General features: G+C 42.9%; 5 protein-coding genes and 1 pseudogene across 10 annotated transcripts; all 6 read left to right on the forward strand.

Moving 5' to 3' along the window:
- The first annotated feature begins 27,192 nt into the window (after positions 1-27,192).
- Positions 27,193-88,646, forward strand: STOX1 (storkhead box 1). 4 transcript variants are annotated; one of them, XM_044239654.1, is made up of 4 exons: positions 27,193-27,508; positions 77,836-77,988; positions 80,352-82,701; positions 88,220-88,646. In XM_044239654.1, exons 1-4 carry the CDS (start codon positions 27,193-27,195, stop codon positions 88,365-88,367), a joined length of 2,967 nt encoding a protein of 988 aa, XP_044095589.1. In that variant the 3' UTR covers positions 88,368-88,646. The 4 variants fall into 4 exon arrangements, with proteins under 4 accessions (XP_044095589.1, XP_044095591.1, XP_044095592.1 ...); XM_044239656.1 differs by having other exon boundaries at positions 80,352-80,545; positions 88,220-88,317; XM_044239655.1 differs by lacking the exon at positions 27,193-27,508 and adding an exon at positions 55,565-56,161.
- Positions 88,647-95,237: 6,591 nt separating this feature from the next.
- DDX50 (DExD-box helicase 50) lies at positions 95,238-131,094 on the forward strand. 3 transcript variants are annotated; one of them, XM_044239659.1, is made up of 17 exons: positions 95,365-95,418; positions 97,997-98,105; positions 98,376-98,487; positions 98,870-99,169; positions 101,930-102,005; positions 102,373-102,551; positions 104,000-104,117; positions 104,232-104,417; positions 104,902-105,047; positions 111,284-111,433; positions 121,692-121,853; positions 122,310-122,429; positions 123,222-123,295; positions 123,521-123,680; positions 126,764-126,898; positions 128,045-128,089; positions 130,596-131,094. In XM_044239659.1, the coding sequence occupies exons 4-17, from the start codon at positions 98,978-98,980 to the stop codon at positions 130,872-130,874; spliced, it is 2,022 nt and encodes a 673-aa protein (XP_044095594.1). In that variant the 5' UTR covers positions 95,365-95,418; positions 97,997-98,105; positions 98,376-98,487; positions 98,870-98,977; the 3' UTR covers positions 130,875-131,094. The 3 variants fall into 3 exon arrangements, with proteins under 3 accessions (XP_044095593.1, XP_044095595.1, XP_044095594.1); XM_044239660.1 differs by lacking the exon at positions 97,997-98,105 and having other exon boundaries at positions 95,338-95,418; XM_044239658.1 differs by lacking the exons at positions 97,997-98,105; positions 98,376-98,487 and having other exon boundaries at positions 95,238-95,418.
- Positions 131,095-138,423: 7,329 nt separating this feature from the next.
- Positions 138,424-165,516, forward strand: DDX21 (DExD-box helicase 21). Its single transcript, XM_044239661.1, has 15 exons — positions 138,424-138,585; positions 141,808-142,257; positions 144,623-144,698; positions 145,809-145,987; positions 147,416-147,533; positions 148,913-149,098; positions 150,184-150,329; positions 151,427-151,576; positions 151,971-152,132; positions 153,268-153,387; positions 154,940-155,013; positions 157,574-157,733; positions 158,527-158,661; positions 162,019-162,063; positions 162,918-165,516. The coding sequence occupies exons 1-15, from the start codon at positions 138,508-138,510 to the stop codon at positions 163,212-163,214; spliced, it is 2,376 nt and encodes a 791-aa protein (XP_044095596.1). The 5' UTR covers positions 138,424-138,507; the 3' UTR covers positions 163,215-165,516.
- A 6,243-nt stretch (positions 165,517-171,759) lies between these two features.
- On the forward strand, positions 171,760-204,908 carry LOC122900740 (kinesin family binding protein). The gene is made up of 7 exons (XM_044239662.1): positions 171,760-172,239; positions 179,522-179,620; positions 191,655-191,734; positions 192,053-192,236; positions 194,851-194,935; positions 199,041-199,156; positions 203,472-204,908. The coding sequence occupies exons 1-7, from the start codon at positions 171,814-171,816 to the stop codon at positions 204,345-204,347; spliced, it is 1,866 nt and encodes a 621-aa protein (XP_044095597.1). The 5' UTR covers positions 171,760-171,813; the 3' UTR covers positions 204,348-204,908.
- Positions 182,029-182,619, forward strand: LOC122898534 (annotated as a pseudogene).
- A 38,364-nt stretch (positions 204,909-243,272) lies between the features above and the next one.
- On the forward strand, positions 243,273-272,253 carry SRGN (serglycin). The gene is made up of 4 exons (XM_044239664.1): positions 243,273-243,363; positions 260,686-260,840; positions 267,491-267,638; positions 271,328-272,253. Exons 2-4 carry the CDS (start codon positions 260,765-260,767, stop codon positions 271,548-271,550), a joined length of 447 nt encoding a protein of 148 aa, XP_044095599.1. The 5' UTR covers positions 243,273-243,363; positions 260,686-260,764; the 3' UTR covers positions 271,551-272,253.
- The last annotated feature ends 9,240 nt before the right edge of the window (positions 272,254-281,493 follow it).

A 281,493-nucleotide genomic window follows, 5' to 3' on the forward strand; every position in this document is an offset into this window, starting at 1 on the left:
GTGTCTGCCTTCAGTTCTGGTCATGATCCCATAGCCCTGGGTTAGAGCCTTGTGTCGGGTTCCCTATTCAACAGGGAGCCTGCTTTTCTCTCTCCCTCTCCCCCTGCTTTGTGTTCGTTTTCTCTCGCTCGCTCTCTCTCTCTCAAATAAATAATAAGTAAAATTTAAAAAAAAATAAAAATCTTGGGGAAGAAAGAAATACATGGCTGGCTCACTCACTAGAGCATGAGACTTTATTTATGTATGTATGTATGTATGTATTTTTAGTGGGGGGCAGAGGAAGAGGAAGAGAATCTTAAGCAGACTCCCCACTGATCATGGAACCTGACACAGGGCTCAATGCCAGGACCCCAAGATCATGACCTGAGCTGAAACCCAAAAATGGAATGCTCAATGACTGAACCACCGAGGCACCCTTAAAAGGCATTTTTTTTTTTTTAATAAAGATATTTATTTATTTATTTATTTGATAGAGATCACAAGTAGGTGGAGAGGCAGGCAGAGAGAGAGGGAGAAGCAGGCTCCCTGCTGAGCAGAGAGCCTGATGCGGGGCTTGATCCCAGGACCCTGAGATCATGACCTGAGCCGAAGGCAGAGGCTTAAACCACCGAGCCACCCAGGTGCTCCTAAGTTTTTTTTTTTTTTTTAAGTTTTTTTTTTTTATTTGAGAGAGACAATGAGAGCAAGAGAAAGCACAAGCAGGGAGGAGAGAGAGAAGCAGCTCCTGCCTGAGTAGGGAGCCTAACTTGGGGCTTCATCCCAGGACCCTGGGATCCTGACCAGAGCTGAACACAGACACATAACTGACTGAGCCACCCAGGTGCCCCTGTTTTTACATTTCTGATGCATGATTCATTCCTTATAGAACAACTGAAATTTTAAGAATTTATTATTTCTTACTGAATTTTGCCCAAGTCCTAGTAAAACTGTAAGAACATAAAAAACTCCTTTAAGCAACGCTTAGACTTTATGTATGTTCACATTACATTCTTCTCAAAATGTTGAGTAATGGGTGCCTGGGTGGCTTAATCAGTGAAGCATTTCCCACGTTTGAGGCCCCCTGTCACACTCCCTGCTCAGCGGGAAGTCTGCTCCCTCTTCCCCTCACCCCACTCATGTTCTCTCTCACTCTGTCTCTCTCTGAAATAAATAAAATCTTTTTTTTTAAGATTTTATTTATTTATTTGACAGAAATCACAAGTAGGCAGAGAGGCAAGCGGGGGCATGGCGGTGGGGAGGCAGGCTCCCTGCGAAGCAGAGAGCTGGATGCAGTGCTCCATCCCAGGACCCTGGGATCATGACCTGAGCTGAAGGCAGAGGCTTTAACCCACTCATCCACCCAGGTATCCCAAATAAATAAAATCTTTAAAAAAAAAAGTTGAATACTATTCAACCACATTTTTTTAGTATTTTACACGATCTGATCCCTAACCTACTACATAATTACTTAGAATTAGAGATAACTGGGGTGCCTGGGTGGCTCAGTGGTTTAAGCCTCTGCCTTCAGCTCAGGTCATGGTCTCAGGGTCCTGGGATCGAGCCCCCCATCAGGCTCTCTGCTCAGCGGGGATTCTGCTTCCCCCTCTCTCTCTGCCTGCCTCTCTGCCTACTTGTGATCTCTCTCTGTCAAATAAATAAAATCTTTTAAAAAAAAGATAACTAATACTAATTATGAATCTGTTTATTCAGAAACTATAGAATTCTTAAACTTTTTAGTCGTTTGTGTACCAGTTTAAGAAGATTTTGAAGTGCTCTTGCCTTTTACCCTAACAATTCTAAAACCTCAGTCGTAAAGTGTTTGTAGCTCGAATACGTGGATCATTCTGCTGATGAAGTAAGAACATTAATCCTATTATAAATCCAAGACTTCCTCTAAAGTGGCTAAAGAGGGGGTGCCTGGGATTTCACGGTCCTGGGTTCAAGTTCCACTTTGAGCTCCCTGCTCAGCTGGGAGTCTGCTTCTCCCTCTATCCCTCCCCCCTGCTCATGCTTGCTCGTTCGCTCAAATAAATAAATCTTTATAAAGTCAGAATTAACTGCTCACTGATGTTTAAATCTCTTAATACATTTGAAAAATCTCAAAGGTGATTTTGGTATTTAGGATGACATCAAATTCTCTAGGTTTAAAAATATTTTTATATAATTGACCTCCGCTTATATAAAGAGTTGGAAATCCAAAATCATGGTGGCAGATTTAGGACGAGCTAACTAACATAGGACTATTCTGACTTACCTTTTCATAATGTTTAGCATGTAAGACCTAAATAATTCAGTCCTCAATAGTAATTCCTTGGAAAACATTATTTCAGTGTAAGTGAAAATCAAAGGAAATGTGAAGACCCTGAACTTTAGGAGCTGGACTAGGTGGAAGAGATTGAGCTGATGTCCTTTTCACCTGCCCTGTCTGCACATCCTGAATGCTCCCAGGAGCACTGCATGTCTTACTGTGTAATCACGCCTCACCCTCTGCACAAGTGCATGACTGCAGGGAACTTTCCATCAGTTGGGCACCCCTGGGCCTTTCTCTCTGAGCCCTAAGAGTGGGAAGGGTATGGAGTTGTACCTTTTTTGCGGGGTCATGCTTTGGAGACTGCCAAAGGTAAACTTAGGAGGAAAGACATTTGATGCTTTTACATTTTTGATAAATCTTAACATCCACTATTAGCGCTAGTAGAGACGTATGATCTTGGACACAGGACCAAAGACCAGTGCAGTCCCAAGAGTATCAACTTTCCTTAGGTTTGAGTTGGTACAAAAATTTCAAGGGCCGGCGTTGGCTCAGTTGGTATCTGCTTTCAGCTCAGGTCATGATCCCAAGATCCTGGGATCAAGTCCCACATCAAGCTTCTTGCTCGGGAAACCTGCTTCCTCTGCTGTTCCCCCTGCTTGTGGTCTCTGACCAATAAATAAAATCTTAAAAAGAAAAATTGAAGTACCTTAGTTTCTGGGCCACAACTCAGTCTTATCTGAGATCTAGAGGTCAAAACAGGGATTTCTGCTACAGTGACAGTGTAACTGTGTTGAACCTTAATACAGAGATGGTCACCTCTTGTAAAAAAGTGCAATACTTATGTAGGAAGCAAAAAAATAATTCTCTTTCTGCTAAAAGAAATTTGGAGTATGTTAAGCATGGATGAGTTTACTTATTAGAATATGGGAGAAATTTATCATAAAACTAAGGAATTTACCTGTGGATATCCATGCCCGCAAGACATTAAAGAATTGGGTGAAAAGAGATAATGCTACACGTATGTAGCAAACAGTAAAGATAACTGTTTAGGTACCTAGATAGAACTATTGACTTTCCGGCAGGAAGATGGATCAAGGCCAGTCTTTGTGACTTCTCTCTGATCCAGGCAATAGTGGACCCTTTAGAGGCTCCTCAGAGCCTGAATTGTACATAGATCTCTTAAATACTGGCTAGAATTTATTAAAAATACTACAGTAGGGACTACACATAAGTGTTTGGCAGAATACTAGCAAGCTCTCAGAGCATTCTGACAGTCCTATACATAGTATACAAGAGGCACTCCTCCCCTGTTTCTTACATGGGCCCTTCCTAGCCCAGCGTACTCCTCTCATGAGACCTTTGGAAGGTCTGAGATGGCACTGAGGTCTGAGAAGGTCTGAGATGACACTGAAATGGCACTGGATCTTTTGGGGGGTTCTGAGATAGCCTGAGGTTTTCTTTGTCAGAAGTCATACAAGATTGCTAGTCCTAGTGGGTGTAAAGTCAAACTAAGTTCAAAAAACGTATTGCTGGGACACCTGCATGGTTCAGTCATTAAGCATCTGCCTTTGCTCAGATTGTGATCCCAGCATCCTAGGATCGAGCCCCATATCAGGCTCCCTGCTTGGCATGGAGCCTGCTTCTCCCTCTCCAGCTCCCCTGTGTTCGTGTTCCCTTTCTCACCATCTCTCTGTTATTTACAAAAAAACAAAAACAAAAAAGCCTTAAAAAAAGAAGTATTGCTGGGATGCCAGGGTGGCTCAGTCAGTTAAGCACCAGGCCCCTGGTTTTGGCCCGGGGTCATGATCTCAGCAGGAGGATGAGTTTGAGCCCTTCCTCGGTCTACACTCTAGAGAACCAGCTTAGGGTTTTCACTCTCCCTCTGCCCCTCCCCTCCACATACCTGCACGTGTTGTCTCTAAAAAACAAAACAAAAAACAAGAACCATGGGTTTTAAGCAAAGGATTGAAGTGATCATAGTAATTAGAGGCACAATAAAAGCCTCCTCTATCGGACATGTAGTGTGCCACACATTTCCTGGTTTAACTGCAAAATAGTTGCCAGGCCTGTGGGTTCCATGAAAGAAAGGTTTCCCTTCCCACTATAATTTTGTATTCAGATTATTTTGGAAATTAAAATTAACATCTAAATATCTTTACAGTTGTTTTTGTTAGACATAATGGAGTGATGAGAATGTTTCAAGAATTGTTGACACATTTCACCGCCTATTTTATGACTTACTAATAAGGGGATATTTAGGCCATAGTTTATTGTCTATACTGGGAACTTATTTTGAGAAGAGGGGGCTAAAGATAATTATACCAAGATACTGGGTATAAACCAAGACTAAGTCAAACATTATTGCCTACTTATTATTCATCTTGAAGGTAAAATTGACCTGCTCTTGGTGTTCACTAGTTTAAAAACAAGTCTCGGGCTTGGAAGATGTCCCAAACTACTATCAACCATGAAGTATTAGTTTTTCTTGTGTATATAGAAGACATATATCAGATTATCAGATAGGGTACTACCTAAGGAAGTCAATGAGTCAGCTCCTTATTTGAGCCCCATTAATGATGGAGTTTGAAGGTGATCATTATGCCTAAACGAAGGCAGTGGTTCTTCAAACTGGTATGCAGCAGAATCACCTGACAAGCTTGTTAAAAGACACAGAGTGCTTGGCCTAGTTTCCAGAATTTCTGATTGAAAAGGTCTGGGGTTGAGCCCAAGTTTGCATTTCTACCAAGTCATCAGGTACTGCTGCTGCTCTTCTGGGTTAACATCCTTTTCACTAAGGTATACATAGTGGGTTTCCCTACCTAATACATGATTTAAAAAAAAAAAATCGAGGGGTACCTGCCTGGCAACTCTTGATCTTGGGGTCGTGAGTTTGAGCCCCATGTTAGGGGTAAAGATGACTTTAAAAATTTGTTTAAATTTTATTTGTTTTTAGAGTGAGAACTGTGTGCTCTGGGGTAGTGAGAGAGGGAGAGAGCATCTTAAGCAGGCTCCAGGCCAGTGTGGAGACAGTCGTGGGGTTCGATCTCACGACTCTGAGATCTCAACCTGAGTCAGTCAAGAGTCAGATGCTTAACTGACTGAACCACTCGGGCACCCCCAAAACTTTTAAAAACAACACCAAGCGGGATGCCTGAGTGGTTCAGTTAAGCAAGCATCTGCTTTTGGCTCAGGCCATGATCAAGCCCCGCATCTGGCTCACTGCTCAGCTGCTCCCTCTTCCCCTTCCTCTTCCTCTGCTGCTCCCCCTGCTTGTCTGTCTGTCTATCTGTCTGTCTCTCTCTGTGTCAAAACAAAACAACTCCAAGAAAAGTAGCAATTACCTTGGAGATATTATCTAAGCAATTTGGGCTTTTTCTGTAGGGGTAAATATTTCTACATTGGGTAAGCAAGCCTTGGAACCTGCAAGGTACTTACTTTGAAAAGCTGCTCTGACGTACTTTTTTATGGGAAGGGTCACAACTACATAAGCAACAAATAAGCTGGGAAAAATCCATTTTCTTCATAGTGTTTTGTTGTACTTCTCACCCTTAAGCTGACATGACTATATAATTCTCTTGTGAGGTGTCATATAATGAACATAATCCGTGTGTTTGGTGTGGCCTCCGCCATCCGCTGGGGGGGGCTGACAAGCAAGAGGTTCAAACTAAATAGTTTGTTAAGGCCATGAAGGGCTTGACTGGGAGAACAGGTAGGTGGTGAGGGGGCCTGTCAGCTGGCTTGGGCAGAAACACGAGGTTTCCGGCCTGAGAGGGAAAAAATTAAAGAATTAAGATGGTCAGCAGAGGGAGGGGTAAACAGTAAGCAACAAAGTATTTTTGACAATGGAGAGGCCACGAAAATGGCAAGGCAAGGATTATGTAGATTATCAAGCAATGAGGGAGGGAGGATCTGTCAAAGAGATGTGACTTGTTTGCAAAGGCCCAAGTTCCAGGCTGTATGTCTCCAGCCAGAGGTTAGTGGTCTGCCTGAATCTAAAGGGACTGTTCTTCAAGACAGTGACTTCAGGGCGCCTGGGTGGCTCAGAGGATTAAGCCTCTGCCTTCAGCTCAGGTCATGATCTCACAGTCCTGGGATCGAGTCCCACATCGGGCTCTCTGCTCAGCAGGGAGCCAGCTTCCTCCTCTCTCTCTCTCTGCCTGCCTCTCTACCTGCTTGTGATCTCTGTCTGTCAAATAAAAAAAATCTTAAAAAAAAAAGTGACTTCATCTTCCGAAGCCTTACCTGGAAAGGCTGTGTTCTCTGCATCAGAGAGAAAGGGAGCTTCCACGACTAGTTAGGCCCCCACAGTGAAATTGCAAGCAAACGGTTAGAGATCATTTATTTGGCTAAATTAGGTAAATCCTAAAATGTTGCTCCATTGAGCATTTAAGGGACTAGAATATGTCGATAAAGAGACTGGTGATGGGTGGGGGTCATCTTCACTGTGCTGCTCCCCCATGCCCTCCCCAGGGGTGACTGATAGTCCCAATTCTGATTCCTGTGTAGATTCACTGCCCAAAGGTTTCTTTTCTTTTTTTTAAGATTTTTTAAATTTATTTGTCAGAGAGAAAGAGGGAGAGAGAACAAGCACAGGCAGACAGAATGGCAGGCAGAGACAGAGGGAGAAGCAGGCTCCCCGCCAAGCAAGGAGCCCAATGTGGGACTCGATCCCAGGACGCCAGGATCATGACCTGAGCTGAAGGCAGCTGCTTAACCAACTGAGCCACCCAGGCGTCCCTGCCCAAAGGTTTCTTTCTTTCTTTTTTTTGAAGGTCAAGCAAAGCTTTATTTCTGCCCAAAGGTTTCTAATTTGATGAGTGGAGAAGGTAAGGTAAGTGAGGAAGTAGCCCTCTAGGCTGTGTACTGAAAATCAGGCAGATTATAGTTCCAAGGAAATTGATCAGTTTGAATTAGACTACAGCTGATAACAGGACCATGAAGACAAAGTCCAGTCCCTAAAAACGGGAGGATTTTGCAGACTATCAGGACCCCAACCACAGAGGCCGAATTCAGAGCTGGGGCCCCAGCTTCATTGCAAACAACTTAGGCAGAGGCCATGAGCCAAGGTAGAGGCTCATCTGTACAGATCTTGATGAGATTGAATATTTGATTGAAGGTGAGAGCTTGAGATGGGTGGTGGCATTTGGGTTCACAACCACATATAAAGCAATGGAAGTTTTAGTTCCTGTCCACTGGGGTGATGAACTCCTAATGTGTTATCAGGGAGTTTGGATTAGCTCAGAGACCTGGTGAGCCTAAATATACAGTTTAAAGGTATCTGATTCTTAGAGCTAGGCAGGGCTGAAATGCAGGCTTAACATTGAGTGGTTATACAAATATGTACTCATCAAAAGTAAGCATTTATATATTTAATATGTTTTGATAGTGTGAGTCAGCCTAATTTCAAATTGGGTGAAACCAAATCTAGAGTAAATCTGGATTTGGAATAAAATAAGAATGCTGCCATTCTAAAGGTAAGACTTGAGCTCCAGTTAAATTTTCTGTTTTATTATTATTTTTTTTTAAAGATTTTATTTAATTCTTTGACAGACAGAGATTACAAGTAGGCAGAGAGACAGGCAGAGAGAGAGGAGGAAGCAGGCTCCCTGCTGAGCAGGGATCCTGATGCGGGGCTGGATCCCAGGACCCTGGGATCATGACCTGAGCCGAAGGCGAGGCTTTAACCCACTAAGCCACCCAGGCGCCCCAAATTTTCTGTTTTAGAACTTGCAGTAAGGGCACTTGGGTGGCTTAGTCAGTTAAGTATCTGCCTATGGCTCAGGTCATGACTTCCGGTCCTGGGATTGAGCCCCAAGATGGGCTCCTTGCTCAATGGGGAGTCTGTTTCTCCTCCTCCTGCCCCTCCTTCCATTGCTCCTGCTCTTTCACTCTCTAATTCTTTTTTTAGAATGTAGATTTAAAAAAAAAAACTTTATTTATTTATTTGACAGAGAGCAAGCACAAGTAAGGGGAGCAACAGGCAGAGGGAGAAACACTCCCAGCTGAGCAGGGAGCCCGATGAGGAACTCCATGCCACGTTCCTAGGATCATGACCTGATCCAAAGGCAAATGCTTAACCCACTGAGCCACCCAGGTGCCCCTCAAATAAATTCTTAAAAAAAAAAAAAGAACTTGCAGCACTCTTGCTCATTAGCAAATTCAAGACCAATAGGCAAAATTTTGTGTTTGCTATAGGAAATCCTAAACTCTTGTGAGTCTCTGTGTTAAAGAGGTTTTATTCATGTAAAGAGCGTGAATATGTTGGGAGAGCTTCCTTCTAATGGTAACAAAAATCTTACTGTGGACTTCACTGGAGTAACTGTCGATTCTGGCTTACTCTCTTTGGGTTATTTATCCCTCATATTTTCTAAGTGGATATTTTTAAAACATCTATTCTTTACTAAGGTATTTGAACTTTAAAAATATTTTAAGTCTAGGGGTGCCTGGGTGGCTCAGTTGTTAAGCATCTGCCTTTGATTGGGTCATGATCCCAGGGTCCTGGGATTGAGCCCCACATTGGGCTCTCTGCTCAGTGGGAAGCCTGCTTCCCCCGCTCTCTCTCCCCCTGCTTGTGTTCCCTCTCTCGCTGCATCTCTCTCTGTCAAATAAATAAAATCTTTAAAACATAACAAAAAAATAGTTTAAGTAAAAAAAAAAATAGTTTAAGTCTAGGTTTGGATATCTCAATCACCTTTTAAATACTTGGCTCTAGGCATTGTTTTACAGTGTCTTGAGAACAGATGGCTTTCTAATTCATCAGTTTTAGAACACATATGCCTAGGACCTAACATCTTATATAATCACTTTAATTTCTATCCTTTATTGCACTCCTGCAGTTTCATTATTGTTAACATGTGGCTAAGCAGGTGCCTCTTTGTATGAGGTTTGTTCTAGGTTATCAAATTTGGGGAATTAAATTAACTTCAAAATTGAACGTTCTCCTAACAATTTTTTATAATTGGCATTTATTTGTATTTTCATGACCTTTGCCCTAAAAACTCTCTAAGCTACTAAATCAGGTGGAAATTTCACCTTTGGTTACATGTGCATGTGGTAAACAAAAATAGATATTGGGGGGCACCTGGGTGTCTCAGTCATTAAGTGTCTGCCTTCTGCTCAGGTCATGATCCCAGGATCCTGGGATTGAGCCCTGCATTGGGCTCTCTGCTCAGCAGGAAGCCTGCTTCTCCCTATCCCACTCCCCCTGCTTGTGTTCCCTCTCTCTCTGTCTCTCTCCGTGTCAAATAAATAAAATCTCAAAAAAAAAAATTGATTTGTGTCACTATGGTTCAAGCAAATGAAACTTCATAAAGTATAGGGAATAACTTTTTCTTTAAGACTTTTAAAATTTTGGGGGGCACCTGGGTGGCTCAGTGGGTTAAAGCCTCCGCCTTCGGCTCAGGTCATGGTCCTGGGGTCCTGGGATCGAGCCCCGCATCGGGCCCTACTCAGCAGGGAGCCTGCTTCCCCCTCTCTCTCTCTCTGCCTACTTGTGATCTCTGTTAAGTAAATAAATAAAATCTTTAAAAAAAAAAAAAGATTAAAAAAAATTTTAAACTAATCTCTCCACCCAGTGCAAGGCTTGAACTCACAACCCCAAGATCAAGAGTCGTATGCTTCTCTGACTCAACGACCCTGAGATCAAGAGTTGGGTCCTCTACCAACTGAGCCAGCAGGTGCCCCAGTGGGCAGGGAATAACTTGGAAGTGTACTCTATTAGAAGCCCATTAAACAGAGGTTCTCTTAATACTGATCTTGGAGGGTTTTTTTGTTTCTTTTGCTTTTTAAGATTTTACTTATTTATTTGACAGAGATCACAAGTAGGCAGAGAGGCAGGGTGGGGGAATCAGGCGCCCTGCTGAGCACCGAGCCCCGATGTGGGGCTCAACCCCTGATCTGCTTCCTACTTCAACCGGGCCTCCCAGTCTTTTTATAGGATTATATTTCCTTTTATTTTATTTTTATTTTTTTAAAAGACTTTATTCATTTATTTGACAGAGAGAGAGAGATCATAAGTAGGCAGAGAGGCAGGCACAGAGAGAGGGGGGAAGCAGGCTCCCCGCCGAGCAGAGAGACCAATGCGGGACATGATCCCAGGACCTGGGCCGAAGGCAGAGGCTTACCCCACTGAGCCACCCAGGCGCCCCTATCTCTAGCCTTGTTATCTCCCTTCAGGCAGGGAAAGAGCAGAGTGTACTTTTAACATGTACAGAATAAATATTTAATGTCTATTCATTTCCTTGCTGAGACAGACCTGTTGGAAGCCGGGGGCTGGCCATACAGAGATGGTTGCTGTTTCTGGCTGTAACATAAATATTTAATTAAAACCTACTATGAACCATTCTTCTTAAGGTATAAAACATACCAGCCTTGGGGTATACTTAGGCCATTTCCCAAATCCATCTGTTATTTATTCCAGGGTCTTTTTTATCAGCTTTGTAAACTCAGGAGGCAGTCGCTTGGCTGTTGGAAATCCTTCCAAGAGGTGAATGTTTAACCTTTGAGCTACTGTTTCCAGAAGAGTATCAGGCAACCAACCCTTACTATAAGAACTGGAATTAGGAATAAAATGAGAATTCTACCATTCTACTATCCTTTAGCTCCACAGTTAATTTGCTTCTGCTTGAAGGCTGGGGCATGCTTCCGTCTTGGTTGCCTAAGACCTCGTGCAGTCTGCGCAGAAAGATCCCTTGGGGAAACTAAAGCCTCGAGGTATAGGCTGTGACCCACATGCTTCTGGCTTTCCCGTGTATTCAGCTTCCTCCAGCAGTAATTTCATACTGCTTTAAATTATTAAGGATTTGTTATAAGTGAAGATTCCGTCTTTGATAAATAGCCTATCAGGGGCGCCTGGGTGGTTCAGTGGGTTAAGGCTCAGGTCTCCATCTCAGGGTTGTGGATGGAGCCCCACATCCGGCTTCCTGCTCAGAGGGGGAGCCTGCTTCTCCCTCTCCCTCTCCCCCTGCTTGTTCAGTTTCTCTCACTCTTGCTCAGTGCTCTCTCTTAATTCAATAAATACATAAATAAAATCTTTTAAAAAATAGATTAGTTCCTGTTTCCTTGGAAGCCTATCTGCTTGGATAGGAAAAAATGTTTTAAGAAAGTGATTACATCTTTTTTTTTTAAAGATTTTATTTATTAATTTGACAGTGAGAGACACCACGAAAGAGGGAACACAAGCAGGGGGAGTGGGAGAGGGAGAAGCAGGCTTCCCACTGAGCAGGGAGCCCAATGCGGAGCTCGATCCTAGGACTCTGGGATCATGACCTAAGCCAAAGGCAGATGCTTAATGACTAAGCCACCAAGGGGCTCCTACATCTTTTTTTTTTTTTTCTTAAATTTTATTTATTTGAGAGACCACAAACATGAGTTGGGGGAGGGGCAGAGCTGAAGGCAGATGCTTAACCTACTGAGCCACCCAGGTGTCCCCATCATTACTTCTTTTGACTCCTTTGCCCAAGATGATGAAGTCACAATTTAATTCTGTTTCAATTATTGAGAGGCTTGGCAGTTACTCTGTTAATATACCCATATCCAAAATGACAGTCAGGGGCTCCTGGATGGCTCAGTGGTTTAAAGCCCTCTGCCTTGGGACACCTGGGTGGCTCAGTTGGTTGGGCGACTGCCTTCGGCTCAGGTCATGATCCTGGAGTCCCGAGATTGAGTCCCGCATCGGGCTCCCAGCTCCACGGGGAGCCTGCTTCTCTCTCCGACCTTCTCCTCGTTCATGCTCTCTCTCACTGTCTCTCTCTCAAATACATAAATAAAATATTTTAAAAATAAATAAATAAAAAATAAATAAAGCCTCTGCCTTGGGATCAGGTCATGATCTCAGGGTCCTGGGATCGAGCCCCACATTGGGCTCTCTGCTCATCTGGGAGTTTGCTTACCCCCTCTCTCTGCCTGCCTCTCTGCCTACTTCTGGTCTCGGTCTGTCAAATAAATAAAATAAAAATCTTAAACAAACAAATTAACAAAATGACAGTCAGAAAAAGCAAAAGGTTGAAATGTCACAGTATAAACATAAGAGGTAAGAACCAAACTAATAAAGGAATGGTGTATGGGGTTTAGTCAGTGCAGACGCAGAGGATTGATTTGACCCGACATGGTAAAACGGATTTTTATTACAATAAAAAAAAAAAATTAGGAATCCAATCTATAGCTCCATTTCACACTAAAAAAAAAAAAAAAAAAAAAAAAGTGATTCAAGCCAGTTGTGATTTAATGGTACTTACATTGACAGTAAAACTCTTTATTAAACTTAAAATAGCAGTAGAGTTGAAAGTCTGAGTTGCAGGGTCAGAGCCACTCCTGCCTTGTATTATTTTTTCCAGTAACTACTGAAGTGCCGCCTTGCCCAGCTTAAAATGCTTCCCATTTTGTAAAGGGACTATTAACCGTTCTTTCTCTTTCTTTCTTTCTTTCTTTTTTAGTATAGTTGACAAAAAATGTTACATTCGTTTTGGGCGTACATCATAGTGATTCAACTTTTTTTTTTTTTAAGATTTTATTAAAGGGGGAGTCTGTTTCTCCCTCTGACCCTCCCCCATCTTGTGTGCTCTCTTTCTCTCTCAAATAAATAAATAAAATATTTTTTAAAAATGGCTTTGAGGGACGCCTGGGTGGCTCAGTGGGTTAAGCCGCTGCCTTCAGCTCAGGTCATGATCCCAGGGTTCTGGGATCGAGTCCCACATCGGGCTCCTTGCTCGGCAGGGAGCCTGCTTCTCTCTCTGCCTCTGCCTGCCTCTCTGTCTGCCTGTGCTCACTCGCTCTCTCTCCCTCTGTCTCTGACAAATAAATAAGTAAAATCTTTAAAAAAAAAAATGGCTTGGAGCTAACGTCTATTATCCCTAAATGGCATAATCCCATAGATAACCACATTCTTCCAGGTTACTGCAAAGATGCTGATACCTTTACTAAATATTTTCAAAAGAACACTCTTTCAAATGAAAATGGTTTTATATTCAAATTATAATTGAGAAGATGATAGAGGAAATATAAATCATAACAAGTTAGGTTAGGATAAGAAAAATACGACAACACTGGAATTTTGTGTAAACAAGATAGATATTAACAGCTGTAAGACATGTAAGAAATACTTACTTTGTAAAATCTATGTTTCCAAGTATAATGTATAATCTTAATCTTATTTCAATATTGTTTTATACCTCTTCTGAGACAACCAGATGCCTCTGGTTTACAGTTCTATCCCGATCCTTACCCTAAATCATCCTTCACTGAATCACCTTTTAAAGTTAGGAGATAGGGCTTTTCCTCATTCTCCCACTTTGTAGATGAGAACTCCTAGGCAATGAACCAGAACTGTGGGACTGAGCTCAAATCACGCTTAACACTATGAGGAATGTTTGCCTGCCAAGCCATGTAACACGAGCTGAAAGTCTCTCCCCAGCTTCTTAAAGAAGTGAAAACATTTGGATTGCTTTTCTCAATTCTCATGATAGACACCAAATAAAAACAAGATGTCTTGGATTCCTTTCATTATGAACTGGAATAAAGGGAAATTTACTAAAAATTCTTTTTGAGAGCCTAGACTATTTTTGGAAAAACACTTTATGATAGATGTAGGGTTTTTTAAAAAAAGATTTTATTTATTTATTTGAGAGAGCATAGGAGCGGGGGTAGGGAGGGAGGACGGGGAGAGAAGAAGGAAGAAGTGGGGGAAAGGGGGAGAGGGACAAACAGACTTCCTGCTGAACAAGGAGCCAGACTTGGAGCTTGATCTCAGGACCCTGAGATCATAACTTGAGCTCAACTGACTGAGCCACGTAGGTGTCCCATGATAGATGTAGATTAAGAATGATATAACTGGGGACGCCTGGGTGGCTCAGTTGGTTGAGCGGTTGTCCTTGGCTCAGGTCATGATCCCAGCGTCCTGGGATTGAGTCCCACGTCGGGCTCCTAGCTCAGCGGGGAGACTGCTTCTCCCTCTGCCTCTGCCTACCAGTCTGCCTGCCTGTGCTTGTGCTCTCTCTCTCTCCCTTTCTCTAACAAATAAATAAATAAAATCTTAAAAAAAAAAGAAAGAAAGAATGATATAACTGTGATGAACTGATCAGAAGTTTGATATGTTGCTTCTTCAGCAATAGCTTCACAAATCTGTCCCTTCATTTTCTGCTCAGGGTATCTCCTTGGTACCTAATGTGGTTCCTATCAGAAACAACTTCTTCGCCCCGTTCTCCACCTCTTCCTCCTTCTCCTCTCCCTCTTCTTCCTCCTCTTTCTTCTTCCTTTTTCCTTCTTCCTCTTTTTCTTTCTTCTCTTCCTCCTCCTCCTCCTTCTCCTCCTCCTCCCCCTCCCTATCCTCCTCCTCCTCCTTCTTATTACTTTTCTTAAGTAACTTCTATGCCCAATGTGGGGCTTGAACTCAATCCCCAGATCAGGAATCGCATGCTTTATCACCTGAGTCGGGCAGGTACCCTCCTACCCCAAACTTCTTTGAGACTTCTACACTGCTGTTTCATAACCAAGGAGTTAGGCACTTGAATACATAGAAATCCTTTGTGGTTTCCCCTTTTCTTTTGCAAATGTTGAGCTTAGGGGTTGAAGAATGGAAATGTTATCAACCATAATGAAAAAATCAAATGTATATAGAATGTCTGAGGGCCACGTGGGTGGCTCAGTCATTAACCATCTGCCTTCGACTCAGGTTATGATCCCAGGGTCCTGGGATGGAGCCCGCATTGGGCTTCCTGCTCAGCAGGGAATCTGCTTCTCCCTCTCCCTCTGCCACTGCCCCACACCCCCGCTTGTGCGCTCTCTCTTTCTCACAAATAAATAAATAAAATCTTAAGGAAAAACAAAGAAAAAGTCACCTTAAGGTCATATATTTTTAAAAGATTTTATTTATTTACTTATTTGACAGAGAGAGCTCAAGCGGGAGGATTGGGGGAGAGAGAAGTAGGCTCCCACCTAATGCAGGGCTTGATCCCAGGACCCTGGGATCATGACGTGAGCCGAAATCAAGAGCTGGATCCTTAATTGACTGAGCCACCCAGACGCCCCCTTACCAGGTAATTCTAACATCTGGATCATTTCTGTGTTGGTGTCGTCTTTTGTTTTGACATCTTCCTGGTTCTTGGTATGACAACTTGTCTGCAACTGAAACCTGGAAATTTTGATATTGTGAGACTCTGGATCTTACTTAAATTTTGTATTTTAGGGGTGCCTAGGTGGCTCAGTGGGTTAAGCCTCTGCCTTTGGCTCAGGTCATGATCCCAGGGTGCTGGGATCGAGCCCCGCATCGGGCTCTCTGCTCAGTGGGGAGCCTGGTTCCCCCTCTCTCTCTCTATCTGCTGCTCTGCCTGCTTGTGAACTCTGTCAAATAAATAAATAAAATCTTAAAAATAAATAAATAAAATTTGTATTTTAGCAAACAACACTCAAACCTCTGACACCATGCCAGTAGGTGAAGAGGTGTGCCACCATGTTATTGCCACATCCAGGGGGAAGTCCAGGCTTTTTACTCTTGCCCCTTTGACAGTGAGGAGAGGGGACTTAGTGCTTCTAGATTGGGTGGGCTTTCAGGCTGTCCACTAGGCCTGAAAGTGGTGGCACATCTTATAACTGTTTTCCACGTGGCTTCCGCCAACACCAAGAAGGGGGTGGCCTTGTTACTGCTGTGCTGTGCTGGGGGAGCTCACTCTCCACCTGACCGCCTCTGACACCATCCCAGGGGGGTGGGGACGGGCACTTGATGTTGGTGGTGAGGAGTAGATATCTGAGTTCCCCATGTGCTTGTCACTGACCCCGCAGAGGGCTGGGGTGGGGGGGGTGGTGAGCTGGGACATGTCATTATAGCTTGGCAAGTGTGGAAGTGTAGGTTTTCTCATTGGCCTTTGTTGGGGAGATGGTGGTGTTGAATGGCTACTGTGTTGAAGTTTCCTTTTTTTTTTTTTTTTTAAGATTTTATTTACTTGTCAGAGAGAGAGAGAGAGAGCATATTAAGTAGGGGGAGTGGCAGGCAGAGGGAGAAACAGGCTCCCCACTGAGCCAGGAACCTGATGTGAAACTTAATCCCAGGACTCTAGGATCATGACCTGAGCCAAAGACAGGTGCTTAATGGATTGAGCCATCCAGGCATCCCAAATTTCTGTCTCACTAGGCTATTCCTTTCCTACTCCTTTACATAGAGAAAGGAGGCTTTTCTTGAGGTGTTAGTTTTGTCTGTACCCATTGGTATTTTAGGTTGATGGCTTCTCTGGTATCCGGTTTGGGATATAGAAAACAAAAAGAAAACCCAAGGAACCAACCAGTGGGGTGCTGTTCTTGAAGCCCTAGATTCCTAGCCAGCTGGTCTACCAGTCTGTCTCTCTCTACCTTTCAGAGATATATATTCCCAAGGTTTTTAGTTAAGCTAAATGCGAAGAATAGGGGAAGGTGCTTCCCTCCCATCTTCCTGGAACTAAATCTAATATTTTTCATTTAAAATATGATACATGATATGATTCTATTTTTCTAAAATTATTTCTATCTGTCTATATATCTACCTAGAAAAATGATCATTTCTGGGTGGAAGAATTTCAAGTGAATTTTTTTGTAGTTTAAATTTTTAATATTGAGATACATTGTTTTTTCCAAAAGAATAGAGGCATTCTAAAAAATAAAAAAAGGCCAGTGTGTGGCTTGGGGGAAGGTTGGGAGATGTTAATATCTCCCAGTAAAATGTCTACATCCTATAAAACCCAGCAAATTTCCTTTCTGAAGAATTGTAATCAGTTTAAAACGATTCTTTTCCGGGGCGCCTGGGTGGCTCAGTGGGTTAAAGCCTCTGCCGTCAGCTCAGGTCATGATCGCAGGGTCCTGGGATCCAGCCCTGTATCGAGCCCCGCATCGAGCCCCGCATCAGGCTCTCTGCTCAGTAGGGAGCCTGCTTCCTCCTCTCTCTCTGCCTGCCTCTCTCTGTCAAATAAATAAATAAAATCTTAAAAAAAAAAAAAAGGATTCTTTTCCTGTTGTCTGCTAGTGTGTTTTACCTTTCATCATCATTTGACAATTTGAATGTCCAAGAGGGACAATTTATTGGTTTAAAAAACAGTTCTTGGCTTTAAATTCATTGAGGAGTAGGGGTGTACGTACCCTGTTTATATTCAAAATATAAACGAAATTTTAGGCCAATGAGAAGAGCCTACATTGGTGTAAAAAACAAATCCTTCCATTGAGAATGCCATTGAGATGTTCTCTTTAAAGTGAACAATTTTGATTTAGGTGCAATCAGCAAGTTATATTATGTGAATGGCATTTCAATTTGAAAAAAGTTCTGAGATTCTGAGATTTTCTTTTTGAATTGTCAAAAAGAAAAAGATATTCTTTATGAAATGATCCACCAAAGGGTTTGCTCTGCTCATCTTGTTAAAATGTTCTGACATAAACATACCAATTTATTTACAGTAAATTTGTAGACAGCCTAGTATAAACTACGTTTGCCCATAAATGCATCTTTCTCCTCAGGCCAAAGAATATTTTTACTTGTAAGAAATGTGCTTTGGAGGACTCACTGGCTCTTAGAGTTGAGTCTCTGATTTCTTAAGAAATTTAGAACTCCAGAGTGGAAGGCCTGCTCTCTGGTGCTCCTGAATTCCAAGAAAACTGATTGCTACATATGGTTCTAATAAAGTTTTGCCCTAAACATCTGTGGGAAATCTGAGGGTAATCTTGCAGAGGGATATGAAATTTGCAGGGTCTGCTGGCTGTTTCCCCTGAAGTGTTAGGTCCCCGTCTGGTAAATGAGGTGAATTCTTTGACACTTTTTTCCTAAGGAGTCTGGAGAGCTCTAAGGATTGGTGAGATGGCTGCCTTTCACTGTTCAAGCCCTGGTTTGAATCTAACCAGTGTTAACCTTGTGACCCCAAATTGTTTGTGTGAAACGAGGTGGTGATCTCAGTCTTGCCTTAAGGAAACGCCTTTTGCATAGAAATTGGCACTAATTGGTCTCCCTGTTGACAGGCTGAGCTGAGAGGCCATGATTGAGTAGACAGTGAGAACAGAAACTAAATTGCCCCACCTCCGCTCAGCATGTTGGCTGGAGGACACAGGGCAGCTCCCCGTTCTACCCTCTTCCAGCAGCATCCAACATGGAAAGCAATAGAGTTGGCCCAAGGAGGCCCAAAGGCCTACTGGTTGTGCTTGAAGAATGCTTTCCATATGAAAGGCCCTGTTCTGCAAAGGAGCCTTGGCACCGATGGGGCTCTAGACTGGGATTTTGCAAACTTTTTCTATAAAGGGCCAGAGAGGAAGTAGTTTTGGCTTCGCAGACCATACAGACTTTATGGCAACCACTCAGCTCAACTAAGAAGAGCAGCCACAGCTAACTGGTACATGACTGAGTGTGCCCATCTTACCACTTAACGAGATGGACATGGAAAATTGAGTTTTATGTAATTTTCACATGCCAAGAAATAGTCTTCTTCTTTTTATTTTTTCCAAGCATTTAAAAATGTAAAATTCATCCTTAGCTTATAGGCCATACAAAAACAGCCAGTGGCCAGGTGTGGCCCACCATCTGTGGGTCCTCTGAGTCTGCAATCTCTGCTTTATTTTATTTTACTCTATTATTTTATTTTATTCATTTTTATGCCATATTTCTTTTTTAAATTCAAGTATGGTTAACATACAGTGTTACATTAGTTTCATTATGTTAGAATCGATATAATAATTCAATAATTCTATACGTTTCTCAGCGCTCATCGAGATATGTGTACTCTGGGAGTGCCTGGGTGGCTCCAGGCCCTAAGTGTCTGCCTTCTGCTCAGGTTATGATCCCAGGGTCCTGGGATCGAGCCCCACATCAGACTCCATGCTCAGCAGGGAGTCTGCCTGTCTCTCTCCCATCCCCCTGCTTGTGTTCCCTCTCTCGCTGTTTCTCTCTCTCTCTCTGTCAAATAAATAAATAAAATCTTAAAATAAATGGTGCCAAGTGGTGCCGGGGTGGCTCAGTCCGTTAAGTGTCTGACTCTTCATGACTCTTGGTTTCGGCTCAGGTTGTAATCTCAGGGTCCTGGGACGGATCCCTGCCATGAGAGTCGGCTTGAGATTCTCTCTCTCCCTCTGCCCTTCCCTCCTCAAACAAATAAATAAAGATCCATTAAAAGGTAACAGATAAATCTATTCTCAGTGTGATTCTTTGTCCTAGTAAGAGAAGCAATGTCACAATCCTGAAAGCAAGACCAAGATGTGTAACTGCCCATCTCTGAAGGCTCATTAGCCTTCTCCCTGTTTTCCCAGTGCTAGTCTTTTTCATTTCTGGGTTGTTGGGAGGTTTTTTGTTTTGTTTTGTTTTGTTTTTTGTGAATGGGAAAAGTATGATCCCAGAGTTTGTTGGAAAACAGAAATTTTTTTCCTTCGAAGATGTTATTTTAAAATATTAATGTTTTGGAGTTTTATTGGCAAGTATATTTTATAAGCACTCTGCTACCCAGATGTACCCTATTGTAGGAGGTGATGACTGAGGGTCAGTAATCATTTTTACTGAAGATCAGAAAAGAAAATCACCGAACAACTTACCCACTGATGTTTCTTTTTAGAAGGTGGAAGTATTTTAAGAGCATATTCATTTCTTCATAAATCACACTCATGTATTCCTTTGTTTTTCCTTTTGTTCTTTGTGTCAAATACCCAGTCAGTGTTCAGATTTCTCATAAATTGTTTCCCGTTTGTTTTGTTCCAATTAGGTTCCAGATAAGGTCCACATTGACCATTGCATTAGTTGACATCTCATTCTTTTAACTTTAACTCTTCTCTTTTGCTTTTTCTCATCATAAATTTGTTATGAAGGCTCTAATTTTTTTTAAAGATTTTATTTATTTGACACAGAGAGAGATCACAAGTGGGCAGAGAGGCAGGCAGAGAAGGAGGAGGAAGCAGGCTCCCTGTCAAGCAGAGAGCCCTACGCAGGGCTCGATCCCAGGACCCTGAGATCATGACCTGAGCCGAAGGCAGAGGCTTAACCCACTGAGCCACCCAGGCACTCCGTGAAGGCTCTGATGTTTTGAAAAATACTAGATGGCAAGTTATCTGAGCGAATGAAAATGTTTCCTCACGAATGGATATGTTTCCTCCACGTGTCTTCCTCTTTATTACCCAAAGTGGCACCTCAATAAGTACTTTTACTTATCATGTTACAGGTACTTCTACAAAGCCTCCTGTTTTATTTGGGTCCTCTGGAGAATGCTGAATGAACCGCATCTGTGCGTCCCAGACCAACGATGGTTGGCACCAACTTTAATGTCCTGTCTTCCCTTACACACTGTGCTTCTTACTGTCTTGTTCAGGGGGCTGTTCTCTGGCTTTTGAGCCACACTATGGGGGGCACTCGAAAGGGTAGGCAGATGAATACCAGGTCATCCTGCATTCCCGTTAAGAGGCTTTAACAGCTTGGGGCACCTGGGTAACTCAGTCAGTTGAGCGTCTGATTCTTGGTTTTGGCTCAGGTCATGATCTTAGGGTTGCAGGATCAAGCCCCGAGTCGGGCTCTGGAGTCTGTTTGAGATTCTCTCTCCTTCTCCCTCTGTCCTTCCCCTTTCTCTTTCTCAAAGTAATAAATAAATCTTAAAAAAGAAAAAAGAGGGGTGCTGGGTGTCTTAGTGGGTTAAAGGCAGAGGCTTTAACCCACTGAGCCACCCAGGTGCCCCTCAAATAAATAAAATCTTAAAAAAAAAAAAGGCTAAAACAACTGGTAACAGGTAGATTGTGAGAAGGGACAAAGCAACATTCCGTTTCCCAATCCAAGATCATTTCAGCATGTGAGGGAGATTCCTTAACATCTTTACTCCCCTCTGTGCCCAGGAAAGCAGAGAAAAGAGACTCATGGCTATGGAGTAGGGGCCTCACTGGAAACAGAGTTCCTTTGAGATCTGGACATCTGGAGAGGGGCCAACTCATTTTTGGTGGGATTTGCATGTAAATAGTGGGATATGAGGCCCAGCTTTACAACCTGTGCTATAATCAAGCTGAAGAGATGTGGTTTCTCCTTTAAAATCCTGAAGCTCGGTTTGGCATCTTGCCATAGGCCTGCACACTTTATTCCTATTTTTTTGTGGGGTTTTGGGGGGGGGAAAGGGGGTTGTGTGTTCATTTGTTTGTTTTTTAGGTATAGGGAAAATCTGATTTTCCAGGTTTCAAATTAGAATTTTGCTGACTTGCTCTGATTCAGGGCACTTTGTTGCATGTCTTTTTGACAGACTGGCGTTGTGGCTTTCTTTCTGGGAGTAATTTTTTCCAGCTCTGAGACCTGCCCTCTGACCCGAAGTTGAATAGGGAAGTTAAATGATGGAGTCTCTTCATGTTGGTTAGAAAGCTTATTGGCTCTGATGACCCCAGTGCAGGAGAGCCAGCAGCCTTAACTTCTTTGAAACCAAAGATCATTGGGGACTTCTTCTCCCCCGCCCCCCGCCCCCGGTACATTTTTGGCAAGTATAGAAAAAGCTCAAAGAAAGAAAGAAAAATTACTTGTAATTCCACCATCTAGAAATAATTTCTGTTAATGATAATATTCAAATTCCCCCTCCTCAAACAAAAATGGGATTATGGGGACGTTTTAAATGTTTCACAGGGGTGGAGGCACTTGGATGGCTCAGTGGGTTAAGCCTCTGCCTTTAGCTCAAATCATGATCCCCGGGTCCGGGATGGAGCCCCGAATCGGGCTCTCTGCTCAGCAGGGAGCCAGCTTCCTCCTCTCTCTCTCTCTCTGTCTGCCTCTCTCCCAATTTGAGATCTCTGTCTGTCAAATAAATTAATAAAATCTTTTAAAACAAATAAAAAAGATAAATGCTTTACAGCTGTTAGTTCTTTTAACCAATAGGGAGGGGCAGAGTGCAGGGAGTTTGCATTGGCTCCTGACAGGGACCCTTCTTCATCAAACTTTGATCAGGCTCCTCTAAGTCACCTCCCTCTCTCCCTTCCTTGCTTCCTCTCTCCCTCCTTCACTCTTCCTTCCTTTCCTTCCCTTCCTTTCCCTTTTCTTTTCTTTCTTTTTAGTAGGTTCCATGCACAGCATGGAGCCCAGTGTGGGACTCAAACTCAGGACCCTGAGATGAAGACCTAAACTGAGATCAAGAGTCAGATGTTTGGGGCGCCTGGATGGCTCAGTCAGTTAAGCATCTGCCTTCAGCTCAGGTCATGGTCCCAGGATTCTGGAATTGAGTCCCGTATCTGGCTCCTTGCTCAGCAGGGAGTCTCCCTCTCACTCTCCCTCTGCTGCTCTCTCTCTCAGATAAATAAATTATTTTAAAAAAACCCAACACCCTAACATTTATTTAAAAAATAAAAATAAAAAAATAAAGAGATGGCATTAAATGATTTTCTCCTGTCCCTGCCTCCTTTTTTCTAGCCTTTGCCTCGACACAGTTGCTTTGCAAAGCCTCACATTTTTCTTTGAGAAATAAAAACAAAAGTATCCAGGATTTTTTTTTTCTTTTTCTTTTTCTGTACAGGACAAAAAGATGCTTTAGAAGTGGAAATGGTATAATAAAGGGAAACCAGATAGAAAACAATTTCTAACTCAGCCTTAAGTGTCAAGGCTTCATTTTCTCAGGTAAGGGGAAGGAAGTTCAGCTTGATAAATTTGGGTGTGGAAAAAATTTTGAGGCAATTAATCTCAACATCATCCTCACTATAACATGTGTGCTATAAACAGCCTCCAGAGAAATCACTGAACTCCAAATGCCTGGGTGTGTGAGGCCTGGGTGTGCCTGTGCCTTGAGGCTTTGTGCCGGCATTGACTATCAGGTAACTAGGTCTTCCTATGATCCACCCACAGACCAGAAATGCTTAGGTGTGTGGTGACCCCAGACTCATGAAAAGAAGATAAAGTGGAGTTATCCTGGATCAAGGATCAGTTCGATTGGACTGGATTCACGTGGAATGACTCTACGGCCCAGGTATTTGGCCATGTGCTGGGTCAGAGAGATGACTCGGTCAGGTGCCTGGTCCCCAGGGAATCCTGATGAGACAGATAATTAAGTGTTACAACCCTTGACACACAAGTGTTATAAAAGGGTTAACAATGCGCTCCAAGAACAGATGATATCTCCCTGGGATGTGTCACAGGTTTTATGGGCTGAGCCTTGTAGCATAGCACCTGGTGGAAGGAGGAAGGCCTTCTAGGCAGATGGAATAATGGGAGCAAAACATGGGAAGGTGTGTCCTTTTGTGTAGCTGGAGCACAAGGTCCTTGGTGTGGATTGCAGGAGGAGGGCAAGGAAGGAAATGGAGGGGCGCCTGGTTGGCTCAGTGGGAGAGGCGTCAGCCTTCAGCTCGGGTCATGATCCCAGGGTCCTGGAATCGAGCCCCACATTGGGCTCCCTGCTCATCAGGAAGTCTGCTTCTTCTTCTCCCTCTGCCTGCTTCTCCCTCTGCTTGTGCTCTCTCTCTCTCTCATTCTCTCTCAGATAAATAAAAAAAAATCTTTAAAAAAAAAAGAAAAGGAGATGAAGTTAGAAAGACGGGCTGGGGTCAGAGTGTGAAGAGCACTGAATGCTCTACTTAGGATAGACCCCAGGCAGATGTGAGCATCCGATGATCAAGTTTATCTTCAGTAGCAATGACAAACGGAGCAGCTATGTCCTTGTGCCTCCTGCAACTTCAGTTCTCTAACCCAAATAAAATCTATCTCTAAGCTTCATGTACCAGAGTTGGCCAAATATTGAGTCTTGGCTATGTTTTATTGAGCCACCCCGGTGCCCTAATAAATAAAATCCTTAAAAAAAAATATTTCTGTGTCTGGTCTCCAGAGACACAAAGATGGAAGACCGTTGAGAAGTTTCTGTCTCTCTAGTTTTGACATGTAATACTGACCATTCAGGTTGGAGGTCTTTAGTTTTCCATTAACATTTTATTTTTTAAAAAATTTTAAAATGTTTTATTTATTTTTTGACCGAGAGAGACACATTGAAGAGGGAACACAAGCAGAGGGAGTGGAGAGGAGGAAAGAGGCTTCCTGCTGAGCATGGAACCCAATTGATGGCTCCATCGCTGGACTTTGGGATTATGACCAGAGCTAAAGGGAGCCACTTAAGAACTGAGCCACCCAGGTGCCCCTCCATTAACACTTTAAAAAGATTATTTCTTTAAGAGAGAGGGAGAGAGAGAGAACGAAAGCGAGTGAGGGGCAGAGGGAGAAGAATCAGGCTCCCCACTGATCAGGGAGCTGAGCTGGGTTTTCTCCCTGGACCCTGAGATCATGACCTGAGCCCAAGACAGATGCTCAACCAACAGAGCCACCCAGGCTCCCTCTCCATGAACTCTCAAGTTCCATTTGGTAAGAGTTTAGGGATATTTGCGAGGTAGCTGATCCTTTGGGAAAACAAGTGGATACACATTTGGGTGTAGTTTAAAATTTTTCTCATTACATGGGGCACCTGTGTGGCTCCGTTGGTTAAGCCTCTGCCTTCAGCTTGGGTCATGATCTTGGGGTCCTGGGATCGAGCCCCACGTCTGGCTCTCTGTTCGGCAGGGAGCCTGCTTCCCCCTCTCTCTCTGCCTACTTGTGAACTCTGTCAAATAAATAAAATCTTTAAAAAAAATTTTTTTTTCTCTTTACAGTCTTCCCTCTTCTTTTGTTAATTGGACTAGCAGAAGTAAAATGATAATGGAAATGTCACACATCTGAATGAAAGTTTCCACAGTTTAAGAGAGTTCTACCTCACAAGTTCAGGCCATGAAATCTCATAGCTGGGTCTACCCAACAGCATCCCAGCAGCTACAGGCTCTGCTAATGAGGGCCTTATTGTGTGTTTCCAGTTCAAAGGCTTAGGAGAGAGAATCAAGCTCAGGACAATTTTTCAGACCAGGCAACAGGTTCCATGAGTCAGAGTGTGGTCCTCTGGCATCCCCGTCTAACCAGGTGTATGGACAATGTTGGGATTTCTTTCTTTCTTTCTTTTTTTTTTAATGTTGGGATTTCTATTTGACCTTGCATTCGTTTTGTCCTCATAGGCTCTTGGCCTGAGCTCTCTAAGCTTTTGTTTTGCTTTTCTTTTTTGGTTTAAGTAGGTTCTACACCCAGCATGGAGCCCAGCACAGGGTGTTGAATTTACCACCCTGAGATCAAGACCCTGAAGTCAAGAGTTGGATGCTTAACTGACTGAGCCACCCAGCTTCCCTCATTTAAGCTTTTGTTTTTCTTGTGGAAAATGGGGCTTACTAATATTACCCATTTCAGAGGGTTAATTTTGAGGATAAAATTAAATCACACATGTAAAACCCTTAGTACAATTCTAGGCATAGAGTGAGCTGAGAGTAAATGAGAATTATCATAATCCTTATTATAATGGAAAAGACACTGTGCTAAATGCTAGATATAGAGATGTCATCGTTCTTTAGGGTGGGAAACACAGCAAAATTATCCTTGATCCCACAAGGTTAGGGGCTATGATAAAGAGAACTCCGAGGAGGAAATTGCCCTCCCCAGGGAGCTTCTACAGACATAGGAGTTTAGTTCATTTAGGCTCTCTGCTGTTTATCCATCCATCCATCCATCTCCATCAGTGTCAGAATTCGACCTGGGATGGTATCTCAGGTTCGCATGCTTATTTGAATTGAAAATTGTGTCATCCTTATTTGTCATAGGGAACCCTGCATGGTAGTTGTTTAACTCTCTCTCTTACTATCTGTGTGATCAGGATGCATTTTTTTAAAGATGTTATTTACTTATTTGAGAGAGAGACCGAGATATTGAGCTGGGAGGAGAGGGATTAGCAGGCTCCCCACTCAGCAAGGAGCCCAGTGTGGGACTCCATCCCACGACGCTGGGATCATGACCTTAACTGAAGGCAGAGGCTTAACCGACTGAGTCACCCAGGCGCCCCAGGACGCCTCACCCAGCCTGAAGTTTCCTCATCTCTAAAAATAAAGAAATACTAAACAGGAGTTAACGCCGAGTTGTAAAATTAACACCCCCAGCATATAGAGTTCAATAAACGTTAGCTATCATTATTTAATCGAGTCCTCTATCATTTATTGTGAGGATGATTTACAAGGAGGCGGGGTATAGATTATCTCCAGTTGTTATGGTTGCTGACTGACGAGCTGAGGGAGCGGGAAGTCTAGGACGACCCCAGGTCTCGCCGAGCAGCTCTGCTCCCTCTTCTAGGGCCAGTTTCTATTAGTAACAACGCGCGCCCTACCTCTCCCGTCCCCTGTTCTTCCCTCCCGGAGCCCTTCTCCGTTGCCCCAGTCAGGGCTCCAGCCTCTGTCCCTCCGCCTAGGAAGCACCGCTCGTAGCTCGGAATAACTCGCTACAGTCTGCTGGGCAGATCACAAGCCCCTCTCCCTCCGGTCCGGGGAGCTCCCGGGGTAAGGAGCGGTAAACTGAGGCTCAGAGAGAGTACCAGTGAGGAGCCAACGGGTTAGGAGCAGACCGACTCAAACCTGGCTCGAAGGACTCCCGGCCCCAGAGAGGTCCCCGACACCCGCACGCTGTCCCTCACGGACTCTCTCACTAGCGACCTTAAAGCCAGGACGGTGGCGGCCACCCTGGTCCTCTCAGTTCCGGGCACTGCTGGCTGTGCCGCTCGCGCGGCGGTTGAAAGAGGCTCTCGGGAGCGGCGGGGCTCCCCGAAGACTTGGAAAGGCTCCAGAGCGTCCCCCTCGGGGTAGGGGAGCTGGGGCTGCCCGGGAGCTGGGAGGTGCAGGGAGTCAAGGGGAGGCCACGGGGGGCGGGGCGGCGGAGTCCGGCTAGGGAGGAGAGTCCCCTCAGTCCTCGGAAAGCCCCATTGGGCGCCGCGCCGCCGCGAGCCGCGGCCACCCTCCGGCCGCGCGTCCCGCCCCACCCCCCGGCCGCCGGGCGCCGCCGGCACCGCCCCCCCGGAGCCCGTTCCCCTGGCAGCGGGCGCTGCGCGCAGTCGGCCGATCCCTCCCGCCCCGCGTGTGGCGCCCGGACCGCCGGTGCCGCGCGCCCGCCGCTCCCGGACATGCGCTAGGCAGGGGCCCCGGCCTCCCGCGGCGGCATGGCCCGGCCGGTGCAGCTGGCGCCAGGATCGCTAGCGCTGGTGCTGTGCAGGCTGGAGGCGCCGGAGACGGCGGCGGCGGCGGGCGCGGAGGAGCCTGGCGGACGCGCGGTCTTCCGCGCCTTCCGTCGCGCCAACGCGCGCTGCTTCTGGAACTCGCGGCTGGCGCGCGCCGCCTCGCGGCTGACTTTCCAGGGCTGGCTGCGGCGCGGGGTGCTGCTGGTGCACGCGCCTCCCGCCAGCCTGCAGGTGCTGCGCGACGCCTGGTGCCGCCGGGCGCTGCGCCCCCCGCGCGGCTTCCGCATCCGGGCGGTGGGTGAGTGCGGGGCCCGGACGGGAGGGGCGCCCCGCGGCAGCCGCGGGGGCCGAGCCCTGGCCGCTGGGGCGTGTGTGGCCCGGGCTTCGCTCCCAGGCGGCGGGAGCCGGGGGAAGAGGGTCTGGGCGGCTACCTGGCTACTGAAGGAGGGCTGTCCTCCCAGGACCTTCTCTCCTGCCGGGACACCGAAGCTCGGACCCCGAGCTTCAGGCCTGGCCGCTGCCTGGGGCCAACTCCAGGATGCCTCCATTTCTCAGCTCTCTCAGCTGGTGGAGCCAACAGGTTCCCGGCGGAAGGAACTTTCTACTTAGAAAAGTGATGCTCTGGGAAGCCCGGGGCACCGGGACTGGGATCAGTAGACAGGGGCCTCTGTCCCGGCACCATGGGGGCGCTTAGAAAGGGGACTGCTGAACTGGTTGTTTTTTTTTTTTTGTTTTTTTTTTTTTTTTAAGTTCCAGACTTGGAGCGGAGAGCAGCCCGTGGTTTCCATGCCCTTGTTTACTGGGTGGTGTGGTGGGCTTCACTCAGGGCCTAGTGGTATGTTTGGGGTCATTAACTGCTTGGGAAAAAGAAATGACAAATGCTGTTCTGAACACATCCCATCCCATTAGCTAAATAGAGAACATTCCTCCTTTTCAGTCTTTTTGGAGAGCCCGTTTGTTAGAAGACAGCAACTTTTTGCTTGTGTAAAACAGCTTCATTTGAAACCACTGCACCATTAAGCGGCCTTTGACACCCACTGCTGCACTGGGGCGGCCTGGCAGCTCCCTGCACCAGTCTGGCTTGTTTGCGTTTGTGTGGGGTTGGGACGACCATCTGATCGTGTGCTGTTGACAAGCCATCAGTTGTTCCAGCCCTGAATTTTGACTCCTTCCCAGGAACCCCTCTCTCTCTGTGCATAAATCCTCCTCCTCCTAGATGGAGCAAATAAAACACATTTGTTTCAGTCCCCAGGGAGAAGAGAGTGGGGGTGGGGGGAGTTAGCAAGAGGCCCTTGTCGTGTATCCTCTGCTTAGAGCTGATACCTCAACATCCCCGGCCAGGGAGACTAAACCTTGGCTTTTCATCTCTGTGCATTCCCATCCTGTGTGGTAACCTGCCTCACTTTTTCTAAAGTTAAAAAGCAAAAGAGCTAATTTCATCTCCTTTTACTTGAAGGAGTTAGTGAAGAAAATAGGCTTTTAAAAAATATATTTTATTTATTTATTGACAGACAGAGATCACAAGTAGGCAGAGAGGCAGGCAGAGAGAGAGAGAGAGAGAGAGAGAGAGAGAGAGAGGCGAGCTTCCTGCTGAGCAGAGAGCCCAGGACCCTGAGATCATGACCCGAGCTGAAGGCAGAGGCTTTAACCCACTGAGCCACCCAGGCGCCCCAAAAATAGGTTTTCTGACTGTGAAAGTGGAGAGCCAAGTAGCCCAAGCCAGAATTCTCACAGGGAGGCGGTCTTTCAGATGGGTTGGATGAAAAACTCTTTTCAGTTCCATGTGCTCCGTTTTTCTGGTTTGAATTAGTGGTTGCATTCTCTGGTTTGCCCACCCCCTTTCAAAGGGTGAGCATAGAGTGTGGCAGAGAGGGAGGGTGGAGTTGGGGGTCTGGACCCGAGGGTGACAGAGCACTTGTGTTAAAGCCAGAGGCAGCCACGGCGCCACCACTTGGGGCCCACGGAGCGGCAGTGAACCGTGGCTTCTGGCTTGGCCCTGAACACGTCACCAGGTGCTGTATAGTCCTCCACCCGCTAGATAATGCTGCCTTGCTGCACAAGGCAGGATACCGTGGACATGGTATTCTGTGGAGTGTGCTGTGATAACAGTGGTCTTTATGCTAGGTCATCACCTCTGACCGGGGTCTCTTAGGAGGAATGACTGAAGTTTTTAACAGAGTCTTGATAAGAATTTGGACGTTTAGCAGGAATTCGTACAAAACCACCTGATAGGACAATTTGAAGAGCAAAATGGAGAAAGATCTTATTTGATGTAGGCCGATGCATACGGAGGGGAGTTTGTTTTCAATCAATTGGTAATTACTAGTCTAACTTGGGGTCCTTAAGTCAGATCAAAGGAGAAGATCAAGGCAGCTCTAGGGCCACCTCTAGAGTCCCAGAATGTGGAGGTAGGAGGAGCTGCCTTCCCCTAAAGAAACTGGAAGTTTCAGTTCACTTGCTTTCCTGAATCTGGCAGCATTGACTTTCAGAAGCTAAAATGCGCTTCCAGGAAGGCAAGGGAAGAGCAACTGTGCACTCTTGGAGGTAGTGTTACTCTGTGGCAAAGGGCAAATGCACAGAATGCAAAAAGCAAAAGACACAAATGGCCAATTTGGTCAGATCAATTTAGTCCCTTTGCTGTAGATTTTTTTTTTGAGGCCCATATACTCCCATATAAAGGCATTTGGACATAGGGAATGCTGCTAGCTAGCCTAGACAAGAGGGGGGGTAGCCACCAGCATTATAAATCCTGGATGCTCCCATGGGTTCTTCTCCTGGGCTTCTGGACCTGGAACTCCTGGGGCCTCGTAAGATATGAGGAGGCTGAGCAGATAAGAGAGACCCGAGTGTCCAGTGCACCCCTAAATTTAAGACCTCAGGAGTTTGTTTTCTCCATGTTTTGTGCTTTTTCTTTCCCTCTTTATTCTCCACCTCAACTTCCCTCTGGTGAGAAAAATAGTTCCCAGGCTGAGAGCACTCCCCTAAAAAGGAGGACATAGGATCTTTAGCGTGATGACCGGGAGCTAAGTCTTCTTTTGTGCTCCAGCGCTCCTGTCTTTCTTGTTTTTAATAAGCAAGTGACATTAGCAAATGAAAGGGGTGACTCTGGAAGCAGGGGGAGATCTGCTCAGGAAGCTGAGCCACTGCAGGTGGTTAGGGGTGGGAGACCCCAGTGTTTGTTTGGTTGAATCTGTTGTTACTCTGGGACCACACCTCCTGGGGAGGTGAAAGGTTAATAATGGCTTCCCAGGGGTTAGGGAGGGAAGGCCACTTGGCCAAACAGTTTGGTCCTTTCTCCTGAAATTTATAGCTGGGGTGTCTCTTCTCTTTCACCCCTACATGGCCTTCCATCTGTTATCATTGAATAAAAATGCCTGTGGCTCTTTCTAAATATTTGCTTCATTCATTCATTCATTTATTCATCCGTGTGTTGGGTACTGTTCTAGGTGAGTCTGTGTTTTCTTTTTTCTTTTTAAGATTTTATTTATTTATTTGACAGACAGAGATCACAGGCAGGCAGAGAGGGAGGAAGGGAAGCAGACTCTCTGCTGAGCAGAGAGTGCAACGTGGGGCTCAATCCCAGGACCCCAGGATCGTGACCTGAGCTGAAGGCAGGGGTTTTAACTCACTGAGCCACCCAGGAGCCTCTGTGTCTGTGTTTTTTTAATTAATTAATTAATTAATTTTTATTTTTTTAAATTTGCTTTTATTTTTTTTTAAGATTTTATTTATTTATTTGACACAGAGAGATCACGAGTAGGCAGAGAGGCAGGCAGAGAGAGAGAGAGAGGAGGAAGCAGGCTCCCTGCTGAGCAGAGAGCCCGATGCGGGACTCGATCCCAGGACCCTGAGAACATGACCTGAGCCGAAGGCAGCGGCTTAACCCACTGAGCCACCCAGGTGCCCTGTGTCTGTGTTTTAATGCATATTTCATTCAGAGCTGCTTGTGTTCAAGGAGCAAACAGCGTCAGGAAGGTCTTCCATATTCAGTTCAAGGGGGGAATAGCTGAGTGGTAGACTATGTTCTAGACGCTGTCTGGTTCACTCAGAGTCTTCTCCATCCCACTGTGATGTGTGGGCTCTGCAGGCTCTGCCTGTGATTTTTTGGGTGAGAGTTTCCTGGTGTGTGTTTTGGGAAGCACTGAAGATCAGGCAGCTTAGGCTGGTGAAGGGGAGTGACAGAAGGATCTTCCCAACTCTCTCCGTGTCCCTCCTCCTGCTCCCTGATATATCTCTGAGCACAGAAAGGTACTGAGGCAAAATTGGAAGGGCCCTAGCAGAATAGAGGCCAGTCACTAATTTATGCTAGACGTAAATGACTGCTTTCAGAATCCTCTGTGGGATCTGGTTTGAGAGAGGAGGAATAGCTCAAGGGTACCAGGTGCCTGATGGTGCAGGAGTTGGACGAATACCTGAAATGTTGTTTTGGCTTAACCTGTGATTTAGGGAATGCCATAAGGGGCGTGTATAGAGACAGTGAGGAGAAGTGGTCCAGCTCCTATCCTGCCCTGTTTCTAAAACCCTACCTTGAAAGGCGGTAGGTAGGGCATCTTGTAGGGTTTAATAGCTAATGGAATATTTAAGGTGAAATTTTATTTAGTGAAATGCACAAATCATAAGTGTATCATTTTTAAACAAAGACTTTATTTTTTTTTATTTTTTTTAAAGATTATTTATTTATTAGGCAGAAGTAGGCAATCACAAGTAGGCAAAGAGGCAGGCAGAGAGAGAGGAGGAAGCAGGCTCCCTGCTGAGCAGAGAACCCTATGCGGGACTCGATCCCAGGACCCTGAGATCATGATCTGAGCCGAAGGCAGCGGCTTAACCCACTAAGCCACCCAGGCGCCCACAAAGACTTTATTTTTAAGTAATCTCTACACCCGTCATGGGGCTTGAACCCACAACCCCATGATCAAGAGTTGCACACTCTACCGACTGAGGCAGCCAGGAGCCCCATAAGTGTGGTACTTGATGTTTTTTTTCAAATACCTACATGAATGTAACCCAACTTCCTCGAAGAATTTAGAACATTACTATTACCCCATAAAGTTCCTTCTTGCTTCTTCTCACTCAGCTCTGCCCCCACACTGAGAATTAACCTGATTTTTTAAAAGTAAAGACTTTATTTATTTATTTGACACAGAGAGAGACACAGCAAGAGAGGGAACACAAGCATGGGCAGTGGGAAAGGGAGAAGCAGGTTCCTACTGAGCAGGGAGCTCAATGTGGGACTCCATCCCAGGACCCTGGGATCACGACCTGAGCCGAAGACAGAGGCTTTAACCCACTGAGCCACCCAGGCGCCCTTTTTTATTTTATTTTTTAAAGATTTTATTTATGAATTGGAGAGTGCATGAGTGAGCAGGCAGGGGGAGGGGTGAAAGGAGAGGGAGAGGAAGAGGAAAAGAATCCCAAGCAGACCCCAGGCTGAGTGTGGAGCCCCACATGGGACTCGACTCCAGGACCCTGAGATCATGACCTGAGCCAAAATCAAGAGCCAGAAGCTTAACTGACTGAGCCATTCAGGTGCCCCATAGTTAAGTAATTTCTACACCCAGTGTGGGGCTTGAACTCATGACCTTGAGATCAAGAGTCACATGCTCTTCCAGCTGAGTCAGCCAGGCACCCCTGGATAGTATTTCTTTTTATTATAGTTATTTATTATTTCATTGTTATTGTGTCGTAGGAGTTCTTTATATATCCTGAATACCAGTCCTTTCTTAGATATATGCTTTGTGAATATGGTCTAGCCTGCGACTCACCTATTCAGTTTTTCAAAGTATCTGTTGGAGAGAAGTTTTAAATTTTATTAAATCTAATCTATCCACTTCTCTCCTTTATGGACCATACTTTTTGTATCCCCTATAAAGAAATTTTGCCCAATCCAATGATTTTCTCTTGTATTTTCTTCTAGAAGTTTTATAGATTTGTGGTTTTATATTTAGGTATGTGATCCATTTCAGGTTAATTTTTGTAAATGGTATTGTGTATGAGTTTCACTTTCCTACATATGGGTGTCTAATTATTCAAGGACAATTTATTGAAAAGATTAGCCTTTCTCATTGAATTGTCTTTGTTAAAAATCAATTGACTATATATATGGGCATCTATTTCCTTTGATCTTGAGTCTGCCCTTATATTAATAATATACTATCTTATTTTACTTTATAGTAAGACTTGAAATTAGATATTGTAAACCCTCCAACTTTTTCTTCCTCAGAAATGTTTTGGCTGCTGTAGATTCTGTTTTTCCACATAAATTTTATCATAAGTTTGTCAATCTTTTAAAAAAAAGATCTGATGTATTGAAACAATAGATCAGTTTGAAGTTAGGTGAGAAATTCATCTGATTTGCCCAAGATTGCCTTGGCTTTAGAAATGAACTCCTTTAGTCCCAGGCAAACTGGGATGATTGGTTACCCTAATTAGGGGAGAACTGACATTTTAGCAATCCATGAACATGGTATATCTCTGAATATTCTTCCTTTTTAAAGATTTTATTTATTTATTTATTTATTTATTTGACAGGGAGAGACATAGGGAGAGAGAGAACACAAGCAGGAGGAGTGGGAGAAGCAGGCTTCCTGCCGAGCAGGGAACCTGATGTGGGGCTTGATCCCAGGATTCTGAGATCATGACCTGAGCTGAAGGCAGATGCTTAATGACTGAGCCACCCAGGTGCCCCTATCTCTGAGTATTCTTAATTTTGTTTTAGCAATGGCTTGTACTTTCTAGGGTACAAGGTATGAATATCTTTTGTTAAATTTATCTTCCTAAGAACTTTATGTTTTTGGATGCCGTTATAAATGGAATTATTTTATTTTATTTTTTGAAAGATTTTATTTGTTTATTTGAGAGAGAGAGAGAGCACAAGAAGTGGGGAGGGGCAGAGGGAGAAACAGACTCCTGCTGAGCAGAGAGCTGGACTCGGGGCTTGATCCCAGTATCCCAGGATCATGATCCGAAGGCAGATGCTTAACTGACTGAGCCAGCCACGTGCTCCAGTAAACAGAATTATTTTATTTATTATTTAAAAAATATTTTATTTATTTATTTGACAGAGTCAGAGGGAGAGAAAGGGAACACAAGCGAGGGGAGTGGGAGAGGGAGAAGCAGGCTTCCTGCTGAGCAGGGAGCCTGATATGGGGCTTAATCCCAGCACCCTGGGATCATAACCTGAACCGAAGGCAGCTGCTTTTTGGTTGAGCCACCCAGGTGCCCCAATTTTTTAATTAAAAAAATTTTTTTGTTGTTGATTTGTCAGAGAGAAAGAAGGGGCACAAGCAGGGCGAGCAGCAGTCAGAGGGAGAAGCAGGCTCCTTGCTGAGCAAGGAGTCCCATGCAGGACTCCCTCCCAGAACCCTGGGATCATGATCTGAGCCGAAGGCAGATACTTAACTGACTGAGCCACCCAGGCGTCCCTGGAATTATTTTAAAATAAATTTTATCAGGATGGTGGTCATGGAAGTTGGAATCCTCTGAGGAGTGTGTAACAACTCACCTGCCAAATCAAAAATAAAAGAAAATAAAAATAAAATAAATTTTATTTTGGGGACACCCGGGTGGCTCAGTTGGTTAAGTGTCCAACTCTTGATTTCGGCTCAGGTCATGATCTCAAGCTCATGAGATTGAGCCCTGTGTTGGGCTGTGCTCAGTATGGAGTCTGCTTGTCCCTCTCCCTCTGCTCGTCCCCCACTTCAGGTGGTGTGTGCGTACTCTCTCTCTCAAATAGATAAGTGAATAATCTTCAAATTTTATTTTGGAGTAATTTTAGGTTTATAGAAAAATCACAAAGGTAGTACAGAGTTCTGGGGCGCCTGGGTTCAATCAGTTAAGCTCCTGCTTTGGCTCAAGCTGTGATCCCAGGTCCTGGTATTGAGCCCCATGTCTGGCTCCCTGCTCAGCGGGAAGCCTGCTTCTCCCTCTCCCTCTGCTGTTCCCTGTGCTTGTGTTCTCTCTCTCTCTGTGTCAAATAAATAAGTAAAAATCTTAAAAAAAAGAAGAAGAAGAAGAAGAAGAGTTCTGTATTCATTTCTGTTTCTTATGATATTTTTTAGCTTTTAAAAAATTTTTGAGATATAATTCACATAGCATAAAATTAACCATTTTTAAGTATACAATTTAGTAGGTGTTAGTGTATTCACACCACTGTGCAGCCATCACCGTTATCTAATTCCAGGACATTTTCTTCACCGCAAAAACAAACTCTACCCACCAGCAATCTCTCCTTATCCCTATCCTTCCAGCTCCTGCCAAACCCTAGTGTACTTTCAGTCTATGAATTTGTCTATTGTTGGTATTTCTTTTTTTTTTTTTTAAGATTTTATTTTTTTATTTTATATATTTTTTAAGATTTTTATTTATTTATTTGACAGACAGATCACAAGTAGGCAGAGAGGCAGGCAGAGAGAGAGGAGGAAGCAGGTTCTCCGATGAGCAGAGAGCCCGATGCAGGGCTCGATCCCAGGACCCTGAGATCATGACCTGAGCTGAAGGCAGAGGCTTTAACCCACTGAGCCACCCAGGTGCCCCAAGATTTTATTTTTAAGTAAATTCTACACCCAATGTGGGACTTCATCTTACAATCCTGAGATCAGGAATCACACACAAGGATATTTCTTAAAAACAGAATCGGATAATATATTGCTGTTTCTATCTCCTATCTTTCACTTGAAATGTTTTCAGGGTTTAGCCGCATCATATCATGGATTAGCACTTCACTCATTTTTGTGGGTGAATAATATTCCATCGTATGGATATACTACATTTTACTTATTCATTCATTAGTGGATAGTTATTGGGGTTGTTTTCACTTTTTGACCACTGTGAATAATGCTGATGTGAACATTCTTGTGCAGGCTGTGTGTGGATAAATTTTTATTCTTAGGTAGAGCCCATGTAGTTATTTTTAAATAATTTGTTTTCCTGATGAGATTACCAACTTATTAATTATAAGCATATTTTTAATCTTTCAGCAGAACTGTACCAGCTTCTTTAAAATAAAAAAAGCTTAAAAATTATTTTATTATTTATTTAATTTATTTTTTATTCATTCATTTGCAAGACAAAATATGAGTGGGGGGTGGAGAGGGTCAGAGGGAGAGGGAGAAGCAGACTCCCCACTAAGCAGGATGCCCCATGTAGAGCTCGATCCCAGGACCCTGAGATCATGACCCGAGTTGAAGTCAGATGCTTAACTAACTGAGCCACCCACATACCCCCCAAACTTTTTTTTTTCTTAAAGATTTTATTTATTTATTTGACAGAGATCACAAGTAGGCAGAGAGGCAGGCAGAGAGAGAGGGGGAAGCAGGCTCCCTGCTGAGCAGAGAGCCGCATGCGGGGCTTGATCCCAGGACTCTGGGATCATGACCTGAGCCTAAAGCAGAGGCTTCAACCCACTGAGCCACTCTGGCGCCTCACCCCCCCAAACTTTTTATTTTATTTTTTAAGTAATCTCTACAGCAGACATGGGACTTGAACTCACAACCCCAGGTCAAGAGTTGTAGCTCTGCTGACTCAGCCAGCCAGGTGCTCCCCAAATTTTTGTAATTCTGACATCTTAGTCATTTCACAGTCAGTCCCATTGCTTGCCTTTTGTTTCAAATGGGTCACACTGTATTGTGTCTAGAGTTGTGGATTATTTCTCTGACATGAGTGGTGTGTTTTAGAGACTCTAGATTGTTACACTCCTCTGTACAAAGTTCATTTGTTTGTTTATCAGGCAGTTAATTTGGCTGGTCTAAAAACTCTAAATTCTACCACCCCTGCACTAAATGGCAGCTCAGATCTCTTAAGATAGGCTGCTTATGCCCTGTGCCTGCTTAGCTCATGTTACGTTCATAGAGGCAGGCAGAGTTCATGTGCAAAACTTGAGGTTCTGGCTCTATGGGTCAGGCCATTCCAGCATCACTTTTCTGCTGTTGTAGCCCCTCCACACTGTGTCCTTAGACTCTTTAGGCCAAGAAGACTGTAGGTTTCTTTTAAGATTTTATTTATTTCACAGAGATCACAAGTAGGCAGAGAGGGTGAGGGGAGCAGACTCCCCGCTGAGCAGAGAGCTCGATGCGGGGCTCCATCCCATGATCCACTGAGATCATGACCTGAGCGGAAGGCAGAGGCTCAACGCACTGAGCCACCCAGGTGCCCCGACTGTTGGTTTCTATCAAAGTTTTAGCCTCCTGACCTGGCTCCCACTGGGACCTGCCCTAAGGTGAAGAGCTGTAAAAAATGGGACACTTAACTAGTGCCATTTCCTGCCAAGAGGACCTCCCCTCCAGATTCTACCTGGTTTTGGTTGCTTTTAAGATCCTTCAGGTCAGGATTTTTATATTTTGTCCAAAACATATGGTTGTTATTTCCAAGACGGTTGGTCTAAGGAACTCATCCATCATTATTGGAAGCAAAACCCCATTAATGAATTTTTTTAAACCCCATCTTTTTCTCTTTTATGTACATATGTCTCTATTTTTTTCATTTTTAAGTTTTTATTTTATTTTTAATCAATTTTAATTTAATTAATTTTAATTAATTAATTATTTTAAAGTGGGCTCCTCGCCCAGCATGGATCAAGACCTGAGTTGAGATCAAGAGTCAGACACCTAACAGATGGGGCCACCCAGGTGCCCCTTAAGTTTTATTTTAATCACCTGGTGCTCTTCATGACACATGAGCTCCTTAATCCCCATCACCTATTTCACCCCCCCACCTCTCCTCTGGTGACCATCAGTTTGTTCTCTATAGTGAAGAGATTATTTCTTGTTTTCTCTCTCTCTCTCTCTTAACTTTGTTCATTTGTTTCTTAAATTCCACATATGAGTAAAATCATATGGTATTGTCTCTGACTCATTTCTCTTAGTATTATATTCTCTAGTTCCATCCATGTTGTTGCAAATGGCAAAATTCCATCCATTCTTTTTTTTTTTTTTTTAAAGATTTTATTTATTTATTTGACAGAGAGAGAGAGATCACAAGCAGGCGGAGAGGCAGGCAGAGAGAGAGAGAAGCAGGCTCCCGCTAAGCAAAGAGCCCGATGCGGGGCCCGATCCCAGGACACTGAGATCATGACCCAAGCCGAAGGCAGCGGCTTAATCCACTGAGCCACCCAGGCGCCCCCCATCCATTCTTTTTTATGGCTGGATTATATCCCATTGTTTTTGTGTACCATACCTCCTTTATCCATTCATCTATTGATGGACTCAAGCTGCTTCCACAGTTTTGGCTGTTGTAAAAAATGCTGCAATAAACATAGGGATGCATGTATTTCCTTGAATGAGTCCTTTTGTATTTGAGGGGTAAATACCCAGTAGTGTGATTACAGGGTCAGATTGTAGGGTAGTTCCTTTTTTTTTTTTTTAAGATTTTATTTATTAATTAAATTTTGTTTTAATTTTATTGTTTCTCGGTATGGTTTTTTTTTTTAAGCTTTTATTTATTTAACACAGAGAGAGAGAGATCACAAGTAGGCAGAGAGACAGGCAGAGAGGGGGAAGCAGGCTCCCTGCTGAGCAGAGAACGTGATGTGGGGCTCAATCCCAGGACCCTGAGATAATGACCTGAGCCAAAGGCAGAGGCTTAACACACTGAGCCACCCAGGAGCCCTAGAAGCTTTTTTTTTTTTTTTTTTAAGATATTATTTATTTATTTGACAGACAGAGATCACAAGTAGGCAGAAGCAGGCAGAGAGAGGAGGAAGCAGGTTCCCCGCTGAGCAGAGAGCCTGATGTGGGGCTCGATCCCAGGACCCTGAGACCATGACCTGAGCCGAAGGCAGAGGCTTTAACCCACTGAGCCACCCAGGTGCCCCCCCTAGAAGCTTTTTATTTCGATGTAGTCCTAGTAGTTCATTTTTGCTTTTGTTTCTGTTGCCTCAGGGGACATATCTAGAAAAAACTTGATACTCCTGACATCAAAGAAATGACTACTTTTACTCTCTAGGATTTTTGTGGTTTCAGGTCTCACTTTTTTTTTTTAAAGATTTTTATTTATTTATTTGACAGAGAGAGACACAGCGAGAAAGGGAATACAAGCAGGGGGAGTGGGAGAGGGAGAAGCCAGGGCTCGATCCCAGGACCCTGGGATCATGACCTGGGGCCGAAGGCAGATGCCCAAGGACTGAGCCACCTCAGGCGCCCTGTGGATTTTTTGTATCCTATGACTACTGAATTTTCTAGCAGTTTTTTGGTGGAGTCTTTTCGGGTTTTTAAAATAGCCTATCATCTGTAAGTAGTTGAAATTTTACTTCTTTCCTACCACTTTGGGTGACTTTTATTTATTTTTTTGTTTGATTGTCGTGGCTAGGACTTCCTGCGCTATGTTGAATAGAAGTGGTGAGAGTTGGGGTGCCTGGGTGGCTCAGATGGCTAAGTGTCTGCCTTCTGCTCAGGTCATGATCCCAGGGTCCTGGGATGAGCCCAGCATGGCATAGGGCTCCCTGCTCAACGGGCAGTCTCCTTCTCCCTCTGCCTCTGCCCCCCCACCTAGTGCTTGCTCTTCCTCTCTCTCTCTCTCTCAAACAGATGAACAAAATATTTTAAAAGAATAAAGTCTACCTCGTCAGAAAAAATAAAAGTCTAGTAATGCAATGTAAGAATTGCTACTCTGATTTTCTTTTGACAGTCATTTACATGACAATGTTTCTCCATCCCCTCACCCTCACTTTCAATCTGCAGGTGTCCTTAGGTCTGAAATGACTCTCTTATAGGCAGCATATAGATGGATCTTGTTTTTTCTTTTATCCATTCTCACACCGTGTCTTTTGATTGGAGTATTTAGTTCATTTACATTCAAAGTAATTAATGATAGATATGTATTTATTGCCATTTTATTACTTGTTTTGTGGTTGTTTCTGAAGATTTTCTCTGATCCTTTCTTGTCTTTGTCTCACAGTTGGCTGGTTTTCTTTACTGATATATCTGGATTTCTTTTTTTTTTTTTTAAGATTTATTTAATTGTTTATTTGACAGAGAGAGAGATCACAAGTAGGCAGAGAGGCCGACGGTCGGGGGGTGGGTGGGGAGTGGGCTCCCTGCTGAGCAGAGAGCCCAATTGGGGGCTCAATCCCAGGACCCTGAGATCATGACCTGAGCCAAAGGCAGAGGCCCAACCCACTGAGCCATCCAGGCGCCCTTATATCTGGATTTCTTTTTCCTTATTCTTTGCATATTCTGTCTTTTCCTCTTTTAAAATGTCATTCTGGTGATGAAAAGTGTCTAGACTGCAGAGAAACTGATGGTCATGTCAAGATGGTTCAGACAGGGGCGCTCAGTGGGTTAAGTGCCTGGGTGGCTCAGTGGGTTAAGCCTTTGCCTTCGGCTCAGGTCATGATCTTGGAGTCCTGGGAATGAGCCCTGCATTGGTCTCTCTGCTTAGCAGGGAGCCTGCTTCCCTCTCTCTCTCTCTGCCTGCCTCTCTGCCTACTTGTGATCTCTTTCTTTGTCAAATAAATAAATAAAATCTTAAAAAAAAAAAAAAAAAGGTTCAGACAGTCACCAAGGACAAATACCTCTGCTCCCATCTCTTCTTTCTCCGAGATAGATATTGACATATCCCCAGTCTTTTCTAGATGGAATATTTTCTTCTGTTAGGTGGGAAGATGGGGTAATTTTCCAAAGTTTGCAGTCAGGAAATGGCCATTAGTTTGCAATGTGCTGATATCACCTGGGGTTCTTGCCTTCTTCTCTATCCACTAACAGTCTTCCCAGGGTCCTATGAAGGTTCTGGTATCTTCCCCTAACCCATGCCCTGGTCCTCACTCTCCCTAGGAGGCTCTTGGACTCCCACCCGCCTTTGGTCCATTCCAGACCCAGGAGATGGCAGAAACAGCTGTGTGGGCCATGCCCCTGCTCTCACCTCCCTCCTTCCTACCCAGGATCTTCCCAGACATGTTTTTCTGGCTTTGTTCTGCCAGATGTTACTTTTCTCCTTATTCTGTTCAGGGGCAGCTGTAGGGTTCCATTCAAAAGAGCCAAAGGGCTCACAACAGGGTGTCTTGTGGGCCTATTGTTTTTACCAGGCTGGATGATGTATATGTAGCATCTGGGTAGTTAATGAGTGTTTCCAGCCCCATGTTTTGATTTAGCCGAGAGATAAGAGAACACACTTTAGTTGCTGTCACATGGCAGTGAGGTCCAGTGGGATAAGAACCAGAAACCTGGAAATCAGCTTGGATTCCTCTGCCCTCTTCCTCATACTCCAGGCCAGTAGGTCACCAGGTTCCATGAGGCTTAACTCCTCTTAACTCCTCCAGATATTTCTTTCTGTTTTTCTTCCCAGGCCTTTGCCCACCTGAGATCTTACCATTTCTTACCTGAGTTATGGCTTCAGCTTCTGCCCTTTTTTTGTAGCGCCTCCCCTTGGCGGGCCCTGAACACTGCAGTCCATTCTCCATCCCACCGTTAAATGAACAAACTCCATCTGAAATGCAGGTCTGGTCCTGCTCTTCATTGGCTGGAGAGCCCTCTGCAGCTCCCCTTACCTTCTCAGGAACAGTCCAGAGCCTTTAACATGCCCTGCTCTCTAATCCAGTTCCAGCCTAAGCCTCCTTTTTCTCCCCACCTCTGAAAGGTGCCTGCCTTCCTGTTAGCAGTCGGGCTTCCATCAGAGATCCAGAACCAGTATGACACAGCCAAAGCTGCTATGCCTAAGTACAATTTCTTCTGTTGAGAAGCATCAGTTCTGTTCTTATGGCCTTCCAACTGACTGAAATCTAGATTATGTAGGATAGTCTCCCTTACCTAAAATCAATTGATTATAAACTACTTTTTCTTTTAAAGATTTTATTCATTCATTTGACAGAGAGAGACACAGCGAGATAGGGACACAAGCAGGGGGCAGTGGGAGAGGGAGACGCAAGCTCCCTGCCAAGCAGGGAGCCCTGTGTGAGGCTCAATCCCAGGACCCCGGGATCCGGACCTGAGCTGAAGGCAGACGCCCAGCTGACTGAGCCAGCCAGGCACCCCAACTGATTATTAACTTTAATCACATGTATCAAATAGGCTTAAGGCCCTGCCTGGGTTAGTGTGTGATTGAATAACAGGGCTGTGGCCTCTTCAGACTGACTGATGAGACTGACAGTCAAACTTCCCTTTGGCCAGACCTGAGTGCCGTCCTCTGAACGAACAAGCTGGCCTGTCACCTAGGCTGCCTTTCCAGGCTGCACCCTCTGCTGGGTGCCTGAAATGGGTGCTCTTCGGTCTCCCTGGTGCCTGCCATCGCTAGACCTCCCATCACGGGCTGTACTTACATGCCTGCTGCTCTTTGAGGAAAAGCAAATTACTGAGTCATCCTTGAGTTTCAGACACTTCCATTCTTCCCTCTGTTGCTGGCTGAGGGGTCAGTGTCCCAGAAAGTTGCAGTCAGCTCCATGCAGCTTGTTGGTAAAGACGGTCCTCTTCCTTTTCCCTTGTACCATGTGTTGAGCCCCCCCCTTTTTTTTTTTGCATTGAGCCTTTTAAATATCCTTGTGAATTTCATGTGTGTTACTATTGAAGAACACCAGCACAAAATTAGTTTCAATTGCACCCAGCAAAATGGACTTTGAAGAATCATTGAAAGTCATAGTTTAAGGTTTCTAGATCAGCCAGAACCACTTTGGTGTGCATTGAGCATTTACTGTGTGCCTGGTCCTGCACTGGTCAGTACACAGGGACACAGAGCCCATGCCTTGGCCTCGAGGAGCTCGTTGTGTAGGGGTCAGATGGACAAATAAGTGATACGGAGGCATAGGGAACAATGGAAATACAGTTGACCCACAGTCCTATATGTGTGCTCATGTGCATGTGCTCTCAGGGAAGACTTCCTGGAGGAAGTGATGTCTCAAGTAAGATATTAGCTTGATGATAAGCACATTTTAATAAAGCAGAAGGAGAGGGCTTGTATCCGAGGGCATGGCCCGCATGGGGACCCACAAGCAGCCAAGAACAGCCAGAGCATGGAGTTGGAGGTGGGTAACGGCATGAAGGGCCTAGAAAGGGGCTGAGCTGTGACATTGACTACTGAACAGAGGGAGGTAGATTTGAGCCTGAGGCCACTGAAGAGTGGTAATCAGTGGCATGAGTGTATGTGTACATCACACATTACATTTATAATCCTGTTTAGTGTGACATGTCCTAGTCTTACATGTGCATTACCTTCCATCGAGATGGTCACCTGCATTGGTGGTCCCTTGGAAGTTTACCTAACCCGTGGACCTACTGCAGTTTATGCTGTTGGCACTTGTGAAGTGGTGGCCTGCCATCCGGGTAAGTTTGTCGAGAGAGGCTGAGGGCTGTGTTGGACACCCAGGATCTAATCCCCTGCCACGGAGCAGCCAGAGATACCAGCTTCTGACCCAGTCCTTCTGGGGCCTTGGTTGCCTCCTGCTGGCAAGCGTCCTACGCGCCCTTTCTACTTCACACAGTTGGCATCAGGCTCAAATGAGGTGTTCTCTGTGAAAACACTTTGAAAAGTACAGGGAACAAGAACCAAGATGCCTTTCTACTTATTTATGTCTTCCTTATCTTTCATCAATTTTTATAGTTTCCAGTGTACAAGTCTTTCACTTCCTCAGTTGAATTCCCAAGGATTTTATTCTTTTGTTTGTTTGTTTTTAAGCGGGGCAGGGGCTAAGGGAGAGGGAGATGCAGGCTTCCTACTGAGCAGGGACCCTGACAAAGTACCCCATCCCAGGACCCCAAAGATCATGATCTGAGCCAAAGGCCGATGCCCTGCTGACTGAGCCACCCAGGTGCCCATGGACTTGATGTTTTTTAAATGTCCATGTGATCTACAGATTCATTTTAATCCCTGTCAAAATCTCAATGGCATTTTTATTTTTTCAAAGATTTTATTTATTTATTTGACAGAGAAAGATTACAAGTAGGCAGAGAGGCAGGCAAAGAGAGGGGGAGAGGCAGAGAGTCCAATGTAGGGCTCGATCCCAGAATTTCTGAGATCATGACCTAAGCCAAAGACAGAGGCTTAACCCACTGAGCCACCCAGGTGCCCCTCAATGACATTTTTAAAGAAACAGAAAAATAATCCTAAAAATAATATGGGATCATAGAGGACCCTAGATAGCCAAAACAATCTTGAGCAAGAAAAACAACACTGGAGGCATCACAATTTCTGATTTTAATATGTTACAAAACTATTATAATTAAAACACTTACGGTACTGGCATAAAGATAGACCTTATACACCAGCAGAACAGAAAAGAAAGCCCAGAAATAAACCCACACATATGCAGTGAACTGATTTTGATAAGGGTGCCAAGAATACACAGTGGGAAAGTACAGTCTCATCTACAGATGGTGTTGGGAGAACCAGACAGCCACATGCAGAACAAAATTGGACTCTTTTCTCACACCACACACAAAGATCAACTCAAAATGGATTAAAGACTTAAATGTAAGACCTGAGACTGTAAAACTCCTAAAAAAAATGGAAAGGAAAATCTTCATGACATGGGTCTTGGCCATAATTTCTTGACTATGACACCAAGAGCAGAAAAAGGCAAATGGGAAAAAGTCCAAACACCAAACATTCCCAGTGGCTGCTCCTCTCTGGTATTATGGTTGGAGCATTCTGTGTGCATGTGTGCTCACGTGCTTCTAGATGTTTCTATGTTTTTAAGGTATTGCTTTTTCAGTGCCTGTTATTTGATTTGATTTTAATTTAATGGGTTGCTTGGGTAACATGTGCACATGGTACAAAGGCACAGATGAAAAAGTCTCTTTTCCCTGCCCCCAGCCATTTACTCCTTTCTCTGGAAACAGCTGCAGTGACCAGTTCCCTAATCCTTCCAGAGGTCCTGTATACATCTGCAAGCAATACATGGGGGATATACTCGCCTCCATTTTTACATAAATGTTAGTATATTGCATGTATCTTATTTTCTTGGAAACGAAAGGTTTCTAGAAAGGTAAAAAGTACAAATGCAAGGACGTAACAGCTTTGATCTCATTGTGTGTGTGAACCCTAGCTCTGTGGTGTGTAAATGGTTATTACATGAAGGAGGGTTTCCTAGCAGAGTTTGGAAACCACATTTGAACAGGTTTCATGGGGCTCCTGCCTTCAGCTCAGGTCATGGTCCCCGGGGTCCTGCAATGGAGCCCCACATCGGGCTCCTTGCTAGGTGGGTAGTCTGCTTCTCTCCCTCCTTCCCACTCGTGCTATCTCTGTCTCTCTCAAATAAATAAATAAAATATTTTTTAAAAAATAAGAAAAAAACTGGTTTAATTACTGCAAACACTTCCAGGAGACTGTAGTCTGTTTGACTCTTCTCTAGAAGACAGGAGAATAATCTAAGTGCTCTGAGCTTATTCTACTAAGGAAACCCCTTTTGCGGATCTCCTTCTGGGGGGGGAGATGTTTGAGGAAGTCTGGGGAAACTCTGGGTTCTTATAGAGCATCTTTCTGGGGAAGGAGTTATATCAACTCAGGGCTCATCAGGTGGGCCCAGAGGCCCCTCCAGAGGCCCACTGTCTCTGAGCAGCTGTGACAGTGGGATGAAGAGAGACAAAAGAAAAACTGCCAAAGCGCCTCTCCCCTGTGGAGTCTTGGAGTACAGAGTGTGGGGCTGGGCACTGGGGAGCACTGGATAGAATCTGGGCTGTTTGAAGGGTATTACTCATGGGACCTGGGATTGAGTTTTCCTGGCACTCCCATTCTGCTGTCCTCCCCTTATTAATGACAGTCACTGTGCTGGTCCTGCCCCAGAGTTGTTGTGGCTTTGGGTGTGGAAATGCCCTAATCAGATGTTATATATATATATATATATATATATATATATATATACACACACACACACACACACACACACACACACACACACACACACACACAGTCAGGCACACACACAGTCAGGCACACACACAATGGAAGTTTCAAGGAGTAGAGTTTCACTTCACAGGTTTCATAGATCAGAGGGCTTTCAAAGGCCCCCTGGAGATTCAGCTAAATTGTGCTAGTTAGGGAAAGTCATACTTTTAAGTTTTTAATGTAGGTACCTCTTTAGATCAGCTGACTTTTTATTGGGCAACCTGCTTGCCCAATATTAAGCTTTTTTTCATGATAATTTACTTTAAAAAAATGTATCCGTTGGGAGGAAAACGGGCAAAAAGATCTTGCCGATGCCTGGCTCCCCTCTGTGGCTTGGCAGCATTTCTTTAGCTGTTGATTAAGGATCAGGGAGCCCCTTTTGAAATTCTCTGTAAATCAGAACAGCTTTTATCCCCAAGCCTAAAATCATCAGTGGTAAGTTTATTTATTTGATGGAGGGTTCTGGCAACACAAATTTTTCTATGGCTGATTAGTCTTACATCATTGCAAGTGTTTATAAATTATATTTTAAAAATGAAATATTTGGCTTCTTTTTGTGGGGTTTAGTGAGGGTTTGGTTTACATACAGAAAAATGTATTCCTTTTAGGTGTGCAAATTTGATTTTTGACCAGTGTGAACAGTTATGTAATCACCACCGTCATTAAGATACAGGTTATTTCCGGGGCACCTGGGTGGCTCAGTGGGTTCAGCTCAGGTCTGACCCCTGCCTTCAGCTCAGGTCATGGTCTCAGGGTCCTGGGATGGAGCCCGCATTGGTCTCTCTGCTCAGCAGGGAGGCTGCTTCCCCCTCTCTCTGCCTGCCTCTCTACCTACTTGTGATCTCTCTCTCTCTCTCTGTGTCAAATAAATATATAAAATCTTTAAAAGAAAATACAGGATATTTCCGTCACCGCCCACCCCTCAATTCCCTAGTGACCCTTTGTAACTAGCCCCATCTTTCCACTCTGATCCCTACAACGGCTGATCTGATTTCTGTCCCTATAATTTTGCCTTTTCTGGGATGTCATAAATGAAACATGTGGCCTTTTGAGTTAGGTTTCTTTCACTCTGGATAACGCTTTTGAAATTCATCAGTGTGCGTATCAGTAATTCATTCCTTTTGTTGCTGAGTAGCGTTCACCATGTGGTTGTTCACCATTTTACCCACTTGATGGGCACTTGGGTTGCTTACAGACTTTAGTGATTATGAGTAAAGCTGCAGTGAACATTCACTAGGAGGTCTTGGTTTGGATATGTGTTTTCATTTCTCTGGGTAAATCTATTTCAGGGTTAGAGGGCTGTTTTCCAAGGTGACTGTACCATTTCACATTCCCACCAACAATGCATGAGTATTCAGTCTAGCATTTGATATTGTCTTTTATTTATCTTGATAATTTTTGACTATTCCAATAGATGGATCATGGTATTTCATTGTGGTTTTAATTTGTATTTTTCTAATGCCTGGTGAGTTGAGCATCTTTTCATGTTCTTATTTGCCATTTGTCTGTTAAAATCTTTGGCCCATTTTGAAAAAATTTTTTTTCTCTTTTTGGATTGTACGAGTTCTTCGTGTACTTTAGATACAAATCCTTTATCAGATATGTGTTTGCACGTGTTTTCTCCCAGTCCTTGTTTTGTCTTTTTGTTAATTACTTTTACCAGCATCTTATGAAGAGCAATTAAGTTTTTAATTTTAATGAAATCCAGTTGATTGTTTTTTTTTTGTTGTTTGTGTATTTGTTGTGTCCTAAGAAATCTTTGCCTTACCAAGATCATAAAACTTTTTTTTTTAAGATTTTATTTATGTATTTGACAGAGAGAGAGAGATCACAAGTAGGCAGAGGCAGGCAGAGTGTGGGGGGGAAGCAGGCTCCCTGCTGAGCAGAGAGCCTGACGTGGGGCTCAATCCCAGGACCCTGAGATCATGACCTGAGCCGAAGGCAGGTGCCCAGGACCCTGAGATCATGACCTGAGCCACCCAGGTGCCCCAAACTTTTTTTTTTTTTTAAAGATTTTATTTGACAGACAGAAATCACAAGTAGGCAGAGAAGCAGGCAGAGAGAGAGGAGGAAGCAAGCACCCCGCTAAGCAGAGAGCCCAACACAGGGCTCGATCCCAGGACCCTGGGATCATGACCTGGGCAGGGGCTTTAGCCCACTAAGCCACCCAGGAGCCCCAAGATCATAAAACTTTTGTCCTATGTTTTCTTTTAGAAATCTTATACTTCTGGTTTATATTTCGTTTTCTGATACATTTCACGTATTTATATATGGTGTGAGTTATGGGTCAAGATTCATTTTTTTGCATATGTATGACCAATTTTTTCAAGAACTGTTTGTTGAAAAGACCATCCTTTCTTCAATGATCTTTTTGTCAAGTAGCAGGTGACCACATATTTCTGGACCATGTTCTCTTCCTTTGGTGTGTATACCTGTCCTTTCATCAATACTACACTGTCTTGATGACTGTAGCTCTATAGTAAATCTTGAAATCCAACTTTGTTTCTTTGTGTTTTGGCTAATATAGATCCTTTGCTTTTCATCTCTTCTTTTTAAATTTTTATTTATGTATTTATTTTAAAGATTTTATTTATTTATTTATTTAACCGAGAGAAAGAGATCAGAGAGACAGGCAGAGGGAGAGGGGGAAGCAGACTCCCCGCCAAACAGAGAGCCTTATGCAGGGCTTGATCCCAGGACCCTGGGATCATGACCCGAGCTGAAGGCAGAGGCTTAAGCAACTGAGCCACCCAGGCACCCCTCAGTTTGTCAATTTCTACAAAAAAATAAAATCCTGCTAGAACTTTTATTAGAATTATGTTAAGTCTGTAGATTAATTTGAAGAGGATTAAATCTTAACAACATTGAGTCTTCTGATGTGTATCTCTCTCTCTCTTAAATCTTCTATTCTTCTGTGTGTCACAAATGTAAATTTTGACCTTTGACCTCTGGAGTCTTTGGAAACCTCTGAAACCAAATGCTTCCCAGACACCAAGGAGTAAACAGTGCAGGTGCAGGAAGGAACAGAGGGAACAGAAATCTGGGAAGACCTGTTAAAATTCTCAAGAGGGGCCCTGAGGATCAAAAAGGAACAAATCCCTTAGGAAGAATTAGAAAATCCAACTGAGGGGAAAAGGATTTTGAAAGGCCACAAAAGATTGACACTGGCTTCAGTTGTAAGAGCACGAGCAGAATCCTGTTCATTGTGGTGGTTCCCTGTTATTGGGGAGTTTATCTGTCAGCTTGGGAGTGGGTTTGGGGACTGGAGGGTAGAAGTGTTTTCAAGTCTTCTTTTTTCCTGTCTGCACCCCACCTGGAATTGATCAAGGCCTTTCCTTTAACTGTTGATCAAGAACTGGGCTCAGCCAGCTCTGAGCGGGGCGCCAGGCACAGTGAGCAGGGCTGGGGCTCCTTGCCCTGTGGACATAGGCCAAGCGACCTTGCATGCACGGAGAAAGGCATCTGTCATTTTGTTCTTGTGTCTCCCTCAGAGACAGAGGCTGGGAGTCTGTGCGTAGTTCCTGCTGAAGGACCCAAACTGGAAGGTGCTCATTCTGGCCAGACCTCAGCCACACCAGACCCAAGCCAAGCTTCACTGCTGCCTTCCACCAAAGCCTGAATGGCCCTTAGGCAACCTTTCTCCCAGCCTTTGCTTGGGCTGTTCTGGGGGCCTCTGATGCCACTGGTCAGGACCAACATTTAAAGAATGAGGAAGAGGGATTTCAGAACATAGTGCTCACTAAATGTCAGTGGTGAAGAACCCAGCTCTGGAGCTAGAGGGCCAGGCTTCCCATCCTATCAAGGCTACGGAGACAGGGAGCAATTTATTTAAGTTTGTTTCCCCTTCAGGAGAACTTAGGTATTATGACTACGTGGAGTTGGAGGAGTCGTGAAACGATGCAGGTAAAGCACTTAGAAAAGCGTCTAGAGCTAGCTGAGTTCTCAGTAAGTGTTAGCGGTTCACTGTGGTCGCGGATCTTACAGGCGCTGGCCGGCACTGCACCCAAGGCCGCCACCAGTGTCCTGGAGGCCTCATTCTGTCACTCTGGAGCCTGTACTTTGGCTGTCTTGGTTCCACATGCCAAAAGATCACGTGGGTTTTGGGTTAAAACGGACCCAGAAACAACTTTCTTCTTTCTCAGGACTGTGCTAGTGTGCCCCAAGGTTTGCTTTTTCAGATTCAACCAGGCAGGCTTGCTCTCTGGGCCCATGAGACCTGGATTCCAGTCCTAATTTGTCCCCTCACTGGCCATCGCTGGCTGTCTCTGGACGTCAGCGTCAGGCTGTGGAGCGGTCCTGTTTCGTATGAAGTAGTGCCATTATCATCCCACTGAGTTACTGCATGATTTCTTAGAGGCCAGTAATTCCTGAACTCTTCCTTTTGTTTAATACAAATCACTATTTCTGAAAATAAGGAACAATCCATGCTATTAACTAGAATGAATAAAAATTATATTTTGAAAAATTGAAAATTGTGTGGATTTCTACCACTTCCATGTGGGTCTTTAAGTGGTAATCCTGGGTCACATAACTGGCCTGGCTCTGGAGAGCAATAGCATTTGGTGATGGCACTTTTCAGAAAGCCCAGGTCTGTCTTTTTTGTTTTTATTTATTTATTTATTTAAAGACTTTACTTATTTATTTGACAGAGAGATCACAAGTAGGCAGAGAAGCAGGCAGAGAGAGAGGGGGAGGCAGGCTCCCTGCCTAGCAGAGAGCCCTATTGGGGCTTGATCCCAGGACCCTGAGATCATGACCTGAGCCCAAGGCAGGGGCTTAACTTAGCACTGAGCCACCCAGGCGCCCTGTGTTTCTTGTTTTTAAACTGAGCTTAATTGTCTAGCCCTGTAGTCTCCCATCATTATATGTTATATTTGCTATTTGAAAGCCGTGGTAAAAAAAACTTTTTAAAAATTTTTTAAATGTAGTGTTCTGTTTTAATTGAATCAAAACACTGTAGAGGTTAGTGTTTACTTGATGTGACTTTATTTTTTATTATTTATTTATTTATTTGACAGACAGATCACAAGTAGGCAGAGAGGCAGGCAGAGAGAGAGAGAGAAGAGGAAGCAGGCTCCCCGCTGAGCAGGAATCCCCATTCGGGGCTCAATCCCAGGACCCTAGGACCATGACCTGAGCTGAAGGCAGAGGCTTTAACCCACTGAGCCACCCAGGTGCCCCATGATGTGACTTTAGAAGAAAGTTGAAGACAGTCTTCTCAGAATGAAGCCTGGTTCTCAAACTCCGGGCACTTCACAAAGACAGTGCCTTCTATCTCCATTCTCATCCTTTCATCAACCCACACAGTAGATTAGCGAACAGTGTGGCATGTATGGGGTTGTTGGTGGTACACAAATGGGGCATTTTTTTTAATTAAAAATTAAGCATTTTTTAAAGAAGATTTATTTGAGGGAGAAAGAGTTTGCACGCATGCACATGAGCTGTGGGGAGGAAGGCAGATAGAGAGGAAGGAGACAGTGGACTCCAAGTTCAGCAAGGAGGGGGACCTGGTGTGAGATATGACTTGGGCCAAAATCAGGAGTCAGCTGGATGCTTAACCGACTGAGCCACCCGGGGGCCCTCGGCATTTTCTTAATGATCTAAAATATCCCTTCAGTTGTAGCAAATGGTACTGATTTTCCTCTTAAAGGAGGGACATAAAGTTTCCTTAGTAATGATTTTAATGCAGACGATTTTAAGATAAACGTTATATATGTAGATAGGTCTCAAATCCCAAAGGTGACCCAAATGATTGATGTTCAGGAAACAACGGCCTAGGGTTTCTGAGACACTTACTTTCCAACTTCCCTAAACCCTAAGGAGCCCCCTGGTGGGTTTGGTGTTGCAGAAGCTTCCTTGGGGTTGAGTACTATGTCACACGCTCATTTTCAAGTTGACGATTTGTCAGTAGCTGAGATCCCATAACATCTCATTTGTTTATATTTATTTATTTATTTATTTTTTAAAGATTTTATTTATTTATTTGAGAGAGAGAGACAGTGAGAGAGAGCATTAGCGAGGAGAAGGTCAGAGAGCGAAGCAGACTCCCCATGGAGCTGGGAGCCCGATGCGGGACTCGATCCCTGGACTCCAGGATCACGCCCTGAGCCGAAGGCAGTCGTCCAACCAACTGCGCCACCCAGGCGTCCCTCATTTGTTTATATTTAGATTTTTGTGTAGTTTTGCCAGCCCCTTGGGAGTGCGGGGGCTGAGGGACGGCTGGGGCAATAGGGACCTTCCTGACCAAGGAGAGAGGGAGAGGCGTGGTTCCTCTGGACACCGACTAATTCTCTGCAGATGCTAACTGGGTGTCCCACAATTTAATTCTCACACCAACTACCTGGAGTTAATTTTAACTAACTAACATCCCATAAGATGGGCCCCACTTCAGATGATAGTTGAAAGTATTGGGTCCCCAAGTTACCAACATTTCTAACTTGGCTACAAAATTGGGAGTTCCCACAACCATCTCATTAATTTGTTAGAATAACTCACAGAACTCAAGTGCTTTAATTACTGTTACCGGTTTATGACAAAGGATACACACAGGAACAACCAAATGCAAGGAATGCGTAGGGCAAGGTGTGTGTGTGGGGGGAGATTCAGAGCTTCTTTGCCCTCTCCAATGCCTTGGTCTAGTCACTAACTGGAAAGCTCTCCCAACTTCATTTTCATGGAAGGTTCATTATATGGACATGATTTATTATGTTTTGAAAGGCTAAGTAATCTATACCCAACATGGGGCTTGAACTTATAACCTGAGATCAATAGTCACACGCTCCACCGACTGAGCCGGCCAGGTGGCCCATGATTTATTAAATTACTTGCCAGTGGATGTGGCACCTGGGTGGCTCTGTTAGTTAAGTGTTTCTCTTCAGCTCAGGTTGTGATCTGGGGATCCTGGAATCAAGCCCTGCATCCAGTTTCCTGATCAGCAGGGACCCTGCCTCTCCCCCTCTCTCTGCTCCTCCCTCCTGCTCGTGCACTGGCGTGCTCTCTCTCATAAATAAAATTTTTAAAAAATTAAAAAATAAATTATTTGCCATTGGTGATGAATGGACTCTCCAGTCCCTCACCCATCCCTAGAGATGAGGAAGTGGGGCTGAAAGTTCCAGGCTTCTAATTGAAGCTTGTTCTGGCAACCAGCCCCATCCTGAGGCTATCTAAAGGGGCCTGGCAGTCACCCTTATCATTCAGGAAATTCCAGAGGTTTTAGGAACCAGAAACTGAGCCAGGAACTGGGGCTGGAGACCAAATATCATTCCATGATAGGATAAGGGGAGACACACAAAGTCAAACACAACTCCATCCTTGCAAGAAGAATGGGAGGAAGAGGGAGCCCCGATATTCTAGGGCGTTTTCCATGAGCAAAATGTATAAGGGGTTTTAAACTAAATTTTTTTTTTCAAGATTTTATTTATTTGACAGCGAGGGAGAGAGGGAGAAAGTACAAGCAGGGGGAGCAGCAGAGGGAAAGGGAGAAGCAGGCTCCCTGCTGATGCCGGGCTGGATCCCTCAATCCTGAGATTATGACCTAAGGCAAAGGCAGTTGCTTAACTGACTGAGCCACCCAGGCTCCTCTTAACTCACTTTTTTTTTTTTTTTAAGATTTTATTTATTTATTCGACAGACAGAGATCACAAGTAGGCAAAGGAGGCAGGCAGAGAGAGGGGGGAGCAGGCTCCCTGCTGAGCAGAGAGCCTGATGTGGGGCTCAATCCCAGGACCCTGGGATCATGACCTGAGCCGAAGGCAGAGGCTTTAACCCACCACTGAGCCACCCAGGCTCCTCTTAACTCACTTTCTAATACAATTCTTGTACAGTTGTGTCAGTAAAAAGTCTTTATTATTTTTTAAAGATTTTATTTATTAAAAAATATTTTATTTATTTATTTGACAGAGATAGCACAAATAAGTAGAGCGGCAGGCAGAGGGAGAGAAAGAAGCAGGCTCTCTGCTGAGCAAGGAACCTGATGCAGGGCTCGATTTAGGACCCTGGGATCATGACCAGAGCCAAAGGCAGAGGTTTAACCCACTGAGCCACCCAGGCGCCCCAAGTTTTTTTTTTTTTTTTTTTTTTTTAAGATTTATTTGAGAGAGTGAGTGAGTGAGAGGGAGCACATGAGCAGAGGGAGAAGCTGACTCCCCACTGAGCAAGGAGACTGACTGGAGACTTGGTCCCAGGACCCTGGGATCATGACCTGAGCCAAGGTTAGATGCTTAACTGAGCCACCCTGGCATCCCAAAAAGTCATTAAATTTTAAAATCTTTTAAAGTATTGTTTGGTGTTTAATATTCATCTTTATTAATTTTATCTGGAGTACACACCTGAGTTGTTCTGAATCAGGGACAGTTTATTGTCTCATCAATTCTTCTTCTTCTTCTTTTTTTTTTTTTTTTAAGATTTTGTCAGGGGGAACAGGAGGAGCAACAAGCAGGAGGAGAAGGAGGGAACCTGATATGGGACTTGATCCTAGGACCCTGGGATCATGACCTGAGCCAAAGGCAGAGGCTTAACCCACTGAGACACCCAAGCCTTCCTATTTCATCACTTTAATTATGTTGTACCGTGAAAATATAGATTATACACTGTTTTCTGGCCTCTCTTGTTTCTGGTGAGAAGTCAGCTGTTAATCTACTTGGGGTTCCATTGTATGTGAGCAGTTGTTTTTCTCTTGCACCTTTCAGGATTTTCTTCTTGTCTTTGTCTTTCCATGTCTTCATTCCAATGTGTCAGTGTGTAGCGCTACCCTACTTGAAACTTTTGAGCTTCTGGGATATATAGATTGGTTTTCAGCCTATCTGGGAAGTTTTAACTATTATTTCTTCGAATATTTTTTCTGCTCCTTTCTCTTTCTTCCACCTCCCTCCTTACACATGGATTGGTGCTCTTAAAGGAGTCTTGCATTTCTCTGAGGCTCTTTTCATTTTTCTTCATCCTGTTTTCTGTTCTTCGGCTTTATAATCTCTGTTGATCTATTTTCAGGTTCCCTGCCAGATCAAGTCTACTGTTCTAGTCTACTGTTGAGTCCCTCAAATGAATTCTGACATTTGGTCATTGTACTTTCCAACTCCAGAATTTTCATTTAGTTACTATTTTTTAATTCTTTTTTTTTTTTTTAGATTTTGTTTTTTTGTCAGAAAAAGAGAGAGAGAGCACAAGCACTGGGAACAGCAGGCAGAAGAGGCAGAGGGAGAAGCAGGCTCCCCACGGAGCAGGGAGCCCCATATGGGACTCGATTCCATGACCCCAGGATCATGACCTGAGCTGAAGGCAGCTGGTTAACCGACTGAGCCACCCAGGCGCCCTTCATTTAGTTTTTATAGTTTCTTTTCATCAATAGTCTCTCTTTGGTGAGATGTCTACTTTGTTAAGCAGTTCCTAGGACATATCATGGCTACTCTGATGTCTAAATTTGGCATCTGGTCCCTTTCATTGGCAGTTTCTGTTGCCTGATTTTCCTCCAGCATGTGGGTCCCAGGTTCCTGGTTCTTTGCAGGTCTTATGTTGAAAACTGGACCTTTCAGGTAATCTATTATAGCAGCTCTAGATACAGATTCCTCTTTGCCCTTTCTGGGACTTGTATTTCATCTTGAGGCTTGACTAGGCTATGTTAGCAACATCCGTTTCCCCACCAGCCAGGAAACTCTGGTGTGGCTCCTGGTCGTGCACATGGTACCCGGGCTGCCAGTGGCTTTAGCTCTTGAAAACGCTTTGTGTCTTTCCCTGAGCTCTAGGGTAAGATGTCCGCTTCATTTGATGTCCCACCACTCTTATTAGGCTCTAATGGGACTGATTGTTCTTTTGTTTTCAACAGTGCCCCAGAGCAAACTTGCTCAGCAGTCTGATCCAATTAAATTCTGGCAGGGATGGTTTTTTGAGGTCACTCTTTTGTTTTTTTCCTGACCCCAGGAAAGTTCTTTTTAGATACCTTTTTCTGGTACTTTCTAGTGGGTTGGCTGGTCTACAGTTTAGCCCACTGTTCTTAAGAGGAGCTATTGTGTTTTAGGTGTACCCTGAGGCTTGACCTTTCCTACAGACTTCTTCGGATAGAGTCCTTCCTTCTCAGAATGCTTTGGAATTCCCGTGCTTATGGACTGCCTCTTCCTGTGGCCAAACTGAGCCTGTGCTCTGGGAGCTGAAGACCATGGTAACTCTCCAGGGTGGACCTATGCCCTAGGAGTGAGCTGGGGTGAAGGTGGTTGGGGTCCCTGGGGTCTTGGCTTGCTGCTCCTGGACCAGAGCTAGGACGGGGTGAGTAGGGATTGGGTAGACAAAAGGGAGTCCCTAACCCTTCAGCTATGATCCCCAGGAATTTCAGTTTAGCTTCTTCAGCCTGGAATTGGAGGGGATGGAAAATGTGGGCAGACTGCCCCTCCCAGTGAGAGATGCTAAACTTTGAATGGGAGCTGAGGGAAGGGGAGCCCCGACTTCTTGGCCATATTTGCCCGAAGTGAGACCTTCATCAAACTGAACTGGAGGTGGGAGAAAGATGGGGTGGGGAGAGGGTGGTGGCTCATTAGCCACAGACTCTTGGTTCTTATCAAGTTTAACTAGATTTTATTCAATAAATGTTTCTTCATTTGACATATGCCCTTAGAATTTCCAGGAACTTTGTTATTTTGTTTCATGGTTTCCACCAGCTTTGTTTTGCCAGGAGTGGTCCAAAGAGTTTCTCACACTGACATCCTGGAGTGGATTAGCTATCACAAACTACACCAGTCCCAGGGCAACACTGTGAAGGGCAGTTTGGAAAACCTCCCACACACGTGGCTGGACATTCCATAGAATCAATTTTCTCTCTTTTTCCAGAGGAGAAGGGCATTTGCCTCTCCTTTCCCTCCCAAAAGGAGAAAAACCTTTGCTACTTGGAGGCAGGGTAGGAAAGCATTCTGGGTTCTCTAACCCTTTGCAATGTAAACACATCTCTCTGAAGTCAGATAAGCTCCAGCTTTTTGACCTAAAGAGGTCTTCAAGGTTATGAGTCTCATTTCCCTTGAAGTATAAACACATATAATATCAACCTCCAGAATTAGGTGAATCTCTCTGGAGCTCTCAACCTCTGCAGTTGAAAATTAACTTTCCAAGGCTTGGCTCTTAGCTCAGGATCCAAAGTTTTTAGCAAATTTATTCAGAAAACCCCAGCTGCACAGAAACACAAACTTTTCTCTCTACCCAGGGATTGCACCTCCTTATGTTTCTCCATAGGGGCTACAGCTAAATATTTCCATAATATGCCACTTCTCTGGTCAGTTTATTTTAGTCTGACCAGCAGGAGATAAGGTCAAGTCCATTGGGTTTGTTGTAAACCACACTTACCCAGCTCTTGCCCGCAGAACTCCAAGGGCAGGACGAGGTCATCCCACGGCAGTGGTCTTAGCCTCAGCCTCCAAGGCTCCTGGCTTTTGTCAACTGAACAAACCTTATTAACCTTCAAGGTCTACCTTAGAATGGCTGGTGGCTTCCCCATGTTTCTGAATTAACCTTGCCTGCCTGGCCTGAGGCTTATGCCCAGTTTCAGCTAGATAGACTAATACTCTGTGTAGACTTTGCCTTGGCCTGCAGGAAAATCTGGAACAAATTATGCCATCCAAATAACTGGCCCGACTGAGTTGAAGCTGACCTGAATGTCTTTCAGGCTGAGGCAAGGCCATGAATCACTTCAACTACAAAGTGAGGAATAGGGGTGCATGGGTGGCTCAGTGGGTTAAGCCTCTGCCTTCAGCTCAGGTCATGATCTCAGGGTCCTGGGATAGAGCCCTGCATCAGGCTCTCTGCTCAGCGGGGAACCTGCTTCCCTCTCTCTCTCTGCCTGCCTCTCTGCCTACTTGTGATCTCTGTCTGTCAAATAAATAAATAAAATCTTAAAAAAAAAAAGTAAGGAATAGGAGCGTCGGGTGGCTCAGTCATTAAGTGTCTGCCTTCAGCTTAGGTCATGATCCGGGGTTCTGGTTTCTAGCCCTGCATCAGCTCCCTGCTTGGCAGGAAGCCTGCTTCTCCCTCTCCCACTCTCCATGCTTGTGTTCCCTCTCTTGCTGTGTCTCTGTCAAATAAATAAAATTTTAAAAATCCTCCTCCTCCTCCTCTTCCTTCTTCTTTTAAAGATTTTATTTGACAGAGAGAGAGAAGGAACACAAGCCAGGGGAGTGGGAGAGGGAGAAGCAGGCTTCCCACGAGAAGGGAGCCTGATGTGGGGCTGGATCCCCGGACCCTGGGATCATGACCTGAGCCGAAAGCAGAGGCTGAACGGCAGAGCCACCCAGGCGTCCTGACATTTGGAATATTTCTGATAAGCCCCTCTAGGTGTAGGTCAGTGTTTTCCCCAGAGATAAATTAATGCCTGCCTTTCATACAGCCCCAGAGGGTACACATGGCATCCCTGGGAACAGAGAGTTTACAGTTTGTAAGGCCCCCAAGTGGGATTATATATCAGTCAGGTGGCCTAAGTGCATAAGATCTTTAAGGAGGTCTTCCACCAGTTGAGAAGTTTTGGGGTTTCCCCCACTTTGGCCCAAATTACTCCATTCAGTTCTTATTTGCAGAGGGGACTGACTTCAGGCAGTCAGTTTCAAGCAGGAGCTGGGCTCATCCCTTCCTGTCTGGTGAGCTGTCAGGCTTCAGGAGCACAGGCAGTGCTCGGTTTGAATTTGGGGTGCTGGGGCGCCTGGGTGGCTCAGTGGGTTAAGCCGCTGCCTTCGGCTCAGGTCATGATCTCAGGGTCCTGGGATCGAGTCCCGCATCGGGCTCTCTGCTCAGCAGGGAGCCTGCTTCCTCCTCTCTCTCTCTCTCTGCCTGCCTCTCTGCCTACTTGTGATCTCTCTCTGTCAAATAAATAAATAAAATCTTTGAATTTGGGGTGCTGACAGCAGAAAGGCTGGCAGTTACGGAGAGGGGCCCAGCGGTGGGCAGCAGGTCGGGAGAGCAGTGAGGAGTGTTCTGGGAGGACAGCTCCAGGATTCTAAAAAACAAACATCATGAATCGCCTGCCTTCATCTCCTGGGTCTGAAGTTCTCCCTTCTCTGGGGCCTTGATTTTGGCTCTCCTTTCATTGTCCCTAAGTCAGTGTGTCTCATGACTGTAACTTCACGGAGTTTTTTCCATCATCCTCTGCTCTCTCTCAGACATTTCACCTACAGGGGCTGGGTGCAAGAGAGACAAAAAGCCTTTTCACAGAACATTTTCACAAAATTCACACAGACTTAATTAATCATTACATCTGCATCTCCTAAGACCCTTTTTAGGCAAGCTGATCTGGGATTATTGTTAGAGGAGAGCAAAAGCTACAGCATGTCTGGGAGACTGGTCAGGACAGAATTCTGAATTAAAAGATTTTTTTGAAATAGATGTAACCTGTTCCCGCTATTTCTGTCCTGATCGTGAGCCAGTGCAAAGCCTGGAGAGGATCAGCCCTCTGTGGTGACCGCTGCCCTGGGTAATCAGAGGGGAGTCAGACCTGCACCTCATTGCTGAGTGACCCCTGCCAGAACCAGAAAAGGCACAAATGGCCAGAAAGGTCAGAAAGGCCGAACACGCAAAGCCAACAGCAATGAGATCTCGCCGAGAGAGGGCCCAAAGTCCCCTCTGATTCAAAGTGCCAGAGCTGGTGAAGGGGCCAGGCTTCTCCTGATTTTGACCTTCCTCTGCCTTGCAGCTTTCCTGGGAATCCCTCCAGGATTGAGGCTGGCTCCATCAGCGGCGGCCCCACCAGACAACAGCCCTTTCCGTGGCACCTGTGTACAATCCAGACAGGCCCACCAGCATTCATGCTTTCCACACACATGCACATTCCACACCCACCCAAAAGGGGGTCTTTCAACATTCCCAGAGTTCAGCGCACATGGCAACCACACCTATTATAGTTTAGCAGAGCTGAAAACCTGGAAACAAAACAAAACAAAACCGTGGCTTTTCCTTGCTTGGAGCAGCAAGAAGAGAGGGCTGCCTCTTTCTCATGCTAAGAAGAACTTCTGCCCAGCTATCGGGGCCTTTCTTGCAAAAATTTTTATAAAAGTGCATTTTACCTGTCAGTCATAGAGTCTGAGTTGACCCATTCCACAAATGCGAGCATCTGATTTCTACAAGATCTCATTCCTCACTACCTTTCCCGGAGCAAACACATCTGCACAGAGTCTCCTACAGCTAGAATCTATAAGATTTCAGGTCTCCAAATTGATGGTAAGAAGCCAATGGTTTTCTCCTGAATGTCAGAGAACCTCAGGACTAAGAGATGTCCATTCCACTCACAGTGACAAAAAACAAGGACAGCCTTCTCTATGCAGCCCTCCCTGAGGGAGGGAGTGGGGGAGAGGAGCACAGAACACCCAAGTCAATTTCTGCTGTTGGTTCAGAAGCCATAACACAGAAAGCCATACGAAGTAGTTTGTTGTTGTTGTTTGTTGTTGGTTTTTCATATGAAGCAGTTTTTAAACTCCTTTTCTCCCCCTGCAAAGTTTTGCACAAACTCCTAAGCAGTTAAAATTAGCTTTTACGGGATGAAATCACAGCTGCAGGGAGAAGCTGTCTCCTCCCCAGTGGGGAATGCAGAAGTGGGGCAAAACGTAGGCTGCAGAGTGGGGTTTCATAACCGCCCTCTCCTTCCTCTGCTGGGCATGAGCGAGAATGCTCCAGGACTCCCTGTCCTTGCTCAGGGAGCCTCTAGTCCACATTCTGCAGCATCTCCATTTACCCCGTGCTCTGCGTCCTCTCTCCCCACATGGTGCCCGGAGCCAGTGTCCCCGTCTCCCCCTGCGTAAAGGGACTAGTGCAGCGCCTTCTGAGACAGAAGAGTCAGCTGCGGTCGCAAGGAACTAGGAAGCAGAGGGGAGCTGGGAAGGGTCTCCAGAGTGGTGATCCAGACCCCTTCCCCTGCGGTGTTGACTCAACCCCCAGACTCGGGAGCTGATTAAGTCTGTCTCCTCCTCTCCTGTAGGAGAGCAACACAGGCTTCTCCCGTCCCACTTGAAGCCCCCCTGTAAGGATTTTTGGGTCCCTCTGGATCAAAGAGCAAAATCCTTATCTGGATGCTCCAAGTTTATCTCCTAATCCCGGACTCACACATTTCTCAGTCTTTTCAGCCCAGCTGCTGATTCCTATGGATATTCTTCAAATCCTGCTAATCAGCCTCGGGGCTCAGTCTGTCTCTTGCAGTAAGCCACGTGACACATAGGATGCCATCATCTTTGTTGCCATAACTGTTGGGCTTTTGTAAGCACCTCTATTAATTTTATTCTGAATGCACATGAGAGACAGATTAGTTATTATTCACACAAAAATAAAAAAATATTCTTAAGCAAATAATTATTTGGCACCAGGATCTCCCCCATCATAGCCCAGGTGCTTACCCCTGGAGCAACGTGATGAAAGCCAGATGGAAAAATCTCCAGTATAGGTGGTTAGACTCTCCAGAGGTAAGGGGTGGAGAAAAAGGGATTTTCCTTGCTTATATTCAGGAGAAAGAGGCAACTGCTTCTTTGTCCTCTCCCACGGGGGGGAGAAACACCTTTGTTGCTTGGAGACCGGACAGAAAAGATCTTGGGTTCTCCCTCTGATCTTCTGGAATATAAATACATCTCTGCAGGAGCCAGAGCGACCCTGGTGGCTCCAGTTTTTATGACCTAGAGCTGTTTCCAAGGTCATGGGCCTCATGTGCCCTTGAAATATAAACACACCTTCAGGGTTCATTAAATCTCTGTGGAGTTCGCACACTATAGAGTTGTAAATTAACTTAGCTGAGGATCCCAAGATTTCAGGAACATTTACCTAGAAAGTTCCAACTCTTAAAAGTTTCTGCTTCTCTTGTTAACGGTTTGCTCCATTGTGTCGTGGTTAGAAGCAGGACAGCTGCAGGACTCTTGTGACCCAGACGTGTGTGTTGCTCCGGGCACTTCCACGAGAAGTGTCCTTGCTCTCCTACACCTGTGTTTAGGCACTGGGCCTTGGGTTGAGGTGGCATTGGAAAGGCGGACTGCGTATAGGGTTGGTGAAGTGAGCAGCATGTTGGTGGCAGAACACTGCACAGTACTTAGGAGAGGGGTATTTCCTAAGTAAAAAGTTTTTTCTTTTTTTTTTTGGTTGGATTTTATTTATTTGAGAAAGCAACCAAGAGAGAGCAGGGTGAAGGGCAGACGGAGAAGCAGACTCGCTGCTGACCGGGGAGCCAGATGAGGGACTCAATCCCAGGACCCTGGGACCATGAATTGAGCTGAAGGCAGATGCTTAACCCATTGAGCCACCCAGGCGCCCAAGAATGTCAGTCTTAAGACTCCTAGACAGGAAGGGGTGCCTGGGTGGCTCAGTGGGTTAAGGGTCTGCCTTCAGCTCAGGTTGTGGTCCCAGGGTCTTAGGCTCAAGCCCCCCATTGGGCTCCCTGCTATGAAGAGCCTACTTCTCTGCTGATCCCCCTTCTTGTGTGCTCATATACACTCTCTCTCTCTGTGTTAAATAAAATATTAAAAAAAAGAAAAGAAAAGAAAAGAAAAAGAAAGACTCCTAAACAGGAAAAAGAGGGGACTAGAGAAGCAATAATCTAGAAAGTAGTATATTTAAAATATCTGTTGGGAGCACCAGAGTGGCTCAGTCCGTTAAGCGTCTGACTTTTTTTTTTTAATGTTACTTTTTTTTTTTTTTTTAGATTTTATTTATTTATTTGACAGACAGAGATCACAAGTAGGCAGAGAGGCGGGCAGAGAGAGAGGAGGAAGCAGGCTCCTTGCTGAGCAAAGAGCCTGATGTGGGGCTCGGGCTGGATCCCAGGACCCTGGGATCATGACCCGAGCCAAAGGCAGAGGCATCAACCCACCAAGCCACCCAGGCACCCCAAGCATCTGACTCTTGATCTCAGTTCAGGTCTTCATCTCAGGGTTGTGAGTTCAAGCCCCATCTTGGGTTTTATTAAAATAAATATACATTGGAGCCCCTTTTCTGGGCTGAAGCTTTGAATGGGGTAGGGAAGCCATGTCTATGTAGAAGGCAAAGGGTGAATGCAGCTAACTGTTACAGATGGACCCTAGCGGTTTCTGCCTAGACATACAGCATGATTTCCACCAGCACGTAACATGAGAAAATGCGTGGCTGCTTCGGGTCAGAGGTGCAGTAATGGATGGCTTGGTGTGAGGTAGCGTTCGGCAGCTCTAATCAGAGGTCTTATGACCCCACCTGTAAAAATCAGAGTCACTGATAGGAAGCAAGACCTACAGCCTCTTTCAAGATTTCTCAGGGTGGTGAACTTTCATTTCATGTCTAAGGCAGTGACCTTGTGAAAATTTGCTAAAGGCCTGCTGAGGTTCAGTCACATCTGCCCAGATGTGACATGAAGCCTACTGAGCAGAAGAAAAGGAATTCACAATCTTAAAATCGAAAAGTTTAGGTCTTTCAAGTCTCCCACAGCTTAGAAGGACTTTTCAGTAAAACTACATTGATATGAACTGTATCCCTGGATATACTTTTATCTTTTAAAAGTTAATATTTCAGGAGGCCAAAATAACCCGTAATCCACTTGAAAGCAGCTGGAGCCTAGCAGATAATCTGGGAGAAGCGAAAGAGACCATTGATGCAGAAACTCTGTGATGATTTCCAGATTGGGGCAGGTGCGGCTCCCAGGTGGGCGTGAGGGTGGCCGAGCCCTGAGCAGCCCCCAGCACCTGTGGGCATGGATAACCCTCCCTGGATTCTGGGGCAGATCCTGGTCATTATTCTGGGCCATCCGACCCCCCCCTCCATCAACAGGAACTGTGCAGATAAGGTGGCAGTTTGAGCGACCTTCGGTAAAGGCGTACGTGTGTGCGGTTGGAGAGGGGGGCCTCTCCTGGGCTCCATGCACCACCGCCCAGACCCAGCTGCAGAGGCGAACTGGCGGGGTGGGGTGGGGGTGGGGAAGTGGATCCAGGCTCTTTCGGGACCAAAGGCAACTTTTTCAACAAATGGCAAGGATTACCTCCTCCTGAAATAGATGTGGTGTTTATTCATGATTCGACTCTTTAAATGCCGAGTTAATCTAACATCGTGGACGGTGATACTGACTTATTGGCTCCAGTTCACAAGGCTTCCTTTCAGGAGAGGTTGAAAGGCATCCCGTTCTCAGGGCTGTAACTGTAGATGGCCAACGGAGGGCCAGCCCTACCGCCCTGACAGTTCTTATCTTCCCCTCTGATTTCTACGTGCAAAAAGGTAATCCTTCCTCATCCGGAGGACAATGCCTATTGTAGCCTTCCCAGGATGGGTTTCCCCAAGCCTTTAAAAATTAGCAACCCTAGGTCAAGTTTCTGCTTCTCATTCTTCTCATGGCTTATCCCAGACTTGGCATGATAATGATGAGTAAGGCAGCAGGAGCCCCGACATCTTTTCTGTGAATACCCATCATTGTGGCATCCTAGCTTCGCAGCATTTTAAGGCACTGAAATAAAAGTCCAGCTGGTAAAGAATCCAGAAGCTTTCCTGCAGCCCTTGGCAGGACAAACACTTCGCCCACAGCAGAAAATATGTGGAGGAAACCAGTGTCAAAAGCCCTTGACTAAGAAGTCTGACTGGAGATGTGTTTTGCTGCCGGTTACAGGAGACGCCCTAACAATGGCACGAACAAATGTGGGGTAGATTTGCCTCATGACAAGAAGCTTGGGGGTTGGCAGCCTGGGGCCCGCACGGTGGCTCAACTAGGTGACCAGAAACCTGGGCTTTTTACTCTCTTTCTGCTCCGCCTTCCTCAAAGAGTGGTCTTTTGACATCATGTTTGTCACCTAATGGTCACAAAATGGCTGCCTCCTCTTCGGGTTCCGTGCTGGAAGAGTCAAGAAGGAAAGGAGAAAAGATGAAGGCGGGGCTTTTCCTTGTGAGGTCTCTTCTAGCAGTGGCCCCTGCCTGCCTTATCCCAGGGACAGAAGTGATGTTGCATAACCACTGGTTTTAAGAGAGGTTGGGAAATTGAGTGATACATTTTCTGACCTCTACACTGGAGGCAGGCCATGACAAAGGCGAGTGGGAATGTGTGTTGAATGTGTCAACCTATGGTATCTGCCACCAGGTGTCACAGTAAAATAGTACTGAAGAGAACAAAACAGGGCTAGCCTAGGTTTTACCAACCTGAACGGTCGTTTGGGGAGAACGTCATGGGCAGGACTGGTGTCTGGTCACATAGGCTGTGGGGGTTGGGAAAAGAAAATTCAGTACGGCATAGTCAGTACGTGGAGGTGGAGGACTTGAGCCTGGGTCAGCCTGACCAGTTGTAGGGCTCCCTTTATTACCCTGGGCTGTTGTGCTGCTGTGCAAATGTCTGCACGGCGGCATGTCTGACTCTTCTTATGATGGCCGTGCCCAGACACCCACCAGCTTCTGAGAGTGGCATTCAGGAGGGAGACCTGGGGGGCACCTGGGTGGTTCAGTGGGCTAAACCTCTGCCTTCGGCTCAGGTCATGATCTCAGGGTCCTGGGATCGAGCCCCACATCGAGCTCTCTGCTCAGTAGGGAGACTGCTTCCCCCTCCATCTGCCTGGATGTGTCTAACTTATCTCTGTCTAACAAATAAATAAATAAAATCTTAAAAAAAAAAAAAAAAGGAGGGAGACCAGGAAGACAGTCCTAGTCCTACCAGATAGAGCCTGCCTATTGGGTTATGACTGCCTCCAACCGCCGCTCTTCCATTAGAATCAGAGCCCCTTGAAGGCAAAGACTGTGTTCTGATCCCAGTTGTATTCCCAGGAACTGACATAGAGTAGGTACTCGATAAATATTTGCCAGGTATGAAATGATTGCAGGACTGGACTGTGGTAACATCCCTGTATTAGGAGTACTAATGCTATGCCAGGGTAGTGCTCATTCAGTGTTTCATAAGGGGACCCTGTGGGAAGGAGAACTCTGGCTGATGGGCTCAGAGAACAATTCAGGGGAGAGTCAAGTCAGCATCTGAGCCAGTCTTCGTGATTCTCAAACACGGGCCTGGGGAAGTGTGCTCTAGGTGGAGGAAACAGGGACAAATTTTCCCAGATGAGAGCACAGACTATGGAGAGAAGTCACAGCCAACGGGTAACACAAGGTTTTGGAGAAAGGAGATTGCAGCCAAGTATGAATGGGAAACATCGGCTTAAATAAACTCAATTATCCATCACAGGTCTCAGAGCCTTTAACAATGCTCCTGTGACTCCAGCCAGTGTTCTCGAACACTCAGTCTCGGGACCTTTCCTTCATGGGATGAGTGCCCCACAGAACACGTTTTGGGAAACACTGATCTAGCTCACCCCCACATGTATAGACCAGGAAAACGGAGACTCAGAGAAGAGAGCTGGTTTAATCGGAGCCACAGAGCAGAACCTGGATTGGAACCGCAATCCTGTCCCTTGACATCCGGCATAATGCTCATTCGTTACGTGACGACTATGTATGCAAAGGACAGCTTCTTTATCACAGGGACCTTTTTAAAAATTTATCTATTACTCAAACAACAACGTTGGTTTGTTGTTTGGCCCCCCGATTTTGTATGGTGGTATTTCTATTCATTTCCATGACTCTGAGCTGCCAGTCCCTGGCATTGTCGTGTGTGGCCTCCGGAATCTAGGAAAAAAGTTTCATCTTCAATCAGTCCCAGGTTGGCCTCAAGGGCCAAGAAAAGGGATTCTGCACGGCCATTTTTAGGGACATGCAGGGCCGCTGCAGTTTAGACCTGTGCCTCCCTCCTCAGCTCTTCCTTGCCCCCCCAGCCCTTACACCTGGTTGGTAGGCTGAATGACACTCAAAGATGGCCACGTCCAAACCCCTGGAACCTGTGAATATGTTACCTTACATGGCAAGCAAATGGGACTGTGCAGATGTAGTTCTGTTTTGGATTTGAGGAAGGTTATCCTGGATTACCTGGGAGGGCTGATCTAATCACCGGAGCCCTTAAAAGCAGACAACTTTATCTGGCTGGAACCGAAGGGAAGCAACAGAAGGGCAAGTCGGAGAGAATCACAGCATAAAAAAGACTCCACACTGTCTTTGAAGATGAAGGGGGCGACGTGACAAATACAGGTAGCTTTAAATTGCAAGGAGAGGCTCCCTTCTGACAGCCATCAAGGGAACAGGGACTTGAGTCCTAAGTCCTACAACCACAAAGAACTGAATTCTGCCCAAAACATAAATAAGTGTGGAAGCTGACTCTCCTCCAGAGCCTCCAACGAGACCCCAGGCCATGGGCCTGGAGCAGAGGAACAAGTGATCTATAGACTGTGAGATAATAAATTTGTGTTGTTTTAAGCCATTAAATTTTTTTTTTAAAGATTTTATTTATTTATCTGACACAGAGAGAGAGATCACAAGTAGGCAGAGAGGCAGGCAGAGAGAGAGGAGGAAGCAGGCTCCCTGCCGAGCAGAGAACCCGACGTGGGGCTCGATCCCAGAACCCTGAGACCATGACCTGAGCTGAAGGCAGAGGCTTAATCCACTGAGCCATCCAGGCACCCCCAAAGCCATTAAATTTATGGTAATTAATTTTGACAGCCTTAGAAAATGGACTCCGTTGGGGTAAAGTCATTAACATATCCAGAGTGGGGGTCTGAAAGGAAGAGAGGTTAGGGCAAGGGTACCACAGAGCCTGGAGGGCTTTGGGGCCAAGGTACTGAGTTTTAGTGTTTTAAAAAAAACAGGCAGGGAGGACTCGAGGGTGGGGGTGAGGCACACCTGCGTGGCTCAGTGGGTTAAGCGTCTGTCTTAGGCTCACGTCGTGATCCTGGGGTCCTGGGATCAAGCCCCACATCAGATTCCCTGCTCAGTGGAAGTCTGCTTCTCCCTCTCCCTCTGCTGCTTCCCCCACCCCCTGCATGTGCTCTCTCCCTCAAATAAATTAAAAAAACAGGGGCGCCTGGGTGGCTCAGTGGGTTGAAGCCTCTGCCTTCGGCTCGGGTCATGATCCCAGGGGGATCGAGCCTCGCATCACGCTCTCTGCTCAGCGGGGAGCCTGCTTCCTCTTCTCTCTCTGCCTGCCTCTCTGCCTACATGTGATCTCTATCTGATAAATAAAAATCTTTAAAAAAATAAACTAAGAAACAAAACAAAACAAAGCCAGCTGTTTTGAGTCATGTGCACCCTTCCCTCCCGGCCAGGTGTCCCCATAGCTCTACCCACAATGAGAGTGTGGTGGTCGGGGGGAAGGCTGCTAGAGGCCAAAGGGCTCCCCGAAGTAGGGCCACTTCTGTGTCTTTTCTACATCCTACGTTCTGACAACTGAATCATGGCGGTCCCTGTCATAAAGGCCCAAAGCCTCTGCAATTCGGCTGATAGTGGTTATTCGTGACTATATCCCTCGAAAAGAAAGGGGCGACTAATTTACTACCCCTGACAGGGCGAAGTGTGGTTATTACCGTGGTGTTGGAACAGCTCAGGCTCCTGAGCGAAGCCTTTTCAACCGAGGACATGTCCCAGAAGGGGAGGTGTGTGTCTAGGGGTTCAAAATAAACATCACTATGTTTGAGAAAGAATTCCAGCTTCCCTGGGTGATAACCCAACTACCCTCAGATCTAGAGCCAGTCTCTGCTGCGTCTTTGGAAGTCTTTTGTTTCTAAATGCCAGGGAAAGTGTTTGCATGCTTTTATTTTACTAAAATAAAAGGGAGACACGGAGAGGGGCTTGGTTTTGCTGGCCTGAAACCTCTCTTTTTGTTCCAATTTTGTTTGATTTTCTGAACCTATTTAAGGTTATAACACAATAGATCTAACTATTTCAAGCCAGGGAGATTTCTGCACAGCATCTTATCTCTGATGAGATACACATTGCGACAAAATACTTGCATTTTTAAAAATGCAGGATTAATTTTAATGTTAAAGGAATCTGGAAATTCTGTCTTGGATAAAAGTGCAGTTTAAAAATCAGAGAAGCTTCTTGGATTACTTAGAACAAAACATCCTTTTATTTATTTATTTATTTTTAAAATTTAAACTTGAGTGGATCTGCAGGTTGTTTTATTCATGCTCTATTGTCATCTCTAATGCACGTAGAAGATACCTTTCTCACAGTGTGATTCAGTACGGGCGCCGAAAAAAGACGGTCTCAGGTTTCGTGTGTGCAGGTAATTAGCTGAGTTTGAGCTGCTTAGTTAAACTGTTTGAAGGTCAACAATGCATGAATTTCTGGCAGACTGTCTAGCACGGAGTCCATAAATTTGTATGGGGACTCAACATTTTTAGAGTAGAGAGAATTTTGTGTCTTGAATATGAAATAAGTAATGTTGGGGTTCTTTTTGCCTGGAATTTAATTTTTATGGACACAAAAAAGTTCTGATGTGTTTTCCAAATTTGCAAAAAAAGTCTTCTGTTTTGCATATTTGGTAGCACAGTCTCTTAGGAACTTTGAAATCACATTCAAGTACCCCAAATTAAAATGTCAGAATTTAGATTCCTCACAGAGACCCTCTTGGAATTTGTGTAAGTGTCTTAAAAACGTAAGATAAGTGTTAACATTGCATGGTATTTAATTTTTTTCCTCTAAAGGTAGAGGTTTTTTGTGTTTTTTTTTTTAATTTAATTTATTTATTTAACAGACAGAAATCACAAGTAGACAGAGAGGCAGGCAGAGAGAGAGAGGAAGGGAAGCAGGCTCCCTGCTGAGCAGAGAGCCTGACTCCAGTCATCCCAGGACCCTGGGATCATGACCCGAGCTTAAGGCAGAGGCCCAGTCCACTGAGCCACCCAGGCACCCCACGGTACAGTTTTTATATACAACTTTAACTGAGTCCTTGAAATTTAACTAGAGCATTGAGGTATCAAAAGAAACTCTGTTTGGATAAAGATCATTTTTTCTTCGAAAGTTTTCTCAGTGGACAAAGCAAACACAGGATTGGGCCAAGCAGAATGCCTCTTGATTTGGGTTCTGCCTTTCTCCCCAGGGGCCTGGGATCGTGTGCTTTCTCTGCCTCTGACTCTTTCTTCCAAAATGGTCAAGTTAGCAAACCTCACCCTCAGCTGTCTGATAACCTCTCAAGATGGGGAGCGAGTGTGTCGTTTGACCCCGGGTATTGTTCCCCTTGCGCTAGACCTTCCCTCGCGATGCTGGGACCGACCGCTGTACTGCTTCTGTTGGCTTGTGCTCCCCATCCCACTACCCCGGGAAAATAACCTCACTGGGCCAGCTACTGTGCTGACACCAGTGCGCCCATTTATCAGAGGGCAAAGTTTAGGCTCGTGTAAGGTTACCAAAGCTTCCAACTGGTGATCTGTAACTGGCGGATTTAGGAGTCCAGTGGCCCCGGTAGAAGATTTCTCTAGTGCCACAGATCTGGGGGACAGTGTGCTTGGTCTACTCCAGCTGCCTTCCGGGGGTCTGGTGCAAGGCAGTCCAGCTGTGTCCATATTTGTCATGAACATATCTCTTTATCAAGAGATATCAAGATATTTGACCCCGGGGTAGGAGTATTTACATCTCAGTATTGGGCCAGGAAATGGCTCTTTTAGCCACTTTTCTTTGCTGATAGGAAACGGTCAAGATAGGGTATTCTTCTAGAGGCCTCCAGCGGGGGTGTATGGAGGAGGTCTTTGTGTCCTTGACAAAGAAACCACCACCTTTTCCTCAGAGTCGTGAGGAGGACTTTATTGACACTGGGCTGTTGGTGGGCTCCTGTCACCAGCTCAGGAGCAAGCCACACTTTTAGAGTTCTGCTCCTATCAGCCAGGGGCTCTCTGGGCCACTGTTATAAGGCACAGGGACAGGGATTGATCGCCCAGGATTATATGAATTTATAGCTTCACACAGGAGTCTGGTTCTTGTCACAGTTGTAGGATCTCGAGCTAGAAGAGGTCTGCTCTAGACTTGACTGGGGGTCAACAATCTTTGACAATTCAGAACTCCACGCTTCTACTTGCTGATTGGGGATCTATATACTACATACATTGAATTTGCCTTGCGCTGTTTTTTATTCTTCTCCCCAAAAGTGGGCTTTTAAAGAAAAATGGTTTTAAAACTCATCATAGAGGGGTGCCTGGGTGGCTCAGTGGGTTAAGCCTCTGCCTTCGGCTCAGGTCATGATCTTAGGGTCCTGGGATCGAGCCCCGCATCGGGCTCTCTGCTCAGCAGGGGACCTGCCTCCCCTCTCCCTTTGCCTGCCTCTCTGCCTACTTGTGATCTCTCTCTCTCTCTGCCAAATAAATAAATAAAATCTTAAAAAAAAACCTCATCAGAATTTGGAAACTCAAAAAAAAAAAAAAAAAAAAGTAAATACCCACCAGATCCTTTGAGAGTACAGCAAGGTAAGCAACAAAAATCTTTACAGAAAAGGTGGCATGAAATGTAGTAGGCGCCAATATATACAGTCGGACTTTGTTGGTATTTCCATCAAACCAGTCTTTCTGCACAAATGCTTTTCCCATTTCTACAGCACCCAAGAGTCCAAGACTGTGTAAACAGAGAGAACATTGTTGTGAACTGTTTGCTCAGGCATGCAGCCTCTCCTGGCCTCCCAACCCCTCTACAGGTCAAAGGTCAAAAGTCAACAGCAGGCCCGGGCTTAAGGGTCCTCTTCAATTACTCCACAGTAATGGAGGATAAAGCCAAAGGACTGGCTTTCCCTTACTGAGAAATCTGGTTACATCTATAAATGGGATCTTCTACACAGAAAGTTAATTTTTGGTGGAAAACTCTATTAAGGGCTATTGCGTTCCAAAAATCAAAGGGCAAAAGTAACCGAGACAAAAAAAAAAAAAAAAAGATGGCTAGAGTGTGAACATGATTCCTGAGTCTATCACGGAAGTTCCCCATCAGGGTTCGTTCAGCTCTCTTGCACAAAAGAACCCTTGATGATTTACGCACCTGAAGAGGTCTCTTAGCAACGGCTGGGAAGGAAATGTACTGAGAAACTTGCTCTAGGCTTTGTTTAGAGGGAATGCCAAACCGGAGGTTAAATGCAATTTAACACGTTCTCTAAAATACAGTGGACATGTTATTGTATTAATTTTAAGGAGCAGAAAAAGGCAATTTGGCTTCCTACTTGATTGTAGGTTTGTTTGCTCTTAAAATACTCATTCCCACACCGTGGTAGGAATTATGAATAACATTTCTGGGAGTGTTTTTGGATTTGGCAAGCAGTGTCAGGATTCTTTAAAAGAACTTGTTTGGGATTTTTAAAATGTAAGAAAAAACTTCTGTTGCTCATATTTCTGCTTGTTAAAAGTAGTGCTTTCTGAACAATCTATTTTCAGCTTTTATTTCGAATTGACTTTAAGATATATGGGAGATTGCAAAGAAATGTACAGGGATATCCCACGCATCCCTCCCACCAGACCTATGAAAAATCTGTTTTGACTATTTTTCCTATGAAAGGAGGAAATAAGCTTAAGAGTTGAGCTAAAAACTGGGCTGCTTCAGGTCCAGCCCAAAGGCACAGTGAAGACTTGAGTACTAGACCCATCCTCGGTGTAGCCTTCTTGTTCCATTTGCCCCAAAATGGGCGGCTACCGGCAGGGGGCGCGGCAGGCAGGGATGTCAGACGCTGACACTCTAGCCACTTCTCCCTTCCTTTAAATTCTTCCTCCTTACTCCATCGCAAAGTTCAAAGTGACTGCGTTTAGGGTAGGGGTGTATTGAGGTTGTGTAGTTGAACACCGAAAACCTTTTTAGGTTTTGCCCTATGCTTCGCCGGGACTCTAACCCTTATCCCTCTAGGAGAGAACTTTCTCCACCCTCTTTGAATTAAGGACTTTTAATCCACTTGAAGGTGGGGGAAGGAGAGGAGGTAATTCAAGATCACACAGAAGAAAAAAGTCACTTATTAGATTGTTTTGGGAGACGAGGAAGAAGGTTATAAAAGTTTAAAGTCACTTATTTCAAATTAAGCACATAGAGTTATGTTAAAGAAGCACGGAACTATTTGAAATTGTACTTTTTCTGGTTGAGGAGGGAGGTGAAAGAGAAGAAAGTAAATCCCAGATGTGGATGGAAAAAAGAAAGGCAAAGAGGGGCTGAAGAGAGGCAGAGGCTTATTACCCTTAGCTTAGAGGTAGACTTTCTAGAAGGATTTTGAGGTTTAGCTCAGCTAATGTCTCACTTGGACACTAAGCTTCATAATCCCATCTCTCATCACTGCCCTTTGAAATATTGATTAGCCATTCAGCCTAGCTTCTCAGAATGCTGCAGGTATCCTGGTGTCCATCCAGTGGAATAGCCACAAGCACACAAGAGGAGATCCTAACCTCCGTGGCAGACAGCAGCTCTGGCCTGTGTTGTAACCTTCCAGCTCAGAGATGCCCCCGCCTGCCAGATACAGAAGCTTAATTAAGCACACAGGGAAACAGACCAGTGTTATGTATAGCAAACTGCTTCTCAGTTTCCTTATGGAAGTCCTCTATCTTCATCTGATACAATAAATACTCTGGGCCACTCACCAGCTCTGGCTACAACCCTTCACACCTTGCCAGTCCTCACCACTTTCCTTCCCCCTCAATTAGTAAAATGTATTGGCTTTGCTGTCACTGGGCAAGTCACCTGCACAGTATAACCAAGTTTTCTCAATTCTTTGACTTCCCTTTGGCTACTCTTGACTCCCCATGCAGCCCCAGGGCCATGTTTGTTTGTTGAATGGTTAGCTACTTTAACACTGTGATTATCAACACCCTCACCCTCTTACCATTCCCAAGCAGACCTCACCTGGGAAGTTGTTAGAAACACAGAATCATGGACCCTCCTTCGGACCTTCTGAATCAGAATCCGCACATTAGCACTCCCTCCCCCACCCCACCCCAGTGATTCCCTTATCACATTAAAGTTTCAGAAGCACCTGGCCTCCCTGGCTCTTACCCTTTTCATTCCAGATTGTCACCTGCCACCAACCACATTCCACACTTCAATCATCTTGAGACTCAGGGCTCCTTCATAATCCTTGTATTCATATATTTTTTGAAATTTAGTACACTCCAAGAATGGCTCTTCAACCCCCCTTTCCACTCTTCAGCTCCTCACTTCTGTTTTTTTCTCCTCCCATTCCTATCCTCTCCCTCCCTGCCTTAACTTTGCAGAGATCGAGGACCTTGCTGTGCTCACGTGTATTTTTTTCTATGCTTTGGTGGATTCCTGGTCTTCTACCCTCCTCTACTCTTTTCTCAGGTCCAGGTGAATTCATATCTTCCTTCCTTCCTCCTTTTTTTTTTTAGATTTTATTTATTTATTTGACGGAGAGAGAGATCACAAGTAGGCAAAGAGGCAGGCAGGGGGAGAGGGGGGAAGAAGTCTCCCTGCTGAGCAGAGAGCCCGATGTGGGGCTCGGTCCCAGGACCCTGAGACTATGACCTGAGCCGAAGGCAGAGGCTCAACCCACTGAGCCACCCAGGTGCCCCATCTTCCTTATTTCTAAGGCAGTTCTTCTACCTGTGCCTTTTGCACATTTTCCTATTCCTTGTCCTACAGGATCTTGCTGTCTTACTGGTCTTCTCTCTCTCCTGGAAACAGGTACGTTATTTCCTTGAAGACTTTTCTTTTGGATGCAAATGTGCAGAGCTCTTCCTTTAAGAAAATCACAATGTACACACAGTTAGGACGCCTGGGTGGCTCAGTTGGTTAAGCAGCTGCCTTCGGCTCGGGTCATGATCCCGGCGTCCTGGGATCGAGTCCCACATCGGGCTCCTTGCTCGGCAGGGAGCCTGCTTCTCCCTCTGCCTCTGCCTGCCTCTCTGTCTGCCTGTGCTCGCTCTCTCTTCCTCTCTCTCTGACAAATAAATAAATAAAATCTTTAAAAAAACAAAACAAAAAAAAAACCACGTTCACATTCACTTGTTCCTACTCCCTTCTGGTTTGTGTTCTGTTTCTCCTCTTTCAGAATCCGATTTTTCCAACAAATGGTATAGAACAGTGGTTTATAATTGGGGCAGTTTTGCCTCCATCCCCCCATCCCTTCTGGGGACGTTTGGCGATGTCTGGAAACTTGTTTGGTTGCTGCAACTGGGGGAGATGCTACCGGCATCTAGAAGTGGCAGAGACCAAGAACCCTACTAAACACGCTGCAATGCACTCGACGGCTCTGCACAACAAAGAATTATCTGGCTCGGCAAACCGTCTTGGTTTGCCTTTGATTTTCTTGGTTATCACACGGAAAATCCTATGTCCCAGGGAACCCCTCAGTCCTGAGCATACTGAGATGACTGGTCACTTTATATCTGGCCCCCAATGTCAGAAGTGCCAAAGTTAAGAAGCCCTGCTCTGGAAGGAGGATCCATTAGCCTTACCTTTTCCCTCACTTAACTCCCTTCCCTTCAGCCTGACATTTAGTTTCTGTGTTCTTTTCTATGAAAACAGTTCTCTTGAAAGACGCCAGTGGTCACCTTTCAGTGAAGAAAGACAATGACTGGGGCACCTGGGTGGCTCAGTGGGTTAAAGCCTCTGCCTTCAGCTTGGGTCATGATCCCAGGGTCCTGGGATCGAGTCCCTATCAGGCTCCCTGCTCAGTAGGGAGCCTGCTTCTCCCTCTGTCTGTCACTCTCCCTGCTTGTGCTCTCTCTCTCTCTCTCTGACAAATAAAATCTTAAAAAAAAAAAAAAACAATGGCCCTTTTCCTCCTCCCTCCACCTTTCTGATCCCTTTTAAGCATTTTGACACTGTTGTTTTACTGTCATTTCAGAGCCTCTTTTTCTCACACTTTTGGTTCTCTCCCTCCTACACCCATTATTGGGCCTTCTTGCTTTTGTGGGTCCCTATTTCTACTGTTTCTTAACTGTAGGTAGCCTCGCAGTTCACTGTTTCTTGGCTGTCTTCCTATATCTCCTACTGAAGAACTTATGCCCTCCTCAGCTTCAGATCTTCTCTGTTTTAGTTGATTCTCAAATCTCTTTCCTGAGTCCTAGTCTTTCATTTCCAAGTAATTGAGTGATTCCCTTGGATGCTCAGCAGAATCTTAAACTCTAACATGAGTAACAGCAGGTTAAGAACATTTATTTAAGATGTTGGCAAGGAGGAGGCACCTGGGGGCTCAGTCCTTAAGCATCTGCCTTCCGCTCAAGTACAGATCCCAGAGTCCTGGGATCTAGTCTCATGTCAGGCTCCCTGCTCAGTAGGAAGCCTGCTTCTCCCTCTCCCACTCCCCCTGCTTGTGTTCCCTCTCTAGCTGTCACTCTGTCAAATAAGTAAATAAAAGTCTTAAAAAAAAAGACATTGGCAAGGAGGAAAGACAATACAGTCTAGCTTACATTTCTTTTCTTTTCTTTTTTTTTTTTTAAAGATTTTTTTTATTTATTTGACAGACAGAGATCACAAGTAGGCGGAGAGGCAGGCAGAGAGAAAGGAGGAAACAGGCTCCCCGCTGAGCAGAGAGCCTGATGCAGGGCTCTATCCCAGGACCCTGAGACCATGACCTGAGCTGAAGGCAGAGGCTTTAACCCACTGAGCCACCCAGGCTCCCCCTAGCTTACATTTCTGATCCGTCTTCAACTTTGGTGTGATAATAACTCTTAAACTCTATCCAACCAGGATAACTCTATTCGTGCTTTTATATACCTTGTGCTTTCTTCTTTTCATGGTTTTGCTCTGTGTCTTCGTGCTTTTGGAAAAATTTTTTGACCTTTCCTTCTTCAAATCTTCCTAATCATTCCAACCAGGAAAATGTGGAATGGGGCACCTGGGTTAAGCCTCTGCCTTCCGCTCAGGTCATGATCTCAGGGTCTTGGGATTGAGCCCCTCATTGGGCTCTCTGCTCAGCAGGGAGCCTGCTTCTCCCTCTCTCTCTCTCTGCCTGCCTCTCTGTCAAATAAATAAATAAATAAAATCTTTTTAAAAATATGGAATGATGAAAATGCTGGATTAGGAGTCAGAAGACCTGTTTTTGTCACTTCACTTGCTTTCTGACCTTGGGACAATTACTTGAGCTTTCTATGGATTGTGTGTGTGTGTGTCTGTGTGTGTGTCTTAAGATTTTATTTATTTGACAGAGAGAGAGATAGCAAGAGAGGGAACACAAGCAGGGGGAATAGGAGAGAGAGAGAGGGAGATGCAGGCTTTTTGCTGAGCAAGGAGCCCAATGCAGGGCTCCATGCTAGGACCGCGGGACCATGACCTGAGCCAAAGGAACCCACTTAACCAACCGAGTCACCCAGGCACCCCTATGGCTTTCTTTATTTTAAGTAAAGAAATGGGAATTCCATCCCTGCCTGCCTCAGAAATCTAATATGATTTTTAAAAAGTGCTTCGAAATGTATGAATTACCATGTAAGCATTGTCTGACCTAAACCCTGATAGCACTTTGTGACTTTCATCTGGAAATTTACTACCTCTTGCATGTAAAGTACTGGCAAATTCTACAAACTTCTTAAAAATTAGGGGGCACAATCTGAGGGGTTTGAAGTGGTGGGGGGGTGGGAGGTTGGGGTACCAGGTGGTGGGTATTATAGAGGGCACGGATTGCATGGAGTACTGGGTGTGGTGAAAAAATAATGAATACTGTTTTTCTTTTTTTTTTTTTTTTTTTTTAAAGATTTTATTTATTTATTTGAGAGAGAGAGACAGTGAGAGAGAGCATGAGCGAGGAGAAGGTCAGAGAGCGAAGCAGACTCCCCATGGAGCTGGGAGCCCGATGTGGGACTCGATCCCGGGACTCCAGGATCACGCCCTGAGCCGAAGGCAGTCGTCCAACCAACTGCGCCACCCAGGCGTCCCTGAATACTGTTTTTCTAAAAATAAATAAATTGGAAAAAAAAAACTAGGGGGCCCGAATGTAACCCTTTTTCTTCTATGCTTTCTACCATTGTTCCTATTATCAGATTGGGAGGAAGAACCGATGAGAAAAATAGCAATGCCACATGCCATTCAGTTTTTATTGTTGGTTCACTAATCCCAAATAGTTTTTACTATAAATGTTATCACCTTTCCTTTTTTTTTTTCTTTTAACCTCCAATTTAGGTGATGTCTTCCCCGTACAAATGAATCCAATAGCTCAATCTCAGTTTGTACCTTTGGCTGAAGTTCTTTGCTGTGCTGTGTCTGATCTGAATGCTGCCCAGACCGTGGTGACCCAGGAATCCCTGTTGGAGCATTTGAAGCAACACTACCCAGGTAGCGTGACCAGTTTTCTCTATTAGTTCCTGGCCTGCTTTCTGTTTATAAATCCTTTTAGGGCGCCTGGGTGGCTCAGTGGGTTGGGCCGCTGCCTTCGGCTCGGGTCATGGTCTCGGGGTCCTGGGATCAAGTCCCGCATCGGGCTTTCTGCTCGGCAGGAGGCCTGCTTCCCTTTCTCTCTCTGCCTGCCTCTCTGTCTGCTTGTGATCTCTGTCTGTCAAATAAATAAATAAATAAATAAAAAATCTTTATAAATCCTCTTAAATAAACTGGGAGATAGCCACTTTTTTTTTCTCTAGTGTAGAACCTTGTATTAGAGCCCTGCTGGGAGAAGGCCTGCATCAATGAATTTGATAAGGGCATTTCTTTTACTTTCCAGATGAACTTTTGCAAAAACAACGCCTATGGCCATAAACAAATCATACCGTAGAAAGGAATACAAAGCAAAAAAAGAAAAAAAAAATTCCTCTTCTTCCCCACCATCCCCTTCTTCCACTGCCACTTCCCAGAGGTGACAGCTTCTACTGTTTATCTTTTCCTGCGTATACTTTCCTAAGAGGTATTTGAGCATATGTATTTTTTTTAAAATAACATACATTGGCTCCTTCTTTACATTCTGTCTGTACCTTGCCTAAGTTCAAAAAATATTTTGGTGGGGCGCCTGGGTGGCTCGGTGGTTTGAGCCTCTGTCTTCGGCTTGGGTCATGGTCTCGGGGTTTTGGGATCGAGCCCAGCATTGGGCTCTCCGCTCGACGGAAGCCTGCTTCCCCCTTTCTCTCCGCCTGCCTCTCTGCCTACTTCTGATTTCTGTCTGTCAAATAAATAAATAAAGTCTTTTAAAAAAATTTTTTTTGGTGGGGGCGCCTGGGTGCCTAGTTGCTTAAGCGCCCAACTCTTGATTTTGGCTCAGGTCATGATCTCAGGGTTGCGAGATGGAGCCCTGAGTTGAGCCCTGCATCAGGCTCTAAGCTCAGTGGGAGGTCTACTTGAGATTCTCTCTCTCTCCCTCTGCTCCTCCCACCCACCTCGTGCACACGCACTCTCAAATAAATAAATCTTTTTTTAAATTAACATATAACATGTTATTTGCCCCAGGGGTACAGGACTGTGAATCATCAGGCTTACACAATTCACAGTACTCAGCATAACACATACCTTCCCCAATGTCCATAAACCAGCCATCCTATCCTTCCCACCCCATCCCCCAGCAACCCTCAGTTTGTTTCCTGAGATTAAGAGTCTCTTATGGTTTGTCTCCTTCCCCAGTTCTATCTTATTTCATTTTTTCCCTCCCTATTCCCAGACCCAATAAATAAATCTTTATTATTTTTTTAAGATTTTATTTATTTATTTGACAGAGAGATCACAAGGCAGAGAGGCAGGCAGAGAGACAGGGGGAAGCAGGCTCCCCACCGAGCAGAGAGCCCAATGCAAGGCTCCATCCCAGGACCCTGAGATCAGGACCTGGGCCGAAGGCAGAGGCTCAACCCACTGAGCCACCCAGGTGCCCCCCAATAAATAAATCTTTTTAAAAATTTCAGAGATCTTTCTGTATTATATACTGATTTATTTCCATCTTCTCACAGCTGTGTGATATCCAAAATGCATGGATATAGAAGAGTATTTTTAATTTTCCCATTATAAAATTGATATGCTTATTGTAGAAAAATCAAGAAAATGTAGAATAGTAACCACTTATAGTATCACAATCCAAAGGAAATGTTGATATATTGAGGTATTTTCTTCCGGTGTTATACAAACATGTTTCACAATATAAATACAATTTTGAAACCTGCTATTTGGGACTGATGCACTGCCTACTGTGCTAAGGAGGCATCTTTGAACCCTGCTATTTAGAAAAGGAAATTTCTTTTAAAAATTGCTACCTTCCTACTTTTAAAAACTATCATAATACAGGTATTAGGTAGTTCGCCCCCATCCTGGCATAGACTGGTTTTCATTTTCTCTTTAGATTCTTAAGATTTAAGCAATGAAGCTGCGATTTTTAAAAACTCCTGTGTTTGCTTCCAAGAATGCTGTCTTGAAGTCAAAATTTAAATTCATGATGGGGTTATGTAATTTGCTGTGTGTATTCGAGGGAACTCAGATTTTTTTTTTCTCTACTTAACCATTAAGTTAGCCCTGTCTTTGTGTGGACCAAATTATATTCCTGTTACTCAGTTAAATTGTGACTATTATGAATGCTTCTTCGGCAATGCAATTACATTTATTAATTGTGTTATAGTTAGCTGTGGGTTCATCAAGCAGATGTGTGGTCATTTCTGCATTACTGATTTCACTCATTAAAATATTTTTTAATGCCAAACCTATCAGTATAACGAAATGCTTGTTTGTTTTAGGCATTGCAATTCCATCTCAGGATATTCTCTATACCACCCTGGGAACCCTGATTAAAGAAAGGAAAATTTATCACACTGGAGAGGGATACTTCATAGTCACTCCTCAGACTTACTTCATCACAAATACAACCCCCCACAAAAATAACAGAGACCTATCCGATGAAAGTCAGCGGCCGGCTTGCATTACCTACCTGGTGGGCGTGGCCAGCTGTGCAGAATCAGCCAAAGAAAACGCTGCCCCCATTTCCCATTGTCAGTCTTGCAGGTGTTTCCCTGATCCCTGCGCTCAGGATGTAGAGGCAATACCGGAGGCTGTGGAAACGGCTAGAAGAGGCCAGAAAGGTCTTCAGGAATCCAGACCTTTGGTACGGAATCGAGCAGTTTCAGTGTCTGGGGATAATAACATCAGTGAAAGCGCCAAACCGTTACCAGACACAAAAGACAGAGAAAAAGGCAAGAAGTTTGGCTTCAGCCTCTTCTGGCGTAGTATATCCAGGAAGGAGAAGTCCAGAACAGAACACAGCAGTTTCTCTGCCCAGTTCCCACCAGAAGAATGGCCTGTTCGAGATGAAGATGACTTGGACAATATCCCTCGAGACGTCGAACATGAGATTATCAGAAGAATTAATCCCATTCTGACCGTTGACAACTTAATCAAACATACAGTCTTAATGGAAAAATACGAAGAACAGAAACAATATAATAGCCAGGGCACTTCCACTGATAGGTTGACCACGAGGCATAAATATCCTTCAAAAGAAGGAGTTAGGAAAAGGCGGGTCCGCTGTGGGAAGCCTCGAAGGCGGGGCCATTCTCAGAGGAACAGGCACAGAGCAGGGAGCCAGGGAAGCGAGCCTCAGCCAGGAAGCATCAAACTGGAGAAACATCCCAAGATCCCTGCTGCACAGCCCAGCCCCAAAATTAACAGCCCAAATGAAGCAGGAGTTCAAACACCACCTGCTGAGAATTTATCAGTGCTGGGTTCCCATTTAATTTACAAGAAGAGAATCAGTAATCCTTTCCAGGGCTTCTCTCACCGAGGGAGTCCAATGACCAAAGTGCACAACACCCAGACCAGTGATCTGAGACCCCATCAGGCTGGACCAAAGGGAAAACCTTTCCAAAGGTCAAGGTCTTTGGATTCCTCAAGAATCTTGAAGAGTGAAGCCAAGCAGCGTCTTGCTGAACAATGTGAAGATAAACTGACGGCAGAATCCATCTGTATGAGTAACCCGATCGTCAAACCTCTCTGCGATGACTTCAGAGGTCCCCTCTTAAATTACGCTCAGTGTAGTGTTTTGCAAAACGGCGGTGAATGTTGTTCCTTCCCGGAAAGCATGTTGAGATATGATGTAAACGGTGGAAAAAACGAGGTAATCCCTGAAGTCTGGAGGAAAAGTTATTCTCACTTCGACGCATTAGGTGAGGCCGAAGAAATACAGCATGTCCTGCCATCACAAGGTTCCTCTTTAGGCCATGCCTCCCCTGCTTGTAGATTGGTTGATAAAACAATACACCAGTTCCAAAATCTTGGTCTTTTGGATTACCCAGTTCATACGAACTCTTTGAGACAACCTGAGAGTCAAGACAGAGATTTAGAAGAAATAGCAATGAGAAAGACATTTGTCCAGGAAGCAGAGACTGTGGGTCTAGAAGATGAAGGGCTTTCTGATGAAAACCAGGCCTTGGATCAGAATGAACTAGAAGATGATGATGGTGCCTGTAGTTCATTATATCTAGATGAGGAGGACTTTTCTGAGAACGATGACTTAGGTCAAATGCTGCCTGGCCACATTCAGTGTTCCTTTGCAGGGAGAAGCAAGTGGAATCATTTGGGAAGACAAAAAGTGACTGAGAGATCTATGACTGAGTACAGCAGCAAAACACACAGGTCTGAGCCTCAGGTGCTTAAAGGAAATGAATGTTACAAACCCACCAGGTTTTTCACTAACCCAGGTGAAAGCCAAGCACCTGATCTCCCTGCTGAAAGCAGTGGTCTCAGTTCAGGGACTCAGCCCAGTTTTAGCCACGAAGAGGAACACAGCGTTGCTACCTGTGTACAAGTGTCGGCCTCTGCTGATGGAAGGATATTTGGTTACTATAGCACGAGGAAAGCCGATTCTGAGACTGAAACCCTGCAAGACCCTGTTAGTGACACAGGAAAGAAACCAGCGAGCTGGGGTCAGAGTGCTCTGAATCAGGGAATGAGAAAGCAGTTCACACAAAAGGTAGAACTTTTCAACACTTCCCATATGCCAGTGTTGGCTCAGGATATCCAACATGAACACAGTCATTTGGAAGGAACAGAAAATCATAGCATGGCTGGAGATAGTGGAATAGATTCCCCACGGTAAGTGTATGTGAATGTGTTTGATTAGCCACTATTCCTCAGGAATGATTAAAATCAATGGTGTATTGAATTACCTAGTGGGAGACTCCTGAATAAACTTTTTATAGCCATGTAATTCTGCCAGTCTCCACTGAATGAATGACATCAAATTACAATGAAATCTCTTCTATAATAGGAGAGAGTTCGTTTTTAATGTGAACCAAAATTTACTCTACTACTACCAAATCTTGAATTATTTCTAAAAATAGGAAGGAGGTGCTATAAATGAAACACTTGCTCAACTGAGGGTTGGAAGTTTTCACTTGTATTTTGGGTTCTACACCCATTGAGAAAGAGCTCCCGCTACTTTCCAACAATTTTTTCCATGTGAATCTGTTTAAATAACATTGTTCAGATTATGAAAGTAATATGGTCATAATGGAATATTTGAGAAGTACTGAAAATTGTTTTAAAAGATTTATCTATTTATTTGAGAGAGAGCGCGAGAGAGCATGCACGTGCAAGCACGGGTGAGGGGCAGAGGAAGAGAAATCCTCAAACAGATTTCCCACTGAGCTTGGAGCCCAACGTGGGGCTCAAGCCCAGGACCCTGAGATCATGACCTCATCTGAACTCAAGAGTCAGATGCTTAACCGACTGAGCTACCCACACGCCCCAGAACTGAACACCTATATAATCACCCTACCATTTATTTTATTTTATTTTTAAAATATTTTATTTATTTATTTGAGAGAGCACAAGCAGGAAGGAGGGGGAGAAGCAGACTCCCCGCTTAGCAGGGAGCCCGATGTGGGACTCAATCCCAGGACCCAGGGATTATGACCTGAGCTAAAGGCAGACACTTAATTGACTGAACCACTCAGGTGCTCCCATCCTACCATTTACATATTTTTAATTTGACTTTAATTTTTAAATTTTTATTTATTTTTATTTTTCAAAAGATTTTATTTGTTTATTTATTTGACAGAGAGAGACACAGAGAGAGAGAGATCACAAGTAGGCAGGGAGGCAGGCAGAGAGAGAGGGAGAAGCAGGCTCTCTGCTGAGCAGAGACCCCGATGCGGGGATCGAACCCAGGACCCCGAGACCATGACCTGAGCCGAAGGCAGAGGCTTAACCCACTGAGCCACCCAGGCACCCCCATTTACATATTTTTAAAAAATTCTTTTATATTTGATATATTTATCTCACTTCAGTCTGAATATATTGATCTATATATTTTGTCTAAATCTTTTACCTGTACTGTATTTCCTCTTTTGCATGGTGCTTTTTTCAAATAATAGTACATTGTGAACATTCCCCTCATATTCTTAAATAGTTTTCAAAAAGTTCATCTTAAAATTAGGGTGTATAACTTTACTCTTAAAAAAAATATTTAATTAATTTATTTATTTGAGACAGAGAGTGAGAGAGAACACAAGCAGGGGAGAAGGAGAGGGAGAAGCAGACTCCCCACTGAGCAGGGAGCCCCATGTAGCTCCCTCCCAAGACCCTGGGATCATGACCCAAGCTGAAGGCAGAAGCTTAACCAACTGAGCTACCCAGGTGTCCCTACTAGTTTTTTATTATATAAAATTATTGTGTACTTTGTTTTGAAAAATTAAGTAATGCAGAAATGTAAAAGGTAAGGGAGCCTGGGCATCTCAGTTAAGTGTCTGCCTTCAGCTTAAGTCATGGTCCCAGGGTCCCGGGATCATGGCCTGTGGCAGGCTCCCTGCTCAGTGGAGAGTCTGCTTCTCCTCCCTCAGCCCCTCCCTCAGCTGGCACACTCCCACTCTCTCTCTCTCTCTGTCTCTCTAAAATTAATTAATTAATGAATCTGTGAAATTAAAAGTAAAATTGGAAGTCTTCATCCCTCAACCTTTGCCATTGCCATTCTATTGAGGTGACCTACACATTGTTTACAGTTTGGTTTGCTTATTTATTTATTTATTTATTTTAAGATATTTTATTTGGGGTGCCGGGGTGGCTCAGTGGTTTAAGCCTCTGCCTTCATCTCAGGTCACGGTCTCAAGGTCCTGGGGTCGAGTCCCATATCGGGCTCTCTGCTCAGCAGGGAGACTGCTTCCCCCACCCCCTACCTGCCTCTCTGCCTACTTGCGATCTCTTTCTCTCTGTCAAATAAATAAATAAAACCTTTAAAATAAAATAAGATATTTTATTTTATTTATTTGAAGAGAGACTGCAAGAGAGATACCATGAGCAGGGGGAGTGGTAGAGGAAGAGGAAGAAGCAGAGTTCTCACTGAAGAGTGAGCCTGACATGGGACTTTGTCCCAGGACCCTGGGATCATTACCTGAGTCAAAGGCAGATGCTTAACTGACTGAGCCACCCAGGTGTCCCTGGAGGTCTGCATTTTTTTTTTCAGGCAGAGAGAGAGTGAGTATAAGCAGGGGAATGGCAGGCAGAGGGAGAAGCAGGTTCCCTGAGCAAGGAGCCCAATGTGGAGCAGATCCTAGGACTTTAGGATCATGACCTGAGCCAAAGGCAGCCACTTAACCAGCTGAGCCACCCAGGTTTCTCCTGGAGGTCTGCATTTTAATAAAAACATATCTTCAGGGGTCCCTGGGTGGCTCAGTGGGTTAAAGCCTCTGCCTTCAGCTCAGGTCATGATCCCAGGGTCCTGGGATTGAGCCCCGCATCGGGCTCTCTGCTCTGCCAGAAGCCTGCTTCCTCCCCGCTCTCTCTGCCTGTCTCTCTGCCTACTTGTAATCTCTGTCTGTCAAATAAATAAATAAAAGTATTTAAAAACAACAACAAAAAAAACAAAAAAACATATCTTCAATTCTTTATTAGGGAACAGATATTTCCTGCTTGAGACAATTGTTTAGTTCATATCAAAGCTTTAAAGTACCAAATTAGGACATATTGTCTCCAAAGTAAACAATGGTTGTGTAAATGAACAAGCTGTGGGTTCCCTTTCTCTCTGTCAACAGCAGAAATAAAAACCAAAATCAAACCCAAAACAGATAAGGGAAATTACTCATTGACATGCACCTGAGAATTTAGATTTGTGAAATCTTGAGAAAAACTTTTTTCTTTTTTTTAGAAAAGATTTTATTTATTATTTGATAGAAAGAGAGAGGGAACACAAGCAGAGGGAGTGGGAGAGGGAGAAGCAGGCTTCCCGCTGAGCAGGGAGCCCAATTCGGGGCTCGATCCAAAGACCCTGGGATCATAACCTGACCGGAAGGCAGACACCCAACAACTGAGCCACCCAGGTGCCCCTAATTTCTTTTCTTTTCTTTTTTTTAACATTTTATTTATTTGAGAGAGAGACAGAGAGCATTAGTGGAGTGAGGGGCAGAGGGAAAAGCAGACTCCCCACTGAGTGGGAGCCTGATGTGGGGCTTAATCCCAGAACTCCAGGATCATGACCTGACTGAAGGCAGATGTCCAATCAACTGAGCCACCAGGTACCCCAAGAAACTTGATTTTTTTTAAAAGAGTTTTAGTTTATTTATTTGACAGATGGAGATCACAAGTAGGCAGAGAGGCAGGCAGAGAGAGAGAGAGAGAGGGGAGGAAGCAGGCTCCCTGCTGAGCAGAGAGCCCGATGTGGGGCTCGATTCCAGGACCCTGGGATCATGACCTGAGCTGAGGGCAGAGGCTTTAACCCACTGAGCCACCCAGGTGCCCCGAAATTTGATTTCTTGAAAATTGCTTTTAATATGGTTCTCTTGAAAGACTTATAAATATAATCATTAAAGACATGTAGGAGAGAAGGGAGGGAAGATAGCATTTGCACATCATCTATGTGCCCTGTTACAAGAATTAGGGAGAAAGAGATGAACAAGATGCTGCTGCTACTTATAGTAAGCTTATACCTTAGTTGAGTAGACTAACAAACCACAAATTGAACTCAAAACAGAGATGTGTCTGGCAGGCTCAGTCGGTAGAGCACATGACTGGATCTCAGGGATGTGAGCTGCATCCCCAACTGGGAGTAGAGTTTAAGGACAGAGGCGCCTTGGTCGTTTAGTTGGTTAACCGATTGCCTTCAGCTCAGGTCGTGATCCCAGAGTGCCAGATCAACCCACTACATTGGCTCCTTGCTTGGCAGGGAAACTGCTTTTCCCTCCTCCTGCTTGTGCTCTCTCTCATGTGCATTCTTTCTCTCTTAAATAAAATCTAAAAAAAAAAAAAAAAGGACAAAGCAGAAGGTCTTCACAGCTGCCAAAGAGATGTGGAATTAAGAGTGTTGAGCTGTTGGGGCGCCTGGGTGGCTCAGTGGTTAAAGCCTCTGCCTTCGGTTCAGGTCATGGTCCCAGGGTCCTGGGATCGAGCCTCACATCGGGCTCTCTGCTCAGCAGGGAGCCTGCCTCCTCCTCCTCTCTCTCTGCCTGCCTCTCTGCCTACTTGTGGTCTGTCTGTCAAATAAATAAAAATCTTTAAAAAAAAAGGGGGGGGCGCCTGGGTGGCTCAGTGGGTTAAAGCCTCTGCTTTCGGCTCAGGTCATGATCCCAGAGTCCTGGGATGGAGCCCCGAATCGGGCTCTCTGCTCAGCAGGGAACCTGCTTCCCTTCCTCTCTCTGCCTGCCTCTCTGCCTACTTGTGATCTCTCTCTGTCAAATAAATAAGCAAAATCTTTAAAAAAAAAAAAAGAGTGATGAGCTGTTTAGGGGAACACTTACTGGAGGACACATTTTTTTTTTTTAAGATTTATTTGAGAGAGAGAGAGCACTGAGGGAGAGGAGAAGCAGACTCCCTGCTGAGCAGAGAGACTGATGTGGGGCTTGATCCCAGGACTCTGAAATCATGACCTGAGCCAAAGGCAGATGCTTAACAGACTGAGCCACCCAGGCGCCCCAGGAGGACATATTTTTGAGGTATATCAATGTAACGAGCACGTGATAGAGAGGAGACAAGGTGGAAAAAGGGGGAATGTCAAAAGCAAAATGCCCAAACAGTAATGTGCCTTGGCTGAAGCAAGGCAGGTGTATTGGATAAGGGACTAACTTAGCCTACAGCTCCTTGGAAAGGAACATTGTCAATGTGAAAAACTTAATGGTTGGCTTCTCTCTCTTTCATAGGACTTCTCAAGAAAGAAACAAATTACACTTCAGTTGTATAGGAGAGGTTTTCAGGGAACATATTGTTTCTTTTTCGTCTTTTTTAAAAAAGTTTATTTATTTATTTATTTAAGTAATCTCTACACCCAACTGGGGGTTGAGCTCACAACCCTGAGATCAAGAGTTGCAGGCTCTTCCGACTGAGCCAGCTAGGCACCCTGGGAACTTACTGTTTCTGACTAGAATATAATTGATACTGGATCTGAGGAAAGATGTTCTGAAAACATGAAACTTCTTGTTAAGCAGGTGTTAAATAATTGAGGTGCTATTGTGAAGTCTTTAAAATGTAAGGAGCACTTTAGATTTTTAAAGGTTAACTTATCTAAATGTAGCTTAGTGTTAGTAAATGTAATATTGCTTCAAAGTAACAAATGAAGGTATAATGCTTTGATGAGAAATCCAGGCCCTTTTGGAAGATAATAATTGTGTTATTTTTAATACCTTAGGACACAGAGTCTGGCATCTAATAATTCAGTCGTTTTGGATGAACTCAAAAGAAGACAGAATTTTCTGCAGAACTTTGAAGGCACAAAGAACGGTCAAACACGCACATCCAATTCCTTACTACAACTAACTCCAGTCATAAATGTTTAATTCTTATTTTTCTTTGGATGCTTTTTTATAAAAATGTACAGATTAATATAGAATATTTTAATCTGCTGAGTATAGAAGAATTCTGTAAAGCGAAGCATAGGTGCTGTTAATCTCATTACACATTTTGTTATAGTTGCTGGCTCCCCCCCTTTTTTATGTTTTAAAGCTTTTTTTAAAAGCTTATTTTATTATGAATTTATTGGGAATATATAGAATTTTCTTCAATTAAAAAACCATAAAATCCTTGGTCCTTTTCCAATTAAATGTAATTAACTCAAATTTTCAGACATTCATTAGTTTCTCAAATACATAGGGTGATAATTTACTATACCTAGTAGTGAACTTCTCTACCCATACTAATAGTGAGTGCTTAGGTTAAGGTTCTCACAAGATTTCAGCACAGAAATCCAGAAAATAGTGTGTTAGGGTTATATAGATTCTTTGTTTATAACTAATGTCTTTTATCATTATCAGAAAGTATGTATATAGATGTTTTGGGTACTCTGCAACAAGATTTTTTCTATCCAATCATTGCCACCAAGGATCTTCTCTGCAACCACCTTGAACATGAACAGATGGCCCCAAATTATATTTACTGGCAGCATCTGGGTCTATTTTTCTGGTTCCTCCTCACATTTGAGGCACTCTCTATAGCATGGTGATGAGAAGTCAGGGTGTTCTCAGATTGGTGGAGATAGAAAGGAAGGAGAATGGTTGCAGAATGGTTTGTGAGAGGAGGTTCTAAATCAAAGATTTATAGAAAAGATGGAAGAGGATAATAGTTTATTTACACTTGATCTATTTCCACTAAGACTTAGATAGCTTTGCTAGAATTTTTTCTGGCTGGCCTTTTTAGACCAAGTAGTGGAATGGTCAGTTCTCTTGGGTCTGAGGAACAGAGAGCAGTCAAGACTGGTTTCAGCATATTGGGTAGATGCTAACTTATGGATGAGGGGGTTTCTTCTAAGAGGTTTCTAAGGATTGTCAGGGCCTTAGATCTCAAGCATGATTGAATAATTGGAGAGTGCCTCTTTTAATTCTCACCATCCTGGTAACAGTGAAGGCAAGTTAAAGCTCAGCACCGTGGAGAGCTGCCTCCAGGGGCTGGGTGTTGGGGGGTGCGGGGGAGGGTGTTGCAGAGGAGGGGAGATCAGATACACTGATGGGTTTTGCAGTGGTTTGGCCCACTCGCTCCTGACTGTTGACTTTTAGTGGCTCTGCACAACCTACCATGGCATCCAAGAATATCAGCTGTAGTCATAAGGACCTTTGAAATCCTGGACCAAGTACCAAGAAGGGTAATCTGTATAGCAAAGGCTCATAGGGGAGATTTTGGTTTAGGGGGTCTTTTTTTTTTTTTTAAAGATTTTATTTATTTGACAGAGATCACAAGCAGGCAGAGAGGCAGGCAGAGATAGGAGGAGGAAGCAGGCTCCCCACCGAGCAGAGGGCCAGACCAGACATGGGGCTCGATCCCAGGACCCTGGGACCATGACCTGAGCCCAAGGCAGAGGCTTTAACCCACTGAGCCACCCAGGTGCCCCGGTTCAGGGGGTCTTATAGCTCAGAATCATCATCACTGAATGAAAGTTAGAAGATTTCAGCTCATTTAAAGAACTTTTCATTAGCCAAAACTATCCATAAATGAAACAGACACTTTTAAAAAAATATTTTATTTATTTGAGAGAGAAAGAGAGCAAGCGTACAAGAGCAAGAGAAGGGAGAAAGTCAGAGGGAGAAGCAGACTCCCCATGTAGCTGGGATCCCGATGCAGTACTTGATCCTGGGACTCCAGGATCATGACCCGAGCTGAAGAAAGTCACCCGAGCTGAAGAAAGTCGCCCAACCAACTGAGCCACCCAGGTGTCCTGAAATAGACACTTTTATAAATGAATGTACTTCCCGTTATTGAGGGCATTCGGGCAGAGGCCTGGTGATCCTTTGATTGGTGTGCTGCAGAGGTATTTCCAGTACATAACAGGATAGCTGAACTAGATGATTTTGAAGATTCCTTCCAATTGTAAGGTTTTATACTTATAAAATTCAGTGAGGGTTATATATCAAATATATTTCAAGGAAAAAAAAGATTAAGTGAGGATCCTGCAAAATACTAAATTCATGCAAGAATCCTAAGTTCTTCCAGTTTTCCATTCCTGTACCTATCCTTGTCAGTCCTTGCAAAAAAGATTAACAACTCTGTCCGTTCTTTGATTTTGGACCTCGACTTTTATGGCTCTAGTCACATGTAGGGACCAATGAAATCCACCTAATTTTGCCACTAGATGCACTATGACACTCCCTAAATGTATGAAGCCTATTATGAAACCAATAAAACTTGCCTTCTACAAAACACAACATATGATTACAGATATTAAAGATGGGTATATGTGTGAATTGTTTGGGAGATTACTCCTAAAATAAGTGACTTGTATTTTTACCCCCAATATTAGTTTGTATGTGATAATATTAGTTCTTGATTTCTTGTCCCCATTGCTGTCTATTTTCTAAGTGAAAACTGTTTTCTTCAGGCAGAATGATGATCTGAATTTAGGAATCAAACAAGTTTGAATCCCAATTAAAATCATTGGGAGCTGTGTGATGGAGGAAATTTCCAAACTTCTTTTAGCTTTCTCATCTGTAAAAGGGAGATAAGAGATGATGTATCTACTTACAGAACTGTTGTAAGATCTGAGGCTAATCTACTCAAGGTGCCCAATGCAGGAGGCACCTGATATCGTTATATATGTGTATATTTTTAATGTATTTATATATTCACAAAACTTGTCTGGTAGGTTAATACATGGCCTACTATACAGGTCCCGTTTTTGTTAGATTGTAATTCCTCCACTTGAGATTCAAGTCCTTTAGGTTAAGATTATAAGAAGTTTCATTGATTCAAATCCATATTTGTCTGGGGAGGTATTGTCCCTTGGCCAACAAGTTTTCAGTTAACATCTGATGCTATAATAGGAAAAAAAATGTGTAAAGCATGGGCTTATTTTAGACATTTCATACATTCTGAGATTATCCTCTTTCTTCTGGAATCCCAGACCCCTAGGAATACTCAGAGAGTAGCTGGGTATGTTCAATATTTCAAAAATTCCAATAGAAATTGTATATTTCCTTTTCTTAACTCCTTACTAATTATAACATCGTTTCTTTGGCAGTGGCTGAAATTATACCAGCTCAGTAATACAACACCATCACAGGCTGGTGACATTGCTAAGCTACATTTGTATCTTATTTATAGATAAGGAGAATGATCACAAGTCAATTACTAAATGCAATTTAGCAGACAATGGTTTCAAAATGTCAGATCTGTGAGGGAAAAAAACCAAGGCGAGAACAGTAGTAATGCTGAAAGTTGGGGACCACTACATTTTGAGAACCCATCCTACAGCTACCTGAGGCTTTTGGGGTATACAAAAGAAAGACTACTGCCAAAATGGAGTGGGGGAGAGACACTGAGTCATGAAACAAGAAAGAGGGAAACAAACTCATGACTACTTTGTTGGCCTCTACAAGTCCTTCTCGCTTTTGAAACCTTAGAAACATAGTCATTCCCTCTTTAGGAGTAATAGCGTCCATTTCTTGGGTCATAGTGCCCTCTTTTGGGTAGCTGATGTGACTACTTTTCCAGCACTTGATTGAAAACATTTACAAAGTAATTGGCTAAAGAAAGAGTAAGACCTCTCTGCAAAGGGTAAAGTTGAAAAGCTTTTATTCCAGGGGCTCCTGGCCCACTGAATTGGTAGGGTGTGGGACTCTTAATCTTGGTGTTGTGAGTTCAAGCTCCACGTTGGGTAGAGAGATCATTTAAAAATAAAATCTTAAAAAACGTTTTTATAACTTTGAATTAGGAGCTACACATATACATAAATAAACATTTGCTAAATGTGTTCAAAGCTGTGTCTTCTCCAAGGCTTTCAAAACTTGTCAAAACCTTGAGCTAAAGATAGAAATGCAAACTGTTCTGTATATCATCTTTGCAGTACTATAATATTAGCTGCTCCTCCCAATTTCCCTGTACTATCAGAGCAGGGAAGGCATGTTTGTCCCCACATTATTGACAAAAAAGACCAGGTTTTAGAGTTGAGTTGGCCATGATCACGTGGCTAACAATGACAAAATATCCCTCCTGTTGCCTCTTTCATTTTCTCCTTACTTCTTAGTACTCTATTTCTTTTTTAAGATTTTATTTATTTGACAGACACGAGAGAGGGAACACAAGTGGGGGGAGTGGGAGAGGGAGAAGCAGGCTGCGGGGCTCAATCCCAGAATTTGGGATTATGACCTGAGCAGAAGGCAGACACTTAACGACTGAGCCACGAGGAGCCCCAACTTCTTAGTACTCTATACACTCATTCTATCCTCCAGTACCTTTTAAGCAATTTATAATTGCTCCTTAAACCATTTCCATGCCATGACATTTTAAAACAATAGTTTGATTCCTTTTGTCACATAAGATTGACATGCAGATGCAAAATGACTTTTTAAAAAAATGTCTGCTTTTCTATGGAACAAAATATCTAGCCCTGTAGGTTTGAGAATGACCAGAGAGAGGCAAGTGTGTAGTCCTCTTATTTTTATATCTTAAGGTCATAGAGTTTAAGGAGATAAAGCCAAAGGCAAGAGAAATCTTTATAGAATCTTGGAACAGAGCAATAGATAAGGCACCCCAACTCTTAAATTTTAAGAAATAAATTGTATCAGTGTCTCTGGTAAGATATTTTGGGGATTTAAGAGTCTAATAAGATTATATTTTGAATTTTTTATATTTTGAATTTTTTGTACATTGAAATTATACTACTCCTTCATGTTCTTTCCATAGATATTATTAGATACAAATCTCTTTGAGTGTTATAGAGGGAACAAATAGCAAGAAAAGTTCTACATTCCTTCATTACCATTCCCAAGTTTTCTAGTTGATATCCATGGAGAACAGGGAGTTACCCAAATTTGGTAGTACTCAAATTTTTTTGCACTAAGCCATAGCTTGAAGTAACTTATGGCTTGATTTAAGACAGCAGACAGACATTTGATTCAATGAGTTTGGGGCTTAGAAAGGCAGGGATTGTAGAGTGTACTAAATCACAGATCATTCTGAAAAACATTTAATATACTCATTAGTATTTGCATAGGGAGAATTAAACAGTCTAGTTCCTTCTATTTACACACCTGCTGTTTGACCTCCAAATGAATACCAATGTTTTAAAGGGGCTAAAAACTTACTTCATCTGTATTTGATTTTCAACCACAACATACTAAAATCTGTTCCTATTATCCCAGTTTTACAAGTGTGACATTCTTTGCCACATCCACTCCTTTTCCCTATGTACATCATACTCTCTTGTAGGGCTACAAAGACTTTACAATGGTAGAACTGGGGTGGGTGTGAGGGAATGGAAGAAAGGGATCTAGAAAAGCACAGATTGAGAGATGCATAGTAATTCTCATACTCTAGAGATTTTAGAGTGCATTTTCCCCACTATCATTAGCTAACACCCCCTTTGTTCACAGTATTGAATCCAGAAGGTAACTTTTAGAAAATCTATAGCCCTTTTGCCTTCGGGCCAATCCATAATAGTGCAGAAGTCTTGTAGCGATCATTTGTGGTTTCAGCTATTTAGGACAAATCCCCAAACTCCGTGACAATAGCAGTTCATAATTTTGCTAAGACCCAAGTTTGATGCTCAGGTTACAAGACTGGTGTCTTAGAAATTGTCAAGTGCCCCTACATCTGAATTAGGTTCTTGTTCTCCCCTCAGGAGTAGCTGGGTTGAAGATAGCATGAAGAGATTAAAGCAAAGGCTCCGAAAAGAAAGCCAACCAGCCGGGACCAGTGATGTAACAAAAGTGTAGACTAAGGAATCACCCTTTTGCATTGTCAAAAGATTTCCAGTTTTGTGTAAGGTTGTAATTTAGGAGCAGTTAATCCCCATCAATAAAATAAAATCCTTTAATTCACTGCAAACACATAATCTGTCGAAGACACTGTGGCTTTTCTCGCTATATTTCTCCAGGATTTAACTACTCATCCTAAGTTTCGTGGGATCATCTGCCCCAAAACGCTTTTCGGAAAACAAAGCTTTCAGCTTGGTGTGGTAGAGAGAGCACCCAGTTTGGATTCAGAGGAGGAGTTCTCTGGTCCCGACTGTGCCTCTAACTGAATGGTCTTCAGACATCCTTTCCTAGGGGCTTAGTTTTCCCTCCGTTGGGGAGGGGGTGTACAAAGGACCTAAAATGAACCAAGGACTAACTTCACGACTAAAAGCTAAGACCTGAAGTACAATTGTCCAGTTCCATCCTTCCCTTCAAGGCCACCTACCCACTGGAGACCCCGCGAAGCCCCTTCCCACCAGCGCCGGGCCGCCGCCCTCGCGCTAAACCGTTAGACGTTAACGCCCCACCCCGCAATGGGCGGGCCGAGGCCTGCAGCTTCCGGCGGCGAATGGCGAGGCGGCGCGTGGCCGTCCCACCCGCCTCGCCTGGTCCTGTCCACGCGCCAGCCCGCCGCGCACGAGCCCCCTCCGCCGCTATTGAGGGCCTTCCCAGCTCCAGCAGTGCATGCTGGGAAGCCCCAAAGTGTTTCCGCGGCACCCAGTATAAGCGTTCGGCGTGGGGGAGGGGGAAAAAGGGGGGAGGTGAATCACTTTATGCTAATAAATTCGCGCGTCCTTTATGGAGACTGGCCAGGGCTTTTGTCCTACCAGCCAATCACTTTAAGAACAAGGGTGGGCCAGTCGAGATCGCTCATGCTCATTGGGTGGGAGGTTGCAACGCTAAGGAAGAGTTTAAACCGAGAGTATCCGGAATTATTTTTCCCCGCCGTGCGGTGCGTGTCCCGGAAGTGACGTAGGCCTTGGCCGGGCGGCCGCCCAGCCCCCGCTTCCTTTCACGCTGCTGCCGCCCGTAGGTGGTTGTGGCCACCGAGCCCAGAAGGAGGTGGCGGCGGCAGCGAATGATGCCTGGGAAACTCCTCTGGGGGGACATTATGGAGCTGGAGGCACCCTTGGAGGAGACCGAAAGCCAGAGGAAGGAGAGGCAAAAGGTGCGCTGAGGATGGGCCGCGCCTCTTTTTGGGCTGCGCCGGCTTGGGCGGGGAGGGGACCTGTCTCCGATCTGATGGCCTGTCACAACCCGGTCGGAGCATCTCAGGGCCTCCCCTCGCGCAGCTCTTGTCCCTTTTAGGTCGCTCCGGGCTCGTTCCCATCTCCACCGTAACCTGGAGTAGGGCTGCACTAGGCTTTGGCCCGGCCTCCCGTGCTCCCTCCGCCCTTCCCGTAGGAGCCTACGAGATGAGCAGACTCAAGATCCCATCTCCGCGGAATTTGTGCTTTCTTTACTCTTTTTCCTTAAGCAGCGAGGCCTGTTTGGTTCTTGTTGGCGGTCTTAGAAGACGATTAAGAAAGATGGTTGCCTTGAATATGTGTTACTTCTCCGTCACCCTGACCCGTGAGGAAATAGATCTTAGGTTTACAAACCTCGATAGCTAGTGTTTAGAGGCTTGAGGAAAAAAGTGTCACAGCCAGCGTTCCTAGGATTTGGCTGTGATGGAGTTCGTGTGGGTTGTTTCACAAGTAGGCTTTACTGTTAGATTTTAATTCAGTCCGCAAGTATTTAATGAGCTTAATTTGAGCCACACTCTTTGCTGGCACCAAGGAGTTCAAATAAGTCCCTGCCCTCAAGGACCCGGTAGAGGGGTTGCAGGGAATTCCCATCCCCACCCTCAAAGAGACCTAGAGAGAAGAAAACAGAGCTTAGGTGGGTGAGGAAGCCGTATTTGAAGGCTTACATTTGACCAAAAAAATTAAAATATTGTGTATAGTTCTAGAGAGCAGAACCTACTTTTTCCTACCTAGTCATCAAGGTAAACTTTGGCATTCCAGCCAACCAGTTATTATTATTATTAATTTTTTTATGGTGAAATATACATAACATAAAATTTACTGTTCTAACTCTCTTAAAGTGCAAGTTTTGTAGCATTAAGTACATTCACATTGTTCTGCAGCTATCACCACCATTCATCTCTGGAACTTTTTCACCCTCCAAACTGAAACTCTGTTCCCATTAAACACCAGCTTCCCATTGCTGCCTCTCCTCAGTCCCTGGAAATTACAATTCTACTTTGTGACTATGAATTTGACCTCTCTAAATACCTTATGTAAGTGGAATCACCAAGCAGTCATAATTTTGGCTCCTCCTGAAATACCTATATCTTCTTCTGCATTCAAATCCTGTCTATGAAGGTTTAGTTTATGTGTCTATTCGAAACACTCGGGTATATACATCCAGTAATCACTTTCCCCTTTGAAGTCTTGTTCCATTGCTATCTTTACCATTTGATTGGCATCTGTTACGTGCTTCTTTGTAAAGTTAGCTCACTTTTCCCTTGTGTGTCTTCCCCAAAATGTTTCCAAAGATTCTTGAGGGAAATGGCCATGTATTTGTCCATCCTTACATATTAATACATTCTTGTAAGTTGGTGGCTTTCACGTTTTAGATATTCCAGAAGTACTTGTTGGTTTTCCTCCAACTATGAAAGATAACTAAAGATTGGGAAGCAGATTGAAGTACCAACTAGTAGAAACAGCATTCGGGTAGTGATCTGGCATTGAGTTGAAGATAACTTTGGTTTTGGATATGTAGAGCTATGGAGCTGGGCCTTAGATTCTCAAAATCAGAGTGCACATGAGGAAAAAAGCATGGAACTGTTTGTTGAAGCCATGAAAATGGTATGAAAGTATACACAAAGAACAGAGGCTTAGGAGCATCCACAGAAGGAGGAGGAAGGGGGAACTATTGGAGAGGGTAGGTGTAAGAGGATAAGGAAGGTATATAGAGTGTCATGGAAGCTGAGGAAGTGGACAGTGTCGGCACCCACGATGGATCTGATGTGGAATGATGTATTTCATCACCTTGGGATATCGGTGGACTTGGACTTGAGATCTCACTTTACTGTGATTCATCTTCCTGAAGTATGGGGCCCAAAAGTGATTCTAACTCCAAGGCTGGCTCTGTAAATAACCTTGTTTTTCTATAGAACTTCCTGGTTTGGGGAGATGTGGGCTAGTTCAGTTAATGAAAGATCAAATGTTGAACCTGTAACTGTATAATTTATGTTAATGTAAAACTCTGCTGTTTACAAAGCATTTTCATATATGTTATTCTGTTTTCACAGCATCTCCTCCATTTTATGGATGAGAAAATTGTATGTGAAAGTACTCTGTAAAATTTATGTAAATTATGGTGAAAATTTTGATGGTGGTGGTTTTGTTGCTACCACTAATAACTACTTTGTAATTTATTTTGAATTTTGACCAAGTAATTTCAAAGTGTTAAATGGCCAAATAATTTCTTGCTGTTTGCAAATATTAAAACACTGGTCACCAGTTTGGCATTTTAAAACTAAAGTTGCAGAGTTGTCTTTTTTTCTTTTTCTAAAGTTCTATTAATTAAAAAAACTTTTAAAAATTTCAAGGATTACTAATATATTTGCCTTTTCGTGGAAGTTTAACAGTTGGAGCTTTATGTGAATTACTAGTTTTATTTGTTTATTCTTTAACCTGTTAATTATCAAAATTCGAAGAGGAAGCCTGATGTGAAAAGAGCATTGTCTTTCAAATCAGACAGAGCTTGATTACTAGCACTTTCACTGGAAGGAAATCCTGCATGTGAGTCTTTGGCAAGTTGCTTAACTCTAAGAACTTCTATTTCCTCATCAGTAAAATGGCAAAGGTAATACAGGTTCGCTATCCCTTATCCAAAATCCTTGGGGCTAATTCAGAATTCTGGGAATTTTTAGAAGAGTAACACCCGGGTAGGGTTTGGGGCCCCCGGCTTATAATCAAACACCTTAATATCAAATATGAATATGCTTACTGAGTGGAATAAATAAAGGTTATAAATAGCCTCACATCAGTTTAAGTCGAATTTTCCCACCAAACGAGTTCAGGTTAGGTGAGGTTTTGTCTCCAAATAAGTTACCAAAAAACTTTCGGTTTTCAGAGCTTTATGGATATCGGAATTTCGGATAAGGGATTATGGACCTGTACTTCCCTTATAGGGTTGTTATGAAGATTTAAACAAGATAAGCCGAAAGCACATTACACAATGCTGGGTAGGTACTCAATAATATTAACTTTTTTTTTCTTGGAGATATTAGAAGTTTTTGTTTGCTTGCTTTTTAATTTATAATTATAAATCTCAGGTTCTCCTCTTTTTCTGAAAGGAGCTATTTTGATTTCCCTTAAATCATGTAATGGGATCTGAGAGGGGCTAGAGGTCAAGTCTTGAGAATGCAAGAAATGGGATGAAAATGAAAGCAAGAGGTGAGGCTTAGGCTTGGCGTTAGCAACCGGTCTGGATTTCCACCAGGTAACTTTTCAAGGTGATGGTAGATTGAACTTTGCTGGTTGGGGAATCATGCTCTCAGTTCTCTAGGGCCTTAATAAGAGGAGAGCTTGTGACCCTCTTGTCACTGATTCTTTGTTTTTCCACAGAGTGATAGAAGGAAGTCAAGGCACCATTATGACTCAGATGAGAAATCGGAAACAAGAGAAAATGGTGTTGCAGATAACTTGGATGGTCCCAAGCCCAAAAAAGCTAAAATGAAAGAGAAGCTAAATGGAGACACTGAAGAAGGATGTAATAATAGACTTTCAGATGAATTTTCTAAATCTCATAAGTCAAGAAGGAAAGATCTGTCAAATGGAGATATTGATGAATATGAAAAAAAATCAAAGCGAGTGTCATCCTTAGATAGTTCTACTCCTAAATCAAGCGATAATAAACTAGAGGAGGTATGAATACTTTTTGTTATGCATTTGGCATTATCCCTGAAATATAGGCTAATTGGATTTTTAGGCTAATTAGAATTGATTCCATAATGATTTCATAATGATTCCATAGTGTCTGGTGCCCTCAGTTGGACAGTAAAGTCTATACAGCTGAAATCTGATGAGCCCTTTTACCTTTGTCCCTTGTTTTTGTCATTGTATTGCCTTTTTCTTTGAGTGGAGGTTGGGGGGATTGTCAAATGTGAACCTTTCCTGTACAGTTGGGTTCCTAAATAGTTTTCCCAGATTGCTTATTGATGGTCATCTACTTGGATTTCTTACGGTTATTTCAGTCCCACCAGTACTCATGAATTGACATCTGACTTCCTGAAAAAAGATACATAAAGCCTCTTGACTTTGTGTATTTTGCCTTCTGTTTTTTCAGCTTCTGTAACAATACCAACTCTAAATGTTATTTAGATTGTAACTCAGTCTTAAAGCTGTTTGCATTTTTTAAACAGAATGAAACCTAAAAATGATCTGAAGAAGTCTGTTCTGGATAATAATTTTTTGGGAGGTGAAGAAAATATGCTTCGTATAGAATTTGCATTGCTGTACCCATGGCTTTTGCCCATACCTGTTAGAGTAGTTATTTTATTGCACAGAATTTATTCAATTTGTTCTTGCGATTTTCCTCTAGCAGAGTTCATAGATTTGTCTAGGTATCATAAATTGTTAGTAACTCAGGTCCTCTGAAAGAAACAACACTGATAGTCTTAATAATTCTTGGTAATTAATACTTCTTTATATTTTTAAAATCTGATGGTTGCCAATAATTTTAACTACATCTGAGCCTAATTTAATGTGTAATCTTCGCAGAGCTTTGGAAAAGCATGTTGAATTTTTGCTTTAAAATATGGTATTTTTTTATTTGTGAATTTGATATTTGTCAGGAAGAACATATGTTAGAAAGTTGACTGACCTAAATAAGGCCCTACAAATTTGTCTTGCTAGTAGCAGAGTACAGTTGCTTTTTCTTTATTGGGATTTTACCCGGTACAGTGCTCTGTATTATAAGAGACTTGGTTGTTTATTATTTTTTAGATCGCAGTTGGGTTCAGGAATTCTACTTCTAGGCATTTATCCTCCTAAGAAGATACTCATGAGTTGTGCAGGGATGTATGAAACTCTTATCACAGTATTGTTGATACTAGCAAAAAATGTATGCATCCTAAATGTCTGATAGTAGACAGTTGGTTTTAGGAAATATGCTATATCTATGCAATAGATGACATCAATCCTAAAGGTTGTAGAAGAATGTTGAAAAGGTATTCAGGGGGTGCCTGGCTGGCTCAGTCAGTAGAGCATGCAATTCTTGATCTCAGGCTCATGAATTCAACCCCCACATTGGGCATGGAACAAAAAAATAAAAAATAAAAAGTTATTAAAGGGTATTCAATGTATCCTATTAAATGAAAAAAAAATTACAATACAGTGTATACAGTATTTTTATTTAAAAACATTTAGGGGTGCCTGACTGGCTCAGTTGATAGAGCATGTGACTTAATCTCTGGGTTGTGAGTTTGAGCCCCACATTGGATGTAGAGTCTACTTAAAAATAAATAAATAAATAGATAAATAGATAAAATTTATTTGTGCATAGATTGAGGTTTGGAGGAGTGTTTGTTTCAAATGTGGCTTTAGCTGACTGGATTATAGTTTTATTTCTGTTTATATGTGGCTTCTATAATGAAAATGTATTACTTTTGTAATAAAATTATTTTCTTTTAATCTTAAAAAGATAATAGCCTTGAGGTTTGCTTAAATGGCTTACAATTTCAGTTTGATATTATGTGTTTTATCTAGTTCTCTGTTCGAAACCGCTATTGTGTATGGTTCTGGAACTACTTTCTTTAAACATAGCAATAATAAAGTTAACAGGTAGCTATATTGTCTTTGTTCTATATACACATTGATTAGTACATAAAGTTTTCAATAGATGTTAAATGATTATGTCATGTTAACCTGTATATGTGTTAAAGAAGTTTTCAAGCTTACAGGCACTTTTCTTTGTTTTCGTGACCTAAAACATGCTTTTTAGAGCCATAGAACAACTTTTTTTTTTAACACTTATTTTTAGAAACAATTTACTTTCCTCATTGTGTAATTTTTTTTTTTAGGGTGGTTTATAGTCTTCTCTTAGACCTTGTAATTAATAGTCTCTATCTGTGAGTATGACTTAGATGATCAAATAGCTCTTCTGTAATGTCTCAATCAAATGGCAATATATTTTGGCTTATGTAGTAGATGTATTTCCAGAGGGAGTTTTATTTGTGAGTTAGTCATTTTAAAATGTCCTGTGGGAGGGGCATCTCGGTGGCTCAGTTTGTTAAGCATCCAGGTTGTGATCTCATGGGTTATGAGATTAAGCCCAGTGGGTGGGCTTCACGCTGGTCATGGAGCCTGCGTAAGGTTCTTTCTTTCTCTCTGCCCCATCCCTCCCACTTCTTCTTTTTCATTCTAAAAAAAATGAAAAAAGAAAAAAAATTAAATGTATTGTGGGAAAATGTATTGTGTAAACTTGTTAGTTGAAGGGATACTTTTGAAATTAAAAGGATTTTCCACTAACTTATATGTAAGTTAATCTATACAATTTTTGCAAATACTAACTAAAGTTGTTTTGTTAGCTCATTCAGTAAAACCAAAAACGATAAGTGAATAAGATTCTAAATACCTAGTTGAATATGAACTATATCAGTTAGTACTTTGATTTCATTTTGGCAGACCCTAACACGTGAACAGAAAGAAGGAGCCTTCTCCAATTTCCCTATTTCTGAAGAGACAATAAAGCTTCTAAAAGGTACTATGAATTTTAATGGATATATAACTGAAAAATCTACAACTAGATTTTATAAAAAATCTGCCTCTTCTGACCAAAAGGAGAATTTAGAAAGCATAAGAGAAATAGCTGTTCTTTAATTGCAGTTATTTCTATATCATCCTTTTTGATATTCTAACTGGTTTTTAACTTTAAATAATTTTATGTATTTGTCAAAAGTGTCAGATTAATTTAAAAAAATTCCTCTTTGCAGTAGGAATAACTGTAAATGTCACTAGGTGGTATATTTTTAGGCTGACATTGAGGAATATAGATTTTCATTTTCAAATAAAAATATTTTTTCCTTAAGCTAGTCTTAAATATATTTCAATGGAATCTCATTTTACAGGTCGAGGGGTATCCTATCTTTTTCCTATTCAAGTTAAGACCTTTGGTCCTGTTTATGAAGGAAAAGATTTAATTGCTCAAGCACGGACAGGAACAGGAAAGACATTTTCTTTTGCCATCCCCTTGATTGAAAGACTCCAAAGAAATCAAGAGACAATTAAAAAAAGCCGCTCACCAAAGGTAACCAGTGAAAGGTTTAAACATTACGCTAATGGAAAGGGAAGGAAAGAATATACTGCTCTTAAGTTCAAGTCCCGCCAGGATAGAAAAGTTAGCTCTGTGGCATAAAGTAAAAATTTAGATCCTAAAACAATAATTAATTGACTTTTAACATAAATCTCAAGTAGAGTTGAGTGAAGTAGTTATTGCATATGAATGTAATGTGTATGGATTCATAGATGTCTTTGACAAGTGTATGTTATGAAGCCAGCATGTCTAATTTTAGATATATTTATAGTGAGTATATGTAGTGACCTTCTCTTCTTTTTTTTCAGTCTTGATCTTTGCTTTTAAACAATGAATTTGCTAAAGAGGTATTCATTTATTTAATTATTCAGTTAATATTTATTTCACTGGTAGGCTTTTTAAGAAGAGATTATAGAAATGATTTTGCTAGTCCCTATGTTATTGGGATATTGGAAGTCTGCCTTAATTGTAGTAGAGAAAAGAGAAGACCGTGAAATTTTAGCCTAAAATTTGATGTTTTCAGAACCTGTATTCACTTTAGGGTTAATAAAAGTGAAGAAAGAAAAAATATCATATTTTGAACAGATATATGACAAAAACTTACTTGTTCTTTGAGACTTCTAAATAGTATTGCAATATTTAAGTAAATTCACATATATTAATATAATTAAGTCAGGGTGGTCTTGGATCAGGTTGGCCAACAGGAAAAACCTTTTTTTAGAGAGCTTTGTTTCTTAGGTGAAATTAGGAAAGATTGCAAGTAATAGAAGAAGTAGGACAAGATTCCAGCACTGCCTTAAAAAGCTTTTATTCTAGAAGGACATAATTGGAGATTTGAGCTCCACCATTTCTAGCTGTTTGAACTTGGGCAAAACTCTTAACTTAGCTCTAAGACCTGGGTTCTTCATCTGTAAAATTAGGATAATAATGCCACTTCATAGGGTTTTTGTGAGGATTGATTTATGTAATTCATGTAAAGCACTGGTTGTGTGCCAGGCACTGTTTGAAGCATAAGGAATCAGTAACTTAAATTGACATAAATCCCTGCTACCCTGGAGCTAAATATTTTAGTGGGTGAGACAGAAAATAAACATTTAAATAAATAAAACATAAATATTTTACATGACTTAAGTGACTGAGGAGAAACAGTTAAGGGAGGAGTGAAGCATAGGAAAGAGGGTTAAGAACCTCATTGAGAAAGTGAGTTTTGAAGAGAGACCTGAAGGACGAGGGGAGAGTATTATAAGTTACTATTCTTGTTGTTATTTGTGCTGTCTTTATTTTTTAAATTAATTTATGTGTGTGTGTGCTCTGTCTTTAAATACTATGACTTTAATGTTGAGATTCCTAGTTTTTAAATGTACCTTAAGAAAAAGTATCCTCAGTTTGAATTTAGATGTCTTTAGAGAAGTATCTTTTTATTTTTTAACCCTCTTGCTTAGGTTCTTGTTTTGGCTCCTACAAGGGAACTGGCAAACCAAGTAGCCAAAGACTTCAAAGATATCACTAGGAAACTCAGTGTGGCATGTTTTTATGGTGGGACATCCTATCAAAGCCAAAGTGAGTAGATATGTGTGGTAGTAGTGCAAAGATCTATTTGGTACCTAAATCTGAAGAAATGTGAGAACACATATTTGATTCTTACATATTACTGCAATTTCTCTCCTCTCACAGTTAATCATATTCGAAATGGTATTGACATCTTGGTCGGGACTCCTGGTCGTATCAAAGACCATCTGCAGAGCGGCCGGTTAGATCTTTCTAAACTGCGCCATGTTGTGCTTGATGAAGTGGATCAAATGTTAGATTTAGGTTTTGCTGAACAAGTCGAAGATATTATCCATGAATCCTACAAAACTGGTATATCCTAATTAAAAATAAACACATTAGTCATGCTTCTTATATTTAAAAGTTACGGGTTTTTAATTTCATAATTATTATTACATCATCCCCAGTGTTCTAGCAAAACTTAAGTTACTTGGTATCTGCTCTCTTTCCACACAAGAAAGTACAATGGCATCCTTTATCTCTGTTACCTTCCTATGCTTTATTTCATGTATTTTTTTTGTAGGCAGTAGTTAGATTTATGAACTCATTGTACTGATTTCTTTGCTCATTGTCCCTTCTTAAATTCTCACCTTTCCTCTGGGCTCAATTTTCTTGATAGTTTCCCCCAGTTTTGAAAGTTGACAGTTCTAATAATAGTAATGAAGTTTGTGTATTCAAAATGTACCCAAATTTTGAATTTTTTATGATTTCTTTGAAATTTGTGGAGGGGGATTTTCAAGAGCTGACTACATCATGGATATTAAGAAAGCATTTGATTTCTTTTTGTTTATTTAAGATTCTGAAGACAATCCTCAGACTTTACTTTTTTCTGCAACTTGCCCACAGTGGGTGTACAAAGTTGCAAAAAAATACATGAAATCCAGATATGAACAAGTTGACCTTGTTGGAAAAATGACTCAAAAGGCTGCAACTACTGTGGAAGTAAGTAGCTTTCTGGCATGATAGATTGTAGCTTTTATTGGTATTTGAAATTTGTTGAAGCTAAACTTAAGTTTTGGGTACCAGTTCAGACCACATCTATCTATTTTTCTTCCTTTCCTTTTCCTTCCATTCTTCCAGATTGATTAATTGATTAATTAAGTTATTTCTCAGAGAGAGAGAGTGTGTGCACAAGCAGGGGGAGTGGCAGACAGAGTGGCAGTTAGGGAGCCTGATGCGGGACTTGATACCAGGATTCTTGGGATCATGACCTGGGCTGAAGACAGACGCTTAACTGACCGAGATACCCAGGCGTCCCCAAGTCTTTCCTTTTTTGCCTTTAGTCAATGAGATACCTGTGTATTTCTGTGGTCTGAGACTGAGGAGTAGAATAGAATAAATTGGAGGAGAAAAGTATGTTAGCAGACAAGTCAGAACAAATGATATACAAGCAGCTGTAGAGAGAAGCTTAAAGTGTGTAGAAAATGACAAAGGGGGCAGTTTAGATCAATTTGAAGAGAAGAGCACTGGGAGGTTTAATGTGTTAAAACTTAGATGAAGGCGTGCCTGGGTGGCTCAGTGGGTTAAGCCTCTGCCTTTGGCTCAGGTCGTGATCCCAGAGTCCTGGGATCAAGCCCCGCATCGGGCTCTCTGCTTGGCAGGGAATCTGCTTCCCCCTCCCTCTGCTTGCCTCCCTGCCTGCTTGTGATCTCTGTCAAATACATAAATAAAATATTTTTAAAAAGTTAAAAAAAAAACCTTAGGTGAAAAGATTAGATCTCCATCCCATACCCTATACCAAAAAAATCTCAAAAGAATTTATTTTGGGGCCACCTGGGTGGCTCAGTTCGTTAAGCGACTGCCTTTGGCTCAGGTCATGATCCCGGAGTCCCAGGATCAAGTCCTATATTGAGCTCCCAGCTCCACTGGGGAGTCTGCTTCTCCCTCTGACCTTCTCCTGTTTCATGCTATCTCTCACTCTCTCTCTCTCTCTTTAAAATAAATAAATAAAATCTTTTAAGAAGTTTGAATCTTTAAAAAAGTTTATTTTTTTATGTAAGAAAAATAAGCTTTTTTTAAAGATTTAAGAGACCGGGAGAGAGAGGGCACACTCATGGGATGGGGGAAGGAGCAGAGGGAGAAAGAGTCACAAACTGACTCTGTGCTGAGCACCAAGCCTGCAGTGGGGCTTGATCCCAGGACTCTTAAGATCGTGACCTGAGCCAAAACTAAGTCCGACACTTAACCAACTGCACCACCCAGGTGCCCCCTCAAAAGAATTTTAAAAAGTGAGCATCTGCCTTCAGCTCAGGTCATGATCCTGGGGTCCTGGAGTTGAACACCGCTTCGGGCTCCCTGCTCAGCGGAAGCCTGCTTCTCCCTTTCATTTTCCCCCTGCTTGTGTTCCTTTGCACGCGCGCTCTCTCTCTCTCTCTGTGTCAAATAAATAAATAAATAAATTTTTAAAAAGTGAGCTATAAAATCATTTAAAGCAGATACAGATGAACAGTTATTTGATTTCAGGAAAGGGAAAGCTTTTCTAAACATAAAGTCAGAAGAAAATACCATAAAGGAAAAGGTGGATAATTGTCACTCTGTGAAAATTCAAACTAATAGTATATTTAAAAAAAAATTAAGGAGGGGGCAGGGTGCCTGCCTGGCTCAGAGAGTGTGACTTGATCTCAGGGTCATGAGTATGAGTACTGTGTTGGATATAGAGCTTACTTAGAAAGAAAGAAAAGGGAAAAGGGAATGGAATGGAATGGAATATAAGTAATATATGCATTTATGACAGGTACCGTATAGGTCACTTAACATTTAATAGATATGTGTGTATGTATTACGTGTATGTAAATAAAAATGGTCTAAATAAGCAATAGTATAATGTATAAATACAATGGAATTGTTAAAAAGAATGAATGTGGGAGTGCCTAGGTGGTGCAGTCAGTTAAACATCTGCCTTTAGCTCAGGTTACGATACTGGGTATCCTGGAATCGAGCCCTGCATTGGGCTCCCTGTTCAGTGGGGACCCCACTTCTCTCTCTCCCTCTGCCACTCCCCTTGCTTAAGCTCACTCTCTCTATGTCAAATAAATAAAATCTTAAAAAGAGAATGAATTGAGTGGCAAAACCTAAATTACAAAATGATATGTATAGAATTATAATATATACATGTGTGTGTGTATATGTATATATATATATATAGAGAGAGAGAGAGAGAGAGATCATGACCTGAGCCAAAGCTCAGACGCTTAACCAACTAAGCTGCCCAGGTGCCCCTAGAATTATGTTATATTTTCCAAAAAATATATTAATGCTAAATGGATTTTTCAGATATTTATGTTAAATGTATAAAGATAGGTTAGAAAGATAACTTCAAACTGCTAGTAATAATTAGTTCCTGGAAAAGAGGACTTAACAGTATGGAATAGTCAAAGGAAGCTTTCTTTTGTATTTTGTAATGGCTGAAAATTTTGTAAGGGTAGACTATATCAGTGAAAAAAATTTATTAAGGATGTTTTCAAACATACACAGAAATTGAATATTATAAGGGACCTGATATACCCATCACCAGGCTTTAATGATGATCTTTTCTAAACCCCCATACCTTCTTCATTCCTACCTTTGAAGCAATCCAGTCATCATTTCATTTTCACGTAATTGTATATATTTTTTAAAGGATAAGTATTTTCTTGGGGCACCTGTGTGGCTCACTTAAGTGTCTGCCTTCGGCTTAGGTCATGATCCCAGTGTCCTGGGATTGAGCCCACATAGGGCTCCCTACTCAGTGGTGAATCTGCTTCTCCCTTCCCCTCTGCGATCTCTTTCACTTTCGCTGTCTCAAGTAAATAAATAAAATTTTTAAAAAATAAAAAAGGGATAAATATTCTTTAAAAAACAAAGCAAAGGGGCTCCTGGGTAGCTCAGTGGGTTAAGGCCTCTGCCTTCGGCTCAGGTTGTGATTCCAGGGTCCTGGGATTGAGCTCTGCATCAGGCTCTCTGCTCAGCGGGGAGCCTGCTTCCCTCTCAGTCTCTGCCTGCCTCTCTGTCTACTTGTGATCTCTGTCCGTCAAATAAATAAATAAATAATCTTTAAAAAAATAGTAATTTGTCAAAAAACAAAAAAACAAAAAACCACCCCAAAGGAAAAACCACAGTTATCACAGTAGTAAAAAACTCAGTGGTTCTTTAGTATTATGAAATATCTAGTATCCACATTACCCTAGTGGTTTGTTTGTCTTTTTAGTAGTTTCAATCTGGATCCAAATAAGATCTTTAAATTGCCACTGGTCTGGGGTACTTGGGTGGCTCAGTTGGTTTAAGTGACCAACTCTTTTTTTTTCTTTAAAGATTTTATTTTTTTATTTGACAGTAGGCAGAGCAGCAGGCAGGAAGAGAGGGGGAAATCCCTGCTGAGCAGAAAACCCAATGCAGGGCTCAATCCCAGGACCCTGAGATCATGACCTGAGTAGCAAGCAGAGGCCTAACCCACTGAGCCACCCAGGCGCCCCATAGGTGACCAACTCTTGATTTCAGCTGAGGTCTTGATCTCAGGGTTATGACTTTAAGCCCTGCCTGCTTAAAAAAATAAATTGCCACTGGTTTATGTTTCTCTTAAATCTTTTTATTTAATTTTTTATTTTTTAAAGATTCATTTATTTATTTTTATTTATTTGACAGAGATCACAAGTAGGCAGAGAGGCAGGCAGAGAGAGAGAGGAGAAAGCAGGCTCCCTGCGGAGCGGAGAGCCCGACATGGGGCTCGATCCTAGGACCTTGGGATCATGACCTGAGCCGAAGGCAGAGGCTTTAACCCACTGAGCCACCCAGGCGCCCCTCTTTTTTTTTTTTTTTTTAAAGATTTTATTTATTTGACAGAGACAGAGATCACAAGTAGGTAGAGAGGCAGGCAGAGAGAGAGGGGGAAGCAGGCTTCCCAGTGTGGGGCTTGCTCCCAGGACCCTGAGACCATGACCTGAACCGAAGGCAGAGGCCCCAACCCACTGAGCCACGCAGGCGCCCCACTTAAATCTTTTATATGTACATTTTCCTCTGTCTCTTTTTTCTTCTAATTATTTGGTTAAAAGGAAATGAATATTTTTCTAATGATGAATTTCCCACAGTCTCAATTTTGCTGATTTGTAGTCCTAAGGTGTTCTTTAATGTGTTTCTCCACCTTCATTTTCCTGTGAATTGATGATTGGATTGTAAGGCTTGCAGATTTAGATTCTTGGTTTCTTTTGAGAATGGGAAGAAGCAAGACACTGTCATAGGCGGTACAAATGTTTCTTTGTGTTCTTCTTTGTTCTTTTCTGTTTTCTAGGTGCTCTGTAATTAATATGTATTACATTTTAAAAACAATTTTTTGAGATATATGTTAAAATGCACAGATTTAGGATATACACCAGTTTTCCCCCTACATTATTAAGTTTTATTTATTATTATTTTAAAAATTCTTTATTTAAAATAAATTTAATTAACATATACTGTATTATTAGTTTCGGGGATAGAATTTAGAGATTCAGGAGTTTCATATCATACAAGCGCTCATTATATCAAGTGCCCTCTTTAAAGCCCGATCTTTCCCCCCAACATTGTTTTAAAGATTTTATTATTTTTAAAATTTTTTTACTTTTATTTTATTTTATTACTTTTTAAAGATTTTATTTTGTTATTTGTCAGAGACAAAGAATCTAAGGAGTGGGGGAGCAGCAGGCAGAGGGAAGAGTAGGGAGTCCAATGCGGGATTCAGTCTCAGGATCCTGGGATCATGACGTGAGCTGAAGACAGATGCTTAACCGACTAAGCAACCCAGGTGTCCAAAGTCAGGAGAGTTTTACAGTGAACACTCATATAGCCACCAGCTAGCTCTCCCATTAGTATTTTACTATATTTGTTTTATCATTTAGCTACTTATCCTTATATCCATCTTTTTTTTAATTCCTTTCATATTGCAGAAATAAGTAAGAAATAAGTTCCTCATAAGTACTTTAGCATGTTAACTAGAGCTCAATATTTACAGATTTTTTTGAGGCAAAATTAACATAAACTGTATAATATGTACAGTTGAGTGTCTGTACGTGCATGATATTGTGCAACCATAGCTTCTGTCCACTTCCAGAACACTTTCATCACCCCAAAAGGAAACCTCGTATCCATGAAGCAGTTAGTTCTTCCATTCTCCCTTTTTCCTAGCCCCTGGCATCACCAGTCTGCTTTCTGTCCCTAGGGACTTAACTATTTTGGTTACTTCATATAAATGTAATCCTATAATATGTGACCTTTTTGTGTTCGGCTTCTTTTAATTTGTATATTTTTGAGGTTCATATAATATTTACAGTTTTTAAAATACAAGATTTACATACAAAAAAAACCCAGAATTTTAAGTGCACTTGCTTTAGTTTTGACAGATTCATAACACATGTATCACCCAAACCCCTTACCATCATCCCAGAAATTTCCCTCATGCCCCTGTTCAGTCAAGTCCCCCATCCAAGGATAGCCACTGTTCTGACTTTTTTTCTCTTCTTTTTTTTTTAAGTGGGTGTGGAGCCTACTTAAAAACCTGGGGCTTAAACTCATGACCCTGAGATTGAGACCAGAGCTGAAATCAAGAGTCAGCTGCTTATCTGACTGAGCACCCAAGTGACCTTGTTCCGAGTTTTTTCTGCCGTAGATTAGTTTTGCCTATTCTAGAACTTTTTTTTAACTAAAGACTTTATTTATTTATTTGGCAGACAGAGATCACTGGTGGGGCAGGGGGGAAGCAGGCTCCCCGCTGAGCAGAGAGCCGGATGCGGGGCTTGATCCCAGAACCCTGAGATCATGACCTGAGCTGAAGGCAGAGGCTTAACCCACTGAGCCGCCCAGGCAACCCACCTAGAACTTGATATAAATGGAATCCTGTGTGTATTCTCTTCCTGTAAGGCTTCATTTACCTGGCATCTGTTTTGACATTAATCCGTATTGTTGCATATATCAATAGTTGATTGTTTTCTCTTTTTTTAGTTCCTTTTAATTATTGAATAGTATTACATTATATTAATATACAACAGTTTGTTTATCCTTTCACTTATTGATGACCATTTGTATATTGTTTTTAAGTTGGGGTTGGGGAGAATTGTATTACTCTATGCCAGAAAGGCCAATTCTTGAACAGATAGAAAAAATATTTACAAAATAAGTCTTTTTTCACTAATTTTTATGAAACAGATACTTGATATTTTCTTTCCTCAAAGCATTTGGCTATCCAGTGCCATTGGTCTCAAAGGCCAGCAGTTATTGGAGATGTCCTTCAAGTCTACAGTGGGTCTGAAGGGAGGGCTATTATTTTCTGTGAGACCAAAAAGAATGTAACTGAAATGGCCATGAATCCACATATAAAACAGGTAAGTATTTTATCATGCTTTCTCTAATTGAGTTTATAGGATGATTGGTTGAACAAAAATACTGTCCTTTGTGGACTAGTTTTGATAGTCTTTTTTTTTTTTTTTTTTCTTGGAGAGAGAGATGGGCGGTGGGGAGAGAACATGGTTGTGGGGGGAGAGGGAGAGGGAGAAAGAGAATCCCAAGCACACTCTATGCCCAGCGTGAAGCCCTGAAGGGGGCTTGATCTCACGATCCTGAGAGCATTACCTGAGCCAAATTCAAGAGTCACTTAACTGACTGAGCCACCCAGGCACCCCAAGATTGTTACTTTTAGAATTGAGTCTACTTCAGAAGGAAGTTATAGCCAGCCTGTCATGGTCTTTAAGTCAGAATGGAAGTCTGCTTGTTTCATGAGAAGGCTTTTTTAAGACTTTGCATAATGAGATCTTGAAAACACAAAGGTTGAAACAAAATGAGTTTCTATGTGTAAGAGGCGGTAATATTCACAAATATTTATTGAATGAATGGATCAGAATACTAAGTCCATGTCTTTTCTTTTAACTTTTTTTTTTTTTTTTAAGATTTTATTTATTTATTTGACAGACAGTGAGAGAGGGAACACAAGCAAGGGGAATTGGAGAGGGAGAAGCTGTCTTCCGCTGAGGCTTGATCCCAGGTTCCTGAGATCATACCTGAGCCAAAGGCAGATGCCTAATGACTGAGCCACCCAGGCACCTCTTCTTTTAACTTTTTATAGTAGAAAATTTTAAACATATATAAAAGTGACAGTCTAATGAACCCTGCATATTCATTCTCCGCTGCAACAATTACCTTATTTTATCCCCTGCCCACTGACTTCCTGCTCCTGAATTATTTTGATGCAAACCATAGATAACATATTATTTCATCCCTAAATATTTGGGTATGTGTCTCTAAAAGAAAAGAATTTCTTGCTTGTTTTTTTTAACTCAATACTGTTACCACATTTAAAATTAACAGTAATTAGTATCTCCAAATGTCAGGTAGTGTTCAGATTGTCAGTTACCTCATGATTGCTTTGTTTTTTCTTTTAGAGTTTTTGTCTTGAATCTGGATCCAAATATTTGTAAATTGTGTGATTTCATTAAATCTCTTTAATATATGGCTTCCTTTCTCATCTGTTTTTTTTTAAAGATTTTATTTATTTATTTGACAGAGATCACAAGTATGCAGAGAGGCAGGCAGAGAGAGAGGGGGAAGCAGGGAGCCCGATGTGGGACCCAATACTAGGACCCCGAGATCATGACCTGAGTTGAAGGCGGAGGCCCAACCCACTGAGCCACCCAGCCTCCCATCATCTATTTTTTTCTTGTAGCTTTTTTTGTTGTTTAAGAAACCAAGTTTCCATAATCTAGAGTATTGCTTCCTTGTGCAGTCATTTAACATGTACCTCTGTCTTCTGTATTTTCTGAAAATTCAGGTTTGTTTGTTTAATTAGGGCAAAACTATGTTATAGGAGTAATAATGTGTAGTTCTTTCTCTTTTTGTGATATTAACATCCACTGATAGTGATGCTGTCAGTTCTTATGTCAGTGTCTGTCCAATCATTTTTGTTGTCTGTGACTTATTATCTAGTAGATTCCTGAAGAAGGGCTTATGGAAATAATACTGCCTTTTGATAATAGCTTGATAATAAATTTATTTGATAATAAATTTATTTGATAATAAATTTATTTGATAATAAATTTATTTGATAATAAATTTATTTGATAATAAATTTTATAAATTTATACCTGGAAACCATTTGGCTGGATATTAAAATTCTTGGTTCATATTTTCTTTCTTCAGTATCTAGAATATGTTTTGCCTTTGTTCTGGGGAGTGAAGCATGCTGGAAAAAATCTAATTCCAGTCTGATTTTTTTTCTCCTTATAAGATTTTGCCTTTAGGCAAAAGACTTTTAAGTTTTTCTTTAAAAATCAGGGATTCCTGGGTGGCACAGGTTAGGCGTCCAGCTCTTGGTTTTGTATCAGGTTTTGATCTTATGGGTTGTGAGATTGAGCCCCACATCAGGCTCTGCACTCAGTGGGAAGTCTGCTTGAAAATTCTCTTCCTCTGCCCTTCCCCACACTCGCACAGGTACTCTCTTTCTCTAGAATACATAAATCTTTAATCAGTAGTGTTATTAGAATGTATTTTGTACTAAAAGAATGTATTTGGTATTGTTCTTGGTTATGTTTTGTGGGCACACTATAGCTTCAAATATATTTAATATTTCAGCAGAGTTTTCTTGAATTACAATTTTTTTGGTGTTTGGTTTGTCTGATTGCTTTTTTTTTCCCCCTTTAGGGACTCTTTATGGATGTTGGTTTCTTTTTTTTCCCTCTTTGTCACTTGATCTCACATCCTTTTCATCTCTATCTCACTTTTTTTTTTTTTTTAAGATTTTATTTATTTGACAGACAGAGATCTCAAGTAGGCAGACAGGCAGGCAGAGGGAGAGAGGAGGAAGCAGTCTCCCTGCTGAGCAGAGAGCCCAATGTGGGGCTCGATCCCAGGGCGCTGGGATCATGACCTGAGCCGAAGGCAGAGGCTTTAACCCACTGAGCCACCCAGGTGCCCCAGGATTTCCTATTTTTAAGGCATTAGCTCTTATGTTTGCTCAGTCTTGTATTCCTTCCAGTAAAGTCTTCGTTTGTAAAGTCTTTATTTCTGTTTCTTTGTTGAGTCATTTCACCTCATTTTTTTGTTTGTTTTTCTCATTTTGATTTTTCTTGTTCTTTCTTACATCATTTAAAAATTTCTCTTAGCTTATTCAGAAATACGCTATACTTTCCATTTGTTTTATGGGGGTGCCTTTCTAGAGCTCTTTCATGATTTGTGGGGATATTATTCGCTTATTCTTCTTCCCCTCTCCTGGTTACTTTTTGTGGGATTCAGCTGTCTTTTTTTAAATTATGTTTTTAATTTTAATTCCAGTATAGTTAACATACAGTGTTAAATTATTTCCAGGTGTCCAGTGTAGTGATTCACCAGTTCTGTACATTAGTTAGGGCTCATGACGATGAGCATCTTTAATCCACATCATCTATTTCAGCTCTCCTCCAGCTCTGCTCCCCTCTAGTAACCAGATGTTTATTCTCTATAGTTAAGAGTCTCTTTCTTGGTTTATCTTTCTCCCTTTTTTCCCCTTTGTTCGTTTGTTTTGTTTCTTAAATTCCACATATGAGTAAAATCATATGGTATTTGCCTTCCCTGACTCATTTTGCTTAGCATCATACTCTCTCACTCCATCCATGTTGCAAATGGCAAGAGTCCATCCATTCTTTTTTTATGGCTGGATAATATTCATTGTATATGCATACCATATTTCCTTTATCCATTCCTCTGTCAGTGGACTCTTGGGCTGCTTCCATAGTTTGGCTGTTGTAAGTAATGCTGTAATAAACATAGGGTGTATCCCTTTGAATACAGTGTTTTGTATTTTTGGGTAAATATCCAGTAGTGCAGTTTTTGGATCTTAGCGTAGCTTAGGTAGCCTCTATTTTTAACTTTTCAAAGAACCTCCATACTGTTTTCCACAATGGCTGCACCAGTTTGCATTCCTACCAATAGTACGCAACAGTTCCCTTTTGTCTACATCCTTGCCAGCACCTGGTGTTTCTTGTGTTTTTGATTTTAGATATTCTGACAGTGAAAGGGATATTTCATTGTAGTTTTGATTTGCATTTCCCTGGTGGTGAGTGATATTCAGCATCTTTTCATGTGTCTGTTGACCATCTGTAATGTCTTTGGAAGAATGTCTGTTCATGTCTTCTGCCCATTTTTTAATTGAATTATTTGGGTCTATTTATTTATTTATTTTGGTGTTAAGAACTTTATTCTTTATACTGTTGCTCATTTTTAGGTGAAATTAATCTTTTTTTTAAGATTTTGTATTGTAATCTCTACATCCAGTGTGGGGCTCCACCTCACAACCCTAAGATGGAGTGTTGTGTACTCTACTGACTCTTTATGAGCTTTAAATGGGCAGGCATGGGTCAGAATAGTTTTCAAGCTTCATAGCTCTAGAGCTGCTGCTTCTGTTACTGTTTGGTATGTAAATTTTATCTCAATATAAAGCTGTTAAAAAAAAAAAATCTCCCACTTTCTGAGCTCTGGCTGTCTTTTCCTTCACTTTTATCTCGATCTTCTCTTCCTTTGCTTCTGTGATCCCTGGCTTCCTCAATTTGGATCCCAGATCCAACCCTTTCTCCTTATTGTGGACCTTTGTCCTGGCAAGGAAGCACTGGTGTGTAAATTTTGAAAGTTCATAAAGGGTCCAGGCTGCTCCAGCCTCTTTCAGACCTTACTTCTGGTTCCTTATAATCGCCCTTTAGTGTTCAAAAACTCTTCTGCTTTCAGCTGCTATCCTTAAATCGGTCCATTGTGCTTTCTAGGGAGTATCTGTTCTTAGGACCAGCAGATCTCCCCCTTGCCCCATATATATAAGTCTTGTCTCTACCTGTTCGTGTTTTGGAAATCTTATGAAAATACTTGTTTCTTTTGTCCTATATGTCTGTGGATTTTTAAGTTTGTTGTCCTAATTGCCCTGCTTGTTTTTATGTGGGAACTGGAGATTCAGAGACTATGCTGTTAATATCTTCCCTAGTATCATTTTAACTGTCTAGTTTTAGCTTTATATATGGTATACATGGACGACAACTGGTAAATAGTGAAAGTGATCGAGGGTAGTTGATTTACCTTTTTTCCTGTTATACTTCTTTAGAACACTGAGCAGCGGTAGTGTTGCAGAAGTTCTTGTTTTGTCCCGTAGGGAGGACCTGCCTTGCTGCAAAGGCTGGCTGAGAATTCCGTTCTTTACTAATGAGCTTCTGTGGTTGAGAGCAATGCAATTTCTCTTCTGCTGGTTTACTATTTAGGTAAAAAGTAGTAATATTATCATTGTAGGGGATACAGGATTTTAGGGACTAATGGAGGAACTTTAGTGGTTTCTTTTTTTTAATTTTTGATTTTTTTCTTAACGTCAGTTTTTACCAGAACAATGCTTTCTTAATGCTGAACAGTCACATGCATACATACACACACCCACACATGCATGCCCACAAACTTTAGGAAAATGATTTACTCATAAGTTGGAGATCTGGAAACCATCACCGGTATTATAAATGTATTATGGCACTTCTTAGGACTAGTTATCAAGTGAGAAATTCAGTGTTGTATCAAATTTTTAAAAAGTGAATTCGAAGGGGCTAGGGCAATGGGGTAACTGGATGATGGACATTGGGAAGGGCATGTGATGTAATAATGAGCCCAGGGTATTGTACAAGACTGATGAATCACTGAACAATACCTCTCAATCTAGTAATACATTATATGTTAATTCATTGAATTTAATTAAAAAAATTTAAAAAGTGAATTTGAAAATTTCACAATGGAAAACCATCCAATTTATTTTAAAGTATTTTTTTTTTATGACTTAAAAACAGCAGTAAGGCAGTGTTTCCTTTCTTGAAAATTTCTCTTACGTTGGGTTCTGCGATATCACACAGGTTTTCTTCCCTCTCCAGCTAACATTTCTAAGTTTTGTTGAGGTCTTTTTGTATTCTTGTTCATACTTCCAGTATTGGCATTCCTCACAGATCTAATGTCTGTCCTTGCGTCTTCTCACTATGTATTCTTCCTGAGCATAGTGACTATTATCACAGACTTCGGAGTCAGACATATTAGGGTTTAAATCCCAGTTATATTACTTACTAGCTGTGTAACCTTGAGCAAGTCACTTTATGTTTCTTTGCCCATGTTTCCCTTTTAAAGAGTGATATCAGTGGGGCACCTGGGTGGCTCAGTCACTGAAGCATCTGGTTCTTGATTTCAGCTCAGGTCATGATCTCGGTGGTGGGATCAAGACCTCCCTGTCAGGCTCCACAGAATCCCCGTTTGGGATTCTGTCTCTGCCCCTCCCCACTCTGCTCACATGCGCATGTGCACGCTCTGCGCATGCCCTCTCTCAAAATAAATTAAATAAATAAATAAATAAAAAATAAGTTTTTTCCACTTTTAAGGCTTAAGTGAAATAATTTATTTAAATTATTTAACACAATGCATTTCTTATAGCAAGCAGACAGTAAGTATAGAAATAAAGAAGTATAGCTACATATATAGATGGGTATAACTAATCCCTCCTATGACTCCTGTGCATGTGCTGATAATGTCTAAATCTTTCTTCAGGTTAGCTCTGTCTCCAGAATCTAGACCTGTGTTATCTTACTGGCCATGGACACCCCAACCCATTATTGGGCACCTAAAATTGAATTCATTCTTTTCTATTTTCTTATACCCACTCTGTCTCCAATATTCCCTTTTCTTAAATGGTGTATCTACCCATAGACTAAGTCAGAAATCTACACATCACTCTTGACTTTTCTTCCTTATCATTTGCTGTTCAGTTAATTACAAAGTATTTTTGGATTTTATCTCTCGTGATTTAAAATGGTCTGTTTCTTTCCTTTTTTTTGGTAAGATTTATTTATTTTAGAAAGCAAGTACAAGTGAGAGTGGGGGTAGGGGCAGAGGCAAAGACTCTTCAAGCAAGCTCCCCATGACCCATGAGATCAAGACCAGAGCTGAAACAAAGAGTCAGACACCTAACTGACTGAGCCACCCAGGTGCCCTTAAAATGGTCCATTTCTTTCTTACTACTATTTCAGAAGCTTGAACTCTGGAAGTCATGTGTAATATTTTTTTCCTTTATATTTCATTTCTCCTCCCCTTACCAGGCCCCCCCGATTTCATCTACCAATAGTTCTTGAATTCTTTTATGGCCTAGCCCCTACTTACTTTCCAGCTTCGTCTTATTGTACCTTCTCCTCATTCTGCGCGCTCTTCATACTTGCCATGTTTCCTGTCATCCCAGGGCTCTTGAACTTACAGTCTTCCTTGCCTAGCAGCTCCTACTCATCTTTCAGATAGAAGTCCAGAGTACCACTTACAGGGAATTCTTCCTTGCCCCAAAATAGGTCAGATTGTTCTCTTACAAATGTTCTTTGCCTTGGAGTGCCTGGGTGGCTCAGTCGATTGAGCTTCTGACTCTTTTTTTTTTTTTAAGATTTTATTTATTTGACACAGAGAGAGAGAGAGAGAGCGAGTGCACAAGTAGGCAGAGCAGCAGGCAGAGAGAGAGGGAGAATCAGGCTCTCTGTTGAGCAGGGAGCCTGATGTGGGGCTTGATCCCAGGACCCTGGGATCATGACCTGAGCTGAAGGCAGAGGCTTAACCAGCTGAGTCACCCAGACGCCCCTGAGCATCTGACTCTTGATTTCAGCTCAAGTCATCATCTCAGGGTTGTGAGATCAAACCCCGTGTTGGCTCCAGTGGAGCCTGCTTGGGATTCTCTCTCCCTCCCTCTGCCTCCCCACTTCTCCCTCTCTAAAAAAAAATAGATAAATGCTCTTTGCTTAGACTGGTGCAACATTGTTTAAACTTGTTCGCTAAATTTGTTTGCTAAATCATTATTTGACTAATTTCCATCTCCCCTACCAAAGTATAAAGAGGATAAGCGGGGGGGGGCAGTCTCTTTTTTGTTTGCCATTTTATCCTTAGTGCTCAGTATGTTGTAGATCACTAAATATTTAATTGAATGAATAGATGGTCATTGCCACTGCCTTGGCGAGGCCACTGATACCTTTTTTGGATTTCTACAACAGCCTGCTACCTGGGTCTCCCTAGCTTTTGCCTTGCCCTTTCCTAATACATTCTATACATTATAATCAGAGTATTCCTTCAGTGATGCAAGTATGTTCAGGATACTCTTCTGCTTCCAATCATTCAGTTGTTTCGTGTTGTCCACAGGATAAAATCATATTCCTTTTCAACCTCATCTCTTATCACTTTCCCCTTTCACACTGTGGTTCAGCAATACTTCTATATTTGTAGTTCCCAGACACACTGTTTATGTATGAATTTTTCTCTGCCCAAAACTCCCTAGCCTCCTGCTTATCCTTCTGCCTACTAGTTCCTTATGATCTGTCCGGTCTCACCTTCAGTGCTGCCTTCCCCTTAAACAGAATTAAGTTAGGTTTCATTTTTTAAAAAAAAGATTTTATTTATTTATTTATTTATTTATTTGACAGAGAGAGAGAGAGAGAGAGAGATCACAAGTAGGCAGAGAGGCAGGCAGAGAGAGAGGGGGAGGTAGGCCCCCTGCCGAGCAGAGAGCCGGATACAGAGCTCAATCTCAGGACCCTGAGATCATGACCTGAACTGAAGGCAGAGGCTTAACCTACTGAGCCACCCAGGTGCCCCTTAAGTTGGGTTTCTTTCTCAAGTATTCCAGTAGTGCCCTGCACCTGCTTATCGTACATATCATACTGTATTGAAAATGCCTGTCAACTTGTCTGTCCTAGGGCTGTTTCTTTCTGATTGTTCCAGAATCTGGTGCATAGCAAGTACCTGGTGAATTCACTCATGAATACATTAGGCTTAGTTACTAAGCTTTAGATATGGTTAGGGTTAAATCATTGTTATGAACCCTTTGAAACATTAAAAAAATTTTTTTTAGAAATTTTATTTATTTTAGAGAGAGTGAACAGGGGAAGAGGCAGAGTGAGAGGGAGGAAGAGTGTCAAGCAGAGTCTGCACCAAGCACAGAGCCTGACATGGGGCTCGATCCCAGGACCCTGAGATCACAACCTGAGTGGAAATCAAGAGTCAGCTGCTCAACCAGCTGCACCACCCAGGCACTCCTGAACTTTTAAATTTTAATAGCAGCTAGAATGCTAGGAAACTTGTTTGTAATAGAAAAGTTATTTGCAGTACAAGTAGAAGATAATATATAAATTGTATAAAAATAGGTTCAGTGTTATTAAATATTATAGAAATGTAAATTAAAACATTAGCAAATCATTTTTGCCTATTCACAAAAATTATAACGATTCATAATATAGGGGGTAGGTAGTATGATAAACCAGAGACTCATAAATGTTAGAGTAAATGGGCACAACTTTTTTTTCCCTTAAGTTTATGTATGTATTTATTTAAGTAATCTCTACACTCAACGTGGGGTTCGAGAGCCCTGCAATTGAGAGTTGCATGCTCTTCCCAGTGAGCCAGCCAGGCGCTCCCACCCCCAGAACCTCTTCTTACAACATGGTTTTGCAATAGCTATTAAAATGTTAAATGTCCATAATTTTTTATCTAGAAATTCACCTTCTAGATATGTGTCCTACTAAAATACACATATACCGGGGGGCGGGGAGGAGGTCCAGGGATATAAGTGCGATGTTGTTCATTGTAGTATTGTTTCTAAAGGTGAAAACTTGGATATGACCCAAATGGTCATAATAGGTTATTGCTAAAATAAATGGTACTTTATCATATGATGAAATCATATAATTTTGAAAAAATGAAGTAAGGTTATACTTATAGATGTGGAAAATGGCTAAGATAATTTGTAAAGCAGGTTTCAAAACATTATGTAGTGTGATCCTGTTTTATAAGTAAATACATAAAGTGTATGCTGTTACATGTGGATTATGTGTGTATGTGTGTGTGTGTGTTTTTAACGATTTATTTACTTATTTGAAAGAGAAAGACCATGAACAGAGGGAGAGGGAGAAGCAGGTTCCCTGCTGAGCAGGGAGCCCCACATGAGCCTCTATCCCAGGATCCTGGGATCATGGCCTGAGCTAAAGGCAGACGCTTGCTTAACCCAGTGAGCCACCCAGGTGCCCCTGTTTGTGTGTTTTAAAAAAATATATCTGGAGAAATATTCCCCAAACTGTTAGTGAATTATTAGGAGGCTGATATTAAGGAAAGCTTTTACATTTTGTGTTAAATATTTTTTTTAAGACATTATTTGACAGAGAGAACACGCATGCACAAGCAGGGGCAGCAGCAGAGGGAGAGGGAGAAGCAGAGTATCTGTTGAGCAGAGAGCCTGACACGGGGCTCCATCCCAAGACCCTGAGATCATGAACTGAGCTGAAGGCAGATGCTTAACTGACTGAGCCATGCGGGCGCCCATGCTAAATATTTTCTATAATGTTTGGTCTTTTTGGACGATAAGTATGCATTACTATAATTATCAGAAAATAAGAACATTGGGGCACCTGGCTGGCTCAGTCATTGGAGCATCTGATTCTTGATCTTGGGGTCATGAGTTTGAGCCCCATGTTGGGTGCAGAGATTACTTAAGAAAAAAGATTGAAAAGCAAGAAGGAGCACAGACTCTGTGGTTTTAGGGTGCAATCAGTTGCAAGTATGAGCTGTACACTTAACTTTTCCCCTTTTTTCAAATAGAATGCCCAGTGCTTACATGGGGACATTGCACAGTCACAAAGAGAAATTACACTGAAAGGCTTTAGAGAAGGTAGTTTTAAAGTTTTGGTGGCAACCAACGTGGCTGCTCGTGGTTTGGACATTCCTGAGGTTGACCTGGTGATTCAAAGTTCTCCTCCCCAGGTAAGAAATGAGATTTTATTCAGAGACTATAAGAACAGCATGTAAATTGCCATTTTATTTATAAAGATACACTTGGAATATGAAAAAGATGTTATCTGTTCTTGCTGTTAACCATTTTTTACTAATGCTGTATTAAATTGGTCAGAATCTGATGTCTTAGCAGATGTTAACTTTTCTTTGGATTTGAAGCATGGAATCATGCAAAGGGATTATAAAAAGTTGTCATGTGAAGAGCCTTGGGATGCAGTGGATAGATATTTAAAATTCTGTTTTATCCAAATATTCAGCATAAAAGGGTGTTGAAAGAGCAGTGGGTTTGAAATAAAAATGTTATTATTGGTAGTAGCAGTTTTGTTATTGTTAGTGTTATTATTTCGTTGTTGGAATGACTGTACTGGCCAGATTTTTTTTTTTTTTTGCCAGATTTTAAAACAGTATTGCTTCTTTTATTTTCAGGATGTTGAGTCCTATATTCATCGTTCTGGACGCACAGGTAGAGCTGGCCGGACAGGGATTTGCATATGTTTTTATCAACCCAGAGAAAGAGGTCAACTAAGATATGTGGAACAAAAAGCAGTAAGTAGAGTTAAATTATTTCAGGCTTATTATCTAAATGGTGCCTTAGAAAAGAGCTTTTTTTATATTTGTTCTCACAAATAGATGCTTATAACTTTTCTCAGTTTAAGCTGCATTTGGATGTGAAGCATGTGGAGAGCTAAATTTATATGAGCTGCAAGACTTTGTTTTGATACAGCTTTTATTGTGAAGACAGAAGAGCTGACTTTCTCATTTTTCCCTTGAATTTCTCCCTTGATTCTAAAATCAGAAGTGCATTGTGATTTCAGTATCTCAGAGTCCAGTATTGTAAAGGGGTGACTGCCATAGTCTTGGTGTATTTTTTAAGATGATATTGAGTTAAGGTAAAAATGACTGGTTTCTGTAAGAAATTGTATACATTTTTGTGGCCTGTATTTTTTTTTTTGTGGTATTTGACATTTTCCCCTATTTTCATGATGTGTGTTTTTTTTTTTTTCCATGATGTGTGTTTTTAAATGCTATTTTATCTACTTTGTAAAATGAGATAGGGTAATAAAAAAAAGTTGATAGACGTGATCAGCATCTTTTTTCCTTTTTTGGAATCAGCTTTATTTTGCTTTGAGATTTCATGACTGTAACTAAGGACAATTAAATTTTTTTTTCTCTTCCTAGAATTTGTAATTGATGATTTATTAGAAAAAGCAGGTCTTTTGATCTACTGGGGCTTGAAATCTTTTAAGTCCAAGAAATGGAAATTCAACAAACTATATGAATTTAGGAATTAATTGTAAAGACTTCCATTTTTCTTTAATGTAATTCTTTCATTTTCAGGGAATTACTTTTAAACGTGTAGGTGTACCTTCTACAATGGATTTAGTTAAATCTAAAAGCATGGATGCCATCAGGTATGCTTTCTGACCTTGCTGAATAAGTTTTTCTTTTGTATTAGGCTATTCATCTTTAAGCTCTCCTAGTTCAAATATCAGAAAACTTAATCACCAGTTTTACCAGCAGACTTTAAGTTATATTAAAGTACGAAAACGTTGCTCTTTTCTTTTCCCATTCATTCTCTTATAATTAGTTTTTTACCTTTGTTTTGACCAAGAAAATCTACTCTTTTTACACCATAGGTCTCTAGCTTCCGTTTCTTATGCTGCTGTTGATTTTTTCCGACCATCAGCTCAGAGATTAATAGAAGAGAAAGGGGCAGTGGATGCATTGGCTGCAGCATTAGCCCATATCTCCGGTGCATCAAGTTTTGAACCACGATCTTTGATCACCTCTGATAAGGTAGAAATCTATGAGAAAATCATGTATGGTTGAGAAAAGATTAAAATAAAACCATAGATAATCCATCTATCTGGAGAGAAGGACAAGAGACTTTCATTTTGCACAGTACTGTGTTAACTGAAACTTATACACAAGACCCTATTCTTTATTTTATAAGTTGACATGGAACCATACAAATCAACGCATAGATTCTGTGCATAGATAAACATAAATCAAAGCATCGATTCAGTGCCATGCAAAGTTAGGACTACCTGTATATGTGGAGGGGCTATGTGTGTGGAGTGGGGTTTGTGTGTAGTGTGACACCATCTGACCTAGCCCCTTGTCAGTTAGTATCAGTTGTTAAACCACACCAGACCCATTGGTTGTAAGTAGTTCAAAGATTTACTACTCATCAGGGTGTAGGTGAGGAGAGTCCCTGGATGGCAGGATCTCTCAGCAAGAAAGCTCTCTGATGTCTGGGTGGGGACAGAGATTGAGAGAAAGAGGGAGAGTTGGTGAAAGAGGAGAACAAAAAGGTCCGGGCAGGTAAACTTGCATGTGACAATTTGGTATAATATGAATGAGTACCTCAGGGGTGACTGATGTTTTCCATCTGGCAAGTGTTAATAGTTTAGTCAAATGTCATTTTGCTGGGAGTGACTTCATGTGTCCCAACTCTTCCCTCCCCCTCTCCATACACTGTGTATCTTCTTTTTTTCTTTTTTCTTTTTTCTTTTTTGAGAGAAAGAGGGAAACAGAGAGTCCCAAGCAGGCTCCATACCCAGAGCAGAGCCTGATGCAGGGCTCCATCCCATGACCCTAAGACCAAGGCCTGAGCAGAAACCAAGAGTCAGATCCCTTAACCTACTGAGCCACCTTGATGCCCTCCCCCCACGGTGTATCTTTATTTTTAAATTTATTTTATTTTTATTAAAGATTTTATTTATATGAGAGAGAGAGAGCATGAACTGGGAGAGGGAGAAACAGACTTCCCAACTGAGCTGGGAGCTCAATGTGGGACTCAATCCCAGGACCCTGAGATCATGACCTCTGAGCCGCAGGCAGACACTTAACAGACTGAGCCACCTGGGTGCTCCTCACACTGTGTATCTTTAAAAAACACCTGGATCTTCAGGGTTGTGAGATTGAGCCCTATGTTGGGCTGTGCATTCAGCATGGAGTCTGCCTGTCTTTCTCCATCTGCCCCCTCCCCTCCGTGCGCCGCCCCCATGCATGCACTTGTGCATGTACATGTGTTCGCTCTCTCTTTAAATAAAATCTACAAAACAAAAAAAAATCAGGATCAATTCAAGTTCATGTGCTACATTTGATGTTATGTTTCTCTTAATCTGGAACTGTTTTGCCATCACTTACTTTTATTAATTAATTTTTTTGAAGAATATAGATTAGTTGTCTAGATCAGAGTCTAGAGTTTCTTATCTGGGTTTTTCTGGTTTTCTTTTCTTCATACATCATTTAACTTTTGCCTTTATTGAGCCTCCCTTGTAAACTGGAGGTAAAGTCAAAGCTTGATTTTATATTCAGGTTAAACAGTTTTGGCCAAAGTACCCTATGGGTGATAATGTACTTCATACTGTATAACATCAGGAGGTATATAATGTCAGATTGTTTTAGTACTAATAATGCTTAGTTTGATCACTTGTTTATAATGGAAAGTTATATTCCAATTGTAAAGGTATCTTTTACTCTGTGTAATTAGTAATTTATGGGGTAATGCTTTAGCAGTGAGCAAGTACGCTTTCCCTAATTACTCACCTAATATTTTCTTTCTTTTAAAGATTTTATTTATTTGACAGACAGAGATCACAAGTAGGCAGAGAGGCAGGCAGAGAGAGGGAGGGAAGCAGGCTCCCTGCTGAGCAGAGAGCCCAATGCGGGGCTCAATCCCAGGACCTTGGGATCATGACCTGAGTGGAAGGCAGAGGCTTTAACCCACTGAGCCACCCAGGCACCCCTACTTTTTTTTTTAAGATTTTATTTATTTATTTGAGCGAGAGTGAGCAAGAGAGAAAATACAAGCCATGGGGAGAGGCAGAGGGAGAAGCAGATGCCCTGCTCAGCAGGGAGCCTGATGCGGGCCTTCATCCCAGGACTCTGAAATCATGACCTGAGCCAAGGCCAGATGCTTAACCAACTGAGCCACCCAGGTGCCCCTACCACCAAATACTTCGTAAGAAAATATTTACGCCATACCTTTTAGGAAAATACTAAGATAGCCTTTAGAGCCAAGAAGTACCTAAGAGATCATTTGTTCCCAACCCTTATCTAATAGAAGAATCCCTCTTTGGCAGATGGGTCATCTAACTTCTGATTAAATATCTTAAAAACTCTATTAGTGGGTTTGAAATTTCTTTTATAGTCAAACCAAAATCCAAAGCCGTTACCACAAGGTCCTACGGGGTCATCCCCTTGGTACTTCTCTGATCTCATCTCATCACTCTGCCCGTGCTTGTTTTAGCTACCCTAACTTACTTGTTACTTGAACATAAATCTACTTCCGCACAAGACCTTTGCACTTGCACTGTTTCAGGTGTTCATTCTTTGTACCACACGGCTTTCTCCTTCACTTTATTTAGGTCTCTTCAAATACCACCACATTATAGAGGTCTTTCCTGATGACCCTAACTAGCTTACCTTTCCCTTTACTCTCTATTCCCTTGCCCTGCTTTATTTTCCTTTATGGTGCTTATTACTATTGGGCATTTTATTTTATTTTTATTTTTTAATTTTTAAAAATATTTTACTTATTTATTTGACGGAGATTACAAGTAGGCAGAGAGGCAGGCAGAGAGAGAGGAGGAAGCAGGCTCCCTGCAGAGCAGAGAGCCCGATGCAGGACTTGATCCCTGAGATCATGACCTGAGCCGAAGGCAGCGGCTTAACCCACTGAACCACCCAGGTGCCCTTAAGTAAAATCTTTAAGAAAAGTTACTTTTTTTTTTTTTTTTTTTGGCAGCCACATTATACTGATGGCTTATGAGAAATGTACAGTGAAGTCATGAAGGGCTGCAGAGTTGGAACTTCATTGTCATCTTGCTGCTGCTTTTTTTCCAAAGATAATGTGACTTTTATTTCTTAAGGGATTTGTCACCATGACTCTGGAAAGCCCAGAAGAAATAGAGGATATCAGCTGTGCATGGAAAGAACTTAACAGAAAGCTGAGTAGTAATGCTGTGTCCCAAATTACCAGAATGTGCCTCCTAAAAGGAAATATGGTAGGTTTTTCTAGACAAGTCAAAAGCTTCTCAGTCAGCTACTGTAAATGTCTCTAAAGACATTTATTCTTTGTTTAAAGAGTCTATTCTTTCCTTCTTTCTTTCTTTCTTTTTTTTTTTTTAAGTCTAATAGAATGAATAATGCAGTTTTCTCTGTGTGATAGTTTGTTTCCTGTTGTAAATTTGGCGGAGTTATATAAATTACCCCTTTGGGTAGAAAGCTGTAAATCATCCTGCTTAATTTGTGTAATAACCAAGTTATCTAAGTTTCTGCTCTTGGATACATACTGTGTGATTGTGTGTGGTGTTTTATTCTATGACTAAGTAACTTATGATTTCAATAGCTAAACAGCTCTATTATTCAGAGAATACTCAATATTGACTTTTAAGTGGCCTGCTCTTGGTTATTAAAGAGGATAATTAAATAAATTAGTATTTTAATACATTTTCAAATAGCCAAGATCTCTAATCTTAGTGACTCTGTTTCTTTAATTGATTGAAAAAATATATTATATTTATTCTTCTAAATTTACTACATAGGCTTACTCTAGCTTAGAGTTTGTTTATTAGAAAGAATCATTTCTCTCAAAGTTTACTATTACTACAAGAACGTTTTGTGGCAAGTATGAGACAAATATATGCATGAAGAAAAAAATGTGGAGGGGAGGGAAAAATAAAACAAGAAACTTAGGCCAAACTAATTGCCATAGTTGAGAAGTAAATTAACTTTCAATTTATTGGCAGCCAGGACCAAAAAAGAAACATCTTGTTTTATACCCTTCTTACCTGATAAACACTGCAGCTCTTCAGGATAGAAACTTTCCGGGACTAAATTTTTCAAGGAATTTATACTTTAAACATTATAGTGTCAACAAGAACTTTTATAGAGAACACTCTAGATTCTTGGTAGTAGTAGTAGTAGATTCCTGTTAGATACTGTGTTTACTTTTCAGATTTAGAAAATATAGTAAGCAGCTACTCTATCATGCATTATTATATGTTAGCTGTTTTAATCTTGTAAACATTCATGGGGCATGCCCTATCTTTTCTTTTTTAGCTTCTATAAAATTGCCACCAAGTATTAGCATATTGGTAAAAAATCAGCTCATCTGCATTTGAATAAAAATGTTTTCATTTTGCTTTTAGGGTGTTTGCTTTGACGTTCCCACAACTGAATCAGAAAGGTTACAGGTATTTTTAAAATTTTATGTTAAATTGAGTAGGTTTCTCTAAAAAATATAATTTTTAAAAAGTGACAATATCCTTATGATGTCTTAATCAACTAACATTTCTTAATGTAATATGTCTAGTCTATATCATAATTTAAAACATTTATTATAAATAATTTCAGATATAAAAAACAGAATTGTGTAATGAATATTCATGTACCCATCACTCAGCTTCAACAGTGATCAGCTCATGGCCAGTTTGTTTCGTGGTTTCATGTCACTTACATCCATTTTCCCACTCTCCTATATGTATTCTTTTTTCCCCCCCAAACTCAGCTTTGATTTTCTCTTCCATATTATACTAGGAGAAAATGACAATACTTTATTTAATGCTTAAATAAACTTAAAAATTCCAGTATAGTTAACATGCAGGGTTATATTAGTTTCAGGTATACAACACGTGATTCAACATTTGCATACAATACCCAGTGTGCTTAAATAAGTTTTTTTTTGTTTTGTTTTTGTTTTGTTTTTTAATTAATTAATTAATTTTTTTCCAATTTATTTATTTTCAGAAAAACAATATTTATAATTTTTTATTTTACACAAAGTAAGATTAAGACAAAAACAAATACCATATGACTTCACTCATACGTGGAATTTCAGAAACAAAACAAATGAACAAAGGGAAAAAGAGCCAGAAAAAAACAGATCTTTAAATATAGAGACAAACTATTGGTTGCCAGAGAGGAGGTGGGTGGCAGGTTGGGTGAAATAGACGAAGGGGTTTAAGAGTTGTATGTATTCTTTTGAAACAAATTGTAGGTATTTTATCATTTCAACCATGAATATTTCCATATACCTAACTATTAGGGACACTTTTTTTTTTTTTTTTAAGATTTACTTATTTATTAGAGAGAGTGTGCGAGCAGGGGGAGGGGCAGAGGAAGAGGGAAAGAGAGAAACCTCAAGCAGACTCCCCGTCGAGTACGGAGCCCAGCTCGAGGCTCGATCTCACGACCCTGAGACCATGACCTGAACTGAAATCAAGAGTCGGTAGCTTAACCAACTGAGCCACCCAGGCGCCCCTCAATAGGGTATTTTAATATTCACTTTCCTTGGCAACTCATGATCACAATGAATAATAGTTAATTTAGCAGGACATAATATAGTGATGTTCTTATGAGCTGCTGAGTCACATAATCTTGAGTTGTTTACTCTGATACCAAAGTATTTCCAGTGGTTACATATTTTCTTTCTTTTTTTTTTTTTAAAGATTTTATTTATTTATTTGACAGAGAGAGATCACAAGTAGGCAGAGAGGTAGGCAGAGAGAGAGAGAGGAGGAAGCAGGCTCCCTGCTGAGCAGAGAGCCTGATGCGGGACTCGATCCCAGGACCCTGAGATCATGACCTGAGCCGAAGGCAGCGGCTTAACCCACTGAGCCACCCAGGCGCCCCTGGTTACGTATTTTCAACAGGTTTTTAGTCCCCATCATTAGCTCTCACTTCTTGATTCTGTCACTATAACCACTGAAAGCTGTGCACTAAGTAATGGCCTGTTTGTTTCACGCCAAGAAAGCAGTGCTCTCTTTTATATTTTTAATTTTAATTTTTTTTTTAAAGATTTTTATTTATTTATTTGACAGACAGAGATCACAATAGGCAGAGAGGCAGGCAGAGAGAGAGGAGGAAGCGGGGGAGCCCGATGCGGGGCTCGATTTCAGGACCCCGTGATCATGACCCGAGCCGAAGGCAGAGGCTTTAACCCACTGAGCCACCCAGATGCCCCTAATTTTAATTTTTAAAAATATTTATTTATTTGAGAGGGAGAGAGCATGTGAGAGTGGGGGTGGATCAGAGGAAGAGGGAGAGAGAATTTCAAGCAGAACCCCCCTGAGGGTGGATCCTGATGCAGGGCTTAATCTCATAACCCTGAATTGATGACCTGAGCCAAAATCAAAAGTTGGATGTTCAACCAACTGAGCCACCCAGGTGCCCCAGTGTGCTCTCTTTTAAAATGTATAAATTCAGTATGAAATTGTGAGCCTCAAACTGAGCCTGAGGGGCGCCTGGGTGGCTCAGTGAGTTAAGGCCTCTGCCTTCGGCTCAGGTCATGATCCCAGGGTCCTGGGATCGAGCCCCACATCGGGCTCTCTGCTCAGTGGGGAGCCTGCTTCCCTCTCTCTCTCTGCCTGCCTCTCTGCCTACTTGTGATCTCTCTCTGTCAAATAAATAAATAAAATCTTAAAAAACAAAAACAAAAACAAAACAAAACAACAACAAAAAAAACCTGAGCCTGAGAGTTTCTCCTAAGACTAAAATTTAGGAACTTGAATGAATGAGCTTCGAATATGTTTTTGTTTTTGTTTTCTGGTTTTCAGTTTTGTTTCAGATATTTTGAATTTAAATGGATAGGTGGCCTTTAGCTAATAGATGATGGATATTAAAAAAGAATCTTCTGTACTCATATGCTTGCTTATGGTTTCCATTTTGCATTTATATTAATCCTCTAAATTCCCCCAACAGGCAGAGTGGCATGATTCAGACTGGATACTTTCATTGCCAGCCAAGCTACCTGAAATTGAAGAATATTATGATGGAAACACATCCTCTAACTCCAGGCAGAGGAGTGGCTGGTCAAGTGGCCGGTCAGGCCGGTCTGGCCGGTCGGGTGGTCGATCTGGTGGCCGGTCAGGTAGACAGAGTCGACAGGGAAGTCGGTCAGGAAGTCGACAAGATGGTAGACGACGAAGTGGGAATAGAAATCGATCAAGAAGCGGGGGCCACAAACGGAGTTTTGACTGAGTATTTGATAGTTAATCTACCAGTGTGAGCTTGCCTATTTCTGCCTAATCATGTACATTATTCACCAAAATTAGGTCATCATAGTTGAGGTATGTGTCTGCTCTTTGCAAAGAAGTTGGTCATATTTTTTTAAAAAGTACTTCACAAGAATGGTTGTAAACAAATCTACTTATCCAGTTATACCTTTGAATAAAAAAACTCCTTTTATTGTCTCTTTTCACTATGTGTTAAGAATTCTGTCAATGTAATCTTCTACAGGTTCTTCTAAGACATAACAGTTAAATTAGTCTTAAAGATTACTCGCATTTTGCAAAACGTAGTGTATTTGTATTCAGATCATTCCTTCCATAGGATGTGTAGTAGCAAATAAGAAATCTCTTCTACATTAAAGGGCTATAGAAACTGGTGACTTGATTGGTTAGGTGTAGTGTTTAAATTCTATATATAGTTCACTAAAAGTGTGTGCAAGCACTGTACACTCAATAATTTATTCACCGATAATGACTGAAGTCTACTGTGTGCCTATCACTATGTTAATTATAAGGGATATAGTGGTGTCAAGGCACAGCACTATCATTAAGGAACTTACAGTTTAAAGACAAGCAATTATGAGTGAGATTAACATCTAAAGGGGAAAGTAGGTAGGTATGGAATGCTAAGGACCTATTTGGAGAGTACCAGACCAGTCTTGGAGGTAGAAGGGCTTAGAAGTTAAAAAAAAAAAAAAAGGTCTTAGAAGTGGTGATACCCAAAAGAAGTTGTTAAAAGTATCTGTTGATCTAAGCAAGTATGTGTATGGGGGGAAGAAGAGTTTAGAAGAGAGGTTTGCAGGCAGGGAGAACAGCATATGCAGATACCCAGAGCCAAAGAATACCACAGGAAGTCTTGAGGACCTACAGTTCAGTGTGGTTTGCATATGGCAGACAGAGGATGGGAATAAGAGAGAATGATTAGTATTTAACAGGGACCAGATCTTAAAGGCCTTGTGTGCATTGTTAAGAAGTTTAAACATTCTCTTGAAAAAAGATTTGAAGTAAGGAGTAACATGATGAGATCTGTGTTTTAGAAAATATAACTGGCTACACTGAGGAGACTGGATTGGAGAAGGGCCAGACTGGCAGTCAGGAGGCCTCTTAAGATGCTGTTGGAGTAATCCAAGGTAGAGGTGACGGTCTGCACTAATGTCAGGGAACATATTTTGACTGATAAGAACTGAGGCATTTGAGAGCTTATTACTTGTCCAGAATCAGAGCTGGATAATATGTAGTGGAGTGAGGATTTAAACCCTGATAAGTCTTGCTTCTGAACCAGCATTCTTTTTTTCTTTTTTTTTTTTTAAAGACTTATTTATTTATTTATTTGACAGAGATCACAAGTAGGCAGAGAGGCAAGCAGAGGGAGAGAGGAGGAAGCAGGCTCCCTGCTGAGCAGAGAGCCCGATGTGGGACTCAATCCCAGGACCCTGAGATCATGACCTGAGCCGAAGGCAGCGGCTTAACCCACTGAGCCACCCAGGCGCCCCTGAACCAGCATTTTTAACCACTGTGCTAAATAGCAGTGGTGACATTGAGAAACATGGATAGATTTCCAAAGTTTTGTTTTAACGATTTTATTTATTTATTTGACAGAGACACAGCAAGAGAGGGAACACAAGCAGGGGAAGTGGGAGAGGGAGAAGCAGGCTTCCCGCTGAGCAGGGAGTCCGATGCGGGGCTCAATCCCAAGATTCTGGGATCATGACCTGAGCCGAAGGCAGATGCCTAATGACTGAGCCACCCAGGTGCCCCAAGATTTCCAAAATTTCTGGTTTCTTTTTTTTTTTTTAAGTGTTCTTATTTTTCTTTTCTTTCTTTCTTTCTTTTTTTTTTTTAAAGTAATTCCTACACCTAATGTAGGGCTTGAACTCAGTGACCCCAAGATCAAGAGTCACATGTTCCTCCAACCAAGCCAGCCAGGCCCCTCCAAAGTTGTAGGAAATAAAATTGTTAGGACTTAGTGCTTGATTGAACTGGAAGATGAGAGAGGTGAAAAGAATGAAAGAGATTTTTGTCACTGAGGTAAGGTAGTAGGAGAATCAGAACACAGCAAGGGGAGGGGGAGGTATGGTTAGTTCTACATCAGATATATTTTAATATTGAATAGCCCATGAGATAATAAAAGAAGATTTAAGAGGAGATTAAGAGTAGACAGTTGGGTTTATAGATTTGAAGGAGGAGAGACATCTGTTCTCAAGGTGTAAAGATTTGGACATAGTTTTTTAAAAGGTTAATTGTAAGAAAATTTTTAAAAATCAGAAAAATTAATTGTAGTTAAGGCAGTGGAAGAGACTATCTAGTGAACATATAGGAAGAAAAGAGGACTAGGGAGGAACTCAGAGGCAGAAAAATGTATTTACTGCATAGCAGAGGAAGGGAATCCCATTACCATCAAGAAGAGGTGAGAAGGCAGCAGAAAGCCCAGGAGTATGAGGCTTTCCAAGGAACCAGAAGATGAACCTGAGATGGCCACTGGATTTGGCAAAAAGACATGTTACATGGGGAGCAACCATATTAATAAAGTATGGAGAGTAGAAACCATTTATCAGTGGGCTTAGCAAGAAATGAGAGAAAGCACTAGGGAGAGCAAACATGTCTTCCAGATATTCGGCTGTGAAGTAAGGAAGAATAAGCTAAAGCTGGATGTAAAAGAGGACATGAGATGACAGTTTTTTGTATGTGTGTGTTGGGGGAGGATGAGGGAAAACAGAGGATGAACTGCTAATATGGGAAGGAGAAAGGAGGGATGACGGGAAAGAATATATGATGGAGCAAGATCCCTCTGAAGACTTGGAAGGATGAGCTTTAAGCACACACTGGAGATTTTGATCTTAGGTGGTAGAAGCACATCTCTTAACATTTTGCCAGGAAGAAATGTTTATCATGTAGGTGAATTTGCAGGTGTTAAGGTAAAAAGTTGACAGATTCCTGCCTAATGTCTGTTTTTTTTTTCCTGTGGTATTCTTTCATGGTCATCTGAGGGTGAAGAGGAAAGTAGCAGGCTCAGAGATCTGAGGAGATGGGAGAAATGCTGAGGCATCAGCTGTAGAACAAGATGGAGAGCTTACTAGGCAAACTGGTGTTAACAGGCAGCTTTGAGGGTCTGGGTGATGTTAGGGATTGAATGTGTAGTGGCAGCAATTAGAGCACTTGAGGGATTTCCTGTGGAGATACTCAATATTCTGTTGTAGGGGTGGAGATGGGAGATGATTGATCTAGGATTGGGGTTTGCTCTGGGACATGAAAGGATGACAAGGTAGATATATTAAGGACTTTGGCAAAAGTTACTGGAGTAATGGGCTATGGAGTCTAGATTGCCTTGGAACTGAAGTGGAGGTGGAGTTGAAGACAGGGAGAATGTGGAAGGGACGGGACTGAAGGTCACTGAGAGCTGTCTGAATTTGAAATTTCAAGAGTGGAGCACTTCGGGGCAAGACAAGTGTGGGGTTTGGTAGTAGGCCGATGGGGGTGTAGGTCATTTCAGTTGAGATGGTCAAAGAACAGAGAAGCTGGCGTGGGTGGTTTTATGGACAGTGAAGTCTCCAGACTGAGGAGGGAGGGGAAGACTAAGCCAGATGCCAAACTATCAATGAATGGTGGAGGTTAGGTTACCAGAATGAGGACCCTTCCTCATAGGGTGATATTGCCACATGTCCTCAAAGGGACAAGGGCGATTACATGATACTGAAGGAGTTTTAGTTTGGAAATGGTTTGGAGGAGAAGAAGATAGTAATACCAGAGTACACGGGATGTAGGGAATGAGCAACATATGCATGGGAAAGTTGCAGGAGGAGTATTTTTCAAGAAGAAGCCGGGGAGTTGTGGGGAGGACTCAGTTCTAGATAAGATTAAGAAAGGGAGAAATTTTGATTATGGGCAATGGGGTTCCAGATAACTTTCTTTGGGGGAAGAAAGTCTCACCTCTGCATTTGAGTAGTAGTGAGCTCTGGATTTATATGAAAGGTAAAGGGGCTCCATTGCTACAAGGGTGCACGAGTACTGGTAATTTAGTCTGGATAAGTCATATACCTACAGTATCCCAGGCACTGTGTTTGGGGTACAAAGGTAAGGTGTGTCTGTCTCTGGCCTCAGGAGCTTAGAATCTAGTGAAATCGATGGACACATAAACTTTGGTCCATGGCAGTGACTAAGTGCAATAATTTGAGAGCTCTACACAAGGGCAACCAGCCCAGTCCAGGAATGGGGGTGGGAGTTTAGAAAAAGCTTTTTGGGTGTATGACTGAACATGAATTCAGTCAGGTAAAAGAAGTGGGAAGTGGGAATGGACATCCAGGAAAGGCACAGAATAGCTAATAAAACAAGGTCTAAGTATGGGGAACCATAAGTAGCTCTCATTGGTGGGATGCTGGCTCGGAGGAAAGCAGTGATGAGAACAAGACAAGAGTCCTATCTTGGAAGGCCTTGTAGTCCTTGTTTAAGACAGACATTGAAGAGTTTCAGGGAAGCGAGTGAAAAAGAAAAGCATGTAGGTAACTGCTAGCAGAGTGGAGGTAGATTTTAGGGGTCCACTTGCTAAAGGCTGGTTTTCCTATGAGCAAGGGAAGTGGGGCAGGTCCTGACAAGATTAAGTAATAGCTTTCCATACCTTCCAGAAGAAGGTGGGGGGAGAATTCTCAGCTTTGGGCTGCATTCAGCCCTTTATTTTGCTCCTTTCTCATAGAGCCCAGCACCTTCATGCTTCCTTTTGGCAATTCAGAGCCTCCTGTTGGGTATTCTGTGCCCTAGTGTGGTCACTTAACAGCTATTAGAATTCAATTAAACCAGTTACCCTGATCTTCAGTTTTTAAATCTGTATGTATCTATTTTATTCCCTTCAGCATTAGAAATTTAAATGAGTTCACATTTAGCTGTGAATGTCTGAGAGCTTCTTCTCTCATTGTTTTTGTTTCATATGTTTTGTGGGTAGTGCTTAATAAGTATTTTTAACCATATTTTTTCATATTAGTAATGTGCATCCACTGTTGAAAATTTGAAAAATAGAGAAGCAAATGGAAGAAAATAAAACCATCCATAATCACATCACTCAGATAATTACTGCTATCATATTATTGTGTAGATTTTTGAATCACTGTATGTGTGCGTGTTATGTATGCATACTTTTTGAAATAGAAATTCTCCCCCAATTTTATGAAAAGACTACATTTTCTACATCAGAGGAAACTGATGTCTGGCAGAATCAATAGAACTTCACAGTTCTATTCTAGAATCTGGCAGAATCAAACAACTTCACATTTCCAATCAGCTGTATATACGAGACTCATTTTTTTTTTCCCACTTGTTACTGAATTTTATATTGATAACTAGATTTAATACAGTCCTTTGGCTGCCTTTAAGCCAGAGGGAACCTTTGCATGCTTCCTCTTAGATTTTGGCCTTATGCCTGTGTACAGGTATATTACAAAGGAATTTACATAGTTTGTAAGCCTTGATAACAATTTTCCATTAAGTAGCGTTCCAGGCTTACCCTCTTATTGATAATACAAATGCGCCTGTACTATTTTTAGCAGTATCATGGCAGTATTACAGAGGTTCCTTGAGGCAGGGACTGGGCCTTGACTTAGGTACTACAATGCTGAAGTCCCAGATGTTAAGCCTTTTTTGTCTGTTGGTTGATTGCATTCATGCTTGCTCCCCCTTATCCCACACCTAATACCAGGATGACTGAATTGCTTTCCTGCCTGGGCATATAGCTAAAATTCATCTCAAGTAGTTCCTCCCTCACCCCTGCCCCCAACATTGCCATTTTAAAGGCCAATCCACATTTAGTGTCAATCTGTGTGCCTATGTACCAGGCACTGTTTGAAATCTTCAGGATACAAAGAAGGATAAATCAAGGCTCCTAGCTTAAAGGTATCAGAGTATAAGTTAAAGCATTGCTGTAGTACATAATTTGTTAAAAAACTGAGACTGTGAAACATCAATAGTTTATGTGAAACATGAAATTTTCCTTTAAACTGTCATTTAAAAATGTGCAGTAGGGCGCCTGGGTGGCTCAGTGGGTTAAACCGCTGCCTTCGGCTCAGGTCATGATCTCAGGGTCCTGGGATCGAGTCCCGCATCGGGCTCTCTGCTCAGCAGGGAGCCTGCTTCCTCCTCTCTCTCTCTCTGCCTGCCTCTCTGCCTACTTGTAATCTCTCTCTGTCAAATAAATAAATAAAATCTTAAAAAAAAATGTGCAGTAAAAATTAATAGTATGAAGTACAGAAATAAAACAATAGCATTTTCCTTTGATTTCATTTTATGAAAATGATTATATTTTAAGCTCTTTTTTTTTAAAGATTTTATTTATTTATTTGACAGAGAAATCACAAGTAGGCAGAGAGGCAGGCAGAGAGAGAGAGGGGGAAGCAGGCTCCCTGCTGAGCAGAGAGCCCAATGCGGGACTCGATCCCAGGACTCTGAGATCATGACCTGAGCTGAAGGCAGCGGTTTAACCCACTGAGCCACCCAGGCGCCCTATTTTAAGCTCTTTCTAAATACAAGTTTTAATAGCTCTCAATTATTGTGCTTTATGTCCTAGGCACTACTAAACCCTTTTCGTTCAATATCTCAGTGTTCTCAGCCCATGAGGTTAAGTTTGTTCCCATTTCATGCATAAGAAACTCCGATTCAGATTAAGTAATGTGTGCAAAATCACAGAACCAGCAGGTTTTTTTTTTTTTTTTTTTTTAAACCTGCAGGTTTTCAAAGCCAGGCACTATTTCAACTGATTTTCAAAAATGATTTTGTGTGGAAGTGGCTCCCAATTCTTTGGATCACTAGTTCTTCAGAGAAGTTTAGCGACTTTGTCACAGATCATTCAATGGACCATTTTCCCTCAACTCCTTGAATTAGTGTATTGCCCACATATGCAAGATTTGGAGCCCTGTATTTTCTTATAGAGGTTCCGTGTGGTTTGGGGGCCCTTTCTACTGGTCCCAAAGCCGGTTCCGGTGCCTCCCTGTGTCTTCAGAACAGCTATATACGTCCATCTCCCACCAGTCTATAGAGTTTCTTGATGACACCACTTGTGTATTGTCCGTTACTGCGTCCTAGCCTTGTTTCTCACCTGACATCACAGTGAATGCTCAGGGGATGTCTACGTGCACGAATAAAGGAATGACCAAAGCCCGACCGAATTCTAGTTCTTACCCAGGCTTGTAAGTCTGGGCGTCTCCTCTCAGTGTCATTTCCACACGGTGATCAAGAATACACACTTGCGGCGTCTGCGCGTGCAAGAGCTTGCAAACTCCAGCAATCTAACATAAAGCACTGAAGAACACCACGTAAAGCAACAGGTCATTTAACAGGCCAGGGCTAGCGAGAATCAGCTGTTGCCAGCCTTTGTGGTTCCTCCCAGTCCGAGCTTTCAAGTCCCGGAACGGTGAGAGCGGAATTCACCACCATCCCTCACCAGGCGGAACAGCCACTCCTCTTCGGGGACCACGTGGGCTCCCGCCTCCCTGGGACTTTCTGCTTCCGCAGGAACTGCTTTGCTACCGGAAGTGACGAAGGTGGGCGCTCCAAACGGGTGGTACGGTCTCTTCCTCTCCACGCGGTGGACCTGACCGATCGGCCTCAATTGCTTGCGCTGAGCGATGCCGGGCAAACTCCTTAGTGACGCGGACTTGGACTCAGACACGGCCATGGAAAAAGTGGAGATACCGCGAAAGCAGGTGAGAGGGTGCCACCGAGGGCCGCGGGACCCGGGACGCTGAGAGGAGCGGGGTACGGAAGCGGGGTGGGGTGCCGGGCTGGGAGCCCGTGGCGCGCACGCGGACCTGGCGCGTCCAGAGCCCAGCGTGGGGTTGGGGGGCCAGGGGGCCGTGCCCTCCGCGGGCGGGGGCCGAGCGAGCGGCCGGGGCGGTCTGGCGCTCCGCTGAGCGCCGCTCGCACGTGGTCCCGGAGTCTGAGTGCCCAAAAGTCGGGCACTCAGATGTGCAGGCTCTGTGCAGCCTCGGGCCCCACGTTGCTGGCTCAGGAGGCCCTCACCTGATTCCGGGCCTGAGCGTGTGCGGAGGGAATTGCCGGTCAAGGTAGGGACTGAAGTTTTGGACTAGACATAGCCGCACTTCACACGTGAAGTGCACCTGCACACGTGAGCGGCGTCTGCAGTGACGCTTGAATAGTGAGGGAAGTACAGTGTTTTCCGGCCAGCAGCCTTTAGAACATGAAGTAGTCGCCTTAATGTCTACGGACCAGGTTTTCCGTGGAAATATAAAGATGTGTTGCGGTGCCGAGTGTACACCGTATTTTCGATAGAGGTCGGCGGTGTGTACTGGTCTTAAGTTAACCTTGATCGCTGTCTACATCTTTACTGTTACTTCCTTAGTGATTCAACTTGCGACCGATTCTGTTCTGAGATAAGGTCTGTCAGTGAGAGCAGAGATTGTCCCTGAACTCCTATGGTGCATAACTTAGAATTCCCTTTCCTTGGCTGTGCATGGGTCTTTCTTTTTTTTTTTTTTTTTTTAAAGATTTTATTTATTTGTCAGAGAGAGAGGAGCGAGAGTGAGCACAGGCACACAAGAGTGGCAGGCAGAAGCAGAGGGAGAAGCAGGCTCCCTGCCAAGCAAGGAGCCCGATGTGGGACTCGATCCCAGGACGCTGGGATCATGACCTGAACCGAAGGCAGCTGCTTAACCAACTGAGCCGCCTAGGCGTCCCTGCATGGGTCTTTTTGATGGAGAGCTTTTACAACAGCAATATTTTGGCGTTGTAGGAAGTGGGGGAGCACAGACTTGTCCCCACAGGTGGAGAGGTCCTGGTTTACCTGCTCCACTTCAGTGAAGATATTCAGTTGTGGAATGCTCAAGTGAAGAGGCACCTGGCCAAACCCCATTACATTCCAGAAGAGACCCCTGGGTTAGGGGTGAAAAAACTGAAGTCTTGTGGGGAGACCAGATTATTTTTCAAATGTTTGAAAGATGATGATGTGGGAAAGAGTACCTTCATTAATGATTTGAGAGCAGAAGTGGGGCCTGAAATTTTAGGGGGCAGATTTTAGCTAAATGTAATAATCATCATACTTCTGGGATTGGCCTTTCATCAAGATTTGAACAGAGGTTACGGCACCTGTCTACTTAGTTTCCGTAGTATTAAGTAATTAACTTTCAATAAGTTAATTATGTTAAATTAATTATGAAAAGTTGGAAAAAGTCAGACATTTCAGGTAGGAGCTATCGTCTTGGGTTTGGTTTAGTTTGGAGGTTTCACCCATTCCATTTCCTTGTAATGGTGCTTACCCTTCCCCCCTCCCTTTTTTTTTTCTTTGAAATATTCTTTTTTTATTAACATATAATGTATCGTTTGTTTCAGGGGTACAAGCCTGTGGTTCCTCAGTCTTACACAATCCACAGTGCTTACCATAGCACATACCCTCCCCAGTGTCCAGCACCCAACCACCTCTTCCCTCTCACTCCTCTCCCCTCCAGCAACCCTCAGTTTGTTTCCTGAGATAAGAGTCTTTTATGGTTTGTCTCCTTCTCTGGTTTCATCTTGTTTCTCAAATTCCTCATATCAATGAGAGCATATGATAATCGTCTTTCTCTGATTTTGCTTAGCATAATAGCCTCTAGTTCCATCCACATCATTGCAAATGGCAAGATTTCATTTTTTGATGGCTGCATAGTATTCCATTCTGTGTGTGTGTGTGTGTGTGTGTGTGTGTGTGTGTCTATCTATCTCACATCTTCTTTATCCATTCGTCTGTTGATAGACATCTAGGCTCTTTCCAAAGTTTGGCTATTAAGGACATTGCTGCTATAAACATTGGGGTGCATGTGCCCCTTCGGATCACTATGAAATTATGTCCTTTTTGATATATTTAAAAAAATTTTTTTCAGTGTTCCAAAATTCATTGTTTATGCACCACACCCAGTGCTCCATGCAATATGTGCCCTCCATAATACCTACCACCAGGCTCACCCAACCCCCCACCCACCTCCCCTCCAAAACCCTCAGTTTGCTTCTCAGTCCACAGTCTCTCATGGTTTGTCTCCCCCCGCCCCCGATTTCCCCCAACTCACTTCTCTCCATCTCCCAAGGTCCTCCGTATTATTCCTTATGCTCCACAAGTAAGTGAAACCATATGATAATTGACTCTCTCTGCTTGACTTATTTCACTCACATAATCTCTTCCAGTTCCGTCCATGTTGATTTCGAAAGTTAGGTGTTCATCCTTTCTGATGGAGGCATTGTATTTATGGACCATATCTTCTTTATCCATTTGTGCATTAAAGGGCATCTTGGTTCTTTCCACAGTTTGGTGACTGGCCATTGCTGCTGTGAACCCCCCCTCCGCCCCCCACTTAAATTAGATACATCTCTTTTACACATGGAGTGATATATTGTGGAGTTTTATAGATTTTTGGTTCGTAAAGTGTCTCTGTAAATTCATTTGCACTTGTCAGATAACCGAGACAGGTATTAATGGATCCCTGTTTACCTGTACAGGAATTCTAGCAGAGAAAGAAATGTGTTGTCCATCTGTGGATGTATATGGCCTTAATACTCTAATAGAAATAAAATGTACTTGATCACTTTCTGTAGTCATAGATATGTAGTTTAGAGCCTTGAGGATCCCATGAGCCACCCCAAATTCCCTATGAAAGCTTGGCAACTTATTTAACCAACATGAATTGAATAGATAACCAGAGGCATTCTTTTCTAAGCTGATGAAATCATTGATATACATGGTACTTATTTCCAGATAGCAAAGAAATGGTACTAAAAAGCAGTGTTTTGACAATTTCAAGGTGAAAGTACAGATGTTGAAAAATGCCCCCAAATTGTGTTCTTCATAATTACGTGATCTTGAAATAATACAGAATTGATGTATCCTACAAATGTATACATGCTTTGCTCAGTAGTTTTATTTTCTTTATTAATTTTTTTAGAAAGGTAAAAAAGAGAAGCCAAAATCTAATAAGACTGAAGAGGCAACAGAAGTAAAGGAAGAAATTATTTCCCCCAATGCTAAAAAAGTTAAAAAGAAAGCCGAGTCTAATGAGGTTGACTTGAGTTCTCCTAAATCCAAAAAGGCAAAAAAGAAAGAGGAGCCATCTCAGGATAACACGATTTCTCCTAAAACCAAAAGTGTGAAAAAAACAAAGGAGACTACCGAAAAGAAAGTTGTTTCTCCTAAAATCAAAAAGGCAGTAAAAAATGAAGAACCTTCTGAAGAAGAAATAGTTGCTCCTAAGCCCAAGAAGATGAAGAAAGAAAAGGAAATGAATGGAGAAATTAGAGAGAAAAGCCCCAAACTGAAGAATGGATTCCCTCATTCTGGACCCGTCTCCAACTCCAGTGAAACCCCAGGGGAAGAAAGTAACAGTGAAGTGGAGCAGGTAGGTTGTATTTTAGTGTGTAGAATGTATTTTTCATTATTGTTTCAGATAAGTAAGTAGGTAATTGCTACTGGTTTTATTTAAAAGTGGGAGAGGGAGGGGCACCTGGGTGGCTCAGTGGGTTAAATAAAGCCTCTGCCTTCGGCTCAGGTCATGATCCCAGGGTCCTGGGATGGGCTTCCGGCTCTCTGCTCAGCAGGGAGCCTGCTTCCCCCCTCTCCCTCTGCCTGCATCTCTGCCTACTTGTGATCTCTGTCAAATAAATAAATAAAATCTTAAAAAAAAAAAAAAAAGTGGGTGAGGAGTGCCTGGCTGTCTTAGTCAGTGGGGCATGCAACTCTTGATCTCCACTCCTTTTGGTTTTTGTTTTTTAAGATTTTACTTATTTTTATTTTCGAGGGCGAGAGGGCGAGTGTGTGCTAGCAGCGGTGGGGAGGAGCAGAAGGAGAGGGAGAGAGAATCTCAACCACTTTAACCCATTTATAAATATTAAATATTTTTACACTTTCATAATCCATCATATAAATGTTTAGAAATCACTTAATTCCACTGTTGGACATTTAGGTTTTTTACTTTCAAATAATGCCACAGTGACCACTTTGTCATAAATGTTTGTTCCTTATTTTCTGTGGATGGATGTGAAAGATGTGGCTGTGGAAAAGAGTTAATGACCTGTGCAGCAGTACAGTAGTCCCCCCTGATCTGACGTCTTGCTTTCCTGGGTTTCAGTTTCTTTTCTTTTTTCTTTTCTTTTCTCTTCTTCCCTTTCCCTTTCCCTTTTTTTTCTTTTTGAAAATTTTATTTATGTTAGAGAGAGAGATACAGAGAAAGCATGAGCGGGGTTGGGAGGTTGCAGAGGGAGAGCGAGAATCTCAAGCCAACTCCGTGCTGAGCACAGAGCGGAGGCAGGGCTCCATCTCCTGCGATCCATCCTGAGATCATGACCTGAGATGAGATCAAGGTCGGATGCTCAACCAACTGAGCTACCCAGGCGCCTGCTCTCCAGGGTTTCCATTACTTCCTGTCACCGTGTTCAGGAGCAGATGGTTCTCTTCCTGACACACTGTCAGAAAAGGTTAATAGTGCCTGCCGCGGCATGGTGATGCCTGTGTCATCCACCCCACTTCATCTCATCACTTAGGCATTTTATCAGCTCTCATCATCCCAAGAAGGGTGAATGTTGCACAGGAAGATACTTTGAGAGAAAGAGGGACCACAGTCACATAATTTTTATTATGGTATATTGTTATAATTGTTCTATTACTATTGTTTCTAGTCTCTTACTGTGCCTAATTTATAAACTTATCATGGGTATGTATACGAGGACATATGAAGAAGCATATGAGAGTTTGTTACCAGCTGTCTTTCTGTTAAAGAAAGGCCAAAGGAAAAGATGTCCCAATTCATCCTTCTTTGTTGTTTATATTTGCTGTCCTGTTAAAAACTAAGCAAATTTATCCTATTTTGAAAAAAACTCTGCCCCCAGTTTGGGGCTCAGACTCATGACCCTGAGATCAAAAGTCATATGCTCTATCCACTGACCCAGCCAGGAGCCCCTGACCAAGCTTAAAATAACTGAAATCAATCTGTTCCTGAAAATAGTAATCAGACTAGACATAATAGAAAAACAACAGAAATCTCTGAAACATTTGTAAAGCAAGCTATGTATTTGTAAATAATCTATGGGTCAAAAAGGATATCTGAAGGGAAATGTAAAAATACAGAGATTTTAAAAATAGTTTTTAGTTATTTATTTGAGAGAGATAGAGGGGGAGAGAGAGAGAGAGCCCGGGTGAGCACAGCAGGTGAGCTGCTGAGGGAGAGGGAGAAAGGGGAAAAACATGCTCCTGGCGGAGCAGGGAGCCCAACACAGGGCTCCACCCCAGGACCCCACATACATAATTGTTCTATTATTATTGTTGTTAGTCTCTTATTGTGCCTAATTTATACATTTATCATGGGTATGTATAGGAAAAAACACCGTATATATAAAGGTTCTATACTCCTCTGACGGTTTCAGGGGTCATCGAACAAATCCCCTGTGGATAAGGGGTTGGGGGATACTCTATATTGTTGCTGTGGGTTGGCAACGGAGTAGTTCTTGGTTGAGACTGAATCTGCCTTCACTAGCCACACGTAGTATATGTACAGTATGTATTTGCTACAGATTTTTTTTCCTTAGGGTTTTACAGATTATATTTCCTTTTCGGATCTTGATTTACCTACCAGAGTTTCTGTGCATTTTTGGTTGACTTGCAGCAGATGTTTTAGAATTGGTTCTTTTGTTTCTTTCTCAGAAGGCTTCTCAATGATTACCTGTAGGTGTGAAGTTACTGATTTCTTTCTGTGGCCCTTTCCTTGATAGGAAGTACCTGTGGAACAAAAAGAAGGAGCTTTCTCTAATTTTCCCATATCTGAACAGACTATTAAACTTCTCAAAGGTAATATTTTTGGGAATATTGTATAATTGTACTCCACTGTTTTTGTTGAGATAAAGGACAGTATATGCAATTGTACAATGCAGTAGATCTGTATATACAGTGTAGGACTGTACTAATGATGGTTTTGCTGCCCCCCTTTTTTTTTTTTAAGATTTTATTTATTTGAGAGAGAGAAAGTGAGAGAGCACTAGTGGAAGGGGGGGAATAGAGGGAGAGGGAGAAACAGATTCCCCACTGAGCAGGGAACCCGATAATGTGGGGCTCTGATGCAGACTCAGTTTCAGGACTCTGGGATCATCACCTGAACCAAAGACAGACGCTTAACCAACAAAGCCACCCAGGCTCCCCTCCTTACTGCCTCTTAAATAGGTGATTCAATTTTATTCAAACCAGTATGTGTATTCAGAGATGTGAGGACTGATTGTACTGGTGCAAGTATATGGTTCCTGCCATGTTCATATTTTCTTTTTATCCTCTCCCACTTGGTGAGACATCTCTTCATGATACCAGCCTTGCCCAGCACTCAGCCTGGCAGTGTGCCCGTGACTGAGCTAGTCAGTCACAGACGCTTGAGTAGGTATTTCCTGAATCAGGTGTGGCATAGTCTGGACTGCAGAGCACCTGATCTGGGGGTTTCTCTTGACCTACGGATGAGATTCATGACAAGTGACTAAACTCTTAAAATAATATTTACTCTAATTTGGTGCTTTAAAGTTTGTTGATATTCTTTAGTCCAGCAGATTCTTCACTACCAGAATGCGTTGGAACCTGACTTTGTAGATTTTTATTTTATTTTATTGATTTTTTTTCTTTAAAGATTTTATTTTTTTGACAGAGACAGACACAGCAAGAGAGGGAACACAAGCAGGGTGAGAGGGGAAGGGAGAGGCAGGCTTCCTGTTGAGCAGAGAGCCCGATGGGGGGCTCGATCCCAGGACCCTGGGATCATGACCCAGGCCGAAGGCAGACACTTCATGACTGAGCCATCGAGATGCCCCTGACTTTGTAGATATTGAGCAGAAGGTAGAATTCCTTAATTCTTCAGGACCAGAAGCATGGCCGGGATTTTAAGAACTGCAGTGTCAGATAACATGGTTAATTTGTTCACAGCCCGTGGGGTGACCTTCCTGTTTCCTATACAAGCAAAGACATTTCACCATGTCTATAGTGGAAAAGACTTAATTGCACAGGCACGGACAGGAACTGGGAAGACATTCTCTTTTGCCATCCCTTTGGTTGAGAAGCTTCAGGGAGAACTGCAAGACCGGAAAAGAGGCCGTGCCCCTCAGGTAATTATCTTTAACATAGACCCCAGGCTCCATATCTGCACAGGAGAAAAAGCTTTTAGGCATTGCTTTCATCATATACTATAGTTTTTTATTGGGTTCTCCTTAAAGTCTTCTTTTTTTTTAATCTGTTACAGATTTTTATTTGAAGTTAAAGCAGTATTGTTCTTTTAAGATTGTTGGCCACAAACCCTATATATTTAAATACTATAATCTGCCCCATGGTTGTGATCACCTGTATTATTAATGCTCATTGTGTTCCCTTTAAACTATTAGATGTCCCTGGGGCTTACAGGTTTGCTCAGGTGTCTTTGACCATTTTTACCTAGATGGTGAAAGCAGTTTTAGTAGAGAGGCATGAGTAGAAGGAGGCATACTCAAAGAGGTGAAGAGGCCAAACTTCCTTGTCAGGATGGTACTTATTGGGTTCATTTCTGGAGAACCTGGCATTTGGCAAACCTTAACCTCACTGAAATGCCCATGTGTTCCTCTTGGTTATGGGTTCGTGCACTTGACTTTCAGGTCCCGCCTCACTTGTTTACTGGCCTGCCACCCTTCATTCATTCATTGCTTATTTCTCTAAACAAATGCAGCGTTAAACAAATGAATTATTCCAGCTTGGCACATAGTGGATATTCAGTAAAATACCTGTTGGATGAATTATCTGATGAATCTGTGAATATTCTGAAATCATACTTGTTTCATGCTGCTACCATACTTAAAGATCTATAGTAGTTTCATATTGTGTGTCCTGTTGGGTCAAACTCAGACTGCTCTGGGATTCAAAGCTCCTCACCATTTTGCTCCTGCCTTAATTCGTCTTTGTTCTACTTTCAGTTTACTATAGTGTAAAGGTTCAGTCTATTGGTTTTGGAGCCCAACTGTCTGATTTTAAGTCTAGGCTTTGCTTCTTAGCTTTTTGGTTCAAAATCTTGCGTGTGTTTATTGTAGGTACAATTGTACAATACAATTGTAGGTGGGTCAGTAACTTGTGAGAATTAAGTGAGAATAATGCATAGTAAGCATTTGGTAGAGCCTGAGATGGTAAAAGCTCAAAAATAGTTAAGGTTGTTATCATCAGCAGTGTTACTCCTTGCTCAAGTTTTTTCTTTCCTGGAATGCTATTTAAGTAGTAGCAGCTCCAGAAAACTCCCCAGTCCCTTGGGCCTGCTCTGTGCAACCCTCCTGGAGCATGGCATGCTGGGGCCCTATGTCCCTTGAGGTTGGTAGGATCACAGACTTTTCTTCTGAGTGGATTTCTCAGGGACTGTATTACATTTATGATCCTTCCCCACACAAAGTACATTGCAAAGCATATAATAGATTTTTTAAAATACTTGGTAGGATGAGTTGAGCCTTCTGGTCAGTTCCAGATTTGTGAAGAAATACTGCATAGTACTTTGAATTCAATAATTAGGTTTTCCTTTCCAGGTGCTGGTTCTTGCACCCACGAGGGAGTTGGCAAATCAAGTAAGCAGAGACTTCAGTGACATCACAAGAAAGCTGGCAGTGGCTTGTTTTTATGGTGGAACTCCCTATGGAGGTCAGAGTAAGTAAATCCAAAAGTGAGGGAAGGAAAAATGCCAACCTTGTTTGGATTTCTCAGACCTCGACATCTGGCTTTCTGTGGTTTAGTCATTTTTCTTTGTCATTGTTTAAAGATGGTCCAGAACACGGTCATACACCGTGATGTGTCAAATCCACATATAGATACTTGGATTTTTGTATTACTTACCTATGTTTATTTAAAGGCCATAAAGATCTGTTACTGAACCTAAGAGGATAGAGTCCATTTGGGCCCTTGGCACTAGAAAGTCACAATTCAGAGTTACTCTTTATCTGTCAAATTCAGAGTTACTCTTTATCTGTCAAGGACGGTGAATCTGCCTCTTCGGGGGTCTTTGTTTCTTTCTTGCTGCAGGTGGGCCTTCTTTCTTCTGGGCCCAGGGGCCAAATGTTGCAATGCAGGCTTCTGTTGTAGGACTCCATTACTTAACCAATTCAAGACCTTGAAACTTCATTATGTAGAGCAGATAAATAATTTCAGGAAAGCATTTAAGGCATTACAAATGTTGCAGTTGCCACGTAAAGCTCATGGTTATTTCTTCTCAGCTTTGGTTAAGTGAACTGGGCTTTGGCATCAGGAAAGTCTATGTTTGAACCTAGCCTCTGCTCACAGTGTAATTTTAAGTTCAAAGGTGCTTGATTTTTCTGCACTTGCTCATGTGAAAAAACAAGGTTACTAAACTCATCCGGTAATGGTGTTGAGAGGTTGAATTAGCTAACGTATATAGAGTACCCAGTGTACCCCCTGGACTATAAGGACAATTCAACAAAAAGCTGCGTCATTATCCTCTCACCTATAATGACAGTATAATGATATATATAATGATATATATAATAATAATATATAATAATAATATATAATGTTGTAATATATTAATATATAATTAATATAAATGTATGTGTGTATATATATACATATATGTATATATATATATAAAATGATACTGGACTCCATTTTCCTGAACATCTCTAGACCTTCTGGAAATACTTGCCCTTCTGCCTGGTCTCATTCTCTCCATACCTGCTTACCTTATATAAAGTTCTTTAAGATCCTCGTTCTCACTTTGTTTGTGAAACCTTGGCACTTTCCACCACCAGGGAAATAATTTCTTTCCTGGTGCTTCCATCCTGCACCTCATGTTTTTCTGTTATGTCACACAATTCACTGGACTGTCACTTCTTACCTCTTCCCCCTAGATTATCTTGAGTTTCTCCTTGAGTATCTTTTTCTTTGATACTTAGCATATTACCTCGTGTTTTTGGTTAATAAGTATTTTAGAATAAAAATGTATTTAACTGGTACCCCGGACTAATAAAAGGACTTAAAAACCCAGCATGTTTTATCATTGATGTTCTTTATAGTTGAACGCATGCGGAATGGGATTGATATCCTGGTTGGGACCCCAGGTCGAATCAAAGACCACCTACAGAATGGCAAGCTGGATCTCACCAAACTTAAGCATGTTGTCCTGGATGAAGTTGACCAGATGCTGGATATGGGGTTTGCTGATCAAGTGGAAGAGATTTTAAGTGTGGCATACAAGAAAGGTAAGTTCCAAATTCAGGGAGCTGCTGGAAGGGCTTAGAGGAAGAACGGTGATTAAGCAGGCTTCTGAATGTTAAATGAAACCTTAAGTTGGGGAGTGACTTATTTTATTTAGGAAAACTTAAAGTTTTTAAAAATCATGATTTATGACATATCTATAATGGGGACAATTTGGGAAAGTAAGAGAAGAAAAATTTCATATCTTCCAGTTGGTGTGCTTTGCTTTTGGTTTCTTTATTCCTGACTTTGTACTATCGTACATATGTGTGTATGTTAATTTTAATCTTACTGTGCATATAAAAATTTGGCATTAACACTCTCATGAAGAGGTTGTGCCATGATTTAATTCCATGTATATATTTTAATTTTGAGAGGATACAAATAATTCTGCTTAGAGATGTTTTTATGCATATAGCATCCTTCACATCTCAGTATTTGGAATTTGTTCTTTAGGATGGGTGTCCAGTAATGGAATTACTAAGTTTAAAGGTATAAATAGTTCGTGCTTCTCAATGTACATGGTTAATTTGATCTTCAAAGGATTCTATCTACTTAAACCACCATTTGAAATATATGAAAATGCAGTATTATTCAAAGAGCAAACTAAAAAAAAGGGGGGGGTGGTGTAGAGGAGCTTTTTAGTACCTGACCTTAAAGAATGAATAGGCTGAAACTCTAAAGACTGAGGAGCTGCTAGAGAGTATAGATGAGTGTAGAATCTATCCTGGTGTTTATTGTAGGATGTTTGCTTAGTGATCTAAACTGAATGGTTACTGGGTTTGATGAACAGGTGTTTTCCAGTTATATCTCATAATAGACAGATTTCCCTCATTGTTCATGAAGGCCAATAGTCAGGAAGCAAAATTACTTTAAACTACCTTTGGTGTTTCAAGTCTCCTTCACATCAATGACTTGGGCAGTATTTCTTTGCCCATTTGGACTCTGTGTCTTTCATTTTTATGTCCTCAATGCTTGGTGTGGCCTCCCATGGTCGCTCTAGCGTGTTGATGGACTCTGGAAGAACTGGGTGAGGTGGAATATGGGTAGGCTGATTCGGGTTATTCATACTGACTTTTTCCCTCCAAAGATTCAGAAGACAATCCCCAAACATTGCTTTTTTCTGCCACTTGCCCTCATTGGGTATATAATGTTGCTAAGAAATACATGAAATCTACATATGAACAGGTGGACCTGATTGGTAAAAAGACCCAGAAAACGGCAATAACTGTGGAGGTGAGTGATTCATTCAGCAGCTAGAGTTAGTAATAAACTGTATGTCATATTTTCCCTGTGTGATGGTATTAGGACTGGCAAGTATACACTGGTTTCCAGATAAATACTAAATCCACGTGAAGAGCCAAGTAAAGATCTGTTTCTGTTTGAGTTGTATGTGGTATGTGTGTTTTCTAAATTTCATAATCTGATGGTCTGCCTTCAGAATCTTTTGGAATCTGTATCTGTCTGAATTATGTAAGTAAAAAGAAATTACACCTAGAACTTAAACACTCTGAGGGCAGCAGAGAAATCTAATACTTTGTGTTAAAGAATCCATAGCATAAAATTCCTTTCATCCAAGTAATAGACAGACCTACAGGCTAACAGACTAATCACATTTTTAAGTAGAGAAAAGGAAAAAACATTCAGAAATTTTTCTCTTGTCAGTTACTTGGTTTCCTGTAGGAATCAAGGGAATGATGTTTCTTTTTCTTCATTTTCCTAGTTCAGAAAATGGAGGAACCAGGAGCTCCTTGGTGTCTCAGTCCGTTGAATACCCAACTCTTTGATCTTAGGGTCATGGGTTCAGGCCCTGTGTTGGGCTCTGTGTTAGGCATGGAGCCTACTTAAAAGAGAAAGAGAAATGAAGGAAGGAAGGGAAGGAGGGAGGGAAAAGAAAGGAAATAGAGAAACCAGAGAAAGGGGGAAAAACTCTCTGCTTTTTCTTTTCTTTAAGATTTATTTGTTAGAGTGAGTGAGTTTACGGGCAGAGTGGGGAAAAGAGAAGGAGAGAGACTTCATGCTGTGGGCTGAGCCCAGTGTGGAGCTCGATCTCACAACCCTGAGATCATGAACTGAGCTAAAACCAAGAGAGAGACTCTTAAAGGAGTCCCATCCCCCCTTTTAAAAAGACTGACTTTAGAGAGAGAGAGAGAGAGATGGCTCCCTGCTTCAGTGGTTTGTGTGTGCTTGTGTGTGTTGTCCCTGCACGGTGGTGGCAGTGGTCTGCTCTAGTTAGGCTTAAACAATTGCTTCTAGCCCCAGTAGCATTGAGCCGGTGATTTCAGGGTCCAGATAGGTGTCACTAAATACATCTTTTTTCCCTCTCTCATAAGCATCTGGCTATTAAGTGCCACTGGACTCAAAGGGCAGCAGTTATTGGGGACGTGATCCGAGTATATAGTGGTTTTCAGGGGCGCACTATCATCTTCTGCGAAACCAAGAAAGAAGCCCAGGAGTTGTCACAGAATGTGGCCATAAAGCAGGTTGGTTCTTCCCCTCCCTTTCCTTTAGGGAGGAAGCCTCTTTCTACTGATAGGCCCTGTTTACATGTTAGAGCTCACCTGATCAGTCGGTCTCCTCACAGGTGAAGAAAGGGTGGCTCACACCCAAGGCTACATGGGCAAAGTAGGTTTGATCACTCTTGTTTGGGGTCCTTCATCTAGTTAGTATGGCTGGACATTGATTTAATGACCATGGAGTGGGAAAAAAATTTTGAGGTTTGTCCATGTCAGGGACATGTTTTCCCCTTTGCTGTATTTTCAGTGGAAGTATCACCAAAATACAAATATCAAATATCTTTACAGGCCTGATGTGTGATGCTAATAGGTCCTGTATTGTTGCTTCTGGTGTTCTTAGGCCAGTTTCTTTCTTTGGCAGGATGCCCAGTCATTACATGGAGATATTCCTCAGAAGCAGAGAGAAATCACTTTGAAAGGCTTTAGAAATGGTGATTTTGGAGTTCTGGTTGCAACCAATGTTGCCGCTCGCGGGTTAGACATCCCTGAGGTTGATCTGGTTGTACAGAGTTCTCCACCAAAGGTAAGTGTTCTGTACTACAATTTTACTGTGTTTTGGGGTACTAAAACAAAGAGGAGGCTGTATCACTTACTTTCATGTGGTGAGTGATAGCTGTCTCTTGAGAGCTGGGATGCTACAGTGATTTTCAGAACCAGTCTCTTCTGAGGTCCTTCCCTCAGAACTGACTGTTGAGTGGAAGCATGGCCAGTGGCCACAGGTTGGAAAGATGGTTGCTGGTTGGAGGGAGTTTTGGTAGGCTCATGTAGTGAGTGTTTGAGTGGACTTTGAAGATGGATAGGGCTTAGGCAGGGTGGGGATAGGATAAACTCATGAGCTAGAGAATAGCGAAAGGAAAGAAAGGCCTGTAGTTAATAGTCTCCGTGGTTAGAACTGCTTGGCTTTGTGGGTGATGGGAACTCTGAGGGAGGGCCCTGAAGCATGAGTTATGTGGTGAGGACAGTGCTTCATGTTGATAAATGTTGGTCTGAAGGAGCCTGTTCTGTTCCTGTCACTTCCAACATGAGGATCCCCACAAATTGGCAGATTCCTCAAGATTAAAAGGTTGTTTACAATGATAGATAAAAGTAACCTGATTACTCTGGAGGCTCCAATTCTTACAAAGGCAGTGCAATGGGTTTGTGACACAGATGCTGTTTAAAGGAGCCTCTCGAGCTGTGCTGTCCGGTACGATGGCCACAGCCACGTTAGCGGTCAGGCTCTGGGAATTGTCGGAATTGACGTGTGCTTGAGGTAAAAAGTACATGTTGGGCTTTTTTTATGTTTTAAACTTTCTATTATGTACACTGGATTTTGAGGACTTAAAAAAATGTAAAATATCTCAGTGATAAGCTGTTTCCTCTAGATAGCATGCTGAGGTGATACAGCTTGGAGATATATTAAGTTATTGATTGAAACTTCTAGCGGATTACTAGAAAATTGAAGATTGAAATGACATGTGTGGTTCTGTAGCATAGCACTATGTAGATGCCTTTTGCAGATTTGCCCATAGGTTAGGGACCACTGCTACAGAGATTTTAAAAATTGTGACAATTTTTACTTTAGCAATGCTGGGGAGCTACCATACTTGCCTCTGCATAGACCACTCAGGTCTTTGTCTTTTTTTGTTCAGTATCACTCATGTATTTTACTTCAATAGGACGTGGAGTCCTACATTCATCGTTCTGGGAGGACAGGAAGAGCTGGAAGGACAGGGATTTGCATCTGCTTTTATCAGCACAAGGAAGAATATCAGTTAGCACAAGTGGAGCAAAAAGCGGTAAAACTATTTTCTTAGCCTTCTTTCAGCAAATGTCGAATTGGATTCTAAAGTCAATCTTTGTTTTTTTAATTCAGTTTACATTAACTTTAAATTGTATGTATTTCTAGCATGTGGCCATAACTGAAAACTTGTAGGTGCAATTGTTGTTGTCTTTTTTCTTTTTAAAGGTTTTATTTATTTATTTGAGAGAGAGTGAGAAATCACACGAGGGTAGGAGGGGCAGGCAGAGGGAGAGGCAGACTCCCTGCTGGGCAGGGAGCCCTACGCAGGACTCGATCTCAGCACTCCAGGATCATGACCTGAGCCGAAGGCAGTCGCTTAGCTGAGCCACCCAGGCGCATGCATGTTGTTTTTTATACACTGTCCTACAATATAAAGCCCATTTTTAAACAGGTTTGCATTAGAAAGCAGTGGTTTTGTTTTCTCATATTTACAATTACATGGGCTATTTTTATGTTTGAAGGCAGTTTTCAGACAATGATAACATGAACATACCCCAGATAGTTTAAATGCAGATTAAGGGGTTATAGGAATTGCTTATAAACCAAAAGGATAGGGACACTTGAGTGGCTCATTCTGTTAAGTCCCAGACTCAGGATTTCGGCTCAGGTCATGATCTCTGGGTCCTGGGATTAAGTCTGGTGTTGGGCTCAGTGGTGAGTCTGCTTCAGGATTCTCCCTCCCTCTCCCTTTACCTCTTTGCCCCCCTATCAAATAAATAAATAAATCTTTAAAACAAAAACAAAAAAACCCAAAAGGATAAATTTAAAATGGGAGAGAGGAGACTGATTTTTCTGACAGATTAAGCTCTCCTCTTCCCCTTGAGCTGACTGTACTTGGTGACTTGCTAAAGGAGCAGGAGGCGGGCACTTAACTTTGGAGAAGGCAGGCAAGCCCTCCCCGGCCAGGGTGATTGTGGTTAAATTAACATCAGGGATAAGCATATGCCTTGAGAATGATGTGATGAGATCGCATTTGCCTCTGGTTTTCTTCCCTCAAACCCATAATCTCAGTCTAAGCATACAAAAAACCAGAGACAGCCTCACAGTGAGGGACAACATTTTTCAAAATACCTGACCAGCAGTCCTTAAGATCAGCACTCCTTAAAACTGTCACGGGGCATGAAAAATAAGAAAAGGCCGAAACTGCCACAGATCAGTGGAGACTGAGCATACATGATACCTGATGTTGTGGTGTTACTGAAACAGAAAAAGGACATTAATTGGAAAGCTAGTGATACATGAATGAATTCTGGAATTCAGTTAATAGTGAGGTGGCCATGTTGGTTTCTTAGCTATGACAAATGTACTTTAGTAGTAATAATAGGGAGACTCTGTGCGTAGTGTGCAGGAACTCAGTGGAGTAATACCTTTGCAACTCTTCTATAAATCTAAAACTGTTCTAAGATAAAAAAGTTTATTTTTTTAAAGTTTATCTTTTAAATGTGTAATAAGTATGTTTGGTAATATTAAAAAATTGGGGGATTTAATCGCAATGGAAACAGTTGATGGCCAGATGGTACATTAAACTATGGCTCATTTTCTTGTAGGGAATTAAATTTAAGCGAATAGGGGTTCCTTCTGCAACAGAGATAATAAAAGCTTCCAGCAAAGATGCCATCAGGTACGTTTCCCACTACTGCTGTGTCCTATGGTAGGACTTACTCCATTTATTGCCTGACTTTGTGCAGTAATGAGATTCAGTCTTTTGGATTTTATTTTATTTATTTCTCAAAATTATTTACAACCTACTTGTTATACAAATACTCACACTGTGCTGAAGTAAAATTCTACAAAATAAAAATCCTAACTTGTATTCCTCCCTACCCAGTCCTGTCCACCAGAGGAAACCACTACTGATAGTTGGGTTTGTCTGGGCATTTTAAGGAAGTGTACATTAGATACGGCGTGGGTGCTTCCCACGTGGAGGGAGAGTTTAGGGCCAGAGATTATATTCCACATCGTCATTGTTCTAGGCCCCCAACTGGTAGGAACGAGTCGATTATTTTTTTAAGGTATCCCTGGTTGGTGAAGATTAGATTAACTAGCAGTGTTTGTCACTGGCATTGGGGGCAAGAGAACTATTTGGTGAGATTGTGCTACAAGTTGAAGAATAGTTAGTTGTTTAGCATCTCTGGCTGTATAGTATATTCTGGAGGGGGTGTGTGGGCTTGGTATTATGAAAACCAGAAGATGCTGACTATATTCCAGTGTTTCCAACTGGTGACCTACATTCCCTGCTTAAGAACCACTGAGTCTGAGCATCACTTTTCAACTATTTTCCATAACTATTATAAATATGTGTAATGCTTATCTTAAAAAATAGGGGGAGGGGCATCTGGGTGGCTCGGTCCGTTAAGCAGCCCACTCTTCTTTTAATTTTTATTTTATTTTTTCAGTTTTCCACGATTCATTGTTTATGCACCACACCCAGTGTTCCATGCAATTCAAGCCCTCCTTAATACCCACCACCAGGCTTACCCATCCCCCACCTCCCTTCCAAAACCCTGTTTTTTTCTCAGAGTCGTGCAGTCTCTCATGGTTCATCTTCCCCTTTGATTCCCCTTCACTTTTCCTTTCCTTCTCTTAATGTCCTCCATGTTACTCCTTATGCTCCACAAGTAAGTGAAACCGTATGGTAATTGACTTTCTCTGCTTGACTTACTTCACTCAGCATAATTTCCTCCAGTCCTGTCCATGTTGATGCAAAAGATGGGTGTTCATTCTTTCTGACAGAGGCATACTATTCCATTGTATATGTAGACTGTATCTTCTTTATCCATTTGTCTGTTGAAGGGCATCTTGGCTCTTTCCACAGTTTGGCGACTGTGGCCATTGCTGCTATGAACACTGGGATACAGATGGCCCTTCTTTTCACTACATCTGTATCTTTGGGGTAAATACCCAAGTGGTGCAGTTGCAGGGTCATCGGGTAGCTCTGTTTTTAATTTCTTAAGGAATCTCCACACTGTTTTTCAAGGTGGCTGCACCAACTTGAATCCCACCAACAGTGTAAGAGGGTTCCCCTTTCTCCACATCCTCTCTTAATCTCTGCTTGGGTGTTGATCTCAGGGTCATGAGTTCAGGCCCTGCATTGGGCTCTGCACTGGGCATAGAAGTGGGGGAGTTTATGATTAGAGGAAATGCTAGACATTGGCATATTAATTAATAGCTCAAGAAAGGTCTCCAAAGGAGAATAATATAACTCAGTAATTTTCAAGTTTATTTTCATAGGGCCTATTTATTTATTTAAAAATATTTTATTTATTTATTTTGACAGAGAGAGGAGACACAGCCACAGAGGGAACACAAGCAGGGGGAGTGGGAGAGGTAGAAGCAGACTCCCCACTGAGCAGGGAGCCCGATGTGGGACTTGATCCCAGGACTCTGGGATCTTGACCCAAGCTGAAGGCAGATGCTTAACAACTGAGCCACCCAGGCGTCCCTCACATGGCCTATTTAAATAATTCTGTAGACAGGGTTCCTTGTGACACTAGATAAGGAAATTTGGGGTTAGGTGGCCAGGAAGGAGAAAAGAGACAAATGCCAAGAGATGTCTTGTAGAGGGGCAGCCCTTCCAAAAGAGGCTGCCTCATGTGGCCTTGTTTATCCTTGTCCTGGATGACCTCCTTTGAAGATGTGACATTATCACCAAGATAATAATGACTCTCTAACAAATGTGTATTCTCATAAAAAGTTCATATCATTTTTAATGTGATTTGGTAGTCTTTTTTCCTTTTATTTCAGAATGGAAATAGCTGTAGTGTTTTCTGATTCTAAAAGGAATACGTGCTTATTGTAAGAAATGTTCAACATTTATTAAAAACACTCTCAGTGGCAGCATGGACTTACTTCTGTTGTATCTGTTCCATGGTTTATTTAATCAGTCCGTATCGATGCACATTTTGTGCTCTGTATTACAATTAACACTGGTGAACATCCTATTCTCTTATTTTCTTGGGATGAAACTTTGTTTTTTGATAGTAAAGTCAGATTAGACATAAAGGAGTGGATTTATTTGTACAGAAATGTGATGATTCTGTCTGTACCTCGCATCAAAATGACGTGTTAGAGATCTGAAAGATTTGAAAGTTACTGGTTTATCTTGAAATGCTGTTGCCTTGAAAATGCAGTCTGTCCACTTCTGTCCTTTCTCTTAACAAATACACTCAATCACACCATAGGCTTTTGGATTCTGTGCCTCCCACTGCCATCAGTCACTTCAAGCAATCAGCAGAGAAACTGATAGAGGAGAAGGGAGCTGTGGAAGCCTTGGCAGCAGCTCTGGCCCATATTTCAGGAGCCACATCGGTAGACCAGCGCTCTCTGATCAACTCAGACGCAGTAAGACTTCCTGTCAAACTCTGACCCTTGGTATTTTAAGTGTGAGCAGGGTTTGAATGGGTTCAGTTAGACATCTCAATTTTAGCTTTTGTATGAAGATAGATGTATGTAAACAAATCCCATAAAGATAGAAAGTAGGTTCGTAGTTTTCAGTGTCTCAGTTAAAGGGAATGACATTGAGTGTGGATGGGCATGTGGTTTCTTTTTGGGGTAATGAAATATTTTGGAATTCTAGATAGTGATAATGGTTGAAACCTTGTGAATATACTAAAAATCCCTGAACTGTATACTTCAAAATGGTGAACGTTATGGTATGTGGATTACATGTCAGTGTTTTTAATCCTGAAAGAAAAACCCCAACCATATAAACACACAAATGCATATGATACATTTAGCCAATCTCCCTAGAAACTTAGAAAGATAAATTATTTTTTCCTTAAATGAAATTTTTTTTAAATGAAATTTTTGAGATAATTTTAAGCTTACGTGTAGTTTTAAGAGATAACAGAGAGAGGAGATCCCTTTTACACTTTGCCTAATTTCCCCCTCATAGTAACATCTTGCAAAGCCATAATATCACAGCTGGGTTGGTACTAACATTGACACAATGTATCCATTTTATTCTGAGTTCCCCAGTTTTACTGGTACTAATTTGTGTGTATGTGTCGGTGGAGGGGAGGTTTAGGCTTTTAGGAATAACTTTTCTGGAAATATTTTAGAAACATGAGGATAATTTTTTTTATCAGTTAGGTTTGTTTTTGAGACTGATTTTTGTTCTCCTTTCTTCTGTAAGGGCTTTGTGACCATGATCTTACGATGCTCAATTGAAATGCCAAACATTAGTTATGCTTGGAAAGAGCTTAAAGAGCAGCTGAGTGAGGATATTGATTCCAAAGTGAAAGGAATGGTTTTTCTCAAAGGAAAGCAGGTAAGGAACGTTGGGTCCTCTGTTGTGACTTTGCTTTGGTTCAGTAGCTTAATGTGGTTGATAAAGCACTGAATGGAGGCTTCTCCCTGTTCTGTGAGGGTGCTGCATCTTTCTGCTGTCTAGATAGTCTTCTCTGGGCATGTCATCCATGACCTTCAGTTGCCACTAAGTCACTGACAGCTACCCTATCTGTATCTCTACCCTGACCTATGCACGGCGTGCCAGACATGAATATCCAGCTGTTTCCGTGATGATTTCTACCCAGCAGGGGTTATTGGGCAACTGAAAGTTATTCAAAATCGAATGCAATGCAAAATCTTTAATTCAAAGCTGAAATTTAAAATCTTGCTTTGCGAACCTGATCTTTCTTTCGAGTCCTGCTCTCAGTTAGTGGTATGTATAAGCACAGCAGTTCCCAAACATTTTGGTATCCTGACCCCTTTATGTGCTTAATAAATGTTGGGGATGCCAAAAAGCTTTTGTTTTTGTGGGTTATATCTGTTAATGTTTACAGTATCAGAAATTAAAACTGGAGCTCTAAAACCTAAGCCTGTCGTTCCATTAGCCATCAGGCCAGTGACACCATCACATGTAATACAGGGTCTGGGAAACTCCACTGGGTGCTTGTGAGAGAAGGAGAGTGGAGAGGACACCTAACATTTTCGTATTGTTATGAAAATAGTTTTGACTTTGTGGAACCTCCCTGAAAGATCTCAGGTTTCCAGCACTTTGTGGACTATAATTTGTGAGCCACTGGCCTAGTGAACCAGATCAGGTGTATTGTCAGCTGGCTGCATGTCTGTGTTCCATCTTCTTAAACCACTCCCCTACGGTATGAGTTAGTCTCAGCTTTCACATGGAGGATAGGAGTCTCCACGAGCTGGCTTCTGCTCCCCTGACCAGCTTCCTCTCTGTGTCCTCACTGCCAGTACCCTGTACTCCAGCCGTGCCAAGCACACCTTGCTTTCTGTCATCCTAAGTGTAGGCTCAACCCAGTGTTGACAGTCTCTCTTTCCCCCATGTTATCCTTTAAGATGTGGCTTGGCCCTAAGTCTCCCTGTGAAGCCTCCCTGGCCACACAGTGGAGTTGGGCCATCTTTATCTGGACTTCAGAGTCCGTAGGGCATGCCTTTATTGAGCTAAATCTTACCTTGCTGTGCTTGCTTTCTGACTGAGAGCCTCAAGAACACTCTGATGTACTCATGGGCAAAAACAATATTCTAGTTATCGGGTGCCTGGGTGGCTCAGTGGGTTAAGCCGCTGCCTTCGGCTCAGGTCATGATCTCAGGGTCCTGGGATCGAGTCCCGCATCAGGCTCTCTGCTCAGCAGGAAGCCTGCTTCCCTCTCTCTCTCTCTCTGCCTCTCTGTCTACTTGTGATCTCTGTCTGTCAAATAAACAAATAAAATCTTTAAAAAAAAAAAAAAATATTCTAGTTATCGTTGTACTGCAGTGAGTGCCTGGTGTTAAATACTTAGTAAATATATGAAGGGGTGCCTGCTGGCTCAGTTGGTAAAGCACGTGATTCTTGATCTTAGGGTCTTTAGTTCAAGCCCCACATTGGGTGTAGATATAATAAATAAATAAACTTTAAAAAATAGATGAATGAAGAATCCCACTAATTGCAAAATCTATCAGTATCTCATGTTACCTGGGGTTATAATTGGATAGAAATGAGGTGTTCCTCACAAAATATTTTAACTAAAGGCAACGAGCTGGGAGGAGTGCCTGTGACATGCAGGGTAGTTCAGTTACATTTGTGAAAACCAAGAAATAGGATCTCCTTAATTGAAGGGGTGGCACTGCTACTGTCCTATAAAGTGTTTTAACTTTTTTTTTTTTTTTAAGATTTTTTTGGTGGGGGAGGGGGAGGAAGTGGCACCTGGGTGGCTCAAGTCAGTTAAGAGTCTGCATTTGGCCACAGGTCATGATCCTGGAGTCCCAGGACTGAGTCCCACATCAGGCTCCCTACTCAATAGGGGGTCACTTCTCCCTCTGCCCTTCACCCTGCTTATGCTCTCTCTCTCAAATAAAATTTTTTTTTTTTTTTTTGAGAGAGCATGAGTTGGGGGAGAGGAAGAGGGAGAAGGAGACTCCCCACTGAGCAGGGAGCCAGATGTGGACCGCAGGATCATGGGCTGAGCCAAAGGCAGACACCTGACTGACTGAGCCACCCAGATGCCCCTAATTTTTTTTAAAAACTTTTTTAGGGGCGCCTGGGTGGCTCAGTGGGTTAAAGCCTCTGCCTTCAGCTCAGGTCATGATCTCAGGGTCCTGGGATCAAGCCCCACATTGGGCTCTCTGCTCAGTGGGGAGCTTGCTTCCTCCTCTCTCTCTGCCTGCTTCTCTGCCTACTTGTGATCTCCATCTCTCAAATAAATAAATAAATAATCTTTAAAAAATAAAAAAAATAAAAAAAATTTTTTTAGCAGGGTGAATTGTGAAAAACTAGAAAAGTAACAATAGAAGATAATTATTTGGGGGCTCCTGGATAGCTCAGTCGGTTAAGTGTCCAGCTCTTGGTTTCAGCTTTGATCATGATCTCAGGATCATGAGATCTAGCCCCACATTGGGCTCAGAGCTGGGTATAGAGCCTGCTTTCTCTCTCTCCTTCACCCATTCCCCCCTCCCTCCCTTTCTCTTAAAAAAAATCATTTATTTTTCTACTTTTAGTAGGTCATCCTAAAGATACTTTCTTATGGAAGGCAGAGTATTTTAATGTAGACCATTGGTTTTGGGGCCATACTGACCAGATTTTTAAAACCTGCTCTGCTTGGGACGCCTGGGTGGCTCAGTTGGTTAAGCGGCTGCCTTCGGCTCAGGTCATGATCGCAGCGTCCTGGGATCGAGTCCCACATCAGGCTCCTTGCTCAGCAGGGAGTCTGCTTCTCCCTCTGCCTCTAGCCTGCCACTCTGTCTGCCTGTGCTTGCGCTCTGTATCTCTCTCTCTCTAACAAATAAATAAAACCTTAAAAAAAAAAAACCTGCTCTGCTTATGAGCTGGGGACCTTTGATAAGTCAGCCTTTCCAAACCTCTGTTTCCTCAGCTCCAAAACGTAGCTAATAGCTGCTTGAGGAATTAGCAAAGTGTGATAGCCAAGAATGATTTCTGGTCAGTTCTGAGTCATTTTGAGTCCTTTTTTGAGGATATTTGAGTCCCAGATGTCCTTGGGTTTTTGCTGTTGTGCCTTTGGGAGGTATACTTTATTGGTCTTATTCTAAAGTTTATCAAAAATTAATACTGGGAGTCTTTATTTCTGATTTTTAATGTTAATACCTGGTTTTTTGGAATACCACTTAATGTACATATACAGTTCTGGTGAAAGGCTGGGTTAACTTGCATTTGTTTGATTTTTAGGGTGTTTGCTTTGATGTCCCTACTGCAGCAGTAACAGAAATACAGGTATTCTTATCTCTTGGATTTTGAATATTTAAATTATAAAATGTTCATTACTGGGGCGCCTGGGTGGTTCAGTTGGTTGAGAATCTGACTCTTGACTTGGGCTTGGGTCATGATCTTGGGGTCCTGGGCTTGAGCCCGTGTAAGGCTCTGAGCTCAGAGTCTGCTTGGGATTCTTTCCCTTCCCCCCTCCCCTTGGTCATGTTCTTTCTCAGAAGAAAAAGAGGGAGAGAAAGAAAAAGAGGGAGAGAGGGAGGGAAGGAAGATCTTTTTTAGAAAATGTGTTCATTGCTGAAAATACAGAATAATGGAAAGAGAAACAACAGCTCTAGTCCCTTTTTAAAAAGACTATTAAAATTAATGAATTTTAGTATTTTTTTCTCCTAGCCTTTGTACTCTGATAGTTTTCTTATTCAGCCTGCCTATTTTCCTTCTTTCCTTTCTGGTGCACAACATCTAGCTTTATTTCCCTGTGTTGTATGGGGTTTACATAGACATTTTTAAAATTCCTAGATCTTCATTCAGTACTGCTGTGAGAAATGGGTTTATATGTAGTTTATTTGCATGTTTTACTCTCTTATTGATAGCTGTGGATACCCGGGAGTAATTGAATTGAATAAATGATACAGTGATGAAGGTACCTCTCATAGTGAAACTCTTTTACACTGCCAGGACTGGCTTTCAGGCCATGAAGGTGGTATTTTTTCTAACCAGTGACCTTTTAAATACTTAGGTTATCAGTCAGGTTTTTCTTTAGAGAAAAAGCAAAAAAAAAAAAAAAAAAGGTTTTCTGTTGTTTTTTTTTAATAACTGAATTCAGTAAAAGAGCAGGTGAAAAGATGACCGTCTCTCTGCAGGAAAAATGGCATGATTCACGGCGCTGGCAACTCTCGGTGGCCACGGAGCAGCCAGAGCTGGAAGGACCACGGGAAGGATATCGAGGCTTCCGAGGGCAGCGAGAAGGCAGTCGAGGGTTCCGGGGACAGCGGGAAGGCAGTCGCTTTAGAGGACAGCGAGAAGGAAACAGAAACTTCAGGGGACAGCGGGAAGGAAATCGAGGCTTCAGAGGACAGCGATCAGGAGGCGGCAACAAAAGTAACAGATCCCAAAACAAGGGCCAGAAGCGGAGTTTCAGTAAAGCATTCGGACAGTAATTAGAAGTAGAGGATTTATGCAGCAACATGGAACTGAACATTCATTTTCCTACAAGGTGAAAAGCACATGGGTTTCCTTCCTGACCACTTGCCTTGTCCCCATCTCTCCCAGAGAGACAAGCTTTGTGGAAATTATTTCATCTGATGATAATCACTTATAATGATTGCAACTTCTGTATCAGGTTTCTCTTTTGAAAAGGTGTATGAATTCATTACGTTTTTATTCTGATACATTGTCTCTAGATTATAAGATAAAAATCAAGCATGTGTTGGCCCATATTTTTAAGTTGACCATCCCTATACTTAAATGGTGTCCTTCCCTGGATACCTGTGGGGAAGGCTGCAGTCTCTGGAGAGGCGCTGTGCACAGTCTAGCCTTGGCTCTGTAATTGGCATTCCTCAGCCCCCTGCCTGCCAGTGACTCAGTGTTCCTGTAGCCCGTCTTCGGAGAATTTGTCCTGAGCCGTGTTTGGAGGCAAGGTTTCAAACTTAGCTGGTAAGTAATGCATTTTATGGCAGCACATGCTCTAAGTTTGGAGGTTGGTGATACATTTGATGGGAGACATATAGGTTAGCCATCCTTATGTATGTTTTGATACATTTTTAACTTCTTAATATAAGGTGTGATTCATGCTTTGGTGAATTCTTCACAGCTTTTATCTATCTATCTATCTATAAAATATTTTAATAAAAAGCAAGTGTCTTTAAGGAATTCCAACTGTACTAAGAAGGCTCCAGAACTTTCTTTGTAAGTAAAGAGGCTGAATAATATAGGCACTCAATGACAGGGTACTCCACTTCCTATTGGAAGCTTAACATTATTTACCGAGAAGGAATTAAGGGAGCGGGGGGGGGGGGGCAGAGATTTGCATCGCTGACAAGAGTCAGGAAACCACTGAAATGTTTTTCACCCGTGAGAAGGAAACCTACATCTCTGAGAGCAAAGAGAGGAGCAAGTGAAGACACATCATAAAGCATTCTTTTCCTGTTAAAAATAGCAGGTCATTAACGTTTCTAGAGATTAACTTCTAATGGGTAAATAGGGGTCTAGGTAGAATGACCCAGTGTGGTTTCTCAGAGGCCTAGTTCTTATAACCACTGTATAGGACCTGTTTCTGTAAGACTGCTATTCCATTGAAAGGTTTTAGCCGCTTGGAGACTTCCTTTTAGGACAATCTCTATATGGTTATTTTAAGTTGTTGCTTTGAGGGAACTGAAGAACTTAATACAGCCACTTGCCATGTAACTCCAAGTTCTCAAATATTACCTCCTCCATACTTCTGCACAGTGCAGGAGCTCAAGAATGGCATTGTTTTCTTGCCTTAATTCCTAGAAATTCTGTACTGAGAATCTCAGGGAATAAGCTGATAGGAGAAGTTAAAATACATGGCTGGTCCTGTTTTCATTTGATTACATTTGAACAATTGAAATCTTTTTAAGCCCTGGTTTCTCTCCCTGGATCGGGTTTTTTTTTAACCTAACTCTATGTGACCTTTGCATTAAGGCATTCGATAGCCAGCTCAGCTCTCTGATGCTTGAGGCGGCGTGTCCTTACTCGGGACTTCAGTTCTGTCCCTTGGTCCTGGGATGTTTCTCTGTTTTCAGAAATTCTCTTGGCTTTATTTTCTTGATCAAATTGTCCATTTTACCACTTTTTCCTCCCACTCCTCATGGCTTCCTATCAAGCCACAAGGATTCAGGAGAAGTTGATGACTGACCACTCACATGCTGTGTAGATGATAATTTATTAGATTCCGGTTTTGCTCAAGTACTGAGATTATTTTAATAACAACCAAAATATTTCAGTTTGGATAGGAATGGATACCTTATCAAGGAGATAAGGTATGGTACCTGTCTTTTAGGAAGGAGCAGTTAAAACCTTGATGTGGATTATGGATTAGCCTACAGAAAAATATTCAGGCAGAAATCGAGAGTAAGGGGAAGATTCATGAGAATTTCATTTCATACAAAGAATACATGGATGTTTCATTAAGTGAAGCTGAACTTTCTCCTGGATCCTGGAATCCACACCATACTTATAAATCTATAATCCCACTATTACTTGATTTTAATGGGCTTGTTAGGCTAACCTGGGAAGTGCGGTTTTTACTATTTTCTACAAAGAAAATATTTTCCAATGTATCAAATTCAATGAACTTTTAAAATACGATCCATTTTTACATTGGAGCTATCTGTGCAACAGTTTCTTTACAATTGTACATAAAATGCTTTTTCTGTAAAATTGAGTTAATGTATAAAATACTGCTTTATGCCAGAATAAAGATATTAGTATTTCCTAGTATGTTTTTGGTGGCTTTTTTCCTAAAATTGAGACTTATTGTGAAAGAAAATTTTTTTAACGACTTTATTTATTTATTTGACAGACAAAGAGACAGTGAGAGAGGGAACACAAGCACTGGGAGTGGGGGAAGGAGAAGCAGGCCTCCCACTGAGCAGGGAGCCCGATACAGGACTCAATCCCAGGACCCTGGGAACATGACATGAGCTAAAGGCAGACGCTAATGACTGAGCCACCCAGGTGCCCTGAAATTCTTAAGAGTAATTAAATTATGAGTGTAAAAATCCAAACAGGAGAAAAAGTTAATAGTCACTACATATCTAACGTTTTTTGTGAGCATCTCTTCCAAGAATTCATTTAAGAATTTGAATCATTCAGTTTTGTGAATTGCTTTTTCCTTGTCTACATGTGCATGCTTTTCCGTAAGTACAGATTTTTTTTTTTAAAGATTTTATTTATTTATTTGACAGAGATCACAAGTAGGCAGAGAGGCAGGCAGAGAGAGAGAGAGAGAGAGGAGGAAGCAGGCTCCCTGCAGAGCAGAGAGCCTGATGTGGGGCTCAATCCCAGGACCTTGGGATCATGACCTGAGCTGAAGGCAGAGGCTTTAGCCCACTGAGCCACCCAGGCGCCCCTCATTAAGTACAGATCTTAAAACATTTTTGATGACTACATTTATGATGACTACTACTATGGGATCCCATAATATGGGTATGCCACTTTCTATTTATTTAAGATTTTATTTATTTATTTTACAGAAATCACAAGTAGGCATAGAGGAAGGCAGAGAGAGTGGGGGAAGCAGGCTCCTTGCTGAGCAGAGAGCCCAAAAGGGCTGGATCCCAGGACCCTGAGATCATGACCTGAGCTGAAGGCAGAGGCTTAACCCTCTGAGCCACCCAGGTGCCCCGCCACTATTTAAATAGGACTGTAGATGACCATGTTAGTTATTTACGATTTCTCACTATTATATATAAATAACTCTAAAATGAATGTCCTTGTGTAAATCTTTGCCTGCTTGTCCATCACCTGGAAATGCAGAAGACCTCCCCTGGGACAAAGCTTAGGAAGCAATCCTGAGGAACATTAATACTTGAAAGACAGACATTTTCATTTCATTGATTCCTTAGAATAATTCTGTTTTCCCAATGGTAACATTTTATGTAAACACAGTACAAGGATCAAAACCAGGGTATCAACATGAAGGATGTTATCCTATAGACACTTCTTCACACCTTGCTTTTTTCCTTAATGGCATATCCTGGAAATGACGTCAGTTCATAGAAATCTTAACTCTTCGTTTCATAACCACATCATACTCCATTGTGTGGAACACTGTAGTTTATTCAACCCTTTTCTTCTTACTAACATACAGGCACGTAGATTGTTTCCAGTATTTTGCAGTTAAACAATGCTACAGCGGGGAAACTTGCATATATGTATTTTCATACTGTTGGAGGTGCATCTTCAAGGTATATTCCTGGAAATGGGATGGCTGGCCAAAAGGTAAGTACATACGTAGTTTTAAAATTTTATTTTATATGTAGTTTTATTATATGCTGGCAAATTTGCCTCTAGAGGAATTCCTACCTTACAACTTATTTTGTGTAGAAGCCAGGCCATTTGTTCTGTAGGCTCTGTCACATTCTGAATTTTGCTGATACATCTCCATCATTTAACAAGGTCCTTTCCCGCCCCTGTATTTAATGTAAACTGATAATCAGCTCTAGAAGGGTATACAGTGTCTGTTGCTCTGTCTTTTGATGTTAGCTGCAAAAGATCATTTCTGCCTACATGTATAATTTCATTGGGATTCTTGCAAAATGGTTATACTCTCATTTCTTTTTCATTAGCTGGAATACCTCTAAAGAAGGAAACTTATCTTAACACTTGGTACCTGGAATACTATTCCTACAGAAAAGAGAGCTAAGTGCTTGATTCTTTCCATTTATTTATTTATGTATGAGGCAGAAAGCAGGGTGAGGGGCAGAGAGAGAATCCTCAAGCAGACTCCCCACTGAGTGAGGAGCTGGACTCGGGGCTTGATGACCTGAGCTGACATCAAAGAGTCAGACACTTAACCGACTAAGCCACCCAGGCATCCCCTTTCCCTTTATTTATATACAAATTTTCAAAAATTATAATTGGTTCCTTAGCTCTCTCCAAAGGTGGCCAGTAAATACGGCATTTTTAGTGTTGATTCATGATAATTTGGTGGATTTTAACATACTTGATATGCTTTAATTGATGGCAGTTATTTTACTGATGTTCAAATTGTCCAATTTTTGGCCAGCAAGAGCCTCTTTCTAACCTGGTACCTTCTCAGTCCTTTTGACTTGACTTTCGTAGTCTTTGGTAGTTTCCTTGATTTCTGGTGTGACAGATACCTGGATGCATCCTGCCCCAGAACCAGAATGACCATTTCCTCCAAGGAATTGTGTTTCCTTGTAATAGGAAACGCTGGCACCCCTGGGTGGCTCAGTCAGTTAAACGTTGGACTCTTGATTTTAGCGCAGAGTCTTGAGATTAAGACCCACCTTCAACACTGAGCTCAGGGAAGTCAGCTTGTTCCTCTCTGCTCCCACCTCACCTCCCCCCTCACCCCCATGCTCTCTTTCTCTCTCTGTCTCTTAAATACATACATACATACATATATACATACATAATCTTAAAAAAAAAAATTCAGTTTAGGGCCTGCAATCTGGAAGCCGAGACTTACATTATGTCCTATATTATTATTATTTTTTTATCTGACTCATTAAATAGCTTACGTTTGTTCCCTATTATTGTCATTGTTGTTATAAAAGTGATCCTGGGGGCTTCTGGGTGTTGCAGTGGGTTGAGCGTCTGACCCTTGTATTCGGCTCACTTCCTGAGCTTGGGGTCATGAGATCCAGCCCTGGGTCAGTCTTCAGGCTCCAAGCTCAGCGCCAGTCAGCTTGACATATCTGTCTTCCCCTGCCCCTGTGTGCACGTGTGTGTGTGCATGCACTCTATCTCTCAAAATAAGTCTTTACAAGTGATCTTTTTCTTCATTGTCTCTTTCCCCCAATGAAAAGTTGTTGATTTTTATTTGTGAGTGGCCTGGCCTACTTACTGAACTTCTTTAGTTTCTGTGTTCACTTGTTTTACTTCACTTTTTCAGGAAGACAATCATACCTAATTTGTAAATAATAATTTCCCCATCTCTTTCCCAGCCATTATATCTCTTATTTCATTCTTTTGTCTGGCTGTATTTTCTGACACTTTCAGATCAATGTTACATACTGAAGATGATATAGTTACACTGGTCTCATTAAGGAGTTTTCCATTAAGCGGGCTTTCGGATGTAAAAGACAAAGGAATTCATGATTTTTGTTTTTGTTGTTTTGTTTGTTTACTGAAGTGTGGAGGGGCAGGGAGAGAGGGAAAGAGAATCTCAAGCAGACTCCACGCCTAGCACAGAGCCAGACATAGGGCTTGATCTTAAAAACCTGAGATCACAGCCTGAGCTGAAATCAAGAGCTGGACGCTTAACTGACTGAGCACCCCAGGTGCACCAGAATTAGTGCTTTTAGTATGCAGCTTTTACTACAATGAAGGTAACTGGTAGACATCAGCTGGGCCAAGCAAGTTAAGTCCCTTTCACTACAGATGCCTTCCACTTTTTTGTCTCTGTTGTCACCTTCTGGGAGACAGAGCTCAGCTCACTGCTCTGTGGTGAGCCGTGCTCTGCTACCTACTGCACACCTTTCACAGAGATTGCTTTCAAATGTTTCATGGGGCTCTAAGAATCCTCAGCCCTCAAAATACCTCTGTACAAAGAAGACCGGGAAAGGGAACATACTCTCTCTATGGCAGCCAGAGTTCTATTGCAAATTTCCTACTCTCACGTTTTTGTGTTTTTTACTATGTCTGTGTAAGGATTTTCCAAAAATCCTCATTTTAGTTTTCATCTGGGTGTTCTTCCAGTTAGATACATAGAGGTCAGCACCATGGATCATGGAGGTTTATTTTTTTGAGCTCCTACTCTGACAGCATAGCATACTGATCGAAAGTGTGGGCCCTAGAGCAAAACTGCCTATGTATGACCTTGGTAAATTATTACTCTCAATGGACCTCACTTCTCAATGTGCAGAAGGGGAATAATAATAGTTGCTCACGAAGTTGTTCTGGGGATTAGATGATTTTTTTCCCCAAGTTTTTATTTACATTCTAGCTAGTCAACGTACAGTGGAATATTAGTTTTGAGAATTAGATGATTTTAATATATAGAATGTTATTTGACTCGTGGTAAGTAATTAGCGACCATTATTAAACTGTGCCAGTTGCTTTCCTATTCATGAACAGCTAGGTACCAAGCACCTATTATGATTATTACAGCAGTTTCCTCACCAGTCTTCCTGCTCTTTCTCAGTCCCCCATTCCCCAGTTGTTTTAAAAATAATCCTGTATGTCAGATTTTGTCACTCCTTCAAAACCATCCAATGGCTCCCATCTCACTCAGAATAGCCAAAGTCCCTACAGTGGCCTTAAGAGCCCTACATGATTGGGCCCACATTGCTTCTCTGACTTCATCACCTACTGCCTTTTCCATTCTCTACCCCAGGCTCTTTGGAAGTCTTCCTGTTCCTTGGACACACCAGATACATTCCTATGTCAAAGCCTTTGTGTTTGCTCTTCCTCTTTCTGGGATATAGTTCCCTTAATGTCTTCATGGCGCACTCTCTTACCTTCAGACCTTTACTCAAAAGACACTCCTCAAAAGGACCTTTCCTGTTTAAGAATAGCAACCTTGATTCACCTGCTAATACTCCTTATTTTCTCTTTTGTTTCCATGACATTCATCTTCTGACATTGATGTATAAGGGTTTTTTGTTGTTGTTGTTTTTGTTTTTAAGATTGTATTTACTTATTTGTCAGAGAAAGAGCGAGCATGGGGTGGAGGGTGGTGCAGCAGGCAGAGGGAGAGGGAGAAGCAGGCTTGTGGAGCAGGGAGCCAGATGTGGGGCTGGATCCCAGGACCCTGGGATCATGACCTGAACAAAGGCAGACGCCTAACAACTGAGCCACCCTTGCGCCTTTGCTATATGGTTTATTCAATATATTTAATGTCTTTCCCTATAGGAGGGCGAGATTTTTGTCTGTTTTAAACTGCTGGATTCCCATAGTGCCATTCTCAGAGATGCTGAACCTAAGAGTTAAAGTGGGGTGGGAGGGAGAGGGGGCATGTGAAGAGGAAGAGAATGAGTTCCAGTTTCAACATACTGATATACAGTGGAACATTCAGGTGTGGTGGTTCCAGCAGGGAGATGGACATTACAGTCTGGAGCTCCAGAGAATTGTCGGGCCTGGAGATGCAAGTTTTGTAATAGAGGCCATGGAAATGCGTAAGATCTCCCTGGGACAAAGTTTAGGAAGGAGTCCCGTGGAACATTAACATAAAGGATAGATATTTAATTTCACTTCTTCCTTAGGATAATTCTGTAGAGATAAGTAATAGTATCCCTTAAGTTTTACCGTTAGAAAGCTGAAGGTTAGAAAAGTTATCTTGTCAGTTAGAAGCAGAGCTGAGAATCAAACTATGTGTATGAATTGCTAAAATCCGCGCTCTTCTGTGTATCTCCAAGCGTACCCCGAGCTGGCTAGCGCCTAAAGGTCAACATCTCCGCCCCGCGCCTTCTACCCACATTTGACTTGCATTTGACTTCATAACTTATGGAATGGAAAAAGCCACGGCTCAAGTGGCTTATCACAGGCCTAGGACTTCTGTGTTACTTTGGGAAGTTGTACGCATACCTACAACCTATTTCAGTGAAAACACCGGTCGATCACAGTGCTTTTTACGTAGTGAATGCTTTCACTCAAGAAGCTACATATTAATAATAAATGAATCCTTGTTACATTTTCATCCCGTCACGTGCTAGGTTACATACGGATATCAGCAGGCTTCTGTCATTCAGGTTAAACCAACTAACCGGAGTAGTTAGGTATGTTCCTAATGCGTTCGGTTAAACGCAGCCGATACTTCTAAGCAGAAAGAACTTCTACGGGTCCCGCAAGAGAACAATTAATCACCGCAGAGGGTGGGGCTGGTGATGGGAGCACCCTCAAGGAGAGCTTCGTTTCCGCGACAACGGTTGCTGTGGCGCCTTCCACGCCTTTCCATTGGTTACAGCCGAGCCCAGGGGCGGACCTCATTGGTTACGGTTCTGCAGTGTCGGAAATCTATCCGGGGCCGTAAGTGAAGTGTCGCAAAGCAGAACGAAGGCGGGAGTCCCGATTGCAAGCATTGAGGACGCCCAGGCTGTAGAGGCTGTTATGGCGAATCCTCCGTGGGCCGAGATTCGTGAGAAATTCCAGGCCGCGCTGGCTCTGTCACGGGTGGAATTGCATAAAAACCCGGAGAAAGAACCCTATAAGTCCAAATATGGCGCCCGAGCACTGCTGGAAGAGGTCAAGGCGCTGCTGGGCCCCGCGCCTGAAGACGAGGATGAGCGGTCTCAGGCGGAGGACGGCTTGGGCGCGGGGGACCACACCCTGGGGCTCCCGGCCGAAGTGGTGGAGGCCGAGGGGCCCATCGCCCAGGGGGCAGTGAGGCTAGCGGTGATCGAGTTCCACCTCGGGGTGAACCACATCGACACCGAGGAGCTGTCGGCGGGGGAGGAGCATCTGGTGAAATGCCTGAGGCTGCTGCGCAAGTACCGGCTGTCGCAGGACTGCGTCTCCCTCTACATCCAGGCGCAGGTGAGAGCGAGCCCGGCCCACGGGGGTCGGCCAGAGGCTAGGGGTGGAGAGGGTCACCACTCTCGCCAAGGGCGAAGGCAGATGTTATCAGGCACAGTTTGGCCCCATGTTTTTGAAGCTTTGTTTTGAAGAAACAGCTTGCTAACTCCGACAATATCACTTGCTGTTTCTCTTGGTCTTGGTCAACGCGTTGGGTTCGTGACACTCTGTTACATCGTAAATACCTTTTCCAGCTCTTCTTCACCAGTCCAACTCCTTTCCTTTCATTAAGAAGAAACCCACAGTAATTTAAATCTAAATTTAAGGTCTCGAGGAAATTACGGAGGATGATCCGAGTGCATGCTTAATTTAAAACAAGGTTGTTTGAAAATCTTCAGTTGCTGTTTTTACCCTATATGTATGTGTACGTTTGCTCCCCAGGGAATTCCTGCTCATTCTTCAAACTCGTCTCAAAACAAACTTCATACTTTTAGTGACTCTCTTTGGATCATTTTGTTTCAAACTTGTATCTTTGAATTCTTATAGTGCTTATTATTTCCCATTTATAGGGCCCCTGTTTTATTAAGAAATAAATCTGACATTCCCTTCCAGAACATAACACTTAAAGATACAGATTTGTATGAACTTCTTGTATGGGCCAGGAACTTGGCACAAGCTCACAAACCTTTACATCCAGTAGTTCCAGGTTTGAATACATGTGATCCAGGGAACATTTATCAAAATTGACCCTATGATAAGTAGGCCTCAAAAAAACCCTCAGAACTAAAAAAAAAATTGTATAGGTCATTTTTTTAACTCATGATCCAATAAAATTAAAAGCTCCACAATAACAGGAACTATGTCTCTTTTTGCACACTATTTATAACCTCCGTACCTCCTGCATATTAGGCCATTCCAAATATTTGTCCAGTAGATGAATAGTCTAATGAAATTCATAGGATGCTGAACTCAAACAAAACCTCAGTTACTTGGGATGCCTGGGTGGCTCAGTTGGTTAAGTGGCTGTCTTCGGCTCAGGTCATGATCCCAGAGTCCTGGGATCGAGTTCCAGATCAGGCTCCTTGCTCGGCGGGGAGCCTGCTTCGTTCTCTGTCTCTGCCTGCCACTCTGTCTGCGTGTGCTTGCTCTCGCTCTCTCTCTCTGACAAATAAATTTAAAAATATATTTTAAAAAAAAACCTCAGTTACTTGAAATTTTCTTTAACCATATGGTTGCCTAAAATCTTAATAATTTCAACATCTCAAGAATAGAATTAGAAACCTCTCTAAATATAGTATAGAATGTCCAGTATTTACTGTATTTTGATTTTAATGTGCACATTGTTTCATATCTTAATATTTCTAAAATCAGGATGCATCTTATAGCTGTGTCATAATTTACTTGGCAGTGTTTTCTTGGTGATAGGTAAAATAATTGTGTCTCACAGATAGGACATCTTACATCTTGAAATACAATATTTCAAGCAGCCAGCGTTTTCTGAACGGTGAATTATTTTAGGTATTCTTTTTTTTTTTTTTTTTAAGATTTTATTTATTTATTTGACACAGAGAAATCACAAGTAGACGGAGAGGCAGGCAGAGAGAGAGAGAGGGAAGCAGGCTCCCTGCTGAGCAGAGAGCCGGATACGGGACTTGATCCCAGGACCCTGAGATCATGACCCGAGCCGAAGGCAGCGGCTTAACCCACTGAGCCACCCAGGCATCCCTGTTTTAGGTATTCTTACTAAAATCAGGAACAAAACCTTGATTAGAAGTTCTGGCCATTTCAGGGGCATCTGGATGGCTCAGTTGGTTAAGTGGCTGACTCTTGATTTTGGCTCAAGTCATGATATCAGGGTGGGTCAAGGGATCCAACCGAGGTGTCAGGCTTCCTGCTTAGCAGGGAGTCTGCTTCTTTCTCTCTTGACCCCCTCTGCCCTCCATACTGCTCATTCTCCTTCTTTCAAATGAATAAATAAAATCTTTAAAATAAAATGAATGGATGAATCTTAAAAAAAAAGTTTTGGCTGTTAAATAGTATAGAAAACCAATAAGAGTTACTAATTTTGGGAAAAAGAAAATAATTTCTAAAAGTAACTATTTGCATATGTGATCCTGGTATAACTAAAACTAAAGGCATCAGCTGAAAAACTAATAGAACTGTGATCAGTTCAATAAAGTGGGAAGATATAAATAAATGTGTTTATTTAATCAGTACTATTCATGTATCTAAGCAATACTGGTTAAAAATACTATTTTTAGAAATTGCTTTCACAACAGCAATATCAGGTATAATAGAACTGATAATCCTAAAAGGAAAGAGAACAGTTTCCTGGGTGGCAAGAATTAAGCATAACAGTCATATTCTGATATTCGTTTGTAGGTTTGATGCAGTTTCTGCTGAAATCCTAATAGTTTTTCTGGAGCTTGACAGAATGAATATGTGTATCTGAAAGAATAAAGAAAAGTGAACATAGGAAAAAGAAAAATGCACTGAGATTAGCTTACCAGGTACTATAACTCTACAGCAATAGTAATTTAATTAGATTAGATTAAATAATAATTTAATTTAATTAGCTAGTACCTAGCTGACCAGATACCCAAACTATACAGCAGTAATAATTGTCTTTTTGTGCTAATGTGTTTCTTTCTTTTATTTATTTATTTGACAGATAGAGGTCACAAGTAGGCAGAGAGTCAGGCGGGGGCGGGGGGGGGGAGCAGGCTCCCCACTGAGCAGAGAGCCTGATGTGGGGCTCGATCCCAAGACCTTGGGATCATGACGTGAGCCGAAAGCAGAGGCTTTAACCCACTGAGCCACCCAGGCACTCCGAGATTTTTTTTAAAGATTGTATTGATTTGTTTATTTTAGAGAGAGAACATGCAAGCAGGGGAGGGGCAGAATGGGAGGGAGAGGAAGGGAAAAAGAATTTTAAGCAGACTTCGTGCCAAGTGTAGAGGACGTGGGGCTTCATCTCACAACCCTGAGACTGTGACCCCTGCCAAAACCAAGAGTCTGAAGGTTAACCAACTGAGTCACCCTAGTGCTCCAGTGATGAGAGAGTTGATCTCACTAATAATAAAGCAAACTAAAAGAATTAGGAAAATTGTGTCAGATTGGCAGAGATCATTAAAGATTTTGCTTATACTTGTTATTGGAGAGACAGATACTAAATACAAATTCACAGAACTTTTCTGAAGATCCGTAGGTATCAGAATTCTGGAGTCAAGACTTTGACTTTAAAATTCCATATCAAGGGCGCCTGAGTGGCTCAGTGGGTTAAGCCGCTGCCTTCGGCTCAGGTCATGATCTCAGGGTCCTGGGATCGAGTCCCGCATTGGGACTGCTTCCTCATCTCTCTCTCTGCCTGCCTCTCTGCCTACTTGTGATCTCTGTCAAATAAATAAATAAAATATTTTTAAAATAAATAAATAAATTTTCATGTCAATATCCTAAAGTAATATTGGGACAGGTATGCAAAGGTACGTCAACTTGGATATCTTCAAAAACCATTGAAATAAATATCAGTTAGTAGATACATGGTTAAATAAATAATGATAACATCCATTTAGAATAACAGTGTGTAGCCACTAAAAATAATGATTTATATTTGTTACCCCAAAATATCAATATTAAGGGGGAGAGGGAAGACCATAAGGCAGGTTTGGAATTAGGTAGAATGATTCTGTTTTGTAAAAGACTGTGTATGTGTAGGAAAAAATTTGAAAGTAACAGCTCATGGGAATTTATGATATTCTGACTGCTTTGTCTCAATCTGGTGTTTCCTTCTTGGGAAACTATAAAAATAGAAAACTGGATCCACATTAGAGGCTTATGGCCTTAAGAATGATTTTTCTCCTTGGGCCACCTGGGTGACTGAGTCAGTTAAGTATCGACTGTTGATTTCAGCTTAGGTCTTGATCTCAGAATCATGAGATCGGGCTGTGTGCTAGATGTGGAGCCTGCTTAAGATTCTCTCCCTCTCTCCACATTCCCCCATCTTGAGCATGAGCTCTCTCATTAAAAAAAAAAAAAAGGAACTATTTTTCTCCAGTTTTCTTTCCAATTTTTGCTATCAGCAAGATACACTTGCATTATCATCTTTTTTTTTTTTAATTAAAGAATATGTTAAGTAGGCTCCACACCCAGTTTGGGGCTTGTACTCATAACCCTGAGATCAAGAATTGTGGGATCTACCCACTGAGCGAGCCAGGTTCCCTTCATCTTGAGTGAAATTTAACTGCTTCACCTTAGTAAATTTCCAAACAAATTAGTAGATTATTGAGGGTTGCTGGCAGGGAGGGGAGGGCAGGGAGAAGGTGATGGGGTTATGGACATTGGGGAAGGTATGTGCTATGGTGAGTGCTGTGAAGTGTGTAAACCTGGCGATTCACAGACCTGTACCCCTCGGGCTAATAATACATTATATGTTAATAAGGAAATAAAAAATTATATATAAAAAAGATTAGTAGATTATTTTCCCCACTCCCTGGATATATATGTATGAAGAGTAGCTTTTGTGTGTCTTTATAGCTTTATTGAGGTATAACTGGCATACAATAAACTGTATGTCTAAAGTACATGATTTGGTGAATTTATATACCCATGAAACAATCACTCCAATCAAGGTATTGACCATATCCATTAATTCCACTACAGGCTTCCTGTGCTCCTCTGTAGTCCTTTGCTCCCTCCCTTTCTTTCTCCCTTCTTCTTAGTCCCTCCTCCACATTTTCTAGAATTGTATAATGGAATCATTCAGTATATCTCTTATTTTGGTCTGACTTGTTTCACTCAGCATCATCATTTCATTGCTGCATCTGAGACATTCATGGTTTTTTTCTTTTTTAGTCTGTTAATACAGTGAATGACCTTGATTGATTTTTCCAGCGTTAAACCAACCTTTCTTTCCTGTGGTAAAATACACTTGGTGTTTTTACCACATAAAAACTTGGGTGAAGTATTACCTTTTCTATATATTGTTGAACTCAGCTTGCTAAAATTTTAACATCTTTTTCATATCTATGTTCATGAAGGGTATTAGGCTATGATTTCCTTGTTATTGTCTTTGGTTTAGAATGAGATGGAAAGCCTTCTTTTCTCTACTGGAATAGGTTGTACAGGGTTGGTATTATTTCTTACGTGTTTGGTAGAATTCGCTAGTAATACCTTTTCAGCTGTTTTTATTTTTTAAAAGATTTTATTTATTTGACAGAGAGATTATTTATTTATTTATTTGACAGACAGATCACAAGTAGGCAGAGAGGCCTGCAGAGGGGGGGGCGGTGGGAGACGCAGGCTGCCTGCTGAGCAGAGAGCCCGATGCTGGGCTTGATCCCAGGACCCTGAGATCATGACCTGAGCTGAAGTCAGAGGCTTAACATACTGAGCCACCCAGGCGCCCTGCTGTTTTTATTTTTTATTTTTATTTTTATTTTTTTAAACTTAGTTATTGTGGCACCTGGGTAGCTTCGTCGGTTAAGCGTCTGCCTTTGGCTCAGGTCATGATCCTGGGGTCTTGGGATCAAGCCCTGTGTCGGGCTCCCTGCTTGGTGGGGAGCCTGCTTCTCCCTCTCCATCTGCCTTTCCCCTCAACTTGTGTTCTCTCTCTCTTAAATAAATAAATAATCTTTTTAAAAAGATTTTAAAAATAATCTTTTTAAAAAGATATTTATTGGGGCACCTGGGTGGCTCAGTGGGTTAAAGCCTTTGCCTTCAGCTCAGGTCATGATCCCAGGGTCCTGGGATCAAGCCCGGCATTGGGCTCTCTGCTCAGCGGGGAGCTTCCTTCCCCTCTCTCTCTGCCTGCCTCTCTGCCTACTTGTGATCTCTGTCTGTCAAATGAATTAAAAAACAAAAGATTTATTTATTATAGAGAATCTGAAGCAGACTCTGTGCTGAGCATGGAGCCTGATGCAGGGCTTGATCTCATGGCCCTGAAATCATGACCTGAGCTGAAACCAAGAGTCAGATGCTTAACTGACTGAGCCACCCAGGTGCCCCAGATGTTTTTATTTTGTATTTAATTTTTTTCCTACCTAGTCTGGTTTCTGAGGACAAGAACGTGATGATGCTCTGTGAATGATATAATAGTTTCTGGTGTATTTTAGGATTTATATTATATTTAAGCATAATTTATGTTGATTGTCAGCAGTAGTTATCTTTGTGGAGTGAACATTTTAAAAAACCAGTGACATTATATGTCAGTTATATCTCAGTAAAAAGAGTTACAAAACTAAAAAACAAAACATTGATTTTTAAAAATCAAATGAATTCTAGATCTGTTGCACAGTCTTTTCCTTTAAGACCTCAATAGGTTATGGTTCAAAAGAAAAATGTTAGTCATTTCTAGACATGCTTTAGGGTTCTCTTCTTGGTTTAACATTTATCGTACACCGCAGTCATTGATTTCTGTAGCACAGGCTTCCCTGGATCTAGCAGGTTAAATATATCACCATACCATCAAAATAGAGCAAATGTGCCAACCAGTTCCTGATACTAGGGAAATCTCTAGACTCTGTAGGCTAGATACAGTATTCTCGGGTTGGGCTTATTGGTGTCATGGCTAAGTGGAGCTTCTCAGGGACTGTTGTCAGGAAAAATAAATTGAAATAGAGAGTGAGACGAGGTGACTTGTGGATCCATTTCTAAGACCAGGAAATGAATATTAAGGGAGATTATATTCCTCAAGCCTGGTGGGCAGAGTAATCAGTTGTGGGCCAGAGCCCTTCAGGTTTCCCCAGGGTCCTGCAAAGAACCCTCATAATTAAAAAGGAGACAACTGTCCCATCTCTGTACATTATCCTTATGACCTACAGTCCCTACTGAGGATTGATCACTTAACTTAAAAAAATGATAGAAACATTATGTGAAACCGGAAGACCAGAGGTCTGTGTTCCAGAGGAATGATCTGGTCAGCTTTAAACTGTAGGATTTCTAAACATTTTTGTGCCTGTGCCCCTTTTTGCAGCCTGTATTTTATAAAACAAGATTTTTTAAATGTATAATAGAAAATGTAAAGGATTACAAAAGAAACCAATAATGTAGGTGTTGATTGAAATGTTTGCTTAAAAGATTTATTTATTTATTTAAGGGGCAGCACAGGGAAAGGAAATCTCAAGCAGACTCCCTGCTGGGCCTGGAGCCTGAAACAGGGCTTGATCCCATGACCCTGAGATCATGAACGGAGCTGAAATCAAGAGTTGGATACTCAACCAACTGAGCCAGTGAGGCACCCCTGAAAGTTACTTTCACTGGAAGATTTATATTGTCATTATTTATTTCTCTTTTCTTTATTTTCCAGAATAACCTGGGCATCTTGTGGTCTGAAAGAGAAGAAATTGAAACTGCACAGGCTTACCTAGAATCATCAGAAGCACTGTATAACCAGTATATGAAAGAGGTATGTTGGATGTCAGATACATTTAAAAAAATTTTTTGAAGATTTTATTTATTTTACAGAGAAAGAGACTGCGTGCATGCACAAGCAGGGGGAAGGGCAGAGGGAGAGGGAAAAGCAGGCTCACCACTAAACAAGGAGCCTGATACAGGACTTGATCCTAGGACCCTGGGATCATGATCCGAGCCCAAGGCAGACGCTTATTCGACTCCGCCACCCAGGCATCCCACATTTTAAATTTTTATTGAAATGAGTCAAGTACCTGGGTAGCTCAGTTGGTTAAGCATCTGCCTTGGGCTTAGGTCATAATCCCAGGGTCCTGGAATTGAGCCCCTCATCAGACTCCCTGCTTAGTGGGGAGCCTGCTTCCCTTCCTCTGCCCCTCCCCTACTTATGTACGCGCACTCTCCCTCTCTTTGTAAAATAAATAAAATGTTAAAAAAAAAATAGTCAAGGTATGAGGGCTCTTATTCCTCATTTACAATGTTAGTACATGACTCTTTAGTTATACTGAGGAATCTCTCAATAGGGCTGTCTAGGTGTTTACCTAATAGGGTTCTTAAAAATAATCCTCAGATGAGGTCTAAGATCAATCTTAGTCCAAATATAATTGTATAGGAAATATTCTGATACTATTCTAAAACACTGATATTGGCATATTTCCATTTATATTCTAAAATTTGTATTTTGAGCACGCCTGGGTGCCTCAGTTGGTTAAGCATCTGTCTTTGGCTCAGATGATGATTCCCGGGTGCTGGGATGGAGCTCTGGATCGGGCTCTCTGCTCCTTGGGGAGTCTCCTTCTCTCTCTCCCTCTCTCCCCCCTATGCATGCGTGAGCTCTCTCTTTTTCTCTTGTAAATAAATAAAATCTTTTAAAAAATAAAAAAATTAAAATAAAAATTCTATTATAAAAATAAATAAAAATAAAAATTTTGTTTTGATTTCCATGAGAATAGCAGTGCTTACAGGAAAGCAAACAGCTGCTTTAGCAAAATATCTGATGTCTTTGAGGCATGGTTCTCATATTTCAGCATTATCAGTCTGGAGGGCTCTGGGGAGCTTGTTAATACAGAATGCTCAGGGCTCCTGGGTGGCTCAGTCGTTAAGCAACAGGTCTTGGTCCCAGGGTCCTGGGATTGAGTCCTGCATCGGGCTCCCTATTCAGCGGGAAGCCTGCTTCTCCCTCTCCAACTCCCTCTGCTTGTGTTCCTTCTCTTGCTGTGTCTCTGTTTGTCAAATAAATAAATAAAATCTTTAAAAAAAAAAAAAAACAGAATGCTCACAGGGCACCTGGGTGGCTCAGTCATTAAGCCTCTGCCTTCCGCTCAGGTTGTGATCCCAGGGTGCTGGGGTTGATCCGCACATTGAGCTCAGCGGGAAACCTGCTTCTCCCTCTCCCACTCCCTCTGCTTGTATTCCCTCTCTCGCTGTTTCTTTCTCTTCGTCAAATAAGTAAATAAAATCTTAAAAACAAAACAAAAAGCCAACAGAATGCTCACCCCAGACCTTTCAGTAAGTCTTGGTTGGGGCCCGAGAATTTGCCTTTTTAACAAGATGCCAGGTGATGTCGATGCTGCCTGTCCAGGTACTACACTTTGGGAACTACTGCCTCAGAGAAAAGATTTTCAGTGCTTTTTTTTTCCACTTGTGAAATCCCTTTGAAATATAGTTTGTAAAAAACTGTTTGAGCCACTGTGGTTAAGCAGGTCAGAATCCACTCAGCCCAATCCTCTAGACACCTTCTTCCCACCCCACCTTGGTAGTACAAAAGAGGTGCCATAGATCTTTCTAGGGCTGTAGGGAGCGTAGATCGAAAATTCGTACTTTAGAGGGTCACAGCCTTGCAAAGGTGGCAAATCACTGTATTACCATCCATTTCTTAATTTTTTTTTTTAAATTTTAAAATTTTTATTTTTTTTTAAAGATTTTATTTATTTATTTGACAGAGAGAGAGATCATAAGTAGGCAGAGAAGCAGGCAGGGAGAGAGGAAGAGAAGCAGGCTCCCTGCTGAGCAGAGAGCCTGATATGGGGCTTGATCCCAGAATCCTGGGATCATGACCTGCGCCAAAGGCAGAGACTTTAACCCACTGAGCCACCCAGGCGCCCCACCATCCATTTCTTAACAAATTTTACTTACTAAAAGTTGGCAGCTTATAGGAGATTACCCATGTGTGTAGGCAAGAGGGAATAAGAGCTATTTCTGTATTGTCAGCTTAACTTTTCTTTCTTTTAAATGTTGGCAGTCTTCTAAAATTATAGTGGATTTTAGTTAATTCTGTACTGAGGCTATGTGTAGTACTCCTTTAAATAACCAGGTATTTTGAGGTTTCTTACATGCAGAGTTCAGAAGCAGTGCCTTACTGGGGCACCTGGCCAGCTCAGCCAGTAGGATACATGACTCTTGATCTCAGGGTTGTGCATTTAAGCCCCACGTTGTGTGAAGAGATTACTTAAAAACAAAATCTTAGCACTCGTGTGTGAACCAAGCAGAGCCAGAGTCAAGACATGATGGCCTGGCTGCCCCACAGGATTATCAAGGGAACCCAGCATTTGCTGGCAGAATAAGTTCCTGGCATCCAAGCAGAACCAGATCAGAACAGTGTGCATTATTTTCATGTAGTCGTTCCCTTGAGGGAGGGAGTTTTTTATTTTATTTTGATTTTGATATTTTTTTGGGGAGAGGGACTTTTAAACTTGAACTATTCCTTCCAGAAAAATACTTGATGGTAGCCCTTAAACTATGTTTCAAGGCCAAAGCTTATGATTATAATGTAAACATGTTAAGAAGAATATGTTTAGATGTTTAGAAAGACAGTTGGTCCCCAGCACTGTGGATCTGCGCAGTTCTGCTACCGATCCAGGTTTTACTGAGTGTAGTTTGACCCATGATGACAAAGCGGAGCAGCAGAAGACCAGTGAAGCCTTCGCTGTAGAAACAGCTAGAGCATGCACTAGGCTGTATACCATGAGTAATTCTTCAAATCGATCTGATCGTTAAGCATGCATCACTTCTCCTTTTCTGCCAAGACTTCTTCCTTTTTTGTTTGCACTTAATGGACACAGTCTTAGAGACCTTACGGAATAAAAGCCCGGACATCTTCAGTCCTTTGGTGATTAAATGCACATTAGCAGATCTATCTTGTCCTCATTCAGTGTTGTAAAGCAGGAACAGAGGATAGAAATACCATCTGAATTGTTGTGAATTGTTTAAAAGCAGCCCTCTCTGCTTTTTTTCATTTCCCCCATCATGGTCTAAGTGTGCACTTTGGATGAAGGTAATTGTCAGGATTAGCTCTAGGGGAATGGGTAGTTTCACTTTTTGGAGGGGGCAGAAAAGTAGTTCTGATTTGATGGGTTCCTTTCCCCTTTTATGGTGGCCTAATTGCCTTGGATAACAGCAGCTAACCAGTTCTTTAGAATATGCTCTCTAGCCAAGTCTAACTTTATTTAGGTGTTACAGATGGGCAAGCTTGATTGAACCAAAGTGGGAACATTAAACAAACATCACAGCCCTCACTGATAAACATTATGATTTTGCTGTTAAGTGTAGGATCCTTCCTTCAAGAAAAAGCTAATCAGGGGCGCCTGGGTGGCTCAGTGGGTTGGGCCACTGCCTTCGGCTCAGGTCATGATCTCAGGGTTGGGATCGAGTCCCGCATCCGGCTCTGTGCTCAGCAGGGATCCTGCTTCCCTCTCTCTCTCTCTGCCTGCCTCTCCTTCTACTTGTGATTTCTCTCTGTCAAATAAATAAATAAAATCTTTAAAAAAAAGAAAGAAAGAAAGAAAGAAAAAGCTAATGACCATTTTGTATGGCTTGTCTGGAAACTTCTGTAATCTATGTCTTAGTAAAGTATTTTTTGTTATTCTATTTTGCCTTTGTACAGTATTTATTTCATTTTTCCAATGTGACAGGAGTATTTAAAAATTAAAACTGAGGGTGCCTGGGTGGCTCAGTCGGTTAAGCATCTACCTTTGGCTTAGGTCATGATCCCAGGGTCCTGGGATCCAGCCGTGTTGGGCTCCCTGCTCAGTGGGAAGTCAGCTTCTCTCTTTGCCCTTCCCTCCCCCACCATGTGCGCAGGCTCGTTCTTGTTCTCTCAAATAAATAATTAAAATCTTTGGAAAAAAAGTTAAAACTGATGGAACATTCTGTTTTGGTCTGTACCATCTGACAAGTTGAGTGGCAAGAAGAGGATTTTGCTAGTTTCTTTTCACCAGTGCAAATTTGGAGTATTTATAAGCTGGCCCTGAGTGAGCATAAAGCATTGGTATCTGATTTTTTTTTAACCTCCTAGGAACTAGAAATAAATGTGTGTTTTCTGAAAAAAAATCTTAAAAAAGAAAAAAATCAATGTCTTACTAAGTTCACCAGTGTTTTATATGTTGCTAAAATCACTGGTAAGTTTTTAGTCCTCATTTTACTTGACTTCTCATTAGCATTTGGCAAGTTGTTAGTCTTTCTTCCTAAAACACTTCTTTAACTTGGCTTCCACCTCCCACTTCTCTGTGGTGCGCCTTCTGTGGTTCCCTAGCCTCTGAACACGGGAGTACCCAGAGTGGTCTCTGGGCGGCTCCTTTTTCCATCTGCATTCATTCTCTTGTTCTAAATAACATCTCTTCGTGATGGCTCCCAGTTATATCTCTGGTCTGTACCTCTCAAATTCCAGACCTGTCTGTCCCACTGCTAATGTGATATTTGCACTTTTTAAGGAGTAGGTGTCTCTAAAACCACTGTCTAACACTGAGCTTCTGATAACCTTCCTCTTCCCACCTCCCTTACGGTAAACACCAACTTCTTTCTTCAGTTGCTGAGGCCTAAAGCTTTGGAGACTCCTCTTCTCACACTGTATCTTACTTACAGTTGGCTTCACCTTTATATCTAGAATCAGGCCACTGCTATCCCCTGGTGCAGGCTGCCGCCCCCTCTTGCTGAGGTCAGTGCTGTAGTCTCTGAGCTGGCCTTCCTGCTCTCATGCCCCCTTCGGCCTGTTCACAGCCTGTTCAAAGGCAGATCACGTCACACCACTGCTTCGCTGGGGCTCTGCACTCAGAGTAGACCCCAAAGACCTTATAAAGACTACAAGTTCAGTATCTTATTTGGCTATCCTTATTTCCGTAATTCTTTTTAAGACTTATTTATTTGAGGTGGGGAGAGGCAGAGGGAGAGGCAGTAAGAATCTTAAGCAGACAGAGCGTTGAGCACAGAGTCCGACCCAGGGCTCAATCTCACAACCCTGAGATCGTGACCTGAGGGGAAACCAGGAGTTGGATGCTCAACTGACTGCACCACCGAGGTGCCTCTTTTCTAATTTTATCTTCTGCTATTCTCTCCTGTCTCATTGTGCTGTAGCTGCATTGGCCTTCTTGCTGCTCCTGAAACATACAAGACAAGCTCCTGACTCAGGGTCTTTGCCCTTAACTGTTCCCTCTGCTGAGACTGCTCTTCCCCTAGCCACTGACCTGGCTCACTCCTTCATTCCCTCCCGCTTGTGACTCAGATGTCTCCCATCCAGTGAGCACTCACTGCCCACTCCGTCTAATACTATAGACCACTCTCTGATGCTTCCTGTCCCCCTCTCCTGCTTTATTTCCTGCTTCACATGTACATTGTCTAACCCATTGGCCATTTTAGTGATTTATCTTACTTATCACCCATCTTCAGTACTAAAATGTAAGCTGCCTGATGACAAGGATTTTTTTTATTGTATTCGCTGCTGTCTCCACAGCATCTAGAACAGTACCTATTTCTTTCTTTCTTTTTTTTTTTTTTTTAAAGATTTTATTTATTTATTTGAGGGAGAATGAGTGAGAGAGAGCATGAGAGAGGAGAAGGTCAGAGGGAGAAGCAGACTCCCCAAGGAGCTGGGAGCCCGATGAGGGACTCGATCCTGGAAGTCCAGGATTTTGACCTGAGCCGAAGGCAGTTGCTCAACAAACTGAGCCACCCAGGCTCCCAACAGTACCTATTTCTTGAAATAATGAATGATATTCCACTTTGTTCATCCAGATCAACCAAAAACAGAATGTTACTACTTGTGAATGCTTGAATGAATTTAACAGAGCGTTTCAGTTTAAATATATATACAGTAGTAGTTTGTTGGAGAATTTAATTGCTTATATGATTTTGTACTTAGTATCAATAGTCATTCAGAATAAAAATATTTTTTAATATTTCATAAATTATTGAGCTAACAGTGGTAGACGTTAGAATGTCATTTAAAAAATCTGTAGATTAGAAAGAGTTCTAGGTAAAGGAGAGATCTAAAAACAGCAGGGGAAGATCACTGGGTTTGAAGGTAGGAGAGTGGGGAATTCTAGTTTGGTTTGTGGTTGTAACTGACTGACCTGGAGGAACTCAGACTTTCTCTGCCACCTGTTCCTCATCTCTAAGATGGAGATAACTTTCCTATCTTAACAATACAGAAATGTTGTAGGGATCAGATAATAGAGTAGTTAATGCAGAGTCGCCAGAAACATGCTCTATGAAATAGTCACATAATGGTTAAGTAAACGATGGTACACTAATAAAAGAGAATATGATACAACTGTTAAAATGATAAACTCTGCATCATGAATACATGGAAAATGTATACAATACATGCATGCACCTTGATTATACTTTTCGTCTTCCCTGTAAGGATGGGCTAGATGTTATAAGTAATAAAAATGATCATTTTAGTTTTGGAAGTTGTAGAGACACCTAGGTTGCTCGATCAGTTGGGCGGCTGCCAGCCCAGGTCATGATCTCAGGGTTCTGGGATCAAGTCCCGAATCAGGTTCTTTGCTTGGTGGGGAGCTTGCTTCTCCCCCTGCCTGCTCTGCCTGCCATTTTCTCTGCTTGTGCTCTCTCTTGCTGACAAATAAATAAAATCTTAGGGAAAAAAAAAGTTGTAACTAATAAACACTAATGTTTATTGTATGCTTAAGCACACTGTATTTTATTCTCACAACAACTCTGAAGGAGGTACTGTTTTGTGGTGGTTCTTGTTTTATGGAGGAAGTACAGTAACTCCCATTTACAGGTAGTGAGTGTGTGATTCAGTGAGGTTAATATAGACTGTATGGCAGAGTCAGGATTTAAATGGTTTGTCAGACTGTAAACTCTTGTTCTTTCTCATGTACCATGCTGCCTTCCAAGGTAATATTGTTGAATAATTACTGTATTAAGATAAAAGGATTCTTTTTCTCCATAAAATTGTTTAGATATAGAATAAGTAATAAAGAAAATATATTTTATTGTTACAAAGAGTATATTCATTAGTAGGTTTTGTGTGAGGTTAAGAGACCAAATATTGGGGAATCTAACTCATTTGGTGGGGCATGTGACTTTTGATCTTGGGGTTATGAGTTGAACCCACTTTGGATGTAGAGATTACTTTAAAAAAAAAGTCAAAAAAATCAGACAGAGGTATATTTAACTTATTAAATTTTCTCAGCTTTTTATGTTTTTAAAAGATTTTTATTTTATTTATTTGACAGAAGAGATCGTAAGTAGGCAGAAAGGGAGGCAGACAGGGAGGAAGGGAAGCAGGCTCCCTGCTGAGCAGAGAGCCCGATGCAGTACTTGATCCCAGGACCCTGAGATCATGACCTGAGCCTAAGGCAGAGGCTTAACCCACTGAGCCACCCAGGCACCCCTTAAGGAATTTTTTAATGAAAATTATTTATTTGAGATAGAGAACAGGAGAGGGGGTGGGGTGGGGTGGGAGGGACAGAGGGAGAGGATGAAGCACACTCCCCATGAGCAGGGAGCCCAACACAGGGCTCCATCCCAGGACCCTGAGATCATGACCTGAGTCAAAGGCAGACACTTAACTGACTGAGCCACTCAGGCACCCTCCCTCTCTGCCAACCCCGCTCCCTGTCAAGGAATTTTAGAATGTACATTTAAAAAAAAAAAAGTTTTATTTATTTGTTAGAGAGAACGTGCACAGGCAGGGGGAGCAGCAGGCAGAGGAAGAAGCAAGCCCTGCTGAGCAAGGAGCCTGATGTAGGACTCCATCCCAGGAGCCTGGGATCACGACCTGAGCTAAGGCAAACCCTCAGCCATCTGAGCCACCCAGGCGTCCCTGGATTGTACATTTTAAAAGTCATGGTGCTTCTTCTTGGTGTTTTAACTTTCCTCCTAATGAAGAGGAGCAGAGCACCACAAAGCCAAAGGAGATGTTACTCTCTGTTCTGAACAAAAGATTCACAACAGGCATGTTTAGGTTTTGAAAAGTAAAGAGAGCTTTATTAATTACTGTAGAAACCTAATAGAAACAGAAGAGGAAAGGAATCTCAACATAGATGAGGGTAATAGGAAATAAGTGAGAATAAAGGAAGATTACATCACACTGGGTGCTTAGAACATCCAACCTCCTTAGCTGGGGAAGCCCGGGGGAAACAGCCAGGTGGGGTACCGATGGAGAGGCCTGGGTGGAGTGTCCTCCCGTTAGGTGAGACTTTGAACTGACTGTCCCCATAAGGGCCATATTTATAGAGTAAATGATGGGGTTTAAAGTTAAACATTGTTTGCTTACATGCAGCTTGGAGTGAGCTGCATTTCTGTGTTATCATGTTTTTATATTTTCAAGGAGCTGGGGCTCTGTGTGTCTGCCTCCCCTCCCGGGTTCTATTCCAGGGAGCCAGCCCAGCCTGGAGCAGGAGGGGATGTGAGACAAGAACAAAACAGAACAGAAGGACCAATTCTGATCTGGAGGTCAGATAATATATTTCAATCAACCAGGCTCTCAAGGTTATCCACACAGCATGAGTCTCAAAAATATTAGCCTGCCTGTGTATATGCAGGTCTAGGCGGTCACTTATGTGGGACAAATCACAGAAACAGCTATCCATATGGACCACCCTCCTTTCATGATTTTAGGCTCACATTCTTATACATGGAATTCTTCATTTAAAATGTTAAGATACAGACTGCCTGGGTGGCTCGGTTGGTTAAGCCTCTGACTCTTGATTTCAGCGCAGGTCATGATCTCAGGTTCGTGAAATGGAGCCCATGTTGGGCTCTGTACTTGACATGGAGTCTGCTTAAGATTCTCTCTCTCTCTCTCTCTCTGCCCCTCCTCCCTCAGAAATGTGTAGATACCAAACACCTATGATATTTCATTAAAAATTAGTATTAATATGGAAACATAAAACATATCAAACTTTTTGTACTGAGTTATACCTGTGTTTTAGTTCGGAGAAGAGAGTGGTTTGATTTAGGGTCATTTATGACATGTAGTAGCTGTAACGATGAAGTATGTATAGAAAATAATACATTGATTAATTCCCTTCATCAAAAAAGTAAGCATATATATATGTATGTGTATATATATATATATTTTAAAGAGTAAGCACAGGGGCGCCTGGGTGGCTCAGTGGGTTAAAGCCTCTGCCTTCAGCTCAGGTCATGATCTCAGGGTCCTGGGATCGAGCCCTGCATCGGGCTCTCTGCTCAGCAGGGAGCCTGCTTCCCCCTTTCTCTCTCTGCCTGCCTCTCTGCCTACTTGTGATCTCTCTTTTTGTCAAATAAATAAAATCATAAAAAAATAAAGAGTAAGCATATAAACAGCCCTCAAAATTATTGAGATCTTGGAAGAATTACTTATCTGTTGTGTTTGCCTTGGGCCTTGCTTCCTGTCTTAGTAATTTTTACTTTCTGTAAATTCTAGGAATCCAAGTTGTGATGCTTTTAGCATTTACATCCAGAATGTAAGATCACATTTTTAAAAACGGAAGAGGGATTTTTGCTATTTGAAGTTTAGTGAATTCACTTTAAAGCAAGGCTGGTCTTGCAGATGTGTCTGTCCTTGTAGAAGTAGATGGGCAGTGGTGCTGTTTTGGAGGGCTGAAGATGGTATTATAAGTGATTTACATGTAGCTGATTCCTCATTAACAATCTTATGAAGTGATTTTATCAATGAGAAAACAGAAGTGCAAGAGATTGGGTGACTTGGCCAAAGTAATGCACAATAGAATCACTGATTTTATTGCCTCTGTATTAAAAGGGGGTAATCTATATGCTTTTCTCGTTACCTTGAGAAAAAAAAAGTATTGGAGCAGGGACACCTGGGTGGCTCAGTTGGTTAAGCTTGCTCGGCAGGGAGCCTGCTTCTCCCTCTGCCTCTGTCTACCACTCTGTCTGCCTGTGCTTGCACTCTCTCTCTCGATCAAATAAATAAGTAAAATCTTTTAAAAAAAGTATTGGAGCAAATATTTAAATATTTTAAATGTTTTAAATATTTTAAATTTAAATAATTAATATTTAAAACTTTGATTTGATTTTCACTAGTGGTCAGTTTAGAACAATATCACTCTAAGGATGAACATACCTTTTTATTTGTCATAATTATGTAGGTTTTTTTTATTTTTTAAGATTTTATTTTTAAGGGATGCCTGGGTGACTCAGTTAAATGTCTACCTTTGGCTCAGGTCATGATCCCAGGGTCCTGGGATCAAGTCCCACATCAAGCTCCCTGCTCAGCAGGGAGCCTGTTTCTCCTTCTCTCTCCCCTGCTGCTGCTTCTCTTTCTCTCCTCTTATGCTCCCCCCTACTTGTGCACTCTCTTTCTCTCTCTCTCTCTGACAAATAAATAAATGCAATCTTTGGGGGAAAAAAAGATTTTATTTTTTATTTTATGTATTTTTTTAAAAGGTTTTATTTATTGATTGATAGAGAATTCACAAGTAGGCAGAGAGGCAGACAGAGGGGGAGGGGGAAGCAGGCTTCTCACGTAGCAGAGAGCCCGATGCAGGGCTTGATCCCAGGACCCTGAGATCATGACTTGAGCTGAAGGCAGAGGCTTAACCCACTGAGCCACCCAGGCGCCCCTAAGATTTTATTATTTATTTATTTTTAAAGATTTCTTTTATTTATTTGACGGACAGAAATCACAAGTAGGCAGAGAAGCAGGCAGGGGGTGGGGAGGCAGGGCTCCCTGTAAGATTTTATTTTTTATTTTTTTATTTTTTTAAAGATTTTATTTATTTATTTGCCAGAGACAGAGGGAGAGAGAGCGAGCGAGCACAGGCAGACAGAGAGGCAGGCAGAGGCAGAGGGAGAAGCAGGCTCCCCGCTGAGCAAGGAGCCCGATGTGGGACTCGATCCCAGGACCCTGGGATCATGACCTGAGCCGAAGGCAGCTGCTTAACCAACTGAGCCACCCAGGCGTCCCAAGATTTTATTTTTAAGTAATATCTACACTCAACATGGGCTCAAACTCAAAACCCCCAGATCAAGAGTTGAGTGCTCTACCAACTGAACCAGCCAGGTGCCCCACTCATGTAGGTTTTCAAAAAAAAATTTTTTTTTTTTAAAGATTTTATTTATTTATTTGTCAGAGAGCGAGCGAGTGAGAGTGAACACAGGCAGACAGAGAGGCAGGCAGAGTCAGAGGGAGAAGCAGGCTCCCCACGGAGCAAGGAGCCCGATGTGGGACTCGATCCCAGGACCCTGGGATCATGACCTGAGCCGAAGGCAGCTGCCCAACCAACTGAGCCACCCAGGCGTCCCTTCAAAAATTTTTTTTTTACTGGATAAAATTAAGACTTGAAGGCAAACTGGTAGATCTTTTTTTTTTTTTTTTTTTTTAGTGTTCACTTTCCACAGCAGTTAAAATTCTGTCAGTTTCTAGGCAATCTTCTTTCATTGTTTGACTCTTTAAAAACTTATGGTTAAGAAAATTACTTCTTGGGATGCGTGGGTGGCTCAGTTGGTTAAGTGTCTGCCTTTGGCTTAGGTCATGATCCAAGGACCCTGGGACTGAGCCCCACATCAGGCTCCTTTCTCAGTGGGGAATCTGCTTCTTCCTCTGCCTACAGCTTCCCCTACTTGAACTCGCTCTTTCTGACAAATAAATAAATAAAATTTAAAAAAAAAGAAGAGAAAATTACTTCTTGGATAACATGAAAATGAGCTAGTAAAAAATGAGGTATAGTGGGCTTTAAAAATTTGCTTTGTCCAGTTTCTCCAGAGGAGGGCGCTTGGTGTTTACAGTTTAAAATTTTAGAGTTCTGTTAAATTAGAGGTCTGTTTTTCTTTAATTGTAGATTGGGAGTCCTCCTCTTGATCCTACTGAGCATTTTCTTCCTGAAGAAGAGAAACTTGCTGAACAGGAGAGATCAAAAAGGTACGAGTAGGTACAGAAATCTGCTCTCACAGATAAATTCCATGTAGTGTAGATAAGATGATTGTTCGAAAAGGCACAATATTTTCTCTTTTGAGATGCTCCTAAAGTTGTAGAATGTAGATTCTGACATAGATTTAAAAATGTCGTTTGCCACTTACTAGAAATGTTACCCTGTTCAAATCTGAGGCTCTGTTTTCCTCCCTTCTCAGATAGCTACTGTAGCCATACCCAACTCCAAAGGCTGGTGAGAGGACCAAGCTATGTGAAAGTTCCATACCAATTGTAAACCTTACACAAATATTCACTTCTTCTTCACAGATTTGAGAAGGTTTATACTCATAACCTCTATTACCTGGCTCAAGTCTACCAGCATATGGAAATGTTTGAGAAAGCTGCTCATTATTGTCACAGTACCCTAAAACGCCAGCTGGAACACAATGCCTACCATCCTATAGAGTGGGCTATTAATGCTGCTACTTTGTCGCAGTTTTACATCAATAAGGTAAGCTTCTCAAATAGTTGTCTAACAAAAAGTTAGTGTACATGTGTATAAATATAGAACGAGGAGTACCTTGAAAATGTCATCTTTTAAAAACAGGTAGCTTGTATTTTATGATGTAAACTGGACAGAAAAATGCAGCCCAGTTTGCCAGTATACTAGACTTATGTAGCTTTTTATTGCATTAATCCTTTTGAATGGTAAGATGCTGAATTTCGTCCTTGTCTTACATGCTGCTTGCCCCTAAAATTACATGTTAGTTACCTAAGACCAATTCGTTTTTAATATAGAACACGATCATTCATTCTAGGGAGATGTTACCTTAAATTGCGGAGTTTATCTTGTAGTCACAGCTTTATCTTTATGCAGTGGTAATCTGTAACTATGAGGATTTGTCTGAGGAAGTTGACTGTTAAATGTGGGCTTTGATAAAAGCATGTGATGCATTTCAGTTATTCTTCAGAATTAACTCCTCCATAGTAATTTTTCTCTGTTAGAAATGTCTCTGCTCAGTTCCCGAGTTGTGACTCTCTATGATACACTTCTTCTGGAGGATTACCCAGAACAACCTTGAGCTTCTCAGTTGTTGATAATATTCAGAATCACGTTGGTATATTTTTAATTAACCCATTTATTCCTTTAGTTCCTAAGAGTTTTAATGCTTAAACCCTTTCAGCCACCTTTCCCGGCCAGGTTTTCTATTAATCCTCAATAAGATACTCAGCAATAGAAATTACTTCTATTTGTATTTCTGATTTGCTCTGAAATTTTAGTAATTCTTTGCTGATCAGAGTTCCTTCTTTAAATCTCTTTGGTTACCTACTGCTGTATCCTTCCTGGGCCTTTATCCTTTCTAAGCTTTTTGTTAGTGCTGGTTCTGTAAATGCGCCCTATGTTTAAAGTATTGTCCCACAGAATTTCATTCAGAAAAGCTATTAGCAGGCGAGAAAGGGCTGTGGTGACTGCAGCATCGCTTCTAGGACTTTGGTCTAAGTCAAGCTTGTAAGTAACGCTGTTGCGTCTCTTGGAGCATTCAGTTAAACCTGACTCATGAATCCATTCCATTGTGGTCGTCATCAGAAGTGTTACTTGGTGCCTCTGCTTGTGGCACCTTTTTTTATAGCTTCCAGAGGCCCCTTATTTGTTTTGTTTAGCAACTTTAAAGCCACGTATTCACTGTGATTTTAACTAACACTTAAAACTCCATCGATATTAATAGTACTAAGATATTTAGATATTAATTTAAAGTATAATAAAAAATTTAAAGTTGTTAAGCATTGCTTATGTGGAGCATGCAGTAATTTTCATGAGTATCTCCCCCACCTTGTGCCTTTTTTTTTTTTAACTGAAATGTTTTCTAAGTTTTTGTTACAACTAGCTGAGTTGCATTGCAAACAGAGATTTGAACCATTTTTTTTTTTTAAAGCAGTGCAGTTGTCATTTTTATATCATTCTCATCTTCCATCTGGTTCCAATGATGAGGTTTTGCTACTCGATGTGTCCCTACCTGGCAGATGCTAAAGTCCCACATTTACCAGCCACCTAAAGGGCACAGGGCACTCACTGCTGTAGCGGTGGCTGCTTGCGGGCAACAAAGCCGAATAAAACTGAAAGATAATGATGGGTTAGGGATTGCAGGGGGACAGTTAAAGCTTCTTTATGTAAACTGTAACTTTCTTTGGGCTTCTGAGGTTTAATACCAACATTCTGATCTGTAGATGTTGCTGGGCTAATACTGTACACAGTACCCAGCTAGTCTCGAGGTGGCTTCTGAATTTGCTGTCATGGAGAGATACATTTAGTGCTGAGATTTTGAAGTCATAGCCAACCATGAAAAATCTTCTCAACAAAATGAGGTATTATTAATATGAACTAGACATTTAACTAATGAGGGTGGCTTCCAACTAAAAGTTGGACTTTAACTTTGTATCTCTGCTGGGTTGGTCCTATGACTTATGTGATAAACGCGAAGTGTTTGCGAGAACTTTGCCATCCCCAAATTTGAATTAGGAAGTCTTCGAGTGTGTCGGTAAAGCAGTTCCATAAAGTTCATCTGTGAAAATCTGTTAGCTTCAAAAGTTGATGGGAATCCTCATTCATGATACGTAAATTCCCCAAATTCCAGAAGACAGGAATCTCTTCCTATCTATATTTACCCTTTTTGCCTTTGAGGTAGGATATATAGAGAGATCTCTGAAAATTAAATCTTCAAGTCCTCCGACAGAGGACACATTTATCCCAGATGGCATTTTGGCTATGTGAACTGAACCTAAAGGCCTATGGGAAGCGCTCTCAGTCTAGGATGATCACCGTTCTTGAAGCATCCTGAGTGATAACCCGAAGAGAGCTAACTTTCAGTTCAGTCAGCAGTTGTCTCTCAACCAGTTTGGATTATTATGAAGAGTTTGGGGGATTGTTATTTTAATCTGTGAGGTAGCTTTTTAACTAGCGTATACGTGTCGTATACCTTCTTAATGTTCAGCAACCATACAGGGTCTCCTTAGTGGTTTTTACCCAATTTTATAGCTTTTCTCATACTAGAAGTCTTTATGTAAAAGTGTTGATTGCAAATAAGGCTGGTGATGATTGCACTTACTCTTGTTTATTTCCTCCACAGCTATGTTTTATGGAGGCCAGGCACTGTTTATCTGCTGCTAATGTCATTTTTGGTCAAACTGGAAAGATCTCAACAACAGAAGACAGTAAGTTCGTATGTGCATGTTTTATTACACAGCTTTTAGAAAACATTTTCAAATCCTTTTAAATTTTGGAAAATTCACGAACAGAACAAGGAACTACCATAGCCCTTTTCAATTCACCAACTTCTAAATTGCCTCATTTGCAATCACATTTTATTGTTCTTCAGAGCATTTGAGAGAAGATTGTGAACGCTTGATTCCTTTACCCCTTTAGTACTTCAGTGCATATTTCCCAAGAATATTTTCTTACATAATCATAGAACAGGAAATTTAACATTGATACAATTCTTTATCTATAATGCATATTTCTGTTTCATTAATTAGTCCCATAATGTCTTTTCTAGTACTAGAGTATCCAGTTCATGATTTCCTACTGCATTTACTTGTCACATCTCTTTACTATCCTTTAATCTGGAACAGTTCCCCAGCCATTCTTTCTTTTTCACCACATAGACATTTTTGAAAAATCTAAGCCAGTTATTAAATTAGATTTCCATCAATTGGTGTTTGATGTTTCCTTAAGCTAAGAATCAGATGATATATTTTTGGTTGGAATACTGCATAAGTGGTGTGTCCAAATGATTAATTTTTAATTACTGTGTTTTATTTGGTTTTAAAAATCACAGTTAACATGTATATTTGAGAAAATCAAAACCACAGTGAGGTGTCCTCTCATTCTCATGGCTTTTACGGAAAAGACAAGAAATAACAAGTGTTGGTGAGGATGTGAAGAAAAGGGGACCCTCATGCACTGTTGCTGAGAATGTAAATTATCTCACAGCCACTGTGGAAAACAGTATGGAGGTTCCTCAAAAATTAAAAATAGAAATAATATATAGTTCACTAATTCCACTTCTGGGTATTTGCCCAGAGAAAAAGAAAACACTGAACCAAAAGATATATGCATCCCCATGTTTATTGCAGTATTATTTACAGTCACCAAGATATGAAAACAACTTAAGTGTCCATTGCTGGATGAGTAGATAAAGAAAATATGGTGTATATGTCAATGGATTATTATACAGGAAAAAAAGGAGAAAAAGAGAAATCTTTTTTAGGGGAGGTATAAACTTGCAGTTATAATTAAGTTGTGGGATGTAATGTACAGCATGGTGATTGTAGTAAATACTGTATTGCATATTTGAAAGTTGCTGAGAGAGTATATCTTTAAAGCTCATTGCAAGAAAAATTGAACTGCATATGGTCATAAATATTAACTAGACTTCCTGTCATGATCATTTTGTAATATATATACAAATATCAACTCATTATGTTGTGCATATGAAACTAGTGTATAGTTGATCCTTAGTAATGTGGTGGGGTTAGGGGTCACTATCCCCTGTGTAGTTAAAAGTCCATGTATAAATTTTGACTCCCTAAAACTTAATTACCAAGAGCTTACTGTGGACCGGATGCCTTACCATAACAAACAATGCATATTTTATATGTTATATGTATTAATACTCTATCCTTACAATGAAATAAGCCAGATAAAAGACAATGTTGGGAAAATCATGAGGAAGAGAAAATACATTTACGGTGCTGTACTCTAAAAAATTCATGTGTAAGTGACCCTGTGCAGTTCAAACCCATGTTGTTCAGGGTCAACTATAATGTCAGTTGTACCTCAATTTTAAAAAACACTTGGAGCTTTATTATTATGAACTCAGTAACATATCTACATAGGGTCCCTGAACACATTTTACAAAGGTATCAACCCAATAACTTTTGCTTCCAAACCTTAAGGAGGTCAAGTACCCAGTTCCACCAGCTATTTCTGAAAGAGAAAAAAAAGGACTTTATATCTAAGTACAGGTTCCAAAGTAGAGTCCATTATTTGTGAATTCACCCATTGCTACCATTTACTTGTGACCCCAAACTTAGTACTCTAGGTACTTCTGTGGTCATTTGTTCAGAACAGCAAAGAAGTTGGGTCACCTGAGGTGCACGTTTCCAGCTGATGTCAAACGATGCAACACTCGCCTTCTTGTTGCAGCTCCCATAGAGTGAATAAGTGCCCTTTTTGTGGTTTATTTACTACACTATTCTTCACATTTTTATGTTTTTTGTTGGCAATTTCATTGTTTAAAATGGCCCCCGAGTGTAGTGCCGAAGTGCTGTCCAGTGTAAACAGGTGACGGCCGTGACTTGCCTTATGGAGAAATGACAGTGCTGGATGTGCTTCGTTCAGGCACAGATTATAGTGCTGTTGGTTCTGAGTTCAGTGTTAATAAGCCAACAGTAGATACTATTACATTAAATAGAAACACACATGAAATTAAGTTATACATATTGATCAGTTGATGAAAATGTGACCAGAAGCTCATGGCAATCTAACCCTGTATTTTTCCAAGAGGCGATGTTTCAGCATTTGCTGATAATTCCGTGTTCACAGTGACTATAGAAAGAACATAACTATCACGGATAATGAGAATCAACTGTATGTTGTTTCTTTAGTTTTACTGTTGGAGATAAAAACCACCTTTTGGGGGCACCGAGGTGGCTTAGTTGGTCAAGTGTCTGACTCTTGATTTCACCTGAAGTCATGATCTCAAGGTTGTGGGATTGAGCCCAATGTTGGGCTCCCTGCTCAGTGGAGAGTCTGCTTGAGATTTTCTCCCTCATCCCCGTCCCGCGCCCCCCCTCACTTTCTCTCTCAAATAAATAAATAAATCTTAAGAAGGAATAGCAAACCCACTTTTTCTGCTGAAACAAATGTTCATCTAAAGGAGACCATCGAATCCACCAGTGACTTGCTTCAGTGCCATGCTTCTGTGTTGTTTGGGAGGCTAGTGACTTGATTCTCTCCCTGTAGAGCTGGGCACTGTGACTTATACTTGGTGTTGGTGGTACACCCATGATGATGGAAAAGGTAGCCTACAGAGGAAGGTTTACATGGATTAACAGCAATATTTCATTAAATCTGATATGGTGATGGAAGGTGTTATTTCATGTTACTAAGGATTTTTTCTCAAATAGTGAAAACCAAAATAATTTAAATGGTGAAAGTTATTTACTTATTTACATTGTCATTTTATTTATTTTTTAAGTACTCTCCATCCCCAGTGTGGAGACCAATGTGGGGCTTGAACTCACGACCTGGAGATCAAGACCTGAGCTGAGATCGAGAGTTGGATGCTTAACAGACTGAGCTACCCAGGTGCCCCAAATCATGCAAATTCTTAAAATAAATTTTTTTTCAAAAAGGAATGCCCTCCACAGGTGTAACTTAAGTATTTTGTAAAACTGGATATGGGACTTGCATTACAAAATGAAATAATTGGGCCTTCACTAAACTGTCTCCATCATTCTGAACGTTAGTTTGGGGGAAGCTTTGCACCCAGGACTAACTTTTAATTCATGAGAACTCCATTTCATTTTGAATTTCACTAAATTCAAATTGGAATTTTTGACAAATTGATTAATAGTTATGCTAACTTTCACCTTGTTTGACATATTTCTCTTCTTTTCTTGAGAGAGACAGACCATGTATGCGTGCACAAACTTAGGGGAGGGACAGAGACAGAGAGAAAGAATGTTTCTCTTTATTTTAGATTTTATTTATTTATTTGGAGAGAGAGAAAATGAGCAAGAGGGAGAGGTAGAGAGAATCTGAATCCGACTCCACGCAGAGCCTGATGTCGGGCTTGATCCCACAACCTCGAGATCATGACCTGACTTTGTGTAGATTTGTTTCTTATAGAAGAAGTGGAAAGAACAGAATTAGAAGATGGTTGTATTACAAGAATGGTTATATAACCCAGGGAACATCTATTTAATTGTATGTAATGCTATACTTAAAACATTGATAATGATATGGGTGAAGTGTTAGTGGTAGAATATATAAAAGAAAAACCTATATTCAAAATTGAATATACATTGTGACCTTAGTTTTTACCGACCACACACAAGAAAAAAACTAGAAAGAAATCTAGAAAAATAATAATTGAGTGCCTCTGGGTGGTTGGAATTTTGGGTGGGTTTCCCCCCACTGCTTCGGTGAGAATCTGTTACTCTTAAATTCAGGAAAAAGTGCTTTAAGAAGAATGTAGTACACAATGAACATTGTGATGGTGACCATTAAATAAATAACGTTCTGTGATTTTAGCTACTGAAGCTGAAGGAGATGTACCAGAGCTTTACCATCAAAGAAAAGGAGAGATAGCACGATGCTGGATCAAATATTGTTTGACTCTCCTGCAGAATGCCCAGCTTTCCATGCAGGTAATGTAGTCAGAAGTTGCCTTTTTTTTTTTCCTTAAATAAGCAGGAAGGAATAAAAGCTTAAAATGGTAGTTATAGGGGCGCCTCGGTGGCTCAGTGGGTTAAGCCGCTGCCTTCGGCTAAGGTCATGATCTTGGGGTCCTGGGATTGAGTCCCGCATCGGGCTCTCTGCTCAGCAGGGAGCCTGCTTCCTCCTCTCTCTCTGCCTGCCTCTCTGCCTACTTGTAATCTCTCTCTGTCAAATAAATAAATAAAATCTTTAAAAAAAAAAAAATGGTAGTTATATTCGTTGGGCTCACTGCATGTTTATTATGCACAGCGTGCAGAATGCTCTCAAATATTTCTTGCTCTCCCATCTGCCTTTGAGAATCTTACTTGTTTAAGGTCTATCCCAAATACCACTTCTTCCATAAAGACTTTGCTTTGGATAGACTATAAATTCCTGGAGAGGTAGGAGCTGCATCGTATTCATATTATTATCACCAGGCACAGTAGATTCTCGATTTATTAATTGTTCAGTGTGTAATTTTTCATAGCCTAGATGTACCATTTCCTTTCTTTAAACACCATAAAACTTTACTTGCCCATCCTAAATTGCTTAGATTTTGCTTTGTATTATCTCTTCATATTCTTACTCTTATCTTTTTCCTCTATGTCTTTTTAGACGATAAGCAACTAATCTTTATATACTTTATACAGTACATATATTTATATCTATTTTATAAAAATCTGTATCTGGAAATAGCCCTGCCAGTTTATGGTAGTTATAGGTTTATGGCATTTTACTTAATCTCTCTTTGTCTCAATTTTCTCACAAAGGAGTAGAGTTGATAACAGTACTAAACCTAATAATGTTGTTATTGTTATCAGAGTTAAATTAACATATATATGCTAATCCATACTGAATCCTACTTTCTTTTTCTTTTTTTTTTTTTTTTTAATAAAGATTTTATTCATTTATTTGAGATCACAGAGATCACAGGTAGGCAGAGAGAGAGCAGGGAGCAGGCTCCCTGCTAAGCAGAGAGCCTGATGTGGGGCTTGATCCCAGGACCCTGCGATCTTGACCTGAGCTGAAGGCAGAGGCTTTAACCCACTGAGCCACCCAGGTGCCCCTGAATCCTATTTTCTAACCACTAAAGAGGAAAGTAAATCATTTGGATGCAGTATACTAAACATAGATACATAGAAAACTTTCCTGGAGGAGTTAGGCTTTTTTTTTTTTTTTTTTTTTTTGGCACACATTAAAATACAATAATTTTTACTAGTGATAATATAGAACTTAGGAAACTACTAAACAAAAGAAAACTATACAAACCTCAAAACCCCAGAAGCATACATTGTGCAAGGATGAGAACATTTTAGAGGTAGAGGGTAAAGGTGAGGCATATTTGGGAAAGAAAGGAAGTAGGGGAGCTAGATAGTTTTATGTCTAGAGAAGCTGGAGCTGAGAAAAGCCATCAACTTACTTCTGCTCAGAAAGCAGCCAGGAAAGCATGTAAATAAGCAAACAGCCGGGGAGCAAGTAAGTAAATAAGATTTGGGAGACTAAGGGCCTGCATTTGAAGTAATTGCCAAGCGAAATAGACTGTCATTTAACTCCTATCCATCACTTACTTGATGTTTTCCAGACTGGGCACCAGAACTTACCACCTGGTTGCTTGAAACTACTTTAAATAGTCACCTGCTCTGAAATGACTCAGATTCTTCTTAGTCTGACTTTGCTACTTTAACTTCCTCCTTTGATTATCTGTTCACCTGAAAAACTTTCTTCAACTCAAGTTTAAGACCTATACAAATGTACTTATGCCAGCTTTGTGCTGGTCGTTGTCCAAGGAGGAAGAGTAGACTTGGGGTTTTCCTTCACGTAGAAGTGCACCTTGGGTCAGTTCCACAAAGGAGAGATATCATGCCAGAGGACATGTAAGGGGAAGTAGCATGTGAAGGATGCTCTGGGAATGAGTCGGAATTAGCTGGACTGGAGAAACGGAAGTTCAGCATTCCCGCGAGCAGAAGCAGCACAGGGAGCATAGTATTAGATGGGGTGGACAAAGGCCTGTGAGGCTGGCAGAGTGGGAGAGCACGTGAGCTAAGACAGAGTCAGAATGGGGCTGGCATATGCAGGGTCTTTGAGGAGTGTAGGCTTGAAGGGTTTTGGAACAGTTGCTTGGGGGGCGAATTGAGGGGAAGTACCAGGAGAGGAGGGAGATTAGGTAGAATAGCACAGTGACAGTCCAGGTGGGAGGTGAAGGGAGCTTGGTCTGGGGTAGTGTCAGGACCGGTGGAAGAGGAAAGAATGGATTCCAGAGCTCTTCGGGAAGCAAATGTAAAGGACTTGGAGACAGACTGAAAGTGTGGGGTAAAGGGGAGCAGGGAGGGACAGATCAAGGATCATTTGCGGGCTGTTGGCTGTCCAGGTAGATGGAGGCTTCTTCACTCAGACAGTACTAGGGTAGGAAGCAGTGGAAGAAGAATAGGAGTTCGCTGCGGACATCCTGCGGATGAGGAGTCTTTGGGTGTTCTGACAGGAGAGGTCTGCGGGGGGCTTCGGCTACGGGGCAGCAGCTCGTGAAGAGGTGTGGGCTGTAGCCGTAGGACTGTGAGGCATCCTCACATGGGTAACGGTTGCAGCCGTGGGTGCACACAGAGTCACCTGGAGGGCAGTGCCGTCCAGTAGAAATCGAATATCAGCCGTGTATGTAATTTTCAGTTTTCTAATGGCCACATTAGAAAAGGAGAAAGGGTGAATTAACTTTATACCTTTTATACCCAGATTATATTTTAAAAATTGTCATTGATATTAAAGAGATTTAAAATTACTTTTGAATTAAGTCTTAGAATTGGGTATATCATGTGGATACAGCCCACATTTCAGTTTGAACTTGCCACATTTCCAGTGCCCAGGAGTCATCCATGTGTGGCCACTGGCTGTTGTTTTGCAGTGCAGATCAAGAGACAGTGTTGAGTGACAGGAAGAAAAGGCTTTCGGGGGGTGAAGCATAGAGGGATCTGATGTTCAGTTTTATTGTCCAGGAAGAGGAAGATGAGTTTAGTATTTTTTTTCTTTTCTTTTAAGATTTATTTGAGAGAGAAAGAGTGGTGGAAGTATGAGTGGGAGGAGGGGCAAAAAGGGAGGGAGAGAGAGAGAATCTCAAGCAGATTCTGTGCTGAGCGAGGAGCCTACCGCAGGGCTTGATCCCAAGACACATGAGATAATGACCTCAGCTGAAACCAAGAGCAGGACACTTCACCGACTGAACCACGCTGACACCCTGAGCTTAATCTCTTTCTCTCTCTCTCTTTAAAGATTTTATTTATTTGAGTGAGAATGAGAGAGAAAGCATGTACGCACAAGCAGGGGAGCAACAGGCAGAGTGAGAGGGAGAGAAGCAGGCTTCCTACTGAGCAAGGAGTCAGATGTGGGGCTTGATCCCAGGACCCTGGGATAATGACCCCCGCTGAAGGTAGACAACTTAACCAGTTGAGCCAGCAAGGCACTCTGCTTAGTCTATTTTTTAAACCATTTTACCTTTTTTTTTTTTGCTTCCTGTCCTGAGAGGTAGGGGGAGATATCTTTGACAGTAGATTTAACTGTGTCTTCACTTGAGTGTCTTTGAGACCTAGGATATTTCTCTGTATTTCTCTAAATAACTTCTAGCATAGACATCATATCATTAATCTTAATGGCATCTCGGTGCAGTATTTTTAGGATATAGATTACAGTCACATTCTAATTTTAAAATATTAATATTGCATGTGTATAATGTTTCACAGTCTCTAAGGTTCTTTCATACGTCTTTATCTTACCTGAAAAGAGAAACCATAAATGGGTTTTAGCTCCCTAAAGAGGAAAGTCATATATAAGCAGCTTATTTGATTTAAAAATCTTTTTCTTGGGGTGCCTGGGTGGCTCAGTGGGTTAAAGCCTCTGCCTTAGGCGCAGGTCATGATCTCAGGGTCCTGGGATCAAGCCCCATATCGGGCTCTCTGCTCAGTGGGGAGCCTGCTTCCTCCTCTCTCTCTCTCTCTCTCTGCCTGCCTCTCTGCCTACTTGTGATCTCTGTCTGTCAAATAAACAAATAGAATCTTAAAAAAATAATAATAAAAAAATAAAAATCTTTTTCTTCTTCTTACATTTTTAATACAATTGAAATATAATTAGAAGAAAGGAGTTTTAAAAGATGTGAACGATTATGGTACCTCCATAAACCCAGCTGAGAAAGAGGGCTTTCTTTTCTTCTTTAGTTTGCCATAATATTATTTGACAGCAGGAGATCAGTGTGCTGTCTCACCATAATGTATTTTTTTCTTTCAGGACAACATAGGAGAGCTTGATCTTGATAAACAATCTGAACTTAGAGCTTTAAGGAAAAAAGAATTAGATGAGGAAGAAAGGGTGAGGAAGAAAGCTGTACAGTTTGGAACCGGTGAGCTGTGTGACGCCATCTCCGCGGTGGAAGAGAAAGTGAGCTATCTGAGACCTTTAGATTTTGAAGAAGCCAGAGAACTCTTCTTACTGGGTCAACACTATGTCTTTGAGGCAAAAGAGTTTTTTCAGATTGATGGTTATGTTACTGACCATATTGAAGTGGTCCAAGACCACAGTGCTCTGTTTAAGGTGCTCGCCTTCTTTGAAACCGATATGGAGAGACGGTGCAAGATGCATAAACGGAGAATAGCCATGCTAGAGCCCCTCATTGTGGACCTGAATCCACAGTATTACCTGTTGGTCAACAGGCAGATTCAGTTTGAGATTGCACATGCGTACTATGACATGATGGATTTGAAGGTTGCCATTGCCGACAAGCTGAGGGACCCCGATTCACACATTGTAAAAAAAATAAATAATCTCAATAAGTCAGCATTGAAGTACTACCAGCTCTTCCTAGACTCCCTGAGAGACCCAAATAAAGTCTTCCCTGAGCACATAGGGGAAGATGTTCTTCGCCCTGCCATGTTAGCTAAGTTTCGAGTTGCCCGTCTCTATGGTAAAATCATCACTGCAGATCCCAAGAAAGAGCTAGAAAATTTGGCAACATCGTTGGAACATTACAAATTTATTGTTGATTACTGTGAAAAGCACCCTGAGGCTGCCCAGGAAATAGAAGTTGAGTTAGAACTTAGTAAAGAGATGGTGAGTCTTCTTCCAACAAAAATGGAGAGATTTAGAACCAAGATGGCCTTGACTTAATAATCCTTGTTTTTAATGAAAGTGCAATATTAAAGAAAGATTTCCCCTTAGTCAAACAAACCCCATTCCATTGTGATGTTTACCTTTCTAGCCAGATGAGTGCAGTTTGAACTTGACATAACAGACCAATTGTCTTTGCTAGGACCTTAATCAACATAAAGATAATTTATACCTAATTATGTAAATTGCCTTGTTTAGGTGACATGTGATTGGTATGTTAGATTGCTTGTTTCCTATTTAAGTAGAAACCTTTCCTGCCTCTGTTTCTAAAGGTAGGTTCTTTGTTGGCTAGTACTTGATAGATTTGTTAAGAGGAACAACTCTGGAGTTACATACCTGGTAGATAAGCCTGTTAATTAAAAAGTAACTTCTTGTAGTTATTCTTCCCAAATACTTACTTTCCTAATTCCCAGAGAAATCGCTCCTTTTCTGAAAATATCAAAAAACTAAGTTATATTGTTGTAAAGTACTGTAAAGTAGTTTTATCTCATTTATAGAGGAAAAGGCCTTGTTGGAAATAAATTGACTTGTTTCACTAATAAAAGCTTCCATTTACTCTTTTGTTTTCTTGTAAGAATTCGTTTTGTTTTTGGCACTTCGAGTGTATTGCTCTACTTGAAGCCAGAGAATAATATTTCTTGTGCCTCATCTCACAGAAAACATTAAAACCTCATACCAAACCAGCACAGATAATCCCTGTGCTGGAAAAATCTACTGGCTGAGTTTTTACAAGAGCATTTTGGTGTATTTATAAACCTTGAAGCACTTTTGAAAAAGAATATGTACTTCAAAATAACATTGTTAATATACGTTAGTCATTTCAAGAAATGAAGAATTGAAATGGCGTCCCTGTGAAGCACAAAAATCAAGATCAGTTGTAAGGTTTGAGGCAGAGAATCGCTGTGTCTATTGGCTTGCCTATTAATTTGCTTCAGAAAACCTGGGACTCAGTCGACTATATGTGTGATAAACACCCTGCTTTTCCTCTGACATCAATATTTCAGGAAGAAAAAAAAATTAGCATGACAGCCATGTATAACTCATTCCATATTTAATATTGATTGTTAAGTGTTGGCTGTGGGTCAGGTACTGTTCTCGCTGCTGTAAGCATAGAGGACACCATGATAAACAAGATCAACAAGGTCCTGCCGTCACGGAGCAACTGAACCAACGAGCAGAGTGATGTCGGGTCACGAGTGTTGTTAAGGAAGGAACCAGAGTGATACGGTAAACATTTAATAGGAAGGGGTGCCTGATTTAGCTACGGTCATCTGGAGAGGCCTCTGAAAATGTAGAAGGTGACATTGAGAACCAAACGGAGGAAAAAGGCGGTCAAGATCCTGTGGTGGCGTATTCTGCAGCGTGCTGGGCGCTCAGGCTGGAAGAAGTGGTGGAAGCCATTTGGCTTTAGAAGATAGGAAAGGCCGGTGTGGCTGCAGCAGATGAGGATTGTGGAATGGGGTCAGTCAGGCACGGAGAGTGGCATGATCTGATTGGCATTTATAAGAAACCACTCTGGCTCCGAGGGAGAGAGTAGATTGGAAGGGAAGGGGCAGGCACATTGCTCGGGGGGGGACGGTAACAGGGAGGCAAGCTGGTTCCATTAAGATTAATCTGAGTGGTTTGGACTAGAGTGATAGAGGAGGGATGGAGAGGAGTGGATAAATTCCGTATGTGCTTTGCAAACAGAATGACAGGACATGTTAAAGGATTAAATGGAAGGCATGAGCGGAAGAGAAGAATCCGGAACCATATTAAATTGGAGTGTGCAGGAGAAATGTGTTGCTATGGAGGAATGAGGGGTTAGAGTTAAGAGTTTTGTTTAGGATGTTAAGATGCTTGAGATGAAATGATGGCTAATAAACCAACTAATCTGACTTTAAAAGGAAAGTGAAGGGGCTCGAGATGGGAGGGAGTGTTCTTGGGGGCAGTGATAATGACTGCATCTCAGCTGCTCTCATTTCTTCAGCTGTCTTTTGAAAACTGATTCTAGAACAGATCCCCCTGTTATAAGCCTTTTTCTTGATAGAGCTATTCTGCTACCAACTGACTCAGTTTCATAACTGCATTTATCTAGTCATTCACTATTCCTTTAACAACTGCTGAGCTCCTTCTGTGTGCTAATCATTGTTTTAATCTCTGAGAAGATGGTCACACAGCCTCGTGAGCCTTGAGCACTTTTTTCCTCCCAACTGTGCTATTCAACTTGAGTTCAAATGATAATATTCAGGTATCACAGGCACTGGTCTTGAAACCAGTATTTATCCTTAGAACCGTCCACATACTCGGCTGTTTATCGTTTGCTGTCTGTGGTGACTGTTCATATTTTAAGACTGTGTCTTTGGTTATCAGCAGAGCAGCTGACCGGCTGTCTCTCAGTCCTGCATTCTGTTTGCATACCTGACTCTACAGACGGCTTTTCTTGAGCCTTGCTTCCCAGAGACAGCTGTCCTCCAACACTGCATTGCTTCTCTAAATTAGTAGTTCTCAAACTCTGTGGTCTCAGGACCCCTTTGCACTTAAAATTATTGAGGACGCCAAAAGGCTTTTGTTTATGTATAATATAACTTTCTGTATTTGTCCCACTGAAAATTCAAGTTAAGATGTTAGCAGTTTATGTTAAAATGGCAATTAAACCTATTGTATTTAAACAAACTTTTATGAAAATTGAAGTTTCTCCCCCCCAAAAGTGGCATATTTTATATTTTCGCAAATATCTTTTTAATTCCAGTATCCTTAACATAGTGTTACATTTGTTTCAGGTGTACAGTACAGTGATTCAGCAGTTCTGTATAGCCAGTGCTCATCAAGATGAGCATGCTTTGGGTACCTGGGTGGCTCAGTGGGTTAAGCCGCTGCCTTCGGCTCAGGTCATGATCTCAGGGTCCTGAGATCGAGGCCCGCATCGGGCTCTCTGCTCAGCAGGGAGCCTGCTTCCTCCTCTCTCTCTGCCTGCCTCTCTGCCTACTTGTAATCTCTCTCTGTCAAATAAATAAATAAAATCTTAAAAAAAAAAAAAAAAAGATGAGCGTGCTTTAAATCCCCTTCACCTTTTTCACGCCTCCATACACCTGCCCTCTGGCAGCCGTGTTTGTTCACTAGACTTAAGGGTCTGTTTCTTGGTTTCTCTTTAATTTGAGTGTTTTGTTTCTTACATTCCACATACACATGTAATCATAGGGCACCTGTCCTCTGACCAACTTATTCTACTCAGCATTATACTCTCCAGATCCATCCATACTCTTGCAAATGGCAAAACTTCACCTGTTTTTGTTTTTTTTTTTTAAGATTTTAAAAATTATTTTTAAGTAATCTCCACACCTAGTGTGGGGCCCAAACTCGACTACAAGATCAAGAGTTGCACACTCCACTGACAGATCAGTCATGTTCCCCCAACGGCACCCTTTTTAATGGCTGAGTAATATTCCATATTCTTTCTTTCTCTCTCTCTCTCTCTCTCTCTCTGTTTCTTTCTCTGTCACATCTTTCTCCTTCATTAACCGATGGATACTTGGGCCGCTTCCTCCCATGGCTATTGTCGACAGTGCTGCAGTAAAACATACAGGTGTGTAAATTTTCAAATTCTTTGGGTAAATACCTAGCAGTGGAATAAGTGGCTCATACAATAATTCTAGTTTTTTGAGGAACATCCATACACTTTTCCACAGTGGCTGCACCAGTTTGCATTCCCAACAGTGCGAGAGGGTTCCTTCTCCACATCCTTGCCAACACTTGTTTCTTCAGTTTCTGAGTTGTAGCCATTCTGACAGCTGTGAGGTGATGTCTCACTGTGGTTTCAGTTTGCATCTCCGTGAAGGCGAGTGATGCTAAGCATGGAAACAGGTTTGTTTAAATGCTGTTCTTACTCCTTTGCTGTTACTCTCAGGGAGATTCTTCCTCTTCCCTTACAAGTCCTCAGAGAAAGTTTTCGCAGTGGTCTGTAACCTAGTGGAGTTTTCTGTGTCATGCCCCTGTCGTTCATCTCTGCTTCTCAGTCACAGCTTGAGTCGATGCTTTCAGTTCTCCCATCATGATATGAGAGGAGGGGCTTGATGTGTATTTTTCTTTTTGGTTTTTGACTAGAAAATAGGCCTGCCCACACTTCAAAAAATGATTTAATTATTTAAGTACTGTCTACACCCGGCGTGGAGCTTGAATTCCACGACCTCGAGATCAAGAGTTGCATGTCCCATAAGCAGCCGGCCAGGCGCCCCAACCTGTCCACACAACCAAGGCTATTTGTTTTGGACAATAAAATTTCTTCTTCTACTCAGGGGTTGGCAAGCTTCCTGTAAAGGGCTTTCTGTAAAGGACTATCATTATTTTAGACTTTCTGGACCATATGATCGGTTGCAACTCTTCGATCCTGCTGTAGACAAGACAAGAATAAGTGGAGCTCTGCTCTAATAAACCCTCACTCACAGAAATGGGGCAACCAGGTGGGCGTGGTTTGCCAACTCTTGCTTTTACTGTTTACTTTTGGAGTTTCTTCTTCTGTTATATATAACATACCTACAGAAGCTAGTGTTACTTAACACAAATCTACTCCAGGCACTCTACTAAGTACTTATATATGTAATTTCATATATTTGCCTCAAAAACTTTAGGTCATATGTACAATTACACCCCTTTTCCAGAATGTGAAACAGGCTTGGAGAGTAAGCTTCCGTGATGTACCCAAGGTCACATGGCTTGCCAGTGGCAGAGCTATTACTTGAACTAAAGTCAATATTCACATCTTTTACAAAGTTCACAAGCCGCTAGTTCTAGGACTTTTAGTTTCAGTGGAAAACTACACTTTGAATAAAATTGCTGACAAGCCATCAAGTTAGCCAGATTAACCAAAAATCACATATTGTCCAAACCATAATTATATCTATGTATATTTTTAAAGGATTATTTTGTACCCCAGTATCTGTTGCAGTATTTCCAAACTTTTCATAGCTACCCACACTGCATGTCTGCTTTCGATTATCACAGTTAGCTACTAGTTAGATATGAAGAGAGAAAACTCAAAGATGTCAGGACAGCAATATTTTCTAAATGGCCCAGTAGGTATAGATGTACCCATGTTGTAGGAGGCCATACATAAATGGGCCTTTGGTCATTTTGTACTCTAGAGACACGGAATCTTAGGGAGGAAGAAAAAAAAAATTGGAAGCCATAATAGCCATTCAAATTGTTTTTATCATGACTTTTTATTATTATTAGGCTTGGGGAAAACCTAGAATGGGAAAAAATTCAAGAAGGCAGTCAGGAACTATGTGTCAAGGAGGAATCTCAGAAAAAATATAGTTCTCATGAACTCACCCAGATAACCCAGACGACACATGTAATCCAACCAGACTCTAAGGCAGTAACTTCTTTTTCAGAAAGGCCATGACCTAATATTAATTTTTTATCTACAGGAAGTAACAAGAAGGCCTTGATCATGCCTATATGAAAATAGGGTTCAAAATTACAGTTAAGAAAATTTTAAAAATAACCAGGGTGCCTGGCTGACTCAGCTGGTAGAGCGTATGACTCTCGATCTCGGGATTTAGGTTCAAGCCCCATGTTAGGCATAGAGGTGACTTAAAGTCTTTAAGGGGTCCCTGGGTGGTTCAGTCTGTTAAGCATCCATTCAACTCTCAGTTTCAGCTCAGGTCATGATGTCAGAGTTGTGAGATCGAGCTACACTTTGGGCTATGCACCCTGTGAGGAGTCTGCTTGGGATTCTCTCTCTCCCTCTCCCTTCCCTGCTGCCCCTCCCCCCACTTGTGTGTGCATGCTTGCCCTCTCTCAAATAAATAAATAATTAAATGTCTTTAAGAAAAGAAAGCCAAAGAACCTGCTGGATAATAATGAGTTTCTCAGTCTGGCATGGCCCACACGGCCACATAGAGCTATCAGCGCAGAGCTGTTTCCCCTGACTTCTTCTGAATTATCTCACTCACTTTTTCTCCACTGGTTATCTTAATCACTTTGCCTTTCCTGTTAGCACCCTCAGGCAGATTTGGTTATCAAGAGACTCATCACCCTTGAAAGTCATCTATTATCTCATTTGGATGCTTTTTATGCTTTTAATTTTCAGCCGAAACCTATTGTTTAGACACTGAGAAAATGGTACAGTCACGTAAGAAATCCTAACAATGAGAACAGAATAATTTTAATCTGCTCTACTGATTATGCAAAACTGTGGGCAGGCTTTACATTAGGAACTTACTGTCCTTTTAGACCAAAGAGTTTTAAACTCTGCTTCTGAGTATTTAATCCTTCATATGATTTTCTGTGCACAGAGACCACAGAATCTCATTACCTCTCATTAACAAGTACGGAGAGATGATTCCCAGGCTCCTCTGTAAGAGAGCTTAAGTTTCATTCCCTGAGTATGTGCCAGAGTGTTCTAACTTATAATTAATGGGCCCGCTTTTACCTCCTTAATTTGAAAATAATACGCATTATCTTACCATGTGAAGTTAATGGAGCATGTATACCAAACATGGAAGGTATGATTGGAATGATCTATGATTATGTGTTATAATTGTCACTTTGGGAATCCTTGGGGATGCTTCAGGAACTAGGCAGATGTCCATCAGGGCAGCTGATAAGGTAGGAGAGGCTTGGGTGAAGCTGTTCGGCAGAGATGGGTCTAAGCTGCCAGAGACAAAATCACTAGGTTTCAAATAAGAACTCCAAATTCAGGTACTGATTGGTAATTAAACTGCTTCTCACATGGGCTACTGTGTTGTTCCAGGGTCAGCAGCGGGAATTTAATTTTTAATGATGGTTCATGACTATTGGATAATTAGGGTAATTATACTTAAGATCATATTTTTAATAACTGGTTGCATTAGCACAAGCTATAGGACAGTGTTTCCTAAAGTCCCAGCACAACCTGCATCAGCATCATTTATAGGCACCTAGTAAAATGCAGATTCCCAGGCTCTGGCCCAGACCTAATTAGAAACTCTGGGGATGGGATCCAGGAATCTACATTTTAGTACAACCCCAGTGTGATTCTTATATATAATAAATACAAGAACCCCTGCTCTTAGAATTAAGAGAAGGAAGGTGAGCTAGAATGTACTGGAACAGCTTTTTAGAGAGAAGGTTCCAGAACCAGAAAACTACTCTGTGCCTTTAATTGCCAAGAAAACCCAGCCTGGGGATAGAGGGACAAAATGAACATTCTCAGCAGTTTTAGGTGGCCAAGAAGCTGTGACTCTCTCTTCCAGCTTCCCTAAGCATCCCCCTTCGCCAGCAGAATTCTGCCGGGTGCATGCCAGTGAGGTGCCCAGCCTGGTAACCACAGCTGCAGGTCTCTTGGGACCCAAGGGGAAGCCTCCAGGATAAGAGTTAGGGACTTTCTAATGACCCCTCAAGAATATTCTAGAATGCCTCAAGGGTGGCAAGAAAAAGGAAAGGTTGTTTGCCAAGCAGCAGTTCTTAGAAGATTTGAATGGAAATACCCAAATCATTTCCCCAGTGGTGTGGTACTAGCTACTCTGCATATAGAGCCAGGCCTGTGGCTCAGGAAACTGACAAGTTTAGGGTGAAACAAATACACAGGTTTCTTCGCTCTCACACCCTAAGAAAGATTGTGTTCGGCAACTTCTGGTTAGAAGAAAAATTGAGTGCATGCTAATCAAGATGCAGTCCTTCCTCCAGTAGTAGAGATTGTGGCCCTTCCCTTGGGAAACCCCCCACTTGCAGAATGGAGACAGGTTTGTACTTGGACCTGCCATTAATACTGTCTTTTTGGAGGGGAGGAGAGTTGCATGCTGGGTGGGCGAGAACTTGGACTCTGTGAATGAGAAAAATACAGTCATCCCCTCATACTTCTGTAGTCAGGCAGTCCAAGATACCAGTATACGTACATATAGGGCATATAATCTAATGTACCGGTACATGCGCGTATCGACTGAGCCACTGCCCGGAAGCCCTGGGACCTCCATGCAGCTAAGGAGGTTCCATGCACAGTGGAAATTTGTCAGTCCTCGTCACTCCTGCCCGTCCTTCCACCACATTGCACTACTTCTACCTTGCCAGCCTCTTCTTATGTTTTCTTTAATAGCCTTTTCAATCTGTCACTTAAATATGATGATACTTGGGATTTGACCTAGGTTCTCAGTCTCTCCAGGCTCCCTGGGGCAATGTCATCCATTTCTAAGGTACTGATTATCATCAGTGTATAAGTTCACTAATTGCCAAATGTTACTTAGACACACACACAATTGCATTCATTTCCTTTTAAAAAAAAATTTTAGGGACACCTGGGTGGCTCAGTCGGTTAAGCATCTTCATTTGGCTGAGGTCATGATCCCGGGGTCCTGGGATCTGAGTCCAACATTGGGCTCCTTGCTCAGCAGGGACCCTGCTTCTCCTGCCTGCAGCTCCCCCTCCTTGTGCTCTCTCTCTGATAAGTAAATACATATTTTCTAAATTTTTTAAAAGTTAATTTATTTTCTTTTTCAAGTGTTTATTTAAATTCCAGTTAGTTAACATACAGTGCAATATTAGTTTCAGGAGTAGAATTTAGTGATTCATCACTTCCATACAACACCCAGTGTTCATCACAAGTGCCCTCCTTAATCCGCATCACCTGTTTCACTCACCCCCCTGCCCACCTCCCCTGTGGTGACCATCAGTTTGTTCTTTATAGTTAAGAGCCCGTTTCTTGGTTTGCCTTTTTCTCTTTCTCTTTCTTTTTTCCTTATTTGTCATGTTTCTTAAATTCCAGAGATGAGTGAAATCATGGTATTTGTCTTTCTCTGACTTATTTCGCTTAGCATAATACTCTCCAGCTCCATCCATGTTGCAAATGGCAAGATGTCATTCTTTTTATGACTGAGTAATATTCCATTTGTATATATGCCATTTATCCATTGGTCGGTTGATGGACATTTGGGCTGTTTCCATAATTTGGCTACTATAAATAATACTGCAATAAACGCCAGATGCATGTATCCCTTTGAATTAGTATTTTTAAAAAGTTACTTTAAATACTATTTTTTAAAAATCTATGTAAGAAACATGCTTCATTTAAAAATGGTTTCAAGGGGGGTTGTCTGGTTGGCTCAGTCATTAAGTCTCTGCCTTCGGTTCAGGTCATGATCTCAGGGTCCTGGGTTTGAGTCCTGCATCAGGCTCCCTGCTCAGTAGGGAGCCTGCTTCTCCCTCTCCCACTGCCCCCCCCCGCACCCCTACATGTGCTCTCTCTCTCTCAAATAAATAAATAAAATCTAACAAAAATAAAAAACAAAAATAGTTTCAAGGAGTTTAAGATGGAAAGTAGCAGTCCCTGGTACTGGGTCTTCCCCACACACCCCTTCAACCAGAGGGAACCTGTGTAACTGTCTTTTGGTGGCTACTCAGATATGTGATACTAATACCTTCATATCACTGTTTCTTGATTTATCAATTTTTAGCATCATCTCGGCTTCTTCCACTTACAGTCCCCTACTTCCCCTCCTTGCCTCTTTAATATGTCTCAGTACTGATACTGGTTTTGGTTAGACTATATATATAGTACAGATAAAGCTCAGACATTTCATGGGTTCGGTTCCAGACCCCCACAATAAAGTAAATGTAGCCATCAAGTGAGTCAAATGAATTTTTTGGTTTCCCAGTGCATGTAAGAGTGATGTTTATACTGTCCCATAGTCTGTTAAGTGTGCAGTAGCATTATGTCAAAAAAAATGTCCACACCTTAATTGAACAATATTTTATTGCTTAAAAAAAAAATCTAGCCATCAGCTGAGCTTTCTTCGAGTCATCATCTTTCTGCTGGTGGAGGGTCTTGCTTCAGTATCAGTGGCAGCTGACCGACAAGGATGGTGGCTGCTGAAGGTTGGGGCGGCTGTGGGGATTTCTGAAGACACAATGCATGTTGCCTCACTGATTGACTGTCCCTTTCATGGATGATGTCTCTGTCAGATGGGATGCTGTTGGAGAGCATTTTACCCACAGTAGAACTTCTTTCAAAACTGGGGTCTGTCCTCTCAAGCCCTGCCCCTACTCTGAGTGGATGTGATATTCTAAGTCCTTAGTTGTCATTTCAGCTGCCTTCACCGCGTCTTTACCAGGACTAGTTCCCGTCCCCAGAAACCACTTTCTCTGCTGATCCAGAAGAAGCAACTCCCCAGCTGTTCAGGTTTGGTCATGAGTTTGTAGCCACGAAGCCCCAGCTCCAGGCTCTCCTTCTAGTTCCAGTTCTAGTTCTGGTTCTGTTCTGGTTCTAGTTCTGGTTCTGGTTCTGGTTCTAGTTCTAGTTCTAGTTCTAGTTCTAGTCTCGTTCTAGTTCTCTTGCTGTTTCCACTACATCTGCAGTTACTTCCTCCACTGAGGTCTCCAACCCCATGAAGTCCTCCATGAGGGCTGGCATCAACTTCTTCCACACTCCTGTTCTTGTTGATATTTTGACCACTTCCCATGAGTCATGAATATTCTTTTTTTTTCCAAAGGTTTTATTATTTATTTGACAGAGATCACAAGTAGGCAGAGAGACAGGCAGAGAGAGAGGGGGACGCAGGCTTCCTACTGAGCAGAGAGCCCGATGCCGGGCTCGATCCCAGAACCCTGAGATCATGACCTGAGCCAAAGGCAGAGGCTTAACCCACTGAGCCACCCAGGTGTCCCGTGAATATTCTTTTTTATTTTTGAGATTTAAAAAAAAATTTTAAGTGACCTCTACACCCAATGTGGGGCTCAAACTTACAAACCCCGAGGTCGAGGGTCACATGCTCTACCGACTGAGCCAGCCAGTTCTTCATCATGAATGTTCTTAATAGCATCTAGAATGGCGAATCCTTTCCAGTACTTTTCAACTGACTGCCCAGATCCATCAGAGAAATCACTATTACGGCAGCTACAGCCTTAAGAAATGTATTTTTTTTAGATTTTATTTATTTGTTATTTGAGAAAGAGAGAGAGAGACTGAGAGATTGAGAGAACAAGTGGGAGGAGGGTCAGAGGGAGAGAGAGAGAATCTTAAACAGACTCCCCCTGAGTGAGGAGCCCAACATGGGGCTAGATCCCAAGACCCTCAGATGATTACTTGAGCTGAAACCAAGAGTCGGATGCTTAACCAACTGAGCCACACACGTGCCCCTATCTTTGTAAGACACTGAAAGCTGGTAAATAAACACACTGCAGTGATTATGTAAATATCATCCACTGCAGAATTAAGTAAAATAGACCATGATGATATTCATTTTGGGGGGGGTGCATATTTCTGTCCTTTTTGGAGTTTCTAACTGCCTTGTCTCTCCTTCGGTATCTGCCCTTATTATTCTGCTTGTCAAACTCACTTTCATGATCCCATATTCCTCCTCTTCTCCCTCAAAGCCCTCCATCCAGGAGCCCTTCTTCCTGCTTCAGTCTGCACAGATGCTTCTCCAGTTGTCATGCGCAGGTCTCTTCCCAGGACTTCCTTTTGGTGCATTTTCAGGGTGGAGTCCCTCTTTCTTAGGTCCCCTCTTTCTTAGGCCTTTTTCTTGGTATATTAAATTTTTAAATTAAAGTAATAGATGCTTGTTATAACCAGTCAAGTATGGAGACATAAGAAATTCTCCCCTCATTTTTCTCCAACCTTGCACTGCAGAATCTAAGTAAACTGTATGGGAGGTGCCCTTCTTCACCTTTATCTATGCTTAAATACATATATTTAAACATGTGAACACAGAACTTTTTTTTGTTCTACAAAGATGGACTCGAAATCTTACTCTGCAACTTGCTTCTCTCCCCAATTTAATAATTTATCATAAACCTTTCTCCAGCTCAATAAAGATTGGTATGACTTTTTTTTTTTTTAAAGAGATTTATTTATTTTAGAAAGCAAGCAGGGGAAGGGGCAGAGGGAGAAAGAGAGAATCCCAAGCCAGTTCTCCACTGAGCAGGCAGTGGAATGCGGGGATGGATTGCACAACGCTGAGATCATGACCCCAGCCGAAACTAAGAGGCAGACACCTGACCAACTGAGCCGCCCAGGCATCCCTGATACAACTTTTTTTATAAGCAGCTTCTGACGCTATAGCCTATTCACTTATTTCCACTGATGAACAGTCATGTTATTTTCAGTTTTTATGTGACTATAAACGAATAAACATGCTTGTGAATAAATCCTTACATATCGATACATAATGTTGCTTTTACTTTTATAGGATAGACTGCTAAAACTAAAATGACCAGATCAAAGGAATTGCATATATAATTTTAATGTAGTACAACATATGTATCAAAAGGTGCATCATAAAAAATGTACTGTTTTGGAGGAGGGTGGGAGGGATGGTGTGGCTGGGGGTTGGACACTGGGGAGGGTGTCTACTATGGTGAATGAGGTGAATTGTGTAAGACTGATGACTCACAGATCTGTACCCCTGAAACAAATAATACATTATACGTTAATTTTAAAAATGTACTGTTTAATAAATTCTCACAAATAGAACACAAAAGTGTGATCAGAACTCAGATCAAGAAACAGAACATTGATTCAATGCAATCCCTTTCAAAATACCAGTAGTATTTTTTACACAACTTGAATAAATAATCTTAAAATTTGTATGGAACCACAAAAGATCAGGTTAGCCAAAGCAAATCTTAGGAAAGAAGAATAAAATTGCAGGTATCACTACCTCAGATTTCAAGATATACTACAAAGCTATAATAATCAACACAGTATGGTACCAACACAAAAATAGACACATACATTAATGTAATGGAATAGGGCCCAGAAATAAACTTCTGCTTGTGTGGTCAACTAATCTATGACAAAGGAGGCAAGAACATTCAATGGGGAAAATGGAGTCTCTTCAACAAATGGTGTTGGGAAAACTGGACAGTCACGTGCAAAAGAATGAAACTTACATCATACACAATCTTACATCTTACATCATACACAAATATTACATCATGTATCACATACCTCACTAATCTTACATCATACACAAATATTTTTTAAAGATTTTTATTTATTTATTTGACAGAGAGAGATCACAAGTAGGCAGAGAGTCAGGCAGAGAGAGGAAGGGAAGCAGGCTCCCTGCTGAGCAGAGAGCCCGATGCAGGACTCTATCCCAGGACCCTGAGATCATGACCTGAGCCAAAGGCAGTGGCTTAACCCACTGAGCCACCCAGGCACCCCCATCATACACAAATATTAAATCAACATATGTGAGACTTGAATGAAAGACCTGAAACCATAAAGCTTCCGGAAGAAAACATAGAAAGTAATCTCTTTGACATCAGCCTTAGCAACATTTTTCTAGATAGGTCGCCTTAGGCAGGGAGGAAAAACAGCAGAAATAAGCTATTGGGACTTTACCAAAATAAAAAGCTTTTACATAGTGAAAGAAACCATCAACAAAATAAAAATGCAACCTACTGAATGGGAGAAGATATTTGCAAGTGATATATCCAATCAGGGGTTAATATCCAAAATATATAAAGAAGTCACCACCAAAAAAAGCAAATAATCCAATTAAAAACAGGCAGAGAACCTGAACAGACATTTTCCGAAGAAGACATACAGGTGGCCAAGAGACACATGAAAAAATGTTCAACATCACTAACCATCAGGGAAATGCAAATCAAAACCACAACAAGATATTGCCTCACATTCTGATATTGTCAGAATGGTTAGTATCAAAAAGCCAAGAAATAACAAGTGTTGGCAAGGATGAATAAAAAAGAATCCTTGTGCACTGTGGGTGGGAATGTAAATTGGTGCAGCCACTGTGGAAAACAGTATGGAGGTCCCTCAAGAAATTAAAAATAGAAATGCCATACGATCCAGTAATTCCACTACTGAGGAAGGTGTGAAATGTGTATATACATATATATATGTATATACACACACATACACATACCGTAAAAAAAAGGAGATCTTGCTGTTTGTAACATGGATGAACCTAGAGGTTATTATGCTAAGTGAAATAAATCAAATAGAAAAAGACAAATACAATATGATTTCACTTATAGGTGGGATCAAGAACAAAAACAAATGAACGACAGCAATAACAGACAGCAGAATCAGACCTGTAAATACAGAGAACACACTGACGGGTGGGAGGAGGGGCGAAATGGGTGAAGGGGAGTGGGAAATACAGGCTTCCAATTGGGGAATGAGTAAGTCACAGGAATGGAATGTGCAGATAGGGAATACAGTCAGTCATATTATAACAATGTTGTTTGATGACAGAGGGTAGCTACGCTTGTGGCGAGCACAGCAGAAGGTCTGAACTTGTGGAATCACTAGGTTGTACCCCTGAAACCAATGTAACATTGTGTCAACTGTACTTCAAAAATAAAACAAACCCCCAGAACATGGCCCCACCCTGGAGGAGCCTGCCTCATGCCCCTGGGGTACCCGCCCAAAGCTACCTCTATCCCGCTTTCTAACAAGGCACATACTTTCATTTTAAGATATTGCCAGCTCTCGCTACAAGAGTTGTAGCAATTCACATTCCCACAGGAAATGCACAAATGCGTTATTAGTATCCCCACGTCCTCTCTAGCTTTAGAGGTCACTTTTGCAACTTTTTGCTTACCTGATGGATCAAAAGGGGATCTCATTGTTAATTTAATTTGCATTTTTCTGACAAAGCTGTGAGGTTGAGCACAGCAGTACAAGCTCCTTACTCTAGAGATGGGAAAACCCAGGCCCAGGGAAGAGCTACCGTCCTCCCAAGTCACTCTCATTCCGGCTTTGTTCTGGGGTCAGTGGTGGTGTGGGACTCAGGAGGAAAGAAAGATCGCCCCCAGTTTGCAAAGTTCCTTAAGCATCTGTCATTCAAGCAATAAAGGGTGCAGGGGAAGAGGATATGCACACACCTCCTTTTACTCTTGGGCCTGGAAGACACACCCTGTTCTGGGCAAACCTGTGATTTCGTGGACTCGGCCAGTTTGGGGGCACAGATGAGCTTGGTCTCCACAGAGATTGCTAGGCTGCTCTGAGCCTCACATGGGGCTGCTGGGGCTGCCCTGTCCCCTAGTGGTTAGAGAAACTTCCAGAGGGCAGAGGTGGCAGGAGGAAAGCGGAGCCCAAAGATGCAGTCAGATTCCTGATGGTGGTGGTAACACCTGGACCCAGGTGTTCCTGAAACCCTGACTCACCCAACACATCACCTCTTCTGCTTAGATCCATTGGAGTATCTGTCATTGGCAATTAAGAGTTCAGACTTTAGGGGCACCTGGGTGGCTCTATCAGTTAAGCATCTGACTTGGTTTTGGCTCAGGTCTTGATCTCAGGGCTGTAAGATCAAGCCCCACATCAGACTGCCTGCTTAATATGGAGTCTGCTTGAGACTCTCTCTCCCTCTGCCCCTCTCCTGCCTCCCCACAAAAGGACTGTCTTATACCACGCCCACAGAGGAGGACATCAACTCTCAGTCATTGACCTATCTGAGCTACCCAAGTGTTCTTGCTAAGCTTCCCAGGTCCCCATGCCCACCTTGAATGAAAAGATGTGAATTGCTGTGCACATGAAGCTCATGTGAAGCAAACTCTGAATGGGGAGATTCAATTTAATAGAAAATATAAGTTGGATGTCAGCGCACTTGTGTGGCTCAGTCATTAAGCATCTTCCTTCAGCTCAGGTCACAATCCCAGGGTCCTGGGATAGAGCCCGCATTGGGCTCCCAGCTCAGTGGGGAGTCTGCTTCTCTCTTTCCCTTTGCTCCTCTGCCTACTTGTGCACACACACTCTCTCTCCCTCTCAAATAAATAAATAAATAAAATCATTTTTTAAAAATTGGGTGTTAGGTGCTAAAAACATTGGTTTCTCAAAGTGTATTCCCTGGATCAGCAGCAGCAGGAGCTCCGGGAACTTGGAAATGCAGACTCCTAAACCCCACCCAGGTCTGCTCAATCAGAAACTCTAGGGGCGGAAGGGGGCCGCAATGTCAATTCTCACCAGCCCCCCAGGGGACTCTAATGCCAGCTCAGATCTGAGAACCGCTGTCTTTTATAGGGTTCTTTGTTGTGTAGCTCTCCAGGGTCCCTTACACATGATTCACTTTGAACAAATAAATTTAACTCTGGATTTTCAGGGGATATAAAATGTTTTTTTGTTTTTTTGTTTTTTTTTAAAAAGATGTTATTTATTACTTTTGTGAGAGAGAGAAAGAGCACAAGCTGGAGGAGGGGCAACGGGAGAAGCAGATTCCCTGCCAAGCAGGGAGCCCAAGGCGGGGCTCCATCCCAGGACTGTGGGATCACTACCTGAGCTGAAGGCAGATGATTAATGGCTGAGCCACCCAGGCGCCTGGGATAGTACTTTTTAGATGATGCCTTAGTCACCTGGGGCTGCTGTAACTAAGTAGCACAGCACTGGGGGAGGGGGGGTTGAGACAATAGAAATTGATTTCTCAAAGGTCTGGAGGCTGGAAGTCTGAGACGGGGCTGTCAGCACACACCGTTGGATTCCAGTGAGAACCTTCTTCCAGGTTACAGGCAGCCATTTTCTGGCTTCATCCCCAGAGACAGCTGCTCTCTGGCCTCCATTCATGAGGGCTCCGCCATCATGATTTCCTTATCTCCCAAAGTATCCCCCTCCTAATCACACTGGGATTAGGGTTTCAACATCTGACTTTTGAGGGGTACATAATTGGCTGATTGCAGATGAGATTAATAGTTAAATCAGTAGACTTTGCAGAAAGTAGATTCCCTTCCATAATGTGCAGGGGTCTCAACCAACCAGTTTAGGTCTTAAGAGAAAAAAACCAAGGTCCACTAGGAGGAAGGAATTTGTTTCTCTGGAGAACCTTGACTAGTACGGTGCCTGAGAAGGGACCCGAGCGCAGTGTGGATGCCAGTGCCCTGGAGTTTACTCACTATCCCATTCCGCCTTCCAATTGCTGATAGTGCTTATTGACTGAAAGAGTAATCTAGGCCTCAACTGAGCAAAAATGCTGGGAGTAAAAAGTCTAGAGACTCCCATGGCCTTGCCTGGTGAGAGGCACCCTGGGGGCTGACTCCCATGTCTTGATTCCATGGTGGCTCCAGCTTTCCCTGCTGGCGGATTCCAATGTTCCAGTCATCTAAATGTGACTTTTCTACTTCATCCTGGATATAAAGAGGTCAGCTTACTATTTTTTCCCTTTTCGCTGAATTTTGAAAAACTAAGCACGGCTCTATTGGAAAAGGTAGGGCCTCTGTTGGAACCTGTGGGGTCTGAAAGTGTGTGTGTCTGTGTCAAGTACGTGATCAGAATACATCTGTGTGGGTTCGGGTGTAGCTGTCTTCGCTTGCTTGCGGAGCATCTGTGAACTTGCTTATTCGTTTATTAATTTAACACCTATCAGGAGGGCCTTCTTTGGGCCAGGCACCATGCTGGGCTCTCGGGACCCATAGGAACAAGACGCAGGTCTTGCCCTCAGGGGCTGTGCAGTCCCAGTCACCCCCAGGTCTGGATTTGGGAGGAATGCATGGCGTTAGAGGTGGGACCCACAGGCTCTTTCGATCTTAGCTATTCGTCATTAGAATGCTGGTACCAAGAACCTAGTGATATTCTCCACGAGAGTAAAAGATCCTGGCAGTTTTTAGAGTGGGCTGGCCGGAAGCAACCTTCCTAACCCTTAATTCCACAGACTCTCTGTGAACACCCTATGGCTTCTTCACTTACGTGTGATTTGTAGACTTGGTGCCTATGAGCCCAAGCTTTGACGTCACACCCTTCCCCAGGGATCTGATCCTGACCTCTCTCAGTTGCCCATTCCTCATCCATACTAATTTAGGGAAAATAATACTTCTATACTTACCTGCTGGTTCTATCTGGGAATTTAGTGAGATGATATGTACCATAATGCCTTGCATACATGCTACATAAATGTTAGCTTCTGTAATTATTTCATTATTGTTACTTATGTTTTTATTCTTTTTTTTTTTTTTAAAGATTTTATTTATTTATTTGAGAGAGACAGTGAGAGAGAGCATGAGCGAGGAGAAGGTCAGAGAGCGAAGCAGACTCCCCATGGAGCTGGGAGCCTGATGTGGGACTCGATCCCGGGACTCCAGGATCACGCCCTGAGCCGAAGGCAGTCATCCAACCAACTGCACCACCCAGGCGTCCCTATGTTTTTATTCTTGATTCCTCAAGGGTAAGGACCATTCCCCCCATCTTACCCTCCTCCTTATTCTAAATAGGACTGAAGGCAATTTTCAGCAGGTTAATGAGAAAAATGGAGGAAAATGAATGTGGGAACATGAAAAGGAGCCAGAGAAGAGACTAATACAGAAATGGACATCCTCGCTTTGGTGGGTCACGTGATGGATCCTGAGCTTCCTAGGAGCCAATGAGAAAAGGGAAACTAGATCAATTACACAGTTCCATACCAGGTCCAAGAAGTAAAACAAACTGATAACTCAGGAAAAACACGCCCTGGGTAGGATTTTTCCCTTCTCATTATGTTTCCTCCTTGACTTTGTGATACATTTTACTAAAGGGAAGCCCTTTTATGGAAAAGTGTTTCTGAGTGTGACAAATGTCCTAACCCTTAGCGAGGCCCACCCCTCACTGCCCCCAGCTGACCCAATAGAGAAGACCTAGTTCCTGGCCCAGAGAACCAATCTTGCAATAGGCCTGTGTTTCTGAAACCAAAGGCGTCACATGCAGATTACAAACAAGATGAGTGCATGCTGTGGTTAGGCTGTTTTGTAGTAACCTGTTTCCTCTCTTTTGCAACTTCAGGTTCAGTAGGACTAGATGTAAACATGAGTCATACAGGCCCAGTTCTTAGACTGATATAACTTATGTCTAGGCCCCAAGTTATTTGAATGTTCACTTCTAGCCCTTGAGGCAGCATATCGAGTAGTGATAAATAAAACCATGTTGGGTATTTCTTTTGTGCAACACCTCCACCTCCACTGGCCCTGCTTGGGAACCCTGGCTTCTAGCTTCCTGCACAGAAGCCAAGGAGGAGGTACAGGTAGGTATTCTAGGCTTTGGAAAGTCTAAGGAGGGATCCTACAAAATTAGGAGCTGGAGAAGCCTGAAAACTTCCTGGAGGAGGTGGGACTGGAGGCTGAGACAGGACAAAGAGGAAAAGGGGGATGGGTGGTGATGAGGGCTCAGGCTAGGGTGGTCCAGCAGTGCTTGGGCACCAGGAAGAGCCCAGCCTGCTTGGAGTGGAGGTCCACAAAAGGGGAAGGGGAAGAGAGTGGGCATGTTAGGATGTTCCAGGAGGCCAAGCCTGCTAGAGCTATTCCCTGTCCCCTCATCCTCCACCCAGCAAGGGCGGAATCCATGCTTATCCCTCATATAAACCCCCTCAGAGGATCTTTCTGAAACTTGGGAATTTATTGAACTTTTAAAAGAAATCATCCCTAATTGTGGCTGATGGTCAAAGGTAACATTTCTGTTGATGGAAATGGTAGGATCCCAGACCTTGGCTTTGTGGGAAATCTGTAGTGTGGTGTTGTTTGGGGTCATGTCAAGACTATGACGTTGGTCACAAGAATATTCTTTTCCCATCCTTTGGGGGGAAAATAAGTATGGTTATCTTTCTTTTGGCATCTTTGGAGGAACTTGAGGAAGGAGCTTGACCGTAAATGTGCTGGTGTCTGAAACATTTGGTTCTTCTTCAAGCCACTGAGCTTGAAAGTAACTTCCCAGTTAGGTGGGGAAGAGCAGGACGTCTGGGGTGAAGACAGGGGTGAGGTGGGGGTGGTGGGGAGCCAGGGGTGGTGAGCGGCACCCTGGAAGCTGGCATCGCAGGACTGGGCAGGGCTCCTGGTATCTTCCTTCTTCGTGTAAGGACATGGAGAGGCAGAGAGGTTAGAAACCGCTTGCGGAAATTCGCGGAGCTGGACAGCGGCAGGCCTCCCGCTTCAAAACTCAAGTAGGGGGGCGCCTGGGTGGCTCAGTGGGTTAAGCCGCTGCCCTCGGCTCAGGTCATGATCTCAGGGTCCTGGGATCGAGTCCCGCATCGGGCTCTCTGCTCAGCAGGGAGCCTGCTTCCTCCTCTCTCTCTCTGCCTGCCTCTCTGCCCACTTGTAATCTCTCTCTGTCAAATAAATAAATAAAATCTTTAAAAAACAAAACAAAACAAAAAAACTCAAGTAGGTGTCTGCAAGGGCCGGCTCTCACCCTGCCAGGCCACCTTCCTCAGCAGAAAGAAGCAAGGCCAACGGCAAACAGAAGCAGCGGCCCTGGCACCAGTCGGCATCGGCAGAGGACACTTCCTGGGCCCCTTTCTCCGCATACCGGCTTTGACAGGGCCACCGGCCAGGCACCGGCATTCCCCTCCCCAACGCCCCACCCCGCCCCAGGTGATTCTGATTTGGGGACCGACCCCTCACTGTAAAGAACCCTCCTTGTAGGTAGGCCTGGGGGTGGTGGGGTGGGGTCCCTTCGGGGTGGAAACGGAGGACAGGCTCTTAAGGAGGAAGGGGATGCCCGAGCAAAGAAAGAGGAAGCCGTTCTTTCCGTGGAAAGTTGTGTGAGAACTAGGACGAGCACGGAGGACTGTGTCATAGGTGTCGCAGGAGACCGGGAAACTGCCGCCTGCTGGCTGACTTAAGCTCCTGCCCGCGCCCCACCCCCGCTGCTGACGTCACGGGGGCGAGGGCCGGGGGCAAGAGCCCAGGACGGGGCCTGTCAGCCGGTCCCGGCCGGCCGGGGTAGCGTGGCTGCCTGTGCTGAGACGCCCCTTTCCCGCCCGCACACTCCGGGGCTGCAGGAAAGGGCCGGCCTGGGCTCGGGCCTTGAGGTCAGCACAAACTACGGGGCTTCCTAACCGGCTTGGGGCCCCTTTGCAATGCTGAGCTGGCGAGGGGCAGTGGTGAGGGCGGGGATGGGGATTGGAGAGAAGCACAGACACTCAGATTTTTGCTGACGGTTTCAGGGAAATGAATGGACTTCCCAGAGTGCATTCATGAAGCCCTAGGGGTTCGTGGGCCCCACGTGAAACACTGCTGGTCAGTCTGGGGCTTCTGTGACTGTGCTGGCCATTGTTCGGCTAGGCTGAGGCAACTGCTGGCCACTTGTGGTCACTGAGCACTTGAACTGTGGCCAGTCTAAATTCAGATGGGGGGTGCCTGGGTGGCTCAGTAGGATAAGCCTCTGCCTTTGGCTCAGGTCATGATCTCAGAGTCCAGGGATCAAGCCCCACATCGGGCTCTCTGTTCAGCGGGGAGCCTGCTTCCCCCTCTCTCTCTGCCTGCCTCTCTGCCTACTTGTGATCTCTCTCTGCGTTAAATAAATAAATAAAATCTTTAAAAAAAAAAATTCAGATGGGTTCTAAGTGAGAAATGCACCCTGGATTGAGTATGAGTGAAAGAAAATCTCTCATTAGTAATTTTTGTGTTGATTATGTATTAAAACATATGTTGGATATTTGGGGCAAAATAGAATATTTGATGAAAATTGCTTTTACCTGTTTCTTTCTGTTTTGTGAAACTGTGGTTAGACAGGCACCTGGGTGGCTCAGTGGGTTAAGTGGCTGCCCCGTGGTCTCAGCTCAGGTCTTGATCTCAGGGTTGTGAGCTCACACCCTGGTTGGGCTCCACCATCGGGGTGGAGCCTAGTTAAAAAATTAATAAATAAAATCAAAATGCAGCCAGAACATTTGAAATGACATATGTGGCTGGAGTGATGTATCTATTGGACAGCGCTCCTTTGTGATGAGGTCCTGTTGGCGGAGACTCACCGACCTCTCCCCTCAGTTAGCCGGCGGGCAGGAGCTCTTTACAACTCCCCGTGTGGTTCACTGCAAGCCCAGCCCTTCCTCTTTCTGTAGGAAGCAGTTACCAGAACGGGCAGGGGAATCTTGGCAAGAACAAGCTATAAGTCGTGTCTTCCCAAAACTAGACCGAAAGCTCTTTGAGGGCAGGGGCACGTCTAATACTTCTGGATCCCTCCAGGGATGGACACCCAGCAAACGGAGTGCCACTTTTGAGATCAGAGCTCCAGGTAACATTGGTGTACTCGTTTCCCAAAGCTCCAAGAGCTGGTTGGCTAAAACAAGTGTATCCTTTCACCGTTCTGAAGACCTGAAGTCAGAAATCAGGTGTCAGCAGGGCCTGCTCCCTTTGAAGGCTCTAGGAGAGGATCCTTCTTTCCCTTTCCCTAGGTTCTGGCGGTGGCTGGCAATCTTTGGCTTCTAGATGCATCAGTCCAATCTTTGACACAGTGAACACATGGCCTTCTCCCTCTGTCTCACATCTTCTTTCCTCTGTGTTCAAAATTTCCTCTTCTTATAGGGACAGTTGGATTAGGGCTCATCTATATCCAGCATGACTTTATTTGAACTTGATTACATCTGCAAAGATCCTATTTTCAAACAAGGTCACATTCTGACCTTACAGTGGACATGAATTTGGGGGGGGGGGAACGCTATTCAATCCAGTGCAGTTGGAGGGTATCTTTTGTGAGGAAAGTATTTCCAAAGAATCTGGTTAGTTCTTGGGTAGTTTCCGTAACATCTCGTAATGCCAGGAAACTCAGAGTGCTGAGTGTATGCCAGGCATTGGTCTAGATTCTAGGCACACAATGATGAATATGACACAGTCTTTGTCCCCATGGAACTCACTTTCTAGTGATGGACATTGATGATCAGTACATTGGTATATGATATAATGTTGGGTTATGGTAAGCAGTGTGTGAGGAAGGACGGAGGGGAGCAGGTGGTGGAGGTGGTGGGCTGTTTTTGATTGGATAGTATGGGCAGGGAAGACCATTCTGAGACAACACTTGAGAACAGAACAGAAAGTTACAGAAGCACGTGGGGTCAGAGATTCAGGGCAGAGACAAGAGCAGACACAAGCCTCCTCACCCCCCGAATTAGGACAGTGCTTGATGAGTTCAAGGAACACAGGGAGGGCACAAGTGATGTGGGTGACCCACCCAAGGTGCTGGGGCTCAGGCCAAGCAGAGAGGCCTGGCTGAGGGCAGGGCATCCGGCCTCTCCATCCGGAGCTGCCGGCCTTGGGTCGGGCAGGCAGTGGGGAGGGGCCTTCCAAGGCTTCTAGTTCAAAGGTTTCACTTCCTCCAGCCCCACTTCCCCCATTGTTTGACTGGGTGGAGGCTGGTTATCCCTAACCACAGTGATCCCACGCTCTTGTCATATTTTCTTTTCCAGACAATAAGAATGGAATTTGGTTTTTTCTTTGCTACTTAATCTTGAAGCTCAAGGTCCTAAAACCCCTTCTTCCATTTCTTCCCTGTTTGTTGGAGCAACAGGCCCGAGACTTTTCACTCTGTCTCTCCAGAGTTTGAGGCTGGTGTCTGCTTTTCTCGGAAAGGGGGGCAAGTAGCCCCCAGGCTCCGTCGTCGGTCCGTCGTCGGTGGGCTCTCCATCTGGCTGACTCCGTCCCCTCCTTCAAGTCTTCACTCAGACGTGCCCTTCTCCGGTGAGCTCGCTTGATCACCTTATTTAAGAGGAGAGCCTCCCACTTCCAGCTGCCCTCCCTCTTCACTTTTGTCCACTTCCGCCTCCCACAGCACGCGGGGGAGTTCCCGAAACATCACGTACTGCTCGGTGTTTTCCCTGACCCTACCCCCAGCCCACTAAATCCTAACCTCCACAAGGGCAAAGATTTGTACCTTTTCTTCACTGAGGTAGCCCAAGCACCTGGAAGAGTGCCTTGCACATAGTAGGTACTCAGGTATTTACAAACTGAAATGAATGAACCAAAGCGAGTAGTTGTGGAGAATAATCTTAGATGGTTGAACTGGGAGAGCCCAGAATGACTGATTACTCCTCTGTGTCCTCCTGGACATGGACCCTGAGATGCAGAGAACAAAAAGGAGTTCTTTTTTTTTTTTTTTTTTTAAGATTTTATTTATTTATTTGAGAAAGAGAAAGAGAGCACTCGAGCTGCCCATAGGAGCAGCAGTCTCCCTGTTGAGCAGGGAGCCCAACATGGTGCTCCATCCCAGGACCTTGATTGCAGGACCCTGGGATCGTGACTTGAGTCGAAGGCAGATATATAACTAACTGAGTCACCCAGGCGCCCCCAGAAAGGAATTCTTTGGAGGACCTCTAGAGTATGCCAGGCTTGGAGCAGGAAACAGAGAGGCAGTGGGGAATAGAGCTGGGGACAGACTCTGGCAGGCAGTTTCCCTCTGTGCACAACTCCAAGGGGTGCCATTTTCATACAACAGAAAACATATGGTGCCCCTTGGATTGTTCAAGGTGGTGGCCTAGGGGTGAGATAGGTGGAGAGTGACTGTGGACAGACCATGGTAGGGAGCTTAAAGAGAGAGTGGACACAACCATGCAGGGTGTGGTAGCTCAGAGGGAGGGCCCAACCCAAGAAAGAGCATCAGCAGCCCAAGGTTGGGTGGGAGTATAAGTCCAGGATGGCTGCCATGATGTTCTCTATGCCAGACTTGGTGAGTGGGCAGCTCGAGTCCTGGGGCCAGAACTCAGGCCCAGCTCTTTAACCCAGTGGGGTTCACTCCCCTGATTCTGTACTCTAGCTGCTGGCTCTTCACCCTGGCTGATGGTAGACTCTGGGGAATTAACAACCAAAGCAAAACAGGATGCCAGGCACCTGCCCCCCAATGTTTATAGCAGCAGTGTCCACAATAGCCAACTATGGGAAGAGCCCCCTTTTATGTATTTTAAAATAGAATTCTGAGGAAGGGTCTACAGACTTTCCCTGATGACCAAAATGGTCCCCGAATGAGGTGAAGATATACCTTGCTGTTCCCTGCTGACCCCCAAGAGAATCCAAGTGGCATCTAGTCGAAATAGCAACTCTCTCTCTTGTCGCGTGTGATCTGCAGACAAAGGTCACACCGTTTATGGTTAGGGTTGTCTGGCCTCTCTTTGTGGTGGGAGCCTCCCGTGGGTCGCTCACTCTGATTCCCATCTCTTGGCAAAAGTGCCCCTTTGGCTCCTTGGCAGCCCGGGGAAGGCCCTCCTGTGTCGCTGGGACTGGGGGAGTGACAGTGCCACTGTCTAACCCCCTGTGGGGGCTGGTACAGGCCACTGGCTCCCAGTGCCTTCTGGCTCATCTCCCCCGCCCTGCCCCCACTATCAGGAAGGAAACAGAGGAGACCGGTGGATTCCCATCCGTGCTCCTTTAGACCTCTTCTTCAACTTGACAGGCTCAGGGGCATGGCAGCATGGCCCAGACATAGTCCCTGCCCTGGGGAGCTCACCAGGGAGCTAAGGGGAGGGAAGCAGAACTTAGAACTCAGAGTAGGAAGAGAGTGAGCAAAACCTTAGGAAGGTTTGGGGCTGGGCCTGGTATCAGAATGTAGAGCAAATCAGAAACAACTGGGTTCATTTTAAATGATGCTTTCTAGTTCTCCCACCGGCTCCTGGGCTCTCTGTGGGTTGACCAGAGCGTTGAGCCTGTTTAGAGGAAACAGGAAGTAGGAATGCAGGGAAGGGCTGGGGCGAGGAGTTGGGGTCCCACTTCCTGGGCTGAGCTCATGCCGGGAAGACACCTGTTCCAGGCAGCCTGAATGCAAAATCCTTTGGCCTACTTTCCTTTCAGATTTCAGTGAGAGCGAACACTCCGAGTCATGGTGGTTTGGTTCTTGTTAAAATCCTGGAACCTTTTCCCTGCTTGAAGAGGAGAGCCTTGGGTGGAGCAAAGCCTAGGGTGTGAGCTGCCCAGAGCTCAGCAGTGATCCTGGGACCCAGCCCCCACCCCATGGACACACTCACTGGTGACCTGCTGGTGAGAGGTTGCCCTGTCACTGGGGAACTTGACCTCCCCACTCAGCAGCCATAAACAAGGCTTTGTTAAACAAAAGGAATAGCGACTGTGGGGGGCAGGAGTCCTGAGGGGATCAGAGGGCTCTGGGCAGACATCTGAGTGGGAAGTCACTGAGGTTAGAGCCTGCATAAAACACGACAGAGGGCAAGCCCAGGAAATGACCCCCTTGGTTCCCCGGGGTGAGAGAACAGGCTCCTCAGACATGACCTTTTATCCTCATGGGGTCAGGGAACTCCTTCGGCCACTGGCAAAAGCCACAGACTCTTCTCCCCAGGAGAATGCATGTGTATCATTGAAATTCTACACACCGTTTCAGAGGTTCTCACCCGGAGGGTAGAAACCCTGTGTTTGGGGGAGAAAAATATAAAGCTAGAAATGTGCAATGAATCCTCCACAACCCATCGCACAGCTGGTGGCAGAGCCAGGCCCCCAGGTCCCTGCTGGCTGAGTCGGATGCCCTCTCCCCTCCTTGTCAGCAGCAACCCTGGAGGGGAGGAAGTGGGGCAGGGGGTAGGCCACACTTCCGGATCCACATCAAACCGGGGACACTAATTGGTAGAAATTAGCACAGGATACCACAGGTACGGAAGGCGGCAGAGGCCTCGGATCCTCTCCAGTTCTCACCCTCCCTCGCAATTCTTGATTCTACTGCTAAAGAGCAGGTTTCCTCCCTGAGCCATACCCTGGGGAAGTTACAGAGTTTTCTAGCCTCTTCAGTATCAAAGACCTTCCTCCTGAAGCAGAGAGAAGGTTCAAGATTTTAACAAGAACCAAACCACAGAGGGGCGCCTGGGTGGCTCAGTTGGTTAAACGTCTGCCTTCGACTCTGGTCATGAACTCAGGTTTCTGGGATGGAGCTTTTGGGCTCCTTGCTCAGCAGTCAGTTTGCTTCTCCCTTTCCCTCTGCCTGCTTCTCCCCTGCTTGTGCTTGCACTTTCTCTCTCTGTTAAATAAATAAATAAAATATTTAAGGGGGGGGGGGGGGGAAGAAGAGCCAAACCACAGAAACCCAGAGTGTTCACCCTCGCTGAAATCTGAAAGGAAAGTAGGCCAAAGGCTTTTGCATCCAGACTGCCTGGAAGTGGTGTCTTCCCTGCATGAGCTGAGCTGCCCAGAATAGACCCCTCACCCCAGTTACCCCTTGGCAGTGGTGGAGAAGCTGCTGATGACAGGAGGAAGCTACTGGAAATAAGTAGAGGATGACCCACAACCTCCCGACTGCTGCTACCTACAAATAAGGAGGAGCGGTGGGGAGTGTACCTCTAGTGAGTTGAAGTCAGGACAGACCCTTGTCCCCAAAGGGATCAAGAGCGAATCAGGCTGCAGACATCCGAGGCAGGAGTTTGAAAGAGCTGTGCCCACAGGCTCTGGTGATCCGAGTCGGTGTGCATTTCAGATATGCTGCTCCCCTTTGGTTATTGGTTCAGAAAGTCCGGGGGCAAAGCCCTGGGGTGTCCAGTGTGGGCAGGGCTCAGGAAAGCATGGATTCCAGAGTTCAGTCCCCAGCTTTCACTCTCGGGGCTGATTGGTTTCCCTTTAATACCAGCTCAGTGTGGACCACAGTATTCCTCTTCTCTGCTTTCTCTCTTCCTTATCTCCTTCTTTTTGTGTTGCCCAATTCAAGCTACTGCCAAAGGGAAGCCAATTCCCTTTTCCTGCCTCCAACCAATTTTTTATTTCATGGTCAAATTTGACCAATTTGGGGCAAAACACGGATTAGTGAAGAGTCTGAGAGAATATTTGAAAAAGAAAATCTGGATAAGAATGGTTTATAAATGGCCTGTGCCTTGACCATACTGGGGTCTTAGAAGAGTTTGTTCTCTTAAGTTTTCAACAGTCAGGGGTGCCTGGGTGGCTCAGTGGGTTAAGGCCTCTGCCTTCAGCTCTGGTCATGATCCCAGGGTCCTGGGATAGAGCCCCGCATCTGGCTCCCTGCTCAGCAGAGAGCCTGCTTCCACCTCTCTCTCTGCCTGCCTCTCTCCCTACTTTGTGATCCCCTTCTCTCTATCAAATAAATAAATTAAATCTTTAAAAAAAAAGTTTTCTTAAATCATAACTCCCCCCGACCTCACCCCGCCATCCCCGTCCCCCACACAGCACACACACTTGACCCTGTTTGCACAGTTCATTCACTCTATCTCAGGGGTTTGCCAAGTAAATGTGAACTTCATGTCTATTTCTACCAAAATGGGAGATTTCTCTGAGTTGAGAATTACATTTGGGAGTTCCTTCTGTGCAAAATTCTCCTGGTTTATAAGTGCCTCTGAGTATAAAATGGGCATGAAGTTTGGGGCTGGTGGGGTCTCTTTTTGACACCCCAAGTAGTTCAGGTACCACAATGAGATTGCAGGGACAATAACCCTCCCCACATGGGTGCTGCCTCTTGGAATTGCCATGGGAAAAAAATGAGAAACCATTTAAAAGATAATATATATAAAGGGGCACCTGGGTGGCTCAGTCTGTTGAGCATCCCACTCTTGGTTCTGGCTCTGGTGGTGATCTCGGGTTGTGGGATCAGCCCTCGTCAGACTCTGAAGTCAGCGGAGCGTCTGTTTGGGATTCCCTCTCTCTCTCTGCCCCTCCCCCTGGCTCCCTCGCCCACACTGTGCCCACATACCCTCTATCTTAAAATAAATGAACAAATAAAAAAAATAAATGAACAAATAAAATCTTTTAAAAATATATTATATATATATATATATATATATATATATATATATATATATCTCCAAAACTTGTATTTTTGGATCCTTGCTCCTTGCAGTAGACAAATTCTATGACTTTTTTTGATATAAATAAACAGCTTATCCTTAAAGAAGACCACTTGAAGAAAAGAAAAGTTTCAAAGGCAACATGTCACTATTCCTCACAAATTTCTGAAGCTTGAATATGGGACATACACTGCTGATGTGTGGTCACTTTTGCAGGAAACCATGGAATGAGAGGAATTTATTTGTATGCTTCTTTTTTAATGAGAGGAAATTTTTTTTTAACTACCCTCTGTCATACTTTTTTTTTCCAATTTATTTATTTTCAGAAAAACATTATTCATTATTTTTGTCATACTCTTTTAACTACCCTCTGTCATACTCTTTTGAGTAATGTGTTAAAGCCAACCCAGGAAACTCCTTAGGAAGAGCATAAAGGTCAGGAATGAGATTGTCTCTCTAGCTGGTGGGCAGATGAGGATGCATGGCAGTTTGGGGATTGCGCAATTCCTGATCATGTCCTTTCTTAATAGTTCACTGGGTAGGATTACATGAATACTTTCTGTTGCCGTCTGACTGTCATAAAAATAGCAAAAGAAGCATCTATAAGGTAAGAAGAAGAGAAAAGCCCAAACAGCGAATTCTGTTCCATTCTAACCATTGTACCTGATAGTGATTAGATGACATCTCTGAGAGCTGGTTCTCCTTTTGACCTTGTGTACTTTCTGTACTTGGCTACGTCTGTAGGACGTGCTGGCCCGCAGGGCTCGGTCTCCCAGTTGCACTGCCATGATGCAAGGGGCGGCAACCACCTGCTTCGGAGAACCTACTGGGCATGGGCAAGGCGCTCCTGTGGCTCACTGCTGGCCCCCAGCAAGGGGAGAGGCAGTGGCCCCTGGCTGCATTTCACAGAGGACAAAAGGAGGGTCCGAGGGTCTCAGCAACCTACCCCAGGTGAGGTAGCTCTAAGTGGCAGAGCCGGGCTTGTGCCCCAGATCTGTCTGGCTCCAGAGCCCATGTTCCAAAGCCTCTACTGCCCACCCAGAGACTTTGCCTCCATTTCTTTTTCTGGCCCACACATTTTAACATTGCAGGAGTGAGACAGACTGGCTTCCAGGAGCTTATAATCTAGGTAATCTTATAATCTAGGTATCTTTTCTAAGGAGAAAAGATGACATATCAAAAGCATCTCCTTCTCCTGGTTCCACAGTGAACCAGGCAGTCAGGGGTTCTAACTGGAGCATCAAACCCCTCGTGCCGCTTGGCAGGACATTGCAACAGAGCACTGTGGGGCTTCCCCTTGATTCCGGCCAGGGCCGAGTGGACAGGGTGGGGCGAGCGCTGCCAGTTGAAACCGTGCAAGATGGAGGAACCAGGATTCATGTTGCTAGATGATGGGTAAGGGGTAGAGAGCCTAACAGCAACATCAACACTTGTTACTTCTTCAGGGGGCTAACGAGGGCTAGCTTTGAAGTGCCTTACAGGCTTTGATGGGTTGAATCCAGCTGACCCATTCAGAGTGGATACCATTACTCCATCCGTTTCCCACATGAGAAACAGAGGTAGGGGGGCTTGGGAATTTCCTGGGTCCACCAGTTAGCATGAGGGCACAGGGATCTAAACCCAAGCTGGCTGGCTCTGAGCCCAGCTCTTACTGCACAAAGGACAGGGTAAGTTGAGGTAGACCCTCTCTTGGACTTCCCCACTGCACTGTCAGAACTGTAATTCTTGGCTCGTCGTCTGTTTTCCCCACTAGACTGTGTCTCTGAGTGGGCAGGGGTCATGTCTCTCTTGTTCTCAGATACCTCTAGTATCTCTAGCACCCAGACTAGTGATGGGCACACAGATGATGCTCGAAAGTTTGGAAGAATGAGTGAAATGCATCACAGAGAAGCAGAGGATTCCTTGGTATGAGCAGCACTCCCCTCCGCCCCCACCCGCACCATATTTGGTACCTGGTGAACATGAACAAATCACCTCACTTCCTCCCCAACTTAGCAACATGATGATAACAGAGGTGAAACTTAACAAAGCAGTCTGCCCCTCCTTAAAAAGTTCCACATAGAGCTACCCTGTGACTCAGCAGTTCCATTCTTGGGCATATGCTGAAGAGAACAGATATAGTCCACGTGGGGCACCTGGGTGGCTCAGTGGGTTGAGCCTCTGCTTTCAGCTCGGGTCATGGTCTCAGGGTCCTGGGATCGAGCCCCACATCAGGCTCTCTGCTCGGCGGGGAGCCTGCTTCCTCCCTCTCACTCTGCCTGCCTCTCTGCCTACTTGTGATCTCTCTCTGTCAAATAAATAAATAAAATATTTAAAAAAAAAAAGAAATATAGTCCACGCAAAAACTTGCACAGAATGCTCAGAGCTGCACTCCCATAATAAAAGCAGAAACAACTCAAATGTCCATCCTCGGATGGATGGAGCAACAAAGTGAGGTGCATACAGGTGAATGTCATCTGGCCACAGACACATGCTGCATGGGAAGACTTCAAAAACATTATGCTAGTCTGCGAGAGACTCATTTTAGACCCCAAGACACTTCCAGATTCAAAGCGAGGGGATAGAAAACCATTTATCATGCTAATGGACATCAAAAGAAAGCTGGGGTGGCAGTCTTTATATCTGACAAATTAGATTTTCAACCAAAGACTATAATAAGAGATCAGGGAGGACACTATAACATACTTAAAGAGTCTATCCAACAAGATCTAACAATTGTAAATATTTATGCCCCTAACATGGGAGCACCTAATTATATAGGCCAATTAATAACAAGATCAAAGAAACACATTGACAATAATACAATAATAGTAGGGGACTTTAACACCCCCCTTCACTGAAACGGACAGATCATCAAAGCAAAATATCAACAAAGAAATAAGGGCTTTAAATGACCCACTGGACCAGATGGACTTCACAGATACATTCAGAATATTCCATCTCAAAGCAACAGAACACACATTCTTCTCTAGTGCACATGGAACATTCTCCAGCATAGATCACATCATGGGTCACAAACCAGGTCTCAGCTGGTACCAAAAGATTGGAATCATTCCCTGCACATTTTCAAACCACAATGCTTTGAAACTCAAACTCAATTACAAGAGGAAAGTTGGAAAGAACTCAAATACATGGTGGCTAAAGAGCATCCTACTAAAGAATGAATGGGTCAACCAGGAAATTAAAAAAGAATTTAAAAAGCTCATGGAAACAAATGAAAATGAAAACACAACAAGGCGGTCCTAAGAGGAGAGTATATAGCAATACAAGCCCTTCTCAAGAAAGAAGAAAGGTCTCAAATACACAACCTAACTCTATATGTAAAGGAGCTGGAGAAAGAATAGCAAATAAAGCCTAAACCCAGAAGAAGAGAAATAATAAAGATCAGAGCAAAAATCAAGGAAGTAGAAACCAAAAGAACGGTAGAGCCAATCAAGGAAACTAGAAGCTGTTCTTTGAAAGAATTAATAAGATTGATAAACACCTGTCCAGACTTCCTAAAAAGAAAAGAGAAAGGACCCAAGTAAATAAAATCATGAATGAAAGAGGAGAGATCATCTTAAAAAAAAAAAGGAGAGATCACAACCAACACTGAAGAAATACAATTATAAGCAGATATTATGAGAAACTATTTACCAACATATTTGACAATCTGGAAGAAATGGATGCATTCCTAGAGACAGATAAACTACCGAAACTGAACCAGAAGAAATAGAAAACCTGAACAGACCCATTACCAGCAAGGAATTTGAAACAGTAATCAAAAATCTTCCAAGAAATAAGAGCCCAGAGCCAGGCCACTTCCCAGGGGAATGCTACCAAACATTTAAAAAAGAATTAATACCTATTCCTCTGAAACTATCCCAAAAATAGAAATGGAAAGAAAACTTCCCAACTTATTTTATGAGGCAAGCATTACCTTGATCCCAAAACCAAACAAAGACCCCATCAAAAAGAAGAATTACAGACCAATATCCCTGATGAACATGGAAGCAAAAATTCTCACCAAAATACTAGCCAATAGGATCCAATTGTACATTAAAAGGATTGTTCACTACGACCAAGTGGGACTTTTTTTTTCCTGGACTGCAAGTTTGGTTCAACATCCGCAAATCAATCAATGTGATACAACACATCAATAAAAGAAAGAACAACCATATGATACTCTCAATAGTCACAGAAAAAGCATTTGACAAAGAACAGCATCTTTTCTTGATTAATACTCTTCACAGTATAGGGATAAAAGGGTATATATACATCAATATCATAAAAGCCATCTATGAAAAACCCACAGTGAATATCATTCTCAATGGGGAAAAACCAAGAGCTTTTCCCCTAAGGTCAGGAGTATAGCAGGGATGTCCACTATCACCACTACTATTCAATATAGTACTAGAAGTCCTAGCCTCAACAATTAGACAGCAAAAAGAAATGAATAGTATCTGACTCAGCAAAGAAGAAGTGAAACTCTTATTCTTCACATATGACATGGTACTCTATTTGGAAAGCCTAGAAGACTCCACCCCCAAATTACTAGAACTCGTACAGGAACTTCAGCAAAGTGGCAGGATATAAAATCAATGCACAGAAATCAGTTGTATTTCTATGCACTAACAGCAAGATAGAAGAAAGAGAAGTTAAGGAGTCCATCCCATTTACGACTGCACCCAAACACATAAGATACCTGGGAATAAACCTAACCAAAGAGGCAAGGGATCTGTACTCAGAAAACTATAGAACACTCATGAAAGAAATTGAGGAAGACACAAAGAAATGGAAAAACATTTCATGCTCATGGATTGGAAGAACAAATATTGTTAAATGTCTATGCTACCAAGAGCAGTCTACACATCTAATGCAATCCCTATCAAAATACCGTCAATTTTTTTGCACAGAGCTGGAACAAATAATCCTAAAATTTGTATGGAACCAGAAAAGACCCCAAATAGCCAGAGGAACATTGAAAAAGAAAACCAAAGCTGGTGGCATCACAATTCTGGACTTTACGCTCTTTTACAAAGCTGTGATCATCAAGAGACCATGGTACTGGCACAAAAACAGACACATAGATCAATGGAACAGAATAGAGAGTCCAGAAATGGACCCTCAAATCTATGGTCAACTAATCTTCGACAAAGCAGGAAATAATATTCAGTGGAAAAAAGACAGCCTCTTCAACAAATTGTGTTGGGAGATTTGCACAGCCACATGTAGAAGAATGAAACTGGACTGTTTCTTTACACCACGCATAAAAATAGACTCAAAATGAATGAAATACCTTAATGTGAGACAGGAATCCACCAAAATCCTTGAGGAGAACACAGGCAGCAATCTCTTCGACCTCAGCCAAAGCAACTTCTTCCTAGAAACATCGTCAAAGGAAAGGGAAGCAAGGGCAAAAAGGAAATACTGGGACTTCATCAAGATAAAAATCTTTTGTATGGCAAAGGAAACAGACAACAAAACCAAAAGAAAACCTACAGAATGGGAGAAGATATTTGGAAATAACAAATAACATAACATAACGATAAAGGTCTAGTATCCAAAATTTATAAAGAACTTATCAAACTCAACATCCAAAGAACAAATAATCCAATCAAGAAATAAGCAAAGACATGAACAGACATTTCTGCAGAGAAGACATCCAAATGGCCATAAGTCACATGAAAAAGTGCTCAACTTCACTTAGCATCAGGGAAATACAAATCAAAACCACAGTGAGATACCACGTCACACCAGTTATAACGGCTAAAATTAACAAGTCCAGGAAATGATAGATGTTGACAAGGATGCGGAGAAAGGCAGACCCTCCTACACTGTTGGTGGGAATGCAAGCTGGTACAGCCACTCTGGAAAACAGCACGGAGGTTCCTCAGAAAGTTTAAAATAGAGCTACCCTATGACCCAGCAATCTCACTACTGGATATTTAACCCGAAGATACAAATGTAGTGATCCGAAGGGTATGTGCACCCAAATGTTTATAGCAGCAATGTCCACAATAGCCAAACTATGGAAAGAACCTAGATGTCCATCAACAGATGAATGGATAAAGAAGATGTGGTATATTATACATACACACACACAGGAATATATACACAATGGAATATTATGCAGCCATCAAAAATTGAAATCTTGCCATTTGCAACAACATGGGTGGAACTAGAGGGTATTATGCCAAGCAAAATAAGTCAATCAGAGAAAGACAATCATATGATCCCACTGATATGAGGAATTTGAGAAACAAAGCAGAGGATCATAGGGGAAGAGAGGAAAAAAATGAAACAAGACAAAACCAGAGAGGGAGACAAACCATAAGAGACTCTTAATCTCAGGAAACAAACCGAGGGCTGCTGGAGGGGAGAGGAGTGGGAGGGATGGGGTGGCTGGATGATGGACACTAGGGAGGGTATGTGCTCCTCATTGGGGAGGGTGAGTTTTCTCTTGTATTTGTATAAAATTGTATACAAATTGTATAAGATAATTGTATCTTATCTGTATATATAATTGTATAAGACTGATGAAAATTGTATAAGACTGATGAATCACAGACTTATACCCTAAAACAAATAATACATGTTAATTAAAAAAAAGAAAGAGAGAAAATACATGGCCAAGAAAACACCCCAAAACAAAAAACAAAACTATTACACTAGGTAACGAACCCAGCCACAAAACGCCCCTTATTGTATGATTTCATTTATATGAACGTGTCCAGAATAGACAAACCCATAGAGGCAGAAAGTAGATTAGTGCTTGCTGGGTGGTGGGGTCGGAGTCTTTCATGGGGAGTGATTGCTAATGGGTATAAGGTTTCTTTCTGGAGTGATGCAAATGTCCTGGAATTTTTAGTAGTGGTGAATATATAAAAACAAAACAAAACACAAACCGGGGTGCCTCGGTGGCTCAGTGGGTTAAGCCTCTGCCTTTGACTCAGGTCATGATCCCAGCGTCCTGGAATCGAGCCCCATTATCAGGCTCCCTGCTCAGCGGGAAACCTGCTTCTCCGTCTCCCACTCCCCCTGCTTGTATTCCCTCTCTCGCTGTGTCTCTGTCAAATAAATAAATGGAATCTTAAAAAAAAAAACAAAACCTACTCAATTTAAAAGGGTGGGTATCATGGAATGGGCATTACGTCTCAAAAAAAGAGAAAACAATATACTAAGTTCTGTTGTAAATTTTGGTTAGGTTCTTATTGACATTTTAAAAAAAAGATTTCATTTGTTTATTTGACAGAAAGAGAGAGAGAGAGAGAGCACAAGCAAGGGTAGCTGCTGGCAGAGGGAGAAGGAGAAGCAGGCTCCCTGCTGAGTAGGGAGCCTGACCTAGGACTTGATCCCAGGACCCTGGGATCATGACCACAGCTGAAGGCAGAGGCTTAACCTACTGAACCACCTAGGCGCCCCTTCTTATTTACATAAAAAAAATAGATTTAGGGGCACCTGGGTGGCTCAGTGGGTTAAAGCCTCTGCCTTCGGCTCAGGTCATGATCCCAGGATCCTGGGATGGAGCCCCGCATTGGGCTCTCTGCCCAGCAGGGAGCCTGCTTCCTTTCCTCTTTCTCTGCCTGCCTCTCGGCCTACTTGTGATCTCTGTCTGTCAAATAAATAAATAAAATATTTTTTAAAAAAGATTATTTTAGAGAGAGAGAGGGAGAGAGAGAAAATCTCAAGCAGACTCCCCGCGAGCACGGAGCCCAATGTGGGGCTCGATCTCACGACATTCCATCCAATAAGCAGATACTGGATCTCAGATCCAGCAGATCATGATCTCAGCTGAAACCAAGCATCTGATCCTCAACCGACTGAGCCTCCCAGCTGCCCCCTATTGACGTTTTGTAGGAATTTAGGGGTCTGGAGTCAAAAATGAGTTTGTTGGTTTTTTGCCTCTGATCTAGTTCAGGTGTTGATGGTAAATTAAAAGGCAAGAAGGAGGGAGGCGAAGTGCAGGTCTGAGAAGGGGTTCAGCATTTGGGGCTCTGCAGCCCTACTATGTGGACATAGCAAAAGAGTTCGGGCCCCCAACCAGCCAGCTCCAGCCTTGCTCAGCCTTCCAGAATTCTCCCTGTCCTCTGCCCGCATCTCCTCGGCCACCATCCTTTTACAAGCCAACATCATCTGTGTCTGAACTACTGCAACCGCCTCCTCCCCGCTTCATTCATTCCAGAAATAGTTACTGGGCACCTGCTAGTGTCCGGCACTGTTTGGGTCCTGGGGAGCAGGAGGGAATCAAACACAAGGAACTCCCTGCCCTTAGGAGGGACATTTTGGCAGAGAGATGGCCCTAAACAAAGGAATCCGCAGATTATTTCACATGGGAGAAAAGAGTGAGTATGCAGAAGAAAGTGGGGAGGGAGGTTTTTTTTTTTAAGATTTATTTCAGAGAGGGAGACAGCACAGGCTGGTGCAAGCATGAGCAGTGGGGAGGGGCAGAGGGAGAGGGAGAAGCAGGCTCCTGGGCAAGCTGGGAGCTAGAGGAGAACGCAGGGCCCAGGGCTCCATCCCAGGACCCCAGATCATGACCTGAGCTGAAGGCAGATGCTTAACTGACTGAGCCACCGAGACACCCCAGGAGGTACGATTTTTAAGTTTGGAGGTGAAGGTGTCTGCATCTGTATCTGCGCAAAGGTTGGCGCAGGAGAGGGAGTGAGCCCTGTGAGTACCCGGGGGAGAGGTGTTTTGGGAGGACGGAACAGCCACTGCAGAAAAACTCAAGGGAAGAGTGGCCTGGAACTGTCCTGTCCCTTGAAAAGCAAGGAGGCCAGTGTGGCTGGGGGAGGAGGGGGAGGGAGGGACGCAGTGAGGTTAGAGGGGGAAGGGGAGAAGAACACTTGGAGGCATTTGTTCTCTCCTTTCTGTAAAACTTTCCAGTGGCTTCCAGTTCTGGGCCCCTAAGACACCCCGCCCCGCCACCCCTCAGACACCAATGCCTCCCACTGTCCCCCTCACTGCTTCGCCAAGCTCCTTCCCACCACGAGACCTTTTCCCTTGTGACGCCCTCTGCCTGGAAAGTGCCTCCCCCACCGTCTCCTGGCTGGCTTATTCTTAACATTCTGATCTAATCTCAATCAGCCTTTTTTGGGTGGACCCCTTGTTAAGTAGCCCCCACTTCTTGATTATCCCTGTACTCTCTGTTCTCTACGCATTCATGACTACTTAGAATGATCTCGCTTGGTTTACATATGAGTGGTCTGTCTACTCCTCCGGAAAGGAAACCGCACAAGGTCTCCTCTGGCTTGTTCACTTTGATCTCCCCAGAGCATTCCTCAATAATTACTTGTTGAATGGATGAGGTATTTGGTGACCTCATCTTCCTGGGAATTCCTCTGATTAAAGGGGTGGCTTCTGGGAGTCATCTTAGCACTGGGACTAAACTGTCTTAGCAGAAGGACTGAACTATTGCCCCATCCGGAAGACTTTTGTCCTAGTGGAAGACTGATTGTATGTCATGCTGGGACACGAGCATTCTTTCCTTCTGTCTCTAAGGAAATGCTTTGTGCCTTCCACCTTCTGTTCACTCTCAGGTGATTCCAAGGTCATGCATGCTTTCTTCCTCCTAATATCATTTCAGTTGGCCGGTTCTCTCTCAGAATGGGAGGGTGGGGGGCTGGCATTTCTGAAATCAGTGATTTCTGAGATTTGAGAGGTCCTCAGGGACCATTTGGCCAAAGGAGTCCAGAGAATCCATGTGACAGATGGGGAAACTAAGGCCTTCAGTATGGAAAGAATGTGTCCAGGAGAATTGGTGGCAGATCCCAGGGAGAGAAGTCATCAGACAAGGAGTTGCAACCCTGGGGGTTCACTGATACCCCTAACATTACATAAATAATATTTTAAAAAAGATTTTATCTATATATTTGAGGGAATGAAAGCGAGAGCACAAGCAGGGGGAGCAGCAGAGGGAGAGGGAGAAGCAGACCCCACTGAGCAGGGATCCTGACGTGGGGCTCGATCCCAGGACCCTGGGACGGCCTGAGCTGAAGGCAGCCACTTAACCAACGGAGCCACCCAGGTGCCCCTAAAATTACATAAATAATGTCCTGATTAGTCATGTTTCTGAGAAGTTTCATCATTGTCTTAAGGGGTTTCTGTAACGCCTTAGAAGTTAAGAACACTTTAAGGGGCATGGACTGCTTTGAGAAAACTAGAACTGAACTCCCTGGGGTGTCTTGTTACTGTTCTTCTAGTAAGTAGCAGTGCCAGACTCACAACAGATGGCCCCAAACTAGCTACTGAACGAATGAATGAGTGAATGAATGAATGGATAAGGAGTGAATAGAGTAACGGACTGACACATGAGCTCATCTCCTCCATTTAATTCCAGCGTTCCTTTGACTGAGCCACAAATGCAAGAAGCTAACCATAGCCCAACAAGGACAGAGGACCTTGGATTCCTCCTGACTATCGACTGTTGTGCCCCTGCAGGCTGCTCTCCCAGACTGATTGCCTGCAAGTGCTTTCTGGGTTGGGGGGACCTTGAGAAGCAATCTCTGAGCCCTCTGTTGGACAGACTGTCAGCTGCCTGAAGATAGTCCTATTGTATGTAAAAGACTCAAGCTTTCCAGGTCCCACTCCACCCAGCCTCTTGCTCAGCTCCGGTCCTTGGCCACTGCAGCTTGGGCTGGGACACTGAGAGGGACAGGAGCCGGAGAGGGGTGAGTAGCTAGAAGGCCCAACTTTCCTGCCTTTTCTGAGCATGGACTAGTGATTCTTCTGGCGGTGGGTTGGTTTGGAACCTAAAAGGTCTATTTCTGGGATAAATGAGAAAGGAATAAAGAGCTGGACCTAGGGCAGGGGATACTGAGAGGTGGGGAGTGCATGGGGGCCCCGGCGACTGTTGACTTGGAGGCGTCACTGTCACCACACCTATTCTGATGAGAGCTTGGTGACTCTCATGGGGAGTTCTGAGACTTTCATGCTTTATCCGACAGCAACTACCAGGGAAGAAGACTGCACATGGAGTCTGGAAGCTTGGATCTGAGTCTTAGCTTGGCTACTTAGGAACTGAAAGGGCCGGTCTTGGGAGACAGAGCAGGGTTCAAATGCTCGCTCTCTCCTTGCCTGCTGTATAACCTAGGGGAAGCGGCTTCATTTTTCTGAGCCTCTGTTTCCTCATCTGGAAGAGTGGGACCCGGATCCATGTTGGCCCCCACCAGTCCGTTAGCACCTTCCGCTGGTATTTGGCGACATGCTCAGGAGGAGGGAATGTTCCATGTCGCGTTGGATCGTCCCGAGGGCAGTGTGTGCCCCCGACTGCTTCGGGATCAGGCAGGCTACTGTTTCTCCGTCTAACCTCAAGGCCTCCTGCTCTGGCTCTGGGCTTAGGGGACTTCAGTGCTTACTCTGGTGTTCCCTCTCCTCACCTGGAGTCTTTGGTCCTTCTCCAGATTAGATCCCACAGATGCAGCTGGTTCATAAAGTAGATGGAGCAAAATGAGCGATTATCAGTCACAGAAATCTCATCTCACCACCTGCCAGAGGCTGGGTGCAGGCCGGGAGAAAGGGGGATACGGTAGAGATGGAATGATACCAGAGGATGTTTCTTGTACCCCATGGAAGGCTTGCTGGGTCGCTGAAAGCTCCCAGGTAATTCCAAAATGCAGCAAAGCTCGAGCTCCAGGAGGCTCGAGGAAGGGAGCTCAGAAGCCCCGGGCTCTCCCAAGGACAGCTGCTTAACAGGCAGCTGCTTAACAGGAACCATAGGGCAGCTGTGCAGCACGGGGCCCAGAGCCGAGAGCGCTGGTCCTAGTCCTCCTCCTCTGGGATTCTGTGCTGCTATGGCCAAGGGCCAGCCCTCCCAGGGCCTTAGCTTCTGGCTGGTATGAGGAGGGGCTTAAGCCCAAGCCATGGTTAACATCAAGAATCACTGGGGTGCTTATAGAAATGGCTCCAGGGGCCCTGGGGTGGCTCAGTTAGTTAGCATCAGACTCTTGATCCCAGTTCAGGTCATGATCTCAAGGTCATGAGTTCAAGCCCCGGGATGGACTCCATGCTGGGTGTCAAATCTACTTAAAGGAAAAAAAAAAAATACAGACTCCTGGGGCCTAATTCAGGGGGTCTGGAATTCAGACCAAGGAGCCTAGTGACTGGGTATGTGGGCCTCTACTGGCAGGGAGGGTCCTACTGCCATTCTGTCCACAGGACCCACCTGGATCTGGAGGGGACTCATCCTGGATCCCCTGTCTCACAAAGACTGGGAGGGGATGAAGCTTCCAGAGAAGGTTCCTTATTCACTGTCCCGGGGTTCTGACACCAAGCTGTCACTGTGGGATCAGTGCCTGCCCACAGGGCTTTGTAGGGCGAGGGGACTGCCCTTCACAACACAGCATAAACCCGTGTGGTAAGTGATCTGCCAAATCCCCTGACATTTGCCAAGCACTGTGGAGATAGGCTAAGGAGTTCTGCTGGGCAGAAGCTTCCAGAAGGGCAAATTTGACCAGTAACCATCCCTCCTCCTACACCACTCCACGGTGGTCTTGAGAAAAGGAGGAACCTATAAGCATATGAACTGAACCCTCGTTTGCCTCAAGCCTGGAGTTTCCAGCCCACCCGTGTACCTTCAGTTTTTTTTTCTGTATCAGTTTCTGGCAGCTAGGGCAGGGTGGGGACCCGAGAGTGGGATTTTATGGGACTTGGTGGGGTAGAATAAGTGAAAGTTCTTAGAAAGTTTATTTCTAAGGAAAGAATGGGAAAGTCAGTCGGTGAGGGGTTGGGGGGGGAACCAAGTCATGGGTCTCCTTCTAGGTTCCTTCCCCGCCCTGCTAGGAGTGAGAAATGCAGGAGAGGAAGAAAGGTCCATAGATAGGCCAGACCGTGCAGTAAGCCCTGCATGCTGGATTCGGGCCTGAACTCCCTCTCCGCTGTGTAGGAGGGGATCTGGGCTTTCCTGGCCGGTCCACAGGGCTCGGGAATTCCTTCTGAAATACAGGTGGGATTTCCCTCAGTTGCCAGTGAAATCAGGAGTCGCCATCTCGAAGCACAGTTTCTGTTGTGGGGCTTTTAGGTCTGCGGGGGACTGAACCTTGGGGGCTGCTGGGACTTCCTCAAACACTTGGTCATTGTGAAAATGCAGAGCCCCTCAGCTTCTGGTCCCTTCTGGTGGGGCTTTTAGCATGATGCCCTTTGTCCTCCAAGCAGTCTTTACCTTTTATTGAAATAGTTGGCTGGTATTCCTCCAAGGACTTGAAGGGCCAATGGGACCTTGAGCAAGCTCCGTGAGGACGGTGGCTGGCCGGCGGCCCCTTGGGCCTCGATGCTGTCCACATAGGACCTCGGACACTCCGCAGACATTATTGCTAAGTCAGTGAACCCGGCGCCATCCTCCGAAACTCCAAAAACCCCACAGAAACTTGAAAGTCCAACAGTAGGGGATAGTGAGTGAGTCTGGCATGGGCATCAGGATAGAACAGCACGTAGCCTTTTGGAAAAGCTAATTATGAAGGCTAGGCAGGAATACAGAAAAATACAAATGACGCAGGAAGAAAAGACAAATGGAAACGGGTGTGAAATTATGGGCGGTGACCGGGGAAGGTTTTTCTTAAAAATTTAACTGTTGCAACATTATTATAATATAAAAACCACACTTTAGCGGTGGTGTTCATGATAGGCCTGACTGGGGTGAGGCTGGCTGGAAGTCCTTTAACTTGATCCTAACTCAAGGGCCATATTCCATTTGTTCACGCCTCACCCCAGGGTGCATAGTAGGTGGTGAGTAAATACTCCTTCAGCTCGTGACTCAGCGGGAAGCTAGAAACAAAGGCTGAGGTTTTTTTCTCCAGGCGCCCAGAGGTAGTTTGACTGCAGAAGGACTTGGAGGAAGAAAAACATCTGATCCACAAACTAACAACCAAAGGGAAGTTTAAATACCGTGACTTTTGTCTTGAGTTCATGTAAGTTTGTTCCTTTCAGTTAAAGTGGTTTAAGTACACGCATAATCAAAAAAATTTCACTTTTTTTTTTTTTTTTTTTTTGATCTTCAGCTTTTCGTGGGTGTGAATAAAATCACATAAAAAAGAGAGAAAATCCTTGTCCACATGGGGATCCCTTTCTAGGCTCGGGGTCCTGTGAGGATGGTAAAGACCTGCCTTCAGGGAGAAGTGGTTCCCTCATTGACTTCCCCCTCGGTCTTCCCTTTGACCTCTGTCTTGCTACAAGTAGAGGCCTCTGTGGAGCTGGGAGGCAGGGCACTTGCTGCCACCATTCCCTTCCGGGGGTCCTGGTGCATAGGGTCAGACTCGGTCATTGTCACCGAGGCCTTTTTGTCAGCACACGGAAGGACTTGACTCGTAGACAGAGAACAAGTAGGGTGTTTTTGGTTTGGTCTGGCCTTTCCTAACTGAAGGTCCTGCCTTAGAACATTCCCTCACTAACCACCCCGCATCTAAAATACAACCACTAGTTCCTCCTTGAGGGTAAGGTTTTGAAAGCTCCTGGTCAGGCACGGATCTGGAAAGGGAGACTCTGAGTCATTTCTCTGGGGGAAGAACGACAAGGTGAGTCAGCTCCGGGATAATTAGCCACCAGATTACACTGGGAGATGTTGTACCTGGGAGTTGTGGGGTGTCACTATTGGATGGGGGCCGGGGCATGGGCGGTGAAAGGACTCACCCAAGATACAGCAAAGAAAATACTCATGGTGTGCGTGTAGCAAAGGATGCCCAGAGCAATTCTATTTTTTTCCAGAGAGTCTCCCTGGACTACTAATATTAAGTAATCTATCCAGCCAGTTGCTCCCTCAACTAGCAAGACCCTGAGAGTATGAACCCAGCACAACGGATGGTTGATTTCTTACCCGTTGTTTTCTAAGCTGTGCGCTAAGGACCCTGCCCACACGCAGTAGACCCTCAGTCCTCCAACCACTCTGAGGCAGGGAACACTCCTACTTCATGGGGACAAAAGTCAAGGTTCAGAAAACTGTGATTTGCCCAGGATCTGGCAGTTAACTATAGTAATGCTAATTAACAGGCAGCAATCATGAGTACTTCCTAGGAGAGGGTTTCCTGTTTGAACCCACTCAATCCTCACAACATCCTTCTTTTTTTTTTTTTTTTTAAGATTTTATTTATTTATTTGTCAGAGAGAGAGAGGGAGAGACAGAGAGCACAAGCAGGCAGAAGCAGTGAGGGAGGCAGGCTCCCCACTGAGCAAGGAGCCCAATGTGGGACTCGATCCCAGGATTCTGGGATCATGACCTGAGCCGAGGCAGCGGCTTAACCGACTGAGCCACCCAGGCGTCCCTCCTCACAACATCCTTGTGAACCAAGGTGACATCAGTCCATTGTAACAAGTGAGGAATCTGGAAGGTTCTCTGAACCCCCACATTGTGTATGGTGAGGGTTGGCTCCACCTGTGTCCAGTCCACAACATGTGCTGAGAGCCTGCCGTGTGCCAGGAACACCAGGCTGCCCTGGTGACCAGACGCAGTCCCTGTCCCCGTGGAGCGTCCCTGCTGGTGTCCCCGTACCAGGATGGTGTGGAGATGGGCCAGAGTAGGGAAAGGGGTGGGACAGCCAGGAGTAGACCACCCAGAGGTCATGGGGCCCAGGTGGGGAGTGGCCCTGCCTCCTGTCGCTCCTGCCTGGGAAGGGCCATGGAGTGGCCCTAACCTCATCCTTTGTGGCCTCTGCAGGTAATGATGATCCTCTTTGGGAGACTGAAGCAAGAGGTCAGGTGTCTCGAGAGCCCTATTATCTCAGGGCCTTGGACCTCCATGAGCTCTTGCCTCACATGCCCATTGTCGGGTTTCTCCCTACCTCTGTTTCACAGACAGACCATAGAAGAAGAGATGGCCACCAGTGGATCGTATTAGAGAAGCTCCTCCCAAGGAGACATTGAGGCCAAGATTACATTTTGGCTGGGAAGGAATCATGCCTCATAGGTGGCCCTGGCTTTGGAGGGCCTGGCAGGCTGTGATCTGATATGACTTGGGTTGTAACAAGCCAGTTGGCTGCTGAGTGGTGACAGGATTGGTGGAGAGGAGTGTGGACTCCCCCCACATCCCCTACGGCCCCCCCAAGGGTCAGCACCATGGGAGCCCACCTTGGCCTGAGTTCTGGAGGCCTGCCCTGGAATGGAGAGGTCAGCTCTGTTCAGCATCTCTGGAGCATGGCCTCCCCCAATCAACTTCTAGTCTCAGCTTCCTCTTCGGGGCAAGTCTCAAAGGATTAACTGTGTTCGTATGTGAAAGGTGCTTAGAGCAGCGTGTGTCTTCAGTTCCCACATCTAGTGTGTCTCCTTGTAGCTTTTGTCTCTACTAAGATAATCCTTTCGGTCCCTCTTCCAGCCCTCTGCCTCTGGGGAATCATGTATACTCCCAAGGACTTCCAACTATACCACACCTCAATGGTAAGGGCGCCTATTTACTGGGTGCTGACTCTGTTCCTTATTGTCACCTGCAAGTCTTCACATGGATACCCTTGTTTGATCCCCAGTGTTCCCAGGAGTTTGCAATCCTCACCCCATTTAATGATGGAAAAACTGAGGCATGTGGGCATGTGTGGTTAACCCACACGCCTGACATCATGGCTAGGAAGGGTCTCCAGCCTGGACTTCCAACCATCCATTTGTCTGCTACCGTATGACCCTAATGTTTAGAATCCACAGGAGAATTGGAAGAAGGAACACAGACTTAGGCCTGTGAATGTCAGAGTTTATTTGTTTGCTTTTTTAAAAAAATCAAAAGATGACTTTCAAGTTGGACGTCTCAAATTTTCCCTGGTTCTATTCTGTTCTGTTGCATCTCCTAGGGAAGGCATTCTTGCTAAATTTTGCTGAACTCTCTTCTACTCAGAAAGAGGCACATTTTCTCTGGCTCAGTCACCTGTACAGATGGGAAACTGCTGATCAGTCAATTCTTTCAGGTGCTGGAGAAGAGTCTTGTGAGGTCTCAAAACCTCTCTGACCCTGTTCCCTGAAGCAAGAGGGACCTGGTCGCTTTCCACTAGATTGGTTTCTGGTCCCCAGCCGCAAGAAACCTGTTCAGAGATTTGCAGGCTCTCTCCTTCCTCAGGGTTTTATTTTACCTTAATTTGTTATTTTTCATATTCTAGAACAGTTAGAAATTAAATAAAAGTGTAAAGAAGTAGGGGAATAAAATAATCCCCAAGATCTCCTCTCCTGACCTTTTTATACGGATTAGACTTGACTTTGAACCCAAGGGAGGGCCTACCAGGTATGCTTGGCACGGCTGGGGCCTGTGGCAGGGACACAATCCTTGCCCTGAGATTTGAGCTGGTGAACATGGAGAGCAGTTTTCAACATTTTCCGTTTCAACCAGTGTTTGTAGAGCACCTGCTGTGACCTGGGATCTTCTACAGGCTTGGTGTATATCAGCAAACAAAAGACCGCTATCTTCGGGAGCTTATATTCTAATGGGGCAGGCAGACCACGAGTTGATAAATGCTATAGAAAAAAAAGAAAAGGAAGTGGGCTGGGGTAGGGGGTGTGTGGGAGGTGGCTGCCGCATAAATGGGAGTTAGCCTTCCTAAAGTCATATTTGGGGCACCTGGCTGACTCAGCATGCAACTCTTGATCTTGGAGTCATGAGTTCAAGCCCCACGTTGAGTGTAGGGTTTACTTAAAAAAAAAAAAAAAATCAGAGTTGAGTCAAGACTTGAAAAGATGAGAGATTTAGTCATTGGGGTATCTGGGAATAGAGTGTTTCAGTCACCAGAATAGCTAAAATCTCAAAGAAACAAACTCCAACACAAACATCAGGAAGGGGCCGCCCGGAAGATAAGTCTGAAAAGGGGCTAAGGGGAAGAAGGAGGGCTTGTGCGCCTGTGCTAGTCACACGGTGGTGGCTCTGTTGGGTGGGGTGATTTATCCGACCTGGAGACCCGGCTCTGCCCAAACCTCCCGGCCAACGGAAATCAGCTCTGACCTTGGCTCTTTCACTGCTGGGACACGGCCTTGCGTGAGCGGTATACTCCCTGGGCCTTAGTGGCCTTGACTGTAAAAGAAGACAGCGACCCCCTGACCGCGCTCTGGTGTCCTGCCTCCTCTGTCCCTAAGAGCCCTCAGTAGTACCAATAGTACTAATAGTACTAACAGCAATAATGGTAAAGTCACAAAGAAGATGGGCAATTGCAGCATCTTTCTGGGATGAATAAGTTAATTATTCTTATGATAGAGACCTTTAAAAACCAAAAGCAAAACCATTTGGCTTCTGTGGTTTCTGAGGAAAAGAGGGGTAAGTGCCTGGCCTTTAGTCAGGAGAAAAAAATGTGGTAAAAGAGGCAGAAGGCTTCCTCGGATGAGCATTTAACCGTCTTCCCTTTTTGTGGGAACTGCGTCCCAAGAGGGCCCCTCTTGGCTGCTCTGGCCTTAGCTCAGGTTCGGAACAGCTGCAAGCAGCCAACTGTCGGTTTGGGAAGGTTTGGGAAGTATTACGCAAAAGGTAAAGAAAAAAACAACAACAACAACAAAAAACGGTCATTGAGAATGGTTAAAAAACATAGAACCTGGTCAAGTTTTCCAGCCCTTAGGCTGTAGGGGCCAGAAATATAAAACTGTGTTCTCACAATCCACTGAGTAGCTAAAAGGGGGAATTTGAGAGCACCACATTGTCACCACACTGTCAGACACTTGGTTTTGCCCCAAACTCCAGGATTTGGAGGGAAGGACTCCTCCTACTCATGACAGAGAGGAGTGTTTGTTTTTTTTTTAAAGACAGGGCAGAGGTGGGATGGGCTTGCTGGGGACGTAGGACTGAATAAGAGAAGATTCCCCCGCAGAAGTACATCCAGAAAGGAGAGCTCATGGGAGGGGTCACAGGAAATGGGCTGGGGTATAGGGTGTGAAGTGAGAGTCGGGGTCTAAAGTCAGATTGCCGAAAGTCAAATCCCACCTCTGTGTCTCAGTTTCCTCATCTGTAGAATAGATTAAAAAATGATGCTTACTGGGGCGCCTGGGTGGCTCAGTGAGTTAAGCCTCTGCCTTCAGCTCAGGTCATGATCTCAGGGTCCTGGGATTGAGCCCCACATCGGGCTCTCTGCTCAGCAGGGAGCCTGCTTCCCTCTCTTTCTCTGCCTGCCTCTGCCTACTTGTGATCTGTCTTTCAAATAAATAAAATCTTAGGGAAAAAATGATGCTTACCTCACAGGGCAATTGTAATAAGCTTGTGAATTAATACACGTGAAGTCCTTAGTATAGTACTTATATCTTAATGAAACAGCCAATAGTGGGTGCTGTGGGTTGTATGAGGGTTTTGTTGTTGTTGTTGTTTTTGAGATGTACTTATTTATTTGTCAGAGAGAGAGCACAAGCAGGGGGAGTGGCAGGCAGAAGGAGAAGCAGACTCCCTGCTGAGCAAGGAGCCTGATGCAGGACTCAATCCCAGAACCCTGGGATCATGAGCCAAGGTGAAGGCAGGTGCTTAACTGACTGAGCCACCCAGGCATCCCTGTGTGAGTTCTGTCTAAGAAATATCTGAGTGCTTTTCATTGAGGGCTGGCTATTCAGGGAATGTTTTCAATGCAAGCATACTTTCAGACTATGTATCTCTCTTCTTTCAAACCCAGATTTTCCTTAACCTTGAATCACCATTTTTTTTTAAGTCAATGCTGTAGAAATAGAATTCAAGTGTAGGGGCCAAGAGCAGGTGACCCCCAAATGTGCCACTTTGACATATCAATTATTTTAAATAAAGCTCACTTAAGAAAGAGTCAATGCAAAAGGAACACTGTGGCCACCACCATTTGTCTCCAGAAAGCAAGAAATAAATCTCCTATGTGACGTGTTCCCTCCCTGTATCAAGAGGTAAAAATATATCCTTATCACAAGAGAGGGGAAGTTTAGAGCCAAGAGGGCTGTGTTTATACCCTTGTTATGACTTCTTGCTCATTTACTATCCCAGTCCGAATTCCCGTTAGTGCTCCTTACCAACCAAAGCTCCCAGAGTTAAGTTTTCTTTGTAGTGTGAATTCCTCATCGGTTTATTGTCTCTATGTCTAAAAAGTAAAAAAACGGCCTGCCTTGAGCATTTCGTTGGGTCTCAATTTCATTATTGGGCCTCCGTGTGCACAATTAAACTTTGCGGTTTTTTTTTTTCTCCTATTAATCTCTCATGTCAATTGAATTCTTAGACCAGGTGGAAGAATCTTCAAGGGTATCGGGACAGGTGAACATCACTATATGTGATTTCAAATTTTCTAGTAGCCACATTTTATTTATTTATTTATTTATTTAAAATTTTATTTGTTTATTTGACACAGAGAGAAAGAGAGAGAGATCACAAGTAGGCAGAGCAGCAGGGAGGGAGAGAGAGGGGGAAGCAGGTTCCTCGAAGAGCAGAGAGCTCAATGTGGTGCTCGATCCCAGGACCCTGAGATCATGACCTGAGCTGAAGGCAGAGGCTTAACCCACTGAGCCAGCCAAGGCACCCCTAGTAGCCACATTTTAAAAAGTAAAACAAAATCGGCAACATTAATTTTAATAATATATTTTAACCCAATATATCCAAAATATTTCAATGTACAGTTAATATAAAAATTATTAAGATTTTACGTTTTCTCTTACTGTATCTTTGAAATCCAATGTATATTTTACAAATATAGCATATCTCAGTTCAGATTAGCCAAGTGCTTACTAGCCACAGGCTACAATGTTGGTCAGTGCGTGCAGTTCTTTTTTTTTTTTAAGATTATATTTATTTATTTGAGAGAGCGAGCAGGAGAGAGCTTACAAGCTGGAAAGAGAGGCAGAGGGAGAGGGAGATGAGCAGGGAGCCTGATGTGGCCCTCGATTCCAGGACCCTGGGATCATGACTCAAGCTGAGGGCAGATGCTTAACTGACTGAGCCACCCAGGCGCCTGGACAGTGTATCTCTAAGTTATGGGAGGATGGTTCTGGGCAGTGAGCTAGGGTGGGCTAGTTAGGTTGGGCCCTGAGTTCCTCCCAATCACCGGTATGATATCCAGAAAGGCCTGGGAAGGGGGGGGTGTCTTCTGGTCACATGGAACGAGGAGGATCTTGATGCAAGCCCTGAAAGCTCAAGAGTGTGGTTTTGAATTGTGATCTATTGAGCAAGCTGTTGCTTGCCCCCAACCGTCTTTTCCTTTCTCCCCACCAACCCCATCCTGTCTGAAAACTACAGGAGTCCCTAGAGGCAGGGATTTTGCTGAATTGTTCTGCCTGCATTCCCACCAGCCAGGAAAGAGAGACTACCCCATGTCCCCTTGGGAAAGCGCCCTTTGGTCCAACTCAAGGAGATTTCATTTTGGTCTTTAACATAGGGTGTGCTTTGGGGAAGGCTGACTTGATTTTGAGGACAAGACCCCTTCATCTCTTTAGACATGAATTTTCATGTCTCTCCTCCAGTTCGTTTTTTACAAGGTTGTTTGAAGAGGGTCTCATGTCCTTATTTTCAAGTTTTGGGATAGAGTGGAAGGGACCTAACTCTCATCTCCATGAGCCAGCCATATTATTACCTCCGTGGATATTCTAAAACCAAAAAGAAATTCTATTCTTGTTTCATCTGTGATGAAATTGCACTGTCTACTTAACCTAGAGCTCTTCTTCTCCTTCACCCTTCCTGACTACTTCTTACAACGAGCCTTTAGTAGTCCCAGTCCCATCGCCTTCAGGTAAATCGCTTTGATCAGGCTGTTCCTGAATGCTAATCTCTAACTCAACTTCTTTAGTCTCATTGTGCCCGAAGGGTGGTTATCCAAAGAATGCTCTCCATTTATGATACTTAAGTTAAATTTATGTCAACAATCAAAATATTTTTGAGTGTTTCTTCCTTAATTACTAACATGAGAGACAATTTTAGAACACAAAATTTTCCTCTGGAAAAGAGGAAGAGGAAACATTATCCTACTGTCTAGAAAACATCACTATTAACTTTTTGGTAATTGATGGTTATTTGAGCCCCATTATATTCTATATCCCTGGAATAATCTAAATGAGAAGACAAGACTAGCACATGCAAAAAATAAGAATTATTCAATACAGAATTAATTCATTTATTCATTCATTCAGTGCCTTGCACTGACATGCAGGAAAATGCTGAACTACTGTAGAAGTTTAGTCCATTTGGGGAAAGCATCAAATAAAGGTCATCAGACGTAGAGGATATTACTTATGCCAGAATGCCAGAAGAACAACTTATGCCAGTAGATACTGCCTTTTTGAATGGAGGATGAGCAATATCCCTTCACTCTTTAGGAGGGGTTAAAAATTAGGACTGGTTGTAAGAAAAATTTTTACTGCCTCACTATAAACCATGACCAAGCCATGAAACTTCTAAACTGCATTTCACTAAGCGATTCTGTTCATCTCTCATGTTTGTGATCAAGACAGAAAAAAAAAAAAAAAGGCATAGAGTCTGGCAAAAAATAAGAACGAACTAACGTGCTGTAACTTAATTGGTAAATGTGGTCAGCCTCAGGATTGACACCAAAGAGCCGTTGAAGATCTGGTTAATATTCTGTGGTTATAAATGAAGGGACAAAGCCTTCCCTCTTCCTTAATGACCAATAACGTTAACTAAAATTGCAGGTATGTGGCTGGAATTTCAGTGTGTGTGTTTGGGGGAGGAGGAGTGAGGTTGGGCGGTGAAGCTTAGGATATATTGTCACTGGGTTGGGGAACTTGCCTTCTCTGCAGAGGAAGCTCAGAGCCTTGAGGTGGTAAACTGATGAATGCCTTATGGGATTGGTGGGAACTGATGATTAAATTAGTTTGGGGGACACCTATGGGGCTAGGTAGTCCCATAGAGCAGGGTGTAAAATAATGGCAATAAGGGAAAATGAGAGGGAACCCTGTGTTCTAGTGGTGTGTGCCACTTTGAATTACCAAAGGCAGGATGTGACAGTGGTGATCTCTGGAGGGAAGGTGACAAGAGATTTGTCCTTTCTTTTGAGTCCCTCCCCCATTGCTACTCCCCAGCGGCCTCCTTTTCCATGGTAAGCATGTATTAATTTTTGATTAGAAAATAAAATTTACTGGAGAGATACAAAAATAACTTAGAATAGTATTGATAGATTGCCTTGGGAAAAAGATAAGTCAAATAAGGACCTCCTTTCTTGATCATTTTCAAAAGACTCAGTTCCCCCTAACCTGCACGTATACTCCTGTTCCCTTACGTTTGAAATTTTCCCTAAAAGATTTGTTTCCAATATTTTTGATCCCTCTGAAAATATTTCCAAGAGAAGTAACACATCCCACTGTTCCCAGTTATTTATTTATTTATCAAAGAGTTTATTTATTTATTTATTTATTTGACAGAGATGCAGTGAGAGAGGGAGTGGGAAAGGGAGAAGCAGGCCTCCTGTGAGCAGGGAGCCAGATGTGGGGCTTGATCCCAAGACCCCAGGATCATGACCTGAGCCGAAGGCAGGTATTTAACTGACTGAGCCACCCAGGCACCCCTGTTATTTATTATTAATAGTATCTACATATGGCTCTTTTGTTGCAACTTTTGGTTCTTTCAAGCCCTATAATTTTTAGAATTGGAATGTCATTTTTGAATGGAGGTAGCATCTGAGAAATTCTTTTTTTTTTTTTTTTTAAGATTTATTTATTTATTTATTTGACAGAGAGAAATCACAAGCAGGCAGAGAGGCAGGCAGAGAGAGAGGGGGAAGCAGGCTCCGTGCTGAGCAGAAAGCCCGACGTGGGACTCGATACCAGGACTCTGAGATCATGACCTGAGCCGAAGGCAGCGGCTTAACCCTCTGAGCCACCGAGGCGCCCCTGAGAAATTCTTTTATGCCTTTTGAAATAGAATTTATTTTTTTAGAGCACTTTAGGTAGCATCTGATGAGTTCTTTTATGCCTTTCTAAAATATAAATGGAATTTATTTTTTAGAGCAGTTTTAGGTTCCCAGCAAAATTTCACACAAAGTACAGGGATTTCCTCTATACCCGCTGCCCCTTGTTTTTCTTGTCAAATTATAGACCCGAACTCTGATGCGGGAGCTCTGCGCCTCCCCCTTTTCCAGTCCAAGATGAAAACCCGGAAGTCAGCAAACTTTTAGATACTTAGCAACACCTGAGGAAGCTTCTGGATTAGCACCCTGGAGTTCTTCAACAAGGAGAGACCGGCTCTAGTACACTGGAAGTGTGGCTTTAGTGATAAGAAGGGGAAGATCTAGGGAAGGAGCCCAGCAGGGAGATGCCCAGGAGCCTGTGCCCTCTCTCAGGGCACCACCTGCAGGCACCCATCCACTGACACCCTGTGAGAGGATTAAGAACACAGTAGTCGCTGCTCCCTTGGGACTGAGACTTAGTGACCACAAGACTCCCTGTCCATGAAAGGGCCAGAGGAGGAATGAGCAGAACTGAAAGAACAGGAAACTCAAAGGTTCCTGGTATCCATGAATAAAGTGGTCACTTTTCATTTTTCATTTTTTTATTTTTAAAAAGATTTTATTTATTTGTCAGGGGGAGAGAGAGAGATCACAAGCAGGGAGAGCAGCGGGGAGAGGGAGAGGGAGAAGCCAACTCCCCGCTGAGCTGGAGCCGGATGTCGGGCTCGATCCCAGGACTCCAGGATCATGACCTGAGCCAAAGGCAGACCCTTAACCGACTGAGTTACCTAGGCGCCGGATAAAGATTTATTTTTTAAGGCTGATTTTTTTTAAAGCATTTTGTTATGAAAATTCTAAAAAAATAAAGTAGAGAGACTAGTGATTTTCTCATTGCTCACCTTCAGCGATCCACTGCTGTCCCTCTCTCATGGCCCTCCTGAAACTGGATTATTTAGAAGCAAACCACAGTCATTTTCTCATTCCAAACAGACGTACTTCAGTAGTACCTCTAAAAAAACAAGAGAGAAAGAAAGAAAAAGACTAGAAGGAAGACTACTGATGATTTACAAATCTTAGTCTTCACCTGTCATTGAGTTTGCATGAGGAACCCTGAGTCCTACACCTGCTTTTGCCAATCACCAGCTGTGTGACCAGCAAGTTGTGTGCCTTTCTGGACTTGCACTTTTCCCATCTGTTTGGGTGAAGGAGGTGATTCCTAAGGTCTCGTCCCATGCTAGAAATCAAATCTTTATGCTAGGGTCAGTTTTAAGACTCTAGAGACATAGATTTGGAACAGGGTCTGTTTGCCGTTGTGTGTTTTTTTTGTTTTTTTTTGGTGTAGTGCCCAGTTCAGAGTCAAGACTATCTCACTGAGGAGCCCAGGAGGTCCTAGAGGCTGCTGAGTGGCAGGCTTTTTAACTTAGAGCTTTAAAAAAAAAGAAAGAAAGAGAAGAGAAGAGAAATGAGTCTGGGAGCCATCCCTCCAAGCAGTTTTGGGCTGCCCTCAGTATCCCTTCTGACAACCTCAAGTTATCTCAACATCTTAACAAGTATTTTGCTGAGTTGTGATGCAGAGAGTTTCAAGTGCTCAAAAAGGATCTGCTTTTAGGGGTGCCTGTGTGGCTCAGTGGGTTAAGCCTCTGCCTTTCCGCTCAGGTCATGATCTCAGGGTCCTGGGATTGAGCCCCTAATCAGGCTCTCTGCTCAGTGGTGAGCCTGCTTCCCCGCCTCTCTCTGACTACTTGTGATCTCTCTGTCAAATAAATAAATAAAATCTTTTTAAAAACCTTCTTTTAAAAAGACCACCCCAAAACCAATAGCTAGTGAAAAGCCATGTTTTCATGAAGAGGGGAGGAGGCGGGTAAATTGATGACTTTTTTAGATGCGTCCCTGGTGTGTGTGCTGTTCCAGGGCTACTGTTAAGGAATAAAGAGGCCCATTTCATGGACAAATTAGTTGAGTGCCAAGTAAAGTAGGTGCATTTCACGTTGCCTGGTAAATGAACGATTAAATCCAGAACAGAACTGGTCTTCTAAAATTATAGATTACAGGGACGCCTGGGTGGCTCAGTTGGTTGAGCAGCTGCCTTCGGCTCAGGTCATGATCCCAGTGTCCTGGGATCCAGTCCCGCATCGGGCTCCTTGCTCGGCAGGGAGCCTGCTTCTCCCTCTGCCTCTGTCTGCCTGTGCTTGTGCTCTCTCTCCCTCTCTCTCTAACAAATAAATAAATAAGATCTTTAAAAAAAAATTATAGATTACAGTCTTATTTGTTGTAGAGGGTAAGGTTTGTGGACCAATAAGGATCGTCCTTGGTCAATGGAGGCAACTTTGGGCAAGAAGATGGTAGGGACCCAGCCCAGAGGAGCACCAGGAACGCAGTGGTGAGCTTTCACGGGCACTCTCTCCTTGATTTCCCTCACCATCGTCAGAATGAGAACGGCCGGCATCTCTGCCTTCGAAGTGAGGGAAACTGCTGGTGGTCAGAATAATGGGAGAAGAAGGGATGTTTGAGAACCCCAAACCATTCATTTATTTATTAAAGAATCACCATGACGACGGGGGGGGGGCGCCTGGGTGGCTCAGTGGGTTAAGCCTCTGCCTCTGGCTCAGGTCATGATCCCAGGGTCCTGGGATCAAGCCCCACATCAGGCTCTCTGCTCAGTGGGGAGCCTTCTTCCTTCTCTCTCTCTCTGCCTGCTTCTCTGCCTACTTGTGATCTCTGTCTGTCGAATAAATAAATAAAATCTTAAAAAAAAAAAAAAAAAAAAAGAATCACCATACGGAGCTCTGAGTGGTCCTGAGGCTTTGCAGGGCTTTACTGAAGCTACTGATGGGGATTATTGGTTTTATAAAACCCTGATGGTGCCAGGGTTTTAAATTGGTGATAGGGTTAAAAGGGATGGAGGATGAGGGCTGTTATTTCAAGCTGACACCAATATTCATAGTAGGGAACCCAGTGGGGTTATGACTTGGGGGGTTCCTCACAGCCGGAACCGGAGTCCCTGGACGCACTCACAGCTGGTTCTGAGGACGGTCAAGAGGGCCTTTCTTCATGATCCTCAGGGACTCTGCACCACAGCTCCCCAGCGATTAGATTCTGAGGCCTGTCCTCAGCAGGAAATGGTAAAGGAATCAGCAGGAAGCTGAAGACAAGAGAAGGGAAACTCCTCCCTCGCCTCAGAGGACTGGAGAGTGAGGGTGCGAAGGGAAAGGGGGGCTGGAGGGAGAGGCCTTGAGAGGGAGAGTGGCTGAGCCTTGAATAGAAGGAAACAGTGTGCGCCCCCAGGGCCAGAACACATGATAACCGCTGGTGTTTACTGTCTGTACCGGGTGTCCCACCGTCCTTCGGAGGTCTCGGCGCGATGCCCAGGACCTGGGAACCGGGGCTGTGGCCCCGGGTGGGTTTTCTGAGCTCCCGCAGCCCGCCGAGAGGACCGCTCGGCTTGTTTCTGATTCCCCGGCTCCTCCGAGGCCAGGGAGCGCCAAAGCCAAGTTGAACCATCTTACTGGGGGAACGGAGGGAAAGTGTACGTGGATCGGATCTCTCATCGTGAGAGATACTTGGTGTGAAGGAGCAGAGGAACGCGAGATCGTTTCTCGGTCTGAGCCAGTTCTTGCCCACCGGAAGTCCTCCCCGGGTTCCGGAGGTAGAGGGGAGGCCCCGCGGTCCAAGGGCAAGCAGCGGGTCGGCGGAGAGGGGCCCGGCTCTGACATCGGAGACCACTTCCTCCTAGAGGACAAGTCCGCTTTGAACCCTCACTTCTGGAGCTTGACTCCGTGAGCTAGGCTACCCCTGATGAAGGAGAACATTCATATTTTAGGTGGAAGGTCCTCAGGGATGGAAAGGCAGCCCCCCTCCCCCAGCACCCCCCACCCCCGCCCCCAGGGCAGTCCACACTCTCTGGTTAACCACCTGGTGTTGAGGTGGTTCATTGAAGAAAGGAAAAAACAGACTATACCGAATGCTGAGTCTGCTGCTTTAGTGGGAAAAAATTACCCACAGGCAAGTGGCAAACAACAAAACTTTCGAAAAAGCAGACCCGGGAGAGTCCAGTGAAGTTTCATAATGGGTATGAATAGTGCTTTTGCTGTCTTCTTCTTCTTCTTCTTCTTCTTTTTTTTTTTTTTTTTATCTTGCTGGGTTTTGATGTGGATCTCTATTTGTTCAGGAAATCATGACGTGGGTTCTGGGCAGGGTTTGAGGTTTTGGAACTTTTTCTAAAAGGGACAGAGTGCACCCTGCTGCATTTCCTCACCGTGAGGTCAGCGTGCAGGCAGCAGAGAGCTGACGCGAGCCGGTCGCCATGCAGCCGCTCCGCTTGGGCAGTAGGCTCGCCCTGGCTCTTGCCCTCCTCCTGGTTTTGGATTCTTCAGTTCAAGGTAAGACCCGGGGATCTCGTCCCCCTCCCCCTCTATCTTTGCAAGCCCCGGGGTCCACACAAATGATTATATTCACTTTAAGGTACAGAATGTATTATATCATAGGCAAGGAGGCAAAGAGAAAGGATGGAGGGGGGATGCTGAACTCTTTAATGTGAGTTTGGTTAAGAAAAATGACACCCTGAGACAGGTGTGGCCTCGTAAACTCTCACCATGCTCCAAACGTGCTCTTTTATTTTTGGATGAAGAGGTATAGTTTGGGGCGCCAGGGTGGCTCAGTCGGTTAAGTAGCTGCCTTCGCCTCAGGTCATGATCCCAGAGTCCTGGGATCGAGCCCCCCCATCGAGATCCCTGCTCAGTGGAGAGCCTGCTTCTCCCTCTCCTTTTGCCTGCTGCTCTGCCTACTTGTGTTCTCTCTCCATCTCTCTGATAAATAAATAAATAAATAAATAAAATCTTTAAAAAAAAAAAGGCATAGTTTATAAACTTCTAAAACCTCAAGGAAGGTCAGCTGACGAGTCCCTAAACTCTACCTCTGAAACTGAATAATATACGTAGGTTAGTTAAATTGAATCTTAAATGAAAAAAGTTTTTAAAAAACTCCAGAAAGGAATACAGAAGATGAACCATTGAGAGAGTACCTACCTCTCCTTAAGGGTTTATATCATGCCCAAGTTTTAACATATTATGGTAGTGTCATAATTATTCTAACAGTAGAAAGTGATATATTTTAAAAATCAGAGTAAATTTGTGTATTTTTTCCTTTTTTTTTTTTTTAGGTTTTATTTATTTGACAGACAGAGATCACAAGTAGGCAGAAAGGCAGGCAGAAAGGGGGGGGGACGCAGGCTCCCTGCTGAGCAGAGAGCCCGATGCGGGGCTCGATCCCAGGACCCTGGGATCTGACCTGAGCCAAAGGCAGAGGCCTTAACCCACTGAGCCACCCAGGCCCCCCTATTTTTTCCTTTTTTTTAAAAAAAATTTGAGTTCTTAGTGAAAATTAAGCTATGGTTAGACATAGTACAAACCCTCTTGGTTTAAAGAGAGACCAGTGAATTTTAGTATTTGTGCTGTTGCCCAGAGATATTACATTTGGAAATTTCTTGTTAGATTTCCTTATCATTTAGGGTTGTTTAGTCAGACTGAAACAACTTAATATCCTTATGATGAAGACAACAGAAACGACCAGTTTTTAAGAAGAATATAGTTTCTTTTCTTTTGGTAAATAATGGGATCATGTCTAAATAAGGCAGAAGGTCATGGCCTGATAAACAGATGGGAGAATTTACAGGAGAAAATTCTTTAAATTTTCCCAATTTGTGCAAGAAATAGTGACTTAAGTGACACGCATGTCCTGGATTTGTTTCTTTGAAGTGACTTCTAGTTGTCCCATTTTTACTTCTGGTGGAAATGAAATCATACAGATAATCTCAGATATATTCATTATATATTGGAAACTTATAAAATAATTTTCTTCTTGTTATGCAATTATTATTATTTTTTAAAAGATTTTATTTGTTTATTCGACAGACAGAGACTACAAGCAGACAGAGAGGCAGGCAGAGAGAGAGAGAGAGGGAAGCAGGCTCCCCGCTGAGCAGAGAGCCCGATGCAGGACTCGATCCCAGGACCCTGAGATCATGACCTGAGCCGAAGGCAGCGGCTTAACCCACTGAGCCACCCAGGCGCCTTTGTTATGCAATTATTGAAGAAAATAACTGCAAATAATGTTGCTGAAACTTTTCTACTAATTATGTATTTAAAATTTTTTTTATAATCTGTAATTTTTAAAGCATAAAACAGTATTGATTTTAAAAAACAGTCTTGGGTCTTCTAGGGAAAATCTGGAACTTGATGAAATAATTCCCTAATGTGTTCTGACAAGATCCTGAGTAACAAGGTCTATATCTGTAGCACAAACTCGAGTGACTAGTGGGGGGGGGTCCACCCCCGCCAGAGCTAAGTCAGTCTTTACATAGTCGAGATTTCCCCCAAATATCACATTCTCTGCTAAGATTCAGTAGGTAAAACTGGAATTGAAACAGAAACATTCCTGGGCGCCTGAGTGGTTCAGGACATGATCCTCGGGGACCTGGGATCAAGCCCCACGTCTGGCTCCCTGCTCAGAGGGAAGTCTGCTTCCCCCCTCCCTCTGCCCCTGCTCGTGCTCTCTCTCTCTTTCTCAAATAAATAAATAAAATCTTTTAAACAGCAAAAACTTTCCTTATGTAGTAGGTATTCATCAGAAAGTGAAGAAACTATTATGAAAACGTATAAAGTACTAGCATTTATGTCATTACCTGGTAGGTTTAGCTCTTTGTTGGAAAAGGAACCAAAAAGGATAGAGTGAATGAACTGAAAAACGAGGTTATTTCCAAAGGAGAAGTGCCCTTGGTGTTGGAATGCAATTGATCTTGCATTCACCATCTCATTTGCTCTTTAGATCAACTTCTTGAGAAATATTTGAGACTTGTTTTAGGCTGGTTACAACTAGTTAATGCTAGAAGTGGTCATCTGGTTTCAGGGTCAGAGTTAACTTTCTGTTGCAGCTTGGCCGTCTTCTAGGTAGATTAGAGATTTTCTTCCTTCCTTCCTTCCTTCCTTCCTTTTTTCCTCCCTCCCTCCCTCTTTAAATATTTTTTCCTTAAGTAGGCTCCATGCTGAGTGTGGAGACCAACAAGGGGCTTGAACTCATGACCCTGAGATCAAGACCTGAGCTGAGATCAAGAGTCAACACTTCACCCACTGAGCCACCCAGGCGCCCCTTTAAGGATTTTATTTTTAAGTAATTGCTATACCCAGCATGGGACTCAAACATTTTTTTAAAAAGATTTTATTTATTTGACAGACAGAGAGATAGTGAGAGACCACAAGCAGGGGGAGTGGGAGAGGGGGAAGTAGGCTTCCTGCTGAGCAGGGAGCCTCATGTGGGACACGATCTCAGGACCCTGGGACCGTGACCTGGGCCAAAGGCAGACACTTAATGACCAAGCCACCCAGGAGCCCCTTATGAGACTTGAACTTATGACTTTGAGATTTTCTTTATTTAAAACAAAAACCCTTGCTTTGACTATGGTAGACTTGCTATAAAGTTTACCACTGAATTGGGGGTTAGAGAGAGAGAAATTGAAAGTAAACTTGGAATGTTTATAGCTTATCAAACCATGCAGGGTTGGGGGAACCTTACATGTCTTGTGGAATTGATTGTCCAATAGGAAGCAACTCCAGCTTAGCGATGTGATGTCTGTTTCAATGCTACCAAAACAATGACCAAAAATGATCTTTTTTTTTTAACCCGCCCATGACATTTTCTGCTTAAGTTGCTGTAACACACCTGTAGCAAATCTCCATTAAGAACAGGAAATTGGTAAATTGTGATGATGTTAGGGAAATTTTGATATAATAGTATAAAAAAATGCAGAGAGGAGCACTTGACTGGCTTAGTTCATAGAGCACGTGACTTACGATCTCATGGTTGTGAGTTCAAGCCCAGTGTTGGCCATGGAGACTAGTTTAATAAAATAAAAAGTAAAAATATTTTTAAAGAAAGATGCAGAGGGATGACAGGAGTAATGTTCATTCTTAGAAAGCATTTTGGTAAAGCAGGACTAGTGACATTATGTGTGCGTGCGCGCACACGCGTGTATCGTGATGGGGACGGTGAGGGAAAGGATTCTAAATAAAACCACTCTTTTCCCTGGAATCCACCACAAAATTAACTAGCAGATCCAGCAGGTGGGGCTTTTGAGAAAGATAACCTTTGTGTCCACTAGCATTTTCCCTTTTCTTTTCTTTCTTTTTTTTTTCTTTCAATTACGGTAATCATAAGACTTTGCTCCCAAGCAAGATAGAGTCAAGGTAGTCCCATGATAGCAGAGGCTGACACTGTTGAATTCACATCCTGCCAATACTCTTCAGTAGATACGTCAGGAACTTTGTGTCTGTAACCATGCTTTTTATTTTAGAGCTGACTGAAAATGATCAGCCAAACTTTCTTGGGGGGTAAGGGGGAGACTTCTACAAGTTTTTAAGCAGCTTCATTGAAATAGCCTTCACAAACCATACGGTTCATCCATTTAAATTGTATACTTCAGGGGCACCTGGGTGGCTCAGTCGGTTAAGCATCTGCCTTCAGCTCAGGTCATGATCCCAGAGTCCTGGGATCAAGTCCTGCACCGTGCTCCTTGCTCAGTGGGAGTCTGCTTCTCTCCTGTCTCTTCCTCTGGCTTGTGCTCTCTCTCTCTCTCTTGCTCACTCACCCTCTCTCTCTCTCAAATAAATAAACACATTCTTAAAAAAATAAAGTTTGTAGCTCAATTTTTTTAATGTATATTGATAGATATATGCAACTATCACCACAGTCTCCTATCACCCCCCCAAAAGAAGCCCCTTTTTTTAAAAAAATAGATTTTATTTTTAAGTCATCTCTACACCTGATGTGGAGCTTGAACTTACAACCCTAAGATCAAGAGTCTTATGCTCCCCCAATTGAGCAAGCCAGGCTCCCCAAGAAATCCCTCTATAAATTTCAAAAACTGAGATTCTGAATTCTGGGGTGGGGGGGTGGATTTTGTATTTTAGAATTTGTTTTCACTAATTGGCCAAAGTTGTATTTGTTATGTGGGTGAAAAAATAGATGCTTCCTCCTAAAGTTTTAGTTTTGCTTTTCTGTGTAACTTCCTATCTCTGCAAACATTATCTCAGTTGCGTGCACACCAGTTGCATGTAAAAGGAGAATACCAAGACCTACCCTGTCCAGAACGATATCCCCCGAGCACTTGAAATGTGGCAAAAGTCCAAACTGACATGTGCTGTTAAGTACAAAATAGACACCAGATTTGGAGACTTACATGAAAAGAAAACTGTAAAATATTCATTAATAACTTTTATATTGTTTAATATATTTATATTAAGTAGCAATATATGAATACATTGGATGAGTAAAATGTGTTGACATTAATTTCGCTTGTCTCTTTTTACTTTTAAAAATACGGCTGCTGGAACACTGCAAATAACCTGTGTGTTGGTCTTAACGCTGTTGGACAGCCCTGGTCTGGCTGGCGCAGAGCGTGAAGCTGGCGCCCTCTGCTGGAGATGTTGGGTTTCTACCCCATGTACAATAACGGGGCTTCTAAGTAGCGACCAGATGTCAGACTTAGGCTGTTTTGGGAAAGGATCAGAGAAGGAGAAAGAAAACGAAAACATAGTAAATACCATACCTAAAGATTTGTGCTAGATGTTTTATATACTGTTATCTCGTTTGGACTGGAACTCTTTGGGGCTCTGTTATTCATCTTTAAACTATGAGAAATTGAGAATCAGGTACTAAATGGTAGAATGAGTATTTAAATTCTTGATCCCTATAAGCTGTCCACTAGCAGAGATTGGTCACTGTGGTCTTCCTTTTCATCAGAGGAACTAGCATGGAGAGAGCTCGAACCTGGTGCCAGGTGTTATTCTAAGAACCTAGCGTTTATATCTCATTATTTGATCTACGGAGGTACAGGAAGGTTAAGTAAGTTGGTCAAGGATCCACAGCCAGTAAGGGGCAGACATTGCATGGTACCTTGCTACCTTACCTCCAGGCTCCAGGCAGTGACAGAACTAACCCACTTTGGACGACTGGCCATCAGACCAGCGGGGAGTATGCGTCATCCTCTGCCCCTCCCCGACTCATTCCGCCCCCCTTTCTCTTTCTCTCTCTCTCTCAAAAATAAATAAATAAAGCTTCAAAGGATATGCAGTAACGTACCACTGTCTTCTGCCTACCAATTCCCTCAGGGAGGCTGTTTGTTCTGTATCTGTATCTGTTCAGAGGTTCAAGATACTTGCACGTAAGCATGTATGTATATGTGCTGCCGAAGCGAGCACACGTAAGCATGTATGTAAATACAGTCTTAAAAACACACACACAGGGGCGCCTGGGTGGCTCAGTGGGTTAAGCCGCTGCCTTCGGCTCGGGTCATGATCTCAGGGTCCTGGGATCGAGTCCCACATCGGGCTCTCTGCTCAGCAGGGAGCCTGCTTCCCTCTCTCTCTCTCTGCCTGCCTCTCCATCTACTTGTGATTTCTCTCTGTCAAATAAATAAATAAAATCTTTAAAAAAAAAAACAAAAACACACACACACACATGTTACCACAATGCATAGTGTTCCTTACTTTTTAAAAATTTAATAATCTACCCTGGAGAATCGATATCAGTCTCCAGAGGGTTGATGCTGCTTTTTTTTTTTAAGATTTTATTTATTTATTGTATATATAGAGAGATCACAAGGAGGCAGAGAGGCAGGCAGACAGAGGGGGAAGCAGGCTCCCTGCTGAGCAGAGAGACCAATGCGGGCTCCATCCCAGGACCCTGGGATCATGACCTGATCCCAGATGCTTGACTGACTGAGCCACCCAGGTGCCCCTGCCAAAGCCCTATTCTAACCTTAAACTCTGGGCTACTTTTCAGGGTTGTTGTGAGGACAATGTGTATAAAAGGCTGGCATACAGCAGGTACACCTGTTATATTTATGGTCATAAAACCAGCCCACACCTTACCTTCTGCCAAATTTAGAATCAACTGAATCAAAAATTTCTTAGGAACAGGGTGATTAGAAACGGTATGAGAGATACGAATTAACCATGTAGCTTCCTTGTTTGGGCAGGTCTTCCTGTGCGCAGAGCCAGGTACCAGTGGGTACGCTGCAGTCCTGATGGCAGTTCTGCAAACTGCATTGATGAAAAGGGACCCACGTTCAACCTGCTTCCAGGGGAATCCAAGAGAATCCTTCCTCAGAGGACCGACCCTTCTTCGTAAGTGAACTTTCCCTTATTTTCCTTCCACCCACATCTGTTAAGATCTCGGCTTGGAGATGGGAGCGTTGTCCAGAAGGTCTTTCTTCAGCCTCTTGCTTTGATGGTTTGGTTCTCGCTGCACAGTACGTAATAAAACAGTACTGTGTTTACTGGCATTTGAGATGCACAAGAATGCACGATTCATCTATACTTTTTTAAAAAGATTTTATTTATTTATTTGACAGACAGAGATCACAAGTAGGCAGAGAAGCAGGCAGAGAGAGAGATGGGGAAGCAGGTCCCCTGCCAAGCAGTGAGCCCGATGTGGCTCGATCCCAGGACCCCGGGATCATGATCTGAGCTGAAGGAAGAAGCTATAGCCCACTGAGCCACCCAGGCGCCCCTCATCTATACTTTTGTAAGGTCTTTTTGTGGGGGCAGAAACAGACATTGAGTGCTTTTCACCAGCAAGTACTGGAAACGAGTGAACATTATTTATGTAAGCAGAGCACAGTATCCATTGAAACCCAATCGGAGTCTGTCAACTGAATGGGTAAACAAAACATAGTTTTTCCACAAAGCGGACTATTATTTGGCCCAAAGAGAGAACAAACTACTGATACATGCTATCACATGAATGAGTCCTGAAAACATTACGCAACGTGAAAGAAAGCAGACCCAGAAAGCCACATGTTGTATGATTCTGTCGACATGAAATGTCTGGAATAGGCTAATCTATAAAGGTGGGAGATAGATGAGTGGTCCTGGGGGGCTAGAGGAGAAAGAGGACTAGAGTGGGGTGTACACGTGCGGGATTTTAGAGGGGCGATAAAAATGTACTGAGATTAGATAGTAGTGAAAAAGAAATTAGGGAAAGGAAGAATAAATAGCCATGACTTGTCAGAGAGCAAGCCAGACCTCTTCTTGATCAACTCAAACCTGCTTTAAACTTGCAAAAAAGATCCAACAGGAATTTGTAAGTAACCAAAATGGAATTGTCTTTGCATCAATTATTTCAATGAATATCAAAGCTATATAACACGCAGCAAAACTGTACTACGAAAAGGATTCTTGTAGAAGGCTTATTCCTTAGATTTAAAAGATTAACCGTTGAAAGTCACTCTCCTTGAAGCTGGGTGGATCATCAGGTCCACGCCAGGTAAGACCATCATCTGTCTGCAGGTCCCGGTGAAGGGTCCCGGGGACTCTCTTCATCACTGGCATTCACTGCATGAGAGATGATGTCATTGCCACCCTCAAAATGTCAGTCTGCCATCCTGCTCCTGTGCTGCCGCTTTTAGCCCACAGCATTAAGCCTGAAACTGATTTTATAACATCCTCCTTGGTTTTAACTCAGGGGTTTCCATAGTAATTCATTTAAATCTAAAATGTTAGAGAAGGGTGCCTGGGTGGCTCAGTGGGTTAAAGCCTCTGCCTTCAGCTCAGGTCATGATCCCAGGGTCCTGGGATCGAGTCCCACATCGGGCTCTCTCTGCACCAGGGAGCCTGCTTCCTTCTCTCTCTCTGCTTGCCTCTCTGCCTACATGTAATCTCTGTCAAATAAATAAATTTAAAAAAAAAATCTTTAATAAATAAATAAATAAATAAAATGTTAGAGGAATAACCCAAGTTCTCCAAAACAACTGCTTTGCACCATTTCTTCTCTTCTTAAATCTCTTTGATCCTCCCCTTTCCCCAGCCAGGAAAGCTTCCTTCTTACTCTCACACTCCTGACACTTATGAATGAACCGTTTCTGCTCTTGTATCAATCCTGGGCCCATTTGCCCTCCTGTCCATCTTCCATTTCCCTTCTTGCTCTGTACTGGGTGGGGAGTGAGGGCTCATCCCACTGTCTGCCTTTCTTAGGCTCCCAGGTCTGTGGCTGAGTTTGGCCAATGGAAGGCACAGGAGGGAGATGGGGGAGCATTGGAGGCAGGGGGAGACCAGGATATTTCTTCTCAAGCCCTACCTCTGCCTCATCCATGGCTTCTCTCCTGCCAGATGCTGGGATCAGATAATACCACCTTCTTCCATTGCCCCTCTAGCCCAGAGAGCGAGGTATTTCCTTACTGTCGCCCATCTCGGAGTTTCCTCGCTATCCGCTAGCTGGCTTCACTTCTGTAGGACGTCAGCTCTGCCGTCACTCCTCGGAGCCCAGTATCGTCTTGCTGTCGGTGTGCAGACATTCTCTAGCATCTCTTAGTCAGGTGAACTCTCTTCTTTGACTCTGCATCCCTTCCAGCCATCTGCTCCTCTGCACAGGAAAACTTACCGAAAGGGATGCTTCCTATCTCCCCGCTCCTCTACCCCTTCGGTGTGAACTTCTGTTCCCACCTTCCACTCAGAGTCCTTGCTAAGGTCGAGGTTACTCCTGCTTAACATATCCACTATTTACTCTCTACTCCTCTCCTTACTCAGCTTCTTAATTACCTTCAAAAACAGTTGACCGCCCCTACCCCAACCCTTCTTTCCTCCCTTTGAAATGCGTTCTTCTCTGGGCTTCCATGGCCCCACCTTATCTTGAGTTTTCTTTTGCTTCCCTGATTGTTCTTTCTCCTCTGTTCAGTATTTAATAAGTTGTTGGTGTGGCCCTGACTCTGTCCAAGGCCCTTTCTCGATCTGCAATTTTGTTTAGGTGATCTCATCCTCTTCTGTGGCTTCCACTGTGCGTGTGCATGGGCAGGCGTGCATATGGCGCTACCGATCTGTGTTTCCAGCTCTGATCCCTTTTCCCTGACCTCACAGTGTAACTAACTCGCTGGTCACCCTCTAGTACATTAGTCTATTTCACTTCTCCGCAAGGCATTTAGCACCGCCTCATGTTTTCCTAATTTATTCATTTTTTATTGTCTGTCTTCCCCAACAAGTTCTAAATTTCTGGAGCAGGGACCTCATCTGTCAGTCCCCATTCTTAACTAGGCACTTAGAACAGGGATCGGATGTTCAATATTTACTGAATGCACGCATGAATGAAGCTCTAATCTGTTATAGGGCCTGTGGATTGTTATTTTCATGGAAAACATAACCCATAGACTATAATATTAATTTTTGTCTCAGATGCTTAGTTGCCTTGTTCTACCACTGAGGGGTAACACCATTCCTCTGGTCTTTGGTGCCGAGTGGACTTCTAACCACCAAACTGAGCCCAGCTGAATGAATACACTTACTTTTTGAGAGGAAATTAGTTAATTGGTGGTAAACATAATGTTTAACTATTAGAGAATTTCTTAAGAATGAGTTTTGTTGATATTTTGTGAATTATTAGTTTTGTAGAAATTTTATGTTAGGAAAAATGTCATCTATCTAAGCTAACTTAAACTTGTTTGTCCTTTCTTTAATGGTAGAAAATGGGAAAGGCTGCTTCTTCTTCTTCTTCTTCTTCTTTTTTAAATAAATGACTCCTTAAATTTACCAAGTACAGAATTACTATGCTAGTGGTAAGAAAAGTAGCATTGTTTATTATGAGTCTGCAATGCATAGATGTTGACTGATAAATAGAATGAGTTAAGTACAAGTATAGGCAAACATGTGGAAAGGTCTGCTTTGGTTTTTGTTTCAAAGTGTTGGATAACTGGGAAACTTTTAACTTAATTTGAGCAACCAGCTGGCTGCATTAATTTTCTATCTTAAAAAATTTATTATGATTATATTCCTTAAGTCTCAAACTTTACTTTTTTTTTCTCCCTTTCATTTTTCTCTTACTTCAGAATGACAGGACCCCAGAGCCTCAATTATGTCTTCCCTCTTTTTGAGGACTATTTTATGTTTGGCTCTGGCTCTGGCTCTGGCTCTGGCTCTGGCTCTGGCTCTGGATCAGGATCTGGAAGTGGCTTAATTGAAAGTGAAGAAGAATACCAATCAGTAGATGAAGACAATGCATTTTATTACAAAGTTCGGCCTCTGAAGAAAAATCCACCATCAGACAACTAGGACTTGGTCCAAGATGGACCAGAAGAGAATTTTATTGTGTAAAAGAGTTTCCATCTTGATGTCAAGCAGTGTATTCAATATATTTTATGTATCATAGTTAAATAATTACTTTTGCAACAAAAGGTCTTATGGAAACTAAAACATCTGAAAAAGAAGTTTAGGTTTTATTACCTTTTTTCTCTCGTGAATTCTTAAAGCTTCCTTTATCCTATTGTCCTGGAAAATACCTGTATTTCCTTTGTATCATATTCAACCAACATCATTATGAAATTAACTGGACCATTCTTGTCTATAAAATTGCTTTAAAGAATAAATTATACTTATTTTAAAAGTTCAGTTTGAGAAGCAAGTTGACAAGCAATATTTCATATCTAAGTCTTCAGAAACCTGACTCTGGTTGTGAATTATAGATATGCCTCTTTTCTTATGTGAAACCCAGGTGCAACACATGATGAATTTATAGAGCGGCCGTTTGACAAGTCCAGTGTAAAGTGTATTACTCTAATGTTACCACTGGATGTGTTTGCAGAGCTGGTGGACATTGTTCGTTGAGAAGTATGATTGCTGTTATAATTAGAAATGGAACACCCAACGTAAAGAACAGTATGTTCTCGATAATTCATACTGCTTTACTTTTCTCCCTGGATATCTATGTGTTTTCAAATCTTATCCTATTAAAGCAGAACTATAATTAACATGTTAAGCTGTCTGGGGTCTCTTGTTCTAAACTCAGGAAATAATTATTTTTTTCAGATGTTTCTAGAAGTCTTATCAACAAAGTAATCTGTGAGATTATTTTACAGAGCAAATTTTGGAACTAGAATCCAATCCTATTCACTAGCAAATCAAGCAGACAGTTATGGGAGAACAAGAAGCTTGTTCTTGTCCAAACACTTCCTCTTCTTGAAGGCTTTTCCCATCCTGGTTCCCCTGAGTTCTGAAAAGCTTGTAAGCATCATTTTCATGAATCCTGTTCTGCACGGTCCAGATCTCCTCGTCAGCACTGAGGACTTACCGCAAATCAGTCTCTGCTGAAAAGAGCCGCCTTGTCCAAGGCTCCACCTTTTCCCAGGGCAGCCAGCATCTAATGACTGGTTGGTGGGAACATATGAATGCCAGGCGCTTCCCCTGGACTTCGGGTAACTCAGAAGGGCAATTGTAGATTTGAGCTCCCTGACAGGATTGTCAGCACTTTGTTGGGCCGGCTTTGCAGTGCAGTTTCTTTCTTTGCTTAGTCTTGCTTCCTTCCAGTCTCCTTCCAGGTATCCTGAGAGAGCTCCCTTAGAAACTCTCTGCCTGGCTCCATGGGGAATCCAACCTGTGATAGTTGGTGCCAGGAGGGGTGGAAGGCAGATGCGATAATGGGACTTGGGGGGCACCTGGGTGGCTCAGTTAAGCACCTATGCCCTTGGCGTAGGTCATGATCTTGGGGTCCTGAGATCGAGCCCTGCATTGGGCTCCATGCTCAGTGGGGAGTCTGCTTCTCCCTCTCCCTCTGCCATGCACCCCTCCCCCCATCCACTCCAGCCACCAGCTCGTGTGTGTGCTCTCTCTCTCTCCGATAAATATGGAGCTAGATCCCCTGCTGCCCGGCTGGCAATGAGGACCCCATCCCTGGCCGTAGATGCAGCACAGTCCCAAGACAGGGTTACAATTGTTAACATTTTCAGATGATGGACTGGGTTGGCACACCGGTGTGAGGGAGGGCACCCTGGTGTAGAGTACGAGGCATTGAGAAACAGGAGACAGTAGTAATTATAAAGACAATAGTATTGGATGTCTATTGCTGGAAGCAATGAAGAATTTCAAAAGAGACAATGAAAAATCAAGGATAATGAATTAAAGGCTAACTGTGAAAACAAATGAGATCCCCCCCACCCCCGCAAGTTTTCAGGCAGGCCTCAGAGACCCTGCAGGTTCGGTTCCAGATCACCACCATAGAGTGAATAGTGCAATAAGTGAGTCAAATGAATTTTAGTCTCCCATTCCGTGTAAGAGCTATGTTTCACTATACCATAGTCTATTAAGGATGCTATAGCATTGTGTCTACAAAAACAATGTACGTACCTTAATTTAAAAATAAGTTATGGCTAAAAAATGTTAACCATCCTCTTTCAGTGAATCAAAATCTTTTTGCTAGTGAAGTGTCTTGTCTTTTTTTTTAAAGATTTTATTTATTTATTTGACAGGCAGATCACAAGTAGGCAGAGAGAGAGGAGGAAGCAGGCTCCTGCTGAGCAGAGAGCCCAATGTGGGGCTCGATCCCATGACCCTGAGATCATGACCTGAGCTGAAGGCAGAGGCTTTAAACCACTGAGCCACCCAGGCACCCCTGAAGTGTCTTGTCTTGATGTTGATGTCTGCTGGCTGATCAGGGTGATGGTTGGTCAAGTTTGGGGTGCCTGCAGCAATTTCTTAAAATCAGACAATTTTAGCCACATTGATCGACTCTCCCTTCATGGATGATGTCTCTGTCACATGGGATGCTGTTGGATAGCATTTTGTCCATAGTAGAACTTCTTTCAAAACTGGGATCTGTCCTCTCAAGCCCTGCCTCTGCTCTCACCGTGGATGTGATATTCTAAGTCCTTAGTTGTCATTTCAGCCACCTTCATGGCATCTTCACCAGGACTAGTTCCTGTCCCCAGAAACCACTTTCTCTGCTGATTCAGAGGAAGCAACTCCCCAGCTGTTCAGGTTTGGTCATGAGTTTGTAGCCACAAAGCCCCAGCTCCAGGCTCCCCTTCTAGTTCCAGTTCTAGTTCCGGTTCTAGTTCTGGTTCTGGTTCTAGTTCCGGGTCTAGTTCTAGTTCCAGTTCTCAGTCTAGTTCCAGTTCCAGTTCCAGTCCAATTCCGGTTCTGGTTCTAGTTCCAGTTCTAGTTCTCTTGCTGTTTCCACCACATCTGCAGTTACTACCTCCACCGAAGTCTCCAACCCTTGAAAGTCATCCAGGAAGGTCAGAATTAACCTCTTCCACACCCTTATTCATGTTGTATTTTGACCACTTCCCACGAATCACGAATGTTCTCAATGGCATCTAGAATGGTGAATCCTTTCCAGAAGGTTTTCCATTTACTTTGTGCAGACTCATCAGAGGATCACTATCCATGGCAGCTATAGTCTTCAGAAATATATTTATTTAAATAATAAGACTTTCAAGTCTTGTTCCAGGTCTCCTTGATCCAGTCTATGGGATGGATGCTGTGTGATGCGTGACAATAACATTAACCTCTTTGTACATCTCCATCAGAGCTCTTGGGTGACTTGGTGACATTGTCAATGACCAGTAACATTTTGAAGTCTTTTTTTCTAAGCAAGCAGGTAGTAAACCATGTTGTAAACAGATGTGCTATCATCTAAGCTTTGCCCCATTTATAGATCACAGGCAGAGTAGGTTTAACAGAATTCTTAAGGGCCCTAGGACTTTTGGAATGGTAAATGAGCACTGGCTTCAACTTAAAGCCACCAGCTGCATTAGCCCCTTGCAAGAGAATCAGTCGGTGCTGTGCAGCTTTAAAGCCAGACATTGACTTTGATCTCGCTGTGGAAGTTTAGATGGCATCTTCTGCCAGCAGAAGGCTGTTTTGTTTATTTTTTTAAAAGATTTTATTTATTTATTTGACAGATAAGAGAAATCACAAGTAGACAGAGAGGCAGGCAGAGGGAGAGGGGGAGGCAGGCTTCCTGCTGAGCAGAGAGCCTAATGTGGGTCTCGATCCCAGGACCCTGAGATCATGACTTGAGCCAAAGGCAGAGGCTCAACCCACTGAGCCACAAGATGCTCCGGTTTTATTTATTGAGTGCAGTGGTTTCGTGAACCATCTCGGCTTGATCTTCTGGATAAGTTGCTGCAGCTTTAACATCAGCAGTTGCTACCTCACCTTACACATTTTTTTTTCCTTTGAGAGCGAGAGAGTCTTAAGCAGGCTCCATGCCCAGTGTGTGAGCCCATGCTGGGCTCAATCTCCCGACCCGCGATCATGACCTGAGTTGAAATCAAGAGTGGGACGCTTAACTGACCAAGCCACGCAGGTGCCCTCTCCCCTTGCATTTCTATGTTATGGAGACAGCTTCTTTCCTTAAACCTCAAGAAGCAAACTCTGCTAGCTTCAGACTTTTCTTTTGCAGCTTCCTCCCCTCTCTCAGCCTTCACAGAATTGAAGAGAGTTAGGGCCTTGCTCTGCATTAGGTTTTGGCTTAGGGGAATGATGTGGCTGGTTTGATCTATCCAACCACTCAAACTTTCTCCATATCAGCATAAGGCTATTTTGCTTTCTTATCATTCATGGGTTCAAAAGAGTGCCATTTTTCATTTCCATCAAGAACGTTTCCCTTTCATTCACAACTTGGCTAACTGTTGGGTGCAAGAGGCCTCACTTTCAGCCGATCCAGATTTTCAACCTGCCTTCCTCACTAAGCTTAGTCATTTCTAGCTTTCGATCTAAAGTGAGAGACATGCACCTCTTCCTTTCACTTGAACACTAAGAGACCATTGTAGTGTTATTAACTGGCCTAATTTCAATATTGTTGTGTCTCGGTATAGGGAGGCTGGAGGAGAGAGAGACACACACACGGGGAATTGCCTGATGGGTGGAGCAGTCAGAACACATACAACATTCATTGATTAAATTTGCCATCATTTATATGTGCAATTTATGATACACCAAGACAATGACAATGGTAACATCGAAGATCACTAATCACAGATCACCTTGACAAATACAATAATAATGAAAAAGTTAGAAATGTTGTGAGAATTACCACAATGTGACACAGAAAGTGAGCAGATGCTGGTGAAAAAATGGTGCCAAGAGACGTGTTCAGTGCAGGGACGCCAGAAACCAATCTCTAAAAAACACAATACCTGCGAATCACAAGGACGTGAAGCACCATCAGATGGTTATGCTTGTATTATGAAGCTCTCTTCCATAGTAGAAGGCCCGTGATGTAATATGAAGACTAACGGAGTTCTCCAATGTTAACTTGTCAACCTAGTCAAGTCTGTTATGTCAAGTCAGGGCCCTGATTAGGAAAAAGTGTGCCCTGAGAGAGGACATCTAGGTTGATTCATTCAGATCTTGATGTCCCGGATTCCCTCAAGCCCTCTGAACTTAAGAAGAGGCCCCTTCCTTAAGAACTAATGCTTTCCTCTGACTTGAAAATGATTAAGAGGCGTGTGCCCTTCGACATCACATGGACACTCCCTCAAGGTCTATCCCCATCTTCCCTCCTAGCCCTGAGGTCAATGACTACAGTTACAATAAAAATGAACAGGGAAACATTGGGCCTGCTAAGAAAGAAAGGTAATATACTCTCAAGATTCTGCAGGACCCAGCTGTCATGTATCTCTGCAGCTGAGTATCTGTGGGACTTAATTCTAAGAGCACTAGATTAAGGGATAAAAATAAAATGTAAAGTAGGATCAAGTAGCGTTTACCAACCTAGAAGTACTATTGTGGGATACACGTTTTAACACCCTGGCGAGAACTCCAGGAGAAGGTGTTGATGCATCGCTAAAATGGCTCTCAGAAGCTTGAAGGAAGTGACCACCCTTCTCAAGTGGATTGGAAATGCTACAGCCGCCATGGCAGGCAGTGGAAGAAGGGGTGAAAAGGTTTAAGGAAGTGAGTATGTTAAATGAACAGACCGTAAACCTTCAAAACCCACCAGAGGACTTTGTTCTGCAGGAAGGCCCAAGCAATAAAGATATGCTGGTGAGAACGATATGTCTGAGCTCATTGCTGAGCCACTGGTACGGCACCATTTTTCAAGGAGACCTCTGTGGCAAGTTGACTGTGTCAGGCCCTTTCCATCCTGGAGGGGCCAGGGATTTGTTCTAATAGGAACAGACATGTACTCTAGGTATGGATTTGCCTTTCTTACCCACAGGGCCTTCAACAACACCAGTATCTAAGGGTTATTGATCCTTAGAATGTCTGATCCACAAACATGATTGCATCCAACCAAAGGAGCCACTTCACAGCAAAGACTTCCCAGTGGTACATGACCATGAGATCCACGGGTTCCATCACATCTCCCAGATGCCACCCACACGATGGAATGATAGCTGTTGAAGGTGACAGCCAGGATACCAGCGTTGATATAATACACTGAGGCCGGGATACCAACTTCCAGGATGCAGTACACATGTTAAATCAATAAGCTTTATATTGTGTTGGGTCCATACTATGTAGAATACATGGTTCCAGGAACCAAGAAATGGAAGTAGGATAGGACATAGTTAACATCAAACCCACTGTGGGGAATTTGTGCTTCCTATCCCTGTAACTCCGTGTTCTGCAGATTTAGATGTCATAGTTCCTTAGGGGAAACTTCTTCACCAGGGGACATAATAAGAATCCTACTGAACTTCAAGCTACGGCTGTCAACATTCGGGTACCTTCTGCACCGTTGTTGATCCTAAGAATACCCGTTGGTAAGCTTGCTCTACAACTTTGCTTCTCATAGAACCCAACTCACAGAAATTATTTTTATAGCAATTTACTTTTGGTGACAGTTGTTACGTTATACCTTGATCTTTCCATTACTAAATCTACCTGTGATTATTTAACAGGATATTTGTGAGTTTTTTTGCTCAGTAGGGTGTTACTGTCATGAGACCTATTTTGTGGCTCCCATAACTAGTATAGCAGAAAGGGAAAGGCAAGTGTTAGAAAATATACATATTGCTTTGTGTTTTCTATTTAAGTGTTACACTTTACACATCTGAAGAAAGAATATAGTGTAGGTTGGTTGTTTTTGTTTTTGTTTTTGGTAGTTTCAAGTTTTTAAAAAAATTCCAGCTACTTGGCATGCCTGGGTGGCTCAGTCAGTTAAGCGTCTGACTTTGGCTCAGGCCATGATTGCAGGGACCTGGGAGGGAGTCCTACATTTGGCTCCTTGATCAGCGGGGAGCCTGCTTCTCCCTCTGCTTGCCGCTCCCCCTGCTTCTGTTTTCTCAGTCTCTCTCTGATAAATAAAATAAGTGAAATCTTAAAAAAAAAAGTTATAAATTCCAGTTACTTAACATACAATGTAATATTGGTTTCAGGAACAGCATTCAGTGATTCATCACTTCCATACAACACCCAGTGCTCATCACAACACATGCCCTCCCTCACACCCATCACCCATTTAACCCATCCCCAGGTTGATTTTTATTTTACAAAATGACACTTTTATTGAGAAAAATCTTCAACTTGCCCCAAAGGAAATATAGATTATTTCTATCTTTAGAGAGGTAATTAGACTGCATGAAAAAGTATGAGCTTTAGAACTGCAAAGTCTTGGCTTAAATACTAATTTCAGTCTTTATTAGCTTTAAAAAATTTTTTTTAAATTTATTTGACACAGAGAGAGAGAGAAAGATCATAAGTAGGTAGGCAGGGGCGGAGGGGAAGCAGGCTCCCCGCTGAGCAGAGAGCCCGACGTGGGCCTCCATCCCAGGACCCTAAGACCATGACTGATCCAAAGGCAGAGGCTTAACCCACTGAGCCACCCAGGCGCCCCAGTCTTTATTAGCTTTTTAATCAAGACAAGTTCCTTCTGCTAAGCTTGTCCAGGGAGGACACTGTAGTGAAGGAGTTAACTGTGTGGCCTCTGAGGACAGATTACCTGGATTCACAACTCTGTCACTTACCAGCCAGGCAAGCTTAGATGAATTACTTAACCTCTCTGTACCTCAGTTTCTTCTTTAGAATGAAAATAACGATAGTGCCTACCTTCCAGTGTTATTGAGAAGATTAAATAAATTAATGTATGTGAAGCGTCATTGAGCAAGTGATCAATAAACATGGGTTATTATCATTGTCTATCTTATAGGTTAACAATATTTGCCCATAGGGTTGTGGTAAATATCAAATGAGGCAAGATATGAGATATGATTAGCTCAGCGCCTGGCACATAGTTAGCCCCTAAGACAATTATAATCATGGAAATGTGTGTTACAGCTGCTTCATAAGATTCAAAATTCCATCTATGTGCCAGATAAGATGCGGGGGCTGGAGACACAAAGGGAAACAAAGACATACAAGATAGCCTTTGTCCTTGAGCTTAGAGTCTCACAGAGGTTGAGTGAGAAAGGATATTTTAGTCTTGTCTGGCACAAAGGAAGGTAGACAGGTGGAAGGAAATATTCTCAGGCACATAAGGGTAGCAGGACCCTTGTAGGTTTTTTTCCTCCTAATTCTCACTCTTTTACCTTTTGGGTTCTGTTTATCAGTGATTTGCTAGAATTACGGGGCTTTCTGGAAAGGGAGACCTTAGGGTTCTAATTAGTACTTTTGAGTTATTAATTCCTGGTTACCTTTTCTCAAGTATTACACAATCAACAAGAACCCACAAAGGATCCAGTTAAACAGTTAAGAATACTCATATTTGGGGTGCCTGGGTGGCTCAGTGGGCCTCTGCCTTCGGCTCAGGTCATGATCTCAGGGTCCTGGGATCGAGCCCCACATCAGGCTCTCTGCTCAGCAGGAAGTCTGCTTCCTCCTCTCTCTGTACCTGCCTCTCTGCCTACTTGTGATATCTGTCAAGTAAATAAATAAAACCTTTTAAAAAAAAAGAATACCCAGAGTTAAGAGTTAAGAGTAGTTAAGAGTACTCAAAATGGGGGCCTCGGTGGTTCAGTTGGTTAAGGATCTGACTCTTGATTTCGGCTCAGGTCGTGATCTCAGGGTCATGAGATTGGGCCCCTTGTCGGGCTCTGTGCTCAGTGTGGAGTCTGCTTGAATTCTCTCTCTTCTTCTCTGCCCCAACTTGCCCCATTCTCCAAACAAACAAACAAACAAATAAATAAAATCTGATCAAAAAGAGTACTCACGGGGTACCTGGGTGGCTCAGTGGGTTTAAGCCTTTGCCTTTGGCTGGGGTCATGATCCTGGGGTCCTGTGATCGAGCCCTGCATCAGGCTTTCTGCTCAGAGGGGAGCCTGCTTCCTCCCTCTCTCTCTGCCTGTCTCTTTGCCTACTTGTGATCTCTGTCTGTCAAATAAATAAATAAAATCTTTTTTAAAAAAAGAGTACTCCAATGTAAATGGGGAAACACATAAATAGCTATAATTCACTTTACATTGTAGATATTTTTTCAAGTCTATAATAATTATAAACAAAAAGCTAAGGTAGCAAAGAGAATGATTGATTTTGCAAAAGCTTTTGTCTCCATTCCCCCAGCAAGTAGTCTGTTTCATCATTTGAGTCACTGCTTAAAATATTAATACAATTGATCTTTCAGAACTCTATTTGTCTTCTTGGGTTTATACTAACCCAGGGTTTCTCAGCTTCAGCATTATTGACATTTCGGACAGGATGCTTCTTTGTTGTAGGGGGCTGCCCTGTGCTTGTAAGAGGTTTAGCAGCATTTCTGATCTCAGTAGCTCTCCTAGAGACCAGACAATCAAAAATGTCTCCAGATATTGGCAAATGCCGTTAGAGAGAAATACCCGCTCTTCTTGATATCCACTGCACTAAATCAGTGATTATTTTTGGACTTAAGTCTTATCAGTTATGTTTCCAGCTTATAATGGTATAGCATGATTTATCATTTATTATTGGTCCATAGAAACTTGGAACTTATCTATCACCATCATGTTGCTAGTTGATATGTGATTTGTTACAGGGGAAATTATTTCAGTGATTTAAGGACAAATCTACATTTTAAATGTTTATATGTTGATTTCTGGATGTTTTATGTCTTTATCTTTGCAAGAACAAAATGCTAATAAAATGACGTGTTCGGAGAATACGAAAGAGCTCTTGGGAATTAAAAATAAAATAGTATCTTTTAATGATGTATTGCTGTTAATAAATTACCTCAAAACTTATTGGTTTAAGGGGTACCTGGGTGGCCCAGTTGTTAGGCATCTGCCTTTGCTCAGGTCGTGATCCCGGGGCCCTGGGATCGAGCCCCACATTGGGCTCCCCGCTCAGCAGGAAGCCTGCTTCT

This window comes from Neovison vison, chromosome 2, assembly GCF_020171115.1.
Source record: "Neovison vison isolate M4711 chromosome 2, ASM_NN_V1, whole genome shotgun sequence".
NCBI classification, from domain to species: Eukaryota; Metazoa; Chordata; class Mammalia; order Carnivora; family Mustelidae; genus Neogale; species Neogale vison.

What these genes read in the sequence shown, in the direction of transcription:
- DDX50 (XM_044239658.1), top strand. Translation starts at nt 95,329, where the DNA reads ATGATGCCTGGGAAACTCCTCTGGGGGGACATTATGGAGCTGGAGGCA. An exon ending in AAAAAAGCCGCTCACCAAAG is followed by an intron (nt 102,552 to 103,999) that starts GTAACCAGTGAA and finishes CCTCTTGCTTAG; the next exon opens with GTTCTTGTTTTGGCTCCTAC. An exon ending in CTGAATCAGAAAGGTTACAG is followed by an intron (nt 128,090 to 130,595) that starts GTATTTTTAAAA and finishes TTCCCCCAACAG; the next exon opens with GCAGAGTGGCATGATTCAGA.
- DDX21 (XM_044239661.1), top strand. Translation starts at nt 138,508, where the DNA reads ATGCCGGGCAAACTCCTTAGTGACGCGGACTTGGACTCAGACACGGCC. An exon ending in AAACGGCAATAACTGTGGAG is followed by an intron (nt 150,330 to 151,426) that starts GTGAGTGATTCA and finishes CTCTCTCATAAG; the next exon opens with CATCTGGCTATTAAGTGCCA. An exon ending in TTTTTCTCAAAGGAAAGCAG is followed by an intron (nt 158,662 to 162,018) that starts GTAAGGAACGTT and finishes TTTGATTTTTAG; the next exon opens with GGTGTTTGCTTTGATGTCCC.
- LOC122900740 (XM_044239662.1), top strand. Translation starts at nt 171,814, where the DNA reads ATGGCGAATCCTCCGTGGGCCGAGATTCGTGAGAAATTCCAGGCCGCG. An exon ending in GAACAGGAGAGATCAAAAAG is followed by an intron (nt 191,735 to 192,052) that starts GTACGAGTAGGT and finishes TCTTCTTCACAG; the next exon opens with ATTTGAGAAGGTTTATACTC. An exon ending in CGCAGTTTTACATCAATAAG is followed by an intron (nt 192,237 to 194,850) that starts GTAAGCTTCTCA and finishes TTTCCTCCACAG; the next exon opens with CTATGTTTTATGGAGGCCAG.
- STOX1 (XM_044239654.1), top strand. Translation starts at nt 27,193, where the DNA reads ATGGCCCGGCCGGTGCAGCTGGCGCCAGGATCGCTAGCGCTGGTGCTG. An exon ending in CTTCCGCATCCGGGCGGTGG is followed by an intron (nt 27,509 to 77,835) that starts GTGAGTGCGGGG and finishes CCTCCAATTTAG; the next exon opens with GTGATGTCTTCCCCGTACAA. An exon ending in AGTGGAATAGATTCCCCACG is followed by an intron (nt 82,702 to 88,219) that starts GTAAGTGTATGT and finishes TTAATACCTTAG; the next exon opens with GACACAGAGTCTGGCATCTA.
- SRGN (XM_044239664.1), top strand. Translation starts at nt 260,765, where the DNA reads ATGCAGCCGCTCCGCTTGGGCAGTAGGCTCGCCCTGGCTCTTGCCCTC. An exon ending in TTTGGATTCTTCAGTTCAAG is followed by an intron (nt 260,841 to 267,490) that starts GTAAGACCCGGG and finishes TTGTTTGGGCAG; the next exon opens with GTCTTCCTGTGCGCAGAGCC. An exon ending in CAGAGGACCGACCCTTCTTC is followed by an intron (nt 267,639 to 271,327) that starts GTAAGTGAACTT and finishes CTCTTACTTCAG; the next exon opens with AATGACAGGACCCCAGAGCC.